This window comes from Anastrepha ludens, chromosome 4 (genome assembly GCF_028408465.1).
Source record: "Anastrepha ludens isolate Willacy chromosome 4, idAnaLude1.1, whole genome shotgun sequence".
NCBI lineage: Eukaryota > Metazoa > Arthropoda > Insecta > Diptera > Tephritidae > Anastrepha > Anastrepha ludens.
In genome coordinates, this window is record NC_071500.1 from 14,036,162 (window position 1) to 14,324,519 (window position 288,358).

The following is a 288,358-nucleotide window of genomic DNA, read 5'->3' on the forward strand; positions in this document are numbered from 1 at the left end:
TTTCACTCCTTATGTGCAGATCAATCAGCCTCTCCAGGGTTTTTAGCAGGAACGAGGAGAGACTGATTGGTCTGAAATCCTTAGGGGACACCTGGGAGATTTTACTTGCTTTGGGTATGAAAGTAACTCTCACAGCCCTCCAAGATCTGGGTATGTAGCCCCTATCTATGCAGCTCGCGTAGATAGGGAGAAGCCAATCACATCCACCTGTGCCCGAAGGCATTATACCGGCTCAACTGCAGAAATCTGCTGAGGTATCATGTGGTCATGTGACAAAACCATAGGGCGAATTATACATTATAAGGCGATTTAGCACTGACAATTAAGGGGGTAGTATGGTTAATTCGGTGTAAAACAAGCATATTTTTCGAAATTTTTTTTGTCGACACAGTTGATTTATTCAAAATTTTAAAATTACTTCATTATAAAGTCATATTTAAAGAATATTGTGTGAAATTTTCATTGATTTTTATGAAGAAATGAGTTGGTGGCAGCGAATCTTCGCGGACGTCTCATAAAAAAGTTTTATTGCGGTGTCCCTCAGAACTCATTACTGGATCAACTAAAATCAAAAGACCAAATTGATTTCATCAGCTAATAAAGTTTCGCAGGTAACAACGTCGAATTTTTTTTTTTTTTTTTTTTTTTTAAATTTTTTAAAGCGCTTTGAAGTCAAAACACCGATTTTTCATAAAAAAAACTTGAAAACTTTGTTGTTTTAAAATATGACAAAATTTAAAAAAAAAAAAACTCGACGTCATTACCTCGTGAATAAAGTAAAGAAACAAAAAAACCTAATTTGAAAAGAATCGGTGCAGTAGATATGAATCTACAGTGGACACCGACCGTAAAAAAGGCAAGTGTGAGAAAAACGCGTTTAAAGATTTGTGAAGATTTTTACAGCGTGAAATCCGGTTGGAGAGGTAGATACTTAATCATTTGTGTCTTTGTCAATTTTACTCTAATGCACTTCAAACTTTCACACAATAATCTTAAGATGTGATAGAATAATTTAAAAAAAAAAAAAAAAAAAAATGAAAAAAAAAAAATTACCATACCCCCTTAAGAGATGTCATGTGCCCCTGCATAGATTCAGGGTATTTCTCAAAGCTCAGCTTCCATAATAAATTTTAAAACTTTCTGCAACTCAACAGTTGTGATATGCGGCTTTTCATCAACTGCTGGGGGTTCATTTTTCAGTATAACAACTATGCATACTACTAACCTGCGGTGATCGCCGTGCCTTTGCTTTTTAGAACCTCTACCAGCAAACTATTAAAAAGCTGTCAGCTTAGCTACTCTAGCAACAATTTGCTCTGTTATTTGTATTGTCTGGCATTTGACGTAAGCAAATAAATATTATACATATTTATTCATGAAAACATTAGCACAAGGCGCGTACATACATACGAACGTACACAACTCGTTCACTCTGCATATGCGCATCTATGCATATTTTAAGTACTTAGTTGTGGTCGCTGTTATTATTATTGTTGTTAGAGCATCATGCCCCTTATTGGCTAAAGCCTGTAATTAATGACTCACAAAAATAGAAGAAACATCTTGTCAGTAAATTTATTAGCAACTAACTCAATCGAGTTACAAGGAAACCTCAAATGAGTACTACGTCGGCATTTGATGATCATTACCTGCTTGAAGCGAAGCGACTGCATCTCGCCATTAATGCATTTACATACGTATGTAGGTGCATCGTCGAGACGACACTCAAGGGGTTGATACATTCATTACCTTAAAAATATAAATGACATGCAATTTAACAATTAATAATTATTAATTGTTACGACTCTTCTCTTGTTCCATTGCATTAGAAGCTTTAGCTGACATATGCGTACATGTCTGTATGTATTTGAGTGTGTATATCTGTAGTTAGAAAATAGATAGATTTACAGTTTTAAAACTTACTTTAAGAAACTATCGTAGAATACGCAGAGATTATTGGAACATCTTTACAATTTCTCCATAAGGGATCCATGTCGTATGAGTAACACGGCTGGGATGTTTCGAAAGCCCAGCTTTGATTCAAAACACACTCCAGGAAATTTCATTTGCAGTAGCTCAGTAAAAGCTATATTCTTTTTTATTTTAGAATAAAAATATAAACTATTTGGAAAATTAAGCTCGGCCAGGCACCTAATAGCTTTTCAGTTCTATGCCGCCTTGAAATAAGCGGATGGTTTTATGAGAATCATTTTTATAGCAAAAAGCAGGTAACCGCTATTAAAAAAAGTCTTTCAAGTGATTTGTTGTTTCATGCTCATAGCGAGCATGAGCCGGACCCTACCGAGCTAGCCATCTTGCAATAATTACCGTAATTTTGTTACTTGACTGATACTCTGTTGCTACCAGTCAGCTGAGAATCTGTTCCAATTACACGAAGATGGTTTTGAGTGGAGCTTCGTATCTCAAAAGTTGGAAAGAAATATGGAAATTGTCAGCCATTTAATAACGCTGTGCTAAGAATTTAACTTTCTTCTAAATAACTCTCAATTTTAAAGTTATTTATTAGGTGCGCAACTAAGTGCTCGCTGTTTTTTTTTAATGAAAATACAACTTTATTCTGAAAAAATGGTTACAAGTGAATCATTGAAAGTATTCCCCATCCCTGGCAACTACTTTTTCCCATCTTTCTGGTAGATCTCGTATTCCGTCGCGGCAAAACTGTTCATCTTTTGAAGCTATCCACGGATCAAGCCATTTTTTGATGTCTTCATATGAAAGGAACTGCTGGTCAGCTAGACCATGTGCCACCGATCGGAACAGCTGATAATTGGACGGCGCAATATCTGGAGAATATGACGAGTGGGGTAGGATCTCCCATTTTAGTGTTTCCAGGTAGGTTTTAATGGGTTTGGCAACGTGAGGCCGAGCGTTGTCATGCTGTAGAATCACTTTTTCATGCCTCTCCGCGTATTGCGGCCGCTTCTCGCGCAGTGCTCGGCTCAATCGCATCAATAGAAGTCGATACCGATCTCCAGTGATGGTTTCGCTTGGTTTTAACAGTTCATAATAAATAACACCAACTTGGTCCCACCAAATACATAGCATAACCTTCGCAGCGTGAATATTCAGCCGAGACGACGACGTAGAAGCATGACCAGGCAGTCCCCATGACTTTCTTTTCTTTGGATTGCTGTAATACATCCATTTTTCATCACCCGTCCCGATGCGATCAAGAAAACCCTTCCTTTTTTGCCACTGGAGCAGTTGTTCACAGGCGAAAAGACGACGTTCAACATCCCTTGGTTTTAACTCATAAGGAACCCAAGTCCCCTATTTCTAAATCGTTCCCAAAGCATGCAATCGCTTCGAAATGGATTTGCGGGTAACTCGTAATACTGAAGCCAGCTCTTCTTGCGTTTGACACAGATCCTCATTGAGCAATGCCTCCAATTCAGCGTCTTCGAAGGTTTTTGGCCTTCCTTCACGCGGACGGTCGTCAACATTAAAATCACAGTCTGTGAAGCGACGGAACCAATCTCGGCACGTTGTTTCACTTAAAGCAGCATCTCCATAAACGTTTTGTATCTCTCGATGCGCTTCAACCGCCGTTTTTATTCGAATGAAAGAGGGAAATCAACACTTCCCGCAAATGACGATTATCCGGCACAAAATCAGACATTTTCACAAAACCAAAAGTATATGATACCAAAACAAAATCACTAATGTGTCGCAGCAGTTTGATTACCATTTGTCTAAGCGTGGTTTATGCCGTTCAGGTTATGTTAGAATCGACTAGCACACACAGCTGGCGGTATCTATTGACAAACAGCGGGAACTTAGTTGCGCACCTAATACTTACCTTGACTGAAAGACCTCAAAATTTGTTCAAATATCGTTCACATTCGTTCTACATGTCATAGCTCCCATACCAACTGGTTGTTAGGGTATGCTCTAATTAGGCAGGAAAGGATATGAAATTAGTACTATTTTTATTTATACCTGCCGTAGCTGAATGGATTGGTGCGAGACTACCAGTTCGGAGAACGTAGGCAATGGCAAACCTTCGAGTGTGTTTCTGCCATGAAAAAGCTCCTCATAAAAAGTATCTGCCGTTCAGAGCCGGCTTAAAACTGTAGGTCCCTCCATTTGTGGAACAATATCAAGTTGCACACCAGCTCGGTCAAACACGCAAAAAGGGTATTTAAGTCTACTTTGAAGAACTTACTCATAAGACTATTCAATATTTTAGGTTGGGTAGCCGTAGCGCTTTTAACGAAGATTTTTATTTAAGCAAAAAAAATTATTATCTCAATAAATTAATCAATTATATATTCACGATTACTGTTTACAACCTCTTCCCACTTCTCGACCAGCTTGTTCATGCCGTTCCGCCACAAATCGCCTGGTCTGGAGTCAAAGAAGTTTTTGCGCCAGTTTTTTAGGACCTCTTTGTTATAGAAGGTAACACAATTCATATGGCTTGGCAGGGAGTGGAAAAGATGGTTATCGGTCCGTGCAAGGTCTGATACGGCGGATGCTGAAGGACGTCCCATTCGAGCTCTTGGAGTGCGGCTTTGACTACTTGTGCAACATGAGGCCTGGCGTTGTCGTGAAGGAGTGCAGTTTGTCTATGCCGATCAGGTATTTTCCGTCGAATAGCCTTATCCACCCACTTCTTTCTTTGCTTCATATTGTTGTATAGTATAGGCACCACTTCTCAACTCCCGTGCCGACCGTTCTTCTTCAAATGAAATTTGAAACGTTCTTCATCGAATTCAGAAGCCCTTCCGCTGCAGGACGTATCATCGACATCGAAGTCGCCAATTGTGGAATTTGCAAACCATTTCCGTGCTGTAAACTCGTCTATGACACCTTCTCCATGCACGTTGCTGAGTATTCCGTTTCTAAGCTTCAAAAGTAATGAGAAATTAAATAACTCAAAAATGCAACTAACATAGTTTTGTAGAGCAAAAAGAGTTCTATCGAATGAATACTTGCTCTTTGCCAAACAGCAAACAAATCGTTGCAAAATAAAAGAAAATATAAAAATACTATGCACTTATTCCCCAACCCATCCATCTATAGTCTATAGTCTATATTGAAGCTATTTCTCAATATTTTGGAAAACAAAGGAAGTCGTTAGGTTTAATAAGCCATACAAAGCTGCTCACGACGTAACATCATACTGACCTATCTCACTTCTTCCAATACCAAAAAAAAATTAGTCATTTTAAAAGTTATCGCTGTTTGTGTGGAGCTCGTTTCTCCAGAAGTCCCTTGCGGTGATCATCAGAAGTCCTTAGAGATTCATCTAAAATCATTAGGACAAGAGGAATTAGTTTTACTAATATAAGATCTTGTGCCTGATCGAAGCTTATGCCTGACGGCCTCAGGAAATATTTTTCAGGTTTTCGAGAAAAACACCGACAATTAGTTGTTAAAAAAAATTAAATGTTTGAAAAAAAAAACTTCGATAAGGCACGAGTTTTTTATGTTTTTCAAAAGCAGTATACATTTTATTCAAATCTACGAAGCGATTTTTAAGATACAGTGATCATCAGTTCAAAAAACATAGTTTTGAGAAAAACGCTTTTGAAGTTTTGCTATCGATTACCGGAGCGTCCGAGCGCCTTTTGTTAATTGTTGAATAACTCGAAATTTTCACACAATATTTTTAAGAAAACGCAAAACAAATCTAATTTTTTTTAAATTCTGACTACCCCTAACTCCTTAAATGTGCAGTCGGTGCTCCTTGCTTTATCCGTACCTCTAATCTCGAAGGCGACTTAAATATTCGGTCCTATCATAGAATCCGTCGTAGAAAACCTACGAATACGAATGTCTATCATGAATACGAAAAAATTGTAATCGTGGGTTACATGTGAACACAAATAAGTGCTGCCAAACTCAAATGTCAAATTTTAGTTTTCCGACAACAGCTCACTTCAATGTAAAGAAGACAATTTGGTAAATAATCTTTAAGCTTTTTGTCAAGTTAGCTGAATTCTCATCTTAAAATGTATTCGCTGGCATCTGCTGTTGTGTTAATGGAGGAAGATAGAAGTAAGGTATGTAGATGAGATGGCAAGAGTACCCCAGGTACACTTCAGGTGGCACTTACGGGCCGTTTTGATACCATAATGTGGAAAAAACCCTCTACAGCCATCCAGTGGTGTTGATGTAGTGGAGGAGAGAAAATAGATCTAGGCTGGAGAATTTCTTCAAGTCATCCCCAAAGAGCACGCTAATGAATCTCAAGCGCCTAGCCTTCACCTCAAATGGGCAGCCGTGAAATGCACTATAACAACTTACACGCAAAGGCTCGAAATATCGTAGAAAGAATAATTGTCATCGTCCACTTATAATGATGCAGTTTCAAATATTAGACAATCTATATGTAGAGCACTAGTATAAAGTTTGTTCTTAGTGACAAATAAAATAAATTTTAAAACAAAACATTTGTAGTTTTCAATAAAATATGTATATTAATTATTTTTTTCTTGACAATGCTTCGAGGCTCTTATTTTCTACTTCTCTAACATTTGTTGTTTTATTCGATTTTTGGCCGCATTCAAACATTCCATGTTTCTATGGGGCCTACACGTTTCTTCCACGTCGGCTGCTTTTAGGTCGCACACATTTTCAAGTGCCGAACACATTCGTTGCATAATCGAAGCGAGATTGTCTAGCTTCTTATCTTGCTGTTCAAAATGCTGCAGACTCTTTGCTTGGAAGCGCTAGCTGCTCTTTACATTGCCTGTGAGCAACTTCGACAGTTTAACAGCTTACGGAAAGCGTTCGTTTTGTTTTTGCCTGTTCGTTATAAATGATAACGGTACTTTTATGTATCTACTCAAAATATGAGCAAAACAATATCATTTGTAGATCATTTAGCGAAGTTATGTTGAATAAACCGCAAGAGCAGCGCAGAAAATATTGTTGTGAAATTCAAAAGAGTTTTTAAAGTGAGTGATTAACTTTTATAATAATGAAAAAATTAAAAAAAATTATATGCGATATTTTTTAGCAAGGATTTAACTTTACGAAAGGGAATTTAAATTTTATTAGTTAAAAATATTAACCAGGTGAGTAATTTTCAAATTGCAATGTTGCTTTTGGGCAACCTTGGGCCATTGTGGTAATAAATATTTTTGTACTTTGTTATGAGACCGAAAGAGAAAGGAATGTCAGATGACGATATTGAGAGGATTGTTAACTTTGATTAGGATGCCTCTTCTGATGACGAAAAAGATAACAAGATGGATGACATTTCTGCACTGCTAGAGAAGAATTTGGAAGGGATCGTGCAAAGAGGGGAAACTGTAGAGATTGACCTTCTCGAAAATATGATAGCAGAAGAATGTGAGCCGAAATCTTGTGTGGCTGATAATTGGTTTGGAAAAGTTGACCCAACGACACTAACGTAGAGAAAAAGGTCATAGGTCACAACAAACAAATTTGTGTGCGCTGCAAGAACGCGCCATTGAGCTCAAATGCCCTGTTGAAGATATTAAACGCTATATTGGTATTTTGACGTACATGGGTGTTTTAAAATTGGGTCAACTGAAAATGGCATGGTCAAAAGATTTCCACGATAACACTAAACAATCCATAAAAGGCGATATGAACAATGACAAGTTGCACAAAATACGTCCTTTACTAGACAGTCTCAAAGAAAATTTTGAAAAGCTACCCCAGGAAGAACATCAAAGCATTAATGAACAAAGCATTGCGTTCAAAGGTATACATTCATGAATGTCATAATGAACATTTTAGCTTAAATTTTTACAGATCGATCGTCATTTCTACAATATAACCCTGCTAAGCCTCATAAATGGGGACTGAAAATGTTTACGCGCGCTGGAACCTCTGGATTACGACTTTACGTTGTATGCTGGTGAAGGTACCATTCCTGCTTATGGATTGGGCTTACCTTCGGATATAGTTTTATATTTGGCAGAAGGTCCTCCTAAGGACAAACATTTTAAGCTTTATTTCGATAATTGGCTTACGTCAGTAAGCCTTCTGATCTCGTTGAAAGAAATTGCCAGCTACTTTCAAATGCTGCGTTAACGATATGAAATGTGAAATCAACAATAATATCGCATGCGCCAAGTGGTTTGACAATAAGCCAGTTCAACTTATATCCTCGTGTGAAAGCATTGAACCTGTTGGTATATGCAACCGTTGGAATCCAAAGGAAAAAGCTTATATTGATGTTGCAAGACCTGCGATTGTTGCTTCTTACAATAAGGGTATGGGAGGAGTAGATTTGGCTGACATGCTCATGGAGCTCTACAATGTCAACCACGGTTGGTACATAAGAATCTTTTATTGGTGCCTCGGAACATCCGTCACAAATGCATGGCTATTGTATAGAAAGCATTCAAACTTGATAAACTCGAGGCAAAAGCATATCCCTCTGATAAAATTTCAAATAGAAATTGCTTTTGAGTTGCTTACTGCCACTACTTCGCTCGGAAAAAGGAAAGGCCGGTCATCAAATGTTGAAAAAGCTAGCTCGATAGTATCCCCGAGCTCCCAATCAAGCAGCGTGTCTTCACAACAGCCGAAATAGTACAGGTTCCAACCGAATCCTTCAGTCTCACAGCATTACGATTAAATGGAAATTTGGGTAGTCTTTAGTGAAAAGGGACGTTGCAGATTGTGCAAGATAGGAACCCCAATGTCCAAATGCCTTAAATGCAAAGTCCACCTTTGCTGTAATAACAATAGAAATCGTTTTTTGTCTTATCATACCTATTTTTTTCAAAATAAATAAAAATCATTAAAAGTTGTTTGAAAGAAAGAATTTGTTTATTTTGTATACCACCATTGCCCAAAGTTGCTCACAAGCTTCGTCAACAATTGGACCCTTCATCACGAAAATGCGCCGGCGCACACCTCTGCATTGGCCAAGATGGGGGTTCCGGTGCTTCCCCACCCTCCCTACAGCCCAGATCTGTTCCCTCCGGACATCTTCTTGTTCGCGCGCCTGAAAAGAAAGCTGAAGGCGATCCAAAAAACTGTAACAGCCGAATTGGACGCGATTCCGGCGGATGAGTTTAAAAAATGTTTCCTGCAATGGAAGGACCGCTACCAGCGGTGTATTGAAGATCAAGGGTCCTATTTTGAAGAATATTAGTTGTATAAGCCAGAAGGTTTAATAAAACTGCTTAAAAAAATAAGGCTCATTACTTTTCAATCAAACCCTCTATTCATCGCGTGAACTCTCTAAGAGCAGCTTGCTGACTATATAAAGAAATGTGCGTTTTACACATATGGCTTGTCATACATTCAGAAAGTTTGTATTTGATTATGCTGAAATAAATCAGATCACCGTTCCAGTTGAATGGAATGTTACTAAGGAAGCAATTAAGGACTGGCTTTATGCTTTTCTCAAAAGAAACCCAACTATTTCATTGCGAAAGCCAGAGAAAGTAAGCCTGGCCAGACTTTCGGGCTTTACGAAATCAGCTGTAGAAGAATTTTACTCAAACCTCAGGGCAATTTATGAAAAATACTCCTTCCAGCCAATGGTTATATGCTGGGTTGGGGGAAAAGAAATGTCGTATTTGTGATCGAAATTTGACGCTTTATTTAACGTATTTAGAATTATCCGATTCAAGTCAAATATGCACCGTTTTATTTGCAAACTCGTTGCCATTTAGAAAGTAACTTCATTATCCCCCCCTTTATAAACCTTTTTTTACTTTTTCCCCAACCCAATATTAAGATTAATTTCTAATACATAGTAACGATCAATTTTTAAAATCTATGTTTTTCTCGAAAAATATGCGAGAAATATGGCTTCGCAAAAAGGTGTCACAGGTGCACCACTTTCCCCTACTGTCGTCGGCTAGCGATTGGAGGATCTCGTTACGGCTTTGGACTTTAGTAGCAATAGGGTATGTTCAACAATGCATTATAATGCGCAACATACCATTTCAGAGTGAGCAGTGCGTTCAAAAATGCAAATATGGCAGTACTGCAAGTGCAACGCGTTCTTAAACGTCATTTTTGTATCAAAAGTCGTGCATCATTTGCAGCAAAAATTTTCATACTGCCAATAAATAAGCTAGTACAATGTCTGATGAAAAGTGGGTATTTAATTATTTATTTTAGCTTTTAATACAAAAATTGATGAAAAATACGATATTTAAACTTTATTTTATTATTCTTTTCTTGGTTTTAGTTATTACTTTAGTACATCGGAGATAAAATTACTGCTCAGAGTCCGACTGAGCATGGAGAACGAGTTCACGTCGGGAAGGAGTAAAAAGAGCGTGCTCTGGGCTAAGGTCGTAAATGAAGTAAAAAACGTTAATAAAGATTTAAAAATAGATAGAAACACGATTTTATTGTTTCAAAAAAAGACTTATTTTTGGGTATTTTCCGTTTTGATATTAAACTTTTGACAAGATATGTCCTTCTTTGAGGCTTTACACAGTTTTTTTTTTTCTTGAATTTAATAAAAGACTATCGGTTTTTTCCTCACATACATCGTCCATGACCAAACTTAGTAACAATTCCATTTTACTGCACAGCGCGTTCATAAATGCAACGAATCTATTTGCAATGTTTCAACAAATCTATCAGTTGCATGAATTGTTACATTGACAGTGCTGCCAGCGCTGCAAGTACTGCGCATTATAATGCGTTTCTGAACATAGCCATAGCGGTTGTGTGCGCGCGTGTGAGAAGGAGAGCAAACTGCCAAAGGTAAGCGATTAGGGGCTGTTAACTAAGCTGTTAACTAATTACTACTTTGTCTTACTGGTGTCTGATAATTATTTTTAATTGTATTTCATAAAAATAAGTAAATAATTGCTATTTGTGCTGTGCGCCTTTGGGTATCGCCTTTTTATTGGGCGCCCTTAAGGCCCCTTGAACAAAGTGAAAGCCAAGATTTACATTTTTTATAGAGAATAATTATTTTATTTATTTCATTTATCATTAAATTAAATTGTTGTGAAGTAAAAAAGTGTGTAGGAAACATTTTACATTTTATGTTTGCTGTTATAGCGATTAAATTGTTTTCTTGTGTTTTTTGTTACTTTTTTTTTTTTTGTTTTTTGCTTTTTGCTTTTATTGCATACAGACTTGTACATTTGTATGATAACAAGAATCAATCTTTTTTTAATTTACTTTCAGAAATTGTACAAAAATATAAGCGTTAATGCAATAGAAATACAAATACGATTACAATTAGGAATATATTTTAGAATTACAAATACAAACTTCTTTTAAGTAATAAACATATTTTTGATGAATTATCGCTTTAAGACTACAAAAACATACGCATACACGTACACACGCACACAGTGCTCAAAGTGCACAAAGTGAATAAGAAATTTTGCGCTTAATGCAGATGTAGAAAATTTTGGTGTCTAGTGAAAATGAGTGCACAAATACATATTTACCATAGATATTAGCATTACAAAGCTTTAATTTAAATCGCTTACTTTTACTTATACAAATTATTATGCTTCGAAGCTTAATAGAAGACAACTTAAGATATGCATAACTAAACTTAAATTATTCACAGCTTCACTGGTTATTGTTTGTTTGTTTGTAGTTTACTTTGCGGCAAAGCAACTAATATTTATACTATATGCATGTGTGGGTAATTGCTAATGCAATTAACAATTGCTGAACCTAACTTGGGTGTCTGTGTGTATGTATGTAATTACAGCAACAGAGTTCCGGTTGTCTCCGAACAGTACATACAGACTTTCATAGCTTCGCATTAGCTGGAGGAGTAATGCCGGCGTCGTCTAGCAGAAATAAACTTAAACCGCTTATTACTATGTATTTATAGGAAATTGTACAGTTAGGCGTCAGATAGAGGAATTCATATAAATAGCAAATCGCAAATCAAAAAAAAATAATTAAAAATAAAAGTGGCCAGATAATTGGAGCGATTTAGTTGCCAAAGTCGCAAATGGCAAACTTGAAACTTTTGCATGGGCCAGAATTTGCAGTTTTCAAATATTAACGGGAATTTTTTTTTTTGTTTTAAATTTAGCTTATTTTCAATTGCACAGTGTTCGTGGTTTGTTGTGGGCGTGGAAATACCAAAAAAAAAAAAAATTCGAAATAGAAAAATTACAAAATTTGATTTTGGAAAATTTCGTTTATCTACTAAAATCTTTTTTAGCAGCCTGAAAACTGGTGTTTTTTTATAAAAGTAATTGATAGTCATTTAAAGTAGTTATTGTTACAAAGTTTGTTGTAGAGGAAGAAAATTATTATCTACATACAAGTACGTGTGTATGTATGTGTTAAATGTATTAAAAATATCTAATTATACTGGTTTCACACATTCTTTTAATAGTAAAAAATAACTAGTTTTTTTACAATTATATACATTTTTTTCAAGTTTGATTTTTATTTGCGATTTCGCAATTGTTGTGTGTAATTAAATATTTGTTGTGAGTTGCAATTGCTGTTTTTGTTTTTCTTTTTTGTTACATTTTTATTTTCGCTTTTTGTTTCAGTTGGAGATTGTCATACATTTCCAGCATTATATGATTTCTTCGACTCATTCGCTGCTTTTAACATAACTTTAATTTTTTTATTTTTAATTATTTTTTCTTTTTTGCTCAATTATTAATTTTAGGTTTTTTTTTTGTTTTGCATTGTTTTATGCGCTTTTGAATTTTTAACGCATTTTTCATTTGGTATTTTAAGTATTTCGCTTTTTTTTGTGTTTAGTTTTCTTTTGTAGTTTGAAAATTTCTTTTAGCTCTTAAACTTTTTGAATTTCTTTTTGTGTGTTTGTGTTTTGCTTTTGTCCATATCGCCAATTCTAAACAGCTACGTAATACTCGTAAGTTCGATTTAAAGCTATTGCCGTTCGGCTTACAACTTTCGATATGAATTTTCCAATTTTTTTGTTTTATTTCTATGCATGTTTGTATGTATGTAAATCGAGTTTGCTTAAAAACAAGATTGGTGTTAATTTAACTATGGTTCGAAACCATTTTTCTGTTATCATTGTGTGTACTATAAAAATGATATTTTTGTAATTTTTAATACCTTCATTTTGTATTTGAAAAGCCGAAGAAAGCTGTGCGAGTGGTTCACTTGTGACTAACTTTCGAATTTTTTTATTTTTTTATAAGATTGTTTTTGTTTTTACTGAAATTCATGATTTTTTAAACACCAAAGATAATGCAAATGGAAAAAAGTTTTATAACCCATCTGAGAGTCGCGTTTCTTTTTATTTATTTAAAAATTATATTATTATTTAAGCTTAAAAAATACAAAAAATATAAAAAAATACATAAAAAAATATAAAAAAATAAATAACAAGAAAACTAAAAAATATAAAAAAATACATAAAAAAAATTTAAAAATATATAGTAAAAAATGTAAAAAAATGTGTAAACTTGAATACAAAATTTTTAACTTTATTTTTTATTTTTTTACTGAAAGTCGTGATTTTTTAAACACCAAAGGTAGAAAAAGTTTTATAACCCATCTGAAAGCCGCCTTTTCCTTTTATTTATTACAAAATTCTATTATTATTTAAGCTTTAAAAATATAAAAAAATACGTAAAAAAAATGTTTAAAAAAACTAAAAAAATATAATAAAAAATAAAAAAAAATACATAAAAAAATATTAAAAAATTAACAAAATATAATAAAAATATATAAAAAAATTTATAAACTTCAATACAAAATTTTTAATTTTATTTTTTTACTGAACTTCATGACTTTTTACACACCAAAGATAATGCAATTGGAAAAAAGTTTTATAACCCATCTTAAACCCGTCTTTTCCCTTTATTTATTTAAAAATTCTATTATTATTTAAGCTTAAAAAATATAAAAAATATAAAAAAATAAATAAAAAAAAATAAAAAAAAAATTTAAAAAAATATTAAAAAAAATATAATAAAAAATGCATAAACAAATTTAAAAACATAAAAAAAAAATTTTAAAAATATAAAAAAAATGTATAAACTTCAACACAAAAATTATTTTATTTTTAATATTTTTAGTGAAAGTCATGATTTTTTAAACACCAAAGATAGAAAAAGTTTTATAACCCATCTGAAACCCGCCTTTTCCTTTTATTTATTTAAAAATTCTATTATTATTTAAGCTTAAAAAATATAAAAAATATTTAAAAATACATACAAAAAATGTAAAAAAATTAAAAAAAAATATAATAAAAAAATACATAAAAAAAAATATATATCTAATAAAAAAATATATAATAAAAAAATATATAATAAAAAAATATATAACAAAAATGTATAAACTTCAATACACAATTTTTTATTTTATTTTTTTACTGAATTTCATGATTTTTTAAACACCAAAGATAATGCAATTGGAAAAAAGTTTCTTAAATCCGGCATTCGCCGGCATGCCGTTGTTAGTGTTGCATTTGTTTTTATTTATTTATTATTTCTATTGCAATTTTAGCTTAAAAAAAAACAAAATATTGATATTATTTTACAACCCATCTGAGAGCCTCGTTTCTTTTCATTTATTTAAAAATTCTATTATTATTTTCGCTTAAAAAATATAAAAAAATTAAAAACATAAAAACAAAAATAATACAATAAAAAAATATAAAAAACTTTAAAATAAATATTTTACTGAAATTCAGGATTTTTTAATCACAAAAAAATAAGAAAGAATAAAAAATAATAAGAAATAGGAATATTAAAAAAAAAATTATTAAAAAAAATTATTAAAACAAAATTTTTTTTCATTTTCAATAAAAAATTTGTTTATTATTTTATTATTTTTTGTGCGCGGTAATTCACTTTTGACTAAACTTCGCAATTTGTAATTTTCTCATATTTTTGTTTTTGTTTTTTTCTAAGTGTCATGATTTTTCAATCACCAAAGGCAATTTAATTGAAAAATAGTTAGAAAAATAAATCCGGCGAATGCCTCCGTTGCTGGTATTGCAGTTGTTTTTATTTATTAAACATTTCTATCCCAATTTAAGGTTAAAAAAAAAAATAAATAAATAATAAACTTTTTTATTTAATTTTCTAAACTTAAGCTAACTTTAAGCTTAAAAAAATAATAATAAAAAAAATATACAAAACAAATTAATTGTATATACTTTTCCGTAAAACTTTTTTATTAATGCTTCTAATTTTCGAACGATATTTTCTTCGGCATATCAGCACAAGTTTTTAAGTTCAAATAAAAAACTAAAAACAAAAGAAAAAAAAATAGAAAAATAAAAAAATTAAAAAAATGTTATAGACATTTCAATTAAAATTTGTTTATTATTTCGTTACTATTTGTGAATGGTAATTCGTTAGAGACTAATTTTCAAAATTTTTAGTTTTCTCATAAATATTTTCTTTTTGTGTTTTTTGAAAGTCAAGATTTTTTAACCATTAAAAATGCAATTCACAAATAATTTTATAACTCATCTGAAAGCCGCCAAGTCTGTTATTCATACATATACATTTCTATTGTTGTTTAAGCCAAAAAATATATATAAAAAAAATTTTTTTAAACAATAAAAAAAATTGTAAAAAATAAAAATAAAAAAATATGAAAAAAATAATAAAAAAAATATTCAAAAATAATAAAAAAAATAAAAAAAAATATTAAAAAATAATAATCTTATAAACAAATAAATTTTATAAACTTTTCTATACAAATTTCTTTCATTATTACTTGTGAGTGATAATTCACTTTTGACTAACCTTCGCAATTTTTATTTTTCTCATATTTTTTTATCTTTTTTCTGAAATGTTTTAAAGCTTTTGGTATTTGTTGGTTGACTTTCTGCGGCTTTAACGCTTTACTGTTCATCATTCACTCTCCACTGTTCACTGTTCACCCTTTTTTTTAATCACCAAAGGTAATGCAATTGACAAATAATCTTATAACTCATGTGAAAGCCGCCGAGTCTGTTATTCATACATATAAATTTCTATTGTTATTTAAGCCAAAAAAAAAATATATAAATAAAAAATAAAAATAAAAAAATAAAAATTAAAAAAATATTAAAAAATAATAATAAAAAAAATAAAAATAAAAAAATATTAAAAAATAATAAAAAAAAAAATAAAAATAAAAAAAAATATTAAAAAATTATGTAAAAAAAATATTAAAAAATAATATAAAAAAATAAATTTTATAAACTTTTCTATAAAAAATTCTTTTATAATTACTTGTGAGTGTTAATTCCATTTTGACTAACTTTCGCAATTTTTAATTTTCTCATTATTTTTTATGTTTTCTCTGATGCTATGATTCATAATTTTTTAATCTCTAAAGGCTATGTAATTGAAAAGTAAGTTTATAAATCAACCGAAAGTCTCGGTTGCAAACACTGCGTTTGTTTTCATTTATTTAATATTTCTAAATACTTTGATTTAAGCTTAAAAAAAATAATAAAAAATATATTAAAAAAATGTATAAACTTTTCAATACAAATCTATTTATTAATGCCGATAATTTTTTCGACATATCAGCAAACGTTTTTTTAGTTCAGATGGGTTTTTTACCAAAGATAAAATAGTGGAAAATTAGTATTAAAATTGTAAACAATAGTTTTTTTTTTGTAATTTTCTTTTTATAATATTTCTAACACACTTGTTGTAATGGGATCGGCGTCTTTATCTTCGAATTTTTAAGTCAAATATTTAAGTCAAAATATTTTAAGTCATCAGTTTTTGTAGCCATAGAAATTGCATTAGTAAAGAAACTTTCAAAAAATTGTTCACAACTTTGTATCGAAAAATTTAGCTTACTTTTGCAAAATATTTTAAGTCATATTTTATAAATTGTTTCATAACTTTCTATCAAAAATTGATTTTTTTTTTTGCAAAATATTTCAAGTCATACTTTTTTAGCTTTAGCTTTTTTTAAATTTTTGCATAGTAACAATATTTCTGAAGTCATATTTTTAGTCATCACAGCTATTCACATAAACGCGCAATGCATTACATACATACAATTTTAAAATCATATGCATGGAAAAAAAAAACAATTTTAAATAATTTTCATAGCTTTTCATCAAAACAAATTTTTTTATATCTTTTTCTGCACCACCACTACCACTTCGCCCACTTTCTTCAGCCTTTTTAAAGAAAATTTATTTACGGAATGTTTGCGAAAATCAGTGGAATTACTTAATTTGTGTTTTTCTCTTGCGCTGCTCTACATGTATACAGGTTTTTGTAAATATGTTTGGGCTCACATATTTCTTCCTAATTTCTGCTCAATTCAGAAGTACACAAAACTACACTTTTTACAAGTATTTTGTTATTATGGTATATTCCCTTTGCTACGTTACACTTTGTTAGTTTACACGACGATAAAAACATCTCATCACTACTACCTAACATACATACAGGGTTGCATTGTTCACAGGTATGTAAATACTCACAAATTTGTTACTTTTTAATTAAAAAATCGCTATCTACATAAATTTAGCTGTTCATATTATTTTCTGTTGAGTAAGTATAGAAAATAGTGGATTCGTATTTTATTTAAATGTTGCCATTTATTTTCTATTTTTTTTTTTTTTTTTTTTCAATTAATAAATATACCGATTTTTTGAAATTCTCGTTATTAGTTATAGTGGCCGATTTTTGTATTTAGCATTCGTTAGTTGCTGCTTAAATCATTAGCGTGTAGTGGCCACAATTTTGGCTCAACGATTTGCGCTGAATGTTGGAATTTTTAGTTTTTCGCTGAATGCAAAAATTAAATATTTCAATATTTTTTGCGTATGAAAAACTGTGTATGTTTACAAAAGTTAATAAAATGCCAATTTTAGTTCCTCAATCACCTTCTTTTTTTTGGATTTCAGTGGAATACATCCGTATGTGAGTATGCACCTACATAAATATGTATTTATGTCAAAACGAAAACGAAAAGTTAGATTAGGCTATACCGGCTGGCCGAAGTCACGCAGCTACTATCTTGGTCCATAGCGACCCCAGATCAGTGTCCTTTTTTATGCATCACTCGCGTACTATTCGCGAATTTTAGCAGTCACTCAAGCTCCAGTTCAGCGATAGATTCTAGTCTCTCAAAATTGAGAGCACCCAGGTGGCATAGTCTAGCTTTCGAGCGAGCTGAACAGTAGCATAGCTGCTGCTACAGCGTTTCTCTTGTACCCAGCCCATTATAAATATATATAATTGGCGCATACACCCTTTTTGGGTGTTTGGCCGAGCTCCTCCTCCTATAAGTGGTGTGCGTGTGTCTTGATGTTGTTCCACAAATGAAGGGACCTACAGTTTCAAGCCGACTCCGAACGGCAGATATTTTTTATGAGGAGCTTTTTCATGGCAGAAATAAACGCGGAGGCTCGCCATTGCCTGCCGAGAGGCGACCGCTATCACAAAAATGTTTTTCTTAATTCCGAATGGTAGTCACGCACCAACCCATTCGGCTACGGCGGCCGCCAATTGCTTACCACAAAAAACGAGAAAAATTACAACAATTCATAAATGTCGCATTTTCTTTCTATTTCGTAATTAGCTTCAAAAGTAGGCACTCATTTGCATACAGCGAAGAACTCTCTTTAATTTCCACGTTAGTCGGTTCTACGTTACCAAAACGACCCGGACTTATAGCCGGCCAAGGACTGTCACTCCAGCAGCATTCCCCATATGTAAGTATGGGGAATGTTTATGCTGCTACAATAACAATAACCCTTTAATGGCCAAAAAACCGTGCCTTATTAATTTTTTTTTTTTTTTTGTGTTTTTTTGTCAACTTAGCTCTTTTAATAGTTTTTTGTATTTTATTCTGGTGTTTAACATCGAAACTACATTAGTTTATATACCACTATATCTCGAAATTTTCGCATAGAATTTCTACTCTACACAATACAATCACACATCGAATTGCTACTCTAATATTTGCAACATCCATTATTGGAAATATTCACTTTTCGCTATTTTTGGCATCTAAACAGTTATGTTTTAGTTTTTTCGTATTAAAATTTATCCAATGTTGGTATGCACGCATGCATGTGGTTCTCAATTCACGGTTTGCTATTACATTAAATATTTTCGTTTAACTTTTGCTTACTTAGTTTGTATGCTTTGATAAATTCCCTCATTTTTTTTATTGGTATAAGACAATTACGATAATTAATTACATTAAATTTCTAAAACTGCCCACACAAACATTACACATACATTTTTATAGACTAATTTCTTTGTTATACCTACGACGTTTGCACCTCTTTGCATATACAGAAGTGTTAGACAAATATAAATTAGGAAAACTAAATCTAAATGTGGCATTATTATGGTGTTGCCATATAGTTTTTGGAGACTGCAAAATGCAGCAAGTGTTCAAATGTGTTTTAGGTGCGTCAGTTGGTGTGTGCTACGCAGAGGTTTACGCATGCGCAATGCGCAATTTTCATTTTTGGTGATTTTTAGTTAAGTTTATTTAATTAATTCATTTTTGAAATGTTTTAAAGCTTTTGGTATTTGTTGGTTGACTTTCTGCGGCTTTAACGCTTTACTGTTCATCACTCACTCTCCACTGTTCACTGTTCACTCTTCACTTCTCACAATTTCCGTTTGCTTTTTCGTTTGATTTTCCTATTTCCATTATTTCCACTCTTCACGCCATTTACATTCTCTTCCCTTGACAGTCTTGCCCCGCTACCACAACACTACAGCAACAACTGTTGTTCACTGCCACTCGCATGATGATGGTGATGGTGGTGGTGATGATGATGGTGGTGATGGTGATGATGGTGCGGCTCTCCGTTGACGGTACGCAGCGCATTCGCCGTTGCACGTTGACAGCATTCATCGCTTTGCGGCAGTTCATTGTCGCACTCCTCCTGCTGTTCTTGCTGTAATTGTTGCTGCTGTTGCTGTTGTTGTTGTTGCTGTTGTTGCGCTACCACAACACTGCAATCGTGCTGCTGCGTGCGCCGCAGTGTGCCTGACATGTAGTCGAGCGTCTTCTCGATGGCGCGCAGCCGTTTCTCCAGCGAAGTCGTCGCGAGAATGTCAACCTGTGGAACAAAAATGAAATATTAATATTTGTATGAGCGTGCACAAATGGGAAGTGTTTACCTTTAGTTGTTGATTGAGCGGCAACAACGCAATGATCCACCAAGCCCACGCCGGCCCATCGGCAATTGTCTCCCAGTTCTCTTCCACTCCCGGCATTTCGCCTAGGCTTTGCAATATCTCCTGCTTCAGTTCGGTGCTGAGGCTCTCGAACCATTCGATCGCTTTCGCCAAAACGATTGCGTGCATGTTGTTCACCACCTTCACCATCTCATCGGGTATCGTCTCGTCATAGATGTACTCCACTTTAGCTGTTTCATAGCCGTCCTTCTCGTTGCGCGCCAAAATCTTGAAACGTTTACAGCCCACCGTACTAAGTATCGAACAACCGTCGCCGAGCAACACACAGTCACGTATGTCGAGCATTGTGCCGACATCAAAGTAGCGCGATTTACCGCTATTCGGCTGCACTATGCCGAATTGCTTCTCACCCGATTCGACAGCGCGTCGCACCATTAGCCGGTAGCGTGGCTCGTAGACAAACAGCGGGCAGGGTACATACGGAAAAGCGGTGGTGCAAATGAAGACCGGCACCGATGGCTCCAAATCGATCTCCTGTCGGAAACGTTTCTCGTAGTGTTCTGGAATGAATCGTTTCATTGCGGCTTCAAGAAATTGGGTCACTGGCCGCTTGGCCACAATGAAGGGAACAGGCGAGGATGAGCCCTGATACATGGTATTAACATTTGGTTCCACAAGTGGCGACATGCACAATGGACACGAGGAGGTGTAATCCATGCAACGATCCAAGCATACCCGGCAGTAGGTGTGACCGCATGGCGTCACCACCGGCTTCCAGAACGTGCGGCAACACAGCACACAATCAAAATCACTGGCATCCACCAGTCCGGCTGGCACTTGCAACAGTTGCTTCTGTGGCGTACCATTTGCCAAATCGAGCTCTATCAAAATACGTGGAGAGAGAGAAGCAATTTAGTTAAACACGATTTTCAGCTGGACCAGTTGGCAAATACTTACTTTTCAGCCGCTGTAGCTCCTGCTGCACCCTATCCAAGGTATTACGAAAGAGCGCGCTGTAGTGCATCTCCTCCAGTGTCGCGCTTAGTGTGGGCACCAATTCCGTTTCTTTCTTCGACCATTTCCGGCGGAAATGCTTGCGTGATGCCTGTCGCCGCAACTCAGTATCGAATTGTTTCTCCATACCCGAATAAATCGAGAAACGCTTGTCCAAGAGCGTGCCACCGATGCCCGAAATATACTCGGAAATGTTAGCGCCACTGCGACCGTCATCATCAACAACACCACCGCCAGCGATGGTAGCATCCATTGCGGTCAAATAGTCGCTATCGGCGATAATATCACATTTACTGTCGTACGGTATAAATTCGTCATCGAATGAACTCAGATGATCGCCGTTGGCATTGCTGAGCAAAGCGATTTGTTTGCGTCGGCGCAGGTGTTGTTCTGCCGCAAGCAGTTTGTAGGGGACTGAGGCAGTGGTGGCGCCTGAGCTGAAGGTACGCTGAAGCAGCGATTTACTTTTTGGAGTTTGGGCGAGAAGTTTCTGCAAATTCTGCAAAAGTAGATAATAGATTAGTTACATATAATATGAAGAGAAGGGAAGTGGGGTGTACAGTTACATATGTATTAGGCCGGGTCGATTTGTGGGAAGGCAAAAAAATCGCCCATTGCTCTGTGAAAATCATATTCTAGGGATCAAAATAAGAAACTTTGCCGAAGGAACTATACCTCTAAAACGAATTCGGATGTCTCCCAATTTGGGTCGAAATTTTAGTGTCTTTTGTGGGGAGGCAAAAAAATCGCCCATTGCTTTGTGAAAATCATATTCTAAAATCGAAATTTTTAGTTTCTTTTCTCATGTAAAGGCCAAAAATGGTGATATTTTGAAATGATTGTATGGGGAACCCCCCAGGGGAGTTCCAGGGGGTGTGCCACTGGCATGGGTGGATCGGCCGTCCAAAGTTAGTGGGGGTCGGTCATACATTTGGACTCGATTGGAGCACTCTAAATGGGTCAAAGTGGGATTTTTCGTTCGACCAAAATTGGAGGACATCAGAATTCGTTTTAGAGGCATGGTTCCTTCGGCAAAGTTTCTTATTTGGATCCCTAGAATACGATTTTCACAGAGCAATGAGCGATTTTTAAATCGATCCGCCCTATTATGGCTGCAATGTATATATTTTCTGAGTAAATATTTTGATTGGCATATTCGTTAGTGCAATACGCCTTATTTGAAGATGATGCATACTTCTATGCTTCCCCTTCGATACAAGGCGAATCTATTGAATGGGGTATAGGTAAATCAGCCGGTTTATGTTTTTTCTTTCGCCATGTTCATGTGGCTGTCAGCCGTCAGAGTGAAACACGCCGAATTCATTTTTTGTTTTCTACTTTGTCAATACTTTTCTTTGACAATAAAAAGTACAAAAATATTGTTGTTGATCTAGTGCCACCAGCTTTAATAAATGCGGCTTGCTTCATTATAAAAACTTTTATTGACGGCTTGAAAATTCACAGAATTCTAGACTGAATTTTTTGAAATATATATATTTTTTTAATTTTTTTTAAATTATTTTTTACTTATTTATTTATAATTTTCATAAAAGATCTCACGCTTCTCGAATTCCAATATAAGTTAAGTGCATTGCACATTTTTGTACTACATTCCACCTGACACAGCCAGAATTTTGCACTTCCATCCATGTAAATATGCAGAATTTTCTCACGAAACTTCATCTTCCCATAATCTTTCCATTTCTTCAAAACCCTCTCCTGTCTTACCTTTGCGAGATCATGTTGAAATAGCTCCGAGCTGGTGAGCTGTGCATCCTTATCGAGACTGATGGCTAAGCAGTTGTCGTAGAGTGCCTCATCGCAACGGCCAAGATCGCACAGGGCCAGCGCACGTAGGTAGTGGGCCTACAAGAAGAAAGAAAAAAAAAGAAAAATACGTCAATAAAAACGCCAACACAGTACTCATTTTGTGCATTACCTTCGCTGAGGTATAGCGCGTCTTCAACGAGTTCTCAACGTCGGCCAACGAACTTTGGAAATGATTTAGTTTGCGTAGGACTTCGGCACGAAGCAGTAAACTCTTGAAATTTGCGGGCGCTGGAAAGAGCAGAGGAAAAGAAAGAAGTTAGTAAGTGCATTATTGGAAAGGAGAAATTTTGTAAACTTGGTATTGGAAGGAACAGTTGAAGTGCTCAGAGATTTTTTAATAATTTTTTAATATTTTTTTTTTTTTTTTTTTGAAATTTTTTAAATTAAAATTTTAAATTTAAATAAAAAATATCCAATGCACGCCGGCAACTTCGACAAATGCGCTAATTTAAGGCATTCTAATTTTTCACTTTTAACCATATCTGCATATTACCAGGTATATACCTATGAAATGAGACTTTTTTTCAATTTCTATTTTTTCACTTTTAACCTGGTATATACCTATGAAATGAGATTTTTTTGTTCAATTTCAAACGTTTATCAACAAAAAATGGTTACAAATTTAATCTTCAAAATATTAGCCATCACTAGCGACACATTTTTCCCATCTCTCAAGCAATTTGTGGATGCCGCGCCAAAAAAATTGGCACGAAATTCGACATTTTTAAGAGCGACAAAAATGCATTGTTGTATGAAACGTAACAAACAATGAACTGAATATTGTTGATAGATGACAGACGACAAAACAAGACATTTGGGAAGGTTTAAAAATACTCCTAGCGACATCTATGGAATAATAGCGGAGAGTCTCATTTCATAGGTATATGCCTGGTATATCCTTTGCAATCCTCAATTTATCCTTGATTCTTAAAGCCAAATAATGAGCATACGATTCCTACGTTGGAACTCAGTTTAAACAACAAATAATTATTGCTATATGGAAGAAGTATGAAAAAAAGTCTTAAAAAATATACGTTTTTGGTGTGAGAACATATAAGAAATTAATACTTTGCATAATTGCTTTCTCGAATAAGAAAATAAGCGATTTTTTATTTTTAATTTTTTAACTAAGCTGAGTAATTTTTTTAAGTCAGCTAGGTACCAGCGCTCAAGGGAATAAATATAAGAAAATGAGAGAGTAGGCGAGATTGCTAAGGCAGGCTCACGCTTGGCTAGGATGACTACGTCGAACATATATTCCTCACTATCACTTTTGAAAACGGAACTAGACGAGGAACTAACTCTGGAAGCACAGCCTCCTGGACCCCCCATAGGATTGCCCAAACAATGCTAGAACTTTGCAGCACGCAAACAACCAACTTTATTCTCTCACTCCCAAGATAAGAAAATGTAAAATATTGGTTGGAGTACTGACGGGACATTGTCTCACTCCATATCACGCAGCTAAAATGGGATTGGTCCAGAATGGCGCTTGTTACTTGCGCGAAGAAGAAAGAGGTATGTTAGAACACCTCTTTTTCCGCCGCTCTGCTCTAAGCAGAATTCGCTACAACTGCCTGGGATCGATGTACATACTTTTCATCTTTGAAGGGAATTGCTGAGAAAAGTTTAAACTGTTTATTAAAACACGCAAAGGCAAGAATCACGAACTATGTTGAACACGACACCAACAACACTGGTAATATTAGGAACTCTTGAGGTCTTTGTGCGATCTATTTGGAACAACCAGATATACCCAACTGAACCTAACTGAGCTGAAAATAATTGTTTTTTTAAACAAACGCTTTAAATTTTACACGTAAGGGTATGTCTTTCAAGAGTAATTTAAGTGTTTTATTGTTTAATTTAATTGCAAATAAATAAGAATTTGGAAAATCTGATTTTTTCCTTTCATTGGCAAATGATTTTATGACGATATAGTTTTCGGTCATATAGGACCACTTAAGGTATCAGGTGGCCCTAATTAATCACCCTATCGAAAGATTTATAATTTATAGAAATGGTATCGTACGTCAATCATATTTGACATTTGTCAACCAGGCAGCTTCAATATATAAACAGACAAGCAAAGGAGCAAAAGATCAAAATAAAAATTGCCGTCACCCAAATATTTTGTTTTTCTTTAGTAAGAAAGTTATTCAGAAACAAAATTGTATGATTAATTCTGTGTATTTAATTTCTTAAATTCATAAAATAAATAATTAATGCCAAAGTGAACGAAAAAAAAAATAAAAAATTTAAATATTTATTTTTTGGAGCAGCCCCAAAACGCATCACTTTTAACGAAAATGCCACGATAATGATTTAATTAAGGCCAATTTAAGTGGAAATGTCAAAAAAGCAAACACACGGTTTTCCACACAAACGGCACGCACACTGCGCTACTTTGTGCTGTCCCTGCAGGGAAAAATACTATCAGTTCACTTTTCAGCTCAGTCAGTTTGTGTTCTGCCTTTTTTCATATTAGCAAGTAATTTTTAAAAATTAAAAAAAAAGAAAAATTATTTCGATGTTCTACAAAATGTCATGCATCAGCAAAATCATTTCATACCAACCAAATAAATTCTGGTCCGATATATTGCTAAAAGAACCACTTTTAGACCAGTTAGAATAAAATGTCAAAACAGACATCCACTTCATTCGATTCCAAGCTTTTAAGGTATTCTATTTCATATTAAAAGTTTGCAAAGAATTCGCGTTTTCTTAAAATTAAATGAAACCTCTTTCCGGTACTGTAATTTGTTAAACGTTTAAAAATGTATGCAAAAATATGTATAATGTATCCTATAAAAATTAGAGAAAATTATTTAAAGAAATTAATAAAAAAATAAAACTTAAGAACTTAAGGTATTCACTTTCAAAACATAAATAAAATTAATGCTATTTAAATTTCGGATTCATATTTTATGGGTCCGGTTGCTCTAAAGATTTTTCTGCAAACTACAGGTATATACCTATGAAATGACACTTTCAGCTATTAGTCCATAGATGTCGCTAGGAGCATTTTTAAACCTTCCCAAATGTCTTGTTTTTTCGTCAACAATACAGGGTTGCCAATATTCGACGGACCCATCTGGCAACCCTGCCATGACATACTGCGTTGGAAGCGTCAGTCCAAGAATACTTTTACCAACAGTAAACGCCACGCGAGCGCTCCCAAATTGTTGAAATTTACATTCAACAAAAGAAGTCAACTGTGAAAACTCAACGTGCGTAAAAAAAATTAAATAATGTGAACAGTGCGCCTTCTAAGAACACCATTAAACGTTTGTACGAAAGGTTTTCACCTGGTGATGCTCTTTCTAATCCAAAGAGGCCAAATCAAAACCGAGCAAGGCGATCGGATGAGAATATTGCTCTTGTACGGGCCAGAGTTGAGACGTCGCCAAGGACATCCCAAAACCGTTCTCAACAGTTGGGCATTGCTCGGACCACTTTACAACGAATTATCCGCATTGATTTGCATTTATTCCCGTATAAGATTCAATTGACGCAAAGATTGTTGCCTGCGCACAAGCCTCGTTGCATGGAATGGGCCCAAAGAGTCATCGAAATCCGTCGAATATGGGCAACCCGTATTCAGTTCATTGTTTGTTACGTTGTTACCGCAATGCATTTTGTCGCTCTTAAAAATGTCGAATTTCGTGCCTTCAAACTACGATTTGCGGACATCGTTGATTTTCTGTTATCAACTGAAGAAAAACGCTTCTCAAGCTCATCAAATGCTTACAGAAGCTTATGGTGGACATGCTCTAAGTGGAGCACAGTGCTTCAGGTGGTTTGAAAAATTCCGAAGTGGTGATTTTAGCGTGGAGAACGAGGACCGTGGCCGGCCACCGAAAAAGTTAGAGGACGCCGAATTGCAAGCATTGTTGGATGAAGATGATGGTCAAACGCAAGAAATGAGGGCAGAGCAGTTGGGAATGACACAAAAAACCATTTTCAAACGTTTGAAAGACATGGGCATGATTTTAAAGGTCGGAAGATGGGTGCCGCATGAACTGACTGAAAAGCAGCAAGAGAACCGAAAAACCACTTGTGAAATGCTGCTCTCCCGGTTCAAAAGGTAGTCTTTCTGCATCGAATCGTTACGGGTGATGAAAAACGGGTGTATTTCTCCAATCTTAAAAGTAAACGATCATATGGTCCTCCCCGCCACAAGCCAAAAACAACGGCCAAACCAAATCGCTACGGCCGCAAGGCAATGCTGTGTGTTTTCTGGGATAAGCGTGGTATGATTTGGTACGAGCTATTAAAACCAGGTGAAACAGTTGACGGTGCACGCTACCAACGACAATTGGCCGATTTGAACAGCGCTATACACCGAAAACGCCCAGAATATGCCGATCTGCGTCACAAAGTAAGTTTTCTTGCTGACAATGCACCGCCACATCGAACAAGAGCGACCCGGGAATTGGTGGAGACGTACGATTGGGAACCGCTGGTGCGTGCGGCTTACTCACCAGACTTGGCGACTTCCGATTATCATTTGTTTGCATCGATGGGCCACGCACTTTCCGAGCAGCGCTTCAATTCTCACGAAGATGCCAAAACATGGCTCGATAATTGGTTTGCGGCTAAAGACGGCCAATTTTTTTGGCGCAGCATCCACAAATTACCTGAGAGATGGGAAGAATGTGTCGCTAGCGATGGCTATTATTTTGAAGATTAAATTTGTAACCATTTTTTGTTAATAAACGTTTGAAATTGAAAAAAGTCTCATTTCACTACTTTTTTAGGCCTGGTGTTGCCAAAGAAAGACTATTCAACCGGATCGTTTGAATTTTTTATATATAGTTCACAACATCAATGGCAATCCCCCGCACTAGAATTATATTATTATTTCAATTATTATTAATTTTTTTTGTATTAAAGCACTGAAAAAGAACCCCAATTTTAGAATGTCAAGTTCAAAACCGCAGCATTTTGTAATTTTTTTTTTTATTAGAGTGCGCGACATAGCTGCAGTCATACTGATAAATAATCTTTTTGGTTTTTGTGTTTCAGATAAATAGAAGAGCCAGAATGGATCACGCCGTCCAGGTCCAATTTTGCGGCAGGGTCAACTTCAGCGCCGTTTTTTTAAATTAAAAATTAATTAAAACTTTTTTTTTTTCATTTTTGTATGTAAAAGAAGTCAAATAAAAAGCATAAAAAATTAAAAATCGTTTTTCATTTTTTTTTATTGTAAAAAACAGTATGCTCAATTTTCGAGCTTTAGACCACCGGTACCCCTTAGTTGTGACAAAATAGTTAATATTAAATATATTGATATGTAATGAATAATGAAATAATTACTATGGAAATGGTGTGAAATAATTATATATTCCTTTTGACGCGTAAAAGCTTAAACTGAGCTAATGCAACAACGTAATAAATCCGCTCCCCTAATCTTACTGACTTGTGGGGCGACGATAAATATAAAGTGCATAAATTTCATGCAAATATTAAATAATTTTCGCTTGTATTTGATGGACCTCGATAGAGAATATTCTTCTGCATAATCCTTCAAACAACGGCGATGCCTTAATGTATCCACAGACGAGTCTCAAGTCTTCTTATCTAAAGAAACAATCAACCATTTTGTGGCAAATTGACCTTTTTGCTACTGGCACCATTCTAGACATTAACGAACTAGCATGATTTCTCCCCTTAAATACCAGTATCTGAACTAGAATGTTTCTAATACTCGCTTGGCTTTTCCCTGCAGTGCTTGAACTAGCCAAATATGACAGTCCTACGCACTCACACACACACACACACACGCACTCAAATCGCCAAGTGAATGCCCAACGCTTATGACTATATTGCAGAAAAATACTTATGTGCTGTCAATATTTGAATGGCTGAAACCGAATATGCCACGCCGTGCGCGAGATGAGGTGTGCGCCTTCGCCCGCTTGACGCGCTGCCAACAAAAATGCGAGCAGCCGCAAAATGTCGAGGAAAAACAAGCAAGAAAAATAATGATACCGAGGCCACACTGGGGTACACATGGGTACTTATGCTTACGAAATATTATATTGACATAATCCATTTCGCACTTATTACACTAATCATAGACAAATTTGTTGTAAACGTAAACAATTAAGGCGCTCATATGCGCCTCTTGCCGCGGCAGCGCCTTAGAAAATATTCAAATTTATGCCTGTCCACGCGCCATTTAATACAACTTAGCGAGGGGAGCGCGGCGTGCGGCGTACGGCATGCGCCGTCAGATACAAAATAAATATTGTATGCCGCAATGCAACGTTGGCAAAGGCGAGTGATGTGGCAAAGGCGCGCGATGTTGCAACAGGCGACATTTGCTAAGGTAAAATTTGCATTTAATTTTATTTTTTCGCTACTTTTTTTTTTGTTTTTGTTTTTTGTTTTTTTTGTAAACTATTACTTATGTATTGCGTTGTTATTTGCATTACATTTTGCTTGCTATCAAGCGGCCGCGTGTGCGCGCGCCTCTTGGATGCGGGTGTGCGAATTTGCAAATTGGCGCAATCAGCGATCAGCATGACGTCGACAACGTCCATTGTTATTGTGGATGCCACAGCGCTTGTTTTCCTATAATTGTTTTGTATTTCGTTTATTTCGGTATTGCTGTTGTTGATGTTGTTGTTTGTTAGCGCCACCCATTGCCAGCATTTACAGCACAGCAATTGCCAATTGCCATTTGCCAATTGCGCGCAACCAATGTGGCCCTTCGGGTCGCTTGCCGCCCAACCGCCTATCGGATTGCTGCTGCTGCAATGAATATTACGTGGGGAGGCTTATTGCACAAGCGATTGCCGCATGCCTCGCTGCGCCGTTGAGTGGCTTAGTTCGTTGTGGAGCCGTGCGGCTGAGGTTGGGCTGGTTGTGTACGATGAGCCCTATTTGTGTGTTCGTGTACGTATTTGCTTTGGTGATGGCTCTTTGCATATGTAAATATTTATTATTTGTATTTTAAGTTGTCACTTAGGCATCAATTGCATATGCGCGGCGGCGCTGCCTTTGAGGAACTCAATTGGTTTCTTGGCGATTCTACTGTTATTTAAGAAACTTTTTGTATTATGTATTTGCCTTTGGTGGCGGCGCGGCACCAGTAGAAAAGACAAAATGAATTATTGGCTTATGCGTGTATGTGTGGGTACGTGATTGTGTGTGTGTGATTGTATCAATGTGCTTGTTTGTGCACAATTTCATGCAAATGCGAGTATTTTTATGCAAATCGAGTGCGCTTCGTTTACGTAATTACAAGAAAACAGTCTATAAAGGCATTTGCAATGCGGGAATAATTTCTAAAATTTGAATGATTGCAAAGAACATATGGGCACACATACGTAGGTAGGTTTACCTTGGCGAAAACAATTAAATATGCAATGTATTCGAGAAGAAGCGCAACGATTGCGAAACAAAGTAATTGGAATTTTTGATTTTTTTTTTTTTTGTGATGTTGTTTTTTAATCCTTGATTTTATATATTTTTAGATGACATTTTTAAGTACAACTCATGAACTACTGTGTCCAATGACATTTTCACATTACGTAAACACAAAAGGAGTAGTGCTGTAAATGCGCAGCATCTTCATTACGTAGCACATGGGCGGGAAAGTCCCGAGCCTAACACATAGACGGCACTAGTTTTACTGCATTCACCTCGTTTTCAGTTAGTACTAACCTTAAAAAGACAGCTGTTGAAATCTCATGATATTCTATTCATTAGTTCGTGAGTTATTTGGTTAAGAGTGACGACACTTTTGCTATTTTCAAAATAATGGATCAGAAAGAATTTCGTGTTTTAATTTTACACTGCTTCTTGCTGGGGAAAAAATGGGGAAAAAATCCCGCTCAAGCGAAGTAAAGGCTTGAAAAGTGTTATGGCGACTCCGCTCCATCAGCAACATCAATAAAATGATGGTTTGCTGACTCCAAGCGTGGTCGTAGAGACACCGATGATGCGCAACACAGTGGACGTCCAAATGAGGCGGTAACCAGAAAACTTAAAAAAAAAACAAAAAAAACCACAAAATCGTTTTGAATGATCGAAAAGTAAGTTGCATGAGTCAGTTGACATCGTCAAGATATCAAAAGCATGTTTTGGCTTTATATTGCTTGAGCATTTGACTATGAGGAAGCTCTGTGCATAGCAACCTATGAGCAATAGCTTCAGAGCAAGTGTTCTTCAAGGCAGGATAGGCATAATGAGGACGCCAATGATTCCCATGGTAGCCACATGCTGACCATAGCCGTTATGCCCTGTGATCACACCAACCAGTACTCTCAGGTCCTTTCTACCAAATTTTTGGGAGAAAAATCGTTACTTTCCTGTTTGGTTCTTTCACAAACCTCTTGGCTACTCTGCAGTAGTCCAATTCCGACCAACGTCATCTATGTGAAGACGTCAGGAATTCGTCAATACACAGTTGAATCAATGCAGAATTGACACATAGAAAGGGTGCAGGGCCTAGTGGCATGCTTGCAGAGCCTTCATTAGCCAGTTTATCAGACAACTCGTTCCTTGTAGAACCACAATGGCCAGGCACCCAGTTTTGTCTAACATTCACCGACCAACTTCGAAGCACAGCATGAGTTAGCAAGAGTTGTTAGTGCAGTTTGACTGTCACTACAAACTCCAATACTACTACCCCGCCACTTCATCCCAATTAGTCAGTAGGATACATTCAAGATGGCATAGATTTCCGTTAAAGACACATGGCTACGTCTTGTAGCGTAGGTGTCATTAGTGTCTTCCTCTAAGTACCATCCAGATCCGCTACCATCCCTAGATTTGGATCCATCGTTGTAGGAAGGGTGTACAAAGTGTGTTGAATTCCCGTTAATAGGCTCTATGGACTTAAGCATTGATCTCTATCTGGGATCAAGACATCCTACTTCTGACCGAAGCTATCGTAAGGCACCCGATTGTACGCTGACATCGAGAACAGTGTGCATTGCTCCGACAACTGGTGGCATATCTGACAGTGGCCAGTGTTTTCTTCATTTCTCTCAGGCTCCGTTTAACTTGAATCTGTTCAGGATGGCATTAAAAGAATCGTCATCGTGATACCCGACCACACACTTCTCTGTAAATGTGATTAGAGGTTTTACTCTGGAATTCACCATAATTAAGCAGCCTTCCACCAGACTACAGAGGCGTATCTAATAATGGGTCTAGTCAGGTTGAAATACATACAACCAGTGTACTATTGCCGGCCTTGGACCCCATGCCTTGCCGTAGGTTCTCTTACACAGCCAGCAGACTTTTAGTGTTCGCAAGACCTTCCGCTCGACGTGCGTCTTCCGGGTCAGCTTACTTTCCAGGATTACCCCTAAGTATTTGACCTCAACAGACAGTTGCAGTGTTAGCAAATAATCAACCAATATTGCCAATATAGATGAAAGCTGGCATTCAAAGGCTGCCGATGACGATTTTGCCTGTTACGCGCCATGCGGCACTCCACTTCAGTCTATATAAAAGTGGTTTGGAAAAGAAGAAGTACCGTCTTCAAGCACAAAGATTCTACGCATTCACGTTCTATATAGCATGTAACGATTAAGAGTTAAACCTAGACTGAAAACTCCACCGATTATCATCTCCGCAGTTTACGCTCCACCACAACCAAGCACCTCAATCACCGAATTCCAATGTAAGAATTACTTTTGTACCCTTTGTTGTAGTACGAATTCGTAATGTGATCTTCAGGTTGGCCTTGCAAGACGGCGGAGTGTTGTTCTGTGTCTTTGCATTCGACCTGCAAAAAAATACTAGGTAATTGAGTGAATTACGCGGAAAGCAACAACACAAAAAATTCCACTTGCACTGATATAAAAGGGTTTGGGTGGAAAGCGCTCAACTAGTATATGGGCCACTTGAAAGTACTTGAGAAATTCTAGTTAAGCTTTAAACGGCACGAAACACAAATTAAATGAAAGAAATGATTAGCTAAGGAAGAGTTGGCGAACAGAGAGAGAGAGAGAGAGAGAGAGAGAGAGAGAAAGATTGAGGGAGTGTTACTTGAGCTTCTGGGTGCGCTCGCTTGCGTGTTTATTTATTTCAGCTTAATAGTTCACAAAGTTTTTTAGCACACACTTTGGACAAATTTATGGAGTCTTGTGTCTCGGGAGCTCTTGAAAAACAATCTCCATGCATTTAATATTTATTTTTTATTATTATTATATTATTATTTTTTTAATAATAGCTGAGGCTAAGTTCTGCATTCCCAGCAAGTTTCATAATGGAATTTTCTTAACTTTTCGAGTTAAGTTCAAATACAGAAAATCAGTGCCGAATACGCATTTTCACATCGATCGAGGCAACCCTAGGAACGTCAGTAAGCAACTACTAGAACTTTAGTTGTCTTACTAGAACTTAGTTGTCTGGAAAGAACGAGATGGCGCCTATCGTGGTACCGTTACTTTGCACTCAACGAATGTGACAATGAGTGACGTCGTTTGCCAGATTACCATTTTCGTAACTTGATTTAGCATTTTTTTTTTTGTCATTTAGTCTCGGAGTTTAACGTTCTTTCTTGATGACATTTTTCTAGCCTGTTCTAATTAAAATTTAATGTTTATAGTTTTGTAAAATATATATATTTTTTTTAAATTAGTTCAATAATTCACTCAGTTTTATTTAGCTTTACTTTATTTAACATCTGGTCGCATTGCCCGCGATTGCAGTTGTTGTTGGTGTTCTTCTGCTTTCAGCAGTCAAATCTCTCTCTCGCTACTGCAGTGTTGCCTAGCTTTGGATATAAAAACGCACTAAAATGCCCATTTAAATAAAATAAAATACCAAATTTTTATTGAATTACTTAAAGAACTTCGTATGCGTGATAAATTGTCTTTAGAATGTGCGTTTGTTTTTAATAAATGTGCTATGCTTATGTACAATTTTTTTTGTTTAGCGAAACTCGTTTGTTAAGGGCACGACTTTTTTGCTATATTTGAGATTATGTAAAAAGGTAAGGTACTCTTTTTGTAAAAATGTCGTTATTGTTTTTTCAGTATTTTCTGGTATTTTATTGCCTATTTTTACGATGAATACACCTCTTTATGCCCTATGTCCCACTAAGGATTGATGGCCGGAAGAAACGATTACACCTTTATAGTTTTAATTCGCATTCAGTAAACTCAAACCCTTTTTAAAATGTGTGAAAAGGTTTTCAATGTTAAGAAGAGCTGAGAAAAAAAGATCTAATATGTTTGCGTAATCCCAAAAGCAGCAAAAAATTAAATTTGCACTTTCAAAATATCAAATTCTACAAGAATCAACAAATTTTCATTAGCACTAAAATCTTCTCAGACTGACCTTTTTTAACCTCCTTTTGTTTATTAATAGAATTGTTTTCTTTTTAACTTACAGTGTCGATAGCTTTAAATAAAAACCAAAGAAACAAAAACCAAACTTAAAAATTTTCGCATTTTCGGTATAAAAAAGCACTAAATTTATAGCGAAGTGCAAATGGTTGGCAGCACTGCGCAACTCGGCCAATGTGAGGTCACGCGATGGGCGCAATCTTGCTGCTATCATTCTTGGTACATATGCATTACTCACGTGAGTGAACTCATATTCCAAATTTAGAGTAATTCCTGAGTAAACGCTGATGATTCAAGCGTGCTTGAATAAATATTGAATACAGAAATAAACCGAATTTTCGACGAGCGTTGGTTCCCACCATTCGATGATGACAACTTTAACTATTTTATTGATTTATTACCTTTTCGTTGTGCATAAATGAAGAAAACAAATACAAACACAGGAGTTATTTAATTGTCAGCTGCTGGCATTTGGATGGACTATCTTGAATTGTGCGTTGACGAATATAAATATTTCAACTACGTAGGTAGGTAAGATGGCAAGAGTACCCCAGGTACACTACAAGTAGCACTACATCGTGCCGTTTTGATACCATAATGTGGACCACTACCTGTGAAAGGATTTAGGGAAGAGAGAAAACCGTCTACAGCCATCCAGTGCTGTTGATGTAGTGGAGGAGAGAAAAGAGATCTAGGCTGGGGAATTTCTACAAGTCATCCCTTTGCAAGTCATTCATTTGCAGAGAAAGTGTTCCACAGTCTCTTTCTCTGCAGGATCCCCACTGCAGCTTCTGCAATAGGGGTATATTTCAAATATTATTAAAATCCAATCAATTCAACCAATTATTGTTTGGCATCGCGCTTAATTCATAGCAAAAATATCAAATAAAACTTCAAGACAGAAAATGAAAATATAAATTTGCTGCATCGCACGCATATCATATGCATGAATATATATTTAGCATACATACATAAAATATTTCAACATATTTGAAAAAAGCAAAACTCATTGCACTACTCTTTTTCGAACTTTCAATTTCAATATCAAATAAAAAATTAGCCTTTATACGCTATAAGTCTAGCACAAAATACGTGAAATCAGTCACGTATGCGAGATTTTATTTTTAGAAATAAAACCAAATCACAATATGTAATTGCAAATGTGTTTAAAGTTGTATACTTATATATCAAAGTGTGTGTTGTAAATAAAACTTTATTAGCTATTTTTTTTTTGTTTTTGTTTTTTTTTTTTTTTGTGTTTTGGGTTATACAAATTATGCAACCTTCCATATAAAGGTTCATCAGGGTTAAAATAATTCTCCATTGAATATTAGCAGAGAATGTTTCATTAACATTAGCCGATAGTACTCTTCAAAAAACTCATACAGCTGTGTTAATATTGTAGCATAAATCAAAAACAAACAGAGCGCATTAACAGCCTTATACCAACAGCTAGAAATAGATCTGTTAGATGAGCACAGGGCGCGCTTGAGTACGTGAGTATTTTAAAGAGCACAACATATGCATATGTATATACATACGCACAAACACAATTCATAACATTACGCAACCGAGACAATTATTGTTGCTGCTTTTGATTTTGCCGCTGCTGCTACTGTTAAGTTTGCTTTTTACGAGCACTGCTGTTGCGTTTGATTTATCTGCTGTTATTTTGGTGTGTAAACAAAATCATGTTATTGATTTTGCGCTACTACAACTGTTGACAACAGAAAATTTTCTCCGCTGTTAACGAGTGCCAGTTATTTCGTTCTCTGACTGCTTATTTCGCTGTTAACACTCGCATGCATGTACATAGAGTTTGTTTTTAATTTGAAACTGAAAATAAGCGGCCAACAGTTCCAGTAGCCAGTGCTCATGAATATGCATGAAATGCAAATGGATGTTTTGCGAATGAGTGCTGTAAGTGGTTACACATATCTAGGTAGAACATGCATACTATGTAAATAGTTAAATGTTTGGGGAAGGGAACAGCAAAATTGTGTAAGGTTATGTAGTAACTTGAGCCTTGGAAATAGCAATAAAAATGCCTACTCCTTTGATTGCAATATTTTAATATATATGCGTATATATGTATGTATGTATGTATCGAATATAATATTAAACATACAAGCACGAACTGATCTTATTCTTTGTAAATTTTATTAAACTGCGGACTTTAAATTATTATTTTATTAACAGTAAAATAGAAAAAAGAGTTCGCACAACCAAATTTGTAAGCAAAAGCACAGAAATAAAGATACTAAATATGCTGTTTGGGCTCATCAAAAAAGTTGCTCAGATTACTGCAAAATTCTCAATAAGAACCTCATAATTTGTATTTGTAAAACAAAGTTTAATTTCGCACTGAAAAAGGGTTGCGGCGGTCATTTATTTTCCTTTGCGTTATCTTTAAGTGATAAAAGATTCAGCGCAAATACTTCATTAAATTTATGTTAATCTTAAAATAATTAACAACCTCTTAACGAAGGAGTTATCAGTTAAGCATTGTGAATTAATCGTTAATTATTCTAGAAATTACATACATAAGAAGTGCAAACAACAAACAACAAACAGCTTTGATGACAGGTAATCAAACAATGAGCGGCTTTAGTAATTTTCCGCGTACCACCAATTTCGTTGTGCCCCATTAAGATAAACTCAAGAACTAAAAATAAACAAAATACTTGACGAAAAAAAATGATGGCCACAAATCATTATTCAGAGAGCGCTAACTGATTTGAACAGTAGCAAAGCAGAAACAACCAAACCCATGAAATTGTCTTTAAGTAAACAATGGCAAAGTACTAAACCGACAAGAAACTACAGCAGTGAGGGAAATTTTGGCTGAGGCATACCACATGCTTTGTTATTGTGTTATTTATTACCCATATAATTTGATGTTGTTGTTACATTAACTTAATATGTATGTATGCATGTATTTGGTTCTATTGAGGTTGCCGACGGTCAACCGAGTAAACAGTGTGGCGAGGTGTGCCTTTAAGGAGGCGAGCGCTGTAAGCGCTTACTGAGATTAACAGCACAAACATAAATAATAAACAACAGAGGCGAAGCTAACGGGCTAGAAGCTACGGTGTTTTCCCGATTTAACGAACACAAAATTATTGGCACAACAAATTTTGCTCAGTGAAATTATGTCAACGATAAAAGATGAGCAATTAATTGATGCCTAAATTTTCACAAGTGGCGATAAAACTATATTTTTGCAGGTAATTACGTACAAAACATTTCTTATTTAGTAATGCGCTGATAATTTCAAAGATAAATTAACGCTTGAGTGATTTTATTTCTATTTTTCAAGGTGGTACTTATTATTTTCCTGCTAAATAATACTTGAAAAATGGTAAAATATTTTTAATTCTTATTATTATAGTACTAAATAGGTTATTAATTAACATATATGTATATTTTTTTAATAAAAAAGAAAAAAGTCTCTGATTTAGTGTTTACAAAATAAACACAGAACACCACAACAACAAGAGTTAAAGAAAACAATCGTTCACATGCATTAGGAACTTATGATAATACAGCCAGCGAGGTCAAAAATCGAAACTAAACATAAACAATTAAAGGCTTGACTGAGTTTTAACGGTTCATTTCATTTAGAATATTTTTTTACTCTCGAAAAAAAATTATTTTTATTTAGAATTATTTTTTTTACATTTGTTTCACTTGATTTAGAATTTTTTTTATGCTCAAAGAAAAGAAAATATTTTTACGCTATTTGATAAACTTCTAATTAATTTTAATTTAGAATTATTTTTTACTCTCTCGAAAAAGTTATTTGAACGCTTTTTGATCAACTTACAAGATCTTAGTCTTAGCTATCAGTGCCTTTCGTAATGTCATACTGGGTTGCCCATATTCGACGGACTCGTGTGTTTTTTTTTTTAAATCAACGAAAGATACAATTTTTTTGATGTGGACGATAATAAACATTTTATTTGGTTCAAGTAGATTTGTTGAAATCACTTTTTGCCTTGAGCCCGTACGGCGTATTGTGCCCATTTTGCAGCATTTTCCATAGTTTTAGCTAACATTTCGGCTGGAATAGCGGCTATTTCCTCACGGATGTTGTTTTTGAGCTCTTCTATGGTCTTTGGCTTATTAATATTGTATAAAGCTTTGATTTTAAATATCCCCACAAGAAGACAGGCGGCGTTAAATCGGGCGAACGAGGTGGCCAGTCAAAATCGCCATTTTTCGACATCAAACGACGAGGAAACAATTTCTTCAAAAAAATCGACTGTGGTGCGAGCTGTGTGTGGTGGAGCGCCGTCTTGTTGAAACCAGAACTGCCTCATACGCTTTCGGCAAATAATTGGTATCACAAAAGTGGCTATCATATCGCGATAACGCTCCTGATTGACGGTAACAGCTTGACCATCTTCATTTTCGAAGAAAAACGGCCCAATAATCGTTTTCGTCATTAAGCGATCTGACGTCTCTGTCAATAGGTACAGGGCTGCCAGATGGGTCCGTCGAATATGGGCAACCCTGTATAAGTAATTATTCATAATTATATTTCTAATAACTAAATTAATAAATAACTGAAATTCATACAACTTTATTCCGCTTATTCGTTACATAAGGTACTCATTGAAAGTAAAAAATGGGTTCTCTGTTCTCTTCGGCTTCTGTAGAATCGCGTGTTCGTTTAATCGGCGAACTACTGTACATATGCATGTATGTAGATGGTTGTAGAATGTTGCAAAATAATAAACTTTATATTCCATTTCTCTTTTATAAAAACAATAAATGCATGTTATATGTACGAGTATGTACATATAGATACCAAAAATGATAGAAACAAGATTGCGCCCATCAGAGAGTGCGTGACGTCACTTTTGCCAAGTTGTACAGTGCTGCCAACCATTTGCTCTTCACAATAAATTTAGTGCTTTTTGATACCCAAAATGCGAACATTTCTAAGTTTGCTACTAGCGAACATAACTCCTAGGTATTTAAAATGCTGCACTGCTTCAAAAGTATAGGCTCCCACATGGAAATTTGGCATTTGTGCAAGCCGACTCGATTTCAACAGATATTTGGTTTTGCCTTCGTTTACAAAAAGGCCAATATCGTTTGCAATTTTGTTAATTTTTAAGAAAATTTCTTTTAAGTCATTCCTATTTCTTGAGAGAATAGCGATGTCATCTGCATAAGTACATATTTGGGTTGTTTTAGTTATCAAGGTACCACCTTTGTTGACTACCCTTCCGACAAAGTGCTGCATCAAATTGAATATGACTGTCGATAAGGCATCACCTTGTTTTACACCTGTTTCAATAGGGAACGACTCTGTGAGCTTCCCTTGAATGATCACTATAGAACCACATCTTCAGCACATCAGAAGATTTAATAGTTTTCCACAACCACCATGCATGAGCGCACTTTTGAGTGTCATATAGGATTGGGCTCTATGATACCTACTTTGATATAAAATGTCGAAATTGAGATTAAAAGCTTTTGTCTAAAAAGCAGCATACCCTGATGGATTTCCTTGTATAATAAATAAGTTTAATCTTTATAATAATCCATAATAAAACAAAGCGCCGCCTCAGATGTGCAAATGCAAAAGCAAATTTACGCCACTAAGAAAGAGACGTACCCATTTTTTCTCAAAAATCATCTAACTTCAAACTCAAAATCTCTTACTTTAAATACAAAAAACCGATCGTTTTGAATATTTTTCAACTTATTTTGTATTTGTTTCCCACTTCTAATCTGGCAACCACATTAATTGATATAAAATGAATTTATATTTCGTTATTTAGCTATGCAGCATATCCAAGTGTTTTTATTTCAAAACACCTTGAGCATTTTATAAGAAAATATTCGAATCATTTAATGTAGAATTTCCCTAAGCAATGCGTATGTATGTATGCATACGTACACGTGTGCATGTGTGCACAATGAAATACCTTGAATATTGCGCAAAATAAAATAGCACGACAAACACATCACTTTGCTGCATAATAATAATTTATTTACTACTGGTGACAAGTCAATGCACCAGAGGCAGATCAAGTGACTCATTCTGACTAATTTTATTTCACTCATAAAATTATGAATAGGAAATGACTCTTTAAACGAATTTATATTGAATTTTAGCAAAATGAAAATCAAGAAGCATGCTTTTGGTTGCGTTTTTCCCTTCTATTCGAATGTTAATATAATAAAATAATTTTGCAATGGATTAGTAATTGATAAAATGCTACCCGGTATATACCTTTGAAGCCGGAAATTAAACAACAAAAAAAATGTTTCTCAAGGTACAAGAAATTTGTGTGGCCTCGCTAAAAAATTTGTTTCTTTCATTTATTTACTATTACTATTTATTTATTTATGATTTAATTTCTTATTCTAGTCAACCCCGTCAATGTGCCACACAAAGCACATTTTTGTATCATCACATCGATGTAAATACATAAATTTACCACAGATAGCGGCTAAGTCTGATGAAAATGTGCACTTCTCTAATTACGTTAGCAGGCTTTTCTCGGAAAAGTATTCCGGAAGGTGGTGCATTTTTCGAGCAAGGCATGTTTCAATTTTTTAAAACACTCCCAACTGATCTACTAAAAGTTGCAAACAGAATGCAAAGATGTGACCGAATATCGCCTCAGGGCGCATGTGAATCAGCGGATTTGCTGACGCAATAAGTCTGATGATGATATGACTAACCGTTAACCGGCTCTCACCGAATTTGAAGCAAATCACCTGATTGGCTGACTCAACAGGGGTCATGCTAGCGAATGTTTACGAAAAAACTGAGATTGTGTTGCTGATAAGCGATAAAATTCAAAACAGTCTCCACTCACGTAACTTCGTTGTTGTCCATACAACGACTGATTGGAAGAGCGTAAGAATGCATGTGAAATGAGTGAATGTAGTGGCGTTGGGAAGTCTTCAGTAGCTTAGCAGCCAAAGTTACGGTCATTCTCAGTAGTCTATCATTCTCGATTCATTCATTCAAGATTACAAATAATGCTGCCCGTAGATCTTGGTTTGAAGGCGCAAAACTTGTAAAATGCTCATAATAAAAGCAGGAAAAAACTTGCATAGTAAAAAATTTGTAATGTTGCGTACAGAATATGTATTATTAGCAGAGGTCAAAGCCATGAAAGCCATGCAAAGTTTATGCAGCTCGCCATCCATGCGGGAATTCCGGTTTCCTAAGTATACACTTTGTATTGTATAAAATTAGTGCTTGATTCGCACTTTTTGCAGTCAATTCAAGCTTAAGTAATATTAATTGTGTCAATTTATATTATTTAATCGTAAACTGGTTGCCTGTGTAACGGAGTGCAAGTTGAGGCGAAAAAAAGCAATTTAGAAAATAACGCCTGATAAATAGCAAAACACCAGTTCTGTCGTATATATCACTGCAGGGAAATGTTAAAACGTAGTAGAAACTTTGAAGGAAAACTATTATTAGATATAAAAGTAAAAAGGTTTATTCTAACGAGTTGTTGTGAGTTCATTACTAGTAGAAATGACAATTAGAATTAGCAGAAAATTGTGTGATTTGTGCACAACTAACATATATTTATTGTGTAAGATAGTCAGCAATGAAACCAGTTTATAATCATCAGTATTGTTCAAATGCATGGCTGATTTCTGAAATCACGTTTAACTTTTTATGAGATTATAAACTGATATAAGAGGAAAAATGTGTTGTAATAATGCATTTACGTACCAACTTATTTGCATTAGCTATCAATTTAATAGCAAACTTCCCACTTTAAATTATGATATAAGCGCATTAGGCTGCACCATACGCCATAAAAAAATTTGCACCGTTTTGTCAGCGAAATTATAAAATTGTTTATATTTTAAGAATTCCGTAAAAAAATTTAATTTCGAAAAATACTAAGATTCACGCGAGTTGGAGCGATTTGAAAATAACTGTAAAAATAGAGTTGTATTATAAATAAAACTAGTTTTAAGAAAAGTTATTTCCAAAAAATCCGCGCAGGTGATTTCTGGACAGTTTAAGTTTGAAATATCTTCAATAAAGTGTTTAAAAATGTGTGTACGGAAATGAATGATAGTTTTTGAATAAAGGGTAAGACAATACCTCTCCAATGCCACTTTAGAAGTGTAAATTGGGCAAGTTTGGCTTAAACCTATCTTTCAAAAAAGTCAAAAAGAGTATAAAGGTAAATTTTTTTTCGCTTAATGTAATCTTTAAACATTTTTTTGCAAGAAAAACAATTTATACAAAAAAAAATATATATTTACAAAATGGACGAAATTCAAAACTCTCCTTATAAAGGGTGGCTAAGTTTCAAGGGCCGGTGTTGATTTTAAATAAAATACAATTTTTTTAGGAAATGATTGTCATTCCTATTTATTATGATAATATTGGTATAACTCAATTACGTATGGAACAAAATATCGGCCTTGGTGGCACACCTCCATCCGATGGTCCAGATGGTCAAAATTTTCGATGACGCTGAGGCATAATTGAAGTTCTATGCCGTTAATGTGCCGAATTATCTCATACTTTAGCTCTTGAGTTGTTGCTGGCTTATCCACGTACACCTTTTCTTTCAAATAACTCCAAAGAAAGAAGTACAACGGTGTCGTCGACGTTTAGGTGGTGTTCACATTCAACATCGGCCCTTGAAATTTAACCACCCTTTATAAAAAAATAATGATAAACAATCAAATTATCAAACTAGTGTGGTTTTATGACGCACAAATTTGGGGATGTGCCAGTCAAAGTAATATCAGCATAATCCAACGACTTGCAAATAAAATTAATTCTTAAAAAATTGTTTACGCGTGCCCGCAACATTCTCGAAAGTTAATGTGGTAGCCAGCAAAATTTTCAATACCGCAGGCCAAGCCCGACGACTCCAGCGAAAAAAACCATACGATCTCATGGGTTATTAATGTAGAGAGATTTAAAATTCTTTTCATAAAAACCCCAAAAAATTATTAAAATCATAAAGCAGTATGATTTAAATTTAGCATTAATAATAAGGAGTTAGTTTTTAAATTTAAATATATGTAATAAAAAAAATTAAGTTTATACAAAACTCGATTTTTTGAGATATTTCCATCAGTACAGATCACTCAAATCTTAAGATTTTTTTCAAATAAATTTAGCGAAAGTTTTAAATTATGATTGCGGCGAAAAAATCGCAGCTTTTCCTGGTGAGACCCCCTAATGCATAGAAATGCACACACACATACATGTACAATAGAATATTATTAGAAAATAACACTTAGTAATGAAATAAATCTCAGTTAATGACGCCAAATGTATATCTTTATGCAATGATTGTGTAATAAATGGGTTTTTATTCATTAAAGTGTACATTCAACATTTCACTTCCTTAAGTACAAACATACATATGCATATAGTTTCGAGAAGCCTGTCGTATAATAATATTTTTCTATTCAAACGAAGCAGCTTGACTAATTGCAGCTTGAAATTTGATAAAGTCGAGCCAAGAGCCACCGAGAGATTTGGTGACTCCAAAAACACTCAGGCTAAAAAGCCTATTGTATTTAATGCTCTAGAAAATAACAGTCAAGTAGAAAAGAAAAGTAGATATATAAGGAGGAAAGGAGAGAAGTAATAGAAGGGGAAAAATGTGATAGAATAGAGACATAGAGGTAGCTATACCTGTGAGAATTTTCCAGAAATTCTGAAGTCTGAATATATCCACTTTGAGAGTACGAATTTGACACTTTCTCATGACATCGGATTCCAAAATTCACAGAGAAAGTGCTCACTCACAGAGAAAATGCTCAGTCTTATCCGCTTCCTCCAAGCAAGGCAAAGACAAATCGGGTCCTCAATGATTCCAATGCTGGTTATATGCTGATCTCATAAATTATGTTCTGTAATAATACCGATCAACCGCACGTCTTTTCTTCCAGCTTCAAATGTTCGATAGTTTTCTGTTCGGCCTTGTCATAAAACACTTTGCAGCTCTGCAGCGTTCGAGACCGGGCCATCGCTCTTTATGTAAATTGTAGACAGAATCGCTGAACCAATTCATGATTTCTGCAGCACTGATCCCGATTATTGGCCTATATATGGTACAAGCTTATTCTGTTTTACTTCGACTTTCAGTTCTCCAGAGCCTTTATTCCAGCCTAAGCGTCAATTAAAAGTCCAATCTGTTTCCCAAACTACGCTTTATTTGCAACAATTGAAACCATTTGATTGATTGCGGAGAATATTATGTATGATAGAAAAGTGTTTGTGAAAAAAAGTGAGAAAGGCACCATAACAAGCCCCACGAAAGGTTCTTTGCACGAAGGCCCACTAGAAAGCCACTTTTTGCACTGAAAGCCACTAAGAAAATGCACAGAACGGATTTAAAACGCATTCACTTATCTGATTGATATAAATTCAATTGGTGTGAATCCTGTGGAATGACACACACAAAATGTGCAAGGGCATAGATGAGTTGGATACTTTTCGGAGAACAAATTCGGGTTGAACAAATGACACTATATATAATATATTTATATATATAATATTTGCCGCTAGTTGCTGTGGTAATAGCAAAAATATTTCTCGTAAATTTAAAAAAACTGTTGCTGAGGTGACAGTACTTGGGTGGATATAAATGTGGGTTGTTTCGGTAACATCGAACCGACTGTCGATGGAACGGTGAAAGGATTGCTAAATGCAACTGCACATAAAAACATTTTAGCGGAGCATGGATATATATATATTAATAACAGTTAAATTTTGCAGCAGACGAGCTGATTGTTCAAGATTATTATGCGCCATAAGAATTTGTTCTAAATTTATTCGGTAATAAAAAACTATAATAATAAAATCAAAAAAAAAAATTTGTTTTCTATGTTAGACTCTCGAGGAAACAGACGCTATGTGAGTCTTATCGAGGACTTTGTCCGATTTTGGGTACGATTATTGTGATTTTTCCATAAACGGAGCGACCTACAGTTTTATGGCGCCTCCGAACGGCACTTAGCCTTCTCCTGAGAATGAGCCTTTTCACGGCAGAAATAGACTCGGAGGCTTGCGATTGCCTGTCGAAGGGTGAGTCTTTCTCTAACTCTTGTATCATTTTGATGTTACATAAATGACCGGCGACTTGATCCCAGGCACTCACGAATGGTAAACCCACAACCATTCGGCAGCGCTGCCCACATTTGTGTTTTAATTTGAATAGACATTACATTTTAAACTTTTTTTTCATCTCATACACTTGTAATTTTATTACGTTTTCTCCTTTACCTCAAAACTATTTACGCTGATCGAGTTCGGGGAGTTACTTTCTGCCAAGCAAAATATAGAATTCCACTGCGTATGAGTGATGATTAAATAAATGGAAAGTTCAGCGCTGGGGCATTAATGCTTTGCAATTTGTAAATGGCTTATAATTTAAACGATTTCAAAGTCAAATGCATAAATTTAGCTGTGAATGAATATAAAACTGCAAAGCATACGCAAGTATGTGTTTAAGTACTTATTTAAGTCTGGACTGAATACTATTACTGAAGCTATACCTATGGACCTATGCATGCACATACATACAATTACAATAGCCTGAAGATGCGCACGTAAGCATCTACAGCAACGCCAGACTGTAAATCATTACCCAATTGAGTCTACCCCAGCGAGTTTGTGGCTAAGCAGCAACGTTGCGGTTTCTGTGCATAAATCAATGAAATGATATGCAAAGCGAAACAAGAACGCGCATTAATGGAGAAAATAACGCCAGACAGTCAGAAGGACTCACATTCCAGTATTTTCCTTAATAAAATAAAAGCGCCAAATTCTCATTTCCTGTACATTTGGTATTTTATTCAAAAATAGACAAAGAAAAATTAGAAAAAAGCGAGCAATTGAAAAATGTACAAACCACTGATACGCAAACAAATGCACATAAAAAACGAGTTCAAATAAATAAAAGCGCGAAAATTATAGAAAAAAAGTAAACAGAAAAATGTTGATGGTAGCAGCAAAAAACATAGACCCGTCGTGATAGTGGGAACATTTAAATTCTCACAGCATTTTTATAAGACAAGCGCTCAGTAGGTTATCTACAGCAGCAACAAATAGAACTAAATGAAAACAAAAAAAAAAAACAAAAAAAGAAAACAAAAACAGTACATACACAAAAACACACGAAAGTAAATGTTTACACACGAGCCCCAAACGACAAACAAACTTTGCTTTTTGAGAGCAAAACAACGCTGTTAGTGTTTACTTTGTTTTTTTTTTTTTGGTATTTTTCTGTCTCTTGCACACACAACCACACAGCCTACATGTGCAGGCGTCATACGTGAGACAAATCGCGTTTCGTTTTCGTCATTCTTAGCGATTCCATTCCAAACAATTTCATTCCGTTTTGTTTCATTTATTTCTACTTTTAGTATAATGAGCGTTTTGACGCAAATGTGAGGTGATTGACCGACTAGGCAGACGTGACGATGGCGCAAGGAGTGGTGGGGCGTAAGCGCGCCACATACATAGGTAGATGAAGCATTGGGGTTGCACAAAGTACACAGCGGCAGTGAGGTGGCCACGTACACACACACGAACGCTTTTAAAAGAATATGAAAAAAGTTTTAGATGTCGGGTAAATTGGGCACTTCTAACAATGATGGCCAAGCGCAGGGAACGGGTATGAACACAACATTTAGAATTTCAGCATTTTGCGCCAGCTTGTGAAATACCTAAAAATTCTCTGCTGGTGCTTGCCTGTGGTGGGGCTGTGGGATAGCTGTGGTGTGAAATTGTTCTGAGTGCTGTTGGTGCTCGTTACTGTCAGCTGCGAATTCACTGTCGATGAGATGCAAAAGTGCAAAGGTTTGAGGAGTGGAAAACCAATCATTAAATGCATTGCACTCCAGGCGTATAGACACTAGCGCGCACGACTCATTTAATGAACGCAGAAAGTTTAGAATGCAATGAATGTGAAACTTTCTTATGGTTCTCGAGAATAGCGAGTGGAATAGCGTATCAACCACTAACAACAAAAGTTCAATGAGCGAAAAGTATACGTACGTACGTATGTAGGTATGCAGTTATGTGTATTTACATACTTACTGGTATGCACATAAATACGCATTTACGCTTTTCTTTGTTGATTTAGAGTCAATTTGGAGTTTTTTAGTTAGCGAAAAAAACCTCTTATTTCTAAAAAACCCGTAAACTTCGCCTGGAGTTCGCCAAAGCACACCGGAAAAAGGGAATAGATTTTTGGCAAAAAGTTTTGTTTACATATGAGTCAAAGTTTAATATATTCGGTAGCGATGGAAGAGCAAAAGTGTGGAGGGAAAAAAATACTGCACTGAAACCGAAGAATTTGGAAGCAACAGTGAAGCATGGTGGCGGCAGTGTAATCGTTTGGGGAGCTGTTGCTGCATCTGGAGTTGGAAGATTAGTATTTATTGAAGGTAATATGGATCGTTATAAATACAAATCACTATTGGAAGTCAATCTGAAATCTTCGGTGAATGATTTTGATTTGGAGCTTGGTCCAGCTTGGGTCTTTTAACAGGATAAGGATTCAAAGCACACATCACACATTGTGAAGGACAGGCTGCTTTACCATGCACCAAGGCAATTAAATACACCACCGCAAAGCACAGATTTGAAAATTATTGAACATGTCTGGGAAATTTTAGAACGAAAAATCAGAAAAAACCCGATTTCAAGCGCTTCAGTACGCAAAGAACGACTAATAGAAGCTTTGAACAATATAATAACCCTAAGCGTCGAAAAAGTTGGAGCCTGCCAGGTGAACCAGGTCCATCGACAGTGACAAAAAATATTCATGCTTCAAAGGTTATGTTGTGCATCTGGTGGGATCAGAGGAGTGTCATTTATTATGAACTCCTTAAATCATTTGAAACCATCACTAGCGATCGTTACTCGTTTCCACGGCAGTCGGTTCTATGTTACCGAAACGACCCGGATTTATATTCGGCCAAGGATTGCCACTCCAGCAGCATTCCCCGTATGTAAGAATGGGGGAAAGTTCATGCTGCTAGAACAACAACAACAACATCGTTACCGACTGCAGCTGTGAATCGAGCTATCGAAGAAAAGCGGCCAGAATGGGACGTTAGACATGACAAACGGATTTTGCTGCATGAAAACGCCAGGCTATACGTTGCTAAATCGATCCGGTAATATTTAGAGAGATTGAATTTAGAGGGACTGAATTGGGAAATCTTGCCCCACCCGCTGTATTCGCCAGACATTGCACCTTCGGATGACCATCTGTTCCGATCAATGCAGTCAGCTCTTATTAGAGAGCCGTTCACTTCTTATGAGAGCTTCGCAAACTAGGCACAATGAATGAATGGATCAAGTCAAAAGAACTTGAATTTTTCATCAGAGGAATTCGTATGCTGCCCAAAAGATGGAGTAAAGTTGTAGCTTCCAATGGCCCAAATTTCACATTTATTTGTCTAAATAATTCGTAACTTAGGCTAAGATAGGACGGAAATTTATTCCGATACCCAACATAAGAATTCATTCTGGAAGCTATGCGGTCTGCGAATGAAAAATTAGTTAGTGGGATACGTGGAAAAGAAGAAAATACATAAAAATAAATATCGAAAAGCAAATAGCAAAATAAGAAATATTTGAAAAAATATACCGAAATGCTTTTTTTGCGATTAGATCAGAGAATATCGAGAATTGATATGCAACATACAGATATGAAAGCTTCTTCTCGAGAATCTGCATTTGTACTTCTTAAATAAGTAAACAAAATGTTACGGCTTTTGATTGCCTTAATTAGGTAAGAAAAGCTTCGCAAATTTGTTTGTGAAATTCAACAATTTGAATGCTCTTCAATGTAGATAAAAAAGTCGTTATGTGGGAAAGTACTGCTTGCTCATTACTATTTAGTTGATAGTTTGCTGTTTCGTTGAATTTCACACAAACTTGGACGCAGCTACTTAGAATTCCAGCAGTTGAGCCATCATATCATTCGTAGCTTAGTCGATTTGTTTGTAAGGCAAAGATGTATGTATGTATTGTATGTATTGTATGCGTGTATGTATGTATTGTATGTATGTATGTATGTATGTATTGTATGCATGTATGTGTATGTACTACAACGTATTTAAGCGTAAGTCTATTAGCTCGAAGACAAGTGGTATTCAATTATCATCAATACACGCACAAGATAAGAATGCATATAAAAAAACCTCACTTGCCTAGTTTTGTTATCAGATTAGTCCTTTGCTTAAACGAAATCAATGAGTGCGCAATTTGCTTCAGCGCTTTACGTACTTCAAAACCTAATAAGCAAACACCAAATCGTGTGACTGAATGAGTTTGAGACACATTGAGGTATGACATGGAAAAACTTTCTGTACGCGCATAACTACAAACACACAGGTGATGATAACTCGTATATGTACGAGTATACACAAATACTCATAGGCAAGCAAAAAAAGAAACAAGAGTCATGCCTACTCCTCACTGGTTGTGAATAGCTTTATCAAATTTCCAAGAAATTTTCATATGAATCACTGAAACGCAATTAGTAGAAGCTATTTTGACAAAGAGCTTTAACCTTGAACTTGTTGGGGAGCAAATAATGAACTTAAAGTACGAAGTGGCTGCAATTACTTTGGTGGTGTGGTACGAGTACTTTTTTGTCTGTTTTGAGGTTTTGATTGCTTTGATGAATGTTGACTGGAGAGTGTTAAAGTTGTGAAATGTTTACAACTTGTGAATATTTGTATTAATTCTTAACATTTTACGTTTAATTACTTTGCGTATAAACATATACATACATATATATATGTATGTATGAGCGTTTTTATATACCCGCGTATGTAGTTTCGTTTCTGCTCATTAGAAGAAAGAGTAAACGTTTAGAGTACAACGCGCATTTCGAGCGGTGATACAAAGAGGTTAAGTAACCTAACTGAAACTCGAAATGTTACAAGAACTAATAAGAGTTAGAAGTAAAACTGAATTAAAAATTAAAATTTAAATATAAGTTAAATTCGCAATTAAAAGAATCTAAAAATAAACTCAAAATTTAAATAAAAATAAAAAATGTATAAAAATATAAACAGTTAAATAAAAGTAAATTAGAACTGAGTTTAAAACTAAAATTAGAATTTATAAATTTAAAATCGATATTAAAATAAAATGTAATATTAAAGTTGAAACTGAAATAAAGATATAAATTCAAATTGAAACTAAAGATAAATCTAAAATAAAATTTAAAATACACTCAAAGTTAGTACTAAAATTAAAGCTAAACTAAAGATAAGCTAAGGTTAAAGTTAAGATTAAAACGAGACCTAAATTAAAGTAAAAACTAAAATAAAGACTAAAATTAAAATTTTAGTTGAAATTAATATGGAAATGAAAGCTGAATAAAATTGAGACCAAAATTAAAAACAAGTAAGTATTAAAACTAAAACAAAAGCACAAAAGCTAAAATTAAAATTTTTAATTAGAACTGTTTTTTTTTTTTTGTTATTACTTACATTGTAACTAGTTAATAAATTATAAGCTAACGAACAATTTGGATTGATTTTGTGCAATACAACTAAATTTAATGATGCTCTGCCCCAGGCTTGCAGAGAAGTGGGCTACTGCGTGAGTTGGTGCGGTTTCTTTCGTTTCAGCCTTTCTTTCCATTTACCGGAATCAAATAGGGCTATTTACGTGGTGGCGTAGTCTTTCGTTTATGTTGATCGAAGTGGCAACTGATTCGATGCCAAGGTCGTGTTCGATATCGGTGTTGCGGACGCACTAAGATGCATTAACAGCGCATCGTAGTACCTTATTTTGGAATCTTTGTATAGATTTTATATTGGTTGAGTTTGAAAAGCCCCATAGCTGGATCCCATAGGTCCAATTTGGCTTAAGCACTTGCTTATATAAAAGAATTTTATTGTATAGGGATAAAGCTGATTGGTTGCCCATAAGCCAGCACATAAATCGGATTTCTAACTGTTCCATTTTCTTTTTAGCGTGAGCATTCCATCTAAGCTTGGTATCTAGTGTCATACCTAAGTATTTGGCGTTGTTGTGATACGGGATTTGCACGCCGTTTATGTATAGTGGCAGATATTGGATTTTTTCTGTGTGAAGTCTAAATGAACCGATTTTGTTTCATTTAGTTTTATGCGCCATTTAATTGTCCACTCTGAGATTTTATTCAAATAAATTTGAAGGTTTTTGATTAAGTCAATATGGGTTTCTCCTACCGACAAGATGACTGTATCGTCAGCAAATGTTGCTGTGGAGCAATTTGTGTCATTAGGCAAATGACATGTGAAAATAACATAGAGAATGGGCTCCAGCACGCACCCTGTGGGACGCCAGCTTTAATTTCCTTAAGTTCGGAATATGTGTCTTCGTATTTTATTCGGAAGACGCGATCCGATAGGTACGATTTTAGAATATTAAAATATTGTGTTGGTAGAAGAGCATTTATTTTGTTGAGGAGCCCACCGTGGCAAACTTTGTCAAAGGCCTTAGACACGTCCAGAAAGACAGCAGAGTACACCTTTTTTCCTCAAAGGCGTTTTCAATGATGCGAGTAAACCTGTGCACTTGATCAATATTATATATTATTAAAACTGAGATAAAAATAAAATTAATTTAAAATTAATTTTAACAACTAAATTTGAGCTAAAGTTAAATTTCAAGCTAAATTAAAGTAAATTTTTAAAACTATTTTTAATCACAAACTATTAAAAACAAAACTATTAAAATCCAAAATAATATCATTATTTTATATAAACTGAAAATAAAATAAAATGAAAGTTAAAAAAAATAATTAATATTTAAATAAAAGTTTAAAGAATGAGAATAAAATTAAATTAAAACTCAAGTCAAAATTAAAATAAAAACTAAAATTAAGGTTATATTTCAAATTAAAATTAAATAAAAATAAGAAAATAAATTTAATTTTAAGCTTAGGAATGAAATTTAAATTAAAAGCTAAGTAAAAGTTAAAAATCAAATTAAAGATACAACAACAATATTCTGACTTGCAACTAATTTGCCCAAAAAGTTGAAAAAAATTTAATAAATCTAGTAATAAAAATTAAAATTCATATTAAACTTAAAGTTGAAGTTTAAATCAAAACTGAAATTCAAATTTATGTTAAAACTAAGTAAAAATTCTTGATAAAAACTTTAAATAAATTTAAAAGTAATTTTAAGATTTACATTTTTTTTTAATTTAAATTAAAAGAAATTAGAATTAAAGTAAAATTTGAAATGAAAATAAAATAAAATTTAAATTTAAATTAAGAGTAAAACTAAAACTAATTTAAGCTTAATACCAAAATTAAAATTATATTTAAAATTAAAGTTAAATAAGGATAAGGAAATAAATTTAGTTTTAAGATGGACAATCCAATTTAAGGGGACTTGGAGGTGTAGAATTTAAAACAATCGATTTTTTGTTTTTTCGATATTTCGAAGGTATAGTACCTTAAGAATGTAATGTGAAATTTTCATGCGGAAATTCTCAATATTATAGCCCCTACAGCCATGAAAAAACTCCTCATCAAAAGTAACTGCCGTTCGGAGTCGGTTTGCAACTGTAAGTCCCTCCATTTGTGGAACAACATCAAGACGCACGGCACAAATAGGAGGAGGAGCTCGACCAAGCACGCATATAGGGTGTAGCGCCAATTACACTGTGCGACAGTGATTTTATACTTTTATGGAGACCTAGTACAACTTGTAGGTATAGTAAAACTAAGAAAAATGGTATAGGAGAAATTTCCAATACACCCCCAAAATCTCGTTTTATGGCCATAAAACCGTTTTTCAGTAGGTTAATGTGAAGAATCACTCCTAACTTGGCCAATTTCCATCCGATTTCGAATTTGTTTTTTTAGTTCGAAAGAACAAAAACAAGCCTTTTTGACAGTGTGTTGACAATTTTTCTGAAATGACAACTGACGAGACTGTAGGCGGAAGTATTTGGTTTTTTTTTATTTTTTCTCTATTTTTTCAACTTTGACATAATTTTTACGATATTATCCGATATTGAGGATTTTTTTTAATGAGCTATATTTGACTGTTTTTGAATTAAAATTAATAGAGTTGTGTGAGTTTTAAGATTTTTTATTTTTTTTTATTTCAGCACTCAAATCCAAAACGCGGCATTTTGCAAATTTTTTTTTCTAGTACGGGACACAGCTATAGTCATACTGATTAATAATTTTTTGGGTTTTGTGTTTCAGATAAATAGAGGAATCGGAATGGACAACACCGTCCAGGTACCATTTTTCGGGATGGTCAACTTCAGCGCCATTTTTAAAATAATTTATTTTTTTTTAATTTGGTATGTAAAAGGAGTTAAATAAAAGCCTAAAATGTTTAAAAATCGTTTTTTATTTTCTTATTGTAAAAAAAACTTCCTACAAATACCCTAAGTTTTCGAGCGCTAAACCACCGGGACCCCTTAAATGAAAAGTTGAGTAAAAGTTAAAGATCAAATTAAAGCTAAAAGAGTAATGAAAATTAATTTATACTGCCTTCAAACTTATTTGTCCAAAAACTTAGTAATTATTTAATAAATTTAACAATTTAGCAGTTATTTAAGTACGTTTGTATGTCCCCCCCATTTCTGAGCTCCTGCGTTTCATTGGAACACAGCAATATTTTGCCAGAAGGAAGCTCTGCCTTGAGCGTATGAGGCCTTACAAAAGAATGATCTCAAACGCAAAGCTTTAAGGCATCACGTAAAAGCTAAAGCTAACATTTGCTGCTACTAAAACTTTGGCTTAAACAAAATGTTGAGTAAAAACCCGCTTTTGCATATGGAATGCTGCTAGAGGCTAGCTGCAAGCACAAAGAATCAACAAGTAAACAAAACACAAAGAAAAAACAATACGCAAAAAGGCAAAACAAATAAACGAAAAATAGCCGAAAAAGTTGAGCCTTAAGCAAGTCAAGGTTAGCGTTTAGTATAAAAGTGAAAAACACGTATTACATAATTTTACCTACCATATCCACATATAGGTATGTGTGTGTGTGCGTGTCTACCCAAATACGGAAAGGTGTGCGCTACAGTGAAATAATGCGCACAGCACAGCCTTACGTAAGCCGACCTCCAGCGACAATGAAAACAAATAAAAGACCAGCAGACGAACACACGAAGCGGAACGCAGAGTGGCTGTGGCAGCAACGCAAATTGGAGCGATTTAAAATATGATAAGCATGCAATATATGAAATATAATACAAGCCTGAAAAAGTTGTAACAATAACACTTAACCGTTATACAAACACATACACACATACACACACACACACACACACACACACACACACACACACACACACACACACACACACACACACACACACACACACACACACACCCATGAATAAGCAATTAACAAACACATTTGCGTACGCTCAATGAATGCCAGAATGCATTTAAAAATTGCTATGAGAAAAATGATTTATGCACATGACACATGTCCCACGCAGCGAACGAACAACGCACACCCAGAGAGGTTGGGTATGGGCCAGGAAACGCATAGAAGTATACACAATTATTTGAAATACGCCGCAAGTCCGAGCGGATGCAATAGTAGAATGACAGAAGGGTTTGCGACAGCCGATCGGACATGACAGGTAGCATCAGTTTAGTCCATCTGCAGCCTCTCTCAGCCTGCCAAGCTCGCTTGTGGGTGGTAGTTACCCATTTGCTAGCCGTGGCTGTGATGGGCGCAGAAGGGAGTGGCAAAACGGGCTCTGGGCCAAAGAAGTTGGCCTCAGAGCCCATCTTAGCTAAGGAGTCAGAGGTCTCGTTACCCGCGATACCCACGTGTCCCGGGACCCATGTTAGCATCAAGCTATTATGTCTACCGACATAGTTCAGCCTGGATTTACAGGAATCGACTACTCCTGATGTGGTTGGGGGGCTGTCTAAGGCCATAAGCGCAGCTTGGCTGTCGCTGCAGACACATATAGATCTCTGTCTCTCCATCGGTTTTCCACAACAAAGTTCATCGCTTCTTGAACTGCATACACCTCCGCTTGAAACACAAATGCATGCATTCCAAGAGCAAAGTGCAGTTTTGTCCCGCTGGATTCCACCTAGACCCCAGAGCCGGAGCCATGCTCGGTCCTGGAGCCATCATTTTTTGAGTTTGACCACAACTGAGCCTCTGGCAGCACTACACTGTATCTGTTTTCAGGAAAATAAGAGCACCGAAGTTAAGGGATATTGACGTGATGAATGAAAACCCATTTCAATCATTTTTGCCTTCAACTCGTTTCAACCAACTTGCAATAAATTACAAACTTGCCAGATTTAGTTCGAGCCTTTAGACTTTTTTGCACACTTGCAAACCACTCTAGAATTATTTATCCGAAGAGCAAACGTCTTTTATGAACTTGAAAATTTGTTTACAATTGATGAAAACAAAAAACATAATTTTTAAGATTTTACTGCTTCGAGCCAAATAAGAGCGGAGAATTCCCCGCCAACTACGTATGAATAGCCTAAATACTCTGTACACAAGCACACTTGATTATCATTATCAGCCATCAGGTGTTTCGATAAGCAGCAGTAATAACACCAGCAGCGCAATGCCAACACCTAAACCAAAGCAGCAGCAGCACCCAAAGAGGCGCATGCCACCAATAGCAATAAAACATAGCGCAAAAAGCCACAAAGTAAATTATTGTTATTTTATATTCAAGGCCAGAGAAGTGCACAACGACCCATAGCAGCTGTACCAATAATAGCAACAGTGACAACAACAAGAATAATAAACAACACTTCACTGCACATGGCTTTGTGATCACAAAAATAATACACAACTGCATTCACATACATACATGCACACAGGTATGCAAGCGCATATGCATGTGTGTGTGTACTCGACAAATACACACAATACCTATTTTACTGTTGTTTGCATTTTTCGTTTGAATGTGCATGAGAATGTGCGCTGAGTTTTTATTTGCGCTTAAAGTAAAAGTAAATCTCTTCATCGTAATAACGTATTTGTTTTTGCTTTTAAAAAAGTAAAGTGCAGAGGCTGAGAGGCTCACACTTCATTTATTTATTCCAATTGTAGCTGAGTTTTTGTTTTTTTTTTGTTTTTTGTTTTGCAAGAAAGTTACGCACTTGAACAAAGGACAAAAGTAAGCTTTTGATGAAAAAAAAATTCTTTAAAGTGTAGCTTTTTGTTAGGCTTGGAGCTTTTGGGGTTGTTGTTATTTTAAAAGCATAAAATAGTCTGCGTCATTGATTTGCGGAATGCAGTTAAAGAGGCAGTGCTTGGATTGGATGTATAAAATCGGCTCTCGTCGGAACAGCGGAGCTGCTCCTCTTCAGCTCTTCTTCTAGTGACTCTCTTGGCTTTGTAATATAATACTAGCCTACGAATGAAGTGCTCTATAACTTAAGGGAGGGGTCTAGGGTTTGACTTTCAAAAAATCGATTTTTTGGAAATAGCTTTTTCTTATAGTAAATCATCTCAAAAATATTGTCCCAAAATTTCAGCTCAATCGGAGCAAAACTTTTGGAGTTATAGACGTTTTTGTCCCCACTCCTCTGCGACAGCTGCGAGCGTTTGGAGCGGAGCGTTACAAAAATGCCTTTTTTTCAAACGCGTTTTTCTCGAAACCACTTTTTCAAAGTCCGTGACTATTAGAACTTCAACAATATTTAACCGATCCTTTTCAAATTTGGTATACAACTTCTATATATAAAATACGTCCCCCCACTGAGAGATTTTTCACTTTTTTGTTTTACATTAAGGGCGGTTTCCACTTATACAGCGAAAAAATCAGTGAAAATCGCACTTTTTGCTTCAAAAACGCGCTGGCAACGTAAAAATGAAAAAAAAAAAAAAATCGGAGCCAGTGGGGGGGAGGTTTTGGTGATAATTTAACAAAATAATTCTGTTTTTTTTATTTCAGGTGATTCTACAACTAGATACGATAGTCACCGCAAATCACCTTTTGGAAAAGGCGTTTTCGGAAAAGTTACCTCACCGGCTTATTTCCCGATATTTTCTTACAAAAATTTAGTACAATATTGTTGAAATGATGCTTTATAATGTACAAAAAGTTTAAATACATTTTCACTATTCATATCTCTAAAGCAAAGTCTCAAAAATTCATTAAAAAAAATGCTCAAACCCTAGACCCCTCCCTTAATGCGGCTTCCGAGTATCAAATTATAATATTTTGCTTGCCTTTAAGTTTTGCTCTAACTGAATTGGTTTTTTGTATTTTTTTTTTTTTTTTTGGTGTCTTTGTTTTTATTATTATTTTTTTGTTTTTGTATTTTTTTGGCTTCTTTTTTTATTATTATTGTTTTGTTTCTGCATTTTGTTTTGTTTTTTAGTTTTTAACTTCTTATTTGCTTGTCTTAAATTGTTGCTCTAACTGAAGTCTTTTTTTGTATTATTCCGTTTTTGTCTTTTTTCCTTTTTTTTGTTTTTTGTTTTCCGTATTTGTTCTGGTTTTTGTTTGTCTTTTTTTTCTTCTTAAATAAATTTGGTTCTCTTACGAACATAAAATTTTTTTTTTGGTTAATTTTTACTGCGTATCTTTAATTTTTACTTCAACTGAATTGATTTTTGATCAAATTGGTTTTTGTTTTTTTGTATTTTTATTTTTTTTGTTTTTTATTTAAAACTTTTCTCTTACGAACATCAAATTATTTTGCTGGTATATTGTTACTGCTTGTCTTTAATTTTTGCTCCAACTGAATCGGTTTTTTTGTATTTTTTTGCGTTTCTTTACATACTTTGTTTTGTTTTTGTATTTTTTTGTTTAACTTCGTTTTTGCTTGTCTTAAATTTTTGCTCTAACTGAAATTTTTGTCTGTACATTTTTTTTTGCTTTAGTCTTTTTCCCTATTTTTTGTTTTTTTGTATTTGTTTTGGGTTTTGTTTGTCTTTTCTTTTTGCGTTTTTTAATTTCTTGAAAAAATTTTGTTCTCTGACGAACATCAAATTATTTTGTTTGTTTAGTCTTCTTTTTTTGCTTGTTTATTTTTGTTGCTTGTCTTAAACTTTTGCTCGAACTGAATGGTGTTTTTGCTTTTCAATTTTCTTTTTGTTTTTTTTATTCTTTTTCTTTTCTTTGTATTATTATTTTTTTTTATTTAAATCTTTTCTCTTACGAACATCAAATTTTTTTGCTTCTTTATTTTTACTGCTTCTTTTTAATTTTTGCTCTAACTGAATCGGTTGTTTTGCATTTTTTGGGTTTTTTTTATTTTTTTATTTTTTTATTTTTTTGTTTTTGTATGTTTTCTTGTTTTTAACTTCTTATTTGCTTAACTTAAATTTTTGCTCTAACTGAATTTTTTTTTTGTATTTTTTTTTTGTTTTTGTCTTTTTTCCAATTTTTTGTTTTTTGTATTTGTTTTGGTTGTTGTTTGTATTTTCGTTTTGCTTCTTTTAATTTCTTAAAAAAAATTGGGTGTCTTACGAACATCAAATTTTTTTGCTTCTTTATTTTTGCTGCTTGTTTTTAATTTTTGCTCTAACTGAATCGGTTTTTTGTATTTTGTTTGGTTTCTTTATTTTTTTTGTTTTTTTTTTCGTCTTTTTATTTTTTTGTTTTTGTATTTTTTGTTTGTTTTTAACTTCTTATTTGCTCGTCTTAAATTTTTGCTCTAACTGAAGTTTTTTTTTTATTATTCCACCTTTGTCTTTTCTCCTTTTTCTGTATTTTGTTTTCCGTATTTGTTTTGGTTTTTGTTTGTCTTTTTTTCTCCTTAAATAAATTTGGTTCTCTTACAAACATCAAAATTTTTTGCTGGTTTATTTTTGCTGCTTGTCTTTAATTTTGGAGTAGCTTTTTGGGTTTTTTTATTTTTTTTTTTTTTGTTTTCTTCTGTATTTTTTTTTTTTGTTTGTGTATTTTGTTTTGTTTTTGTTTTTAACTTCTTATTTACTTGTCTTAAATTTTTGCTCTAACTGCATTTTTTCTGTATTTTTTTGCCTTTGTATTTTTTCCTATTTTTTGTGTTTTGTATTTGTTTTGGTTTTTGTTTGTATTTTTTGTTTTTTTTTTTGGGTCTTGAACTTCTTAAACAAATTTTGTTCTGTTAAGAACATCAAATTTTGGTGCTTGTTTATTTTTATTGCGTATCTTAAGTGTTTGCTTCAACTGCTAAATCTTTAATTTTTTGCTTGTTTATTAAACTTAAACTTTTGCTCGAACTGAATTGTTTTTTTGTTTTTAAATTTTCTTTTTTTTTTTCTTTTTTTGTTTTATTTTTATTTATAATTTTTTTGTTTTTAAATTTTTTTTTTTATTTATTTATTTTTTTTTTGTTTTATTTTTATTTATAATTTTTTTGTTTTTTATTTTTATTTTGTTTTTTTTTATTTATTTATTTTTTTTTTTGTTTTTTTTTTTTTTTTGTACACATATTTTTTTTAACTTCTTATACATATTTCGTTCTGTCCCAAGCATAAAATTTATTTTCTTGTTTATTTTTATTGCTCGCCTAACTGCATTTTTTTCTTGTCTTTTTCTCGTTAGTTTTTTTTTTTTGTTTAGTTTTTTTTTAGTATTTTTTTTATTTTTTTTATTTTTTATTTTTAGTTTTTTTATTTTTTACTTGTTATTGAATAAATTTCATTTTTTGGAGTCCTCGTAGCATTAAAATAAATTATCTGAAGTATTTTAATTATTCTCCTTAACATTTTAAACCTTTGCTGTAGTTTACGAAGTAAATACCCAGCAGCTATTGGGCAATTCATTATTTTTCACTAAAACAAAAATAGCAAAAGCAGCTATTATTAGGCAAGTGAAGCATGAAACCAGCATTGCCATTTTTACTTTTTTATTTTTTTGCTTCTGTAAAAGGAATTAAAAAAATTGTATTGCTCAGAGAATGCAGAAAACAGAATTGCTGGCACGTGCCCTTAGCTATTCGATGCGCTAAAAATCATTTGGGTCAATGCCAACAAATTGTGGCTATCAAAATAACAGCAAAGACCAAATGTAAGCACATAAATTATTTTCCAATACTTCAATGAAGCGAAAGCAATTCGAAACGTCCTATGCAAAAATTAGACAACACGTAATTCTATTGCTAAGTATGGGTATTTGCCTTGCTTAGTGATGCTTAGCAATGGAGGGAATTGAATACGAGTATGGCACTTATCATTAGTAGAATGATTTGTCGTCGTATTATCGGCAAAACTGTATTTTTTTGTACTAAAATATTTATATTTCTCCGCCTTTGAAAAAAATGTTATCTTTTGCCACCGCAAAGACGTCCAAAACAACATTCCTTTAAAATACTCATTCCTCTTTCTTATCACAAAAAAAAACTTTAAATTACGTTTTCATGAAGCCCCACAAAATTGTATTGCATTGCATCAGCATTGATACCTTCACGTTCCATATCGTCCAGCGCCATATCGTCCATTTTAATACACGGCTCCTAAGTGTCTTCATTAATTCCAACTTTACTACTAGTTTATGAACGTGTGTAGCGGGTGTTTTTTAAGAGCTTGAGAACTTAAAGTAAAAATACACAACAGAAGAATCGTGGGAATGAATTTTTTCTTAATTATAATCTGGTAGATAATTGCGTGGCATAAATTTGCTGATTATTGAGTTTGTTTTTTGTTTCAAAATAAATTGCCGCAATTTGGAAGTGTTGTTCTGGCGTTAAACGTTGTTCTGGCGACTTGCCAAACCTTACTGAGTAGAAATATCAACACAGTTTGCTATTCTCAGCTGTGATAGTTAGCGATATCGCTAGTTCTTATGCAGCGTAAATAAACACCCGATATTTCTACGCACTCTCTCGTTTCTACTTAACCTTTACAGCCACTAGTAAGTCTAGTAAGTCCTTTCATGCATTTATACATTTTGAGCATTAGGGAGGCTTTAGCAAATTATCATCAACTCGACTGTAACCCAATCAACCAAAGACAACGTGCCTCAATTCGACTTTCGTTACTTTGAAAGTTCGACTTTCGTTGCCTCAATTCGACTTTTGTTACTTTGAAAAACTCGAATGTGGCTTTTCTCATGTTATTTACAGTAAAATAGTTCGACCTGAGTTGGTAGTTAGCTCAGCTCCTTGTGTAGGAAAATTCAATGGCAGCTATTTAAAGAAATTATTTTATAATAATTTCCAAAAAAAAGCCGGGTTCATACTAGCGGTACACCGCAGGGCGGCGTCCTCTCGCCTCTCCTCTAGCTAGTAGCTATTGATGAAGCTTTAACTCGCTTAAACAGGGGTGGGATAAAGGTGGTAGCAAATGGTCTCAGGACCCTTCCCATCCGTAATGGATGTCAATATTAGTGGAAAATTTTGATCACGCAACTTCAGCATATTTTTTAAGTAGTTTCGGAATCCCGGAATTCACCCTGCGACTCATATTAAATGAGCAAAAAGATAATAACTGACACCATATTTAAATACACCGTGAAACCGTGTAAAGGTTTTATTCTATTATTTATTATTTCCAAGTATGATTCATCTGAGCGTTTGGTATTGCACAGCTTTTAAGAGGCGCCAACCCTGCACCTTAAATTGGCAATCTTGGACACTCCTAATTTTTAGCTATGCGAACAAGGAATATTTTAAATGTGGAGCCCTGGTTAGTTAGGACCAGTTTTTGGTCTGCCAGCTCTTTTTCTAACCTTGACAGAACCAGGTACTTGAAGTTTTCCCAAAAAAGTGCGAATTTTGCGATTTCGACTATTTCGACATAATAGGCGTTGAACTATGAGTCATTTTTGGTTTGTTGGGTTGTCAAATAGTAACAGTACTTTGACATTTTCAGATGTTGGTATTCTGTGTGTTAAGCAGCACGTCATTTACGGTGTTATTTTACTGCTTGACAAATTGGTAAATTATGTGAGCGACTTAATGAATTTCTAGATAAGTTTGTTCATATCAGTGGAAATGTGGAGAAAATCACTTAAGTGATTTAGATGGACTTTTATGTTAGAAATTATCGTTGCTGATATATGTAAACAAATGAAATTGGGAGTCTAAGCAAAGTGGGGCAGCTTGCTCCTGCTTTTTGAGCTCGAAGCTCACAGCTAAGCCATAAAAATTATTGATATTAAATTTTCTAAAAACATATTATTTTATATATGGAAATATCACTAGCCAGAAAAACAAGTGACTGCGAAAGACATGGAAGACCATCGAATGGATTTGAAAACTTCTTTAAAGTAAGCAGTAAAATGTGTTGGCACGCTTTACAATAGAGTTGATTGGGAAATGGTGAAATGAAATTACGCGATTATTTAAAAAAATGTTCTCCTTTCATGCAACTGAAAGGTTTTTTGAAAAAAAAAAAAAAAAAAATAATAGAAATAAGTAAAATAAATAAATGAAATAAATGAAATATAAATCCGGACATCCAGAGTTCGGATACTGCGGATTACTCAAAGTTCTTTCAGTTATTATAGATGATGAATAAAGGTATTAAAACGAACAAATGAACATGAAAGAAATATAGCTTTCATAAAATTTAGTTTTTTTATAAAAAAAAAAAACTTTAGAAGTAATATACATAAATTCAATTACAGTACTTCGCTTCTTTAAGATGCAAATAATGTTTGGGCTGATCAGGTACCACTGGAAAAAAGGAGATATGTCGCTAAGGTGGCTAGCAGATTTAAAAAAAATTTTTTCTTTCTAGATTTTTTATCTGTTTTTTGGGAAAACAAAAAACAAGGATTTTTTTTCACATTCTCGCTCATAAAAAAAAAATAGAAAAATTTATTATAAAATTTCAATTCTGCTATCCGCGAGAGCCACAAGTCTACGCAATGACATATTAAAAATTCAAATCAATCGGTTCAGTACTTTTTGAGAAATTAAGAAATTACCAACGCCAACTCGGAAAAATTATCATAGTTTCCAGAAAAACACGGTTAACGCGCTTATTCCTGGACGTCGTACTCTGAAACCGGTGTCGTTTTAAAGGACTGTAACATCTAAACTATAACGAATTTCAATATAAAAATATGCAAGTATATTTTTGAAAGTGCAAACTATCATAACATGAAAAAAAACGATTTTTTCGAAATTCTAGACCAGAAAGGTGCCTTCAGTTCTCTCAATACTCTAGAAATCGGAGCACTGGAAGCATAATTAATTCCATAAATTAAACCAGAAAATATAATGAATTCGCTGAGGAATATTGAAATATGGCAACAACATAAAATAAACGCAAACTACAATAAAATGGAAACAATGGAAATTAATAAAAGATAAATAAAGAGTGAAACATCGAAGAAAAATTGCTTTGTATATACTAGTTTTGGTGTTCTAATTTCATAAAGGTAGCTCACAATAAGTAACATATAAATATGTATATATGCATATACAATTATGTAATTTTGTCCGACCATATCGCGGACCGGATTGCAAAAACCCCAATATATTTGATTAACTATACACAGACAAAAACTCCACCACCGCCATCCACCCTCTACACCGAAAAACTGTACCATTGCAGCTGTTCTTACATAGGCAGCGCTAGATTACAGCCCACCACCTAAGATCTACAACGGCCGGCTAATCACCTTCCCTGTTAGAATACTCACTTCGTTTATAGCAACCCATACAAAAGCCTCGGACGTACGATTGCTAAGACGATAGCATCTAATCAGGTACGTTGGAGGAGCCTTGTAGAGGGCCTGCTCCTCAAAGGAGTAATTGAGGAAAAAAAAAGATTATTAATTATGTATTTCTGTGGATTGATATACCTATACATATGTACGTACATGCATACTTATTTGATTAGTCACATCAGTGTTAGTCGTCCGTTGCGCCATACGCTTCAATATTGTAAATTAACCGAGCTGCCATTAAAAGTTGTTTATACAATCAACAGCTCATTTGCTGTTACCAATATGTTGTGGTTGCGCAAACGTCCTTTCGAATTTTCCATATTAGATAATCATCATCCCAGCTAACAGCCATCCCTGCCTACACACACTCCGTATGCTTTAACAGACGCATGCACTTACACTCTCTCACACTCCGACACGAATACAGCGCAACGCCTGAGAAATGTACTCATTCAACTGGCATAACGGACTTTTTAATTATTTCGTTTTGTTGTGTTTTTGTTTTTTTTTCCTTTTTTACCTATACGTATCTGTGAGTTGTTGCTTTTGTTTGTTTGTTGTAATCATAGACGAATTGAAGTTGGCTTTTATGCAGCGTATTTTTCGGCAGCAAATACTTATGTAATTGAACGCACAACGCAATCGCAACAACAACAACAACAATGCCAATCGTGCTAAGTAACAATTGTGAACAACGTGGTCGCTTACTCACTCCACTCGTATGCAGCACTCGTAAACGTCACTTAAACCGGCTTTTTGCGCAATAGTTGTTGTTATTGTACTGTAGGAGCTGTTAGTTTTGCTGGCGGTGAAATTGGCAAATTGTAGCATTGCCGCTCTTCTGCATGTTTTTATTAAACATAGTTGTTGTTTTTTGTTTGTTTTTTTTTTGCTTTTGTAGCCACGCCACGCCGCTCTGTGCTCTCGCATGTTTGCTCATGTAATGTCGAACTCTTTTATCTGTTCGATAATTTAGCTACAAACAAATGCTAACACGTGTGCTCTTCCTCTTTGGCCAACAACTCTCTGTGCGCCTGAGATGAACGCTCTTTCTTACCTGCTTACTGGTCTCAACAGTTGCGAATTTTACTCTACTTTGCTTTTATTTATTTTCCTTTTATTTGCTCATAATTGTTGTTACTCTGCTTTTTCTTGTGAGTTGTTTTTTGTGTGCTTTACGTGTATTGGTTTGGTGTTGGTGTATTATTACCTCGCCTGTTACGGCTTGCGTTTATGGAAAAGTATGTCAAAGTCAAATGTTGACGACGACTAACTATGGCGAAGACGTTGCCGGGGCTATTGCTGCTGCTGGTGGTCACTGCTACATTAACATCACAGCTGCTGTTGCTGCTACCGTCGTCGTCATCGTCATCGTCGTCGTCGTCGTTGTTGCTGTTGTGGTAAGCGATGCTCGCATAAGTGGGTCTATTACATAAGAGACGGCAGCCGCAACAGCAGCTATGTACGTTGCTAAGTCAGCTTCGCTTGTAGATCAAACATTCGTCGATTATGTCTGCAGCTTTGTCAGCGGCTTTGACTTCGACTTCAACTTCGGCTTCGCCACTTTTGTGATTTGCGCCAGCAGCTGGTGGACGGCCTGGTTTTGAGCACTGCCCAATTGGTCACTACTGGCACTGGTTGAACTTTTGCAATTCAACTAAACTGTTGCTGTTTTGCCTTTTTGTTGCTTACTCTGTTTCTAAGCACACTTCATTATTGCTGCCACTCAGCTGGGGCTCATCAGCACAAGTTGATCGTTGAGGTTTTTTGTTTTTGTCTTTAATTTGGGTTGTATTTTTTGCTGTTTGCTATTTTCTTTTGGCGCATCGTTTGGCTTTTGTGTTGAACTGACTGAATTGAGTCGAATATTATAAGCCCCGTTTATTTGTGCCGGCCAACAGAGCAACGCCGAAAATTTTCTAAATATAACTTCATCTTTGGCATGTTGTCGCCTTGTCGTAATGTAAGCGCTCCTTGGCTCGTTTTTTGTTTTTTTTGCTTTGCTTTTTTTTGGTGTTTTATTATAATTTGCTGTGGACTCAGTTGCGGGCTATGTTGTGTGTGTGATTTATGTTTGTGTGTATGCGTGTAGGTTTCATTTAATGTTTAGAAACAATTGCGGACTGAGTGCGGCCGACGTTTGTGATTAAATGCTTACTTGGGCTTTGCTGTAATTTTCTGTTACATTTTGTGTTGGTTTTCTTTATTGTTTGTTACGCTTCTAGTTTAATATTAAATTAAGTCGTGATTTGTAAATGCCCCTTTTGTTGTGGCTCCATGGCTTTTCACATTAATGGTTTTTTTACTACATAGTGTTTTTTTTTTTTCTTTTTCACTCAGCCACTCCGAATTCGATGTTCGCCAATGCCTTCGCATTTGTTTGCCTTACTTACTGTGGCTTGTTGCTGCTGCTCCTACTGTTACTGTTGCTGCAATTTTATGTTGTAACAATTTTGATTGTGTACTACACGGCGGTTACTTAATCAAATATGGACAGACCAAAACCAATCCCAATTTCAAACCCAATGTAGACAAAATAGATGCAAGACGAGACTTGTAAGCGATGCGATTGTGCAAATCGTTGTATTGTGGCCAACAGTTGATTGTGTAGCATTTATGTTGTTTGTGCAATGCTTTGTATTGTTGCTGTAACGTTACGTTAAGGCTGGGCTTATGGGCTTATTAGGCTGTGTGCGTTGTTGTTGTACTAAAATATGTAAATTTAGTTACCACAGCGCCCCACGATGTGGTAAGAGTGCAGTGAAGGTGGAGTTGAGCTATAGCTGACGTCAACTTAGGGTGAAAGGATCTTTTGACGGCGGCAGGGCGAGTTGTGTAGATAAATACTTTTATAGGTGGAAAATTAGTCCCTTGGCAGAGGATTTGGCGTAGTATAACAAGCAACCAAACATAAACATAGATGCGGTATGTGGCAGTTATGCAATGAAAAATAATTTGTTGCGCCTGATAATGCAAAATGGTTTACAAGACTTTTGAAAGTCTCAGACACTTGTTTGGTTGGTTGAACTGGAAGTACCAGAAACCAACTAGCGCTTCCGCACCATTTTGTTGTCACACCCTCGTTACCAACTTGTTTGATGTTATTTACGGTATGGCTGTATCCTGTCTGTGCAGTTGAAGAACCTTTTTAGGTTGTTGTGACTCTCGAACAAGGGGGGTTGACATTTTTGTATGTTGTGAGGGCTGCCCATTTTGGTTCTTTATTCCCTTGTTATGAATTTTCCGCCAATTATGTAATCAATTCGGTGGTTTCAGTTATATGAAACTCTGTTCTAAAGTTTTATTTACTGACAAATCAAAGTTCAATATATGTGACCTGGTCTACGAAAAGGTACCTTACGTGCGAAAACAAGTTTTCGAGAAAACAGCAGTTAAAGTTTAAACTTCTAAAAAAAATCAGTATTTTTCGTATTTGTACTTTTCTTTTTTTTACTTTTAACAAACTTTTAAACAAATTATGACTTTCTGGTTTTCACCATTTTAAAGAGCCTTTCACACACTATTCGAATCAACAAAAAAGTGAAAAATGATTTTTTGACACGTAAGGTACCTTTTCATAGACCAGGTCACATATATATTTGTAAGTGATGGCCGAGCTAAAATATGGAGGAGAAGAAATGCGGATATGGAAACTAAAAATTTGATACCTACTGCTAAGCACTGCGGTGATAGCGTAAAAATTTGGGAAGCTATAGCTGCATCGATCTTGCGAGAGCTGACCTTTTTTGACGGTACTATGGACCGCTATAAATATGAAAACATTAACGCTAAGCAGCCTGCACTAATTGTCAAAGAATGGCTCTTATATTCGCATCCGGACAAATAAAAGCACCGCCGCAGAGTCTGAGAACAGGTTTGGGAACTTTTATTTTTATTTAGATAGAAAAGTTCGAGAGCGAAAAATGTTACGAGGTATAGTAACTGACGCAAAACCTCTTTAAAAAAAGTTGATGGAAGCATGGAAACTAATAACGCTCGAAAAGCTTACCCAACCAGTTGGATCAATGCCACGACGCCTTCAAGCAGTAATTGAAAGCGACTAAATATTAAAAGTATTCAAAAAAGCTTGTTTTTAAAAGAAAAAAGTTGTATTTTGAAGCTAATTGGGCTGTTTGTGAAGAATTTTGTCATACCGCTTTTTTGCTTTTTTGTTAATTTTTTTTTTTTTTTTTTTTTTTTTGAAGCAAGTGAAATAATTTAGTTTTTGTAAGTTTATGTATCAATTATTGTATAACTTCTGGAAAATAAGAAAATGTGCTGCTCTATATACTGAAGTCCTTCATTGCATATCAGCTGAAAGAAAAAGTGTTTTCTGGAACTTCTAAAAGCTCCATTTAAGTCATTAAATTGAGTCGTAAAACTAAGTAGGTGACTTGCAGGACACACACCAAAAAATGGTGTAAAATGTATATATGTAGACATGTAATGAAAATAAATACACAGTAATTATTTGCATCACACAAATGCAGCTAAAAAAAAATAAAGCGTGGTTAAATTTCAAGGGCCGATGTTGAATGCAAACCACACCTAAACGTAAAATTTTTTTTTGCATTTCATTTGACATTTTTCAATTTCAGACTAACTCAATTTGAACCAAGGAAATATAAATAATCGAACAACGCGTTAAACTTATTCAGGCTTATTATGAAAACGGGCGTTCAAATCAGAATGCATATCGCGCACTTCGTGATTCAGTGATGAGACACATTTTCACCTCAGTGGATTTGTCAATAAGCAGAATTGCCGCATTTGGGCGAATGATAATTCAAGAGTGATTGCCGAAAAACCAATGCACCCACAAAGAGTGACTGTTTGGTGCGGTTTATGAGCCGGCGGCATCATTGGGCCGTATTTTTTCCAAAATGAAGGCGGTCAGGCAGTTACTGTGAATAGTGTTCGCTATTGTGAGATAATAACCAACTTTTTATTTGAAGATATGGATGTGTACGATATGTGGTTTCAACAGGACGATGCCACTTGTCACACAGCTAACGAAACAATGGCTCTTTTGCGCCAAAAATTTGATGGCCGAATAATCTCACGTCGCGGCGATGTCAATTCGCCGCCAAGATCATGTGATTTGACACCGTTGGACTTCTTTCTTTGGGGTTATTTGAAATAAAAGGTATACGTCGATAAGCCAGCAAGAATTCAAGAGCTAAAAGATGAGATAATTCGTCACATTAACGGCATAGAACCTCAATTATGCCTCAGCGTCATCGAAAATTTGGATCATCGGATGGATGGATGTGTGCCGCCGAGACCGCGGCGGCCATTTGGCCGATATTTTGCTCCATATGTAATTGAGCCATACCAATATTAACATAATAAAGAGAAATGGGAATAATTTCCTAAAAAAATTGTATTTTATTCAAAATCAACACCGGCCCTCGAAACTTAACCAACTTTAGTTGACATGAACACCGTCACAGTTTCCTTTCCAGTTAGTACATATACGCACACATACGTGTGGCTATGCAAAGAAATGTACGTACGCAAGTGGGTATGCATTCTAGCGCACTTGACGCTAAACTAACTATGAACCCGCATTTATTATGACATAATAATTATCGCTCAATTACAAGTAATTGTTTTGTTCACATCGTCCGCCAATGTAATCAAAGTTACACAATTATTACGAGATACGTTGGAGATAGTGACACATATGTACACTCATACATACATACAAGTAGATATGTGTGTGTACACATGCACCACTCGACAGAATGCCGGCGAGCGTAAAACGATTTGTTTGCTTGGCGAAACGTTGCCACCTACGGCAGCAGCCAACGTCAGTGATTACGGCAATAGGAGCTGAATGAGCAACCTCAGGACCAGCCATAATAACGGCAGTTATAAAGCGCGCACGTAACTAGGTACTACATATATAAATGAATATATGAATGTGTGTATGTATGTATGTTTGATTGTTTGTTTGTGTAATTCTTATGAGTATTGCCATATGCGCTTTTGTTAACACATCCTTTGCGTTCTGAGCGGTTTGAAAATATGAACGCGGAACTTTTATTTATTATTTGATTTGAGTACATCAGTGCATTCAATAAAATTTTGAGTTATGAGTGAATAAAATTCCTTATCATTAATTATTTTTATATAATATGGCAGCCAGGTGCATAAATATTGACTAAAATATTGCAAGTGTCATTTTTTGTTTAATGCAAACTTGTAGTTGGTGCGAAGAATGTATTTTTGATATCAAATTTTAATTTCGAAAAACTCATGATGGCGTTACAAAGCAAATTATATGACCCCTTAATTTTGAAAGCGATATAAATCAAAAATTTTGAAAATCTGGTTTATCAGATATTTCATATCAAATCCTAATAAAACAACATAATCTGAAGAGATTAGTAGTATACCATGAAAATTAACTCGATAAGTGGGCTCTCAAATGACTCCAGGGCTTTGATGCCGAATAGCACTACTGACATAGTGGGTATGATCGGAGCCTCCAGTCAATCCTCACTGGTGAAGAAAATTTTCGATCAGAACAACTACTATTATGTGATACAGGATAAGTTTTTTTTTTTTTTGTTTTGTTTTGTTTTTTTTAATGTGTTTATTTTTTGGTTGGCAAACAAAATGCGGTTTACTGTTTTTTTTTGTTTTTTGATAGTGGTATAAGTCAGCCTGTTCACAAAGCTTGCCAAAATAATTAGTAATTTTGTCATGCCTTCAAATGACCGTTCAGGTATGATCAAGTAATCATTTTAATGTAAAAACGTACTATTTATAGTTGATTGTAAACATTATACGGCTAAGAAGTATAAGTAAAGCTCCCAAGAAATGGAAAAGAATAAGACTAATATCGTCTTCAGATGAATCAGTTCATACTTTAAAAGTGAATTCGGAACCCTTACAAATGGAAGAAAGCAACATGAAATCAAAAAGGAGGAAACGAAATCAACGTAATTATGCACAAAATATAAGAAAAATGAAGAGAAATAGTGGAGAGGAGTATAAAGATTGCCTTTGTTCGAAAAAATGCATAAATGGAATCGGATATGAAGACAGGAAAGCAAATTTTGATTCTTTTTGGAAATTAGCAAGTTTCGAAAAACAGAATTTGTTTCTGTATGGTTTGGTTCGAAAACAATCAATAAAACAAAGTCGACCCAGAAATTATGAAAGATATATGAGAAAAAGTACTCTTAAGTTTCATCTAAATGTACAAAATTCAGAAGTTTCTGTTTGCAAAACTTTTTTTTTTGGATACTTTCAAAATATCTAACGGAAGATTAAGCCGTGTCTTAAATGCTAAAACACCTGGAATGGATGGTCGTGGCAGAATGGCTGATTCATCTAGAAAAACAGATGAAAAAAAAATTAAATTGGTACGAGAACATATTCTGAGCTTTCCAGCATGTGAGCGCCATTACACGAGATCACATCACACTTCAGGTCGAAAGTATCCAAGTGATGACTTAGATGTTCGAAAAAGGTATGAGCTTCATGTGAAAAAATTTTAAGAAAATAATACATCACGTGTGAAGGAGTGGACTTAAAAGAAAATATTCAATACGAAGTTCAACTTAGATTTTCATACTCCTCGTAAAGACACGTGCCATAAGTAATATATGATTCGCTAAAACTAAAAATTTAAGCCTCCAGTAATGAAGGCGAGAAGTTGCATGATTCATAATTACTAATAAAAATTTTTCCTTGATGGTATAAGTCATTTTTAAAGTCATGCAGTTAATTTTGAAAGTGGTATAAGTCACTTCAACCTTTCGAAACCTTATTTCCTTTTAAAAATGGTTATACATTTCACAATCATTATAAATACTTGTTTGTTGGCACTACTTTACTGTCGAAAAATAATTTTCCATAATACAAAAATATTTTTTAATCCTTTAAAATGCAAAACTCTAAATATCTCGAAAGAAGGAAAATATGACTTATACCATTTTCAAAATCAAGCGCTCATATGTATTTTTTTTTTAATTTTGTATTAAAAAAAGTGATTGTACGTAACTTTTCAAACTAAAACTTGCAAAAACCAATAAAATTTCGCAATATTTCAAAAATTTATTTTGAAGATTTTTTTTTTTTTCTAGATAATCATATTTTTTTACGATAAGGTTAGGTTAGGTAGTGCTCGCTGATCTGTAAAAAGATCGCACTTAGGGTCTATTGGGTGGCCAGTGACATGCATCTGGAGTCGAATTATTATTTTAAAAATATTTAATATCCTTCAAAGATGAAAAATATGTTGATCCTAGGCACGTTTGCCAAGTCCTACAGAGCGAACGGGAAGTCGCAAAGTAGGTGTGCCAAAGTTTCCCTAGCATACGCTTCGTTGCATGTCTTACACGCATCGCCCTGGACTAATCACATTTTGACTGCCCGATGTGGGGTGAGACAGTGTTCCGTCAGTACTACAACCAATATTTTGCAGTATTCTCTAGAGAGCGGAAAAATAAAGTTTGTTATTTTCGTATTCAGGCCGCCGTAGCCGAATGGGTTGGTGCGTGACTACCATTCGGAAGTCACAGAGAGAACGTAGCTTCGAATCTCGGTGAAACACCAAAATTTTAGAAAAACATTTTTCTAATAGCAGTCGCCCCACGGCAGGCAATAGCAAACATCCGAGTGTATTTCTGCTATGAAAAAGCTCCTCATAAAAATATCTGCCGTTCGGAGTCGGCTTTAAACTGTAGATCCCTCCATTTGTGGAAAAACAGAGGAGCTCGGCGAAACACCCAAAAAGGGTGTAGTACGCACCAATTATATTTATATTTACTTTTCGCATTCCAAGCCCTCAGCAGTTTTGCACGCGGTTGAGTGTTCCCATAGCGACTGCGTTTCCAGAGCGAGTTCCTCATTTCCGTTCCGTTCCGTTTTCATTTCAGAAAGGAGAGTTGTGAGTATATTGCTGACGTGCTTAATCTCGGCATGCGAATACCCGCTTAAACAAACTCATCGGATCTCTCATTATCTTCTATTACTTTCTGATCTGGTATTCTGCAAATAGGACCTGCATTGTTGAACACATTCCGAGTTGCGCGTCGAATGCGCCATAATTGCTTCAATAATCGCTTTCCTATCAACGCTTGACGATTAACAACGCAGTAAAAATTATTTTGGTATTAAATCCTCTTTACTCTCAACAGCAGGTATTCTCTAGTTTCTATATTCATTGCCAAGCCGCCCTCTCAATTTTTGTCTTGATTAAGAGAGGAAACCGGTTTAGATCGATCAAAAAATCGTTTTTTTTTTTATTGCACAAATCGTTAGTATGACTACTCACGAATATGTGGTAAAACTTTTAAAGCGAAATTCGCATTATTCCCGATTCTATGAGCACTTAAGTGACTGCCCGTCGACCGTAGCGCGCGTTAGTTAGAACGACGTTTTTCTCGAAACTTTTTTTTTCAACTGATGGGAATTCTAGCTTAAAAAATTATCGACCAATCGTTCTAAAACTTTTCGCGATTTTTTCTTTATTCAATTCTAATCTATATGAACCTAATTCTGGGATTATATTATTATCTATTGTAAAATATGTTTTTTTAAGCAAAATAGATAAAAAAATAGGGTATAAAAAATCGACTTTGTGTTCAAGCGCCTCAAAAGCATGCAATTTTCAATATTTTTTTATCACAATTAGGTTGATATTCTTAGGAAATATGTTGTGAATAAAAAACAAAAATTGCTGTTGATTTCAGAGAAAATTTGCAACTTCAGGAATTCCCACCAGCAAGACACTCGGATGGCGATCGTCCATGGACAGCACGCTCTAACGCCACTAACTCCCGCGGAAATAGCTTCAAAAAAACTTAAAAGTGTACCTAAAAATATAAATAAAATATCCTCTAAACTTAAGCAATTTCTGATTATTCCTTCTTTGTTCAAAAAATTCTCGAAAACCACCAAAATGTTGGCCTACTAAACTGGTTTCCCCCCTTAAGAATTGCTTCGTTTACAATTTTGGTGGCTCGAATTTGACTTTAGAGCTCTGCTCTTTCTAAGAATTCTTGTATAATTCAAATCTGCTAGCATCAAATTCGAGCAAAATCATTCTTCACACACTGACCCACCTTAATGTGCATGCATGCCTTTGCTTTTATGTATTTACTTCCAAACTGAGTTTCGTATACTAATTTTTGTTAGGCAACATTAAGGCAATTGTAAAAATAAAACTGTTCTATTATTGTGTGCATTACGAGTATATTTGTTTCCTCCGTTTTTTTTTTCAAAAGCTTTGTTTCACATTTGCTTGACTAAGCAATAGAACGGTTGCGTGCCCGATTAGATGCGGAACGAAACGTTTCAAACTTTTAAAATTATTATTACTTCCCTTTATATTGAAATTTGTACATACTTATCTACATACGAGTATGCACAACCACACACACATATACGGTTTTTATTTCAAAGTGCATGCCTTAATGTGTTTCATAACGGTGTAATGTTAGAACTTTTGTGTGAGATAAGAGAGTCTAACTCGGAAAAATCCACATCCACATTCAGCTATGCGAATATTTGTGCACCTACTCCTCCCCTATATGTAAGTTTGTATGCAGTTACGTAGGCATTTGAATTCCACGTTTTATGTGAAATTAAATTTTTATTTACTGCTGCAGTAACGTGACATAACTACTATTTTTTTTTTTTTATTAACAGATTTATTTGCCATTTTTTCGTGATCATTTATTAGTACGCGTTTACACTCACTTATGTTCGCCTATGAATGGAAATTTACGCAGCTGTTGACTCTTATTTTTTCAATTTCCTTTTGCCTATACTCGTAAACATCTTCAATTTGTATTTCTAATATTTTTTTCAAAGGTTTTCAGGAGCGCATTTAAAATAAGTCAATGTTTCCATATAAATCTTTTTTGCCTTCCCTGTCTCACTATGATATTATAGTAAGTTCACATTCAAACATATAAACATTTTTTCTAAGAAAAAATGTTGAAAGATGAATCTTCGGATTTTGGAGCTGTTTCGAAGTTTTTGATTATGCCACGAATTCTGTTTTGCTCAATTCGGGAAAACGAGTACATAAATTGAAGCTAACACAGCTTTCTAAAAATTCCCTTTCATAGTTTTGAGATCAGTCTTAGTGTTCAGCTAATAACTGAGTGATCGATTTTTTTTTTTTTTTTTTTGTGAAAGTGCAAGTGGCAACTTTTCTGCACTCATAAATGCAAAGTAAATGTTTTACGCAAAAAGCAAAAAATGAAAACTTCAAGTTGCAGAGAAAACTAAAAAAAAAAGTTTACGTTGCAAAGCAGGCATTTTCACGAAGAAAACCTGCTATTGATGCATATTCACGGCTGTGATGCATTTTTCAGTCTAAAGAAAGGAAGACCAGAATTCAACTACCGACACATTTTTCCCATCTCTCAGGAAATTTATGTATGCCGCGCCAGAAAAATTGGCCGTCTTTGGCCGCAAACCAATCATCGAGTCATTTTTTTGCTTCTTCGTGAGAATTGAAGCGCTGCTCGGAAAGTGCGTGGCCCATCGATGCAAAGAAATGATAATCGGAAGGCGCCAAGTCTGGTGAGTACGCCGCATGCACCAACGGTTCCCAATCGTACGTCTCCACCAATTCCCGGGTCGCGCTTGTTCGATGTGGCGGTGCATTGTCACATTGTCAGTTCATGCGGCACCCATCTTCCGACATTTAAAATCATGCCCATGTCTTTCAAACGTTTGGTTTGGAAATAATTGGTGAATGATGCGAAAACTAACCGCTGCTTGCATTTTGCGCAGTGAACTCACTTTGAATGAATCACCGGTACGGTGAATAACGTTTTCGTTGAAACCTACTGGTGGTGGTGGCTCAATATTTCTTGTCGTTTTCTTTTAGTGCACATTTGGTTGGCAAAAACACTTACGGATGGGTTGAAATGATCACTTTCAATGACTTGTGTGATTTCTTAAAGATGAGCGGCCAAAGTTCAGAATTTACATTCGAGTGTAAATGAGCCCTGAGGCATCTCTCTCAATGAAAATATGATTCAATCATGAAATCTAATATACTCACTATAATACACTTGGTTTGATTTCTCGTGCTGTGAGACCTTTATAATTATCTGGGCGTTAAACTTTTCGGTATAGAAATACCCTGCCCAAATACGTTGCTCAAGGAATAATTAAGGGAAAAAAAAACAAAAAAAAATATCTATATTAAGCCACGTCAATGAACAAAATTTTTGTGTGGCGCTTATATCTTTTTTAAGGCGAACATTAAAATATGAATATGTTTTTGAGTAATTCCCTCCTTCGTCTTCCATCTATTTCAATCTGTTTCCCAACGGAGTACAATGCCACTTCTTTCTGGAGGCCGAAAACTCTTTTATTTGTTCATGCATGATATATGATTGTAAATGATTTAAAATTGTTGGGAGAAAAAAATGCATACCTTTACTTGTTTAAAACTCCTAAATCAATAGTTGTAGGTTAACGCGCTCGGCTCGTCGAGCAGGTGGTCGTACGAAAAACATGAATACAAATAACAACTTAAGCGACAAAACTTCCATTGTAGCGGGAGCAGGCTACAGTGGTCGTAATGCTACTGCCGAACGCTCTATATCGCGGAGATGCCGTTGTCGAAGACTTGGACCACGAAAGCGTCGGGAGGACAAACACAGCTAACGAAGAGGCTCTTGTGCGTTCTCCGGCTGGGTCCAATGGTGCTGCTTCGGATAGCAAGAACAGGCCAAGGATCAAGCCCGATAAAGAGAAGCTGAAGGCCAAAGCTCGATACAAGGTCGCGGTCAAAGTTTGTGACCGATTTGGCAGCAAGTCCAACCTGATGAAGCAAGAGGAGGAACAGTTGGCTTGAGCAAGAGAGGAGATGAAAAATGGCCGGGCCTTCTACGCAGCAAAACCAATGTTCGCAGCCTCCAATCCGAAGTATGCGTACAAAATAGAAGAAGAGCTAGCCATCAAGAGGCAGCGTTCTGCGGATAGCGAGGCCTCAGTGCAATCGAAAAAGCAAAAGCACAGGCGCGAGATGGCTAAACCGAAAAACGGAAACGAAAGACCTGCGACGTCGAAAGCAGCGGCAGCGGCCAGTGAAATTGCCAAGAGGCACCTCATAGTGGCACTCACTGACCGTAGTGTCCAGCTGAGGCGAATGTCGCAGGAACGATGGAAGGTAGTGGAAATGAAGCTACTGGAAACCTTGTTTACGAAAATGGACGCATAACCGTATGCACCCATGCCAGCATTCGACGGAGCAGGGTGGTTCAGCGGCGTCAAAATTATAAAGTGTAAGGATGACCCCACGCTAAAGGAAGCAATAAAAACGCTTCAAGGCCTGTGGGAGGGGGCATCACAAGATTTTGTTGATCGCAGCTGCATTCCCTCAATAGCAAAGGCAAAGGTTTTCATTCCGCGAGTGGTAAAACCGGAAAATGCTATGCGACTACTACAAAGACAGAACACAGACGTGCCGACAGACGACTGGAAAGTGTTGAGCGTGGCAAAACCAGCAACTGCTGATTGAGGCCAAGACTACATTAGCCAAATCAACAAGCCGGCAGAGGAATTGCCTCTATAACCAAGCGATTTTCGCTCGAACTAACAAAATTTCTCTTCTAATTTTTTTTTGGTTTTTTGTTTTTTGTTTTATCATAATAACTCAAACGGTTGCGTAACTGACATTTCAGTCAGTTTTTTCAGCTTTTCCAACAAAAAAATATTTTTCGAGTCAAGTTTTTAGTAATTTGGATTCGTAGGTATAACGGTAGTAAACATATATGAGATATTTTTTTGCATTACGCAATTGACGGACGTAATATGACAAAATCTGTAAACTAAAAAAAAAAAGCAAAAGCCTTTTCCGATTTCCTATAAAATTGTTACGAATATAAGTGAAATGCCATCATTGTGAAACGGAAAATTCCAGTTCAATTATGCATAGAAATATTAAAATTATTTTATGAAATGGTACGCTCATAACGGCTTCAGATTACAAACGCAGTAATTATGCAATCAAATGCCAGCTGCATAATCATATTCTTGAGCGTAATTGATGTGCATAATTGAAATGCCAAAATCATCACTTAAGCATGCACTTGCATGGCTACATACGTACAAAGTTAGAGAAATATTATATATTTGCGCATACATGCACATACCTACACCCTCTATTCCAAAAAAAAAACGAGCTTTTTGCAACTAAATTCAACAGGGGAATATATTTTGCAACAAATATCATTTCTTTACTCAGCTGAATATAAGTTCTACTGCGGTATATAATTTTGAATGATTTTCCAAGTAATCAAATGAGCTGCCTGCATACATACATACACACATACATCCTGTTCAAGAAAATTTTATAATTTTAAAGATTTTTTATATGTAAGTAATATTAGTCATACTGTACTCTAAGATTTGTGTATTAAAATATACGAGGTACCCTGTTATTTACCTATAAGTAGGATCGCTTTGACAGTTCGCGCTCTTCTGGGTGCTTCACAGAACAGAGCGAACGCAAAGGAAAAGATAGCAAATAAAAGTCAAGTGTTTACAGTTGAATTCTGCTTATAAAATTCCGTTAATCGGTGGTTGTTTAAACAAAGCGACTTGAACGGCTTCGATCGGCGCATGTCGCTTTCATTTCACCACCAAAAACAATTTTGGAAATACATAGATAACAGCGGTAAGATTTCAAATAAGATGAATCTGGTGAATGTTGAAATCAAATAAAGAAATGTTTGCCAGCAACTCACTCGCAGCTCTCAATGGATGAGTTAGCGCCATGGATGATAGATTTTAAGGTTTGAGCTGCCTAGACAGGGAACTTTGGAGACGGTTTCGTCGCGAAATGAGAAGATTGGGGTTCCCTTAAGAATCTGTGGTCTGCTCCTGGAAAGATGGGCCTCGAGTCAACTCAGCGAGCGCTGGGCCAGTGCGCAAACGTGCAAGGTCGCGAGGTCCTTCTGGCCACAGCTAGATCAGGGACGCTCGAGGGAACTCCTAAGGCTAACTAAGCTCCAGCTCTCGAATTTGGTGGGCATCCTTACCGGACATTGTCGTGTTAGGTGTTCATGCGGTGAGGCTTGGGATGGCCTCAAGTCCGTTCTGCAGAAGCTGTCTGGAGGACGAGGTGGAATCATCTCAACATCTTCTTCTCAGCTGCCCTGCTCTTGTCTGGTAAAGATTTAGACATCTGGACTCTCATTTGCTCGCTACGCCTGCGGATATAGCGGGTCTATGTAAATATCACAAATTTGGTGAAGTTCATCAGTAGCTTGTTGCGGTTAACTACGAACGCAAATCAGCCACCGTCGGCGCCGTCGTAAAATGCATGGTCATCATCGTTTCTAATCCCAAAGCTTCTTCTTCCCTCCCTTCTCTTTTCTCCTCTCCCCTGTATGGCATCACAACGGACGAATTTTCAATATTCGTCCAAGTGTGTCGTAAGTTAGGGCAGCAATTTAACCTAACCTAAGGTTTGTCTGCGATTTCTTATTATTTTTATTAATAAAAACGTGACTTATGCGGACGAAAAAGATGCAAAAAGTCATAGGAATCTGTTGTGTGGCTTAAAGTACGCCGCATAAGTAAATATTCGTGTAAGTATTCAAAATTTTCCATGCATTCTTTGTATTTATAAACAGTTCGGAATAGTTTTTTTTGGAATAGAGGGTGCCCAGATGCAAGTAGCTTGATTCTTTTGCACATGAGTACAACTTGATTACGACGATTGCCGCTTAGTATTGCATAAATTGCCAACAAGAATTGCTTATTGTTCATTCGTACATACACATACACACACATAAACATATGTATGTGCACATGAATGTTTTGCATTTATAGTTTTGCATTCGGCAGTGTGAGTGTATGTGTGTTGTCTGCGCTTATGCGCACCCAACAGGCATTACTTAATTTTCAGTTTTCATTTTGATCTGGCTGGGCTTTTTATGGGTGAACCACAAAGGCAACAAAAACAGCAACAGCGGCAGCAGTCAAACACTGCATGAAACTGCAAACAAACAATCAGACTACTTGGCTGGCTGACTGACTGACTCACTATATACACACATACATACGGGCATCCATAACTGGCTAACGGACTACTTGACTGTCTGGCTGAGCTGGCTCTGACTGAGTTGCTCGAAGGCAGGCGCTCTTAACGCTCACATTGCGACATTTTTACTGACGTTGCCTAAAAATGAGGCCAAAGTAGCGCACACAAACACAGGCACACACACATGCACACAGAGCGAATCACGAATCACGTACACCCAAAGCGCACAAGGCTTGGCAAAGCCTGGCACAGCAGTGGCAATGCAGCAACAGAAGCGGCAAGCGGCATAGTTAGCAACAAACAGCAGCTGTTTATTCATATGCAACAGTTGCACATCGAGTGCAGCCATAAGTAATATCGTGTTGCTATTGCGCGTATTGTTGGCGCTGCTGCTGCTGCTGCCGTCGCTGCTCGTACTTTTTCTGCTGCTGTGGCTGTTGCAATGCTGGTTGCGTTTTGTTGCGGTTATTGTTGCGACGTCAGCTCTGCTGTTGCAATCGCCTATGCAACGGCAGACAGTTGTTGCTCATAGTGCAGCTGTTGCATTTAAATTGCAGTTATAAGCATTTTTTCGCCTGCATGGCAAGCCTCGAGCCGATTATGTGGTGTGATATTGCCGTTGTCGTCTCGCGTTGTGAAATGTGCACTGCACTGAAATGAGCGAAGCAAACCGCAGTGCACCTAAAGTAAAATATCAAAACGGCGTAAAATGGCAAAACGAGAACATTACGAAAACTGACAACTTGGAGTTTATTAAGTAGATATGTTGCAACTGTGCGAGATTATGTGTGTGGCTATGGGTGCGCATATAGTAGAATAGTAAAATATGTTAGTAAACTGAGGAACGTGGAATCAAATTGAATTGAAGTGGTGCGCGGGGTATTACGAGAGTGAAATGGATGTTGTCACTGTGTGACAAAATTGTTAAATTTATGGTAAACGTTTTTTAGAACGAAATTAATAAACAAATAATTGAATTTAAAAAAAATAATAAATAAAAATAAAAATTTATAAAATATAAATAAATAAAAAATATTTATTTTCTAGTGTAGAAATGCGAAAAAATCTGTTTTTTTTTTTTTGATATTCTCAAAGCTTAACCTTTCAAGAATATGTCCTTAAAAGGAGTTGTTAAAATTTTAATTAATTCAATCTGACAATGCACCGATGCACATCGAATTGGTGGCGGCATCCACAAATTGCCTGAGAGATGAGAAAAATGTGTCGCTAGCGATGGCTATTATTTTGAAGATTAAATTTGTAACCACTTTTTGTTAATAAACGTTTGAAATTGAAAAAAAGTCTAATTTCATAGGTGTCTATCGTACTTACTTTTATTACAAACAAAATAAAATTTTTACTATTTTTAAAAAATTCCGAAAAGTAACAAAAAGTAGTAAATAAATTTATCATTTTTTCGGGCAGCCGTAATTTGTCCAACTTTTTTCACTTAACTTTTTTCAACTTTGTTGTAGTAAATACGATAGCAGCATTCATCGAGATTAATAATGTTTTTAGTTTTTTGTGTTTCAGATTATGTTTCAGAACGCTTCCAATCGAGGTAGGTGTGGCGCGCCATTTTTTGTCAACCCCCCACTTCAACAACTTTTAACTTTTTGAGTTTTTCGTTTTTTTGAGATTTTTAATTTTTCTATGTATTCTAACAATATTAATAAATATCTTATTGAAAAATAGATAGAGAAAATATTTTTTATTTTTTATTTATAGCACCCGAAAAAACACCTCAAATGCATCGCTCTACACTAGAATACCCCCTTAAGAAAAATAGATTTCTTAAATGGCATGATTCCACATTTTAACTGGTTTTTAACTTTTAATTTACCGAAATATAAGCAAAAAAAGTTAATATTTATGACTGAAAGTAACAAATCCAAACCTCAGTACCCATGCAGGGTAGTCAAGCCCAAAGGAATTGCCCGCTTGTCATACCAATTTCTGTTTTTTACAGTCAGTTTTCAGGTGGCGCAAAATTAATCATCCAATTTAGTTCTTGAAAAAAAAAATTTTACTGAATAAAAAAATATTTTGAGTGACGAAAATCTATATTTTGCTCTGCTTCTCATACCAATTTCTGTTTTTTACAGTCAGTTTTCAGGTGGCGCAAAATTAATCATCCAATTTAGTTTTTGAAAAAAAAAATTTTACTGAATAAAAAAAATATTTTGAGTGACGAAAATCTATATTTTGATCTGCTTCTCATACCAATTTCTGTTTTTTACAGTCAGTTTTCAGGTGGCGCAAAATTAATCATCCAATTTAGTTTTTGAAAAAAAAAATTTTACTGAATAAAAAAAATATTTTGAGTGACGAAAATCTATATTTTGATCTGCTTCTCATACCAATTTCTGTTTTTGACAGTCAGTTTTCAGGTGGCGCAAAATTAATCATCCACTTTTTGTTTTTGAAAAAAAAAATTTTCCAAAATAAAAAAAAAATTTATTGAGTGACGAATATCTATACTTTGACCCTCACGCTCTCCACTACTTGCTTGTTTGTATACTGCAGCTGCAGCTGTTAAATTCACAAGTGCCAAATATGATTAACGTACGATGTAATTTGCAAAAATCATAAAACTTCCGATGGGGTGTAATTTTGCGCCACCCCATAATTAAAATTGTTTGGCTACAATGGCACCATATGCAAGCACTTCTCACACATACAAAAAGCGATATACGAGTACTCGTTTATCGGATACTGAGCTCATTGTAGGAAAACTGAATTTGAAATTTTTAGCCGAAAGACCCCCAAGAAGAGGGCAGATTTATACGAGACAACTTTTGGCCTTTCACCTACGATATTACGTCGTCTCACATTGTATGCATAGTTCTTAAGTTAATTAGGCATCCATCACAGCTGAAAAGGCAAGCGCATCGTACACTGCCAAAAGAACTTGACTTCAATTACCCCATTTGTTCACTCTTCTCGGGAGCATAGGGCCTCGACAAGACTTGTCTTGCGTTGATTTCGTTAAGTGATTAGCCTGCCGCTATCAGTCCGAAGTAGTGAGAATGCCCACCTGTCGTTGCTTAGGAACAACGCCTTCTTACTGCTTGGAGCGCCATCTGTGTTTCACATTTTTCTGCAGAAGGATCGCACAGATGGTTGAGGACTGCGCTAAATTTGAATTTGATGTGTCTGCACTATTTGGATGTTAGCTTTTAATAAAAGTTTTCTCGTAGCGATTACTCCTCGCAGAGAGTGGCAAACTTACTCGTCTCAAACTGCTATGAAAAAGCTTCTAAAAGGCAAGCAACCATCTTTCGTGCGGAAGCGACACAAAATTTGAAGGATTTCCACTTGTGTGCACCGCAATTAGGTCTTAGCCGAACAAACATCCTGCAAGGTTCGTTTTAGGTAGTAAACTAAATAAAGGGTGGTTAAATTTCAAGAGCCGATGTTGAGTATGAACCACACCTAAACGTCAACGACACCGTTGAACTTCTTTCTTTGGGGTTATTTGAAAGAAAAGGTGTACGTCGATAAGCCAGCAACAATTCAAGAGCTAAAGGATGAGATAATTCGGCACATTAACGGCATAGAACTTCAATTATGCCTTAGCGTTATCGAAAATTTGGACCATCGGATGGAGGTTTGCCGCCGAGGTCGTATGCCGCGGCGGTCATTTGGCCGATATTTTGTTCCGTACGTAATTGAGTCATTCCAATATTATCATAATAAAGAGAAATGAGAATAATTTCCAAAAAAAATTGTATTTTATTCAGAATCAACACCGGTCCTTGAAACTTAACCAACCTTATAAGGAACTATTTGCATTTGGTGGTCTTTGGAGGTGAGCCGCCGAGGTCGCGCGGTCATTTGGCCGATATTTTGTTCCATACGTAATTTAGCCATACCAATATTAACATAATAAAGAGAAATGGGAATAATTTTCTAAAAAAAATTGTATTTTATTCAAAATCAACACCGGCCCTTGAAACTTAGCCACCCTTTAGAAGCAGAGTGAATTCATCTCTAGGACTTATATGTACGAGTATATTTAGTCTTTTCGTATATTTTATTATTATATATATATTTTTTTTTTTGTTGCAATAATTTCTCAAATTTCGACCCACCGTGCAACTCGAAATCTCATTTTTTAAACAACGAAGGCAGCCTGCTGGGCGAGAAGGTGAAATCTTATATGTCTAAATTAGGTGCGGCACTTTGAGCGCCTTTATTTCTGTTGTTGCTGCTGATCTGAGTTGACATGCGATAATTGTGCACGGCTTACAACACAACCGCAAGCCCAACAATAACTGAAATTGCAAAAAGAAACTGTTGCGCTTTCGGGCAGCAGTGTGGACGTGTCGCAATGCTAATAATTCATTAAAGAGAACTTTTTTACATAACTCCACTGCCTGTGCTTTTGTGCTTTTGCAAATTTGTGCTACAGCTTTAAAATTTATAGGCATTAAAAATTGTTTCTATCCTCCATCAATATTTTAGTACTACAATGAACTTTCTGAACTTCTCTACGCTGGCTTGCGTGTGCATGCCTTTACCAGCGCAGCTCTTTTAAGTATTAATCGCATTCATAAAAAATTCTTTGCTTTGCTGATTGCAGCGTCGCAAATGGTGAACTCATAAAAGGAAGTGCAATGAACTCGGCAGTCACTCTCGTTTGACAGCGGCGCATGGGAATGCCAACGCCCACTCCAACGGGCTAAAAATAAGCAAATGATCACAGGGGCACCTACTCACACATACGTGTGTATGTATGTGTGTGAGTATATAAGTTCATAGCTATTCCCATTATGCGAAATCCTTTTTGCGCGACCGACAATTTTTCGCATTGTAGCCTACTTGGCAAACAATTTTAATATTAAAACAATCCACTATTGTGGCGCTCCCTCTGCTTATGGAAAAAATTCTACGCTGGAAAAAAGTTGAAATATGTCAGCGCCAACACGCGTTGCGGATTGAGGCGAAACGAGATTATCATAAAGGCCACAATTGCGTGCATGTGTTTGTTGCCATTAAATTGTTGTTGCGGCGGATGCCTGTGGCAATTATGTACTTGCATACACTTAAACATATTTATGTATATTATATTATATGTACAGTGAAGTCTCCCTTGGGCGGACACTCACCGGCAAGAGAGGCTAATTTGTTGCGATACCTGAGACTCGGTATCAGAAAAAATGTACGCCCAAGGGAAGTGCGCGTCTAATAGAGGTGTCCATTAGCAGAGGCTTTACTGTATATGCATACATAAGTTTGTAGTGGTAAGCGAGTATATAAATACGAGCGCATGTGATTGCGTGTTTGAAAGAATTGCTCGGTGGAATTTTAATGAAATAAAAGGATATGCGCTGAAAAGTTTTCTGTGCACATGTAAACTGGAACACTCGCAGGCACACACAAGTACACACATGCAGGCGTCACGTGAATGTTATATTGCTTTCGTTTTAACAAAGATGTCGCGCATTTGAAGGCGCACAATCAGTGGCGCCGTTTTGAGCGAGATTTCTTAGCAGTGCCAAGTTTCGAGTAGAATTTAAGACTTCCAGAAAAACTCCAAGTTAAGTTAATTCTTGGAAACTTAATGTTAAATGCCTATCAAAAACTGAAATCTTCTGGTGTTGTAGGAAAAGTGTATACCAGAAATATTTATTGTTGTTGTAGCAGCAAAAATATTACTCGTAAATGTTTGAGGAATGCTGCTTGAGTGATAGTCTCTGGCCGGACATAAATAAATTCGGGTCGTTTCGGTAACGTCCCCCTCGTCACTGTTGACAGTTATGATTTCGCGGTTGTGTGAAACTTTATTTAGCTAGCAACCAGCATTAACTCCGATAATAAAGTCAGCCTTGAAATCTAATCCAATCTCCGATGAGGCGTCTCTCGGACTGTTTGAGAGAAAGGTGCTGAGGAAGACTTTTGCACCTTTGCTCGTAGCAACGGCGTGTAAAGTGGTCGTTGGAACAATGAACTGTATGAACTTTACGACGACATAGGCATAGCGCAGTGAATACATATAGATCTAGCGGCCCGATGTTAATATTTAAGGGCGGAGCCTGGTTTATAAGGTCAAAAAAATCAATTTTTTTTTTTCGTTTTAAGCGATTCCTAATATATTTCAGAATATTCACACAAAGTTACAGAGCCTCAATATTTCCGTAGATACAAAGCCAAAGGTAGACGAGCGTTAGGTAGTTACGCTGTGACCGGACAGCTATAGTACTCGTACAAACTTTATCTTCTTTACTCGACTTTTCATTTTTATGATTTCTTTGAATTGGCGTACATGAATGAAAAAAAAACTAATGAACCTTTTGAAATGAATCATAGCTTGTTCTCTTCAGTATTAAATTCTCTTCTATTTGAACTAACAAAATAGATAAAAAAAAATGTTTCAAGATTTGTATACCAAGTTGAAGTGAACTTTTTTTTTTTTTACAGAAAGGCATTTTTTTCTTTAAAACCTCCAAAAAGTTGAAATTTTGGAATTTCTCTCAGTTTTCTTAGTTCATCTAGAATAAAAAATCATGATAATTAGAAATCCATTTGAATTTTTTGCTTTAGATAATATTTACGAGCTGCATCTTGTACGCCAGTTGGAAACTCCAGCGTTGCAGCGCTCTACTAATTTCTATGTTAAACATTTTTTTCAACTTATTTTAACCAGTACAAAAAGTTTTTATACTTTTTAAATGTTCATTAAAAGATAGAAAAAACTTTGCAGTGCTAAATTAATTTTTTCCTTAAAAACAAAAATTGCAAAGAGATGCAATTTTTAAAACCTCATAAACCAGGCTCCCCCTTTAAGCTACCTGATAAGTGGGGTGCAAGCAAAATTGGAACGGCATTTTTTGCGAATATCATCGCACAACTACAGGACAATTTGACACCGTATTTTTGAAAATCGAACGAACGGTGCAGATATGATGGTATTCACAACAAATGCATTTGCTTTTTATATATATGTACCTACAAGGTGGCGCAAAATTAATCACCCAATCGGAAGTTTTTTTTAAATTCACATAATTTTTTTAGTAGAAAAAGTTTTTCAAAAACAAAATGGGTAATATTTCTTACCTTGTAGAAATATAAATTGACAGGCAACTGAAAAAATATGTCTCTTATATAACAGTTATCAAGCAATGGAAAAATGTACGTTGCGATATATCTAAATAAAAAATATTTCTCGTTTAATAATTGTTATGATCAGATCTTAGGTGTTAGGATTAAGAACTTAGCAGACAATTATGCCTCAGCGAACATCGAAAATTTGGACCATCGGTTGGAGGTGTGCCGCCGAGGCCATTGGCGGCGGCCATTTGGCCGATATTTTGTTGCATACGTAATTGAATCATACCAATATTATCATAATAAAGAGAAGTGACAATAATTTCCTAGAAAAGTTGTATTTGATTCAAAATCAACACCGGCCCTTAAAACTTAACCATCCTTTATTTAATAGATCACGCCACTAATGCTTTGCCTTAGACCTTGACTAATTAGTACTTCAAGCACAAGAATGCGCCATTAAAATGCATGATTGGTTTCTTCCTTGCATATTCGTTGAAGTATAATACTAAATGATTTTTCACTTCCCATCACTGTCCTCCAAGGCAACTTTCAACTATACTCTGCTTTAACCGCTCACTGCTTGCACTGCGCGCTGTACTTCCTGTAATAAGATTACCCAATCTGGAATTGGAAATCTGAAGTGTGCACATTATTTTTTTTTTTTTTACTCGAATTCCATTTCGTTAGCTTTGCCTTTATTACTTTTCCTTCCCAATTTCCACCTTCATCATCGTAAAATTTTGACGCTAGCATCCAAAGATACAAAAAACGTAGTCACACCAACAGAAGAAGACATTCCGAAGGCAAAGCACTGACGTTGGTGATCTGTGTAATGGTTTATCCTTGTGCGGCAATGAGGTGACATGAAGCTATTTGCAAGCACACGCACACACACACACACACGCACATACATGAACATTTATAGCAGACACTCTCTGTAAAGCGACATAAACTCGTTTAATGTCATAACAGAAAATGCATTTACACACGAGAGCAGAGGCGCACATTCAACCATATGGCCTCTGGAGACGATACAGCATGCTTGACTGAGCTTTGTGTGTGTTAGTGCAGTCGGGTGTCGTCGTGTCACACATACTTGTTGTCGGCTTTTGAATGATGAAAATCAAAAATTTTAGATATTAGCGTCAAGCACCCGACACGCACACATATAAAGTTCTTGTCAAAAATGTTTGACCGTCTCCAGAGGCCAATACAACTAACCATCTAACTATATGGATGTGTGTATGTGTGTGGGTATTATTCGCGAATGCTTGCCGAAAAATTGCGCATTTTTCAATGATATTTCAAGCTAAATAGCTGTAGGGTACTGCTTTTTGGCATTCTCGCAGAATTACACAGATATTTGCACACACACATTCACATCCAAGCAAACGCATGGCCTGCGAACAACTTGTGAATGTCCCGATTTTCATATACATATGCACATATATACATACAAATATGCGTAAAACTTTAGTATAATATTTGTTATACATTTACGCATTGTGCAGCTATGCCCTCTCTACAGCAGCCTTAATATGGGTCTGCGCAAATATGTGCGGACATAAATTATGGCATATTTAGTGCTTTTCGCTCACTCCATGAACACTCCAATTAACTTTCCATGTTATTATTGTAGCTTCGCCTCAGCTATTCGCTTTAGTTTATGCTTTTATGCTTTTACATTCTTTGCCATGTACGCAATTCGCTTCTTTGTTGGTTATTTATTTATGCCCCGAGGCTCTACGTCATTGCTTTGTACTCGTAGAATTCTGTTTCAAGCTGCATTGCCATTTCAACAGATAAAGACATAAAAAAAAAAAAATACTGCACATTTTGCGACCCATTTTGGTTCTCAATTTATTAACAAGGGCTGTGTAGTTATTTCTGACCCAGTTTTTGCTGAATACGGGAATATTTCCGCAAACGCGCTTTTATATTTAGCTTCTAGTGAGCTAACGGATACATTTTTAGTCAAACTATTTGCTACATACAAACACTTATGTGAGAGCGATGCCAATACTCGTATTAACGGCGAATTCGATAATTCAAAAATAATGCGAAATTCAGAAAACATAAAGAGGCTTACCTATGTGCTCTATTATGTGTCCCTTAACGGACTCCGGTAAGAGGATGGACTCTCAGCTCTTCTTTTTAATATTGCCCTTGAAAAGGTTATCAGAGATTCAGGCGTACTCACAGGCGTAAAAGCCAGCAACTGCACACGCGGACGGCATAGAAATTATTGCATCATCGCTGCCTAATTTGAAAGAAGCCTGCGAAAGTATAGACAGAGCAGCAGAAAATATTGGCTTAGAAATCAATGAAGCCACAACTGAAGCGCTTTCTTGAACTAGGCACTATGTCAGACACAATGTGTGTGTAATACTCAAAATCGGTGATTGTGATTGCGAAGTAGTACATAGGAGTAATCATCAATCACGACAACAAAATTTCGGCAAAAATCGCTCATAGAATCCTTATGCGAACCGCTGCTATTTCTCTTTGTGCAATTACCTAACGAGCTGACTTCTAGACAGGAGAACGAACATTTCACTTTATCGCTCAGTTATTATTCCCGTCTATTGAAACCTATGCGGTAGTGAAACCAGATCACCAGCGAGGCAGATAAACAGAAACTGTTGGTCTTTGAAAAGTGAGTGCTGTGCAAAATCTTTGGCGCGTTATGTGATAAAGACGAATGGCGGAAGCGCTACAATCATGAACTCGAAAAACTGTTCGTGCACACGCGTCTGTAATAACCACAATAATAATCAATAGACTGAGTTGGGTAGGTCACATATTACGGGCTAATAGCGATTACTCACCACAAAAAGTACTCTTTGGAAAGTGCAATGAACATAGAAGAATTGACGGACCGGTAGATATCATATAATGGCAAGTTCACCAACTGCAATACTATTGACCTACAAAAAAAGTATTTGTGATTCTCTTTCCCAGCTAATTAGCTTCTTTAAGCGCATTTCATAAACCTTCACAAATTCCTTTTGCATAGTTTTTCCGACCAGCGCATCCAAATGAAGTCATATGTTTTACCCACCTACCCACACATGTGCATGTATGTATGTACTGTGAAGAACACTGCGCGTAAACCCATCACTGGAAAAGTACAATTAATTATTTTCCACTTTTATTCAAGCAATGGACAAAGTACGTCAACAGCACTAAAAGCTGATGACAGCGCGCAAGCCAACATTGTTTTATGAATACTTGAGAGAGTCGGCGGCGTGCGACAGACAATAGCATCCTGTTTTTATTGACGATTTTCTTATCTGTCACTGCACACAAAGTATTAACGTTCTCTGACACATACATACATAAATATGAATATAAACGAAAATACATGAAAATATGTACTATTTGAAGTAAAGAAAATTTAAAATCACGCTCAGGCCTTAGCGGATTTCTAGGAATTAAATGGAAAATCGTGTAAATTTCTGTGTATTGGCGAAGGTCATTTACGCTTTTGGCATGAATACTGAATTCCCGAGAAATTCGCAGCGCTTCTATCCTTTGATCACTATCAGCAATTAAGGCAGTATTTAGTTTACAAATCATACTTTCACTTTGAATCAAGTGGACTCAAGCAAATACGTTAATTGCCTGAATTGCACAGATCTAAATGCTTTTTTTTGTTGTTCACCCGCGCGCAAGAGTATTGAAATTTCGTTTTGACATGAGATTGACTTTTCGTTGCATTTTTGTGCGCCAAACACGATTCTGGTGTCCAAAAGTGGTCATCAAGTCAGGGTTTTGAGAAAAACGGGGACAGAAATCCATAAAAACGAGTTTTTGGGTGTCTTTACCTCGACTTTTCTTGAAAACCTGACGTCTAAGAGACTTAATCTACAAGAGTCATATATGGAAGATCTTCAAAAAAGAATAAACAAAGAGCTCACCCAGCTCTTTGAAAAAAAAAGAGCACACCCCAGCTTAAATTTAAGCAGAGGCTAAAGTATTTACTAAGAAAATTTGTTTATGAAAAATAGTGATGAATACATTCAAAACAAAGGTACTAAGAACAGCGTGTATCCTAACTACAGGAGCGCTTAGCACCAGTCCTACTGAAGCGCTCAATGTACTAACTCATCTGCTACCATTAGATTTACACATTAAAACAATAGCTACTTGCAGCGTGGCGAGACTCAGAGGCATAGAAGCTGGACAACAAGGTCGTACGATCACAATAAGATCCTCCTACAGGAACCCTCGCTGCTCAAAAACAGATCAGACTACACAGTCCCCGACCTTAACTTCAAAAAAGGCTTTACGGTACGTTTTCCACCGAGAGCCGAATGGAGCGAAGGGAAGCTGATGATACGATATCGAAATCTATACCGACGGTTCCAAGATGAACTGTGGTGTGAGAGCTGGCTTCCATTCGGAGCCGCTCCCAGTCAATTCGTCTTCCTGACTATGCCAGCGTGTTCCAGGCAGAACTTTTAGCGTTCAGAGAAGCATGCAAATCACTAAAACTCTATAAGGAAGTTGGTGCAAGAGTAGCTATCTTCTCAGACAGTCAAGCAGCTATAAAGGCCCTAGACTCCAACTCCATTTCATCCAAACTAGTCTTACAATGTAGAGAGGAGCTGGAAATGCTTAGCCATTGGCTTGAAATCACTCTGATATGGGTTCCGGGTCATAGGAACATACGGGGAAATGAGATAGCGAATGAGCTAGCAAGAAAAGGTTCGACACTAGACTTAGCGGAGGCGATGGCAGTCTCCACCCCACTCAACACAATAAAAGCATCCATAGCTTCAGACTATCATGCTTTAGCCGAAAGAAGGTGGAAGCAAATAACTACAATAAAAAACACATGGCCGTTATACAAAATCCAAAGGACGAATCAACTGTTGGGATGTTCTCGGCCAAACATCTCACGCATCACCGCAACCCTTACAGCTCATTGGAAAGTAGGGGATCATGCAACTAGACTCAACCTATCCTTCAATCCTATCTGCAGAAGGGGCGAAGGAAAGTATTTTCTACTACTTATGTGAATGTCCAGGGCTAGCCAGAGCACGACTCCGCTCCTTCGGTAAGCCTTTCCTACAGCAAATTAATGACAGACATCGAGATAAAGGATTTGCTGTTATACTTGGACCTCACTAAATGGATCTGACTTGTAAGCAAAAACCAACAAAAAACAAAAAAAAAAAAACAGACTTGGTAGTAAAACGGTGCTGGTCACTAATTAGGAGTATTTCAGTGAAAATATTCAACCATTTCAACAACAACAACAACACCCAAACCACATTTTTATAGGCCACAGAGTCGCGATAGCGCGCAAAAACTACAACGGAAACCAGTAGCATAAGAAAAATTATAAATTTTCCGAGCCTGCGCTCTATTAGGAAACTCAAAAGGGGGCCGCATTTAGTGCTCTAACCAAAATTATTTTATTTAGACATTTTTTGTTTTTATACTAGAAATACAATTTATGCCTCAACGCCTAAATTTATTTCCGCGACTAAAGAATTTTTTCGCCGTACATTTTTTCACGAACTAGCATAGAAAATTTTGCTGAAGCATTTTTTAGTTGTGCGCACACACAAAAGAATGCTTAAATAGATGACAAAATAAAATTTCCAATTAAATAAAATATTTTTGCCGCCCAATGCAAGCCGCCGTCTGAATACTCGCAATAGGAAGTGGGTCAGTCGTGCGTTATTTAAAATGTGATTTTATGCTGTATAATAAAATGATGCTTTTTATTTTTGCCTTAGTACATCAATTTTCAATTTTTATACTCGTTATTTCTAGGGAATACGAATAAACGACACTAACAAAATTCTGTGCAAAAATGCTTCATTCCACTCCATAAATTTAGCTGCGCTCCATTTTGAAGTGTCGACGATGAGGGAAAGCAAAGTGGGAACTACGTCCAATTAGATTGGTTTGCTAAGATAAATCCTTAATACCGAAAATCCAACAACACAGTTGTTAATGCAAGCAAAAATATTTATGCACACAGACACACACAGCTGATGCCGAAATAAATAAAAAAAACGGTGAGAGAAGAAGAGCGGCCTGTGTCACTAGCAAGGTGGCTAGACCGATGGAATACCTCCAGTAAAGGACGATGGACCTATAAACTGATTCCCGATTTGCGACCATGGCTAAATTGGAGTTTTGGAGATACAACCTACCATGTGACACAGTTCCTTTCTGGACATGGAGGTTTTAGGAAATATCTGCATAGGTTCGGGCATGATGACAGCCCCTACTGCTCTGTGTGCACCAATGTAGAAGAAGACGTGGAACATGCCAGTTTCCACTGCCCACGCTTTAGAACAGGAAGAATAATTCCAAACGCAACTGACGTAGTCGAGTTCATGTTGCAATCGGAAGAAAAGTGGGAGGAGATAGCTGCATACGCTACTATGTTCATTTTTTTCCCTTCCCCCGTAGACATAAGTACACCCCCTACTCTAAGAGTGCATGCGAACAATTTGGGTTTGGGCTTATTTCAAAGAGCAAATTTCAACCTTCAATTACTGATAATAACGAAGATCGTAGCACGTCAGGGTTCTGCTCCACAATTTTTGAAAAATGGCCAAATACGCTATTTTTAGGGGTTTCAACCCCCTTTTTCTCGAAAACCTGACGTGATGGAAAATTTTTGAACTCGGATTCGTGCTTAGCGCGAAAATTCCCTTCGGGATCACTAGGTCCCATCTTATTCGCATCAGAAAAATTGAAATTTGCAGGGCAGTGTATTTGGACTAAATTAGAGGGTCGTTAGAAAAGTCAGAGCAAAGTCAGAGAGATGGCACCACGAGCGCGTATCGAGGTTATGTTTAGTTAGTAGCATCTCTTGAAAGAACACACACAAAGTTTCAGCCAGATCGGTCTCTTTCTGTGTGTTTGACTTTCGTTTGAATCAAGGAAATCGCGTGATTTTCAAAAAAGTCCCTTTCCATCACGACAACGCACCAGCTGCCACTTCAGCAGATGTGTTCGCGAAATGAATGTACATAGGGTTCCAACTCGTTCCACATCCCCCCCCCCCCCCCTATTCTCTAGATTTGACTCCCTCGGACCACTACTTGTTACCCAATGTAAAAAAATGGCTGGCGAGAAAAAGATTTTCTGCATCCGAAGAGATGATTGCAGAAACGAAAAGCTATTTTTCAGACTTCAACAAATCTTATAATTCGGAAGAGAACAACAAACTAAAACAGCACTGGACGTTGTGTATCAGCCTAAAAGGAGGCTATGTCGAAAATTAATCACAAACCCTTAAGCAGTTTTCATTTTTGCACAAACTTTTCAAACGACCTTCGTATGTAAGCAGCGAAAACTCAATGTATTTACGACGTATCATTTACAGACCTTTGGGCATCGACTTGTATGACGCGTACCAGCTGTGTGCCGCAATATAAGAAGTTTTTGCAATTGTTGTTGGGTTCAATGTCACCGGCGCAAACGCAGAATCATTTAAAAGATGATGAAATATAGTGAATGATCTACGTAAATATGTACGTTGTTCGTCGGCATGAGCTGAGTGCCGACAATTGTGCTGCCACGCCGACGGGCAATTACGCAGAGCTGGCGTGGATTCACACATCTGCACAAATATGTGTAAGTATTTTTGTGTCTATAAACAAAGCAACATGTCACGGAAATAAAGACACAATGTAAATAAATATGTTATATGAATTACCCAGTAGGAAATACTTTTCTTTCAGGTTTTTTTTTTATTTTCATAATTTTTTTTATTAAAAGGGGAATACAGCAAATTTCATATTAACCGAACTTTGCAAAAGATAAAAAAAAATCATAAAAAAAATCTTAAAAAGAAATTTAAAAAAATAAAATCCTTAAAACCAAAATTAACGCTTTAAAATTAAAAGAGCATAAATGAACTTTCAAACTCTGCACAAAATAAAAAAAAATATTCATAAAAAAAATGAAAACAAAAATAAAATCCTTAAAATTAAATCAGCCCCTTAAAATTAAAAGAGCATAAATGAACTTTCAAACTATGCACAAAATAAAAAAGAAATATTCAAAAAAAAATTTAAACAAAAATTAAATCCTCAAAACTAAATTAACCCCTTATAATTAAAAGAGCACAAATGAACTTTCAAACTATGCACAAAATTCATAAAAAAAATCCTTAAAAAGAAATTAAAAATATAATATTAAATCCTTAAAATGCAATTAACCCTTTAAAATTAAAAGAGCTATGATATATAGTTGAAAATTTTATGAACCATAGTAACAGAGTAATAACGGTGCCAGATCCAACATTCAGTTGCCTTAGAAGATCTATACGCTTTTCATATATCTAAACGTCCAATCTGTTTAAAAATGTTTAATTTATATGCACCATTTCTCACTGGGCATTTAAAAACTATGCGACGTATGCGCTTAACCAGTGCCTGGCACTACTGGGATTATGTGTGTGTATCCATGTACTCATGTATGTATTGTGCACTCGCAGAGGTGACAACCGATTGAATTATTTAATGGAGTAAAAGCTTTGAAATTTAAAAAACAAATTTTGCGAACAATTCGATGTGACGTGAACATCAGAATTGACTTACGCCTCGTGGTCAGCTGCAACGCAAGGTAGAGAGAGGCGGCAGCCCCAACTCATCACTCTCTCTGAAACTCTGCTGTATGTGGAGCAGTTAGTTCATGGCTAAGCCTTGACACGTAAATGAATTTAAAATTACAAGAAAAACAGAATCCAACGCAAATTCCACCTATGTACGTATGTATATTATGTGCATAGGCACATGTTTACGAGTGCTGACATAAGGCCGCATAGCATAGTGACTCAGTATTGCAGCATTGCTTCCCAACACTTGTTCATAAATTTCACTACATAGTCGTACGTGAGAAAGGCCACACAGCCGCATGGCGGCTACTTTGGCTTATAGTTGTGACCGAGAATTCAACGGAAATAGCGTAGATAGAATATGCAAGGATGTTGTAAGGTGCATATTTAAGAGAAATTCGAAGTTGATTTGAGCAGTGTGTAAATGACGGATGGTTAAGCTGCTTCAATTTGAACTGAGGCCAAAATTTCCCAATTTGGGAAGGTTAAATTTGAGAAGTGTTGGAAAGGAGTCACGGATGGCTATGTACTCGTGCGGTGAGGATTGAAATTTGCCTTGTTCAACTGCTGGGCGGTGCTGACGCAAACGCATGGGAAGAAGTTATTTAGGGTAAAGGATAGCAATGCGCGCAAATATTTTGGCGCAAAGTGGCGCAAAATTAAGCATCTTAACGGAAGATTTATAATTTATGTAAATGGTGTCGTTAATGCTGAAACTTTCAGCTTTTTTTTAGCGATGGCCTAATTAAGCTAGGTTAGGTTGGTATGGTTGCTCAAGGAATGAGCACATTTGGACGAAGAAAAACGGTTTCGTCCTTTGTGGTACGAAGTGAAAGAGGAAGGCCGATATGGGATGCAGGAAGAGGGCGGGTAGAGGTGGTGCTGGGGTGGTTAGGAGGGTGTGTTTACGAATTTCCGAACAATGACTGTGCTGCGTTTGTGTCAACCGCTTTGTGCTCCTAATGAAATCCATCAGAATTTTAATGTCGACGCCAGCTCATATATCAGCAAGCATAGCAAAGAAGTAAGAGCCAAAATGTCTGGATCTTAGCCCCGCCAGAGCAGGGTAGCTAAGGAGTAGGTGCTGAGATGATTCCACCTGATCCTCAACACATCCATCGCAAAAAGGGCTTGAGGTAATTCCAAGTCTCACAGCATGCATTCCACGAGATTCGAGAGCTGATATTTTGTCAACGTCAGAAGGTTAGATTAGGTTAGGTTGAAGCGGTTGTCCTGTGGGACACACTCAGGCTCATAGCCCATTGTAATGCCGCGTGGGGAGCTTGTTCCTATCTCTACCCTAAATCCAGTGTGTGCTTTTCAAAAATTTTAAAATATCTCTCATTTCTGTAGAACTGAGATCTTCTAACGCATCAAAAAATTGTTCACCCAGAATAGTAAACCTGCGCCTGGATAGAGCAGGACAGTGGCACAGTAGATGCGAGACTGTCTCTACCGCGACCTCATCTAGACAACTTCTACAGAAGTCATGCGTTTGCACACCCATCCTTTGGGCGTGTCTACCTATTAGGCAGAGTGCCCCGTTATGACTGAGATCAATGTGCTAAGACTGTGTTCATTTTGGCTTAGCAGAGATTCTATGTGTTTAGCACTTAGAGGCGGCCACAGTTGACGGGCGATTTTGCAGGTGGCTTCATTACGCCATCTTTCGCTTGCTTTCTTTACAATTTCTTCAAGGATGCGTAGCTTACATGTTTGTAAGGGTATCGCTATGTCAACCTCAGAAGCTCAAAAGCTAATTTTAAATTGAAACTTTCGGCCTTAAATGTTTGGGTTTCTCAAATTAAGTTTGGAAACCGAGAACTTGTGAAAAAAGTGGCTATTTAATGTGGCTTTCGAGAGTCAATTGAAATATACAGATTTAATTAATCGGGTTTGAAATTTCAGTTACATTCTTAGAAATATTTAAATTTCTTACATTAAGTTTCAGTTCTTAAAATTTTTGGAAAAAACTAAGAATATTGCAAGCTTTTTAAACAAATTTGCATTGCTGTGAATTCTAAGTGCGCCAATAATTTTTGGCACTTGTGAATTAGACAGCGGATGTATACATAGAGACAAGTAATGGAGCGCGTAAAGATCTCCATCACAACAATCATTTACCACCACACAATCACCAAATTTTTATAAGTTTCGTTAATTTTTTTTTTCAAATTTCAAAATTTTTTTTTAAATACAGTTCAGCAAACATCATAAAAATCAAAGTTTCAAACTTTGCAAAATTTTTTAATAATTCGAAAATTTTTTTTTTAATTTTTAATTTAAAGTTTTTTTTATTTACATCATTTTTATTTATTAAATTTAATTAAAAAAAAAATTTTTAATTTTTCGATTTTTTTTATTTTTATTTTATTCAGAATTATAAAAAATAATTTTAGTAAGCAGTTTTACAGCGCTTTAAATTTCATTATAATTAAGCAAGTCTGGAGTGGCTAAAAATGCACGTTGATTTTTAATAGTTTTTCCCTTACGGTGTTGCGCATTTTCTCCATGCCACGAATGCACGATATTTTCAAAATTAACACACACTCATTTTTCCTTCTCTTCGTCATGCGATCACCGTAACCTGTAAGGCTCTTTATCCACAGTGAAATCCAAAGAAGACTTCATCCGCGTTAGAATAAGAATAAGAGAACTTACATACATTTAAATTTAGTGCATGAAAAATTTGGCAAGCACTTAGCCAACAAATTGGGTGACCTCTTTAATAACTACCCACTACTACCATAAATGCCATTTTGCGTGCCCAACAACACACAAATACAAGTACAAGATTTTATAACTTGTTGCTCTACGCTGCTGTCAACTGAGCGAAGCCCTCTGAGCTGGCCGGGTGGCTGGGGTGGCTTTTGGCCGGTTGGCTGGTTCAATGTGTGTAGCTGGCTGTGCACTGCATGACATCAGCATTGGCATTGTGGGTGGTTATGTTATACATAGACAACAACAACAAAAACAGTAACAACATGCAACACGAATTCAGATATATAAACATGAAAAACCCAATGAAAATGGGAATAGAAAAGGGCATAATAACAGCAGCAGCAAACGGAAAACAGCCAACAGCAGCAGCAGCAAAGCGACCACTTTTGCGTGCTTATCGATTTTCTCGATTTATTTTCATTTGCGTATATGTAATCAGACGGGTGTACACATACATGCATACATACTTATTTCAAATACTCGTATACACAAGACCGACAAATGGCAACAGGAGAACGGCATCGATAAGCAGGATTATGCAGAAATATTCTTGCACAATATGGTTTGTTACGCTCACTTGCCACATTTGCGTAAACCAAAATTAATTGATGATTAGGTTTTTGATTATGCGTTTACTTTCTTAGGAATGGAAAACACGTTGAAGATTTTTTAAATCTTTTTCAAATAGTCCCTTGTTTGACAAAAGCTCTGGTTTTTGACAGATATTTTTTTTATTTACCTTCATGAAATTCAAATTTGAAATTTAAAAAAGGTCGAGCCAAGGAGCGCGAGGCTAAAAAGGAGGGAAGGAGAAATATTGATATACAAGGTGGCGCAATATTAACCATCCATTTTTTTTTAATAACTTTTTGCTAAATAACAAAAAACTGCTCTGGAGTGATGGAAATCTTCATTCTGATCTTCTCTTTAAGTAACTTTTCTACTAAATAAAAAAAAATATACAAGGTGGCGCAATATTAATCATCCATTTTTTTTCTAATAACTTTCTGCTAAATAACAAAAAAAACTGTTCTGGAGTGAAGAAAATCTTCATTCTGATCTTCTCTTTGAGTAAATTTTATACTAAATAAAAATAAACATACAAGGTGGCGCAAAATTAATCATCCACTTTTTTTCTAATAACTTTTTGCTAAATAACAAAACACTGTTCTGGAGTGATGGAAATCTTCATTCTGATCTTCACTTTGAGTAACTTTTCTACTAAATAAAAATAAATATACAAGGTGGCGCAATATTAATCATCCATTTTTTTTTTTTATAAATAACAAAAAACTGCTCGGGAGTGTTGGAAATTTTCATTCGGATCTCTTATTTGAGTAACTTTTCTACTAAATAAAAATAAAAATTTTGAGTGGTGAAAGTATTTATTTGGACCTCCACTGTATATCTTGGACCTTGAATCTGTATATCTCAATTGTCTGTCGAAAGCCACATAAATAACGACATTTTTTCACAAGCTTTCAGTTCCCAAGCTTTGCTAGAGAGACCAAAAATTTCAAGACATAAAGTTTAAAGTAAAAATTAGCCAATGATTAATGATGAAAATATAATAATTTCTGATGAACAATTTCCACATTGCAGTGTCATTGCAATGTCAGAATTGCGTGATATTATTGAAAATGCAAGAAGCAGAAAAATCTTGATATTTCACGAGATTGCCTGCAGTAAAAACTTGCTTATTTTACTTATTAGTCAACCCTTTTCTATAGTTTTTATTTTCGCATGCCCATTCAGTTTGCAAGTCTAATTTCGGAAGTCTGAAAATTGCAAGAAAAAAACAAAAAATTCTCAAATATATCAATCAAACCTACTTATCGCATAATCGCCTTTCTCGCAAACTTTTTACATCGCCTCATTTCTCAAAAGCTTCTGAAAACGATTGTCAAAGCTTTCACTTTGAATATTTCAAGTACGCAAATTAGTAAAAGCTTTCAATGAAACTTTTAAAAGTCCAATGCCTCCAGCAGATTTTGATTTATGAGTTTCAAAAATCTGGAAATGGCGTCTATCTGTTGGTCACCATTTAAAGATTACACAAGCTACAGATGAAAGCTTAACGCGTAATTGAGCTTTCATAATAAAGTCAGTTGAAAAACTCGCCTCCAACACATATTTTAATTTTTACCTTATTGATTGCTTTGTGACCACTAACAGCGTCACCTGACCTGTAAAACGTCACCAATTCTGAGTTCATGGAAAAAACGAATACCCATTGACTCATGAAAGTTTTAAATTATATATGTAATTGCATGTTTGTAAGACGTGCCTTCAACCGTTGGACAATTTAAAGTGTGAGTAATACCTATCTACAATACATACATATTTAAATTTTCTTCAATTCGTTTGCAACTTACATTTCTCTAGGCTGACATTGCAGAATTTCAACGCGTCATCGAGTAAGTTCATGTGCATGTAGCTGGCCGCGGTTTCGTTGTTTTTCTTCGCCTGCAGTTCGGCGCCCCACCACTTCTCCACCAGTCGACGCACCAACACGTCGGGCATGAATTTCATATTTGCTGCCGCCCCACTTATTGCGGCAGCTGTGCCACCACCGCCCGATGCCGAAGAGGCCATCGTTGTTGTGGCAGTGGCCGTTGTTGAGGCAACAGTCGCCGTTGTCACTGTAGTTGGGGAAGTTGGCGCTGGCAGCAAGTGCAAACGATTTGGCGCAACAGTTGTTCCGAAGCCATCGTTGCCACTGCTGCCACTAGCGAGGTTGCGCGTTTGCAAGCGTCTCAGCAGCAAAGGATTATCGTTGGCTGCTGTCGGCACAGCGCTCGCAGCAGCTGGCGCGTTTGTGGAAATGCCTGTGAATAATGTTGCTGCCGCCGACGAATTCTGGTTGGAATTGGTTGATGATGCAGTCGACAAAGCCGCGGTAGATAGTCCTAAACTTGTTGATGGCATCATGTATGCATTTGCGGTTGACGCTGCGGACGTGCCAAATGCCGTTGCTGACATTGTTGCGGTTGTTAGCGTTGCCAGTGTCGAGGTGGACGTATTCGCAAAGTTTCGCGCGGCACTCGACACCTCTGAGACAGAGACAAAGTCGTCTAAAGTGCTGCGTGGAAATTTCACGTGACAGATATTGCATTGCGTTATGGTTTCGCAGCACTGGCGACAGAAAGTGTGGCCACAATTGGTGGTAACCGGACAGCGCAGAATATCACTGCAAAGCGGACAAAGCAACGGATCGTAGTCCTCATTCTGCGTGGGGCTCGGCACGCGCAATAATTCTCGCGTAGGCGAATGCATGTCCGTCAGTCCCGCACCAACCACAGCATCCGGTACTGGCGCTGTGGTAGCCGTAATGCCGCATGCCACGCCATCTGCCGTTCCACTCCAGTTGGCCGCACTGCGTGCATACTTCACCTTCAATGTCGACTCTAGCGCAGCACAATCGGAGAGTTTGGCCACACCGGTGCCCGATGCTGACATCAATTTTGGCGCACTGCTATGGGGATGTGCGCCCATTTGACGTGCATACGTAATCAACGCGCTGGCAAAAGTGTTGAGACGGTCCAGCGGTATGCAGCTGTCCTGCTGCTCATTGGCGATAAATGCGTAAACATCGAATGCCTCCAGCAGGCTGCCATAGCGCGTCAATGACTCAGCTAACAAATAATAGAACTGCAAGTTGCTGCTGTGCGTAAGAGCAGTGGCGGGCGCATAGTTGCCACCCGCAGTAAATAAAGGCGTTGCCGAACCTGGCGGAGACGTGGACTTGTAAGTAGCGCCAAATTTGTTGTTGTTATTCTTTGAGCACTTGTTGTTGTTGTTGACGCTAATGCCACAGGTTTGGCGCGCGTGCAGATATTGCTGCCGATTGAGGCGTGCAAAATGGTCCGCGGCGGCTGATTTGCTGCGCTTAGCGGCCTCCACTTGGTGGGGTAGCGCAGGTTTGGCTGCGGTGCGCTTTACTGCGCCGCCGCACACCTTAGCTGAGAAGCCTTGTGAGAGTGGCATTTTGCAGCTGACGTTGCTGTTGCTGTTGCTCTTACTAAGAATGTTTTTGTTGCTGTTGTTGTTGTTGTTCTTGCTAATGGTACAGCTATGCTCGCTGTGCGGTAACACCACCTGAACGTTGTCGCATATGCCGCGCTGGCGTAGGGCGGCGCCGCTTACGTGAAGGTTGTTGCACAACGCGCACCCACACGTCACAAGAACGTCGTTTTCGACGCTTGCGCTGACGATTGCTTTTGGTGGTGCCGATAAATGTATGCTGTAGTTGTAGTTGTGTGGCAACTTAAATTGTGAATGTTGTTGTTGTTGCTGCTGCTGCAAGCAAATTTCAGTGAGCGTTAATTGCTTAATTAAATCGCCGCCAGTAATTGTTGGATTTTTGTTGTGCACTTTGTATTTATTATTGGTGTTGTTCTTGCTTTTGTTGAGTTTAATTTGATTTTTATAGATTTTGTTTGTGTTTTTCACTTGGTTGTTGTTGTTGTTGTTGCTTAGTTTGTTTTTATTGTGTTTTCGCTTCTTTTTGATTTGATATTGCTCAGTGGCACTTTTTGACATTATTTGCTGCTTCTTCACTGTAAAATTTTGCTCGGTTGCTTCTTCTTCTTGCAAGCACTAATTTTTTGCTTTATTGTTACACATTCAACAATTGATAGATTTTTATATTTTATTAATTTTTTTTTTTGGAAATTTTCGTGAATACTATGCACAATTTTTCATTTTGACCGTTTAGCACAGCTGACAAAGAGAAAAATTAGAAATATTAATATATTTTTTTTAGGCGCAGTAGTCGTTTATTAAGTTTTGATTGGCACACGGCGCGTCTGGCAAGCTGGCTGGCTGTTGAATATTTTTATTGCTTTTTTTATTTTAGCATAAACATTTTTTTTTTAATAAAGCGAAGTATTGCTCTCCCATTTACGTTTGATATATTTGTAATTTTATTATTTTGGAGGTTTTTATATCGTGAAAAAAAAACTTTAACTATTTTTTACATAGCGCATTTCAGTTTAAAAATTCCACATTGATAATTTTTAAATACCGGAAATTTTAAATTGTATTAAAATTTTTTCTCAACTAAAATTATTATTTCACAAAAATTATTAATATTGCAAACTGACACAAACGAAATTATAATTAATTTTAAACTAAATCAATTTTTACGAGAAAAAAATCTTCACTTGCATTTTACGTAATTTTTACATAACTTTTTTATTCGATATTCTTTTCTAACATTTACTCAACACACACATTTGTTGCTGTTGTATATTATTCTAGCTTTTTGTCATTGCTGTCAAGTTTATTTTCTGACAATTTATCCAGTTGTTGGAATTTTCGCGTCCACTTCCGACGACTTCAGCGCCGTATTTGAACTCTGAAATGTTTGGAAAAGAAGAATTTACGTAACATTAAAATTGTTGTTTCAGTTTTGGTGGCAGTTGTTGAGGTTGCTTTAGGTACTACAAATACATGAATACAATTATGTGTATGTGTACATGGATACGTGTCAAATAAAATAGGTGTTAGTGCGCCTACATATTACAGAGAGCAATGTAAAGAGTGAGAATGAGAGAATGGGCGATTTGAAATGAGCAGAGCCTCCAAAATAAAAAGTCATAATTGTAAAAAAATCCAAAAGCATATAAAACCCAAACAAAAACAATGGGCAACCACATACTGCTGCGCTGAACTGTTTATTTCTTTGTTTACATGTATTTGTTTGAGCGCAAAAGACCATGTTTTTGCAAACTCTCACAAAAGCAACGCACATTCTCAATGAAAATACCAACACCTATTCGTGTGCGCTCATAATACAACGAAAATTACCTCTCTCACTCTCCCTCACGCTCTTGCGTAGTAACAGAAGTCAAAAGTTAATGCGCTCACTCATTTTCCAGCACATGCAGTCTGTAGCGCATGCAATAACACAAACACACGCATATTTATACGTATATTGGATCTTTAAATATTCTCTTTAATATAAGGCGTTTGGAATTACTAAATGCAGCACTAATTGCTTACGTGCAACCTCATATAATTAACAAAAGCAAGCATTCTCATTTCTCGCATATATGTACATATGTATTTATATTTAAGTAAGTATGCTTGTCCGTTATTCTTAGGTGCATGAGTATGGACAACGCTGGCACTAAATTGTTGCTTCAAGCTTAGTACTAAATTAAATAATTAGCAGTCGGCATTTCTGCGGTCGCATATCATGAGTTCCTGCGGTGCTAGGTTCTAATTTAGCAAACACATCTATTTTTATAACTTCATTTATATACCAATTTATTTTTATTAGGCGCCTCAAATTTAGCATTATGAAGAAATGATGCAAGAAGAGAATTATTTCGCCTAGAGCGGGGGAAGAAACGAGAGACTCAGTAATGCGAATCGAGAAACTATGTCTGAGTGGGGTTTTTCTATCGTGAAGATAAGAGATAGTTTGATGCTTTGCAAATGGGAGCATATGGTTCCCTGACCTCGCGTTTAGACTAAGTCAACTAGTTTGTTTGATAAAGCTGTTACAACAACAATTGAATGCATGTATGGTAAATGCTTTGAAGAAGCAAAGAACCAGATTTAGTTTAAAAAAGCTGAAAGACACAGTAAGATTCTAGGGAAATATGATACTAGTTTTTCCTTTCCAGCAACTAGAATAAAATGGCTGTGCCCTTGTCAACCAGAAACACAAAACATACCAAAAACAAAAAAAAAATCAACTCCAGGCACCCCTACTCTCAAAGTACAAAAAACATACACCAATTTTGTAATTATTTTTTGTCTGATCTGGTACACTGAAAGCATCACTTAAAGTTGGAATTTTGTAAGTGGTTAAGTTTACGTAAAAATGGGCATTTGGAAATTGTAATATTAAAAATAAAGGGTAGCCCCGAAAATTCCACTAGCTAGTCCTGAAAGTCTCATGCCCTTCAAATACGCGTCATCCGTGCTGGAGATTTGTGTGTTCAAATAGGCCATAGTTTAGATTCGGTTAGGCTTTTGTGATAGTTGGCTAGAGTAGCCGACTCACTTAGGCCATGTGGGTCCATTGTGATACCACTGTATAACATGGGCACTTTGCTGCTGCTTATTTATCATATAACCATTTAGACTCTCTTAAGAAGCGTAGGATAAGTTTTATCTTAACACCGTATAGTTCCGGAAAATGGTCTAAATGGTATTTTCCTAACAAACTTGCTCTACTCCTAGCTAAGGCTAGACAATTACAGAGGAAGTAATATTATATACTGTTTCTTCCTCGCCTATACAACTTCTGCTGTATTCACGAGCAAATACTGCCAGCCTAGAAGAGTGCCTACCAGAGAGAGCGCCTAACAGCCAGTTATCGGTGGGTGCGCAAGCCACAACCTACGAGACGAGAGGTTAAGCAATTCTTCTAATCTTTTTTTATCTATTTGCACCAAATTAGCCTGGTTTTTATGTAAGTGCACAAGAGTTTTTATGTAAGCGCTTAATAGAAAAATGAGTATTTAATGAGTGATCTTTTGTATTTATTGGAGAATTTTCTAAGAAAAATAAAAAAATTACAAAAATCGTTAACTTATCTATTTCTTGCAAAATGCATCCAAAATATGTTCATATTTTTGCAAAAAAAAAAAAATTTACTTTGTAATTTTTTATAATAAAATTTAATTAAAAAAAACACATACATCTATTCTTCCCGCTTCTTATGGCAATTATTTGCAGTGTACAATGAGTATCAGTGACAATGATTATGTTCTTGAAATTTAAATGTATAAAACTTATAAATTTATAAAATTTTATTAAAATTTTGCAAACATTTTGTTTTTAGTTTTGTAATTTTTTATTATTAATTTGCAAATCTATTCTTCCCGCTTCTTATCGCAATATTTTGCAGTGTAAAATGAGTGTCAGTGACAACGATACTGTCCTTAAAATTTAAAAAAATTTATAAAACTTATACATTTATAAAATTTTATTAAAATTTAAAAAACTGTATGAAAATTTAAAAATTTTATTAAAATTAAAGTTTTGAAAGCTTGAAATCAATTTGAAAACAGATTTGGTCAAACATTTTACACTGATTAATTTTTTTTTCATAGAATGCAACCAAGTACATAATTTTCCAAACCGAAAAACTTCATCACTTCTGAACTAGTAATAGTAGGCACTTCAGTTTTGCATCATATTTAGCATATAATTCTGATAAAAAAATTTAATAAGCCGCCGATTTACACATTTTACAAAATTCTAAACACAGCGAAGCGATTTTCGGAGCTGTTGATTTTGGATTCTTAAGTTACGTAATTTACGTAAATTGAGCGCGCTGAGAGAATCATGCCACCATATGATTGATTTCTTCTTCTTCTTCAATAAGCTTTCAAACATTTTTATGTAAAATTAGTTTTTGGATTAATTTATGTGATGTGGCATCTTCAAAAACGATCTAATTGCTAATAAATGTAAAAAATGCGAAAAACAAAGACATGTTTGAAATTATTGTTGAAAAAATTGTTTAAGAACGTTCAGCCATTAAAATCAGGTAACAAAAATTTACAACCACAGATGAATGTCGAAGTTTTTGTCAGCTTTGAGGCAGCTCATGTCACCCCGGAATACAAATTGGCTGACTAGAAAAATATATTAAAAACAACCACAGATCGCAATTAGTTTATTTGCCTTCTGTTTAGAAATACAATAACGCCAATATGCAGTATTTTGTGGAGTTATACGCACCAGGCTATTTATATATTTATTCAATAAATTTAACGATTTTATTAAACTCAATAAGGGCTCTAGTAATAGCAGCATTTCGAGCGTGAATAGATTTTGAGAGACCGACATAGAAAAACTCCGAATGACTAGCAAGAGCTCTAGGTGTAATATTAAAGAAAATCCACTCAAGAAGCACCGGGCAGTCAACAGCACCACGGAAATCGAATCGAAAATGCAAGACAAAAATCAAATTATTCTGCAATGATTTTAAGCTAATCAATAAGCATCGCGCTTTTTATGTAGGACGTAGAGATGCGATGAGTTGTGTCAGGAGACCACGTTTATAGTTAGGATCGAGTCACAGCAGGTCGTCGCTACTTTTTTTCAGGGGTATTTACAGAGCGGCGGCTATGGTGCGGCCGATATAGCCGAAGGGGTTGATGCGTGACTACCATTTGGAATTCAAAGAGAGAGCGTAGGTTCGAATCTCTGTGAAACACGGAAATTAAGAAAAAGTTTTTTCTAATAGCGGTCGTCCCCACGTCAGCAATTGCAAACCGCCGAGTGCACTATGATCAGAAAGTACCGGGAATGTTTAATTTAAACGAACCGCACCGCGCACGTGGAAACCGGCCCATATTCTTTTCTTATGTTTTTGGAGGACTATGAGACACACATCTGCCACTTTTTAGCGCCATCGGATCATTAGTGTCTTGGATTTTGCATATGATGATAACGCGCCATCGCACCGAGCCCAAATTGTGCTGGATTATTTGACCAAACACCAAGTAAATACCATCGTGCAAACACCGCATTCACCCGATATGGCCCCGTGCGACTTCCTTTTGTTTCCCAAGTTGAAGTTACCACTTCGTGGAAGGAGATTTCAGTCGATAGAGGAGATCAAAGAGAATGCGACGTAGGAGCTCAAGGTCATACATATGTCGGCCTACCAGGGTTGCATGGAGGACTGGGTTAAACGTTGGCACCTGTGTGTTGCTTCAGACGGGTCATGTTTTGAAAGATATAAAATATATTTGCCTGAAATTTAACTCTGTTTTATTGTATTTAAACATTTCCGTTACTTTCAGTTCATATATGTACATATTTCTGCCATGAAAACTCTGCTAAAAAAAAACATTTTCAGGGTCGGCTTAGAACTGTAGATCCCTCCATTTTAGGAGCTCGGCCAAACACCTAACAGAACAGTGCTTGTCAATTATTTATTTATCACTCGCTAAAACAAAGAAGAAAAACTTATGAAAAATTGCGTGCTCTTATTTATTTGACAAGGGGCTGTATACGTAGGCTGATTTGACAGCTTTGGCAAGCATTTTGAAGTGCTTAGCTACTTTAAGTTCGGTTTATGCACTTCTAGAGTGAACGTCCCTGTTTTCACATTTCTGTTTGTGCATTTCTAGTCAAAACTTAAATGGAATAACATCGTCTAATTGTCATATTTCATAATTTCTTATCTTTATTGCAGGGAGTCATCGCAAGCCATCTGGAAAGCGGATATGAATAGGCGCTCTTTGTATGTGTGTATTTGCATACGAGTAGGCACATCCATATGTACATATGTACCTATATAGCAAATACATATTCCCAAAAATCTTAGGGGAGCAGTTTGACTTTGAGCGCACGCATGCATAATCAAAACAAATCGTATAGAGCCGCAATAATGACATAATACATACATACATTTATGTAATACATAGAAATATATTTACGTATATATGTACGTACTAATATACATATGCACATACACATGTAAATCACACGAAAAATAGTAATTTATCCCGCCAACAGTAAAACAAATTTAGTGGCTTCAGCAGCTTTATTGTACTTGCGTGCGCATGTGAACGCACATTGACTGAAGCTCGACCACTTGGAATCTATGTAGTGAAATTAAATGGAATCGCATAAAGAACATAAAATATGCCTACATTTGTACTTGCATGAACTTATGGCAGGAACACAGCCACATGTAGCCAGGGTGATGAAGATTGAGAACAGACTCGTGGTGCTCCAGAAAAAATAAATAAAAACTTTCTGCTTTAAAGCACTGCAAAACAAAGGAAACAAGTTAGCTAGATATATACATATACACATATGTATGCGTAATGAGGATATGTATGTATGAGTGAGCGCCTAGAACGCGCAATCTCATATAAGCAACACTCAACGCCGCTGAGAGACGGCACGCACACAGCGGGCATAGTCACATACATGGCAGCACACGGAGCGCTGAAAATCGAGCGCCCGAGAGCACAATAAAACATTGGCGAGACGCTAACAAAAGCCAATTGTTTTTTGTTTTTTTTTGTTCAAAAAAGCAGTGATGAACTTTTCGATTTTCTCATTTACGCCGATTTTTTTTTATTGTTATTTTTTCTGATTCTAAAATTGTTTTGCTTTTATTTTACTCATTTTTTGTATTCTTCGTTGCATTCGTTTTTCGTTTCTTCGTCTTTGGCTTTCTATTGTTATGTAAACAAAAATTTTGCCGGGCATTCAATACAAATACAAAACACAAAACGACCAGATAGATTGACGACGGCACGGCATACACGTAGCTACAAATAGCTTAAGTAGTCAACGCCGCGATTGGAAGAGGAAACGTGAAAATTTAATTGGCTACACATCTGTCCATCATAATTTTGATTTTTGAGTTTAGCAGTTTTTAAGCGTTCGAATGGAGAATAAAAGCGCTTCGTTAATAGAAGAATTGAACTGAAAGCACTTGATATTATTAGCCCCAATTGGAGGGCCATTTTGGATTTATTACAGTAGCGGCAGGCCATTGCCATTGAGTGCCTAATTCTGCATTTTAGCACAACTCAATAATACCATTAAAAGGCTACTAAAGGGCAAGTAAGTAGTGCAGTAAAAAGTAAGTAAGAACTTTGCCATACATTCGAGTGACTACACTCTCATACATACATACATACATACACATGCATGTGCATGCACATAGAAATGCATCAAATGGTATTGTTTTGAAAACATCATCCTTAACGCTGACATACTCGCCTCAGATCTGATTTCATTTGCTTTTATTCGATTTTATTTGATTACATACAGGTACATATGTATGTATGTATGTATGCATGTAAATTTCATTGAGCGCATACTTCTAAATTAGCCAGTTGTGTAACACTACACATTATTGTGGTATTTGTGGTGGCTACGTGAGCAACGGTAAACAGTGCCAATAATAAAAAGGCTTTAAAAGTAAGCAGACGCTGATTCAAGCACAATAATAAATACGATAATGCGAGCGCTGGAGTGCTGTGTCATGAAATGAGCTATGTACCTATGCGATAAGTACATGCAAGGTGAAGTCCAAAATAAACAAGACTGAGATAAAATAGTAACGATAGGAGATTTGTTCTGATTACTTTGAATTTATTGATTTAAAATAGTCCTCTCCGGCCTCGATATACTGTTTTGCACGATCTAAAGGCTTTTCGAAAGAGTGTTTCGGGTCATTGACCCGAATGCCCTTCAGGATGTCGGTACAAGCCTCTTGGATGACCTCTATGGCCGCAAAACGTTTTCCTTTCACGGACAAATGTAATTTTTCGAATAGATAAAAGTCGCAGGGAGCCAAAGCAGGCGAATACGGTGAGTGATTGATGGTTAAAATGCGATTTCCAGTCAAAAACTCAGTCACAAGAGTGGATCGACTGGAGTGGAGTTGCATTATTTTGCACCAACCGCCAGCTTCCTCCTTCGCGGTATTCAGCGCGAATTCGACGAATGCTTCAAAAGGCTAAGGTAGAAAATTGCATTGACGGGTTCTCTTGGAATCGTAAAAACAAAAGAGCATCCATTTGATTTTTGAATTCGATTTTAAGGGTAGTGGTTCATCTGGGGCTTTCCATTCGACACTTTGACGCTTAGTTTCAGGTTCACCGCGTTTCATCTCTAGTTCCAATATTGTAGAGGAAGTTCTCGTCTTTTCTCGCCTCTTTACTGAGGTCTTTCGAATGTTGAATTCTGAGCAATTTTTGGTCCTCCGATTGCATAAATTTAAAACATGATTTCGGATAATTTTTGATAAATTTACGAACAATTTCGATAGAGTTTTCGGTGGTTACTGATTTTGGCGCCCCGTATATTGTCATTTATGTCCTCACAACCATCTCTGAAACGTGTAAACCACTCATGAACTCTGGCGCGAGCTAGACAATCATCGCCGCCATCATCTTTTTTCATTAATTCAAAGGCTTCGGTAAACGTTTTACCGATTTTAAAACAAAATTTGATATTAGCTCTTTGTTCGAAACTCATTTTTTTACCGATGACACAAACATACTGGCCCTTTAAATGCAATAACTTCGCTTCCACTAAACCCAATGTCACCAAGCTGTCACTGGAAGCCAGCTAGGGATGCAACCTTCAACGCACCAACTTACTAAAAAGATGGCACCATCAAAAACATTTTTATGACCCCAGTCTTGTTTATTTTGGACTTCACCTTGTATATAGTACATGTGTAGATGTATTAGTTCGAGAAATGGAAAAAGAAAACAAATTGGGGAAGGTAATAGTGGGGACACTACGACAAGATGAGCAACGTCTGAGAAGCAACTGAGGAGACGAGACGTCCAAATAGCCTGCCTCACGAAGGAGTATCTTAACTTACCGCCCTCTTAATAGCAGAATGAAGAGGTGGAGGGCGTGATTTTAGTCCGTAGGTGCTCAGCTGCCGAACAGGGTACGCTTATAGTACGGGCTGTAAGCTTCTTTAGAAGATTTAACTTTCTGCAATGCATACCAAAAAAACGAAAAAGGGAAATATGTATGTACATACATACATACATCTGCATGCATTTATATGTATAAGTATTTATATGCACCCATTCACTTAAGTTTATAGGTAAGTTCTTAGAGATCCTCCTATGAAGACTTTTCTATCAGGCAGTACAAGGCAATACAAGGTAACGCCTCCACTTACATATGCGAGGGCCGTACATACATACATAACGATTATGCCGTAGAACTATTTTTCGATTGATTTATTTGGATGCAGACAAACTGACGATACCGAGCTTAAAAAACTTGCCTCCCCATGGTATGGTCGTCAAGCATATGGTGAGTGGGGGGAGTACTTTTATGACAGGTGGTGAGTCTCTCATGAAATGACATAAAAAGTGGGTGGTAACAAGCAGATGCTACTTTCGTCATACAGCATCTGGACAATAACGGACGTTGAGTTTATCGCTCAAATCGCCTCCGGAGCAGATACTTGAAGGTAGTACCGGGGGTATCGGTACTTTGACGATAAGCGGTTTAGTTCGGCTTAAAGTATCCCACACTGACAGGGTTGGTCGATGCTTACACCGCATTAAAAAAAAAAATTAAAAAAAAAAAAGAAGGTCGAGTGATTTCCCGCCTCCGCATTTGTAGTCGCAAAATTAATGGAAATATGGTTCCAATCTCTTTCACATTTCAGCATTCCACAGACTTGGCTCCCTCGGACTAGTATTTGTTCTCCAATTTGAAGAATTGGCTGGCGGGAAAAAGAAAATTTAATCAAACCATTAGGTAATTCCAGAAACGAATGGCTATTTTTCTGACTTGAACAAATTCTATGATTCGAAAGAGATCAACAAACTAGAAACAGCGCTCGACGAGGTGTATAAGCGTAAAATAAGACTATGTCGAAAAGTAAAACAAGGTTCATCCCAAACAATTCAGTAGTTTTAATTTTTGCACGCACTTTTCTAACGAGCCTCGTCAAAGGCTCGTAATGCTAATACTCAGCTCAGCTTTTGTATTGCCCAAGAAGTGATGAGCTAAACAAAGCTAGAGAAATGCCGCTAAATAACTCCGCCTCAGCATGATTATGGGTCATATACTTCTGGAACATACATATGTACATATGTACAAGTACTGTACAGTTCATATGCAACTAAAATCGATGAGTCTGAAACGAACGTTCCCAAACCCATTGGGTCAAATTTATATTCAGACTGGCCTTTCAGCAGCATTCAACAAGAAAGTATGGCCATTTTTCATACTATTTCAACAACGTAAATCTAAATGTCTCGTTCTGGATAAAAGTCTTACGCGGTAACTCTCCCAGCCTCTTGTGCGAGAGCTGTGAGGAGGAGCATGGGATGTAAGCATCTCAGTGTTTATTTTTAAGATGTTCTGCTTTCACACAGTTGCGATTTAGATATTTCGGCTCTGATTAAATATGAGGAACACTCGGTTTGGACATCAGCCGCATACATCGCTGCTTCATTAGCATGTACCGTTTCCTTCTACAAATTCTCGAATAGTCAACCTTTCTTTCTTCTCTACTTTTAATTTCTTTCGCTTGGTATCACCATGAACGATTTCCTTACCGTATGGTTATCCAGTGGTTTTCCCTCATCGATGGCTTAAATGCTATTCGTATTCCACGGAATAGCCATGTAACCTAACCTAACTTATACATCTATACATTTGCACGTATTTCTTGAGTAAGGGAGGGATTCAATGTCGGCAAGCGAGAAAGGAAATTTCAAAAAGCAAGTAAAATTATTTCCAGCTCTCATTACTTTGTCTATGTGCAAATTCTCTTAGTAGCTGTAGTAGCGCCGAGTTTTCATACCACGTCCACTTTTAAGTAAATTTACGCGACTTAATAAAACTCGCCCAACCTTCGTACACGCATTGCTCCGCACCTCATTTAGAACCGACATAATTATTTATGATATCGTTGAAGAACCACACCCACTTTTTATGTGTTAAACCTAAATATCCGCCCGTACGTCCCAAATTCTATTTGACTAAAGGGTGGTTAAGTTTCAAGGGCCGGTGTTGGTTTTGAATAAAATACACTTCTTTTAGAAAATTATTGTCATTTCTCTTTATTATGATAACACAGGCCGACAAAATTTAACCAACATTCAGACCCAGAAACCAGACTATATATTTCCGAAGGTTTATGATGCGCTGAATCCAAATCTGGCCTCAGAATTGCTCTATTAGTTTGAGTTTTCGAGATATCCTAACCTAAAAGTGCAAAAAACCCCATTTTTGCCCATATTTGAGGTTATGTAGCCTTGCAGATGTTTTCTTTCACCAAAATTAAAGGATGGCATCTTTAAATACAATCCTTCTTTTTTCAAATGGCGTTTTGTTTGCTCAAATATCATTTTTTTTCGCAGAGATATCGCATTTTGAAATTTTCATGTTTCGAAATTTTCCTACACCTGAAAATCGATTAAGATAACATAGACATGATATAGTCGATTACTAATTTTCTTGGGTTTGAGGGCCTGAAATATATGGATTAATAGTATGTAAATTTGGAGTTTGTGGGAAAGCCTGCTTGCGGTTATGTGGGTTAGCCTGCTCGCGGTATGATAGGGGTGGTTTCTAGGGGTTAGGGCTGTGTGTGACTCGGTACCCAAAGGTTAGATAGTGTAGGGATGTGGTGAGTCAGCACACTTATGGTGTGAGACAAAATTTTAAGAAAAATAAGACTCAATTCAAGAAAATTAGTAATCGGATATATCATGTCTATGTTATCTTAATCGATTTTCAGGTGTAGGAAAATTTCGAAACATGAAAATTTCAAAATGCGATATCTCTGCGAAAAAAAATGATATTTGAGCAAACAAAACGCCATTTGAAAAAAGAAGGATTGTATTTAAAGATGCCATCCTTTAATTTTGGTGAAAGAAAACATCTGCAAGGCTACATAACCTCAAATATGGGCAAAAATGGGGTTTTTTGCACTTTTAGGTTAGGATATCTCGAAAACTCAAACTAATAAATTAATTTTAGTTATCGATCCGAATTTTGCATGGACAGAGAAGCAGATATTAGTTTAAATTATTTCGGATACTTTTCCTTGTAGACTAGTGTAATATTAGTATGGCTCAATTATGTATGGAACAAAATATCGGCCTCGGCGGCACACCTCCACCCGATGGTCCAAATTTTCGATGACGCTGAGGCATAATTGAGGTTCTATACCGTTAATGTGCCGAGTTATCTCATCCTTTAGCTATTGAATTGTTGCTGGCTTATCGTCGTACACCTTTTCTTTCAAGTAACCCCTAAGAAAGAAGTCCAACGGTGTCAAATCACATGATCTTAGCACCAAACAGTCACTCTTTGTCGGCAATCACTCTTGGATTATCATTCGCCCAAATGCGGCAATTCTGCTTATTGACGAATCCACTGAGGTGAAAATGTGCCTTATCCCTGAAGACGAAGTGCGCGATATGCATTTTGATTTGAACGCCCGTTTTCATAATAAGCCTGAATAACTTTAACGCGTTGCTCGATTGTGTATGTTTCAATGGTTCAAATTGAGTTGGTCTGAAATTACAAAAAGTCAAATGAAATGCAGAAAAAAACTTGACGTTTAGGTGTGGTTTACATTCAACATCGGCCCTTAAAATTTAACCACCCTTCATAATGGGTGCTGGTATACAAAGTTCGGTACGTACCGAATTTAGTTTCACCTTAGTTATTTTTTTTTTGTTTTTTTTTAATATTTAATAATTTTAATTTTTTACCTAACCTTTCTTCTTTTTTTGTGTAGTATATTAGAATGACACAAAACCTGTGTTTTTTAGCAATTTTCGCAAGAATTTTTTAGAAAACCTTCCTTTTTTTTGTGATAAAATAACAAAAATCCTTTGTTTTTTACCAAATTTTCGTAAACATTTTTTACCCAACTTTTCTTCTTTTTCTGTCATATAAATCTTCTCTTTTCTACTATTTTTCGTACGAATTTTTTAGCGAACTCTTCACACTTCGCAAATATTCACATTTGTGAACAGATATTAAAATCGCTTGAGTTCTACAACGAAAAACTCATCAGAGTTTGTTATTTGTCGTGACGGTAGAAAGTGAAAAACGATAAGACAGAACTAAAGCACACAAATATACACACAAACATGCATACATACATACAGCAAAAGCAAATAAATAGCAGCTAACAGCTAATGGCGTATAATAAACAGTCATAACAGCAACAACACACTCGCCTGACACTGCACAAATTGATAATTACACAAGTCAATAACACCGCCAACTCAACGTTCATAACAGCCGTACAACAATAACAACAAGCCCCAATGCAATTACAAAAACGACAATAAAAATCAACACACACACACACACACCCACACAGTATATGACATTTAATAGGATTACAATAAAAAAGGCGCACTGCTATTGCACTGCCCTTATGAGTGGCGTGGGGTGAGCAAAGAGCACCGGAGAAAAAATGGAGGAGTGCTTTTGCGCGTAGTGCATTCGCTCAGGTTCTTTGCATATAATAAAAAAAATGTTACGCAACCGTTATAAAACAGAAAGTTATAGAAATATTTACTAACAAATGAACATGTGTTCATTACAAGTAAACTCGGGTGTTGTACGAGTAGTAGTGTAACGGTGAGTGTATCGGCGTATGTATATGCGTGTGTGCTCCTATGTGTGTTGAATTCCTGACATTGTAAATGAACAATGAAACTAAAAATCATATTATACAATTTCAATAACACATTACGCTATCGCACAAAAATATATTTATCACACAAACCTACAAACAACATCAATAGCTGCAGCAGCAACAACAAAAAGTACATAAACGACATTAGTAGCTGCGGCCACTGACAACTGTGGAATAACAATAGATAGTTGGACGTTTGACAATGGCATGCAGTAGCCGACGCATTCTTACTCGTATTTCTGTTTCTGCTTCTATTTCTATTTGCATTTGTGTTTGTATTTGCTAACATTTGTAGTTGTATTGGCATTCACATTTGCATTTGAGTGCCGGTTTGTTTGTATGATTATGTAAATATTAATAGATTTATTTTTATGCATCACATAAGCACATAAGTATGTAAGTATGTACGTAAGTAGTTTATTGTTCTTTTTATTTGTTTTTTTGTATGTACTCAATTAAGTACATACACTCATATGCACGTATGTATATGTATCTAGCATTGAGCGCACTTCATTGTGATTCAGTTAATTCATTTATTGCTCATGATATTCTCATCAAAATTGGCTGCAGCATATAAATGAATGCATGCACATATTTTGCGGCTGCTGACATTGACGAAAAATGCCTTGCGTTGCGCTACGATGCGGCTATGCTCAACCGCATTCCTACAGTGAGCGCAAATGGTATGTGATCAGCACCATGCGGAAGTGTTTGCTTGCAAAATAATAACAAAATAATAATGAAAAAATAAAATTAAAAAAAATAAATAAAGAAAGAAAAAAAATATACTGATATTAATAGGTCTTAATACTTAAGAGCGGAAATATTGTACAGTCTTTATTATACCACAAACAGTTTTGCGTTGAGCTATTGAATGATATGGTCTCAGTATTTTGATTACAGAGCTATACGGTTTTGGGGTCAGAACCTTATAGGGTTAGCGTTTATGAACTTAGTAGTTTTAGGTTTAAGTTTACAATTGTTTTGAATACCAGGTTGAATGGCTTGCGTGAATTTTAAAGTATATTTTTAGGTGACGACCAAACCCACCATGGGCCATGTAAAATTTGCTTTTTGAATCGGCTATAAAAAAAAAACTAATCAATATTTTTTCAAACTTTTATTTTTATTTTGAAGATTGAACATTGTCATTTATGAATGAAAAATAATATCGTTCAAATGACTGCCACGACTGGCAACCCAGTTTTAAGCACATTTTCGATTGTTTGAGCTCGAATTTCATGAATGGCAACTTCGATTTCGTGTTTTAAAGCATCAATCGTCTCTGGATGGTTCGCATAGCATTTGTCCTTAACGGCTCCCCACCAAAAATAGTCCAACGGGCTTAAATCAAAAACGATAGCCAAAAGTTCGAGTGTAACTTTGGCAGTGTGACAAGTTGCACCGTCCTGTTGAAACCAAATGTCGTCCATGTCATCCTCTTCAATTTTTGGAAACAAAACTCGTTGAGCATGTCACGGTAACGCTCGCCATTTACTGTAACCGCGGTTCCTCGCTCATTTTCGAAAAAAAAAATGGCCCGATGATGTCGCCAGACCAAAAACCGCACCAAACAGTGACTCGTTGTGGATGCATTTCCTTCTCTACAGTAACGTGTGGATTTTCTGAGCCCCAAATCCGACAATTTGGTTATTGACATAGCCACCGATGTGAAAATCAGAAAAGAAGAAGAAGACTCACCACTTTGGAAATAGGTTTTCAATATTTCCCAATTTTGTTCAAGCGTATAGCGTCCCATTTCGTAAATGTCAAACCTTTGAGTAAATTATGAACACATTTGACATGTCATTTGTGTTAAAATTTTCAAAAAAATAGTTGGTTCAAAAAGCAAACTCTATATGGCCCAGCCTGTAGCATAAAACTATAGGTAGTTTGGCTAGCTCAAGCTTAATACACCCGTTAATTTTGAAATCCTGGGCAACATGCGACTTGCTTGGAAGGCGTGATCGTGAAAATCCCTAGAAAGCCAATCTGACGGAATGTAAGAACCGGAATTTAAGAACTACCTTGCTCAGTAGGATTAATAAAATAATCGCACGAATCACAATAAAAAAGGCTTTCAGCGGTGTTGCAACCAGAACTCAGACAATACTTGTATGGTGGTCATTTGCTCAAAAAGCGACCTACGCTAAAATCACGAGTAAGGTCCAAAGAACAGCTTTTTTATGCATCTCTGGTGCTTTAAGGACTACCCCAAACAAAGCGCTGGAAGTGCTATTCAATTTACTTGCACTAAATCTGGAAGAGAAACACGTGGCCGCCGCCTTGGCGCTCAGACTCAAAAGTATGGCGCTATAGAAAGACCGGTGGATCGACCACGCTTCTATTTCGCAATCTCCGAATAGTCACAAGCAAGATATCGACTACTCTATTCCTAGACTCACTTTCGAAAGGCTCTTCAAGACGAGTATACCGTCAAGAAGGGAGTGCCAAACACCAAGGCAATGAAGAAGGAGAGCGGTACATTTTTATACAGATGGTGTCAAGCTAGACGATAAGGTTGGCTATGGAGTATTTTCGAAAGAATTAGGACTGTAACTAACCATTGGACTACCAGACTACTGCAGCGTATATCAGGCAGAGGTTCTAGCTATAAAAGAAGTGGCTACATATCTTAATACGTATGCCGAAACAAAAACGACTATAAATATATTCTCGGATAACCAGGCGGACATTAAATCAATGAATGCGGCTCTACTAAGATCGAAGATTGCACAGGAATGCCGGGCAGCGCTAAATGATATTAGTTACGTATTCAAGGTCAGCCTTATATGGGTTCCGGGACATAGAGATATTGAGGGAAACTGTAAACGGGGGAGGCAGCCAGAAAAGGTACTGCTCTTCAACTGCTAAGTGATAAAATTACCATTTGAATACCTGTGGCCACGAGAAAACTAATAATAAAAACAACATGATCCAAGAGGCCAATAGGTCATGGAGAAATGAAGATACGTGTCTAACAGCTAGGCTACCATGGCCGCAAATAAACAAGAAAAGAACAAAGGAATTGCTTAGACTCTCAAGAGATGATATCTCGAAGGTCGTGGCTTGTATAATCGGTCATTCGTTATTTCGCAGGCATTCATTGAGACTAGGAGTTGTCTCCCATGAACCACGGTATCATAGAAATCGTAGAGATGAGCACGAGGAAGAAACAGTTGAGCACGTCCATTGGAATTGTCTAACCTTAGCTAAAATCAGAGCAGATTGTCTAGGTAAATGCGTTTTTAATTCTCTTACAGAACTGTCTGGCGTGGGGTTGGCATCAATACTAAGCTTCCTCAGAGCCACAAAATGGTGCCACGAAGGAAGATAAATAAGGTTCCCATGTCGCACAGGGCAGTTGGTCGTCTAGACTGACCATAACCTCACCTAACCTAAGGTGTGAGTGACTGTATTTAGCAATTCATTTTGAACTTCTTTGATTCAAAGTGAATTTTATACAAAAAATAAAACCTTTATAATGAGCTCTTTTACAAATTAATAAAAAATTTTAAATTATATAGATTATAAAAAAATATATATGTCGAAAATTTCAAATAAATTATTATACGAGTTTCATTTTGACTCACTGTAGTACTTATCAATGTACGCAGTTATGTAGTATGTGGCATTAACTGCAAGTGTACAAATAAATCTTAATACTTTATAGCTCAATTTTCGAATGCCTGTTTATCAGCGGAAAATCAACGCGTCGCCGCATTGTGTTACTTGCATGCACACCCCATTTTCTAGGAAGCCAAATGAATCAAAAATCCACATACATAATCAAATATGTACGTATGTATGTATCTTATAAAGTGCAGTACGGCTGTAGAATATACCAGACAATGGCGGCTGCGAACGCAACGAATGTTGAGTAAGACCGTTGCGGCACGCCGAGCCTTGACACACTGGGCAGCAACGACGGTATTGTCTAAAATTACTGCATAATTCTGATGAAATCAACTACAAAGATATTTTTTCGTTTATGTAATGCATTTCTAATTTTCGGTAGATTTGGATCAGTCATCAACTTTATGGTGTACAGTAGGTTCTGTTTTTATGCGGTTTTGAAATAGTGCGGTTTTTTTTTAATTACAAAATGCATGTCGACCTATCGCGAATTGTACATATAAACAAGATTCTAAACCAGCTAAGCAAAAACTCATCACAGATTACATCAAAAATTCTAACCCTACAAGTATGGAACCGCCTGCATCACCATCCAGATTAGACGTGTACATTTCCTCAAGTGACGGAAGTGATTTTACGCCAAATCCGAAACGAATGCGCAACATGCGGGTATTGTCTGATTCTATTTCTGACGATGTAAATTTATTTTTCGATTCTGACGTTTCTTAAATAAAGATATAATTTTCAAAAATACAATTTTTGTTTATGCGATTTTATTTAATTATTTCAGATTTATGCGGTTTTAGCATTTGAAACGTATCTATAGTTTTACTATAGAACTAGTAGCTTTTTTTATGCTGTTTCTTGCGGAACGTATCTACCGCATAAAAACAGAACCTACTGTACTCAATTAGACATAGACACACTAATTTCATGACAAAAGAACAAAGGAAATGTGAGAAATCTTAATGCCAAAATTATCTCTTCACTTTTCTTCTTCTTTTTTTCCAATGAATAGATTTGGGGTATAGCAAGTAGCAGGTTTTTAACAATTTTAGGTTTTTTAGGCAAATTTAAATTTTTTAGGCAAACTAAAAATCAATAAATTCAATAAAAAGTTTGAAGAATGAAACTTCATATACATTTTAGTGCAAAGAAACTAATTTTAAATAAAGAAATAATAAAATGGAAATAAAATATTAAAATTATTTCCTATTTTGTGTGCCAAGAAAGTGCTTTTTCGCCCACAAAAAAATTCACCTCTTATTTGCATTGAATAATTTTTTGCCGTTATTTTGATTTGATAACACGAATGTTTATGTGAATTCTATTATTAGAGTTAGTTCAAATTTCAATGAAACCAATAGGTCTTGAACTCGTAAAATCTTTCTAAAAAATAATAGTAATAAAAAAAATACTTATCACGCAAGAACGCAAAAAATAAAGCATTAAAACAATGGCGTATGTATATTTATGTTTTTCTCATTTTTAAATAATTAATTTATTTATATATTTTCAAACAAACTTCACAACAGGCCCACGGTCTCAGTCGGCTAGCACTGAGCATTTTCTGTGTGAGTGTTCTGCATTTGCTAGAGCACGGCTGCGATTTTTGGTGTCGATGCCATCAGAACGAGTAAAATCAAACTGGAGGATATTTTCCGATTTACCAAAGCATCTGGAAAATTCACACAGGTCTAACTATTTCTGTATTTCTATCGTTTTTCTTCACTCTTTTTCTCCTTCACTAGCTACTAGAGTGGGCCGAAAAAAAATTTAGGATCGAATTCTAATAGTGCGGAAAAGTTGCACTGTTAGACTAATAAAAAATGTGTGCCAAATTTCAGCCCAATCGAACGATATCTTCTGTCGCCAGCAGTGGCCCCAAATATTGAAATTTCATTTAATTGTTCAGTCATAATACAACAGCCCGACTAGCGGTGATTAGGCGCAAATAAGGCAGACCACATTCCAAATTTGCGCCTCATAAGGCAGCCAAACTAGGCCCAAGTCCCGAAAGGTATCGCCACACATCTGCCTCATTAGGCGCAGGTTTGAAAAACCGAACTTCGGTAATACTCCGGATGCCCTTCTACAAATCAGTTAGGGATTCCAATTTATGCCTAAGTCAGACACTGCCCCACATTTTCGTGACCACAACCAAATTTGGTATTGTTCTGGTATGCCAATCTTTGCCTTGCCTAACGTGAGCCTGGTAAGGTAATGTATGTAATAGTAAGTAAGTAATAGTAAGGCCTGCCTAATTCGGGCTTAACTGATTCTTCGGCATGCCTCACTGTAATTCTAGTCGGGAGGTAGTTGGAGTCTTCTTGAACAGGTTCTGGGGTGTATCTAAAGTACGGTATTTTGCTTTGATTGAAGTTGTACATCATCAGTTTTAGATGGATTATTTTCGCAATGCCATTGTGTCGCTTCAGGTATATGGAGTTTGTCAATGTGGTGCATCCAGCTAGCCCGTGATCTAATGTCTCACTTCGACTATTGCATCTTCGGCATCTGTCTGCAGCGGCATTTGGTTCTCGCATTACATATTTAATGTAATTTCTTGTTGGAATCACACCATCTTGTATGGCGAAAATGGTACCCTCCGTTTCGGCAAATAACGACCTGTTGGTCAGCCATAAGTGCGACAATTTTTGGTCGACATGTGGACTCAGCAAGTATTTTCGATACACGCCGTGAACAGCCATTTCAGACCATCTTTGAATATTTTCATCTATTGTGGTTGCGTTCCTGATTTCATAGCATTGATTCATCCGAAGTGGAGTGTAATTATCATCAATTGAGCAGCAATTGCAGTCTTGTGCAGATCGGGAGATTGGGAGCAATTATGTTGAAAGTATGAGCACTTATGTTGAAATATAAGTTTGTCATCAATTGCTCCAACATCAATCTGTCCCCTGCCGCCCGCTTTTCTAGGTAGCATCATTCGAACGACAGAGCTTTTTGGATGGCCTAACTTGTATTTAGTCATAATTGTACGCGTTATTCGCTGTAGGTTTTCTATTTCAGTAGATGCGCATTTTACAATTACGAAGCTATACGATACCACCCGGCGCGACAAATAAGTTAATAGTGTGGATTTGGTTTTTGCCATTAAGTTGGGCTTTGCAGACAGCGGGAAGGCGCCTTTTGAATTCTGCTATTATTGGAGAAGGTTTTGACACATTTCAAAAGCTTATTGTAGATGTTTAGAACTACTTGCGTAGAGTTTCAAATCATCTACGTAAACAAGGTCACTCAGCCGGAATCTTCCAGATTGCCCGTGCTTTAATACAAACCCATGTCCCGTCTCATTCAAGATCCGACTTAAGGGGTTCATGCTAAGAGCAAACCAGAGCGGACTCAGGAAGTTACCTTGAAAGATGCCACTTCGAATGTTTATTTCGGTTGTGTATTGAGAGCTTTCATAGCCAGGTATTTTTATTCTTGTCCTCCAGCGTTGCATAATTTTTTCTAGAAAGACTACGGCTTTATTTATTATTATTATTATTTTTTTTATTATGAATTTTTTTTAATTTTATTTTTTTTTTTTACTTATTATAAATTTTTTTTATTTTATTATTAAATTTTGTTATATTTTATTTACAAAAATTACTATTTTTTTATTATCCACGTTTGTTCAAATATTCATTCATTACTTAAAAACAAAAAAACAAAATCTCATACTTTTTTACACCAATTGCCTTAATTTTTTTCTTTAATTAAAAGGCACTAAGTTGGCAATTAGTGGTAGACTAATCACCTACCCTATCAGAAAGCAAAAAAATAGATTAATGAAACCAACGCAAGACTGTGTCTTGTCGAGGCCCTATGCTCCCGAGTGGAGTGAACAAGAAAAAAAAAGAAAGTTGGCAATTAATGCACTTTGATTGCTCGCTTAAGCCAAAAAATTATTACTTGTTCAAAGTTTCCTCCAAAATTAATTTTATTACTATGCAAATGCAATATATCAGCATGGCATTTTCAATAGCAAAAACAAAATAGCACCAAGCTATCGATCCTTAAGGCTTTATGGATTTATTGAATTAAAGAAGAAGAAAATATTAGGTTATCTTATTCGTATCCGCACCAAATGCAAGAATCCACTATTTGATTATTTCACAGTGACAAGTGGCGCCTACAGTGAGCGGCACACTGGCACCCGCACCCACACACACACACACACACACACTCGTGTACGCCATAATATATGTATATGTAAGAGCCAGTGCATACTCTGCAGCTCCTGCACCCACACATGCAAGCATATGTTTATAACTACACACACATGCATTCCTATACATGTATATATGTGCGAGCACGAGGGTCGCTATTTATATTTCTAGCCTTGGGCACTTCCAGTGCTTTCAGGCGCCATCTCACTTTTCCATTTGAAAATTTAACATATTTTACCATAGGCGTACTAGGAACGTTTTACTTTATGAGACAGAGTGATGTTGTTTACAGTGGCCTTAAAAATTCAACTCGCCAAAAAACAGGAATAAAACTGTGAAAATATTCGTGCGATTATTTTTTACAATTTTCAACGTGAATTAGCGAGAGAAGAATGCATCTATGAACTAAAATCATTATACATCGAGCAAACACCATCCTGGCGCACCATAAAAAACTGATATCTATAATGAACTTTCTCGTGGTCTCTGCTTGGTCGCCGAAGAAGTCCGGAAAGGTCGGTCGTACAAATCCAGTGTTTGTGCCAGAAAATATGGATGCTATGCGCGAAATAAAACAACAAAGGTCGCCATGTCACATACTGAGTGACTAAGACACTCTATGACGAGCGAGCTGTAATAAAATTTTGCATGGTAAAAAAAATAATTTAAATACAACTGTACAAGATCTTATACTTAAACAAATTGGTTCAAATGCATGAAAAACTCTACTGATAAACATGGAAAAAATATGAAAAAAAATAAAAACGATTTTCAACCACCAACATTCCTCTCTCCATTATTAGACCAGAAAAGTGAATAACCACCCTCGTATATAAATTTCCATTCAATTCGAGCTGTAGCGCATTTCGCCTTACGTAAGACCAGCTGTTGCGTTGCCTGCCTTGAATGATTTTTATGATTAATCGCCCATTTGCGGTGCATAATCGAAATAGAATCGAACGACTACGCGCTTATGGTCACATACGAGTACATAGCATAGAAATCAGTCAACCGTGCATGCAATCAAAACGTAGTTGTGTGCGTGCTAGCTGTGTGTTAGAAAATTTGCATCGAGAATTGTTTGCGCGATGTTCTTTTTCGCTGCTCAACTGCGCGGGTGCGTCTTGGGGGCGCTTCATGTACACTTGCCGCAGACGGTCCCACCCTAACGTTGGCTGTGTTAGTGTTTAAATAAAACTGAGTTGAGTTGGTTTAATTTGATTTGATATGATTTGATTTGATTTCATTTGCTTTGCTTTGCTTTGCTTTGCTTTACTTTGCTTTGCTTTGAGCGTTTCGATGCGCAACGCAAAAGTTATGAAATTCTTTCATTTCATTGGGTGGTTGTGCGGATTTCATAACATCGCCTACCCTTCAATAATGCGAGCGCTACATAAATGCGCGATGCATAAACAAACAGACATACATACATACCTGCCTACAACATATTGGCAAAAGTTCTTATTTCACAATTTTTTTAGCGAACAACTCATTTCAATCTCTTTTATAACATCCTTATACAAAATATCTAAAATAACTGAAATAATTTTTTTTTTTAATATTTCTTTTTTTGTGCGCTATATTTGATTGTGTTCACTAGATTTTTGTTTAATTTCAATTTATTTCACTCTTTTTTTTTATAGTGAGCTGGTACGTATGGCGAACAGCAAATGAATAACTTTGGGTTACAGTGATTTGTGGTTGATGAAATCCTCGGAAAAAATTCGTAATTCAACACGTAAATGTGGAGGTTTCTAAGTTTCAACGAAGTCGAAAAATACTTAGGCTAGATTTGTAACCCTGAAATTGTTCGTAGAGTTCTGCGCGAAGAAAATATTCATGGAAGGACTGCTCGAAATAATACGTTGATTAGTGCTCGTAATAAAGGGTGGTTAAATTTCAAGGGCTCAAGGGCCGATGTTGAATGTGAACCACACCTAAACGCCAACGACTCCGTTGGGCTTCTTTCTTTGGAGTTATTTGAACGAAAAAGCAACAACTCAAGAGCTAAAGGATGAGATAATTCGGCACATTAACGTCATAGAACCTCAATTATGCCTCAGCGACAAAGACATTTCGTTCTGGAAGTCCGTTGTTTTTGTGGTTGAAGGCAAATTTAACCTTTTCAGGTCTGATGGCAAGTCCTGCGTTTGGAGAAAACCAAACAACGCGCTTCAATCATGTAATTTACGCTCTACGGTTAAACACGGCGGGGGCAGTGTGATGGTATGGGGTTGCATGTCCTATTCAGGAGTCGGAAATTTAACATTTATCAAATGAAACATGAATAAAGAGATGTATCTGGATTTGCTAAACGATAGATTAGTACAAAGTGCGTATAAAATGGGCAATAGGGATTCGTTTAGGTTCTACCAAGGCAACGATCCCAAGCATACGTCTGGTATTGTAAAAACTAAGCAGATAAGCCCACATACTGCCCACAGGTAGTACATACACCTGCACACAGAGTCCAGATCTCAACGTTATTGAGAATTTGTGGTCAGTGCTGGAAAACAAAATAAGAAACCATAATATTGCTAATGCTTCTGATCTGCAAAGTGCCAGGCAGAATGGGATAAAATTAGTTCCGATTTTACAGCAAAACTTGTAGAATCTATGAATTCCCGATTAAAAGCCGTTCTTTTTTTTAATTTGCCATACCTTTCTTATGAAGAAACATTTTTTGTTTTTTTTGTTATTAAATAAATTATGTTATTTAACAATATACGATTTTTTTCTGTAATGGAAATACCATAAAATATATGTGATATTTAAATAATTTTTTTTTTTGCCTGCATCAAATAAGTTGTGAGTCATTGTATATTTTGCCAGCCTTATCCTATTCCATATTAATAACTCTTCTTGTCTTCTGATGATGATACTTGAATTTACCATAATATCTTACAGTTTCTCAGGGGAAACTTAGAAATGGAGATAACCAACAAATTTGCAAACCGTAATTTCGACTAATTCGAAAATTATATATGTATTTTTTGTAACTTTCAGCAGCTAAAAGTGGTATATTTAGTTCGGTTATCTCCCTTTCAAAGCAAACCCGTTTCTTATTCTATTAAATTTTCTAAGTTAAAATTTTTTAGTTATTTATTTATTTTTTTTTTCTTTGTTTTAATTTTTTATTTTTTTATTTTTTTTTGTTTTTATTTTTAATATTTTAGCATTTTATATTTTTTTTTTTTTTTTTTTGTTTTAATTTTTTTTTTTTTTCATTTTAATTTGTTCTTATTTTTAATATTTTTGCATTTTTTATTTTTTTTATTTTTGTAATTTTTTTTTTGTTTTAATTTTTAATTTTTTAATTTTTTGTTTGTTTTAATTTTTAATTTTTTAATTTGTTTTTTTTTGTATTTTTTTTTGTTTTTATTTTTAATAATTTTGCATTTGTTATTTATTTATTTTTTTTTTTTAATTTTTTATTGTTTTTAAGTTTTTTATTTTTTTTTATTTTTTATTTTTTTAATTTTGTAATTTTTTTTTTATTTTTTTAATTTTTTATTTCATTGTTTTGTTTTTTGTGAATACCTCACATTAAAAACGCAAACACTGTGCGTCGCTGGCAGTTGAAACGCCAGCAGCAAGTAATTAAATTTTCCACGCACAACAAATACACTGGCCACTAAATGGTCCGGTCGGCTTGAAGATTTGATTGCTGTTTTTTACTCTCTCTGACCAATGCCTCGATCAAAGTCATTAACACGCCATTTGTTCATATTTTTATTTTTCAATTTTACCCATTTCCTCATTATTTTCATAGTGATAGAGACAAAAACTTTTCCAAAAGTCTGTTTTTTGTATTCCTTTGATTTATGACTCGAATTTGATGTTTTGTTTGTTGGTTTTATTATTTTACTATTTTTAAATTAATTTAAAATTCTTCTATTTTAAACAACTGTGCGGCAGATGTTCAGCTAATGAAGCAAATCAGGTCAGTTACCACAAAGCTTGTATGTCCATGTATGTATGTATGTGTGTATGTGCCCCTATATGAAGAGTTGCCTATGAATAGCAGCCACCAACCACGAGCCGCCGCCAGTCAGTTAGTAACAGCAACAATGCCGAAAAGGGGAAGAGCAGTGTAAAAGTAAACTCACTGGGCGGAATCGAGTGTGATTGTATAACAACAAAGTGGCCTACAAATGCTTAACGCTGTCGATGCTGCTGCTGCTGTTAATGATTTGTTCATGTGTTCACGCACACATTCATCTAACTATGTATGTAAGTATGTAGCGAAAACCAAATTTTGATATGCTTATGCTGTGTCCGCAAAAACGAAAATTGTGTTCATCGCTTAAGGTTTTTTTTTACTTTCTTATTTGTGCAAAAGGGGTAGAGAGGTTTATATTTAATTATGTCACACAGCTATTTCGTAGAGATAGTGAGGTTATTAAAAACTTATTCAAATAATAGAGCCAGAATTCAGGAGCAAATTGAGATGTGCCAAAAATAGAGAGATAAGTTGAATATAAAAATAAATATTATTTGTTTGTATTGAATAGAAAAATAATATTTGTGTTTGATTATATGTTTATATGTATATATTTTATTGTTATAAATTTTATTATTATGTTCTGGATGCCCCATTGAGATATTTTTATTGTAACGGAAGTGTATGAAACGCAATATTCAGTACCATAACTGCTGGCGATTGATTATTATAACGCAATTTTCGCCAACTTTTTAAATATTGCAGGATTACGGCGAGTATCGGCTTTTAATAAAAGAATTTTAATTTTACGTTTTAGCGATTTTCACACGTTTTCTTTAAAGAAAAACACCAAAGAAAATATTTCTTTTGTGTCAAATTTCGTGATCTTGACGGTTCAGCCACAAAGATTTGAATTATCAAATAAATGAAGAGCAAGTAAGGAAGTTCCAAATTCGGTTCCGAATTAATTTCGAATCAAGCAAACTCATAGGCAATGCGAGCTATATCAAGGGGAGCTTGGAAGTTTAGTCTGAACTAATAAAAGGGTGGCGTGTTTTTTAATCGATATCAATAATATTTATGGTGGATCTGGCAAAACGTGTAGCAAGTATGTGCCAGTTATCTAAAAAGGATCTGGTGGTCTAAAAATTTCAAAAAAATCGATATATTGTCTTTTCGATATTTCGAAAGTATAGTCCCTTAGGAATATAATGTGAAATTTTCTTGTGGAAATTCTCAATATTATAGCTTCTACAGCCCATTAAGAGAGGTAGAGAGCGGTCCGCGCGCTCCTGTACCTCAAAATTTAAATGCATTTATCTCGAAACGACTTTTTTCGGCCTGGTGTTGTCAAAAAAAAAAAAGAAAAAACTATTCAACTATTCAAATCGTCTGAAATTTTAATATTTTGCTCACTTTAAATATTTGCTCATGGCTATCGCTCGTATTAGAATCGTAGTATTATTTCAATTATTCCGTATATTTTTCAAACTCAAAGCCGCGCCATTTTGTAAATGTTTTTTATTCTAGTAGCGGGACTTACTGACAGTCATACTGATTAATATTTTTTGGTTTTTGTGTTTCAGATAAATAGAAGTGCCAAAATGGACAACACCGTCCAGTTCCAATTTTTTGAGAGGGTCGACTTCAGCGCCAATTTTAAAATTATTAAAATTAAAAAAAAAAAAAAATGTTTAATTTTTGTACATAAATAAAAGATGTTAAATAAAAGGTTCAAAAAATTTAAATATCGTTTTTCATTTTTTTTATAGTAAAAATAAAAATTCCTGAAAATACCCTAAATCTTCGAGCTCTAAACTACCTTCGAGCTCTGGACCCCTTACGTGTCTAACGAGATAGACGCATTTATTCAAAAGCACATTTCGCAAAATTTTAATTGCGTCATTTTCTTTTTTTTTTTGTTCATCATTTGTACTCTAATTGAAATAATTTTCCTTTATTTATGACACGCTTTTTCTTTTCTGAGAATTGCAGTTATATGGGAGATGGGCATTGTTGTTGACCGTTTTCACTTCTACAACAATTTATGGTGTTGTTGTTCCACAAATGGAGGGACCTATAGTTTTATGCCGCCTCCGAGTGCTAAATGGGTCTTTATTAGGAACCTTTTTATGGCGTTAGAGCTTTTTTGTAGGCTCGCCGTTACCTGCCCAGGGCCTACACACTGAATGTCAATGGCACGGATACACATTCGTCTACGGTGGCCTTCTAATATATGCAAAAATCTGTTATTATTTTTTCTACTACTAAAATTACTATTCACAATTAAAACTAAAACAATTTACCGTTTGGCGCGTTACTCTCGACGTCTAGAAGAATTTTAAATGGCACTAAGCCATTCAGTCGTTATTGAATGTTTCAAAAGGGCATTTATTTTTTAGAGTAATGACAGTGGAAATTACGGCAACTAAATTTAATTGATGATATATTCGAAAACGCTAAGTGGCAAAGCGCATGTGCAGTCCATTGACCTTTAACTCCCTCAACCGCACAACTGACATTTACGAAAAAATTGCTTATTTAATACAGCAGAATTTTTCAGTCCAAATGTGGATTTAAATCTTCAACGCAATCTTCTTAAAACTCAAGCTAAATTTTTGTTAAATACTTTCCGAGAAATTGACATACTTAGGAATGCATATTCAGTAGTCTAAGATCTCACGCAGTCAACTCTACTATTCTACATATTAAATTCTACTAGCAACACTTTTGTAAAATTTTACCTTCAAGTGAAAGGCCTTTGCGCACTAAGCTTAAAACAATATTTACTGTAATTTAGTAATACATAACATAATTTAAATAAGAGTTGGAAGTCGACTAGAGATACATATATGTATAATAAAATCGACCCATATGTATGTATGTACATATGTATAAAAATTGCGTAAGGCTTTCCAGAATTGCGTGCGAATGCTGAAAAACATAAGCAATTAGCAGTCAAAAAACTCGTCAGGCTATAGAAATTTAACCCGCAAAATGTCAGTTCTAAAATATCGAATTTCTCCAATTATCACCATTTTACTTGCTTTTAAAGCAACTTCGTAATCAAGAAAGGTGTGCTAGGCCACCATATTTGTGATCACATAACCATTTCCGCTCGCTTCAGCAGATCCACATGTATGTGCATACATACATATGTATATATATACATACGCACAAATGTATGTATGTGTATAATAGCATGCAAACATTAACCGGCAGTTAGATGTGCCATCGATTACGACGCATATCAATTGAATGTTGCGTCAATTTTTTTTTTTTTTTACTTTTCTTTGCCAAGGAGGCGCGCGTTCACCAGGCTGCCTATGATTACGTAACAAGAGACGCGCGCGTTATGCGAACAGGAGAGCGAGCGTTGCGTTTGGCATTTAGTCGCACGTGCGCGTGCTTCAATTGTTTGGCGGCATTGGCAATGTGCGCTCTGTTACATTTGTTTTTGTTTTCCCCCTGTTATGTAAAGTGTTTGTATTTGTGTGGCAGAAAACAAAACGCTGACATTGTTTTGCTGTCAAACATTGACACAATTAAAATGAGAAATAGAGAAGAAATGACTTGGCAGGCTATGAAAAATAAATGACGAGTCCCCACTGTCAGTCGTACAGTGGATTTCCAACAAAATGACGCTTACCAATGCTATTTAAAAATACTAACAACACGTAAGCACTTCAAAAACGTTCACATTGAAATGTTTTTTTTATTGTCTTTTTTTTTTGTTTTTTAAATTCGCGGTGCATTGTATCATAGTAGCGTTTGGCGTTCTTTGAGTTCCACTTATTGACATAACAGAATTGTTGTTTTACTCTTTATGTGTATGTTTTTGCAGCGACTATTTGATTTTCATTAGCATATTTTGCACCCAATTGAAGCTTTCTCACACTCTCACACAACTAAATGGTACTCATCATGCACACATACACACACACACACACACACTGAAGAAACGCACGTTCGATAAACAAACACAGAGAGGCAAGAGGCAACAAAAAAGTGAACATATCAATAATGGAACAGCAGCTGCTAAATTAACAGCAACTTTACAGTTTACTCTGCGAATAGGATAGTTGCTCCATTCACTAATATTCGAGCAGTTAAAAAAAGTAATCGGGCGCTGTTAAAAAAAGTAATTTGCTCTCACAGCAGTATATGACACTCCCAACGTTGCTTACCGCCATCAAAGAAAGAAATGTACACTACTCAACTAGGACTCTTTTTGCCACACAAATAGGTTCTCTACTCACTGCGCGGCACCTCTGGGAGCATAAAATCGCATTCTAATTGAGTTCAACACATTTACAAAGAGAAATTTCGTTTGATTGTATATGATTTTGTGCCGTGTGTTTGCCATGAGATGATTTTATAACTGGGTTTGCTGTCTTTTTTCTTAGAACCCGCGTTAGTTGAATTTTGCGTCACAGATTCTTGCATAATATCGACACCATTATGAATTATTTAACCAAAATACATAATAATACTTTTTATCGCTCACCTTAAATGAAATATTCTGTTGCTGCTGTTGGCTTCGTCGGTGTTACCGGAGCTATGCAGCCACGCCCCCACGGCAGCAGCTGCTGCTGCGACAGCTGTTTGTGACATTAAATTAACTGCATCATTAACTCAATTACATCGCCAAATTATTACACAAAAAGCCAAATTCTAAATATGCCAACGAAAATTCTGCCATATGGGCGTAACAACTTGTTTTATAACCATTCAAGACGCTCATGTACACACTTCTCCACTCTTTACGTAACTGCTTTTGCCTTGCTTTGCCGCTTTACTTTACTATACTCACGCCAGCCAGCTGCCATCGACATCGTCGCCAACGTTATGCGACGTTCTGACACTCACCGTCACAAATATTTAAAGTATTTTTGGATTCACACAATATTTATTTTTATATACTTGATTAATTAAGATTTTATAATCACTGATTCATAGTAGGAAAACAACAAAATTACCTTGTTTTATTTAGCAACTAAAATCGGCGTACACAAGCATAAAAATGCAAATAGAAAAAAAATTGTTTTCTTTATAAAAACATCAGAACAGCACAATAAGTAAAATATTTGTTGTGTCTGGCACGTTCTCCACGACTCGCTTGCGTTTCTACTACTGTGCAAATACACACGCACACACCTTTACACAGTGCGTGTGGTTTTCTTTTTTTTTGTTTTATTGAAATTACTGAAAACGCGACTCGTCTAACTTAAAATTCGCAATGAAAAGCGTCCAACACATACCGTTTATACTGCTCAACTGAAATTCAAATTCAAACGAATGACGAGCCGTGACTACCACCAACAGCGAGAAAGCACCAAAGCACAGGCCCATGTAAGCGTCAAATGTAAATTCAACTGAGCGCGAAGTTATAAAGAGACAACAATGAGAGAGCGACAACACTTCAGTAACAGTCACTAATGCCAGATGGATTTTTTGGAGTTCCTTACAAAAATATTAAAACAAAAAAATTGCACAGTCTAAAGATGTATACTTTTGAGTTCGATATTTTTAATGAAACAAAAAAAAAAAGAAATTTACATATGTTCAATTAAAATCAAACTTTTCTTTATTGAATCTATCTTAAGGGGGAACGCCACTGTGAAAATTCAGAAAAATCGATTTAGTTTTTTGCATTTTCTGAAAGTATAAATATTCAAAAATATCTAAAAAAATTATTAACGTAAAATCTTAAAAATTGACTGAGATGACTGAAATGAGTAAGTATAAATATTTCAGATGTAACTGCATGCAGAACTATTGAATGCGCAATGAAAACTTTAAACGCTTATTTCTCAAAACGACTTTTTGAACCGATTTTAATTTTCTTTTTTTCAAAATTTTTGTTATCGCATTGGCTACCGTTGTATGCAGCCGATTTTCAAAACTTTGAAAATAACTATTTTTTTGGGCCTGTTGAAAATCAAAAAAATGGCGAAAAACACGCATTGAAATTCAAAACACCACCATTTTGTCAAAACAAAAAAAAAAAAACCAAAAAAAAAGGCTACGTACAACGATAGCCGCTATTGTCTAGATTAATAAAATTTTTGGTTTTTTTGATTTCAGATGATTATTCATTGCTGTATCGCTGCCACCAGATGACGTAATTTTTTTTAACTCGTTAGGTTTATTTACATAAATTTGTCACTTTTCAATATTTTTTAATAAAAATTTACATCAACATAGTTTAACACATATATGTATAATAAATGGCCTTTTGTCCGATCCTCGAATAATCATTCCTATTTACAAAAAAAAAAAATTCCCAAAAATTCCCATAGCAGCGTTCCCCCTTAAGACTGCCTTAAAATTACTGTAATAATGTTATTTATTGTTTAAATTCAGTCTATGTTGCATATTAGCACGGTGAATAGGTCAGTGAAATTCTTTATTTCATTTATTTGTTCTTTGAAATTGCTTTATTCCAGACGGCACATTGCCAAATGTAAATTTAGTTAAATTATGTATGCAAGTTATGTATGTTGAGTGTGTCTTATAGAAATGGAAGTTTCTTTCAATATATACACAACTAATAACCGTTTTCGTTTCACAGTTCTCTGCTCGCTAAGCGAAAAATTTGTAAGTGAAACAACAACAATTTAACGTTGATCAAGGGAATTTGTTAATAGACGCATAGCTCACAAGCGATATGTTTAAGGGAGACATTTTTTTTATATTTTGCACTCGTTACGTAACAATTGGAGCAACATGTGATGAGGAGCAGAACGGGGTCCAAACATTTTGCATACCTTCAGCCGGGAGGGTTTGAAAAGCAATGCCATTGCCACAGTTTGCCAAACGAAAATAATGCAATGCTGCCAAGCAATTTTTTTGTTTTATTTCCTACTCGCTAAGTGGTTAGTGAATCGAAAGCAGGTAATATTATATCGTCCACTACCAATTTGCTCAATTCTGGTATGAGGCATAAACACTTTATACAGAAGCACCTAACAAAAACGAAAATGGGGCAAAACACGTTTAAGATTTGGAGTATTTCACAGAGACCTGTAGGTCATTCAATAAGATTCGTGAGCTCTTCTATGGTCTTTGGCTTATTAATATAAACCTTGGATTTTAAATATCCCCACAAGAAGAAGTCAAGTGGCGTTAAATGGGGCGAACGCGGTGGCCAGTCAAAATCGCCATTTTTCGACATCAAACGACGAGGAAACAATTTCTTCAAAAAATCGACTGTGGTGCGAGCTGTGTGTGGTGGAGCGCCGTCTTGTTGAAACCAGAACTGCCTCTTACGCTTTCGACGAATAATTGGCATCACACAAGTGGTTATCATATCGCGATAACGCTCCTGATTGACGGTAACAGCTTGACCATCTTCATTTTCGAAGAAAAACGGCCCATTAATCGTTTTCGCACTAACACCGCACCAAACAGTGACTCTTTCGTCGTAAAGAGGTACCTCTTGAATTTCGTGAGGATTTTCAGTGGCGTAAATACGGCGATTTTGCTTGTTTACCGTCCCATTCAATAAGAAATGAGCCTCATCGAACATGATGATTTTGTTCTTCTTCTTTTTACTTCTTTTGTTAAATGTAAATTTCAACAATTTGGGAGCGCTCGTGTGGCGTGTACTGTTCCATGGAAAAAATCTGCTTAGACTGACGCTTCCAACGCGGTATGTCATTAAGCGATCTGACGCCTCTGTCAAAAGATACAGGGTTGCCAGATGGGTCCGTCGAATATGGGCAGCCCTGTACCTAACTACATCTCTGAAAATATATTTACTATGAGCTTAATAGCCCTAGAGCCGCGCTTCATTTGCTCCAAGTCAAGGCTAGTAATTAAACTAATGCTATACACTCTTCCCTTTATTCATGTTTGAATAAACTTTTAAATTAGTCTGAATAACTAAATTATGCCTAGGCATTCCACTAGTCATCTTTGCTCCACAGACGCAGGAACATTTAATGAATAATGCTATTTACAAATCTTGTGAAATACCTGTTCACAATTATACTTCGTTCTTCTTGTCAATATTACGATTAGTAGGGTGATTTATAAGTAAAGATTTTAGATGGGTTTAGAAACGTCAGGCTACCTTGTTGTTGTTGTGTTGTTGAAGTGGTTGAGTGTTTCCACTAAAATAATCATAATAAGTGACCAGCAAATATTCTTTATCTCGATGTCTGCGATCTCATTAATTTGCCGCGGGAAAGGCTTACCAAAGGAGCGGTGTCGTGCCCTAGCTAGCCCTGGACATTCACATAAGTAGTGGAAAAGTCTTTCCTTCGCACCTTCGGCTTGACAACTCCTGCAGATAGGAGTGAAGGCTAGATTGGGTCTAGCTGCATGATCCCCTACTTTCCAATGGCCTGTCAGGGTTCCAGTGATGCGTGAGATGTTTGGCCGGGAGCATCCTAACAGAACAGGCTACCTTTAAATTCTGACGAAATATTTTTCAGACAGCTCATACTCGTGCGAAATTACCGTCAGAACGGTTACACTGCTCGTATTTTCTCAAAGCCAGTATGCTTCTGCATTTCAGCTGACTATTTCCAAATTCAAAAAGCCTCCAAAAATATATGCTTTCAAGTCCCCCAAAATCCCTACTTATACATTTATTCGGAATCACAACACTAGCCACTTTATCAATATATATGGCGAAAAAACCAAAACACTCGAAATTAAATGTCGAACACACTTGAACGCTCGTTACCAACAATATCTGTGAGCATTCTCTTTGGGAAACATGTATTTGTTTGTTCTAAAAAGCATATCACATAACTCGGCAGAATAACATTTCAGTACCCGAATTGGTAGTAACCGTAACCTTATCTGAGTAAAAGATTATGACTACGTGCGTTAACCCAGCTCTTCAGACAAAACCCCTATTATGTTAATTGTTCTTCTTTCATAGCGTTACAACGCGGGATGCGTCAAAGCTTCCTGCAAATGTTCCTCCAAAGCTGTGTATTTTGAGCTGTTGCTTCGTAGTTACGTATTCCCAGCTTCTTAAGATCGTGTTCCACTGCGTCTATCCAACGGTTCCGCCCCCATTAGCTTTCCTGTCAAGGCTTTCTTCACGGTACCGTCAACGGGCATACGGATCACATGACCTAGCCATCTTATGCGCTGCGCTTTAACAAAACGCACAACTGTCTCGTTCTGAGTTAGATCGTTCAGTTCAGAGTTCAATCGGATTCTATAGGTACCATCATCCATTTTTATTGGGCCAAAGATCTTTCTTAAAATTTTTCTTTCCATGCGAGCAATCTGAGCACAGTCATCAACCTTAAGAGTCCATACCTCACAGCCATATGTTAGGATTAGTCGAATAAGGATCTTGTACATAGTGAACTTTGTAGCTTTAGACAAAAGTCGGGACTTGAACAAGTTAAGGTGGGCGTAATACGCCTTGTTGGCGGCGTTGATGCGATCACTGACGGCGGAAGTTGAATCACCGCTACATGCGAACATAACTCCTAGGTACTTAAAATGCTGCACTGCTTCAAAAGTAGAGGCTCCCACATGGAAATTTGGCATTTGTGCAGGCCGCCTCGATTTCAACAGATATTTGGTTTTGCCCTCGTTTACAAAAAGGCCAATATCGTTCGCAATTTTGTTAATTTTTAAGAAAATTTCTTCTAAGTTATCCCTATTTCTTGAGCGAATAGCAATGTTATCTGCATGAGCATATATTTGGGTTATTTTAGTTATCAAGGTACCACCTTTGTTGACTTCCCTTACGACAAAGTGCAGCATCAGATTGAATATGACTGTTGGTTGATAAGGCATCACCTTGTTTTACACCTGTTTCAATAGGGAACGAATCTGTGAGCTTCCCTTGAATGATTACTTTTGCTTGTGTATTTGTGAGCGTTGCGCTAACGAGCCTTATTAGTTTGGCAGGTATTCCAAGAATAAGCAATATGTGCTGGATCCTTTATCTTTTAACACTGTCGAAGGCTTGTTTGAAATCAATGAACAGGCAGTGAACAGTGAATGGCATCTAGCCCGTATTCATAGTGTTTTTCAAACATTTGGCTAAGAACAAAACATTGGTCGATTGTAGACTTGCCTCTACGAAATCCGCATTGGTAGTCTTCAATTATTCTTTCAGCTTATTCGTTGATTCGTTCATAGAGAACATTTGTAAAGAGCTTGTAGGCCGTGTTAAGCAGTGAGATACTACGATAATTATCGCATACTCTCTTATCACCTTTTTTGTGTACTGGGAAGATTATGTATCCTAGCCAATCAGGTGATATGAATTCTTTTATTCTATTCTATTATTAAATGGTGGAGGCACTTATGTAACTCCTCACCACCTGCTTTCAGGAGTTCAGCCGCTATAGAGTCTTCGCCGCTTGCCTTTCCATTTCGAAGCTTTTTAAGAGCCACGATAATTTCGTCAAATTCTGGGATGATGTTTTCAGCTGTAGCTATAGGCCGCGAAGGTGAATGCTCTTCTTGATGCTTATAATTTAGAAGATTGCCAAAATGTTGTCGCCATCTTTCTAAGATTTCTTGGTCAGTTTGTAATAGATCACCATTTTCAGATAAGCAAATATTTATTCTAGGTTGAAATACTGTCGTTTGGTTTTTAATTTTCCGATAAAACTGAGCCGCGTTACACTTTTCATTAAATTCTATTTCCTTAATTTTATTTTTGATGGACCCTTTTTTCTTTTTATTTATAACTTTTCTAGCTGCCGACCTTTTTGAAACATATTCCGCTCGCGCTCTGCGGGTGCCGCTCGTTATAAAGTTGCGCCAGCTTTCATTCTTGGCGTTGACATTATGTTAATTGCAGGATTTTAATGTATATCGAAATCTCTATATAAATCTTAGGCTTCTTCCTCAAATATACATATAAATGATACCAGAAGTTCTATTTGCAAGTCATAAATCTAAGAACATCACTAAGGCCAACTCAATACAAATAATCCTGTAGTACTATTCATATCAATATAGCGTTAAGTAATAAAACTACTTATAAAGTACTCACAATGTAAATAATGATATATACTTTTTAAAATAACAAATACTACCATTATTTTAAATGGAAAAAAGGCAAACGAAAACAGTCTGGCAACACCGATTTAAGATTGCGGCTGCACTGTTTGCTTATGTTAGTGGTGTAAAGTGTTCATTAACGTGCGCTGTTAAGAACAGAGAACGCTCTTATTGTTTTAACTGTATACGTGTATGTGTAGCCGCCGTCGCCTTCGCTTCATTTCATATTAGCTATACACCTAATGGCTGAAATAAACGATACAAGTGGGACAAAATTTCAAGTAGCGCCAGAGCTCTGTTCTCATATGCACATGAACAAACATCTAAAATCTTTGATTTTCTGTTCGTCATATTGAAGTTTAAGTCTCTTGTAGGGCGCCTGTAAAAAAATGTTTCGTTGGCAATAAATTTTCTAAGAGTAACAATGCCAAAAACGACAGCAACGAAAAAACTACGACCTTTTAACGAAAGAAATTGAAAAAAAGGCTGCCCAGTAATGCGCTTACTGCCGCTCCAGCAAGTTATCTAGAGAAAATGAAAAGCGTGTTCAATTTAGAGGTATCGGATTTTAAATTGAAATAGAACAACGAAAAGTTAAATTGATTGCGCAGTCTTGAAAATAAAAGTCCAAAGGTGTGATATCACACGATTGGCCCACAAGAATTCACTGGTCCGAGACGAGAGATAACGAAACGACGACGCATGAAATCCATTGTTTTACGGGCTGTATGCGACGCAGTCTTGTTGGAACCAAATGTTGTGGATTTCACGAGTTTCATTTTTTGACACCAAAAATTCGTTTATCATGGCGCGATAGTGTTCGCTATTCACTGTTACATTGGCGCCTTTATTCTCGCCTTTAAAGGAATATGGGCCGATGATTCCTTCAGCCCATAGGCCGCACCAAAAGATTGTTTTCAATGGATGTAATGCCTGTTCTTGAATGGTTTCGGGCTGCGCTTCAGCCCAAATACGGCAATTTTGCTTATTGACGTAGCCATTAAGCCAAAAATAGGTGTCATAGCTGAATGGTTATGCGCACCATAATAGCTCCTGGTGACGCTCAAGCATGCATGTCCTGCAGCTTATATGTGGGCGTGTCGGGTAACACACGAACTTGCTTCGAGTCACACATACTTGTTGTCGACTTTTGCATGATGAAAATCAAAAATTTTAGATATTAGCGTCATGCACCCGACACGCGCGCATAGAAGCTGCAGGACATGCAGGAGCTATAAGTTGGCCTGAGGGCGCGATGAACACTTTTTATAGAGCGTCGATTTTTATGTATTACAACATTCGTACGATTTATAAACGTTGTTGAGGCGTAAGTCTTTCCACGATGAAATGTCAATGAATACTGAAAAAACTTAAGTACAGTAGATTCTGTTTTTATGCGGTTTTTTTAAGCGGTTTTAAATAGTGCGGTTTTTTTAAGAATTAAAAAATTCATGTCGACCTATCGGGAATTGTGCATATAAACAAGATTCTAAACCAGCTAAGCAAAAACTCATCACAGATTATTTCAAAAATGATAACCCTACAAGTATGGAACCACCTGCATCACCATCCAGATCAGACGTGTACATGTCCTCAAGTGACGGAAGTGATTTTACGCCAAATCCGAAACGAATGCGCAACATGCGGGTATTGTCTGATTCTATTTCTGACGATGTAAATTTATTTTTCGATTCTCACGCTTCTTAAATAAAGATATAATTTTCAAAAATACAATTTTTTGTTTATGCGATTTTATTTAATTCATGCGGTCTATGGAACGTATCTACAGTTATAATATGGGACTAGTACCCTTTTTTTATGCGATTTTATTACATTATTTCAGATTTATGCGGTTCTTAGCACTTTTGAAACGTATCTATAGTTTTACTATATTATATAACTGGTAGCTTTTTTTATGCTGTTTTTTTATACTGTTTCTTGCGGAACGTATATACCGCATAAAAACAGAATCTACTGTATTTAGTTTGGCAGTAGTCACGCGTGATCTGTAAAAAAAGTGCCTCCAACCTGATCTCTCTTCATATTAAAGCTGACGATTTTTTCGATTGTATATAAAACATCTCATTGTCTATTTGTATTTTGATGGTGGTTTCGGTAGTGGTGCAAGTGCAGCAATATTTGAGTTTTTTTTTATTATTTTTCTGTTTCAGTCCATTCTATGGTCGCTAAAGAAGTAGTGTAAAACAATATCATTTCACGCACTACGTTCCAGCAAATTCTTAAAAATGAACTGGACTAGAAGAAACACAATTAGAGACAAACTCTCTTGGGTTTTGTTATAAGATACCAAGTTTGATTATTATTTACTATTGGTTGGCCTTAAACAGCATAATTTTCCAAACTGTTCAGTAGAAAGTAAACTGACCCCTCATAGTTATTGTCTACACAAGCAACGAGTGCAAATGTAAAAATCATTTGTTTCAAAAGAAAATATGTTGGACAAGCCGCATGTGCCGTCTATTTGGCACTTAACATTTCGAAAGAGCGACACACAAAAGCAGAGAAATAAAATGAGAGAGCGTTGGCATGTGCGTTGCGTCATTCTGTAAACGCTACTGACTCTTGCTCCTACCATGCCAAGCAAAAGCCCACTTACGTATTTTTATTTGCCCTGTTTAATATTATAGGTATGTGTGTGTCTCTGTATGCGCGACTAACGAGTCCGAGGGTTCCGTAAGCAAAAAAAATTACTTTTATTTATCAGTCCATTTTACAAAATGAATCCAACCTGTTCTAGAGCCCAGTTAAAACTGAAGCTAAAGTTACAAATGTAATACTTATAAGCTAAAATATTATTTAGAAGTTCAGCTGACGTCTGTTGAAATAAGTATTGCAAAAAAAAATAATAATTTATTAAATTGTTATTATTGCGGAAATATTGTTAAGTGAAAAAAAAACAGTTTGTCAAACTTTGCAGTTTATTGACATTTGAGAATTATTTGTGAAAAAAAAACAGTTTGTCGAACTTTGCAGTTTATTGATATTTGAGTTCATTAAATTGCTACTATTGCGAAATATTGTTAAATGTTGAAAATGCAGTTTGTTGACATTAAATTGCTACTATTGCGAAATATTGTTAAATAAAGAAAATGCAGTTTGTTGACATTTGGGTTCATTAAATTATTGTTCCCAATTAATGGGTAGGGAGTGTGTTGAGTTATTGGAATGGGTAGTTGACGTAACTCCTCCCCCCTTTGACTGAAAACTCTCCTGAGTTTTTCTAGTTATCTCTATTTCGTTATGTTTTGATTTTTTATATATGTAAAATATGACTACTGTACCTAGGGCTATTAAACTGAATGTCAACGCTAGGCTATTAAAAATGTAGTTTAGTTTTTTGTGAAATCTGATTTCTTCGATCTTTTGAATGTTTTCGATCTGATTCGATACTAATTCATCAAACGTTAGCTGAGATGTAATATTATTTAAATTAAAATTATTATTTATTAAAAAGTGTTGTTCAAACTTATCTTCAGAATTATAATACAGATCTCCATTTATTTCTAATTTACAACCGTTAAATGTTATTAGTTTATTTCCACTTAAATTGAACTGTCTATTATTACAACTACTATTAGCTATAGAATTTACATGATTTTTTATGATTATTAAGCCAGGTTGTATTTCTATAGTTTCTACTTGTTTGTTCTTTTTTCTTAAGCAATTATTTCTGAAAATACAAAGATTAGACTTTTTTAAATTGCTTCTTTTTACTTCATTATTAAAATCATAAATTGAATTGTTTATTCTTAGGATCTCTCTTTTTTCAAAAACAAGTTCTTCTTTGTTTTCATTAGGTATAGGTACAAAAATTGATCTTTTTACTTTTCTTATATCTTTAGGTATTTGTATTATAAAAATTATTTTATTTTCTTTATAATGTCCTGCACTTAATCTTGTATTTTGCATTTTGTAGAGATCGATGTTGTAACGAATTATTTCTTCACTTGTTAATACATTATTATTCATAGTATTTGTCTTTGTGGCTACAAGATTATTTTGTATGTGTTCAATATTGTCTAGCAGAATTTTAATTTTTAGCAATATATCCAGATATAGGAGCTTATTTTCTAATTCTTTGTCATTCTTGGATATTTGATTTAATTTTGAGGTAATCTGCGTTCTGTCACTTTCTATTGCGTCTTTTAGTTTTGAAATTGTTTTGTTAAATACATGGCTTATCTCTATGTTTCCGTTAAGGGTTTTTATTATTGCATGATTGTTGTTATCAATTGCTAGTAAATGTCTTTCTATTTCTGTCCTGTCAAAATCGTCCATTGTGCCATATAGCCATTTCATGCCTGTTCCAATAAAGTTTATTAGTCCTCTCGGATGTCTAGTAGGAATGATTGTCTTGAGTTTTGATTTTGCTTTTTCCAGTTCTGTATTAAGGAAGTGTCTGTCGTTGATATTTGCTATTACTTTTGTATTTTCTTCGAGTCCTTCTATGACATATTGAATTTCCTTGGGGTCAATGATGTGTAGAATAGTGTCGTAGTTGTAAGTTATGTCTGCGTCTTCTAGTGCTATTTCAGCGAAGCCATTTGTACTATTGATGTTTTCGACAACTAATGTGGTGTTGTTTACAGTGAAGAGCGTCATTATTATGGTTATTAGCAGTGTCATGTGTACCTGAAAATTTAGTAGTCCTTTTTATGTTAGTTGGGTGAATATTTGATAAATTCGTTTTTTTGTATCTAGGTTCTTGTTTATGTCGAACAGCCTTATAGTTTTTCACGTACCCTTCCTGATTTGTGTTTTGATATTCCTCCCTGTCAATATTCAACTTTGTAATTTTTCTCTCTTTTGTGGTCCGTAGTAAATTATAAATTTTGTTCTTTTCTATTTTTCCATTTGCTATATCTATTGGTCTTGTCTTGGTTACGGAATGGATGGATCTGTTGTACCATTCAGTACATTTGTATATTTTTTCCTGGACTGTTAAACTTGAATTTTCCATTTCTAACATTCGAAATCTTTCTGCTAAGGTGCTGTGAAACCTTTCGATATCCGCGTTTCCGGTATGAGAATTTGGCTTTGTAAAATGAATTTCCACTTGTTCTTGCCTAAGAAAATCTTTTACATTTGTTGAGTTGAATTCGTTGTCAGCTACTATGCGTTTCGGTTTTGAGGTGAGAGAGAAATATAAACGAAGTTTTTCTATAAGTGTTATACTGTTTCTGTCTTCTAAGTAAATAGTAGTAGCTTGTTTCGAAAATTTGTCTATGATGGTTAGAAAACTATGTTTCTTAATTACGTAAGTGTCCATGTGTATTATCTCATTCGTATCTGTGGGTGTTTCCGTTATAAAGAATTTCGGTTTATATGGTTTTCTGTCGTATTTACCTCTACAACAAATATCACAATTGTTAATATATTTTTGGATAAGTAGTTTCAAATTTTTAAAGTATATTGTATTTTTTAAACCCTGATAATTTTCATTTATCCCCGCATGTCCAGTTTCTTCTTTATGATATTTTTGAATATATCTGTAAGCTTCTTCCTCGTTTCTCATATCTTTAGCATGATATGAGCATCTGTAGAATTTTACACTACCATTAAATAATTCTATTAGCTTCTGTTGCACTATGTTGTAGTCTGAATCTGAAATTCCTGAATAAATTCCTACTTTCCCCGTTTTTATAAATCTTCTGAAAATGTCCGACATGAATCCACTCCTAATATCGTCTAGACTTACAAAAATTTTTCTTTTATTGTCAACTATTCTAATTTCTTCCGTCTTACTTTCTGTCAAGATTATTTGGGTATAAAAACGGTTAACGACTGAGTCTAATATGGGAAAATGATCGTTCAGTTCCTCTTCTTGAGAGTGAATAGTAGCGGTTGTACTTATATTGTCTAAGTCAATTTCCCTTGTATTTTCATCTACTGCACAAATTTCACCAGTATCTGCGTTAATTCTACTGAGAAAATCGGCTAGAGTATTCTCCTTGCCTTTGATATACCCGATGTTAATATCGTATTCACCAAGTTTGAGTAACCAACGTTGAAGCCTAGGATTTATGTCTTTTCCTTTATATTTTGTTTGTAGCCATTTTAGTGGTTGGTGGTCTGTCATAAGGTCAAAGTTTCTTCCATATATGTATGGCCTGAAGTAATTTACTCCCCAAACGATAGCCAACAACTCCTTTTCTGTTGTTGAGTATCTTCTTTCGTGTTCATTTAGGGTTCTACTTGCGTAACTGATAGGATGATTATCCTGTGTTATTACTGCGCCTATTGCGAATTCGCTGGCATCTGTTGCTAATTTAAATTTCCGTTTAAAATCTGGGTATTTAAGGATGGGTGTATCGATTAGTAGTCTCTTAAGTTTGTAGAATGCATCCGTATATTGAGGGTCATTTTTATTAATCTTGGTATTCTTTTTTAAATATTTTGTCAAACCATGGGCAATTTTAGCATAGTCTTTTATGAATTTTCTATAATATCCTGTTATACCTAGGAATGATTTTATCTGTTTCTGATTTTCTGGAAGTTTTAGTTTTTGGATAGCCCCGATTTTGTTCGGATTAGGTTTGATTCCTTCAGTGGTAAGAATGTGTCCTAGATATTCGGTAGATTTTGCGAAAAAATTGCACTTATCAACTTGAATCTTAAGATTATGTTTTCTAAGAGCATTGAAAATTTTCTGTATACTATCCTTATGTTCTTGTATTGTGCTACTGAAAATTAGAATATCGTCAAGATATACAACACATATTTTGTTGATATACTCCCTTAGTACTGAATTAATCAATCTTTGAAAAGTAGCAGGAGCGTTTTTTAGTCCAAAAGGCATACGAACGAATTCATAATGACCTAATGGAGTAGAAAATGCTGTTTTCTTCCTATCTTCCTCTTTAATAAGGATTTGATGAAAGCCTTTGGCTAAGTCGAGAGTCGTGAAGTATTGTGCTCGACCAAGCTTTTCTAAAATTGTATCAATATGTGGGATGGGAAATTTATCACTGACAGTTATTTCATTTAAAGCCCTGTAGTCTATTACTATTCTCCATTTTTTTTTTCATTGAATTGTCCGACTTCTTGGGCACAATCCATAAAGGAGAATTGTATGGAGATATACTTTCCCTAATTATCCCTTGTTCTAACATTTCCCGCATTTGTTTATTGATTTCTTCCTCGTGGATCTGAGGGTACCTATATATCTTCGAATATACCGGTTTGTTAATCGTTGTCGTAATTTCATGTCGTACTTCATGAGTGTGAGTAAGTAAGTTACCCTCTTGGAAAAATAGATCGGAATTTTTTTGAATAAGTTCCGTTAAAAATGTTTCTTCTTCTTTGTTCATATCATCACGTTTTAATCTATCTAAAATGTTATCTGATTGTATTTCTAAGGTTTGAATTTCTTCTAAATTGTATGGACAAGAATCTATAAATTTAATTTTATTGCCGTTTATTTGTAAGAAGTCTTCCTCAAGGTTTATGATTGCTGAAAAAGCTTTCAATATATTCTGTCCTATTAAAGCATCGAAATTTTTACCATTAAAGTTGGTTAATTTCCAGCACATAAGATTGTCTTCTTTAAATTCCCTAGGAAGGGGTGTGATAATTTCCTCGTCAATACAAAATTTACCATTTATTGTATTAAAGAATATGGGTTTTTCTAGTTTTGTCCTTTCGAATGTTGGTAATAATTTTCCGTTAAGCAATGAGGTCGTTGATCCTGTATCAAGTAAACATTTAATGTTCGTGTTTCCTATACTTAATTCTACTATCGGTAAATGAATCTTTGGGCTTGACACTGAAAATTTACCTCTCCTGTATTATTATTCTCGATGTGGTCTACTTCCATTGGGGTAGGCCCATTATTATTATGTCCAAGAGTTCTGTTCGAGTATTGGGTTCGTCTTGATTGCTGAGAATTATTTGTGTTAAAGAAAGTTTGTCGAAATTGAGCAGGATTGTTATTTTGACGAACTTGAGAAGGACTATTATGTGAATTTTGGGGAAATTGGTGTGTAAAAGTTTGTTTCTGTTGGTGTGTCTTGTTCTGTCCGTTTTCGTTATGGTTTCCCTGTTGTTGGAATCGCTGATGTGTATTATATGTGTATTTCTGAAACCTATTGTTATATTGTCTTAGTATCCCTGTTTCTTCCAAGACGTAGTAAGCTTCCCTAAGGGTGGATATATTCCTACTATAAATAATGCTAGCCAAATTTGGATGTATACCGTTCAAAAATGTTTTTAGTACAATTGATTCGTTTGTAGGAGGTGAAAACTCTATGGGTTTATTGATGTCAAATTCATATTTAGTATTTAATTTGTCTAATATATTTTTAAGATTTTTAAAATATTCGCTTACATTATTGTAGTTTTTTATATTAATCGCCTGATGGTAAAGGTTGTGATACCCTTCCTTGATGCCAAAGTTTTTTATTAGCTCTTCCTTTATTCTTTCCCATGTTGATTCTGGTCCTAGGGCCCTTACCACTTGTAGAGCCGGTCCTTGGATCTTATTTCTAATGTACCTCTCGAATACAAACTGCTGTAGGATGGCATTCTCTTGGAATAATGGCAATATCAGCTCCACTTCTCTTATAAAAGATGATAGATCATAGTCTTTCGTACCATGGAATTCTTTGATCCGGGCAGCTTCCTTCATCAAGTCAGATCCAGATAGTACGGCTGGTGCTGGTGAGTTATTGGTGCTTTGTTGTGTGGACATTTTTGTAATGATTTGTTTTTTCTTTGTAAAAATATTGTCTTTAGACACTTCAAAATGTAACGTTTTTTTTTTTTTTTTTTGTTTTTATTTTGTGGGTTTTAGCTCCCTTTTTCGTTATAGCTCTTTGGTGCTATATTGTCTTTAGACGTTGAAAAGGTTATTTAAATGAAGTCTGAAAAAATTATTTAAATGAAGTCTTTTGACTTTTAATGTCACTTTTCACTTTTTCGCAAGGATATTTTGTCCTTTTTTTTTTGTGTTGCCGGATTTAATAGTGTCCTTCAGGATAATCACTTATTTTTCCGATATTAGGTTCTTTTACGTCGACTGCGCCACTAACGAGTCCGAGGGTTCCGTAAGCAAAAAAAAATTACTTTTATTTATCAGTCCATTTTACAAAATGAATCCAACCTGTTCTAGAGCCCAGTTAAAACTGAAGCTAAAGTTACAAATGTAATACTTATAAGCTAAAATATTATTTAGAAGTTCAGCTGACGTCTGTTGAAATAAGTATTGCAAAAAAAAATAATAATTTATTAAATTGTTATTATTGCGGAAATATTGTTAAGTGAAAAAAAAACAGTTTGTCAAACTTTGCAGTTTATTGACATTTGAGAATTATTTGTGAAAAAAAAACAGTTTGTCGAACTTTGCAGTTTATTGATATTTGAGTTCATTAAATTGCTACTATTGCGAAATATTGTTAAATGTTGAAAATGCAGTTTGTTGACATTAAATTGCTACTATTGCGAAATATTGTTAAATAAAGAAAATGCAGTTTGTTGACATTTGGGTTCATTAAATTATTGTTCCCAATTAATGGGTAGGGAGTGTGTTGAGTTATTGGAATGGGTAGTTGACGTAACTCGCGCGTGTGTGTGTGTGGTAGCATATTATGAGCGCAACAATTCAACGCTGCCATGACGTGCCTCTTTTCAATGCTCACACTAAATATTTGCGCTTTACATTTGGCTGATTATTCGCTCTCTTTGCGGCAAACTATAAACAAAAGTTCGTCAGGTAGACAAGTAAACAGCCACATACAAGCCGCTAATTTCTGTTTAGTAAGAAAAACTAGCATGTCGACTGGTATAGAAAAGTGTCCAATACATAGATTTGCTAAATCAGCGCACATTTGTGCACTTCGCCGGTAATCGCTTAGTGACATATTCGTATTTTGGTTTTTTTCGCATCAGTTTCTTTTGAAAATATCTATCATACATTTGTAATGTTTTCATTTTGAATTCTGGTTGGCAACATGCCCATAATTTATTTGATAAAGAGCTTGCAGATTTTTTTAAATAAATGCGTGCTACCAGTTATACAATTAATACCCCATCAAATTTTTATAAAATAAAAATTAAATATTGAAAAAGTTATGTAATTTGGGAACTCATATGCATATGTATGTACATATATTTATGTATGTATGCAAGTATGTATGTGCTATGTATTTACATAAAGGGTGGTTAAGTTTCAAGGGCCGGTGTTTATTTTGAATAAAACACAATTTTTTTAAGAAACTATTATCATTTCTCCTCATTATGATAATATTGGTATAGCTCAATTACGTATGAAACAAAATATCGGCCAAATGGCCACCGCGGCCTCGGCGGCACACCTCCATCTGATGGTCCAAATTTTCGATGTCGCTGAGGCATAATTGAGGTTCCATGCCGTTAATGTGCCGAATTATCTCATCCTTTAGCTCTTGAATTGTTGCTGGCTTATCGACGTACACCTTTTATTTCAAATAAAAGAAAGAAGTCCAACCGTGTCAAATCACATGATCTTGGCGGCCAATTGACATCGCCGCGACGTGAGATTATTCGGCCGTCAAATTTTTCGCGCAAAAGAGCCATTGTTTCGTTAGCTGTGTGACAAGTGGCACCGTCCTGTCGAAGCCACATATCGTCCACATCCATATCTTCCAATTTGGGCCATAAAAAGTTTGTTATAATCTCACGATAGCGAACACTATTCACAGTTACTGCCTGACCGGCCTCATTTTGGAAAAAATACGGCCCAATGATGCCGTCGGCACATAAACCGCACCAAACAGTCACTCTTTGTGGGTGCATTGGTTTTTCGGCAATCACTCTTGGATTATCATTCGCCCAAATGCGGCAATTTTGCATATTGACGAATCCACTGAGGTGGAAATGTGCCTCATCACTGAAGATGGTTTTCTTCGAAAATTGGTCATTCACTGTTGCCATTTTCTGCCACCATTCTGACGCGTTGCTCGATTGTGTATCTTTCCATGATTCAAATTGAGCTAATCTGAGATTGAAAAATATCAAATAAAATGCAGAAAAAACTTGACGTTTAGGTGTGGTTCATTTTCAACATCGGCCCTTAAAATTTAACCACCCTTTATAGTCGTCCACGAAGGTTCATGACCGATATCGTAGTGCCTAATGAAGTCTTTTCGCATAATAGATACATCGTCTTTCTAGGCCTACAGAATGGACTAATTTTTAGTTTTGCTAATTTCATCACGGGAAATTCGGCTTTCATAACTGCCAGTATTGACGAAAGTATTCTTGAACAAAGCAAATTATTCAAGGTTTTATAATAAATAAATGTTTAAATTTCAATGTTTTAGTTTCATAGATAATTTGAAGAGCTTTCCCCCACTATTCTTCTATGTATTTTATACTCACGCGCATATAAATTTGTATGTATGTATGCTTATTCGTTTCTTTATTCAAGCTATATACACATACAAGCAAATTCCTTATAAATATACTATATATTTGTGGTTGCTACTGAGCAAGTTCTCACGCTCGCTTTTCAAGTGAAAAATTGTTCTGTTTAACCGGTGATGTGTGGAATTAGCATAGCACTCGGCCACCACCCACGAATATTTTGACAAGTGCCACGTGATTTTAAAGGCTTAATGAAAATAAATCTTTCAAGTGTGGCTAGATGCGTGAAAATATTTTTTTTTTCGCTGCCTTTAGTCATAACGCACTACATGCGGCACGCGCAACCTCTTCTAATGAGCTTAAATGGAACAATAATCCTCCCTGGTTTCAAGTATTAGAAATTGCGTATACGACGCGTGGTATTTCGTGCTGAAGTCTGCGTTTACAAATCAATGTTTAATTCTATTATGGGTATAAAGAAGGTAAATTTTTTGTGTAGCAAAATATAAATTTGGAGTAATTTATTATTTTTATTGCTGTTAAATAATCTAAATGACTACATCTGTAGTGCATATGGCTGGTGGCTTCGCATACTAGAAATTGTCTTCAAATGTGTTGCTGGGCTTTGGTAATGGTAATTGTTGTACGGATTAGGCTAAGGCCTTTATGCACTGCGACCAAATTGATCTATTTTGCAGCTGTAATTACTTAATCATAATTATTTAGCATAACGACGAATCGAACCAGCTCCTTAGAAGGGAACAATTGTAGGTCTTCCTCCTCTAGTAGGTACGAGCCCAAGATTCTGTGTCTCCTGTGGCCTAATGCCTCACAGTTAGCGATTAAGTGTCCCATAGACTCCTCTTCATCACAGCAGAACCTGCATAAACTTGTACTAGATAATCCTATTGTGTTAAAGTGTTTATTATAGGCAAAGTAATCTTTAAGTACTCCACAGCGTAATCTAAGGCCCTTTTTATCTAGGGTTAGCGCAGATTTTGCTCTGTTGGCATTGATGTTCAAAAACTTTTTTGGGTGATTAAGCCCGTTTATGACGTTCCAGTGCTCCCTGATTGTAGTTTGGATCCATTTTTTGGTTTCCTGTTTTATATTATTTTTGTTAAAGCCGAAAAATGGGGTTGGTCCAACGAATAGCCCTTCTGCCGCTTTCTCGGCATACAAGTCTGCCTTCCTTCGTGTCCCTCATGTGCATTGTTACACTCTATTAGGACTTTTGACTTGAAGGTGAAGCTATTTAACTCTGACCGAGTGGCTGTCCCAAAATATTTTAATTTTTCTCGAACCCTCTTTTGGATATGATTTCCATTGTTTCTATTATGGCTAAGAGCTACGCATGGAAAAACGTGGTATCTGTACTTAGTGTTAGGGTCTTAGTCTCAAGATTGCTGGGTCTTAGTTTGCTAATGACAAATGTTGGCCATTTACGAAAATTTGGGTTTTAAAACAGTTAAGTAATAATGAATGTAAGTAATTAATTTATAATTTATGAAGTTTATGAGCAGCTACCCTGGCGGGGTCATGTCGTCCGAATGAGTACAAACGCTCCTGCTTTGAAAGTATTCGATGCGGTACCAGCTGGTGATAGCAGAGGAAGAGGAAGGCCTCCTCTGCGTTGGAAAGATCAGGTGGAGGCGAACTTGGTTTCACTTGGTGTGTCCAACTGGCGCCGGTTAGCACTAGAAAGAAACTACTGGCGCGCTTTGTTAAACTCGGCCAAAATCGCGTAAGCGATTATCGCGCCAATTAAGAAGAAGATGAGTATAAAAATTTCAGCCACCGTTTGATTTTAGGACTGCACCAATCCCTGGAGGTATATGCTTTACTTTCAGCTGTACTGATGGGAGTCCAAAATAAAAGAACCGAAGAACCGCCAAAATAGGCGAAAAATCTAGGAAAACAATGAGAAATATTCTTTCTAAATTTATGACAGGGAGTATCTTTCTAGATTTGCATATTCAAAAATGTGCATTGACGAAATTACAACTGCAGTTGTAAATATATTTCTGTGCTTTTAATCTTGCGAACTTCAACAATAAATATTTTAGTGCTCTCACAATCAACCATATAGGCCCAGATAATAATGATGCTTCTCTGATTCATAACAGTGGACATCATACAATCTGGATGATATACCCAATGATCAGAAAGTACCGGGAATGTTTAATTTAAACGAACCGAAGACGTAGTGCACCATGAGTACCTTCCAGCGGGCCAGACAGTCAATTATTATTTATCCGTTTTGAACCATTGGAGAGATGATCTACGTCGCAAACGGCCGGAAATGTGGGCAAACAATTTTTGGATTTTACATTACACCGAGCCCAAATTGTGCTGGATTATTTGACAAAACACCTAGTAAATATCATCGTGCAAGCACCGTATTCCCCTGATATGGCTCCGTGCGACTTCTTTTTGTTTCCCAAGTTGAAGTTACCACTTCGTGGGCGGAGATTTCAGTCGATAGAGGAGCTCAAAGAGAATGCGACGAAGGAGTTGAAGGCCATGCCTACGTCGGCCCACCAGGGGTGCGTGGAGGACTGGGTTAAACGTTGGCACCTGTGTGTTGCCTCAGACGGGTCATATTTTGAAAGAGATAAAATAAATTTGCCTGAAATTTAACTCTGTTTTGTTTTACTTAAACATTCCCGATGCCTTCCGATCATTGCACTACAAACGTGAACCCAAGTGCTCCGAGTATCTAGGAAAGAAAAACTAGTTTTGAAATATTTTATTATGTTTTCAACATTTTTAATACGATTATGAAACCAATCTTGCTATACGGAGTCCGGTGGAACGCGCTAGAAAGGATGGTATCAGTTAAGAAACTGGAGAGGGTACAAAGGTTTGCCCTCATTGGAATCAGTGGGGCGCTCCGTACCACTCCTACTCTAGCGCTTAACGCTATGCTGAATGTGGCACCCGTGGACATCGTAATTATGGGCCTTGGGCTCGTTGTTTGTGCGTTCGAGATTGGTCGGGGAATGTCTGGCTTCTCTCTCGACTATATCCGAATACTTCGACATCAGGCTCATTTGGGTTCCCGGTCACAGCGGCATGGAGGGAAACTGCTGGGCTGATGAGCTGGCTAGACAGGGAACTTTGGAGACGGTTTTGTCGCGAAATGGGAGAATTGGGGTTGCGTTAAGAACCTGTGGTCTGCTCCTGGAAAGATGAGCCTCGAGTCAATTCAGCGAGCGCTGGGCAAACGTGCAAGCTCCTCCGGGATCCTTCTGTGCGGGGATCTAAGTGTGGCCTAAGCTAGGGCAGCCATTTAAACTAAACTAACCTGGTATTGAGTCTTTTCGACTCAAGAAGCGTGAAAAAAGCTGATATCCTTACAGTTTCAGCATACACTGATTGCACAATCAGTTGAAAATTGTTCAGAAAACAGGCCCCGATCGCTGCTTGAAAATAAAATTATAAATGCGGTTTTGCTTTGGGCTTTCAGATACAGATGTGATTTTTCGACTCTTTCAACATTTCAAGGGGCTCCTTCGTCGCTTAGAGATTATTTTAAAAGTTTCAAAACCCCTAATACAATTTTAAAAATCCTTTATTTTTTTCTTCCCAACTACAAGCACTATTCGACTTCTCAAGCAATCAGCACAGTGAAGATTTCTTATTTCTGATGGATCTTCAATGCAAGACTCATCTTCCCTTTTAAGAAGCGATTCAATCACTCTTGAGCTGACCAATTCTTCACGCGATGAGGACTCTCCCCAGCTTAAATATAAAATCCGAAAAGCTTCTAACAGAATTGATTCCTATCGTTCCGGCTTCGAATACCGGCATTTGTTGTCGATTCAGCGCCTGTAAGTTAGTGTTTAAGGAGTTTTTATACCATTGCAGCTTGGTTAACAGTAATTTCGTTGTTTTCAAATGAAATAAGAGTAAAAACATTTTTTTTTTACGGTAAGAACCTCATTCTTCTTGAGGTAAAAGTTGAGGTTATGGCAAATGCGTCCAGTGGGCTACTTTTGGTAAGCAGAACTGGCGCTGTGGGATGAACCAAACGTAATGTTACGATGCTTAAATTAATAACTCAAGCAGAGATCATTTTTTATTGCATTTTTTTTTCAAATTAAATAAGAGTAAAAAAATATGTTTTCTCGACACTTTTGTCATTAAAAGTCATTAAGCCGTGACAGCTGTATTTCCAATTTCCTCCAACAGGGTAGCAGTGAGAACATAGGAGTATTTTTCACGATCGTTGAAAGACTCGGTCATCGAACTTCTCACCAGTTTTATAATTTCAACCTAAAACTTCCATTTCTCTCTTGAAACCAGGATGTCACTCTTTTTTGTCTGAACAAAGTAAACATTTTAGGAATTTCGTTTGAAATTATTTTTATTTTCCTACTAATTTCAAACAAATGCTTCTTCACACACTGACTAGCAATGTACGATAGCCAAAATATTCGTAATATTTCTTGAAAAATTAGATTTTACGTACTACATTTTTTTTATATCCGCGCACTTTAGGCCAAGGATATTATAATTCTTTACACACAACCGTTGCCGGCAACTGCACAAAAGAATCGAGTTCTATTTAGACACTCAGGGTGCATACGGTAGTATGTGGCTATAAATCGCTATTTTTCTCATTGCCCTTTTTCATCCAAGGAGGACTAAAACTCAATTCAATGAATGAACCGACGTGCGGCTATCGTTGCTAAATCTGCAAATCACAGCGATTTATAAATCCCCAATTTTCTTAAGAGCGCCCTTTTATTCGTTCATAAGGTCACCCATGAATTGGAAACAATCAGAAGCTGTTGCAAAACGCATAAAAATATGTTCTGACACTGTCCAATTTGACAGAATTCATTCAACAAGTGCAAGCGATCACTGACTGGGACGCTTGAAAATCAATGAGGAGAGCTTAGTGTTTCTGCGGGTGTTATCCGTCGAGTTGTCCGCGGAGATCTCCGGTATAAGTCCTGCGTTATGTCTAGAAGGCAGTTTCTGTCGGACCAAGCAAAAGAACAGTGAGTTATACGAACAAAACGCCTTCTAAACAAAATTAAACGCCCCGAAACGCCTGAGATGTTATGGCTTTTTTCTGAAGAAAAAAAATGTTGATCAAGACCAACCGCAGGAATGACAGATGGCTTTGATCCAATCCTCTAATCTTACAAAGGTTCCTGTTGTTATACACACAAAGTTTTCAGCCAAAGGCGCGTCATGTCATCAAACTTCTTTTTCTTTACTCAAAGTTTTCGAGTGCATTCTGCTGCATTTATCGAGGTTCTAGGGCCAGTACTGAAATCAAGGATTGATATTGTACGTACTGACTGCCCATACAGCTTTCAGGAAGACTCTGCTCCGTCACTCAAAGCAATGACTACATAAGATTGGATGGCTGAAAAGTTCCATGACCACATGACGACGAATTTATTGCCGCCTAACTCCTCAGACCGCCGTAGCCGAATGGGTTTTTGCGTGATTACCATTCGGAATTCACAGAGAGAACGTCGGTTCGAATCTCGGTGAAAACACCAAAATTAAGAAAAACATTTTTCTAATAGCGGTCGCCCCTCGGCAGCCAATGGCAAACCTCTGAGTGTATTTCTGCCACGGAAAAGCTCCTCATAAAAATATCTGGCGTTCGGAGTCGGCTTGAAACTGTATGTCCCTCCATTTGTGGAATAACATCAAGACGCACACCACAAATAGGAGGAGGAGGAGCTCGGCCAAATACCTAAAAGGGGTGTACGCGCCAATTAATATATATATATATATATGTAACTCCTCAGACCTTATTGCCCTGGATTGCTATGTATGGACCGTAATTGAACGTGAAACCAATAAGCGTCCTCATAACATCATTGCTTCCCTGAGGGCTGCAAATACTATCGTTATGGTCCATATGAATAACCAGGATTTGGTTCGCACATTCAATAGTTTCCGGACCTGGCTCGAGGAGGTTATTGCAGTTAATGGAAATTTTTTTTAAATAATTCTTTTTGAATGTTGTGCAAAAAAGTCGTGAAGTTTCATTAAATTTAAAATTGAAAATAAAAGCTTAGTTTTGCTTTTAAGTCCTTCTCAAGTTCCGTACGCACTCTGTATACATATCAAAAGGCTCAGAATGATGAAAGAAGTCGATTTCGCGATGCCTGCCCGTTCGTACAACATTTTCTTCAAAACGCATGTAGCCATTTGCGCTTAAAGTTCCTAAAATAAATTATTCAACTCGCACTTCTATTTGTAAAATAAAAATTAAACTCCACTTCATTTTTGTAATCAATTTCCATTTGATTTCTAACAATTTATGTCAACTCCATTATGCCCAAATATACCTAAGACTCTTTTCGATACAATACAACGCAACACTTCCTCGTTTTCTGTTCATTTTAACAATTTAATATTCAATTTTTTAATTTGCTTCACTTACTTCACTTGCTGTTACCATTACTGTCGTTATTGTTGTAGTTGTTGTTTACACACAATGTTACCGCATTTCCTGCGTCGCGAACGCTCTCATAATCATTCACACAAAACAAGCACAACAATACCTGGTACCTACTCGCAAAGCAAAATAATAATAAATCAACAACAGCAAAGCCGCTCTTGTGCATGTGTGCGCTGAAAATAGACTGGAAACCCCCAACAGCAAGCAACACACCAACAAAACAACCATAAAAATACAAAAAATGATATAAATCTTACAAGTTGCTTTGTTATATGGCGTGGCGAGTTTAAGCACATCTGCCAACACAGACCGCAGTCGCTTGTTCGGCAGTCTCTTGCCACCTTCTTGCTTTCATTCACTTCCTGTCACTCAGTATCGGTGAAGCTGGCAGCGGCGTCATCACAAATGTAGCTGCGACGACGTTATGTAGCTGCGCGCTAAATCACAAACTGCAAAAACTGTAAAATTCAAGCTCAAGTTCAGCCACGGCCACGACACGACCACCGTCTTTACAAACCGCACACAGTTTGGCAGCGGCCGGCAGCGTACTAGTATCGCACTGCGCGTCGCCATTTCGACGTCGTCCGTTATGGCCAAGTCGCTTATCGACTTAATTTCTCTTCGATTATACGACCAGCCTTTGTTGGCTGTTGTGGTTGCGTACATATTTTGTGTTGCGTTTTTCATGTAATCTCATGTCGTGTTGTAATTTTTCTTCATGTTGACTTCAAGAAAAGAGGAGGTTATGCATTTCAGCAGTCGATATTGGAATGTTTTATATAATCTTTATTCAGTTTAGCCCACAGCCACAAGCGTTTTGGTACACAAAAGCTAATCACAACTTCGCTGAATGAATTTATGGCCAACAAAATTATCATATATAAGGGGTTTTCCAATAAGAGTTGTTATTTTGATATTCAAAGAAAAATGCAATGCATGCCGTTAATAGTGGAAAATAACAGCAGGCAAATGACTACCACGACCATGCTTACAGGACAATATCCTTACTAACTTACTTAGGTGGCCATAACAACCCGTTACCGAGGTACGGCCGACCTCACTAGCTCTCTCCAAGCGCCTCTGCTCCGCGCGCGCCTTCTCCAATTCTGTACACTAAGCGAGCATAGGGTTTCCTCCACCTGGTCTTTCCATCGGAGCAATGGTCTTCCTCTGCGTCGGCTCCCTTGGACTTCGCCCTCGAGCACCTTCTTTGCTGGAGCTTCTTCATCCATACGCACGACGTGCCCTAGCCAATGCAGGCGTTGGATGGCGATGCGTTGAACTACGTCAAGTTCGGCATAGAGCTCATACAGCTCGTGGTTCATTCTTGAACGGTAGTCTTCGCCAACGCGCACAGGACCGAAGATCTTACGAAGAACTTTTCTCTCGAACACCCCAAGAGTGGTTGCATCGCTTTTTGACACTACCCATGCCTCTGCGCCATAAAGCAACACGGGTATGATGAGCGTCTTGTAAAGTGTCAGTTTGGTCATGCGAGAGAGGGCTCGACTACTCAATTGCTTACTTAGCCTATAGTAACACCTATTAGCTAGAGTCATTCTCCGATATCAGCCTGGAGATCAAACGGAGAATCACAGGACAATATCCTTTTCATGAAATTTTCCATCACCGAATTGCAAAGAGGCTGCCCTATGTCCTTGATAGCCTCACGAATTCCATTTTTGAGGCCTTGAATCGACCCTGGGCTATTGGCGACCCTGGTCTCTTTCATGTGGTCCCAAAGAAAAAGGTCACAAGGTGTTAAATCACAATATCTCGGTGGCCAATTGTGATAACCTCTCCGAGAGATAACACGGCCCGGAAACTGATCCCGTAAAATGTCAATGGTTTCGTTGCTTGTGTGGCACGTAGCGCCGTCTTGTTGAAAATAAACGTTGTCCAGATCAATACCATCCAATTCTGGCCATAAAAAATCGTTAATCATCTCTCGATAGCTCAATCCTATTCAAAATAACACCTGTTATTGGAAAACCCTTTATATGATGATCTCCACAATTTGTCAAAAGAACAAAAACAGCGGACCCTTCCGTGATAGTAGAACTTATCTACTACTTTGAGTTAAGTGCCGTTTGCCTGAAAGGTTTGCGATCCCGCAGTGCTGACACACAATATCTTAGCCTTTGGAATGTCGCAAAGTCGATAAAACACATGTACAGTGGTGTGTGCCACTCAACAGACTGCTCTACTATCACTCTTAAGGTGTTAATGTGTTCAACACAAAGCGCCGTGTTTTTCTTCTTGTCATTCAATTGGAGAACCCGAACAGTTTATATACAACTTCACCGAAGGAACTTATTGGATTCGACAATAAATCGGCATGGTTTAAGGGCATATAAAGGTTTTATCTAAGGATAGGACTAGGGAAATCTTTTCGGGCCATCAAACATGGGAAGCCCAACTAACAGAATCTAAATATAACATAACTCGCTATTTGAAACATCTCAAATTTCAATTAGAGATATGTTGTCCTACTTTCTGAGTGATGGCAGATGAGTTTTGTAGTCAACACCTAGATGTTTGCGGAAAACCCCGGGACTAGTAAACAAAGTGAGCAGTGTGTGGAGGAAGGCAGGAAGCGGTCGAGAAATATGTAACATCTCAATCTTATGTTGATCTTTGTCTTTTTCGATATCCCAAGGCTAAATTAATCTGGAGAATTCTCTGCTAACTTCCTGGAGTAGCTGCGTGAGGTTGGTTAGAGCCATTCTTTTAACTCGCGAACGGTTTCTGCTCAACACTTGGGTACCCATCAGCTAATGAAATATTATATTTTGACAGCTCTAATACTAGGTTGTTCTATATGTTTAGCGGTTCGATAAGAAAAACATAATTTTAAGGTTTTAAATACACTTCATTATTCAGTAAAGTCTCCCTGAACATCAATACATTCGTTTCAACGAGACGCCAATTTATGAATTAAGTCCCTGAAATGAGAACCCGGAAGAGCTGTACAATACGCGTCCACAGTTGTCACGACCTCATCATTTGAGGAAAAACTCTTTCGAAACATGCATTTTTGTTTTTGGTCTGGAAACAGATGGAAGTCGCTAAGCGCCAAATCTGGTGAATACGGTGGCTGCTCCATCAATTCGAACTTTAATTCATGGATTTTAGCCATTGTCAAAATGCCCTTGTGACGCGTTATTTTGTCCTGATGACAAATAATTTTTTCTTTTGCAAAGTGAGTATTTTTTCACAAAGTTGTTTCTTCAGCTGCTCTAAGAGGTAACAATAATTTTCAGAATTTAATGGTTGTCCCAGTCTGAAAGTAATCCACAAACTAAATCCCTTTCGCATCCCAGAAAACTCATGCTAGCACCTTCTTGGCTGATTTCTGGACACGAACTCGTTTTAGAGCTGAAGAACCAGATTCACACCTCCCTTTAGCTTCTTCTTTCGATTTAGGATCATGGTAATAGATCCCAATCTCATCCGCAGTGATGAATCGATGCCCAAAAAACCCACTTTATCTCTTCGAAGATACTCGAAATGTTGCTGAGAAAGTTGCATTAGAATAGGTTTTTTTTTCCATTGCTGGCGAATGCGCCACCCATTGTGCACGCAGCTTTCTGAAACCCAATACTTCATTAAAATTATTGCTTGTACTACTACTTGAATGCCTAGGGCTTCTACTAAATCTCTTTCAGTCACTTGACGATTTTCCAAATTCAGTGACCGCGACATTATTAAGGAAGTCAGAGAGAGATGTACGCAGGGCGCACGTATTGCAGGTTGCATTAGGGATGTTGTATGGTGGAACAAATATATGACCACTGAAAGCAAGACGCGTATATACAAGACTGTAATAAGACCAATCCTGATCTATGGAGCCGAAGCACGAGCTGAAAACGCAAAAACAAAACAGCTACTGCGTACAGCTGAAAAGCAAGTTCTACGATCCATCGTAGGAAAAACACGTCTTGACTGCATTAGAAACGAGGTCATTCGTGACGAAACTGGGGTTAATGACGTAGTGAAGTTTATTAGGACAAGAAGACGAGCTTGGAATGATCACGTTTCTAGAGCTAGTGACGACAGAATTATCCGAATAGCGAGGGACTATATGCCACATGGAAAGCGCGGACCTGGAAGACCACCAAAGAGATGGCGCAAAAGCTGGATTTCGACATCAGCGGAAGGTGAATAACACTTCGTCATTTTGAATTTTAATACTACTTTGTAATTTATAACTATATAATTGTGTGAAGAAAAACAGGTGCAAACCTATAATAACAGAAGAAGAAGAAGATATCCTGTATTTTTTACGATTTCCGGTGCTGTTGCTGTTTTCGGACGTCCTTGACGTGGATCGTCTTCAGGGCTTGTACGACCACGTTTGAATTCAGCAACCCATCTTTCTACTGTGAAAATCAGATGCAAAAGGGCCTTATACACTTTTAACATTCATTCATGAATTTTCTTTGCTTCTAAACCTCCCAAAACTAAAAATTCAATCACTGCACGATACTTTATTTTTTCCTTTGCAGAAAATATTGTGACACGTCGAGACTAAACAGCTTGCAAACAAAGAATGAATTGGCAGATTGAAATGAGACTTCACGTACGTTCATATGAAGAGTGTGCCAACATAACAAAAAACAAAATCTATGCTTGTTGCAAGGTTCTCTCTTATCGAACCGCAAAACTTATTGAACCACCTTGTACTTTACTATTATGTGTGCAACGAAGTGCTCGCTGTTTTTTTGATGAAAGCAGTACTTTATTCTGAAAAAATGATTACAAGTGAATCATTGAAAGTATTGTCCATCGCTGGCTACCACTTTTTCCCTTATTTCTGACAGATCTCGTATACCATCGCCGTAAAACTGTGCGTCTTTTGAGGCTATCCACGGATCAGGCCATTTTTTGATGTCTTGATGTTTTGATATGAATAGAACTGCTGGTCTGGAAAATATGGTGGGTGGGGTATGATTTCCCATTTTAGTGTTTCCAGGTAGGTTTTAACGGGTTTGGCAACGTGAGGCTGAGTGTTGTCATGTAGTAGAATCACTTTTTCATGCCTCTCCGCGTATTGCGACCGCTTCTCGCTCAGTGCTCGGCTCAATCGCATCAATTGAAGTCGATACCGATCCCCAGTGATGGTTTCGCTTGGTTTTAACAGTTCATAATAAATAACACCAACTTGGTCCCACCAAATACATAGCATAACCTTCGCAGCGTGAATATTCGGACGAGGCGATGACGTAGAAGCATGACCGGGCAGTCCCCATGACTTTATTTTCTTTGGATTGCTGTAATGAATCCATTTTTCATCACCCGTCACGATGCGATCAAGAAAACCCTTCCTTTTTTACCGATGGAGCCGTTGTTCACAGGCGAAAAAACGACGTTCAACATCCTTTAGTTTTAATTCATAAGGAACCCAAGTTGCCTGTTTCTGAATCATTCCCAAAGCATGCCACCGCTTGGAAATGGATTGGCGGGTAACTCCTAATACTGAAGCAAGCTCTTCTTGCGTTTGACGCGGATCCTCATTGAGCAATTCCTCCAATTCAGCGACTTCGAAGGTTTTTGGCCTTCTTTCATGCGGACGGTCGTCAACATTAAAATCACCGTCTTTGAAGCGAGGAACCAATCTCGGCACGTTGTTTCATCTCCATAAAGTTTTTGTAGCTCTCGATGCGCTTCAGCCGCCGTATTTTTTCGAATGAAAGAGGAAAATCAACACTTACTGCAAATGACGATTATTCGGCACAAAATCAGACATTTTCACAACACCAAAAGTATATGATACCAAAACAAAATCACTAATGTGTCGCAGCAGTTTGTTTACCATATCTGTAAGCTTGGTTTATGCTCTTCAGGTTATGTTAGCATCGCCTAGCACACACTGCTGGCGGCAGCTATTGACAAACAGCGGGAACTTAGTTGCGCACCTAAAAAATTACGCTACATCGATTGCTTGTATGCCTAAAGAAGTGGAGGGCTCCATTTTTTGTTCAATAGGGTTTTGTCGTTATTTTCTTTTTTTTTTTCTTTTGTTTTGCTGTCTCACTGCTCGGCTTAGTATGACTTAAAAGCATCTGGCAACGGTGTCGTTTTACTTGTAAGTGCATATGTAAATATGAGCAACATGGTTTTCATTGACGCCAACTTGACTTTGGCTTTGGAGCATTTTGCCAACTGTTAGACTAAAACTACCTCCTATGTACTTATATGGCTGTGTAATAGCCATGTAACGAGTGTGCGTGGCATGCAGTCTTAAACTGGAAATCTATGGGCATCGGTATTTGATGGTGCATAAGCAATGTGTATGTATGTACTCGTATGTAATGTACAGTTGCACATGCATATACGAATATGTAACACACATCACTCATTCTTTTTTTATGTCAAGCTTTGTTAGCGCGGTAACTGAGTTAGCGATTTCTTAAAGCGAATATATTAAATGCAACAACAATGGAACTCTCTACAAAACCACACAAATGGAACAGCAAGTGCTAAAGAGTGAATTCAGCAACAACATTACCACCGGCACTGTCGCTTATCAACATTTTCTTCCACTTTGTTCGAGTTACTGTGATTTTGCGGTATTTTATGTACAAACTTATGCGCGAATATGCCAGCAACGCTAGTGACATGGTTTCATAAATGCTTTGGCCTTTCATTTACATGGGTATATACATATATAAGTAGTACAAGTATATATGTAATAGTAGCACACATACATATGTATGTACGTATGCATGTGTTTGATGCTTGTCGAAAGTTTTATAGCCCGCACTGAGCAAAATGCGTATCAAAGTGTCTTCAAGGTTTCACCCACAATATATTTTTTCATATTTCCCATCTCTCGGGCGACACGCTTCCGTTAGCGGCACCGAAGATCGCGGCTCTCCATTTGACTGTGCATACATACATATAAACAGATGTGTTACTGTGTTTGTACGTAAGTTTGCATTCATGAATATCTAATACACATACATACATCCGTACTCGTGCGGACGTCTCGCCTCGTTACCTAACCTGTTCATTTTGTTTATCAACATCGCTCAGCGACGCCACTTTTTATTGCAACAAATTTGCATTTTTCAACGCTAAATTTTCTCATTTTCGAAGTAGTTACACTTTACCTATTTGCGTATTTTATGTAATTGCGCTTACGCTGTTAGTTGTGTCATTTTGATGCTGAGTTAATGGAGAAAAAAAGTATGCAAACAAAATCGTAAAAGGCGACTACTGAGCCTCTCAGATCAACTGCAAGCCACTAACTAATTTTCAGCAATTCAATATTTAAAAAGTCGTCAAATTGCTGTGTAAATAAATTCACTTTGTAAAATGAGTTTCGTGGCAAAGTACGATTTGCAATTAGCAGATTTTTCACATCAATGAGGATATTAATTTTTATTAGTAAAGCACTCTTTGTTTCAAACCTGGAAACTTTATTGCAAACAAATATTTACACAGTCAAGTTAGAACATTGTATCATTTTCATTTCCTCGTTATTAACTCTTTGCTAGGTTTTTCAATAAGTTTTGCTTAAGTTAGAGATGGCGTTGCTACTAGCCTAAATTTTTTTGGTTATGTTGGTACACTCTTCATGTGAACGTACGTGAAGTCTCATTTCAATTTGTCAGTTCATTCTTTGTTTACAAACCATTTCGTATCGATGTGACAAAGTATTTTCTGCAATGGAAAAAATCAATTATCGAGCAGTGACTGTATGATTTGTTATCATCATACAAAAATGAGGGGCCTTGCGGAAGTTCTCAGTACGAAGGGAATCCGTCGACATAGATGCCAAAGACAATTGTTATTTATTGCTAATGGCAATGCATGTTTCAGTCAGTTGCACAAGAGCAGGAGATTTTGTTTTCGTGATGATAGCAGGGCTAACTCTTCATCACCAGCCGTAATGCTATGTAAAACACCTTTATGGTTTGGTGTTGAAGAAGTTGTTCGCTAATCAAGAAATGTGGCTTGCGGCAGCCAATTTTCATACTTTTCAATATATCTCCAAGACCCTACCAACATGTGCGTCCATCTGAATCACAATTTCTGTGGCATTACCCCTAACTAATAGAACCTCACCTTACAATAATTTTCATGAATAGAAGGCAAATAAGCAAATGCCACGGAAGTGTTGACAATTCTACATGCAACAAAACATTTTGTGCCCATAAAATTTATAAATGTCATGAGGAATAATTTGAGATTTAGGAATGTGATTGAACATGTGACGTATGTGACTTCTTATAAAATTATAGTTCGAGTTAAAAGTAATATATTTGAAATACATACATAGTATATTATAAATAATTATAAATCTTCCGATAGGGTGCTGAAATCTGCGCCACCTTCTACATGGTAATAGAAAATTTTCAAAAATATTACACTAGCAGTTCATTTTAAGTCTAAATTACCCTTTAAGTTTTAATTTTAGGTTGGCGTTGCTTTGTAACACCTCGAGTTGAGCTTCTCCAGTCATCTAAAAATGATGAATTAAGGGGCTATATACCTTGTGAGCCCGAAAAAAAGGACGATTGTCATAATTTAATATGTTTTAGCACTTTTATTCAAATGAGGCTTATATCATACTGAAGGGTAACTCTCTAGAAGAATAATTTTTATTTAAATCGATAGTACAGTCCATATAATTTAAGGTTTGAAGATTATTTCATGCAAATGTTGACCGCGACTGCGCTTCTAATGGTCCATCCGCTTAGTCCAATTTTGGCATACTCTTTCCAATGTTTCGGCCGGTATCTCACATATAAGTGCTTTAAGGGGTTATACGCAGTTATGACTTTCAAAAAATCGATTTTTTTTATTGCATTTTTGTAATGTACATATATTCAAAAGTATACGCACGAAATTTGAAGTAGATCTGAGCAATACTTTCGGAATTATACCTAAATATGTAGAGATGCCTCGGCACGTTTTAAGGTAGGTAACGTGTTTTTTTCAAAACGACATTTTTCAAGTCGGTGTACACGATATCTCGAAAACGGCTTGTTTGATCGGTCAACCGTTTTAACTCAATCTTTAAAGATACATTTTCTAGTAATTAATCGTTCCTTTTGTAAATCTGATACTTATTATCCATTTTATAATCAATTTACGGCCAAATTTTAACGTAAAAATCGAAATCATTTCTTTTAAAAGCTGCCATTTTGTGAAAATTCACTATTTTGATTAGCCGAACGATTAATTACTAGATAATCTAATATATTAACAAAATTTGTTTGGTTTTTTGATTTCAGATAATCCAATCCTGAGTTACGATGTACACCGTAAATCGTCTTTTTTTAAAGGAAGTTCCAGAAATCGCCTGCAGCGCGCTCTATAATCAACATTTTCATAAATAAACAATTTTGTTACGTTCTTGAAGGATGCTTTTATAACCGCCAAAAATTTTCAAATTAAAATATTCTGAAGTTTCTTCAGGATAAATCCTTGACAACCCGTCTTTTATTTGCTTCATAACTGCGTATAACCCCTTAATGTTGTCTTCCAATGCGTTAATTGAAGCAGACTCGTCTGAATAGACATGAGCTTTAACATAGTCCCACAAAAAATAATCTAAAGGCGTTACATCGCACGATCTGGGTGGCCAATTGACAGGTCCCGAACGCGAAATAAAATGTTCACCGAACTCGCCTCTCAACAAGTCCATTGTTACGCGTGCTATGTGGCATGTGGCACCGTCTTGCTGAAACCACATGTCATGCGAGTCAAGCTCTTGCATTTTGGGCAAAAAAAAGTTGGATATCATTTCTCGGTAGCGCTCGCCATTCACAGTTACGTCACGATTCGCAGCATCTTTGAAGAAGTACGGTCCAATGATACCTCCAGCTCATAAACCACACCAAACTGTGACCTCTTCTGGCTGATCTTCACTCCAAAATCGGCAATTCTGTTTATTTACGTACCCATTGATCCAAAAATGAGCTTCGTCGCTGAACACAATTTTTCGATAAAAAAGTGGATTTTCGGCCAACTTCCCAAGAGTCCATTCACCAAAAATTCTGCGTTGGGGTAGGTCGTTCGGCTTCAATTCTTGCACCAGGTGTATTTTCAAAGGCTTCACACCTAAATCCTTTCGCAAAATGTTCCACGTTGTTGAGTAACAGAGGCCCAATTTCTGCGAACGGCGACGAATCGATAATTGATGGTAATCATTAACACTGGCCGATACAGCTGCGATATTTTCTTCAGTTCGCACTCTTCGTAAGCGGTGGTTTGATGTCCAATAATGTAAATTTGCTTCTAAATTTAGTCACAATAGATCGAATAGCCGCTTCAGTGGGTCGATTAAACTGACCATAAAATGGAAGAAGCGCGCGATAAACTTTCTTAACAGAACACGCATTTTTATAATAAAATTCAATGATTTGCAAGCGTTGTTCGTTTGTAAGACGATTCATGGTTAAATTATAGACCAAACTGAAGATGTTTGACAGTGAAACAAAACACGAAACGTGCGTCAGCAGTTTAAACCAACTGTTTAAATAGATAATAGCTAAAAAATCACCCGTTACATACATATATATGCTCACTCAAGTAGGAGAGAGCCAGATGTCGAACGTTGCCGAACGCGAGGGCCGATTGTGCCTCTTTGTCGTTCGTTCCGCGCTCTCGCTTGCAGTTTAAGCAAGGTAACGACGCATTTTTTGGTGCGCGCAGCCGGCTACATCGAATTATAAGACGTTATCACGTCAAAAAAGTTTATGCAAATCGGTCAAATAGTTTTTGATAAATAATGAACACCGCGACGGTAATTTTCAAAAAACACGACTTCAAGATAATCGCGTCTAAAGTTTTACGTGCACTTCATTTATGGATAAGGTCGCGCGCTTCCACGGTCTGTAACTTTCGTTCTAGTGCTCCGATCTTTATGATTTTTCGAATTTATATTTTTAAGATGATGCAATTTTAGAATATGCCATAAAAAATGTTCGGTTTTTTAGTCCAACACAAACCCTTAAATTTGTAAAGGTAGTAGAAAATCCGAAACTTACAGCATAGCCATCAAAAGCAGAAAATGCAGAGCATTATCGTGAAACGCAAAGCGCCTTTTGGCACCAAGAAAAAATCAAACACGTCATTTAACCTTCATTTCAAAATTTGTATCTAAACCTTTATTGTTTATTTGTTTTTTGATTTTGCTTTTGCATGCATTTGTTATTAAACATTTTATTTCCTTTATTATTATATATATATACTTGTCATATTTTATTTTATTGTTGTTGTAGCGTATATGTACGCACATAATTTCCATACCTTAATACATTTTGCGTTTTTGCTTGTAAATATTAAAATGATTTCGTGCTATAAATTAACAGTAATGTAGTAATGCCATCAACAGATTTTCTGTTATTTTTCTTTTTTAATTTTTAATTTTTATTTTGTTTTTATTATATTTTTATACAATTAACAACTTAGTAAAAATGCGTGCGAAATCAACATTCACATTGCATCGCATCGCATCAAATACAAACACATAGATAATACTAGGTTCCCTTACACACACATGCGCATGCATGAATGTGTTTCGGAATTTTTTAACATAATCACTTCATAATAATATTAATAATAATAATAATAATAATAACAGTAACAATTAGCGCTTACACCCTTTTTGGGTGTTTGGTCGAGCTCTTCCGCCTATTTGTGGTGTGCAACTTGATGTGTTTCTACAAAATGGAGGGGCCTACAGTTTTATGGCGTCTCCGAACGGCAGGTGGTTTTGTTATTTTTTTTTTATCTTATGCGAAGCGTTTTCATGCCAGAAATACAATATAAACGGCGTCTTGCCAATACCTGCCGAGGAACGATCGCTCAATACCAGAAAAAAATGTTCTATAGTTTTTTCTCCCCAGGGGTAGTCATCCGCAAATCACTCGGCTACAGCGGCCACTTTTTGTATGACATATTTCCCGTTACGTTTGTATGTAAGCGCATGAGTGGTACCTCTATGCGTATGTACTAGCATAAGTAACTAATGCGGGTATGCATGGGTCCATGGCAGCACATGGATACCAGTATACGCGTGCTTTTCGAAGGCGCTAAGCAGTAAATTTTCAATACATGCAATATACCTATGCTTAAATAGTATGTCTTTAAAGCTCGATATTTATATTTGCTTGACGATTTATCAATTCAGTGGTCCCGCGTCTGAAATGGTTTTGTTGAAGGGCTATATGAGTATCAATGCCGGATAACGCCTATCCATTTGCTAAGCTTTAGGAACAGCTAGAAGCTAGAGAGTGAACGGATGGTGATGAGATGGAGAGTGAAGGCGATGAATAGGATGGATTAGGCACAAGCAACTTGAAGCGCAGTTTCTTCAATTTAGCCATTGCCAAAGCAACTTCATAAGTTGGCGCCTTGTCTTGATGGTAATTTTAGTATTCTGGCGACTACTACAATACTTATATTCATATACAACTCTAACACATGGGCGGAAAAGTCCCGGGCCAAGCACACAGATAGCACTAGTTTTATTGCATTCACCTATTTTCCAGTATTTTCCAGTCTTTTCCAGTTAGTACCAACCTTAGAAAGACAGCTGTTAAAATTGCATTATATTCTATTCATTAGCTCGAGAGTTATTGTGCTAAGAGTGGCGCTACGTTTCTTATTTTCAAAACAATGGATCAAAAAGAATTTCGTGTTTTAATTTTACACTGCTTATTGATCCAAAAAAAATCCCGCTCAAGCAAAGCAATGACTGGAAAAGTGTTATGGGGACTTCGCTCCATCAGAAACAACAATGCCACGATGGTTTGCTGACTTCAAACGTGGCCGTAACAACGCATGGATGCACAACACAGTGGACGTCTAAATGAGGCGGCAACACCAGAAACCATAAAAAAATCCACAAAATCGTTTTGAGTGTTCGAAATGTGAAAATTGCGTGAGTTAACGGCCATCGTAAAGATATCAAAAGATGTCTTCGGCTTTATATTGCATGAGCATCTGACTATGAAAAAGCTCTGGCGAAAATGCAGCGATCGTTGGAGCAACGTTACTCGATCAAATTTTGCGTAAAGCTAAACAAAACGAGTACCGAAACCATTGGGCTACTCAAGGAAGCTTACGGGGACCAATCTCTGTCCAGTGCCCAGGTAAAACGGTGGCACAAGTCGTTCAAGGAAGGCCGGGAGGACGTCGAGGACGAACAGCGATCTGGAAGGCCATCGACGACGCAAACAGACGAAGATGTGAACCGGGTTCGTGAATTTTTGAACATTGACCGTCGTGCTAGTCCACGTGAGATCAGTGAAAAGTTAAATTTAACTTATTACAATGTGCGGGAAATCGTGACCGGAAAACTTGAAATGCGCAAAGTGTGTGCCAAATTGGTTGCAAAGGTTTTGACTGATGAGCAAAAGCATTGGCCAAGATGGGGATTCCGGTGCTTCCCCACCCTCCCTACAGCCCAGACCGGTCCCCTCCGGACTTCTTCTTGTACCCGCGCCTGAAAAGAAAGCTGAAGGGGAGGCGTTTCGACTCCATCGAGGCGATCCAAAAAACTGTGACAGCCGAATTGAACGCGATTCCGGCGGATGAGTTTAAAAAATGTTTCCTGCATTTGAAGGACCGCTACCAGCGGTGTATTGACGCTCAAGGGTCCTATTTTGAAAAATATTAGTTGTATAAGCCAAAAGGTTTAATAAAACTGCTTAAAAAAAAATTAGGCTCATTACTTTTCAATCAAACCCTGTACATGAATTGAATCATGAACTACTCCCACGTCCAGCGTATTCGCCTAATGTGTTGGCTCCCAGCGAGTACTGGCTGTTCGCATGCCTAAAAAAATGCTCGCCGGAAGAAATATCGCTCGAATGAAGAGGTTATCGCTGAAACTGAGACAAAAGATAAATCGTTCTACAAAAGTGGTACTGGAAAGTTAGAGTGGCGCTGGAAGGAATGCGTTGTTCTTGGTAAAAATTACGTTAATGATAAAGCTAATTTTGAGCACAAAAACAAAACGTGTTTTCTCTGTGACGCTCGGGACTTTTCAACCCATGGACTAAAATGCTTTGCAGACCTTAGTTCGGTAAGCGAAATTTAAGCGCCAAGCTAGAAATGTGTTGAGCAGAATAGAGTCCTACAGTAATACATAGACTTAGTCTAACACACACAAATTCTGTGCTAACTTTTATAAAGCATACGACGAAATACGCAGAAAAAAAGTTCCGTTATTTTTCTTTTGTTCATATGCATTGTCCACTCATAAATTAACACAGTTTCGTGGCAAATTTCGCTTGCTAACAATGGAATGGGGAGCTAGGAAAATCGCATTGCAGTGATTGCATTACTTAGGTGTGGTAAAATTGCAAGTGAGATTTACAAATTGCTGAAAAAACTTCATATTTCGAGAATGTTTGTTTACCGCACCACCAATTTTTTTCCCAAGCGTCTGAAGTGACAGACCGAAAAAAAGTGGACAAGCCGTTCAAGCAAGAATTGGCAGAAATCCACTTAGAAAGCAGAAAAGCGTGCCCAGGGAAATGAATGTATCGACCAGATCCATGTCAAGACTAATTAGAGATTATCTCCACATGAAAGTCTTTCGTCGCGCAACTGGTCATCTTTTGGCAGCTGAAAAGCTTCGTTGGTGACGCGCGGTCAACGGCCATGAAAATATTCTATTCACGGATGAAAAATTTTTGAAAATATTTTTAATTAATATTTAATAAGCAAAACGACATAGTGAATGCTTAAACTTCTAAATACGCAAAAAATGTTGTTCCAAGGGTGCAGCGTGGCCACCATACAGACTCCGTCATGATTTGCTGCGGAGTGTCTTGTAAAGACGTTACATCTCTTAATTTCTGCGAAAAAGTGGTTAAGACCAAGGCTCAAGTGTACCAGGGGGATGTCTTAGAAGGCATGGAGAAGCAGCTGAGTTATTTAATGGAGAGCATTGGATCTTCCAGCTCTAGCCGATAAGGCGAAACCCATCCAGCAGTGGCTGAAAAACAATATTCTTGGGCTCATAGCTGCTGCAGATGGGCCGTCTGTAAGTCGGGATCTGAATTCATTGCACTACAGTTTGTGATCAGAATTGGAGAACATGACGTGTCGAATACCTTATAGAAATTTGAAGGGTCTCTTTGGTTCGAGCAGCGACATCAATATCCGTTGGACACCGTGCGTGCTGCAATCGCTGAATGGCCTAATGAAAATTTTAAATTCTTCTTTTTAAATAACTGATAAAATAAAACTAACTTCATTAAAAAAATAAAGGATGGCTATCAAGGGCCGATGTTGAATGTAAACCACACCTAAACGTCAAGTTTTTCCTGCATTTCATTTGACATTTTTCAATTTCAGACTAACTCAATTTGAACCATGAAAAGATACACAATCGAGCAACGCGCTAAAGTTATTCAGGCTTGTTATGAAAACGGGCGTTTTCAAAATGCATATTGCGCACTTCGTGAAGAAAATCATCTTCAGTGATGAGGCACATTTTTACCTCAGTCGATTCGTCAATAAGCAGAATTGCCGCATTTGGGTGAATGATAATCCAAGAGTGATTGCCGAGAAACCAATGCACTCACAAAAAGTGACTGTTTGGTGCGGTTTATGGGCCGGCGACATCATTGGGCCGTATTTTTTCCAAAATGAAGCCGGTCAGGCAGTTACTGTGAATAGTGTTCGCTATCGTGAGATGATAACCAACTTTTTATGGCCCGAATTGGAGGATATGGATGAGGACGATATGTGGTTTCAACAGGACGGTGCCACTTGTCACACAGCTAACGAAACAATGGCTCTTTTGCGCGAAAAATTTGATGGTCGAATAATCTCACGTCGCGGCGATGTCCATTGGCCGCCAAAATTATGTGATTTGACACCGTTGGACTTCTTTTTTTGGGGATATTTGAAAGAAAAGGTGTACGTTAATAAGCCAGCAACAATTCAAGGATGAGATAATTCGGCACATTAACGGCATAGAACCTCAATTATGCCTCAGCATCATCGAAAATTTGTACCATCGGATGGAGGTGTGCCGACGAGGCCGCGGCAGCCATTTGGCCGATTTTATTCCATACGTAGTTGAGCTATAGCAGTATTATCATAAAAAAGAGAAATGATAATAATTTCCTAAAGCAATTGTATTTTATTCAAAATCAACACCGGCCCTTGAAACTTAACCACTCTTTAATATAATTTCATATCTATAACGGACTTTACTTGCAACAGAACTTATGGCAGTACTAAGTACAATATTTTGCTGTTCAAATAATACTCACAAATGTTCAATAAAATACAAATAATATAATATACCTATACTGCAATATTATTATTGTATCGATTTTATTTTCTACCCAGTATACGCTGTGGCAGCCATTGCGTATATTCAAAGGCATTCTTCACTCATCAGTAAACTTTTCATAGTTCAATTTTCGCCTTTAGCGGCTGCTATGAATATTGTTGGCGAAGTATTCAGTTCCTTATCAAGCACAGTAAGTTTAGACTACCAGACTACTGCAGCGTATTCCAAGCAGCGTATAGCTGCTATCAAGGCAACCGTTGAATGGCTGCTCAATAGTGTAACAACAGCAGGAAATAACCACCCACGCGGACGGCCAAGCGGCAATCAGGTTATAGCTGCCCTGATTTTGTACTTGAAACTAGTAGCGGAAGACCGCACTTCTCTTTTCTCTTTCAAACGCGTCTAAATACTTAGCGTTCCTGGCAACATAGGCATTGAGTAAGCGGCAACTTGGCAGATAATGCGGCTCCTCAATTCATCAATTTTCGATGGATTTATTATTCTGCCTTCTCTCATTTGAATTTCACGCAAAATATTTGAAATAAGATGGTTCGTGAATGTAGATAAAACCATCCACTCTACTTCAGCTCTATCGAGCAGCCGTGAGCTTATTAATAATCAGGTTTGTCAAGCAGGCGTATCAGAACTAATCGCGCTGAATGTTGTAGTGGCAGAAATTTATAGTTCGGGAGCCAGGGGTCGATTTTGGACTGCGTTTTTATACCGTTAAATTCTTTACTATACTTGTGATTTAGCATTCATGAATAACGAAGGGTGAACGTCAGCTGGCGCACCCGCGGTGGGTGTGATTGTGGGAGGGTACGAAACGTGTCGAATAAAAACCCAGTAGCGGTGGGTACGTGCGTGGGATGCTGCGAAACGTGTCGGTAAAAAATTGTTAACAACTCATTTAATACCGGCTGAAATTTTTTTTGTGTATTGTTGACAATTAGTAGAATAAAAAAAAAATAGTCAGCTGCGCCGTAGAGGGGAGAAAATACGTCAGCTGAACAGGCGAACTTCTAAAATAAATTAAAAAGTAAAACTACTTTATGCCGATTGAAATTTTTTACATAATTTTTAGTCCAGGAGCCAGGGGTCATTTTGACCTCATCATTTCATGCTGACAGTTTTTAATACTGAAGGCAGACGTCATCCAATGGATGACGAAACCAACTGTCAGTTGGTCCAGTAGCGGTGGGTACTTCAGCCGAAGCAAGAATGTACATATTATTGCGTTCATGCATCTCGGCGGCACGTGGAATTTTTAAAGCTTCGGCTGACGGTCTTCCCACCGCTATAAACGCAGCTGACCATCATTATTATATTTTCATACGCGTCCAAAATTATGTAAAAAAAAATTTCAATCGGCATAAAGTAGTTTTACTTTTTAATTTATTTTAGAAGTTCGCCTGTTCAGCTGACGTATTTTCTCCCCTCTACGGCGCAGCTGATTATTTTTTTTTTATTCTACTAATTGTCAACAATACACAAAAAAAATTTCAGCCGGTATTAAATGAGTTGTTAAAAATTTTTTTTCGACACGTTTCGCAGCATCCCACGCACGTACCCACCGCTACTGGACCAAGTGACGGTTGGTTTAGTCAACCATTGGATGGCGTCTGCCTTCAGTATTAAAAACTGTCAGCATGAAATGATAAGGTCAAAATTACCCCTGGCTCCCGGACTATTAAATGCATTTGGCTTCTTTTATTTTCATTCATTTGTGAGGCAATCAGTAAGCGCGTAAGCGTACGAGAAGTAAGTAAACATAAAGTTTAGAGGAGAGATTTTCGGTGTTCGATTACTTTTATATGCTTTTTATGTACATAGCTTGCTTCTGAACTATCAACACACATCGGTGTGTATGTGCATGCATATGTAGGCGTGTTGGTAGATGCGTGTGTGTGCGTGTGCGAATGTATGGTAATGCGTTCACAGCATTTTTGTGAGTGCATACACTAATATTCAGTAATTAATGTCATATTATGTAGATTTCTGTGTATGTATGTGAGTATGTATATGTGCATGTATGTATGTTTCATCGGTTTCGCATCATTTCTCTCATTCAGCACTGTCAGCTGTGCCAATTTACTTCCTCAGCTGCGCCTACGTTTTCTTCGAGTAGTGTTGTGTTTTTTTTATGTTTTATCTGTGGGGTTTTTTGCTTTTGTTGCTTTATTTTATATGGCATTCTCCTTTCATAGTTGTTGAAATATATTCATATAATAGTATTCCATGCAAAATCTTTGTCAAAATGTAAATAAAGGCTCTCAAATGTATCTGTTTGTTTGTTTTTTTGTTTATTTTTTCTTTTTCTACGTTTGCTTTTAATTTCAATGTTGACTTGTTTCGTTAATGCAGCATTTCAGTTGTTTAAGTAGTTTTTCATATTATTTTATTTTTTCACATTCTTTGTTTACGTACTAAATTCATTCACTACTTATATTATTAACACATTCCTTACAGTTATTTTCTTCGTTTTTTGTTTTCTTTTTTGTATTGTTTTTGTTTTTTCGTGCTCATTCTAATAGCTTATTTTGTACACGCTAGCCGTTCTGAGCGCGTGCGCAGTACAATTTCATTCATATCACTACATACGTATATATCTTTGTGACATTTTTGTTGCTAGGATATCGTTTTACTTAACTTTTATTTGTCTATTTTATCGCTCTTCGCTCATTTCAGCGCTGCGCACCCGCACTTTGTCTTTTCTTTGCTTTCGCCTTACTTTAAGTATAATTGCAACAACTAACACAACTCATTCTTCTCTCATTTTTTCCGCTTACCTCGCCCGGTTTTGGATTTTTAATATTTTTATTTCCAAATTTTAGTATTTAACAACGCTTTATTTTTATTTGTTAGATATTCTTTGTATTTTTTATAATTTTTTTTTTTAATATTTTGCATTTTATTTTTGTATCATCGTTTAATATACTCAATGTATGTATGTATGGATTTATTTTTTACCATTATATAATATATATATTTGTTTGGTTGTATATAATATAGCAATATGTATAACTTGTATGTATGTATTTAATATGTTTTGTATCTAAACTTTGCGCATTCCGAACCACATCGACTCCTTTTCAACTTCCGCCCCGCGCGAATATGGTGAAGTGAGTTTCTCGACGCACTGTTGGCCGTGGTGAAATTGTACACTAACTTTAGCCCTACAAAACTGGATACTGATTTTTACCGTTGTATACTGCAACTATTCTTCGTCGACTCATCACTGCCATTTGAAATAAAAAAAGTTTTGTTTTTACGAGTGAATCTACAAAAAAACCAAAAAAAAATCTCGGTATTCCACAACAATTAGAGCATTTACTTGTACTAGTTTCTTGGGTTGTATCAAAAATAGAATTTGTGTGATAAAACCACAAAAAAACGGAGATTTGAAAGCAGGCAATTGACGCAAAGTTTCCGAAATAGAGCCCTCATACTGTCTAAATACTGCCCCTACACTCGTTTTGGGTGTTTGTTCAAGCTCCTCGTACAATTGTGCGATGTGCGATACGAGATGTGCGTCTTGGTGTTTTGCACAAATCAAAAGACTCGTAATTTTATACAACCTCCGAACGGCAGCTGGTTTTTTATAAGAAGCTTTTTCAAGGCAGAAATAAAGGGTTTTCCAATAACAGGTGTTATTTTGAATAGGATTGCGCCAGCGAGTGAAGATTAACGATTTTCTTTTTCTTCTTATTCTTTTGTTATAGGTTTCACCTGTTTTTCTTCACACAATTACATAGTTATAGATTACAAAGTATTATTAAAATTCAAAATGACGAAGTGTTATTGTCCTTCCGCTGATGTCGAAATCCAGCTTTCGTGCTTTCCGTATGGTATATAGACCCTCGCTATTCGGATAATTCTGTCGTCACTAGCTCTAGAAACGTGATCATTCCAAGCTCGTCTTCTTGTCCTAATAAACTTCACTACGTCATTAACGCCAGTTTCGTCACGAATGACCTCGTTTCTAATGCAGTCAAGACGTGTTTTTCCTACGATGGATCGTAGAACTTGCATTTCAGCTGTACGCAGAAGCTTTTGCGTTTTCAGCTCGTGTTTCGGCTCCATAGACCAGGATTGGTCTTATTACAGTCTTGTATATACTCGTCTTGCTTTCAGTGGTCATATATTTGTTCCACCGTATAACATCCCTAATGCAACCTGCAATACGTGCGCCCTGTATACATCTCTCTCTGACTTCCTTAATAATGTCGCGGTTACTGGATATTTCTATCCCCAGGTATTTAAATTTCATAACTTGCTCCAGCATCGTCCTTTCTACATATTTCAAGTTTGCATCTGATCGCATTCTTGGCAACTACTAAACTTTTTGTTTTTTTCTCTGGAGGCCTCCATATTAAACAGTTTCGCTGTAACTATAAACTTATGTAGTAATCTTTGCAAATTGTCTTCAGAGTCCGCAATTAATATGGCATCATCTGTATAACATAAAATTGGTATGCTCATGCTATTAAGACGGTACCCATCTAATGACTTGTCTTCTTTTATTATTTGGTCCATTATTGAATTGAAAAGTATTGGGAACAGCGAGTCTCCTTGTCGTATTCCGCTTGCGCATGGAACTTCGTTGATATATTTTCCATCTATTCTTATTTTTGTTTTGCAATCACAGTTCAGGTTTTTAATGACGCTAAGAATGTCTGCTGGTACACCTTGTTTGGCCAAGTTTTTCAAAACATCGTGCAAATTGACTCGGTCGAATGTTCTTCTTAAGTCACCAAAGCACATTTACGCTGGCGCATTAAAGTCAATTGACTTTTCCACTATCTGTTGAATGATGTATATTGCATCTACAGTGGATCTATTTACTCGAAAACCTTGTTGTTCCTACTGTGTGTCCAAATATGAGTTTAGTTCGAACAATAATGTCTTTGAGAAAAGTTTTGGCGTTGATTGAAGCAATGATATACCTCGGTAATTTTGTGGATCTAACGATTTTCTATGACCGGAATTGGATAGTTTTGATCTGGACAACGTTTTTTTTCAACAAAACGGCGCTATGTGCCACTCAAGTGACGAAACCATTGATCTTTTACGGGAACGGTTTCGGGACCGTGTTATCTCTCGAAGAGGTGATCACAATTGGCCACCGAGATGTTGTGATTTAACACCTTGTGACTTTTTTTCTTTGGGACCACGTGAAAGAGAAGGTCTACGCCAACAGCCCAGGGTCGATTGAAGACCTCAAAGATGGAATTTGTGGACATGGGGCAGCCACTTGGCAATTCGGTTATGGAAAACTTCATGAAGAGGATATTGTCCTGTAAGCGTGGTCGTGTTGGTCATTTGCCTGATGTTATTTTGCACTATTAACGGCATACCTTCCTCTTTTTAATAAAATAAGCATCCGATCATTTATATTAAAAAATAAGATTTTTCTTTGAATATCAAAATAACGCCTCTGTTTGGAAAACCCGTTTTTGGAAAAAACGTTTGTCATCGCCTACCGAGCGGCGTCTGCTATTAGCCAAAACTTTTTCTATCATTTGGCTTTTCGTGCCCGGGGTATTGAAGATGTTTATTTCGAATGGTTAGTAATGCACCAACCCATTTGGGTACGGTCTTCACTCGGTGTAAATGATGTCTAAGTATTATTAAATATTTCACTGAAACACTGGTGCGAGGTAAACTTCATTAATGACGTTTTTCACGCATAAATTGCTGACCCTCTATAAAAGGAGGTTGAGTTTAAGGTGTTAAGTTTGAATGTAAAGAGGAACTCGAGCTTGAGGCGACCCTCTACAAGGTAAATGTCTATGTTGGCAACTTCTTTGACTGCTCTTTTCTTTGCATATTTCTTGTATAGATAGCCAACATCTTCGCGTATTCTTTTTGGCTGGTAAGTAATGGACAGTTTTTAATTTATTTTCAATTGTCTGTACAAAGCAGTCACCTTTTGCATGCACAGAGAAGTTCGAAAATATCTCGAAATATTTCCAACGTCGTTTCTGTATTAATATTAAGTATCAGCGTGCTTCTGGCGGCCGCAATAGCCGAATGAGTTGGTGCGTGATTACCATTCGGAATTCACAGAGAGAACGTCGGTTCGAATCTCCGTGAAACCAAAATTAGTAAAAACATTTTTCTAATAGCGGTCGTCCCTCGGCAGGCAATGGATTTCCTGCCAAAGGGAAGTTCCTGTTTGAATTCATATTTCACTAGTGAATCCCTTTACTTTGTGTATTACCCCCTTACGCCCTAACTGCATCTACCTTCAACTTTAAACCACAAAATCTTGGGGTGTTTAACCTAATGAAAAAATGCTCACATTTAAAGTAGCACGGAATAACAGTAACTTATTCTCAATTCACCAGCTCACAACTGACCCCGGTCAACACCACCAACATCACTTCACATATTCACAGTCCATTCTTTCGTTCAGTCCATTAGGTTACATTTTATTAGAGTTCTCCTTCCACATATGGGATGTGCACAAGTATCGTTTCTGTTTATACGCTTCTTGAGCAGCGAGTTCGTCATGAGTCGTGAGTTCGTTGCTTAAACCTTTCGTTTCCCTTGCAGTATTCCATTACAGTTGCATAGGTATGTACTAGGGATGTCAATATCACCAGGATTTCGTAAAAAAATTTTCGATTCTCTCCATAAATTATTCAGAATTCATATCAAATAAAGTTGAGATTTTTTAATTAAAATTTAAAATTACACGATCACGAGCCCCGCAGATTGACATCCCTAATATGTACATATGGCCATTTTCATATAATTCCCTGTATTTCATTGCAATTTACTGTGCAATTCCATTGTCAACTACTTCTATTAACTTCCTCCCCCCTCCCCCCCTTCGTTTCATTCACTCACACAGTTCTTTAAGGATTTGTCGCTCCCCCTTGTTCCCCGAAAAAAGTTAAAACGTCTACAATAATGAAATATATGTATGTATATACCTACAAAATAATGCATGCATTTGTAATTCCATACGTATTTGTTTTGCAATACTCCATTAAATCAGATGCATCTATGTATTTCGCTCGACATTTGCCTATTTGCAGCTGCGGTTCATCTACTTTACGCATACATACGTCACTACTTGTCTACTTCTTTGCTGTGTTGTTCAGTTAATATAAATAATTTCTGCGATTTCTACTTTCTGCAGCGTCTTGGATTTTTATTTAACAAAATTAACCGTACTCTGATATATATTTACTGTTCTATATGCAGTTATATTGTTAAAAAAAATTTAATTTTTCACGTTTAATAGCTTACGAAATTACTTTATTTTGGTATTTAATGGTATTTTTTTTTTAAATATATTTACCATCGTCTTGTAATGTGATCAGTTTTATCGTTTCTATACTAAGTCTACTGCTTTACTTTAGTGGAACATTATTTTTGTTTTAATACTTCTTAATTCATATTACTTGAATTGAACATTTCCTAAGTAAATAAAAACTACGTAAATAAATTCTGAATTATAAACTTTTGTATTCACTCGTTGTTAGTTCATTAATTGTTACTTATTTTAGTTACTAATTTTTTTTTTTAATACTGTGTCGTTAAGGATAAACCAACTACAATAAGGCAATTAGATCTAATATGAATTATTTCATAATAATTTATATACCATAATTTAACAATTTTAATTCGCATGCTTTAATTTATTACATACATACATAGAGGAAAAGTTTTACTTAAAAACGCTAATGATTTGCGAACTTTGCTAAAAAAACAAAAAGCAAATGTGAAATGATATCCAATAACTCAACCAACACTAATTTCTTCCATGTTTTAACTTCTTTGCATATTTTTAGGCAGTTCACAAAGCCCACAAAGTTCATTAGGAAACAGGTATTGGTGGCCAAGGCACAGTGCATAGTCACTAACAGTAGCGCAAAAATAACAAAACCAATGTTTTTTGTTTTTGCTTTCAAAATCGTTAAACAAAAAATTACAGTGTAAAGCAGAGCTGGTCATTTCATAGGCACGCGTGCCAAATGTTTCTCTTCTGCTCTCACACGTATATGAAGAAAACTGCGCTGCCTTCACACACACGCACATTCGTGTAATCTATGAAGCAGTGATGCCAACGCTATTATCTCGCTGAAATCGTGGTCATCTATATATACATTAACTTGAAGCAAACAAAACGCAGCAACAGTCTGACGGATGAGCACCTATAAGATCTCTTATGCTGAAAACAGTGACCGACGTACGCAATCCCTTACCGCAGCCCCTAACGAGCACAAAACTGAGCAAAACTCTTCCCATAGAGAACAACTGCGTTCTTTTAATTACATATAGGGTGGGCCATGTAAAATTTGCTTTTTGAATCGGCTATAAAAAAAAACTAATCAATATTTTTTGAAACTTTTTTTTTTATTTTGAAGATTGAACATTGTCATTTATGAATGAAAAATAATATCGTTCCAACGACTGCCACGACTGGCTTTACAGTAGGCCATTCGATAAACCCAATTTTGAAGCACAGTTTCGATTGTTTGGGCTCCAGTTCCATAAATGGCAACTTCGATTTCGTGTTTTAGAGCATCAATGTCTCTGGATGGTTCGCATAGCATTTGTCCTTAACGGCTCCCCTCAAAAAATAGTCCAACGGGCTTAAATCACAGCTCCGAGGCGGCCAATTGATATCGGAATTTCGGTTGATTATTCGGTTTTAAAAAACGGTAGCCAAAAGTTCGAGTGTAACTTTGGCAGTGTGATAAGTTGCACCGTCGTGTCGAAAACAAATGTCGTCCATGTCATCCTCTTCAATTTTTGGAAACAAGAACTCGTTGAGCATGTCACGGTAACGCTCGCCATTTTCTGTAACCGCGGCTCCTCGCTCATTTTCGAAAAAAGAAAATGGCCCGATGATGCCGCCAGATCAAAAACCGCACCAAACAGTGATTCGTTGTGGATGCATTTGCTTCTCTACAGTAACGTGTGGATTTTCTGAGCCCTAAATCCGACAATTTTGCTTAATGACGTAGCCACCGATGTGAAAATCAGAAAATACGAAGAAGACTCACCACTTTGGAAATAGGTTTTCAATATTTCCCAATTTTGTTCAAGCGTATAGCGTCCCATTTCGTAAATGTCAAACCTTTAAGTAAATTATGAACACATTTGACATGTCATTTGTGTTACCATTCTCAAAAAAATAGGTGGTTCAAAAAGCAAACGCCCTGTATTTACACCATACATCGGTTTGTGTGCGCATGTGTTTGGTTGTATCTACACAATGTTGCCATTGATATTTTTGCTTACACACTTTTTCACACATCCGCGTTATCAGTTACAATTTTTCATTGTTTAATAAACCAAAGCCAAAAACCAACAAATGCAAATAGTTCATTCATCTATAATTAACATTATTCAACAGTCATTTTAAGTTATTTTAATAAAAATTATAATTTTTCTAAGTTTATTTTGTAAATGATTTCGAAATGTACTGCTTGGCAACACTGTGTGGTGAGAGAGCAATCAGCTGACAGGGTTCTACGGGAATTTTCAAAAATCGTGAAATAAAATCTACGATACTACGATACGGAAGGAAGGAATTTTTCATTTACATGGGGTTCTCATTAGTTTGATCGTAACAGCTGACAGGGGACTGCGTTTACGGCGTTCACTGTTTTCAGCATTAATATTAAACATTCCCTTTTCTTTATAATTTTTTAAATTCGTTGGCAACACTGCTTGCATCAGACGTGTGGGCGAGATGTTCGCTTCATTCTCTCACCATTTAGCAAAATTGAAAATTGTGATTGTGTCAGTTTTGGCCAGCACTGGTATGAAGACATTACAGAAGGTAGACAATTTGGGCGCAAATAAATTAAAAAAGTAAAATAAAATCAGCTGCCCTACTGCTACTATCTGTTCAATGTGCCTTGGTTGGTAGCAAGAAAAATAAACACTGACAGTAAAAATCAATTCAATTAAATTTCTCAAAATTAGGAAACACTTTTTTAAAACAAAGTCAAATGTATATAGTAAAGCATTGTTTATTTTAAACTAAAACGCGCTGCAGAGATCGCTACTAGTGAAAAGTATGGAAAGAGTTTAATGCAACCGAATTAAGCGATGACGATTTCGTTTTTATGGGCAGTGACGTATGTAAATACCGAAAAAAGGGTTGAACTAATTTATAGCAAGTCTCACTGGATCGAACTCAAAAACTGCAAAAAAAAAACCGAACTTGCGACAAACAACGAACCAAACGATATAAGAGTCCTTTAGAGGTGGAGAGAGCTAAAAAAAGTGAGTATAACGCGACGTAGTAGGAGTTTCTTTCTTTTTGTTTTTGGCTTAAATAACAATTCACGTTCTATAGCGAGAAAACACCTACAAAGGGCTCAATGGTGAATTTGGTCATGGTGGTTCGGTGCTAAGACTTTAAACTCCTTATTTCGAAATCACGTTTTTGAAACTTAGCGGATAGATTCTTCTTCTTAATTGGCGCGGTAACCGCTTACGTGATTGTGGCCGAGTTTACCAAAGCGCGCCAGTCGTTTCTTTCTCGTGCTAACCGGCGCCAATTGGAGTCCACCTGATCTTTCTAACGCAGAGGAGGCCTTCCTCTTCCTCTGCCACCACCAGCTGGTACCGCATCGAATACTTTCAAAGCCGGCGCGTTTTTATCCATTCGGACGACATGACCCAGCCAACGTAGCCGCTGGATCTTTATTCGCTGCGCTATGTCTATGTCGTCGTAAAGCTCATACAGCTTATCGTTCCATCGCTTGCGATATTCGCCGTTGCCAACGTGCAAAGGTCCAAAAATCTTACGGAGAATCTTTCTCTCAAATACTCCAAGCGTCGCTTCATCGGATGTTGTCATCGTCCAAGCGTCTGCGCCATACGTTAGGACGGGCATTATGAGAGTCTTTTACAGTGTTAGTTTTGTTCGTCAAGCGGATAGGTTATTATGGGTTGGATTGATTTGAAAACTTTACTTGACCTACACTGATATTATACTGGGAAGCACAGACCCGTATTATTGTTCAATGTAAACTTTATTTTCATTAAAAATTTGCTAGCCACTATTTTGGCCAAAAATCGAGAAATCTTGCGAAAACGGCATCATTTCTACAAAATTCAACTTAAAGAACAATCCGTAAATTCATACTTCAAAAGGCGAGGGCAACTGCATATGAATATACATAGATATTATTCCAGGCCTTACGCTTCATAAGAAGCCCATCGGCCTTTCAAGCAGTTGAAGAAAAAAGGCGATTTTGAATTTGAATTTGTTTATATTGCCAACGTATTGCTTCAGACTGTTGAGAAATAATGTCTATTTGATGCTTCAAAATATATTATATAACCCAATATTTTTGTATATTTTCTTTAACCAGAAAACATACTTACTTAATCCTCAAAGTGGTTGTTTTTCCGCTACTTTTCTTTAAGAAAGATCTCACATCAGAAAGAAAACCATTCACGGCTAGTTTCAGAGATGGTGAATAGCTTAGGGTAATCGAGAATGACCGGAGAGTTACCTGAATGACTTGATTAACCCCTTTTTGCGGCTTACGATATTTTCGCCTCAAAGCTCGTACGATTTGTGTTCGCCCATCAATGTGGTGCAACTAGTGTTGTTGTTGCAGCAGCAATACTAAACCCTGTCAGTGTAGTGTAAATCACCGGTCGCCTTCGTCTAGCTCATCTAAAGGTAGGCCCAGGAAACTTGCTGGTTCGACAGGTTGTGCGCAGAGGGAGAGGGGGAGAGGGTGTTAGATTAGTGGGTTTGGTGGGGCAAGTGAAAAGGTGGTTAGTGTCGTGCAGGGTGCCTCCACATGCTGGACATATGTTTGGTATGTCGGGGTCAATTCTGGATAAGTAGGAGTTTAACCGGCTAACCAGCTATTTTGCCTTTTGTTAATTCCTTGAGCCTTTTGGCTCGGATGACTGTTGTCATGAGTATTGCTATTATGAGTAGAGCTTTGTGTTTTGTCTAGCAAGTGCAGCACTCAGACAAAATTAAGTCCATTGTACTGCACTCAGATTCCCTTTTAATTTTCTTTAAGTCTACCCGATCTCCAAAGAAATCTTAGTAGATCTTGTGGTGCCAAGGAGCCAACAAATCAGTGCCAAAGATCTCAAACCTAATTCGAGCGAAGGCGGGGCAGACGCACAGGAAGTGGTTCGCCTTGTCATCCTCCTCTTCATCAGCTGCGCAGAGTACACAGAGGCCACAGAAAGTGGTCAACCAGCTGTGTGCATTCCTTTCAGCTTAATGAGAGAAGCATTTGCGACAGTCGATCGGACATGACAGGTAACATCAGTTTTGCAACCGCGCTGTTAGTTCTGCCTTCACCAAACTGGATAAAGAGGCAAAGCGAATGGGTCTGGTGGTGAACGAGGACAAAATGGAGTACTTCCTGTCATCAAACAAACAGTCGGCGCACTCGCGTATCGGCACCTACGTCACTGTTGACAGTTATGATTTGGAGGTTGTAAAAGACTTCGTTTATTTAGGAACCAGCATTAACACTGATAACAATGCCAGCCTTGAAATCCAACGTAGAATCTCTCTTGCCAACAACTGCAGAAAATTGAGTAGTAAAGTCCGCTCTCGACGAACGAAACTAACACTCTACAAGACTCTCATCATGCCCGTCCTAACGTATGGCGCAGAAGCGTGGACGATGACAACATCCGATGAGGCGACGCTTGGAGTGTTTGAGAGAAAGATTCTGCGGAAGATTTTTGGACCTTTACATGTTGGCGACGGCGAGTAACGCAGGCGATGGGACACTGATCTGTATGAGCTTTACGATGACATAGACATAGCGCAGCGAATAAAGATCCAGCGGCTACGTTGGCTGAGTCATGTCGTTCGAATGGATACAAACGCTCCGGCTCTGAAAGTACTCGATGCGGTACCAAACAGCTGGTGGTAGTAGAGGAAGAGGAAGGCCTCCTCTGCGTTGGAAAGATCAGGTGGAGGAGAATTTGGCTTCACTTTGTGTATCCAATTGGCACCGGTTAGCACGAGAATGAAACGACTGGCGTGCTTTGTTAAACTCGGCCAAAATCGCGTAAGCGGTTGTCGCTCCAATTAAGAAGAAGAAGAACAGAGAATGTCAGTGGAACATTAACAGTAAACAGTTAACAGTTCATTTTCCACTAACATGTTCCACTAACATTAACTGTTAACTGTTTACTGTTAATGTTGCACTAACATTCTCTGGTTGGAGGGTAGAAGCATACGACGTTGGTGCAAATGTAAGGCCTTTTCATCATTTCATTTTGTGCTTACAGCCGCGTGTACACGGCGAAAGAAATTAAAAAAATATCAGTTGATCTACTGATATCACCTGTAATAGATTCGCCTTAGTGTACCAGGGGTCTGCATAATTTAAGGAGATAACAAACAGAAAAAAACAAAACAAAACACAAACGCTGAAAAGATAAACGAATAGCAGCTGCTGAGAAATTATTAGGACTCTTCAGATTTAAGTGCCAACGGTCTGGCGTCATCGTATTTGCGAATTATCGTGGCAGCACAACAACAAATTGTATAAATTGCCTATCATAATTTGATGTCAAACTGTTTGCACTTAACTGACCTGGGTTGCCCTGCCATTTTCACTATTTGCACTGGTAGGTGTGCATGAAGGTGGGTGGTAGGTGTGAACGTCTGTAGCCACGTTGGTTTACAAACAAATTATATTTTTTATATTTAAGATTTTAAGTTAGGGTTATATTATATATATTATATATATCCCTTACTAACAATAATAATAACCATGTTTAAGATTAAAAAATTTCTTATGCTTCATACTCGTTTTAAAAGAGTTACCCATTTTGCATTTTTAGCAAATTTTTCGCATAACCGTACTACTTAGTTTTTTGTTCTAGCACAAAATTTTGCTATATGGAGAGGCCTTGGTACCGCCAAACTAATAAAACAATGCATTTTAAGCAGAAAAAATATGGAAATCAATTTTGTTGCACCTTAAAATTTTTGCAATTCCAACTTAATTTTTAAGAATTCGGGTATTAATTCTGCCTTTTTTTACTTTGCATGCTTTGAATGCTTTGCTCTAAATTAAAATTCATTTGCTTTAAAACAATTTTTTTTTACATTTGCAATATTACTTTTGCTGTAGTTGACTCACTTCCGTGCTTGCTGAGTGACAGTTCACATTTCTGTTACTTATTTTTATTACATTTTTTTTCATTTAATTTTGTTTTTTAATTGTAAGTATAACAAGCCAAAATATTCTAAGGTTCCGCGCGGACATCAATAGGCGGAAGGTGCTTAGTTTATAGACAAGTTATATGTGAATGTGTGTGTGTGTGTGTTTGTAAGTCAATTTTCTAGGTGGTCTGTTAGCGGTGTGGGTAGGATATCGTAGGTTGCATAATCTAACTACAATACAAGCACATATTTAGTGTGTTGTGCGATTTTGGCTTAGTATTTTTTTTTTTTTTTTGAATTTATTTGGATTTTTCCATTTGTTATCTACTCTATTTTGTATAAACTTATCTGAGATCATCAATATTTTCAGTGTGTGTATATATTTTATGTATTTTTACGGCAAATTTTCAATATTCTTGCTGCGTTGATGTAAATCTTCTACGGAGAGTTAAAAAAAAAATTTATACATGCATTTGGCTCGAATTGGGTGGGGTAATTTTTATTAAAATTTTTTTTTTGGTTTTTGTCATTTTGGTGAAAAATCAGATTTTCCTTCCATTTCCCATTTCCTTTCCATTTTCCTTTTTTTTGTTCTTGTCATTTTGGTGAAAAATCAGATTTTCCTGCCATTTTCCACTGATCTGCCACCTGCCATGGATTTCCATATAAAGCAAACTAAAAGAAAATAAACAAAAATTATCAAATAAGGTCAGCATTGAATTTCATTGATCTCACTTTTACGCTTTGCGGTTGTATGTCTACACTCAGCCACCACAGCAAGGAACCATACTAATTTTTTTATCGTATTTATTTATAAAACTAATAAATCTTGCTTCTCACTATCCACTTTCAATCCGACTAGCACGACTTCTAAGTACAAATTGAATGCGAGCACAAAGCGTTAATATACAAGGTGGCGCAAAATTAATCACCCTATGGCTAATTTAATCCACTGTAAGGAAAGCCATGACTGGAAAGATAATTGGTGCGAAGGCGAAGGGAAGACCGACAAACCGATGGATAGACGCAGTAGGAAGCGATCTCACAACAATGGCAATTCGCAACTACGAAGGAGAAGCCAGCGATAGAACACTTTGGAGGAGTTTTGTGAAGGAAGTTTTGACGCATCCCGCGTTGTAATGCTGTGAATGAAGGATAATTTATAATTTTTGACATCTTTGACATTTGTAAACTACAAAGCTGCAATGTATAAACAGACAAGCAAAGGATGGAGGGCATAAAGGTAACAAAAAACTGGTGATCACTGTAACTTAAACACCGCTTGGTAGATTTTAATAAAATTTGTACTGCTTTTGAAAAACATAAAAAACTCGTGCCTGATCAAAGGATTTTTTTTCGAAAATTTCGATTTTTTTTAAACTATTAATTATCGGTTTTTTTCTAGAAAATCTGAAAAATTGTTAATTTTGAGAAAAAAGCTGCGATCAGTCACAAGATTATCTATTAAGAAAGCTTATTTCTCTTGTCCGCTTGATTTTAGATGAATCTCCAAGGACTTGTCTTGATCACCGCAAGGGACTTCTGGAGAAACGGACTCCACAAAAACAGCGCTAACTTTTGCAATTACTAATTTTTTTTTTTTTTTGAAATTTTGCTAAAGTCCAGCCGAAATATGATGTATTAATGCTATGTTTTTATTTTTGTAAAATAAAGTAATTGACTAGCAAATATAAAAATTTTTGAAAATCATCGTTCAACCTCTGACTACCTCTAACCCCATAAATTGACTGTTAAGCGCGCTATTTCGCAAGTTGCACTGTCCGGTTGGAACCAAATACCGACGATGTTGAGCTGATTACTTTTTGGAAACAAAAATCAAGTCAGTTCACCGTAGCGGCAGCTGTTTCCTCAGGTCGAAAGATATAAGGCCCGATAATGCCGCAAGTGCTCTATGAAGTTCGCAAACCGATTTAGGTTTTTTTTTGTTCCAAAGCAAATTTGCGATACTTGAAATCGTTATTCGGACCTTAGTGAACAGAAATGTCAATATACAGGGTGAACGATATCAAGTGTTACCAACCTCACACTGCTTGTATCTGTAAAACGTCAAAATTATTCTAATGACAGTTCAATATATTGTTTATAAGCCATCAAAAGCATATGCGTCTCAGTTTTGTTGAATTTTGTTTTTCTGTGATAGAACTCAAACGTAATAGTGTGATTGCGTTATATTTGGCTGGAAAATCACAATCAGCCACTGTTCGTGAGCTCAGTCACCTCAAACAGAATAAAATGTTTGTGTTTATCGCACCATAAAACGTTACAATGAAACTGGTAGCATTGCAAAACGCTAAGGAGGGGGACCAAAAAAAAAACCCGCAACAACGCCAGAAATGGTTAGGAAAGTGAAGGCTCCACTTGAACGAAATCCACGTCGAAGTAGAAGAAAAATGGCCAAAGAACTGAAAATATCGCAAGACAGCATTCGACGCATATTGAAAAATGAGCTCAAGCTCAAGGCTTACTAGTTCCAAGAAGCACACGATCTTTCACCCCAGCAAACAAAAGTTCGGTGCAAAAGAGCAAAGGAGTTGTTGCGCTTGCACGAACGTGGCGATTTTCCTAACATTGTGATTTCTGATGAAAAAAATTTCCCAATTGAGCAGTTCATAAACACTCAAAACGATCGTGTTTACTTGACTGAACGCTCATACGAGAATTTGAGCCTACGTATGGTCACTCGAAGCAATTTCCCATCGCAAGTAATGGTTTGGGCCGCAGTGACCGCTGCGTTTTTATCGAGCCTGGTGTCAAAGTGAATGCGACTTATTATGGGGAAAATGTTTTAGAACCTGGTTTAGAGCCGTGGAGCCACGCAAACATTTCGGTCGTAGACCATGGACGTTCCAACAGGACTCGGCACCGTCTCATACAGCTCGTCTGAACCAAGAATAGTTAAAAAATCATGTGCCACACTTCATTTCGTCCACACAATGGCTTTCGCATTCGCCAGACGCAAATAAGATGGACTACTCCGTCAGGTCCATTTTGGAGAGCAAGGTGAGGACTAAAAAATATGCCTGTATGGATGCGCTGAAAAAAGCGATCATACGAGAATGGGCCAAAATACCTCAAGATCACATTCGTGCAGCATGCAACTCATTTTTTGACCGTTTGAAGGCCATAGTCAAGGCAAAAGGTGTCATATCGAGTTAAAGTGAATATATTTTAAAATTGTAATCATTTTTGAACAATTTTGTCTTTGAAACCAATAAAAACTACGAGGGCGAGTCAATAAGTCCGTGATTACTGGGTAGTCTGATAAAGGTAGCTGTAAACCACAAACTAACTCACGCAGCACGTTCAAATTTTGACAGGAGTCAACTGACAGATGCCTGTTGACAGAAGCAGTATTTCTTTTTTCAGTAAAGAGGTCAGAAATACAAAAAGTCACGGACTTATTGATCCGCCCTCGTAATTTCACACAATAAAGTTATGGTGTTTTGAATAGGTAACACTTCATATCGTTCACCCTTAACTTTCTTGTCATTCTCCTCTGTCAAATCATTGTTAACGCTATCGATTGTTCTCATGCAACTAAAAAAACTTTTGATGCAAAGAAAAAAGATCTGAAATCTGAAGTATGAAATAATAAAAAAAAATACATCAACGAACTAAATGAAAGCAAAGAATCGGCGTTGTTGTCGCATGCGGCTGTTTTCGGAACAGAAAAATAATAATAAAAAAAACTAAACATTTTTTTTACTCAATTAAAAGTGCTTTTATTTCTCTCAAATGTAATTCATCTTTTTTTCTTACAGTTTGTGGGCAACAAAAAGTGCTAACTGCGCTATCCAGTTTATTTATTTTATTTTATTTTTTTTTTTCATTTTAGTACAATGCGAACCTTGTAAATAATAATATTAATCAAACACTATTTTACAATTTTCTATAAAATAAATAATCGGAAATTTTTTTTTTACCGTAATTAACTTAGAAACTAAAAAACTTGAATAACATAACTGCATTTTTTGCATTACTTATTTATTTATTTATTTAATTTTTTTTTTAATTTTATTAAAAGTAGTTGCATATGCAATTAAACGAAGCAAATGACAAAAGAAAGTGAAAATTATTTATATTTTAACTTTGAAAATCCGAATTTACTCAAAACTTAAGCAAACTTATATAAATTTTATGTAAACTTTTTATGGTTTTTTTAAGTGTTTTTTAATTGGGTCTAAAATACAAATTATTTTAAATTTATTTTGTTAAGCTTGTAAAAATAGTAAGGTAGGTAGGCGTACTATTCAACTAAAATTCATGTAGCTACTACACCAAAAAATGAATGCTTTACAATAATAAAAAATATACAAACTTGACTTCAAAGTGATCAAATTCATCATAATGAAATCAGTTATTTAAAAAAAAATGTGTAAAGTAAATTAACTACACTACTAACGGTTAGCTGAAAAACAGCTTTGAAATCTTTGCGATTTGAAATCAACGGCATTCACATAATCGTTTGAAATGATACCACATTCGTAGAGATAAGATTAGATACATATTTGGGTTGATATTAGTTGAGCTGGACATGTGAAAAAGTTATTAAGTATTTGGTTTTTTTCTTTTTTGTTTTTGTTTTGCTTTTGAAAGCTGCGCCTGTTTACGCAGAGTGTGCGCAAACAACAGTTTAAGAATTAGGCGAGAGTTTCAAAATGTTTGAGTGGAGTTAAAGTTAAAAAACAAAGTTTTCTTAAATATCATGCGATTTCTGCAAATAGGCTTGAGAAGTAAATATATCCAAGTAGCTGTGTTTTTTTACGCGCGCATGCATTTGCGCTGCTAATTTGTCTGAGGCGCAGTTTATATGCATCTGCGCTTACGAAAAATAAATGGACAAAAATACACCATTTTTTTATTGATTATGAAAAATAGTTGCGCATAAATTCACCTTTTTTTTTAATGATTATGAAAAATAGTCGCGCATAATTTCACCTTTTTTTTATTGATTATGAAAAATAGTTGCGCATAATTTCACTTTTTCATTGCCTTCCTTTCAAGGCATTTACGAATGAGCATTTTTTTTTTGCATTCAATTGTAGCGCAAATGCATATGCGCCTTAAGAACACAACAAATACCAGGCTAGCTTTTACTCGAGCACACACCTACATACATACATGAGTTGGCTGAAGTGTTTAAAAAAGTTCATATTTTTCAAAAACAAAGTAAGCAGTTCGGTATTCTAAAGTTTGCAGTTAAATATTTTAAATAATTTTTCCGCGTTTCACTTAAGGCATTCAAGGAATTTAGCTCATCATTTAACATCACTAGCAAGTTTTGCTTTCATTTTTTGTCATACTTGAAATTATATGATAACCCACAAGCTTTATTGCGCTCTTTTATTTGCCTTCCGTTACTATATTCTCAAGAAGCAAAGCACAAAGCAAGTAAACTTTGAAATTAAAACAGCGAGTAACTGCATTGTCAGCAGCGTGAGTAAGTAGTAAATAGGCTGGTGGTGGTAATCATTATGAATTTCGCTGTGCATAGCCCCCAATGAAAAACAAGCCATCCCTCGTTCAAAGAAATTTAATTCCAAAACTAAAAAATCGGTAAGTATCAGTAAAGGTGGCTTGCATAAAAGAGGAATAGCCACTCTCTCTTTGGCTCGTACTCGTACACAAGGCTGATAGATATGGTTTAACTCGTTAGGTATGGTGAAAAAAAAAATTTTTTTAGGGGAATTTTGCATTCTACGTCAGTCGTTTTGTGTTGCACAAAATTTAGCCGAACAACGGTCTGCTAGGTAGTACCAGAGAATGTTAATGGAATGAGAAGGTGCAAATGTTACTGTTAACTTTTTTTTGTACAATTGAGATTTGAAAGATTTGTGGTAAGGGATTTTGGAACATCGACTTTATAGACACTACACTGAGTTTTTCCTTTCACCTCAACACACAATACATTTCTCACCTCGACATTAGACCAATTAAATTTTTACTATTTTCGTATTTTTGAAATAATAAGCGAAATACGTAAAATTTATTACACAAATTTTTTTTCGTTTATTTAAAAAAGAAAAATATAATATTAAAAAAAAATTAAAAAAAAAAAATTTTAAAACTTGGCGCCGGGAATTGATATCGAGTCTAACATGTGGCGAGGAAAAATACACGGTGCGTTTATTTTTGCGACTGCTTATTTTTTTACTATTTTGTTACTTTTGAAATAATAAGCGAATACGTAAATGTTATTACACAAAATTTTTTTGATTACATTAAAAAAAGAATAAATTAAAAAAAAATTTGGAAAACAAATTTTGGCGCCGAGAATTGATGTCAAGTCATTAACATTCTCTGGTATAACTTTTAACTTAAGCGCTGTTAATATCATATCCACAGTTGCCTGCGGTGAATATCCTCATTGAGCGAGCTGAAAAGCACCAACAAAAGCATGCCAAATGCTCTCACGTCACTTGCATTGTTGAAAAAGTGCTTTAAAGATGCTCAAATATTTGAACTGTAATAAGTTTGAAAAGTGTTAGTGGCACTAGGGGTTTCCGATACACAGTTTTGCGCGGCAGTCAGGGACGGAAAATATTAATTATTTCTTAAGATTTATAAAAAGAATGAAAATGTGCTAAAATTTGCAAAACTACTATTACACGACTACATAAACATACATATCACAATCCTACTGAAACATGCAACGAAATTTATTTTTTTGCTTACAAATAATAACAACTAACTTTTTAATTTGAATTAACTTTTTTTGCTCAAGATTTTATAATTCACTTTTATGCTTATTGCTTTTAACAAGAAAATTAAGGATTTTAATTTTCATTTGAAATTCAAAGGAATAAATTGAATTTGTTAAGTTTTAAATACAAATAATTTGATATGAAAATTTGAATGCTTTTACTTAATTTTTTGAATGCTTTTACTTCTTTTTTTTTTTGGCTGTATATAAAATTGCTATACTTGGTGGTGACCATAAAGGCTATGCTCGGTTATATCATATTTTAAGTCTAGACTTCGTTTGCTAAAATAAATTGGGAAATGAAAATTTGCAATATTTACCATAATCGCTCACTTACTTCAACAGTGTCATAATAGAAGCAACCAAAATGAGCAAACGGCTTCAAAAACCCACTTGCCTATGCTTACCTAAATATAATATGTGTAAGTAAAGACATATTTTCAAGTATTAATTTTGAATAGATATCGCCAAGAATTTTTGACGCAGCATGAAAAAAAAGTTCGAGGCCATTTGTACAAATTAACTCTTCGAAATAATAATAAATAATTTTTTGGATTATGACACTCTGCAGGAAATGAGTGATGTATATTTCGGTCAAAAACAAAATAAGAAGGCAAAGAAAAAAAATTAAAAATTAAGGAGTGAGAAAATCGAAAAAAATTACTAACCAAATAAAAAAAATTTCATTAAATTATGAGCAAAATTTAAGAAGAAAAAAATATAATCAATAATTAACATATAAAAATACTCCTAGCGACATCTATGGACTAATAGCTGAAAGTCTCATTTCATAGGTATCTACTTTGAGCAAACATAAATATGGAAATTAAAAAGCCAAACAAATTTCATAAATTATTTCTTTGAGTAAAAAAAAAAACAAGAAAAGAATAAATTATTAATCAAAAAATAATTAACAACGGCGCTTACACTTCCTGAGTTGAAAAACATAAAAATTAAGAAGTGAAAATTAAGAATAAATTAAAAGAATATTAATTTGTATTTTTGAGGTAAAAAATAATTACAACTTAGGTAGAAAGAGTTAAAAAAATATGAAAGGAATATTTTGAGCTCGGTTAGATGGGGAAATCATATAATATAATGAGCTCTAGGGCAACACAACGGACCCAACTTCTGGTCTATGTGGCACTCCGATGCGAAGTCACCCTTAAACCAACCAACCAACCAATATTTTGAGCTAAACACTAAGTAGAGCATAAAACGAAATAATATTTTTAGCTAAACAGAAAAAAGTTAAGAAGGAGAAGAATAAAAATTAATTAATTTTCGAGCAAAAAAATTAACTAAAATTATAAAAAAAATTTAAGATGAAAAAAAAATTAATTAATAATTAGTATTCAACAAATGAAAATTTGGCAACAGAAAACTATCAAAAATTATTTATTTGAGTAAACAAAATACAAAAAAGAAAAAAAATTAATAAAAGATAAAAAAGGCGCTCACAATTCCTGAGTTGAAAAACATAAAAATTAAGAAGTGAAACAAATTTAAAAAAATTAAAAAAAAGAATAATCACTATTTTCGAGTTAAAAAATAATTAAAATTTGAGTAAAAAAAAATATAAAAAAAGAAAAAAAAATTAATAAATAAAAGATAAAAAAGGTGGTTACAATTTCAGAGCCGAAAAAAATAAAAATTAAGAAGTGAAACAAATTAAAAAAATAACAAAAAAAAAATAATTACTATTTTTGAGTTAAAAATTATTAAAATTTGAGTTAAATAAATATAAAAAAAGAAAAAAAATAATAACAAATAAGAGATAAAAAAGGCGGTTACAACTTCAGAGCCGAAAAAAATTAATATTAAGAAGTGAAACAAATTAAAAAAAATTAAAAAAAAGAATAATCACTATTTTTGAGTTAAAAATAATTAAAATTTGAGTAAAGAAAATATAAAGAAAAGAAAAATAAATAAATAAAAGATAAGGAAGGCGGTTACAATTTCAGAGCCGAAAAAAATAAAAAGTAAGAAGTGAAACAAATTAAAAAAGAGTAAAGAAAATATAAAAAACGAAAAAAAATTAATAAATAAAAGATAAAAAAGGCGCTCACAGTTCCTGAGTTGAAAAACATAAAAATTAAGAAGTGAAACAAATTAAAAAAAATTAAAAAAAGAATAATCACTATTTTTGAGTTAAAAAATATTTAAAATTTAGGTTAGAAAGAATTAAAAAAAATATGAAAGAAATATTTTGAGCTAAAAAACGTGTAGAGAATAAAACCAAAAATTAATTTTAACTTAGGTAGGTAAATGGTTCAAGTAAACAAAAAATTTAGGAAGGAAAGGAATAAAAAATAATTAATTTTCGAGCAAAAAAAAAATTTAAAATTAATTTCGAGCAAAAAAAAAATTTTTTTTTAATTAAAAAGGTATGGGAAATCGCCAAAATAGACAAAAAAAGTAATTATCCAAATTTCCAAAATACACAAAAAAAGTAATCATCCAAATCTCCAAAATAGACAAAAAAAGTAATCATCCAAGTCTCCAAAATAGACAAAAAAAGTAATCATATAAATCTCCAAAATAGACAAAAAAAGTAATCATCCAAATCTCCAAAATAGACAAAAAAAAGTAATCATTAAAATTGAGCAAAAAAACCTAATTAAGAAAAGAAGAAAGAAAATCACATTAAAATTTTATTTCTTAGCTGATAATGATTACCACCCCTGCCTGACATATTTGCTTGTTGCAGGCAGATCCTACTGCATTGCATTGTCAAAAAATCAACTAATTACGGTATTGCTGTCGTAAAGGTGCTGCTTAGGTACACTCTGTGATATATTATTAATATTTTCCATAGAAGCATGTTTTTTTTTCGAAAAAATGTGAAAGAAAAAGTAGTAAACACTTCCACTCCGCACGCTAAACACACTTTTTTAAGGTTTCTGTTTTTTTTGTATTTTACAATAACTGTATTTCACTCAAAATAATTATCATTATTGCGATTAGTATTAACAAGTTTTAAACAATAATAACAAAAACACAAAAAAAAAACTGTTACTACTAAGAACTTTTACTACTACACATAAATTAATCAACGTTAAATTTTATAAAAAAAATCATTGTTTTTGTTTTTTTTCTTTCTTTGTATGAATATATATGTATGAATGTACACTCGCAAAAAACGATTCAATTTAATTTGCATCAAATTAAAGCGTATTTTATTTAAATTATCAGTTACTACACTATAAGTCAATTTTTTTATGTGGTAATTGCTAATGGATAATTGATTAATAAAGCAACATAAGGAAGCACAAAGGAGCAAAGCAAACACAAAAGTCGATTTTCGCGCTTCAAAGAAAAATATCCTCTAGGGGTAGCGCAAGGCAGCCAGTTGGGACATCAGATCAGATCTGTGCCACAGTAAGGCTCTCTAACACTGCAGATGTTCTAGCTTAAATTTAAATTAATCAGCAGCAGCAACGAGTTCACGGAATTCCGCTAATATAGTTGAATAAAAGCTTCTCCAGCCACAGTGATTTTGTCATCTTGAAGTTGTGAGTACCAATTTCATGCAGGGCAACTGGTTGGATTTACTTAACCAAAGTCATAAAATTTCAAATGTAAATCATATAAATTTGGTCAGCTGATTTGCTGATCATGTTTGAAGCACATTCCCTTGCCATGATTTCCTCTCCTGACGATTCCACTATCATTTTGGTATTAATGCAAATTAATTTCATTCTTGATAAGTTAGGCAATGTACACAATTTCTAAGGATACTCTTAGGTGTTTACAGCTAATTATAAACTTAGGTACACAATTTTCATTTTATTTAAGTTTCTTCATTTCATTCGATTTTCATTTTTTTGTTTTTGCCTTTCAAGTCACTAATAATCATTTTCACTGCTTCATACAATTTAGTTTCTTGTTTTTTAATTTTAAATCGTTTGCCTTTCGATCGAAGAGTTCTCTTTGCTCGCTTGTTTTATCTATGCACTGGTAGTAGTGGTAATGAATCATTTCACCACAATGGCGCGTGTGATTATAAACAAATGTTGCCAGCAACCATGCCAATTTGAGCGGAGAGAGACATAGAGCAAACGAACTGAGTGCGCAGCAACATGTTGACGACGAGGCAGTGACGACTGAGTATGTGACTGATTGCATTGCTGTAACGAATAGTTGGTTGGATCGTATGCCAGTGCAAATATTTTGGTGCATAATGACCAATCAATTCAAAGGGATTGGAAAAATAGCGCTAAAAGTGCATATAAAAGAAAAAAAAAAAAAAATTTATAAAAAAATTATTGTAAAAAATAAAATAAAGGCCCTTTAATATTTATAAAATTACAAACTAACAGGCTTGTAAGCAAATGATGAAAAGTACAGTACATAAGTTTCGTAAGCCTTTAAACGTGTTCAAATCGCTGTTTTTGTTTTGTAAATTAAAAATTTCAGCTCAGCTTGGGATCACAACCGCTGAGAACTCAACTGTTGTTGCTAATTTATGCTTAGGTGTGTGGAGAAGCATACTGTTTGATTTCTGCTGGTATTTTCTAAAAATATTTTTTGTACGGGAATTAAGTCTGGATCGCAAAAGCAAATTAATGTTGGGAAATACAACTTCTTTACAAATACATTAATAACTCTGTACAGAAGTTTCTTCAAAAAAGTCTTAAAAAATTTAATTATTACTATTTAATAAATAAAACTTGGTCTAGGCGAGTTCTCAAAATACATATGTATATGGAGCTTAAAGGAAATTCCCTTTTTGTATTTTTTTTGTGTTTCAAAAATCTGTTTTTAGTTATTGTACATAGAAGAAAAGAGCGGCTCACATATCGTTCAGAAATGTTTTTCGAAATATTCAAGCTGGTAATATAAAGCATGTTTTTGTTGTACAAATTAAACTTTAAGCAAAAGAAAATGCAGAAGCTGTGAGAACCTTTCAGAGAAGGAGACTGTTGAGCACTTTCTCTATAAATGTCCGAATTGGCAGCTAGACGTTTAAGGTGTGCTCTGGGTGATCCTATCTTCGACAGCCTGGGAAAGTGCTCTAACCTAAATCCCATCAACCGTCGGCGCACACCAACATCATTATATCAACAGCGCTGGTAGGCTGTAGATATATGCCAGATGTGGTCAAGCATAATGTTATCAAAACTGCGCTTTAGTGCTGCTTGGGGAGTGTCAGACTAGTATACGTCAACCATTTAATCTAGCTACCTATCAAATGTTGATTTCAAAATCCAATCGATTTGCATTTTCTAAAGAGTTTGCTTCATTTCATTTGCTGAAAACTTTGTACGGGGGAATGCACATGTTTTGATAATAAGAATGAGAGAACACAGCAGTTATTGAGTTCTCACTGAATTTGAAGCTCTTGTTCAGCTCAGCTGGCTTATATTTTCTTGTAACATTTTTTCTTCTTAAACTGACTTTTTATTTCGCGCTTTTAACAAACGTTCGCTATTTCGGCAGCTTTAAATCAATTATAACTAATAGCTAATCCAAAATCTACGTCACGGCAGAATTACAAAAAGTCTTGCATTCCGGCTTTTTTGTATTGTGTATTTTGATCAGTCCCCCTACTTTGCCGTACCAAATTTGAAATCACATAAAAGTCAAATAGGCAGCTCTTCGCATTGTCTATATGGCTCTTAATGCCCGGCAACCTGTCGTTCGCCGCAACATGCTGCAGCAGCATGCTTACTCAACTTGTTTGCTGATGTTGCTGGCAACTTTGTGCAACTATTGCTTTTGCTATTAATCTGTTTAGGCTGTATTTTAAATGCAACTACATTTTTTGATCCTGTATGTATGCGTGTGTGTGGATTTGTGTGTGTATCTACAAGCAATTTTTTTAATGAGTTTTGCTATTCTTTCTATATTTCACATGGTTTTTTCATTGTTTTTTTTTTTTTTGTTTTTCATTTGTAACTTTATTCAACTATTTTATAATAAGATTAGTTTAGTCTAAATGTCGTAAGCAGTTTCTTCACCATTCAGTTGTTTTTAACAATAATTTTTTTACAATAATATAACTTTTGTTTGCGAAATTTTCGCCTTACATATACACATGCATGTATGTATGTGTGTATGTATGTATTATTACCTAAATCGCTGCTTAAACATACGCACATAAATTGCCTTCGTACGCATACGTGTGTGTATGTGTATGCTGTATAACTTGAATAGTTTCATTTCTATGCTTGCATGTATGCGTTTCCTTTGTATATAAATTATGTATGTATGTGTGTATAGTAATACATCTACATATACTTGTATATGTATGCATGCGTGCTTGCTTGTATGTTTTTGTTTTTTCAGTGTTGAACAAACCCAATATTTTATCGAGTTATTAGCCAATTTTGCAGTCACTTCGTGCTTTTTCTCTATTTATTGTTGCTGTGATCTTGTAGACGCACTAATATCCCGCTGCTGCACAACGTGAGTATATTGCAAGATTCGTCTGCCTCCCAGATACCAGCCACCGCGCTGCTCTTCACATTGTGTTTTTTCTTCTCTATTGATTTTTATCTATTGTGGTTCTGTTGTTTTGCTTTGACCCCCGTTGGTTTTGTGTCAGCACTATTTTAAGATTTCTGTAGGAATTTTACTTTGTTTTTGCTTTGATTTTTTTCGGTTTAAATGTATTTTTAGTTTGTATATTTAATGCTTCTTTTGCTTTTACTCTTCTCCTCCCTTCTTGACACCTTCTTGAGGGTGCTAATTGTTGTTGTTGCTTCCTTTTCATATATATTTTTTGTTACTTTACGTTATTTGTAGGCTTATTTTGTAGTTGTTTTTTATCTATTTTATTTAAAAGTAAATTAAGAATTTCCTTTTTGTCGCTGGTTCAATAATAAGCTGCAAGTAATTCCTTAATGTCTGTAAATTTATGTGGATGCTTTTTACTTGGTGTATTTGCATGTGTTTGTGTGTGAAAAATGTATCATGAGTTTTTTCTTCCGTTTCATGCTGTAAGCTGCACACAGGATCATGCTTGCATACATACACATACATATGTATGCATGTCTGATCTTCAGATCCTTTGTCGCTCCATGAATAACTGTTGATTTGCTTTAATATATTTGTTTCATATTAAATTGCCTGGTTGGTTGCATCTAAGACTGGTGGTTGTGTTTTTGGAGGTGATATACATATTTATATAGTATAGTTGGGTGGTACTTCTTAACATTACACATCTTGGAATTTTGAGAGACGCGCACGCAAGTCCAAATTTTCCTGTTTCAACTGTTCCACTTCTGAATGTAATGTCGCATTCTGAATAAATTAAAACAAAATAATTGTAAATAATTTCCATACGTATAAAAGTATTCATGTGTCACTCACTTCCTTTTCCAAATATCGAGCACGCATCGCTATTTGGTTCTCCTTTTGGCGGCGTGCGTCACGGGATCGCTTGGCGGCAATGTTATTCTTCCGGCGGCGTGCCCAATATTTGTCATCCTTCAATTCGTCGGGCACAAACTGTTTGCGTGATTTTTTGATCATCGGCTGTGGTTTGAGCTCTTCATCGGAGAATGCTCTGGTGCGTGGATCGAAGTCTCGCCCCGATGACGCAAAGGAGAAACCTGAAAGGTCAAATACTTAAATATTAGCAATGTTTTTCAAACTGTTCGTTGTAAACTATAATAAGTGAACAAAATATAAACAAAAACAACAAGCATTAAAACAAAGAGCAAGGGAAATGTGCGTCAATGGGTTAAGGTTAGGGGTATAACAAAACTTCTAGAACAAAACTATTTGTACGGGGCGTCATAGAAGCCTCTTTTATTTTAATTGTTTTATGTCTTGCATAGGCACTGCGGCGGCATCATTGGGCCGTATTGTTTCCAAAATGAGGCCGGTCAGGCAGTTACTGTGAATAGTGTTCGCTATCGTGAGATGATAACCAACTTTTTATATGAAGATATGGATGTGGACGATATGTGGCTTCGACAGGATGGTGCCACTTGTCACACAGCTAACGAAACAATGGCTCTTTTGCGCGAAAAATTTGATGGCCGAATAATCTCACGTCGTGGCGATGTCAATTGGCCGCCAAGATCATGTGATTTGACATCGTTGGACTTCTTTCTTTGGGGTTATTTGAAAGAAAAGGTGTACGTTGATAAGCCAGCCTCAATGCAAGTGCTAAAGGATGAGATAATTCGGCACATTAACGGCATAGAATCTCAATTATGCCTCAGAGTCATCGAAAATTTGGACCATCGGATGGAGGTGTGCCGCCGAGGCTGCGGTGGCTATTTGGCTGATATTTTGCTTTGTACATAATTGAGCTATACCAATATTATCATAATAAAGAGAAATGACAATAATTTCCTAAAAAAAATTTATTTTATTCAAAATCAAAACCGGCCCTTAAAACTTAACCACCATTTATGATATTTTCTAAGAGCTTGGCCGCGCTTTCTGGGTTTATTCCGTGATTGGCTCATACAAAATTCAGAAGAAATGAACGGTCATCATCAACGTATACACTGCCGAACTTAGTAGTGCTTTTTTATCTAATTATAGGGAACTTTACTTACCGTGCCGATAACTATTCTAACTTCAAAGTGCTCTTCAACACTTTTAGTCATTTCAGTTACGCGACAAAGAGAAATTCGCTATTACCGCTACTATGGCAAAGAATTAAAAATCCACATTTTCGCTCAACAACAACATTGCTTCAATATTTTTGCTAACTAACTAACCGAAAAAAAATTAAAAAAAAAACTCATTATGTAACTTTAAAATGTATCAGCCCATATCTGCTTCCTAATTAAAATGTGTTTGTCTTTCAAAAACCAAGTACACTCGCTTGTCTAAGAATATTTGTTGCTTAAAATTAGCAAATAAATTTTTTCCTAGCACCTGGCGGAAAGAAGTAATGCACTTTCCTTGCTCGTGAACTATTTGTGTGCGTAAAATTTCCATGGTACGCGGCTCAGATTATTTTTTTGGTAAGTCTGTATATTCCTTCATTCATCTGAATATTCCTTTCAAATACATATTTTAATTTAAGCCAAAAAGAAATTAGCATCACTGCGCGTTCATTATAATTTCCAAAACAATCTTCAATAAGTGGATGAGCGTAACTACTCACTAAAGGAGTAGTTGAAATTTCGCGGTACTAAGGCACATCAGGAAGGTAGAGCAGGTGATATGACTTTTTTTATTTTATGTATTCCCTAATTTGTCAGACTATGTAAGCCTTTTACTTTGTTGTTATCTATAGAATTCAAGCAGCAACAAAATATGACTTGCAGCATTGCTTTTATTCGACTGCCGCTACCTTATTGATTTGCCTTGCTCGGTACCCATCCTGCGCGCTTTGTTTTGTTAATAGCAAAGTTAAACTGAATCAGCAATTGACTTTAATATAACTGAGTAGTTTTTTCGAAACGCAATTAGGTAATATTCACATGCAGTCAAAATTCAAATTTAAATTAATCTCTGCAAAGATTCATATTGTCGGGTTACAATCGATGGGCCTCCACAGCATATGAAATTCCAAATAGGCAGCTGCATTGCACGCTACAAACAAAAACTAGTTCCTTTTTCAGCCAAATTATAAAATTTTGTAAATTTCCGTACTTCATCCAAAATAATCTGGCTAAACATATTTAAATATCTCAACTTCGGAACGTGGCTCGCCTAAATGTTCGTAGGTATTCACACTTTTTGGATATCTTTATAGACAAATATATATAGAAAAATTAGAAAATCGGTTGGGATTTAACAAAATTCTACAATCAATAAAAAAAAAACCAAAAAAATTACATCAATGCTAGCAGAAACAACAACTCACATACATACGCTTGTTTGCAGTGTCGTGTGTACTCACTTGACTCAGCCGGCGATGGTGGATTCAATGTTTCCGGACTTATGCAATCCGATGGCGATGGGGAACGTTCACGTTTCGTCGTTATATGGCCAAGACCCAGTCCCAGACCAGCTGCATGCCCCAGCGAATCGGATCGATGCCCCAAGCCACTTGAGTGTCCCAAATGGGTGCCAGGCAAGCCATCAGGTATATTGTTCTCCGACAGGAATTCATCCAAATCTGCGTACTGTAACATTTACGTATGCACGTACAGGTGGTAAATGAAAAATAATCAAAAACGAATTATATTTTGTTAGTGGAAATTAAATTTAATCAATTAAATGTAAACAATAGAAAGCAAAGCAACAACTTTTCTAAACTTTTCGAATTTTCGTATTACACACATTTGACAAAGAAACAAAAAAACACTTATATTACATAATTTTTATTCGAAAATGTGAATTTGTAGTAACATCTTCTTAAGGCAGTGATTGAAATTGAAAAGCCCGACCGGAAGCTAGAATTATTCACATGCATATTAAAGTGGAAAAAAAGCGAAATTTATGGCAGTTTGAATTTTTTATCCCAATCGCATTAAAAGAGTAAGAATTGAATTGCAAGATAATCGAATTTTTAAATACCTAAATACCTGACAATTTTATTTATTATTTATGCGAACTTTTCATTGATTTCAAGAAATCCAACAGATCATGTCGATTTTCTATAATATTTAGTCCGACAGAAACCTCGACGCTTCAACTTGCTTAGTTAGTGTACAAGCAAAAAAAAAAAATCAGGTACCTAATCATTAAATTGCATGAACATAAAACCACCGTGAAATGTGTGTCCACAATTTTTTTCTATGTCTGTAGTCTTGACAGAAAAAGCTGGAATCGGCAGTTCCATTTGTGATGTTTTTTAAAACCTATAGGCTAGGTGATTTAATATACAGGTTACCTAAGAGTCTAACTCACAAGTAGTACTTTTTCATTCATTTCCGATAGCATCTGGCACTCTACTGACATCCACTTCAGAATTTTAAAAATCATAATAAGTTCAAATTGGTCTTGATTTATTGAAAGAAATGTTCTTGAGGCCTACCAACACAAAAAGGTATGGAGAAATTAATAGAGTTAAAATAATTTAATTTATTTTAGAAATAAATGCACTGAGCTAAGATATACTTCGAAATAGTAATAATTGGCGCCTACACTCATTATTGGGTGTTTGGCCGAGTTCCTCCTTCATTTTGTGGTGTACGCTTTGATGCCACCTCCGAAAGCAAGTGGTTTTTTATGAGGAGATTTTTTATGGCAGGAATACACTTGGCGGTTTGCCGTTGCCTGCCGGGTAGTGACCCGTATTAGGAAAAACGTTTTTTTTATTATTTGGAGTTTCATGCCCGGAGATTCGAGCCCAGGCGCTAAGCGGATACGACGGCCATATACGGATATCAAAAAAAAAGCTCATCCAGAGCAAATTCTCTGATATGGCTCTCTTAACTATACTAAGAATAGTTGATTTCGATAACTTCAAGGCAAGTATACTAAGTTAAACTATGTAAAACAAAGTAGATCGTAGCTCCTGAAGGATGGGCCGCAGGTATGCGCTCTCCAACTAATTGAAAGAGAAATTCAGCTGCCATTTCTTGAACTGAGTAAAATTATTTGGTCACACATAAGACAGGTAAAATACAGCACGGATCAGGGGTGATAGATCACAAAGTTTGGCCCTCTGCTCATTTTTACATATATTCTTACGCTTTTCGAATCAATCGTTGTTGAGATGGCAACGAGGGGACGTGCGCAATAGCTGCGTTGATTTTTCCTTATATCACTAACACAAACTCAGTTTTGTCGTAAACAAACAGCTGCCTTATCCGCTGTTACGTCAGCAACCTAACTTATTCTTTCAAAGTCCATGAGAACCGGTTAACGGTCTCACTTTAGCCACACCTCCTAAACTCTCTCTCCAACGTGCATTGGCCTAATTTTGTGTAATGGAGGCTGTAGCATTTACAAACTCTGAGTTCATAATATCATATGTAAATAGGATGCTGAGGAAAATAAGAGGACTTATCGGATGTTGCAATAGGCGACAATTTGTAAATTTTGTAAGTGTCAAAATGATTTGACATCTACTTCTAAGTTTCGGAATTGTAACTATCCATTCCTTTATTGCAACTATGTCCCTATGCATATGCTCCTTTGATCTTAAAGATTTAGTGTGCGATATTAGGTAAAAATCGGAAAACTATTATTTCAATAAAATTTAAACTATATTTGTTGTGGTATAAAATCGCATAAATTCTTTTTCGGAACAGATTTACTCTAATTTAAAGGCGTAACAGAAAACGTTGTGTTAACAGTGGTAACTATAAGTATACCAACTAAATGAATAAGCGAGGAAACAGTGCTCGAATTTTTTTAAGGAAAATTACTTTTTCTTATGTATCTTTAGCATACATATTTTCTGTACGGACGAATCAGACGATGCTAATAAGAGGTGGCGCAAAATTAATCATTCTATTTTCTTAATGAAAATTACTTTTTCCTATATATTTTTGGTATAAGTAAATATTTTCTGTACAAACAAATCAGACGAAGGGAATGCAAGGTGGCGCAAAATTAATCATCCAATTTTCTTAATGAAAATTACTTTTTCCTATATAATTTGAGTATAAGTAGATATTTCTTAGTTAAACAATTTAGATGAAGTTCATACAAGGTGGCGCAAAATTAATCATCCAATTTGGTATTCGAATCATTTTTTTGCTAACTAAAAAACATTATTTTTAATAATCGAAATCCTTATTTTGACCTTTACGCGCTCCATTGCTTGTGTATTTTTATACTGCAGCTGTCTAGTTCACAAGTGTCAAATATGATTGTCTACAACGCTATTTCCAAAAAGTTTTAAATCTTCCGATAAGGTGATCGATTTTGCACCACCTTTTATTATCACAATCGGCCCCTTTTATTTGAAAATACTAACCACTCTGTTAGCTGTCTGTTGTCAGCGAATCTCAGTGCAAACAAAGAACAGCTGCTTGGCTTAACATAGCTTTTGTTTAACTGCAGTTAAGCGTTCAGGGACTCCTAGGCTATAGATTCAGGATGTGCAAAGATCAATATCTTTCCAATTAATTAATTTGTGGGTATATATTTCAAGTACACCCTTCAAATTACTATGAAGGCACTACATATTGCCAAGTTTCGACTATTTGTTTTGTAATTTAAATTATTTTTAATAAAAAAATAGTTCTCTCTATAAAAAGGACAAAAATAATTCAGAATTTATAAAAATTCGTCAAATTCTCATCAAAATTACAACATTTTTAATTAGAATGTGGGGAAAAAACTATGTGTGCGCGATTTTATAATCCATCAAATTTTAGTATATTTATATAAGATTTTTGATATTTTTTTTGCAAGTAAAATAAAATGTCATGCATTCGTTGGGTATAAAATCAGTTAGCGCCATGTATATCTCACTTTATGCCAAGTAATAAGAGAGATAACAATTAGGTTTAAAATTACAAGCACTGCCGTAATCAAGTTGGTAATAAAATACTTAAAAATCGAGCAGACACATTTCATTGCAAGTACATAGGAACAGATATATATGTGCCTGTGTATGTATGTATAAACGAGTATACTTGTACATGCATACCCATATATACCAGTCGTGAATTATCCATTACAAAGAACACTCTCGGTGCACCACATTTACATGAATGCGCATGACTATGTAACTATGCATGAATGTGTACTCATACAATTGCATTCGTATGTTAACAATTAGAAAATTAATTTTAAGCTTCATTCAACTGAATATGCAGTCCGCACTACGAAAGCTTCAAAGCGCTGAATTATGAAAATCTTTGTGTATTTGTGTAGAAATGCAAACGGGCCGTCAGCTCATCAGCCGGAGGGTAGACAGGAAGGCTTTGTATCTACGCTCGAAGGCAAAAAATTCTTCAAATAAACTAATCACTTCCACAGATTTGGCTAACCTGACTACCCGCTGCCGGCTTTGCAACTTTTTTTCGAAAAAAAAAAAAAATATTTTTTTTAATTTTTTTGTGTTTTTGTAAATATGCCATTTGCTATGTGTGTATGCACAAAAATCAAAAAGTGAAATGTATATATAATATGTATGTATGCATGGATATGAAGAGCACGCTTCACTACGCAGCAGAAATGATACTAACTTGTGTTACCTTAAGATCGGCATCGTACGGCAGAGTTTTATCCCATAAATTCGGACCGAGGAATGCGGTTTGGGCCTCCACATTCCAGAGATCACCCTCTTCTTTGTATTTGTCATCGCCACAGATAACTTCTTTGTTATTCGATGAGGATTTTCCTGTAAGGCAAATTGAAAAATAGAAATGTTAGTTAGAGAAAGGCATTTCACATTTCAGTGTGGCAGGCAAATATAAGTGTGTTTGGTTCATAAATACATACATGTCTATTATAGTACATATCAGTATATATAATATATATATGTATATATAAATATAAAAAATAAATAAATGGAAAACAATGTCGTTAAGCCATATGCACTTGTTGAGTTTGGCGACACCTACTCATAACAATCACTTAACTGCATGCATGCATCCCTAAGTATACCCACATATGTACGTACATAGGCTCTTACGCAATAAGACAGAACTTAGCTTTCTATTTATATTCACTTAGCTGCGGATCTTAGCTAGTTAAGACCTAAGCACTAACTGTCTATCTGCACCTATCAGCTTTCAATTGGCTTATGATTCAATGGCTCTTATCACTTTATCAAATTATGACTGCAATTTAATTGGTTAATGCCAATACGAATACTTGAAAACTATCTTACGCATGGGACTAAGTGGTTTTATGATTGCAGAAAGCAACTAAATATATAAGTAGTAATACTATGTGCGCTTTTGAATCTTTCAAAGAGCTAATACTTGAGTAGACTGCTTATCTGCGAAACACTCTGAGCACATGACTCGCGATATAAATAATTCTGTGATAGTTATCACGATTTCGAACTATTTTGTCATACACGACTACCTATATGAGTGGACACACTTGTCTTGAATCGAATGCAAAAAAATTTAATGGGACTCGGCTAGCAGAATAACGTTGTTTAACGATTCCTAGCTTCCAGATATATTTGGAAGAAATTAAGGCTAAAAATTTTAGTTTTTGGGTGGGGCTGTTTTAGGCCAGCTTAATAATTTCTATAGATTACTACGACTGCAGGTCAAACATGAAAGGGAGCTGATGTCTAGCATTCGATCATGGCCGATATAATTAGTCACCCAAGCCAACAAATAGTACCTCTAATACTACCAGGTATGAAATGAGACTTTGAACTATTAGTCCATAGATGTCGCTAGGAGCATTTTTAAACCTTCCCAAATGTCTTGTTTTTTTCGCCTGTCATCTGTTAACAATATTCAGTTCATTGTTTGTTACGTTTCATACAACACTGCATTTTTGTCGCTCCTAAAAATGTCGATTTTCATGCCCTCAAACTACGATTTGGGGACATCGTGAAACCACTTGTGAAATGTTGCTCTCCCGCTTCAAAACGAAGTCTTTTTTGCATCGAATCGTTACGGGTGATGAAAAATGGGTGTATTTCCCCAATCTTAAGCGTAAACGATCGTATGGTCCGCCCGGCCACAAGCCAAAAACAACAGCCAAACCAAATCGCTTCGGCCGCAAGGCAATGCTGTGTGTTTTCTGGGATCAGCGTGGTATGGTTTGGTACGAGCTATTAAAACCAGGTGAAACAGTTGACGGTGCACGCTACCAACGACAATTGGCTGATTTGAACAGCGCTATACACCGAAAACGCCCAGAATATGCCGATCGGCGTCACAAAGTAATTTTTCTTGATGACAATGCACCGCCACATCGAACAATCGAACTGTAAGTTGTTTATATGGCTCGGGAGTTGGCGGCTTACTCACCAGACTTGGCGCCTTCCGATTATCATTTGCTTGCATCGATGGGCCACGCACTTTCCTAGCAGCGCTTCAATTCTCACGAAGAAGCCGATGATTGGTTTGCGGCCAAAGACGGGCGGCAATTTTTTTGGCGCGGCATCCACAAATTGCCTGAGAGATGGGAAAAATGTGACGCTAGCGATGGCTATTATTTTGAAGACTAAATTTGTAATCATTTTTTGTTAATAAACCTAATAAACTAATATAATTCATTTATATAATTCAGTAAAATTATTTTAATCCATTTTTAATTCGCCCTACAGCAGAGGTTGGCAAACTTTTGAGCCGGAAGAGTAAAAAATTACAATTTACACCATTTCCAAGTTATTATAGCGCCACATAGTTTTTTCTTTCCAATATAAATAGTACTCGCGTACAATTTTTTGTTGAGAAAAAAAAAAACTAATCTATTTATAAGAATTAATATCGATTTACTCATATAATATATACCCTATGATCAAAAAGTACCGTGAAGTTGATGTTGACTGTTTTCTTCGATTGCCAAGGCATAGTGCACCATGGTACCTTCCATCGGGCCAGACAGTCAATAAAGAATATTATTTATCCCTTTTGAAGCGTTTGAGAGATGCTGTACGTCGCAAACGGCCGGAAATGTGGGCAAACTCAAGAGTTCATGACTGGTTTACACGTTTCAGAAAGGTTTGTGAGGACATAAATACCAATGAACATGCGGGCTGCCCAAAATCAGTAATCAGTGAAAACTACATCGAAACTCGTCGTAAATTTATCAAAAATGAAACGAAATCATCATTATCAATTCATGGAATCGGAGATGAATATATCCAAAAACATCGATTAATGTATTTTAACTGATCATTTGGGCTTACACACCTTTCGACTGTGCACGTTTCATTCCGCACAAGCTAACGGAGGACCAAAAATTGCTCAGAATTCAACATTCGAAAGACCTCATTACAGAGGCGAGAAAAGATGAAAACTTGGTTTACAACATTGTAACTGGTGGTAAGACGTGGTGTTTTCAACATGAACCTGATACTAAGCGTCAAACTGTCGAATGGAAGGCCCCAGACAAGCCAACTCCCAAAAAATCGCGTTTGGAGAAGCCAAAAATTAAGGATGAACCAAACTCTTTCGTCCAAGTGGGCCCACTCTCTGGGCAACCATCAGTACCTAACCTAACCTATGAAATTCTTAAGTCAATTAATTTCTCAGTATCCATCGTAGTTTTGAGACGTTCGTTTAGAGGCTTTTTCGAATAGGTGGCAGAAAAATTATTGGAGCAAATATTTGAATATTTCATTGGTACGGGTTTGACAATTATCCAGTTAAATGCTAAACGAGTACCTCCTTCTCTTATCTATCCAAAGTTAAACGCGTTTAATACAGGGTTGTCCATATTTGACGGACCCATTTGGCAACCCTGTATATTTTGACAGAGACGTCAGATCGCTTAATGACATACCGCGTTGGAAGCGTCAGTCCAAGCACATTTTTACCATTGAACAGTACACGCCACGCGAGCGCTCCCAAATTGTTGAAATTTACAACAAAAGAAGTCAATTGTGAAAACTCAACGTGCGTATAAAAAATTAACTAATGTGAAAAGTACGCCTTCTAAGAACACCATCAAACGTTTGTACGAAAGGTTTTCGACCGGTGATGCTCTTTCTAATCCAAAGAGGCCAAATAAAAACCGACCAAGGTGATCGGATGAGAATATTGCTCTTGTACAGGCCAGTGTTCAGACGTCGCCAAGGATATCCCAAAATCGCCGTTCTCAGCAGTTGGGCATTGCTCGGACCACTTTACAACGAATTATCCGCATTGATTTGCATTTATTTCCGTATAAGATTCAATTGACGCAAAGGTTGTTGCCTGTGGTCAAGCCTGGTCGATTGGAATGGGCTCAAAAAGTCATCGAAATGGCTGAAGATCCGTCGAATATGGGCAACCCTGTATATTACATAAATGCTTATCGCAGCAGTTCTATTTGTTTGTTTCTATAGCAGCTTATTATCCCTTCCCTAGGCAATACATTAAGCCTAAATTTTAAATACTACGTCTTAGCCAATAAAACCACCATAAACTTTGATAAATGTAGGTTAATAATTCAATGATACGAATAGTGGCCATTTTAGTGCTAACGCTAATGAGTAAATCAAGACATTAAATGCGCCAAATGGCACTAACTAAAAAAACCAAACAACCAAAAAACCAAAACAAGAAAAACACTCACCAGCAGCAGTGAAGAAAAGTGCAAACGTTGCAAACATGCATTGCATGCAGAAATGAGTAAAAAATAAAGCAAAACCAAAATAAAAATTCACACCCGCAAGTCCACACAAACACTGCAAACCCGTACACAAGAGATTCCACCACGGCAAGACGTGAAGTAAGCGCGCATGCGCAGGCAGTCACATACAACCAGCGCATGCATATGTGCATACCTCTCGCCACACATACACACACACACACACACACACATTTACATATGCACAAATATACCCGACGCTAAATCACCACAACGCATTCGAGTCCAAAAGTCAGGCGGTGCAAATCATTTCCGTATTCAAAAGTTACATCGTAAAATACGAAGTACAACAACAAAATAAACAGCAAACATAATTTCGTTGGCGCAGAGTGGGCTCGCTGTGGGTTGGTAGTAATAAACACTCATACATCTGGCTGGTGTATTATTTATAAAAGCGTGGAGCAAAGCGGTTGGCCAAAACAAGGAAAACCAGAAAGCAGGCAAGCGAAAATGATAAATGGAGAAATGGAGAAAATGATAAAACGTGCAAATGAGTGGGAAAAAGGCGCAATAGGCCATTGTAAAATCTGACTTTGGCTGACTTTCAGCCGACAAATGACGAAACGGTGCTGCGTTGAGCGGCAGCAACAACAACGCGGCTTCAAAGCGGCTATAAAGCAACATACTCGCATAAACAACGAAAAATAAAATAGAAAACGAAAGTGAAACGTTGGTTTTTTTTTCACTTTTCTTGTTCAGCTTGTATTCATTGTGTCATGGTGTGTGTGAGCGCGTTTTGTTTACTTTGCGCGCATGGCATGTGCAGTTAAAGTTTTATTTATTTTTTGTTGCATTGCCTTTTCGTTTTAGCGGAGTAGCGCAAGCTTTTCTCTCCATTGCACTCAGTCGGAGTTATATTTAGCGCAGCGCATGCGTGACCGACCAATAGCACTCGTGCGCATTGCAATTTGAGTTGATTTCGTACGCGACTGCTGTGAGTTAATTAGCTCTGATTTCCAAATGAGCGTTTGAGCGAGAGTTTACATTTGACGGAGCTTTGGTTTTTCGTCTCTCGAAAGCTTTTTGGCACTTCAACGCAGAATTTGCCACTTGGACTTTCCGGTCGCCTTTCTTTCGGCTTTCCTACATTTGACACTGCCATGCATCTTATAGATGTATGTATGTATGTATGTGTATATGCAGTATTTCGATTGCTTCCAACATTTCTTTGCTTTTACGTATGGCTTTTCTCGAGAGCGTCGCGTTTCTTTGAATCTGCCAACAGCACCATTTGTAATACGAGTTTTGGTGAATGGGCTATCGGAGTTATACTATCTGGATGTTGGCCGAACGCTCTTAATCGCAAGCAACATCTTTGTATGTATGTATGTATGTATAGCTGAGTGCACACTTGTATTTGGTTATCTGGCTGTTGCTAAGTATGTATGCATGCAGTAGTTTGAGCTGCAACATTTCGCTGTGCATTTTTCGCCTTCATTTTTTTTTATTGTCGTTTTCGTTATTACCTGTCTGTCTGCTTGTCTGCACATTACTCGAAGATTTCTGCTGCAGCTTCAATTTCAGCTTCGCCAACTGAAAATTTCCGCTTTCTTATTCACTCTCACTTTCATTTGACTACGATTCGCTTTGGTCTTGGTTTTTTGTGTGCTAATAACTGGTTTTTGCCGTTGTCTAAGTGGCGGTTTGTCTCGCTGCATTATCTGTGTTTCTTTCTTTACATTACCAAATGTTGCGAAATCTTTGCCATTTTTCTGCTATTACGATTGCAATTGAATAATACTTGCATCTTAGAAAATTGCATTCGAATTCATTCACGTTTGTTCGACTTTTCTTACAGCTGTATGAGGAGGTGTTCAGCTGTATGCGTATGCGTTATGTTAATGTGCACAGAGTGGCTTTAAAAGTATGCGCATAGAAAGAGCAACGCGGTAACTATCATACAAGAAGAGAGTCTCACTTTTATAGGATTTTATTTTAATATTTTTCTAACAAGTTATTTAAATCAGCAATAAAGTTGTAAAAGAAATTTTTACTTTTCAGTTCAATACAAGATTTGAAAAAATCAGTATTTCCAAAAACTAAAAACAAATGAAGTTTTAGTAGCACTTATTTCCTAATTCGACAAAAAAAAAAACAATAAATAAAAAACGAATTCATTTCAAATTTCATTTCATTTCTTCAAAAGTGACGTCTAGATATCAGTAGTGAAAAATTCCTAGACGGTACTTTCTCTAATGCCATCTTTGGCATTTGCCAAGTAGATGTAGGTACAATTTTGCACTATAGAAAAATGCGTTAAAATTATTGAAACCTATTATGAAAATAGTCGATCTTCAAGAAAAAACATATCGCAAAATGTATGATTTTGTTGGTGGAAATAATCGTCCGAATGAGTCGACAATTCAAAGATTGGTGCACAAATTTGAAGCAACCGGTTCTTTCGAGGATAGAAAAAGGACTGGTAGACCAAAAATTAGACGTCCTGTTGCAGCGCAAAGTGTTGTTGAACAACCTTCAATATCGCTGCCTCGACGTTCACAACAATTCATGGGCTGACTATTTCACGAGTTTTACCTGAAGACTTGCTCATGGGGAACATTTAGTAATTGATGCAATTTTCCTCGTAGAATTGTTAAGAGCCGTAGTTTGAATAAAAATTGTGAAAGTAGTGCAAGAATCTAAGTTTTTATATATTTTATTTCAAAACAGTACTTAAGCGCGTCCTTTGAAATTCTCCTTATTTGTTTCGCTTACAGTGCTTTTTAGCATATTTTCTCATCAATCAATTTACTTGCATGACTGCTATTGAAAATTACTTGTATGGCGCCTTTTTATTGAATTCGCTAATTTTCGCTAATTCGCTCTTTTTTGATGGTACAAAGTTCGCAACACTTTGTACTGTCTGCCAAAGTTCCAAAATTTTTTTTTTATTTGCAACTACTATTTTAACATTCGCCACAAATTCGCCATCTTGGCTTTTACTTTACTGAGCTTAAGCCACTTTCGTAACACTTCTTCTATGCTCTAGGCTTGTTGTTGTTGTTGTAGCAGCATAAACCATCCCGTGCATATACAAGGAATGCTGCTGAAGAGACGGTCCTTGGGTGGACATAAATCCGGGTCGTTCCGGATACGTAGAACCGACTGTCGTGGGAACGTAGGCTTATTATACTTTTGAAGGACCAAAAATAGTTTTTTACCTTTTTCCGATTGAGGGAGCATAGTTCTAAATTTAATTTTAAGAAGCTACTCATACAACACTTGCCATTAGGTATGTATTCCCTTACTTTTTGTTATCTTCAGCATGTAACACGCGGGCTGAAAAGTTCCGGACCTAACACATAGATGGCACCAGCCTCATTGCATTCTCCACTTTTTCAGTTACTACTAACCTTAGAACGACAGCTGTTAAATTTCATGATATACTATTTATTAGTTCGTGAGTTATTGTGCAAAGAGTGCCACTTTTTTTATTATTTTCAATTCAATGGATCAAAAAGAATTTCGAGTTTTAATTTGACACTGCTTCTTGATGGGAAAAATTACGTTCAAGCGAAGCAATGGCCATAACAGTTCAGCAAACTGTCCCACTCTGCACGGAGTGGGAAGAAGATGTTGATCAAGTTTTGTTCCAATACCCACGCAATGCGAAACCGAAACCTTTAAAATCGTAAACATAGAAAATATAATATAGATTTTATGCTTAAGGCAGCTGATAACTGGAAGCGAATTTGTGCGTTTGTAAACCATGTCAATAATGATCGAAGGCGCGCGGAGCTTCTTAGAAGTCAACAATAACTAGCAGACTAACCATCCCTGTGAGGGAATACCTTTTCGCCAGTTCCGTGAGGAGAGTGGTAAGTAGTGGAAAGGTGTTTGGTACGGAGGTGTAGATGTGCGGATACATACTGCATTGTCGGCATGGCAGTACTCATTTGAGTTTTCTCTTCACGGGCGTCATACCGGAAAAGTAACGCTGCGGATAAGCTTCAATTCTGGGACAATATGACAACTGCCTAAAGCACCGAAGAGAAATATTTAGCTGTTAAAATTCAAATATTTTACTTTTTTCATATTAACTCTTTGAAATATTTTGATTCGTTCAAATTAGCATGTAAATTAATTTCATTGTAGAAATTTTTGTAAAATAAAATAAAATATGTTCAAGAATATTTAGCAATCGCTACTTTTACTTCATTTAAATTTTAAAGCTTCAAGCATATTTTTTGTATATAAAAACTATTAATAAATTAATTAAAAGTCTTTGGTACTTTAAATGATCAAAAACAGGCAAAGCGACAATTACAACTTATACTTTTTCGGAAATTTGTGTAAGGAAATTGTCATTCTAAAACGCCTACCGGTATATGAACTGAAAAATAATTTTAAGTGGCCTACAAAAAGGATTAACAATGACAGTATAGGTTGAATTCGATATGCTAAAGTACCGACTCATTTATATTATTAAGATCCCATAATCCGGCCGCCGTAGCCGAATGGGTTGATGCGTGACTACCATTCGGAATTCACAGAGAGAACGTGGGTTCGAATCTCGGTGAAACACCAAAATTAAGAAAACATTTTTCGCCCCTCGGCAGGCAATGGCAAACCTCCGAGTGTATTTCTGCCATGAAAAAGCTCCTCATAAAAATATCTGCCGTTCGGAGTCGGCTTAAAACTGTAGACCCCTCCATTTGTGGAACAACATCAAGACTCACACCGACATCAAGAGTCATAGCCGACCGGAAAATGCTACTAGTTAAGAGCTGGCAGTCTATTGCTATGAACCGTGCAGATTAGAAGATGATTGTGGACGAAGCTTAAGCTCTCCCTGCGCTGTAATCGCTACTTGATGATGATGATAATATCCTATATTGTGAGACCGTTTGGTTGTATCATTTCCAGCAAAGCTCAGCAATAGCTCTGACTTCGAATTAAAAATTAGGTATTACTCAACTGGTTTAATAGACTAACATATAATTCTGACTAAGAGGAATGGTAAAGAACGTTTAAATTGTGCAAATTTTCAACTGGCTCAGGTATTAGATAAAAAAAATTACATGCACCGTAAACGCACAGATTTGAGTATTAGTTTAGTGTTGTTCTTCAAGGATATGAAAAATTGATGCAGTACAACAAATTTAATTTAATTTTTGCTTTAATTTTGTAACTTCTGGTTTTCTAACCACATGAAGCGTACCAAGTTTTCTCTTTAAATCTGAAATTTTTCCGAACCCATGCACATTCTCATACAAACAAAATTTTCAATGCTGAGTGCAGACGTACATATGTACTTACATAAATAAAAGTTTAAAACTGCATGCAGATGTACGAGTATAATAAAATAACTTAAACTGCTAAAAATATTTTCAGCCGCATTTTCAAAGTAATGGGAAGTGAATTCATGGGGAAAATCACTTAATTTGATTTTAGTATTTTTCTCATCCCAGTAATAATTACTTATGGGCATTCATATATTTTCCAAGTTTTTAACATTTCAAACATAAATACGTTTTGCCAGTTAAATTAAAACTTTTTTAACTTTCATAAGCAGCGAAAAACCAAAAGCAATAGTAACAATAACAAAGCAACAGAATCGGAGACAAACACATTGAAAAACACAAGCAAATAACAAAAACAAAAACATAATAAAATGCATACAAACAAAAAACTATAAAATTACCGTTGGTTTTGCAAATGAACCCCAAAAAGGGAGATTTCCTGCCTGAAAACAAAAAAGTAATAGATATTGTAAATTAAAAAACATCTCAAAACAAAAAAAAAAAATGCAACAGAGAATAGAGTTTCATGGAAAGTTTAAAAAATAGTTAACAGTAGAATTTAAAGAAAATTTATTGCTTAGCAAACAGTCAAAAGCAAATACATATGAATTAATATTTGGCGAAGTCGCTATAGAAGAGAGAATGAGACAGACTGTGAGGAGGAAGTAAAAGCAGAATATTCCGTTCGTATTTAAACAGCAGCAATAAATTAGGTTGTCGAAGATAAAAGAGGGAAACTTAATAGAGAAATGGGTGGATACAGTACACAAGTAAACAGTAAGACAATGCAGCTAAAATAAACAGCTAAATGCAGATTTTTTTTTTAAATTTTTTGCCCAAACTTTTTTTGTTAAAAATTTCCAAAAATGGAGATACGAGGTGTGTTCAAAGAGTATGGCGAATTTTGTGTTTTTTCAAAAATTATTTATTTATTCATTAATATCGATTTAATCCACTTCAAAGTAATCCCCATGAGATATTATGCACTTGTGCCAACGTTTTTTCCAATCTGCGAAGCACTTCAAAAAATCATTTTTTTTTTTTTAATCTTGTTCAGCTCCTACTTCGATGCCGCCTTTATCTCGTCCATCGTAGCGCAGCGTCGTCCTTTTATAGGCCTCTTCAATTTCGGAAATAAGAAAAAGTCACAAGGGGCCAGATCTGGGGAATACGGTGGCTGTGGCAACATTAGTGTGTTGTTTTTGGCCAAAAAGTCGCGCACAAGCAACGATGTGTGAGCAGGGGCGTTATCGTGATGCAAGCGGCAATTTGTGTTCTTCCACAAATGCGGGCGTTTCTTGCGGGAACAGCTCCCGCAAACTACGCATAACTTGCAGATAATATTCCTTATTGACCGTTTTACCCTGTGGCAAGAGCTCATGATGCACAACGCCCCTGCAATCGTAGAAAACGGTAAGCAAAACTTTTACATTCGACCGAGTTTGGCGCGCTTTTTTCGGTCTTGGTTCGTGCGACAGCTTCCATTGAGATGATGCAGCTTTGATTTCCATGTCATAACCATAAACCCACGATTCGTCACCACTTATGACCCTCTGGAGGAAATTTGGGTCGTCGCGGACAGAGTCCAACATCTCATTAGCAATGTTCATGCGTTGCTGCTTTTGATCGAAATTGAGCAGTTTTGGTACGAATTTTGTGGCGACCCGTCTCATACCCAAATCATTGAAAAAAATCGAATAGCAGGAGCCAATCGATATGTCTAGGTCCTCAGCAATTTCTCTAACGGTGATTCGACGATTGGCCAATACCATTTTCATCACTTCATGAATTTTTTCGTTGTTTGTGTGTTGTTGAAGTGCTCGGGCTTGCGGCACGCTTTTCGTCGTTCACATCTTCTCGGCCTTCTGAGAACATTTTGTACCACCGATAAACGTTGCTTTGGCCCAAAGTATCTTCTCGCGCATTTAATTTCGTTTTTCACCCAAAATTTGATACAGGTTCTTTGATCCATCTTTTTTTGAATAGTTAAAAATCGAAGACGAGCCAAAACACGCGCAAACAAAGCAGCTGTCAACAATTAACTAAACATTCAAAATGGCCGAATTCGTCGGCATGAGTGAGAGACATGAGTACCACCAACATATCGCCACAAAAAAATCGAAATTCGAATATACGTAACCTGTGAAAATTCAAAATTCGCGATAATTTTTAAACACACCTCGTACGTAAGAGAAGAAAACGAAGAAATCCCACAGATCTTTTTCTTCATTTCCTGGTTGGACGTGGCTTAGTAGGTCTGACTTCCACTATATTTAGTTATTTCACATGCCAATGCGGTGCTCCCAGCTCAGTTAAAAACAGGTAAATTCATATGCATACATACATATACATGTACTTATGCATGCTTAAACTTGGGTGTGTATGTATGTATGTATATGCATATATTTAAATACTGATAACTTTTACTTTTATTTTCACTTTCACTGCGCACCTAAATGAAAAAATGTGGCGGAAAGAAACGCACCAAAGATGCTGAACGCCAATGCGAAAGGGCTACGATAAGCAACAATAACAAATGAGAAGAAACAAAAATGGTCAAGCCATATGTAATTTATGGGCTCAAATGCGTTGTGCTTATTTTTGGCACAACAACAACTAGCGACCGAAAAAAAATTCTTCATGCCTACATATGTACATATTTGTGGTCACACAGCCATGTACAGATGTATGGATATTTGCGTGTGTTTGCTGTTCCAGATATTCGCATCTTCAGCTGTGGAAGATGTTGCGAAAGTGGCAACGATAAATGAACTAAAAAAATGTTAGCGATGATGCTTTAATCTCCTCCAATTGTGCACAATTGTCATTCTTCAAATTACATAAATACACACGTGCATATATATGGTAATATATATATATATATTTACATACATATGTACACACGCCGCTGGTGGCAAAGCCCGAATCGCACAAGCAGAAAGACACAAAATTTGTATCAGAATGTAAATATGCACACACACATATTTATCTGTATATGTGTCAACTCATATGTATGAGTATGTACCATACATATACACATATGCATGTGAGTACGATTGTGTATGTGTAAATAATCAATTTTTATAACGGCTATACGCGTGAGTAGGTCACAATATGCTGACCGATTTCGAATTTGGAATAGGTTTGCAAATATTGTCTGTTGCTTTTATAGATTTACATATTTACATGCATGCATGTATTGGTGCAATATGTGTTTATTGGCTTTCTTAACTTATATGGTTATACCTATTTATACTCTATGTGATACATATGGATAGGTACTACATTAAAAATGGGTCAAAAATGGGCAGTTGTGAGAAATCACTAATTGTGCGGAACAACCTCGCTGAGGATTTTCCAATAAGAGGTGTTATTCCCGTAAAAGGTCAATGGTTTCGTTGCTTGAGTGGCACGTAGCGCCGTCTTATTGAAAATAAACGTTGTCCAGATCAATACCATCCAATTGCGGCCATAGAAAATCGTTAATCATCTCTCGATAGCGCAATCCATTCACCGTTACTGTTGCTTCAGCTTCATTTTCGAAAAAGTAAAGTCCAATAACTCCGCCGTACCATAAACCGCATCAAACAGTCACACGTTGCGGATAGAGAGGCTTTTCAACAATAACTCTTGGATTTTCTAAGCCTCAGATCTGACAATTCACAGATTTGACACTGTTCACGGAGACGATACCGTGAGTGTAAGGACTGCGGAAAAGTGGTTTTCGAAATTCCGAAGTGGTAACTGCGACGTGGAGGATGACCGCGCGCTGGTCGTCCTCAAGTCCTTAACTCCGACGCCTTGCTCGAACTCGTGGAAGCTGAGCCACGTCAATTTGACAGTCGATATGATAGCTCAGAGGTTAAATTCATCGCATGGAACAGTTCACAGGCACCTGGTTCAGTTGGGAAAGGTTTCAAAGCTGGGAAAATGGGTTCCGCATAGACGGAAAGTCGCCAAACTTCAGCAGAGAGTGAATGTGTGTTCTCAGCTGCTGCAACGGCTTGAAAATGAAAGTTTTTTGAACCGTATCGTTACTGGTGATGAAAAATGGGTGCTTTACAATAATCCTGTTCGCAAATGCCAATGGTTATATAAAGATGAAACACCAGAACCGCGACCCCTAGAGATGGCCTTCGCCCCAAGAAGATTCTCCTGTCTATTTAGTGGGATATGGCCGATATTGTTTATTATGGACTTCTAGAACCAAACCAGACGATAACTGCTGATTATTTGATTATTATTCCCATCAGCTATCAAACCTGAATTAGGCACTTCACAAAGATCGTCCGTCTTTAGTGAATAGACGCAAAGTTTTGTTTGACCACCACAACGCAAGGCAAACATTAGGCAAGCTGAACGAGCTCGGATGGCAGCTAATGCCGCATCCACCATACACTCCGGATATTGCACCTTGTGATTATCACTTTTTTCGTGGACTTCAATCGCATATGAGTAACAAGAACTACTCCTCAAAAGAAACTATAAAAAGGGATATCGAAGCGTATTTTGTCTCCAAGGCCAAAAAAGGGAATTGAAAATTTGCCTAAGCGTTGGGAAGATATTGTAATGAATGAAGGAAAATATATTATTGATTAATAAATACTTTAAACAGCTTTTTTATTAATTCTAAAACCACCTTTAAAAAACGCAAGAACTTATGGACTTTTTTTGCGTGAAAAAATTGCCCCCCCTTTGAGAATGCACGTACGTAAATTTATAATTATTTTTTACTAATATGTACAAATGTATCACTCTTTATATTTCTACATTTACAACTTTCGTCGCAGTTCACATTTTTCTGTGTCAACAACATTAATTATAGCAAAATTATCTCACCCTCTACAGAAAGTAAATTTATTGTCTTTTTTAATTTTTAGAAACTTTCGCGCATTTGTCCAAAAAAATGCAAATTCAATGCAAATTTGAGTGCCAGCCCATTTCCCATATCTGCAATAGGAAGTAGACATCCATTAAGATAAAGCGAACTAACAAAAGATTCAACACAGCCACGGGTGTGCACAACAAACACACTTAGTTTGTGTAAATGTGTGTGTGTTTAGAAACACAATGGCCAGAAATCTCTTCACCTACGAGCATCCAAATATAATATTAAAAAGTAACAGTCAAAAAGTTGGGTATGCGCTAATTTTAACCATATTTTGCATGCAGATAATTAAAAATAATTTGCATACTTTCCGTAAATTTGGTAGCAGCCAAACTATCCCTACTGCCCTCAACAATGAATGCCGAAAACGACGCAGGCCCCGAAAATGAAATTTCGTTGGTATTTTCACTTTCATTAGAAGCACTCGAGTGGCAGTCAGTCGAGCGGTCAGTTGGTCAAAAAAAAAAATAATAATTAATAATAAAAATAAAAGAAAACAAATACAATAAAAGAGAACTACGCGCATGCGTGTGTAGTAAGCAAAACGACGATCGCTCAATTCCGTTGGGACTACGACAACGCATTGTTGCTGCTGGCTGCGCTTTTCTGTTTCTGTTTCGTTTTAGGTTTTTTTCATTTTTTGCTACTGGCGTTAATTATGTTTAGATGAAGGTACCATCGTCGCCAACTGCTTGTGACAGGCAGTGAAAATGACCAAATGAAAATGTAGCAGCCCATCGAAAGAGAAAAGGAAAAAGTGCAAAGGCAATACTACCAAAATTTAAATACAAATGTAATTTAAATCTTTTAAGTTGGCCTTTCTTGCATTAATATAAAGGAAATTGCTGTTTTTCGGCTCGACGCTAAACTGTATTCCTATGCTATTAATTTTTTTTTTTTTTGTTTTTGCGCTTATATTGACATACTTATACAAATAAGGCTTGAATACATTCGTCGCCATAAATGTTTGTATTAAAAGCAAGCTTGTCTGCATGTGTGTATGTACGAATGTGTGTTGCATGTATAGGTGTGTAAGTTTGCTTGTATTTAGTAACAGTACTATTATGTTTTATGTTTCATATTATTTTACTTTTGATCATTTTTATGCTGCTAGTCTGCTCGACTGCAACAGAAGCAACTACACAGACTGATATATGAGATTTTACTGGACCGTAGCAATAATGCGGAATTAAACTTTCACTTTTTTCATGTTTTTCACATTTCTTTTGACTTTTTTTCTGGCTTTTTGGGTATTTCGAAAAATGTATATGTATGTGTAAAAAGCTATATATGTATGTGTATGCACATATATATTTTATTTCGCCTTACGTAACATGAAACAAACAGAAAAAGTGTATAAGCAGATTTTTAGGTTAGGTTACAACAATTGGCGGCATCCACTTTTCAGCATCAACCACATACGTAGCTTAGATTAGATTAGATTTGTGAGGGGCTGGACAAGTCCAAGCACTCAGTCAGTAGACCATTGTACTACACCCGGATAGATATTAGTAGAAAGAATAGAGATGGGAAAGATAAAAGGTGGATGGTAAAAACGGATAAATAGTTTGAGGTCACTCTTTCACAAATCTCTTGGATTCATTGATGAATTTTAAGAGATCCGGAAGAGGAAGAGTATGAACATTGTCCAAACTCAGTGTATCGCAACCCAGTATCTTAAGTCTGATTCTGGAAAATGCAGGACAGCTACAGAGAAAATGCTCTGCAGTGTCGTCATTCTCAAGTCCGGATAGGCATATCGGGCTGTCCACGACCCCCATGGTAGCCATATGCTGACCACAGACGTTGTGCCCTGTGATACGTACGTGATTGTTTGATTATGAAAACTGTTAGGATTCCTCACATTCTCGCAGTGTGACTCAAAACCAAACAAAAAAAAAAAAATTAATAAGTTTTTTCTGAATTCATAAACAATTATGTTCTTTCTTTTTTCGGCATTTAAAATCTGCCTGGAAATGCCCAGAAGGAGGATTCATCAGAAAAAATGACGTTGCTGTAATCGCGGTCCAAGTTTGCCTTCGCCCATTCCACTCGTTTTTCAACGTGTTTTGCACTCAACATTGGTTTTTCCAAAGTACTGCGATATTTCAGTTTATTGCCAAGCAGTTTATTGCAAATCGTTCCGTAAGATATGTCAACACCTTTTGCTTTCAATTTCACAGCAACTCCACTTAAAGTCAAAGTTGGTTCATTCGAGAACAATGCGACAATCTTTTATTCGTCTTTTTTTGAGACTTTGCTTGCACTACCGCAATCAGGAAAATCATCGTCCGTTACCGACCTTTTTATAGCGATTTATCCACTTGCTTCGACTTTCCCATATATTTCGCAGCAGACTAATTTGGGTCCTTTTTCATGCAAACATAGAAAAATTGTTTCAAAGCGAGAGACGTAAACAGCACTCATTTCGAAAAACCACTCAATTGAAAACAAAATTTGACAGACAGCTGACTTTTTACAAAAAGCATGAAGGACTGAGGTGCCCTCTATGCCATAGAAAAAGTAACAGAACGCTCTGATTTTTTATCTACGTGTAACAGTGACCACGCTCTTATGTAACAGACTGTAGGTACGTACGTGATTGTTTGATCATGAAAGCTGTTATGATTCCTCACATTCTCACAGTGTGACTCAAAAACAAGCAAAAAATTAATAAGCTTTTTCTGTATTCATAAACAATTTAACTTTGTTGCAAAAGATTAATAACAAACAAATTTAATAAAAAAAAAATTTAATAAGAAAAAAATTTTATAAAAAAAAAATTATTTCAAAAATATTTCTTTTTTGTTTGAGGCTCTAAAACAAACACCCGATACTTTCTTTTTTTTCATCCCTACAGTTTTATTCAGCCTTCGTTAGATTGGTGGTTGTTGTTGAGCGGCTTTTTCGGCGCTAAAATGCTCCAAATGTTTTGCCATTATATACCAAGTGGGTCTTTAAAAGTAGCTTAAGCGCTTTTTCACAAAATCTCAGCCTATAAATGGATCCACAAAACTATGATTTCTTAGACTTTCTTACTTAGCAGACACTGTGAAATGATTTCATGCCATACTATCATACAATATTTTATGGCATTCAAACAGTGAATCGGCGCTAGTGCGTATGCCCACACATACATAAGCATGATTATGATGTGTATTTGTTTATAGCCATTTCGCGTAATTGCAGCAAAACTGTTACACTTTCTTGCCACACTTTTCCTTAACCATGCCAGTTCGTTTAGTTCATACCATTCCAATACCAATTCCATTTCATAACAATTTTAATGAATGAAGTGGCATGATAAACGGCATTCATGCATACATACATACATACATACAAAAAAACACACAATATGCATTTATAGTTCATAGACGGCCAATCAGAGAGTGTTGGAATTTATTACACCATTTCACCGGCTGTTTGACTGGTTGTTCTTGTTGCTATTATTGTGATCACTACATATTTTATGCGCATGCTGTTGCTATTTTTGTGGTCGCATGTATGGTACTAATGCTTTCGCGTTAACATTGCATAACCAGAAAGAGTTTGCATGAGAATAAATAACCGTACCATAAACACAAACAAACCATAGCCAAGTACTCTTACTCTCACTTAAGCATAGAAAACGGCGCCTTACATGAATACGAGTACCTCTGCCGCTGGCAATTAAACGATGCGACACGTGCGAACGTACTTACATACTTTCAAATTAAAAAAAAAACAAAAAACAGAAAACTATACGCAACTGTTTGTTTATACTCGTAGCATTCACTAGTGTCCCACAAATGCAGCGATAGCATTACTTTTCTTAACCCAGCAGACAATTTATTTTGAATAAAATTCATAAAGGTATTTGTGCAACTCTGAAAGCTCTGAAGTGTACATACATACAATTTGATTCAATAACCATAGCGTTAAATAGCTAAAATGCAAAGAAAGAAATATATATAAGTAGAGTAAAACTTCTAAAACGGTATTAAGTTGATTTTGTTTGGAATAGGTTTGCCACTTCATTTTTTATAAAACTCTGAAGTGTACAGTCAGCGTCAAAATAAATTGTACACCACATATTGTTAAGATTTGACTATTTATTTATTTATTTTAAAATTTCTATTATTTTTTTTTTTTTTAAATATAGTTCAACTACAACAAAAGCCATATAAACTAAAGTTTCGAACTTTGTATAAAACTTGTAAAAATTCGGCAAATTTTCATCAACCGAATTTCATACTTTTTACTTAGAATTTTTAGAAAAATTTCGGTTATCTAGTTTTATAGACCATTCAATTTTGGTATAAGTTGGTGCAAGTTTTAAGTATGTATATTCAAAATTACACTGATTTTTTACAATTTTTTAGGAAGCGGTCTTGCGTCTTTCTCTATTCGGCATAATTTTCTTATATGGAAAAAACATCCTATACCGTCAGCAGAAAAAATTGTCAAAAGTCAACGCAATTCTTGAGCTACTTGAATTTTGTATTCAAATTCAAAATTCAATAATCTAATATACAAAACTGCGTACCTGAAATTTTGTTATAAATTCCTAGTAAAAATTGTGAAATTTCGCTGAACATTTGCAGAATATTTATAAATTTTGTGTTAAGTTCGAAACCTTAGTTTATATGGGTTTTATTGTAATACGAACGATATTTTTATAAACAATAATTCAAATTTTAAAAATTAAGAGGTGTTTCAGAATGCTTTAATACAGACGCCCTTTTGACCAATAGAGAGTTATCGAATTTCCAATGAAAAAATTATTATTTTAATTATTCGAAGTTACAACCTCGTGAATCTGAACGTTTCACTTTTTATAAATATTTGCCTAGTTTGCTGGAATTCATTTTTTTTAATTTTTCAACCCCTCAAAAATCGTTTTTTTTGGTGCAAAGTGGTTTTCATATAGAGAAAAATTTTTTTTTGGGTAAATAAACCGTTCAGATTTACTAAAAAACGTTTTTCTACAATAATCATTTCATTTTTTTGATTTCAGTTGAGCTGCTCATGCGCTACCGTGATCAGCGCAAGCCTCTTCTAAAAAGCGGCGTTTCGGGAGAGGGGCGATATCAACAATAAATAATAGCATTTTTTTAAATAAAAACACCAAAATGTTTGATACTTAAATCTGACAACGTGAATCATTCCATTTTATGAGCAGGTATTTGCGATAGGCTGTTATAGAAATTTGGCAAATATTTCCTAATTCCGCTACAAACTTTATTCCAAAAGAAATTTCAACAACTTCTTCAACACCTCTAAATATTTAAAAATTCTTCACATACACTAATTCTCAAGCACGCTTGAGGTGTAAGCTCCAAGAAGTACTAGTAATTTGGCTCGATGGGTGAGCAGTTTACTATGTATTGTACGGCCACGAATCACAACACAAAGCGGAATCGTGGTGGAAAAGTCAAATTGTTAACTCACTAGGCAGCAGACACCAAATAAAAAATAATAAGTAGCACATACTCGTATGTTTACATAATACACTTTTTTTCACAAATACGAGTTAACACTTGTTGCTTGCCATCGGTGCATTCATGTACAATGCAAGCATACAAATGTATGTGTGTGTGTACATAGATATGTACCTAGAAGCGACCAACGTGCACAACAGTCTAACAGCTGCTGCTGCTGCAATGCTGCGTACAAAAGCAATAAACTGCACAGGGCTGCGTATGCGTCTGCGTCACTACTTTGAAGAGCATTTGGCTGCAATTTCGACAGCCTTGAGCGTGATTTATTTTTGGGGTTAAATTAGCAGCATACGAGGATGTTTATGTGTTTTTGTTGCACTAAGGCTTCAAGCATTGCAGGCAGATTTTAGTGAATCGAAATGAATGAAAATGAAATTATGAATTGTTGAGTTTAGATTGGAATTTATAAGGAAGAAAAGGCATATAATTTTTCTGCTGAATATTTTCGATTGTTTTTGTTAATTGGAGGTTATCATGAGATTAAAAAATGCGATTAGTTTTATGATTGTATATAGACCTTTAGTATTGACACACCTGCTCGGAAAGCTATTGGATTTTTGATTAAAAAACTTTGAATATAATGTATGTATGTACTTTAAAGCAATCAATTTGTTTAAAACAAGTAATTTTGCATTTTTATTGATTATGATTTTAATGTATAAGTCATTCTGGCTCATATAGTAGAATTTATGGCAGTGAACTGATAAACTGATAATGCGAAAACTAACCATTTCCTGGGGGCAAATCAGCGCTAGCGAAGCAAACTGCAAAGTATTTTGATAAACTTAAGTCTGCAAGGCTTCACTTGCTTTGATGGGTTAAATATTTTACAGTTTGAAAGTTTTTTTTTTTTAATAATTAAAAATTGCAAGACTAGGGGTGAAAAAATCCACGCAAGATTCAACAGGGGAATTTGCATTCAGGAGGGAGAAAATACATTAAAAAATCACTATTTGGTGCGAATTTTGATCCGGTGGTATGATTATCCCCTATTTCTTCGAAGATGCGCATATTAGCTGCCCTCAACTCCGATGGCTATCATTCAATAGTGGTTCACTTCGATGCACCAGCTACAGTGGAACAGCGGCGGTTATTTGTATGGCGGCCGCCGTAGTTAAAGGATTTCTGTGTGATATGCCGGTAAAAGATCTGGGGTGTGAACCCTAGAGTGGACATGAAATATCGGTGTCAAGGGAAAAGTACATTCCTAACAGCAATCGCTTCCTAGCAGGCATTCACAAACTTCAGATTGTGTTTTTTCCAGGAAAGTTTTTTTGCCAAAACCATTAGCCGATTGGAAACGGCCTACATTGGTGGGTTAGCATTAGAGTAAACAACATTCCACAAAATTATTATCTTACAACACTTGCTTACAACAGACTATTTTTAAACAGAATTTAGGAGCTTCCAAGTGTGGCCTGTTACTATGAATGGAGCTGTGTTGCAAAGCCTAATCAAATCAAAATCAAATTAAGAAGTTTCTGTTATCATTTATCATTTTATTTTTTTTTGTGAGAAATTGCAATTTTCTCACTCCACCTGCGCTTCATTCAATTGCAAATTGTTTCATGCGATTGGATTACATATTTACTCCACACACTCATCGCACGCAACTGATTTACCACAATATTGCAGTTATATTTTTATCAAAAACCAGTATGCGTTCCAATAACATGCAAATAGCAATAAAACCAAACTTTTTTTTATTTGATATTGAATCATATAGATGTGAAGTGAAGCAACCGAAATATATTTTAATGCTCAGCTTTTAATAGCTGCTCGAAACATGTTTTTGTGTGGGAAAATTTCCAATAAACATTCAGGTGACAACCGAAAACGAGCAAATCACGCACAAACAGATACAAACACACGCATGCACATTCCCATATACATACAAACGTACACATCTTTTCTCACACGATAACAATTCTTCAGCGTTTTAAGTATTTTTACTTTTGTTGTTGTCATTGTTATTAGTGTTAGAGAGGTGAAGTGGCTATGAAAACTCTCACTTTCATTTCATTGCGATTTCAGGTTTTTCTGTTTCTTACTGTTGTAAATGTCACATAAACACACACAGCCACAATTGTGACTGCCCACCAGTTTTACATGTGTCAATTGCTACTTTTGTAGCTATCGAATAAAGTAACTGACTACTTTTATAAGCCAAGGTAATGTAAGGTGAGTATAGTTTAATTTCGTAGAAGTTTTATGTTTTTCTTTGTCGGTTTATCTTTGTCGGTTCATCTTTATCTTTATATTAATCTTTAGCTTTTGACTTTATCTTTATCTTTATCTTTATCTCTATTTTTGTCTTTATCTTTATCTCTATTTTTATCTTTATCTTTATCTCTCTCTTTTTCCTTATCTTTATCTTTATCTTTATTTTTATCTTTTGACTTTCTCCTTGGACATGTTAACATTAATTTCTTCAGTTGATTATATAGAGAGTACCATAGATTCTCGCGCGACTAGTGATGACCGCCAAAGTTTAGTGGAGTCGCTAGGTAGGTATTGGCTGCGTTCATTGCTGGGTGGTGTGTTTCTTCTTTGCTTGTTTCATTGTAGTTGAGTCTGTTTGCATTTTTTACAACGTTGTTTTATGCTTTTCCGGGCTTTTGTGCTTGAAGTACTCATGTACCACAGCGTTGGCTTTCTGTCTACCCGCCAAACAGGCTGGTTGTACGGTTTTCTGGCTGCCTGTTGGCTGTTTCTGCTGCTGCATTTGTTTGCCTGTTTGTCGTTGTTGTTGCTGCTGCTATGATATCAGCGATGCTCAAACTGACATAATATTTGTAATTTTCTTTTCAGGTTTGTTTTTCTTTTCAGCTTCTCTTTTCATGATTTCATGCTGCAAATACTTATCAATTTTTTTTTTCTCCCAACAATGCAGCATGAATGCAACATGCATGCATGAATGTATGCATGTTTAAGCACCGATGTAGATGTGTGCGTGGATGCATCTATTCAAAAGTTGGAGGTGACAAATTTGTGTGTTGCAGCAGTTTCACATCGAAACGAATTGTTAAAAAATACCTTTTAATACATATTTGGTAGTTGAATGTAATTTTTACCGATTTTTAGCCTTTTCCGTGTTTTTATTTTTTTTATACTCGTACAATAAAATGTACCATCAAAATGAAATCACAGAAAATAAATGCGCTATATCAGATGATTGTATGCGAATTTGTATGTACTCGGATGTGTGTAACCGAGAATATATCGCTCATTCACTTCAATACATTGTTTCATAATATAATACAAAAATCCAAAATGTTGAGAAAAAGGGCTACGAATTTTTCTATTTCCTATGCCTTCCTAAGTAAATAAAAGTAAAGAACATAGTTTTATCTTTTGCGATTATGCTAAGACTTAAGTAGAATTGTCTAGACAACATAAAAGAAGAGCTTGTGGTCATTCCTGCATATCAACTTATCTAAAAAGTTTTTCTTGGATTACGACGCTATTGAAATATGATAATTCGTAGTCTTGTCTCCTTAGTAGTCAATTGGCGCGTGGAAGCGGCATTTCGTTGCATTTCTCTTCTGTCAAAGATGTTTCAGTCGAAATTCTGACTGCTGGGTCTACGTCCACCAAAGACAATATAGCATTTTTTAGGGTTGCTGAAGCTATTCTGCCTAACCAAGGGCAAAAACATTTACTACGGGGGTATAAAAAACGTCTTAATTCACATTTATCTTACCTCAACTACACCCAAAAAATTTAAAAATTCGATAACTTTACTAAAGGCCCTATTTGTGCCTTGAAGACATTATTTATTTGACCACGTGTGGACTTGCAAGAAGCGTCGGCAGAGAAAGGTTTCATGCTCCATTTCTGAAATGATAAATTGAAATCATAGTAGCTTAACCGCTTAGTCGCTTACTTTGGTGAATCTGATTAACCCATATTACACTAACACAATTTCATAAAATCTGCACAACCTTATTTCTTTTACGTGCTGATCCAAGTTTACGAATCTAACATAAAATTCGCATTTCGCATCAAACTATAAACCTAAACTGGAAAAGTGAATACAAATAAACCAAAGAAATTATAAAAGTAAGCCAGAAAGAAAAAATAAATTATGGATAATTACAAAATCATAAGGAAGTGAAACGGTGTAAGTAAATAACCCACTTTTCGCACCTTTAAATACAGATTTCTGTACCCACTTGCAAGTGTATGTGTACGTATGTATATGTATGCACATGGGCACATGTGTGCATGGGGACGAGTGAGTGTAGCCAAATGTAACCGAAACAAAAATCAAAACGAAAGAAATGGAATAGTCAACATTTGTGGCGGACAGCACTCGCTCACAGCACGTCACACATTCGATGCCTCTGGGCTTGATGGCTTGATGATTTGTCAGTTTGACGGCTAGATGCCTTTACGGTGGTAGTAGCTGCCTAGTTGTTACCAGCTGCCTTATTGGCCACTTAAGCGCCACAATGCGTCGCGTCGTCGTTGCACAGTAGCCCAGTTTCGTGCTGGGGGAAGCACTGCATTGTTGTTGTTGTTTGAAAAACGTAAAAATGCGATCATTAAATGGAGTAAAGCGAACTATTTATATCTAGTGGAAAGTAGGTATCTACCAACAGCATTTTTCACTAACTTGCCAGCTTTAAAATGAGGTATCGAAGTCCACACTTCGGCAATGATTTAATTAGACAAAACAAGGAAGTGTTTAACGCTTGCTGATTGCAACAACACGCCAGAAAATAAGCACCTGGTGGGTAGGTTTATGATTTTTTGCTTTTTTTTTAGTTGTGAACGTCAAATGAAAGTTTCTTAGTACGCTTTTTTCAAAAAAATGTGATGAATTTTGTGACGATGGCGTAAAACTGTAGGTATTTCCATATTCGAGAGCACAGAAAGAATTAAAGCATAAATCGGAAGTGAACTTTGGCATCAATATAATTTCAAAGATGTAAGCGGCTTGTAGCCTTTATAAGAACCCTTAACAGGTTGTTTAAATGAATTTTGCATATTATTTCTATCACAGTATGGCGACCGCCATGGTCTAGTAGCGTTTGTGCGCGATTACCATTTGCTATTGCTGGGATTCGAAACGCACTGTGGATACGAAGCACCGAAATGAAAATGTTTTCTCTAATAGCGTCGTCCTTCAGTAGACCATGCAAAACTGCGACTTTATTTCTGCTATGAAAGGCTCCTCATAAAAAACTTCATTTGCATAAAATTGTAGGCCCCTTGATTTGTGCGAAAGCTTCTAGATTCTTACCACAAATATGATGAGTACTATGACTTAAACAATCACCAAAGAAAGCGTGAAAGTTCACCGGCATTTTAGTAGTCGTATCATCCCAAAAATAATGGATTTCTGTTTCCCGAAAACTAATAAAGGTTGTCAAACAGTCTTGAGGTATTTCCGCAAGCTTGTCTTTGCAAGCGCGTAGTTCAAGTTGTATTCGTCGCATCGGTTCACGCTAGAGCTTTTTTTGATTAATTGTTGTTTGCTTTTAGTCGTTCGTGAGTTATAGCGTCGCAAACATGGAGCAAAATAAAGAGAAAATACGGCATATTTTACAGTACTACTACGATAAAGGCAAAAATGCATCTTATGCTGCCAATAAAATTTGTGCAGTTTATGGACCCGATACAGTTTCCATTTCCACCACACAACGATGGTTTCAACGTTTTCGTTCTGGTGTAGAGGTGATCGAAGATGCGCTACGGTCCGGAAGGCCTGTCGTCGAAAATTGCGATAAAATCGCTGAATTGATCGAAAGAGACCGGAATAGTAGCAGCCGTAGCATCGGCCAAGAGCTGGGCATGAGTCATCAAACCGTTATAAACCATTTGAAGAAACTTGGATTCAAACAGAAGCTCGATGTATGGGTGCCACACGAGTTGACGCAAAAAAACATTTTTGCCCGCATGGATGCATGCGAATCGCTTCTGAATCGCAACAAAATCGACCCGTTTTTGAAGCGGATGGTGACTGGCGATGAAAAGTGGGTCACTTACGACAACGTGAAGCGCAAACGGTCGTGGTCGAAAAGCGCTGAAGCTGCCCAGACGGTGGCCAAGCCTGGATTGACGGCCAGGAAGGTTCTTCTGTGTGTTTGGTGGGATTGGCAGGGAATCATCCACTATGAGCTGCTCCCCTATGGCCAAACGCTCAATTCGGACCTGTACTGCCAACAACTGGACCGCTTGAATGCAGCACTCATGCAGAAGAGGCCATCTTTGATCAACAGAGGCCGAATTGTCTTCCATCAGGACAACGCCAGGCCACACACATCTTTGGTGACGCGCCAGAAGCTCCGGGAGCTCGGATGGGAGGTTCTTTTGCATCCACCGTATACTCCGGATCTCGCACCAAGTGATTACCACCTATTTCTGTCCATGGCGAAAGAGCTTGGTAGTCGGAAGTTGCCCACAAGAGAGTCCTGTGAAAATTGGCTCTCCGAGTTTTTGACAATAGGGAAGCGAGCTTCTATAAGAGGGGCATTATGAAGTTGGCATCTCGTTGGGAACTCGTCATCGAACAAAACGGCGCATATTTGACTTAAATCGCATTATTATAACCAATTTTATGAACAATTGAAAATTCAATAAAAATACCGCAAGACTTTGCACTACATGCCTCTTGCTATGAAGTTCCTGAGTCACAGGGATAACCCAGACAGTAGTGGCCTGTGCTCATATTTCTAGTTCTAGGCTTATGATTCGCTTGACTGATTTGATGTGTAGGTACACACAATGCAGAATATGTTCCATCATTCTTGCTTACTAACCACAGGGACTCATCTATGAGCCATATAAATACAACTTGAAAAGAGTGGAATAACTTACACAATTATTTCATACTTGGAAATGAAAGCTCTGCTGACTCTATCTATTCTCTCTAACCCCAGATTGTGTACTCTCCCTGCTGTTATAGAAGAAGTCTCCATAAGACATTAGCGATACACAGTTGTTTAGCGTGAGGTTTACGAATGCAGTAACTCTCGTTTCTACAAATGAAATGGTATAGCCATAGCCTTCGTTGTCATTAGAGTTGCTTACTTTTTATTTTTTATATATTTATTTTTTTCGGTTTTCGCTCATAAAACGTCAATTATAATGATAGTGCAAAAACATGGTGCCCAGACCATTCGCCTGATTAGTGTCGGATCCTGCGCTCTGACACTTCTCTCTAAACTATTTTCTAGAGAAAATCTGAAGTGAAAGGAACAAGATTATTACTCACGCCCTGCCAGTAGAAGACTTGCAACACCATTTTGCTCAGTGGCAGATGTGTGATAGATAAGATACTTATTTTGAAGATGGTAGTAAGTAAATTTTAATTCAAAATAAAATGACATACAGCATCAGTCTCGTTATTTAATACCCACACCTCGCGTTTATGGTATTTTTTACTAAAGGGTGGTTAAGTTTCAAGGGCCGATGTTGATTTTGAATAAAATACAATTTTTTTAGGTAATTATAGACATTTCTCTTTATTATGATAATATTGGTATGGCTCAATTACGTATGGAACAAAATATCGGCCAAATGGCCGCCGCGGCCTCGGCGGCACACCTCCATCCGATGGTCCAAATTTTCGATGACGCTGAGGCATAATTGAGGTTCTATGCTGTTAATGTGCCGAATTATCCCATCCTTTAGCTCTTGAATTGTTGCTGGCTTATCGGCGTACAACTTTTTTTTTTCAAATAACTCCAAAGAAAGAAGTTCAACGTTGTCGTTGACGTTTAGGTGTGGTTCACATTCAACATCGGCCCTTGAAATTTAACCACCCTTTATAAATTCGTTCAAAATGTTTGCCGCCTTCTAGAGTACAGACTTCAGAAGTTGTTTTCCCACAACTTCAGCTGTTTTTTGGGCAACAAAAGCAGCGATTAAGGAAAAGAAGAGTCGCTGGCATCCTCTTTTTCACAAACTGTTACAAATTTCATGTAAATAAAAGCAGTGAATTGGATTTGCAGTCAAACGTCTAAGTAGCTCTTTTTGTAAATAAGTTTGTGTGTTATCAAAATGATAGCGATCTGGCAGAACTAATGACAAAACTTATTGTACAACAACAATAACAAAAGATGAGCGAATAGCAAAACTGCCGACAACAGTTAATCGTATATGTACGGATGAGTATGCAAGTAGTTATGTATATGCACGAATTTGTTTGCATGTGTGTGTGTGCCCGCATATCAACAACAGCAGCAAATTAAGCATTCGCCGCGCTCGCGCTTTTAGTGTGCGCCGCGCATGCGCCATCATCAGCAATCCACTGCTTGCATGCTAAACACTTCTGAGCAACAGTTTACATGTTAAAAACACTTTCACTGATTTCGTATTTTGTCTTGCGTTGCGTTTTTTTATTTTCAATTTTGATTTTTTTGTTTTCTGCTACTGTTGCCATTGTTGGCTACTACACACGTATGCATGTAAATGCATATGTAATAATTGGTGTTGTTGTTGTTGCGCTTATTTTTCTGGTTTGCAATTTGCACGTCGCTTCGTACGTGTTTGTTGCCTGTTTGTTTGTTTGTTTGTTGTTGTTCCTGTAACCACACCAGTGACTGTCGGTGTGGCTGTAGCTGGTGCGCCACATTTCTAAAAGATTATGCAACACTTTACCACTGCTATAACTGACAGTTTTTTTGTTGTTAGTCGTGCTGGCGACGAAGTGTGCAACTCGCATGGCTCACTGCGCTAGCTTAGAGCCATAAAAATATGTATGTTTGTATGCCTTGTATTTTATAGGTTTTATGTGCATCCAGAGTTATGGCGGCTTTGTTTGTGTACACATGACATACATACAAACATACGCGCATATAAATGCCATACATGTTTACGCTAGGTAGCGCTTGTGCTCGTCATACGTCGATCTGCACGCGGCATACGCCTCCAATGCTTCTTCTGCTATTACCAATTCTTGTGTGTACATTTTTACATCCATATGTGCACAAGTGCAATTATCGCCACCACCTTTGACTCACCATTCACGTACTCGTACGAGCGCTTTGGGCAGCTCAGATTATTGGCGCGAATTGCTTCTAATCAAAGTAAGGTTTTGTTTCACTGGCCTTTGCTCATCAGCTGGGTACCACGCTTGAAGTGCGCTGCCAATGTAATAGCTACCCAGCCAGCTAACAAAAGAGGCTAGCAATCGTACGTTTGACAAAACAAGTACGTGCGGTGGCGTGGTGGCGCGTATCAATTTAGCGCACCATTTATGCGAATGTGACACTTTACAAGCTTGTTGGCATTTTTAGTTGCATTGTTGTTGTTGTTGTGTTTATTTTTCTTTTACTGCTTCTGCTACTCATCCGCACTGTTAACAGTATAGTTACCCACTTACGCTCGAACTAAATTTATAGATATGTTTATGCAATTTTTGTGGGAGGGGTTCTTTTTATGCCCACACGCACTAACGCACTAGGGTATTATAAGCTTATTGACATAACGGTTGTATGTAACGCCTTAAAAGAATCTAGATAGACATAGATATACATATCTATATTTACCAAAATACTCAGAGTGATGAGAGGAGTCTATTAAGTCATGCCTGCTCGTCAGTCCGTTAGTCCCTAAACTCGAACGCACGATAAGTCGAGCAAAAATTAGTATATTTCAATGAAACTTTTTACATAATTTAGTATTTGTCTTAAGGTAGTCTGGTATTAAAAATGGCACAAATCGGTAAAAAATCACGCCCTCCACGCGTATAACAGTAATTTTCATAAAACGAGAAAAAGTGATACAAATAAAGTAAAATGTCTCACATTTAAGGGGTTACATGGGTTTCGTGGGTTCAAAAAATCTATTTTTTTTTGCTTATTAATTTCTACAACATTTCAAGAATATTATCCTAAATTTTCAAGTCGATCCGAATAATAGTTTCGGAGATATAGCCTTTGGAAGGTGTGCGCTCCAAGCCACTTTTATTGTTACACAAAACTTTAAGCGCAATTTTCTCGGAATGGTGTTTTCAAAGCCGGTTGTCAAATGTTCTCGAAAGCTAGGCAACCGATCTTGTTGAAATTTTACACAGGTGTTCGAGATACAACTTACGCGTGCTTGAACGCAGGATTTCTTTTTTCAATTACAACTATTAAAAAAACAAAAACAATCTCCAGCAAATTTGCCCGAATTTTCATTTTTTTTTGGAAAAATGTCTGCCAAAATTGCAATTTTTACTTTTTTTTTCTTTCCTTCGTTCGAGTTCATGGTCTTAACTAACACATTTATTTTAGTTTTTTTTCATTTTAGATGATCCTGTCAGGAGCTATGCTGATGACGCAGACGCACCTTTTTTTCGAGGGGTCACCGGAAATGACGTCACAATGGAGGAGTTTTAATTTTTTTTTTTTTTGAAAATTTCAGAAATTATTCTTTAAATATGTATCTATAAGACAGAAAAAAGTTTGATTTAAATAAATAATTTTTTACATAGAAAAAAAATTGAAAATAGGCCTTTTTTACCCAACGAAACCCACGTACCCCCTTAATACATGTGATAAACCTAAAAACCGAGATGTTATGAAAGAAATCATTCGAAAAATTGGCCCACTTTTGGGTAAATCTCGTTCATCAATCAAGGGATACATACGTACAGAATTTTCAAAAAATCGATGTTTTTCTATATTTCGAAAGTAGAGTTTCTTCTGTGAAATTATTATGCGGAAATTCCCAATGGTATAGGCTTTAAAGCCCATTAACTAGGCAAAGAGCGGTCCACGCGCTCCTTTACCTCAAACCTTAAACTCGGTTTTTCTCGAAACTACTTTTTACGGGACGGTCTGCATGATAACTCATACAGTTTTTAATATTTTTTGATGCGGTTTATTTTTTAAAATATTCGAAAGTGTTTTCTCTATAGATTTGATTTTTGATATTTTTATTATTATAAACATAATTAAGGGGGCGGTTTTATAAACATAATTAAGGGGGGCCTCTTATCAGTCGGCTTCAAAAAATCAATTTTTTTTACTGCAATCGGTAGATATATTATAGGAGAATATACCCTCAAAATTGTTTAGCGGAATTCAAAGTGATTTCGGAGTAACAGGCCTGTGAGTATACTGTCTCCCTTCTGAAAACTTTGAAACACGTTTGCTCAAAACCAAGTTTTTGAAAAGGGCGTGTAAGATTTAAAAAACGACGAGAGTTATAGTTTCAAACCGATAATCTATATAAAGATAATTAAAATTACTACAACTAATTAACTAACAAAATACAAAACAAAAATCATTTTTTAATGTTATTTAACACCTTTTTTGAAAAAAAAGCCGAAAAAAATCACTTTTTTTCAATAATTAATTGTGTGTTCATTTTTTCATATTTTTAGTAGTAGTCTATTATATGCGGGAAAGCCTTCTGAATAAGACAATATTTTTCTTTGGTATTTCAGCTGAAAACTACGACCGCAATCTTACACGCCGTTTTACTAGCGCGCAACGAGAAGCTGTGCGAGATCCCTCATATGTCCGCCATTTTGTTTTTTTATTTATGTTAAAAAATTGTTTATTACTCTTCAATCATGCCTTCAAATAAATGCAAAAGATTATTTCTGTGTGTCGCTTTTCGGCTCGAAAAAAAATTGAGAAAAAACCCCTTTATTTTGAAGCCACTGATAAGAGGCCCCCTTAAAGTGTGACATGTATGACGTAAAACGCATACTTTATTTTTTAAATTGCCGTAAATTGCAAAATTTTTTGAAATTCGAAAAAGACATGCTTAACAGGCTATAACTACAACTTTATTTTAAAAGATTTTTTTTACTTTTTACACATCCTTCAACATTTCAAGGAGAAATGATGCAGACCGTGAAGCAACTTTTTTTTCAACTTTTCATTGTACTTTAAGTCACGTGATTTTTTCTAAACTAATTTTTGTAAATAAAAATTAAAATAATTTTTCGTAAAGTTTAACTACTAATAAACAATGTATACTATTTTTGGAAATTTATTTCTATTCTTATCCCTTTTAAAAACAGTTTTTCTTTTAGCGCAGTTTTTGGTGCTGCTCGACGTATGTAACCCCTTAATAAGACTCTGGTACACGTATTGCTGCCCACTGCATTTAGATTCGATATAAATGTTTTTAAGATCGGCTAAAACCACGCCTACTTTTTATGTATGATGTTAATACTAAGTTTCCCTCCATCTGACGTTACAAAATTAAACCCCCATGGCCTAGAGTTTGTCTGATTACAAAAATTAACAAACAACCCAACCCCAAATTAAATGTGCGTGGCTATATGAAGTGCGTCTCGGACCGTATTTAGCACTCCCTTACTTGTTTTATTTGACTTGGTTGCAATTTGCAGTACAATAAAAAAGTAATTCCTTCATTCACTGCTGCAGCGTAGCAAACGTGCTTTTGTTTATTTATTTAAAATAATTTAGCATTAACTCATTACCTATATTTCCAAATACACACACACACACGCACATACGAGTATTATATAAAGATAGGCACAGTTTTATTATTATTATTATTTTTTCTTTTCTGTTGTTTCTTTTTTATGTGGCGTTTACAGGCTGAGCGATGGATGGAGAAGTGAATTACAACATTACGAAAATCGTTGTTAAGTTGTTGACGAGTGTTTGTTCATAGAAGGAACTTTTCTATCTACCACCATCTACCTACCATTTAAAATGTAATTGCACGCAAATAACTATTTATTATAGTTTTCAACTGAAGCATACAAACTAAGGAAATATTCAGTATTGCCCCCCTCTGGCTTTGTCAGTCAATTTTTCACATATATTTTCTATGACTACACCCATATTTTCACAGCACTCGCGTAGGCCTGATTTTGGTCCTCATGAATCCAAATTTTCAAACAAATTTTCTGCTTATTAAGCTAATCGATTTACATATATCATAAAAAAGATGTCTTCAAATATCTCGATCACAGTGAAACACAGCTGGTCTTATCATACCCGTCAAAACTGCCTATGTACATACAATCAAGTACCGTCGGTTTCAAATGGTATGGTAAAGTTCAATTAGAAGCAAACAAATAAACTTTGAAATTTGTAAAGAAGATTTATGCAAATGCAGTATGGAGGAATGAATTTGTGTAGGCTGCGAGTTCATTACTACATTAACCCAGTACTCATGGACGGCCATTGTTTTTAAGATCAAAGACGGTAGGTATGGATTTTGAGAGGAGGGGATATTTCAACATTAGCTCTTCTACAAACTTCCCTGACTCATTAATGAATCTGCGAAGTCCGCTGAGGAACAGAGAATTTATGCAATTTATCCACTTTTACTACATCTAACCCAAATATGCGCCACTGCTGTCTTAACGAACGCCTGATAAAATTAGAAAAAGTGTTCTGTATTGCAATCGTACTCTGAAGAGGAAAACATATTCGATGTTCGTTGATGCCTATATCATCGGGGAAAACGTATGTTAGCAGCGGAAGAAATGAAACTCAATAAACCAAGACAAATTGACTGAAATTTATTGAGGAAATCGGGCTGAGAGAAATACTCAGAATCGATCGTTTAGTACACAGATCTTTCAGGTAGCAGTGCTCAATCTCCTTATAATAAATATAATAATATTGCCTATGGTAGCTACCTTTTGTTTTGATGGCTCAAACATTTTGTGAGCGCATATTTCGGGGCTGCTGAAGTTGCATCAACGATACCTGTATATTTTCATACGCAAATTCACATGTTGCCTCTTGCACAACTTGTACTGTGAGGACGTATGAGCATTTTTTAATGTCTTTAGGGCAGCCTGGCTGTCATTGCAGACTCTGATCTGTTAATAGCGTCTCCCGATTATCGGCTCCACTGCACTGAGTATTGCAAAACCTTCAGTGTGAAAATCATCCGCCAGCAAAATACCCACTGCGTAAGCGAATCTAAAGTTTTACTTCAGGTGCTATTCAACACCGGTTCATTTATAAAAAATTTTCAAGGCTGTGTTCTATCACAATTAAAATAAATACGAATGTTATAAAGAAGAATAAAGCCTAAGCCAAATTGAGCACCAAATTCAATTTTCCACATACATATCTTGAATAATAATAATAAGACGAACAGCCTGTTTAATTTACACAAGTGATAAGCTAAGTTGCTAAATACATACATACACACAAGTGAATCATATGTGATTATGTAGTGAAAACTGAAAGACAGTCAATACTAACTAAGCATTCGATCAACCAGAGGCGTCTGTAGTACAAACATATTTTTATTTTTTTGTTGTCGATAAAGATATCTACTTTACATACTTAGATCCATATTTATGTATATACATTTAATTAACGCTTACATTTTGTGGCGGGCAGATTGATGTTGTTCTACCAATGGAGGGACCTACAATTTTATGCCGCCTTCGAACGGCAAATGACTTTTTTTGAGCAGCTTTTTCATAGCAGAAATACACTGGGAGGTTTACCAATGCCTGTCGAGGGGGGACCGGTACTAGAAAGAAACGTATTGGTATTTCTTGCCAACAACGGAGTATCATTCCGATGACCGTCGGTTTTACGTTACCGGAACGACCCGGATTTACTGTGAGCGTCAAAATAAAGTGTACAGCGTACATCAGTAGCATTTTAGCGATGTTGTACGGTAAAAAATACCGTTATATTTGGTTGTTTACTTCCTTTTTCGATGCATTGAAACTTTTTTCATATTGAATTTTAATTGGTTGCGATCGGCAGAGAGAAAAGTTTTTGTCTACAGTAAATTAAATTATATTATTTATTTTTTTTAATAATGGGTAAACAAACTTCGTCTGATATTAGAGAACTGGTGCTAAGGCTTCGCAATGGAGGTAAAACCTTTCGTGAAATTGGCTCTATTGTCAACAGAAGCCATAATACTGTGAAAAAAAATAGTTGACAAATACAAAAAGTTCGGCAAAGCACAAAAGCCGTCCAAAAATTTTAAATGAGACTGAAGTAAGATCTATAGTGCGTGATGTGAAGAAAAATCCCTTTAAGAGTGCGGTCAATATATCACAAGAAGTTTCAACTGCATCAGATACTAGCGTAAGTGCCAGTACAATACGTCGAGCGTTGCACGCAAATGGGTTACATGGTCGTCTCCCACGAAAAAATCCGCTAATATCGACAGTTAATCAAAAAGAATGTCTTGATTATGCAAAAAAATACGAAAATCGGGATGTTTCTTTCTAGAATAATATCCTGTTCAGCGATGAAAGTAAGTTCCAGGTATTTGTGCAGAAAAAACCAGTTAAAGGCTGGAGAACCAAAAATAAAGAGTATGCTGACCAAAATTTGATAACCACAGTTAAGCACGGTGGGGATGTATGGCGGCAAGCGGTGTTGGCATTTTGGTTTTTATTTAAAGTACCATGAACAAAACAGATTATCTGAATATTTTGCAAAATAATTTACTAACCAGTGTGCAGTAATTAGACTTGCAAGGATCTTGGATCTTTCAACAAGATAATGATCCCAAGCACACAGCAAAAATAGTAAAAGAATGGCTGCTTTATCGTACTCCTAAGACATTGGATCATCCTCCACAGTCACCGGACTTAAACCCTATTGAACATTTGTGGGAGCATTTAGACCACCAAATCCGGGAAAGGACAATCACCAATATGGATATGCTGTAACTCGCTATAAAGGAAGAGTGGGATAAAATTTCATCTGACGTGACAAAAAAACTAGCCAAGTAGTGTCATTCCAGCAGAATTTCCCGTACAAGAATGAGGAATGTTTACGCTGTTGCAACAAGAACTACCCGGGCACTATAGAATAGTAGTCACGCGCCAACTCAGATGGCCATATAAATTCTTTTATTATTATTTCATTAGAAATCATAGCGTCATATATTGATTTAAATTAGTGTGCATGCATAAGTGTGTGTGCTTCTTTCTGAGTTTTTCTTTGCTGTTTGTTTTTTTTGTGGCCATTAAATAGCTGATTTTTAAAAAGACATGCTTTACACGCAATAATTTTTCAAGCTTACAAACAAGTTCATCACTTCTATGCTTCGAGTGTAATAAACCCAAAACAAAACAAAGAGAAGAACGAAATAAAAAATCAAATAACTCGATAGCAATTAAGAATTAATGTTGAAAAATTGAGATCAAAAACGAGACCAATACTGGCTGACGTTGATATTAAATGCTATGGCGGCGCTCAATGCTGATTAAATCAAAATAATTCTCAACTTTTGCTCAAAAGTACTGAAGTTGAAAAGTACAAGTTTTCTAAGCAAAATCTGTTTGTATGCAGATTAGTCAGGTTCAGGGAGAAAAGTTTATAATAGCCTATCTAGTCATAGAAGTTACTGCGCGAAAATTTTGACTTAATTGCAATTAACGAGAACGATGAGTTGAGACTTGTCTTCTAAGAACGACCGAATTCCTTTTCTTTATAATTTTTTTTTTACTCGCGCACCAAAGCGTGGTATATAATTGAAAAGATATATTTGGGTACTTATATCCCATTGAAATCATCAATCAGACCCACCCAAAAGGGTACAACTTTTAATGCTGGTCTCGCACTCACAATGGGCATAGAGAACGAAGAGATCGCCCCGCGTTAGAAAGAGTTTCGTAGATTAAGAAGCGACCATGCAACGAGCGAACAAGCAGATAAATCAGATGAAAATTCAAAAACTTTCTTTTCGGCTTCACTTCAGACATAACTCATATGGACCTAAAGTACCTGGTCCGTCCAGTTAATTCCATTATTTCAACTTCAGGCAAATTAATTTTTGATTCCCATTAGAAAAAGTTGCTTAGTGCCCATTTACACAGGGAAACATTTGGAAGGGAAACAATTTTGTTCGCGGGTGAAGGACAGCCGCGGAAGAGAGAAGGGAATTCGTCTCCTGTACTGGTGACACACTTTGTGCTTCTTATTCGTATTTTTTATCTTAAAGCAATTTTTGACAGTTGCTTCATTCGTTTTCTTCTTTTGTTGGTGAAAGTTCTGAGTTCTATGTTGGTTTTCAATCAAAAGGAAGATATAAACGATGACAAACATCCGAACGCTGCTTGGAAAATGCAGGACTATTTATGCTAGTAAAGTAGGTTTAATTTAAAAAAGTTATGGGACATGTTTATGTTGAATTCTAATTTTTTCCCCCATTTCTAGGTGCTCAAGTTAATTTTAAGTTAATTATTTATATTATATATGAAGTATTTTTAATTTAATTTTTTTTATTCAAGTACAACAATTTATAAATATATTTAAATAAAAAAAAACAACAAATTATTCATTATTTAACCAGTTTGCATTTTTCATTCATATATTTAAAAAACTGTTGACGAACGTTTTCCGCTTTACATGTTAGCGGATTGTAGAATATATTCGAACCAGAAGGTGCTAAAGTAGTAAACGTCAAAATGTTGCCGAAAACAATTTTGCCCGTGTGACCGCGAATGAGAGATGAAAAGAGAATTTTCAGTGTCTCCCTTCTAGATGTCTCCGTGTGTAAATCCGGTGTTAGGGAGGAAGTGTCCAATACGTCATATTGGCCTAAGGTACCTGCTCCGTCTATGTATATTAGTAAATTCCATTATCTCAAATTCAAACAAATTAAATTCATTTTAAATTTCCATAAAATTAAACATTTTAATTATTTAGTGAGGAAGTGTTGACGACACGGTTTTAGCTGTATTAGGGCATAGTTGGAGCGGGAATTTTTATGACGCTAATTTTAAGCGGACTTTACTCAAAATAAGCCCTCAAGTAGGGGTGGTTGTTAAACAAGTTTCTTGTATGCGGACCGACTCGACCTATTGCACATAAATATGTACATGCATATATACAGGGTGGGCCAAATAAGACCTAATAATGTTAAGCACAAATAACTTTTTTATTTTTTGACATATTTATTTTTCTCTTTTTGTAGGTTATAATTGAATTGTTGGAAATTTATTATGGAACCCCATCGCAAGACCCAATACCCCAATACGCTATTCGTTTTACAAAATTAACCATACAAATTGATTTTTTTCTTAATTTTTTGATGTCGGATGAAGCGCATTTCCATTTAAATGGTTATGTCAACAAACCAAACTGTAGATTGTGGGGCTCTGAAAACCCAAGGGCAACACACCAACATCAGTTGCACCCATCTAAATGTACTGTTTGGTGCGGTGTTATGGCCACTAGAGTTATCGCTCCATATTTCTTCGAAAATGAGGATGAAACGCCGGAATCGATTTCAGGAGCTTCTTACAGAACATTGATTGAAAACTTTTTGCGGCGAATGGCGGAGCAGTATCCTAATTTATGGTTTCAACAAGATGGAGCAACTGCGCATACGGCTAGGTAGACTATGGACCTGCTGCGTGAAATTTTTGGCGAACGTGTGATTTCCAAAAATTCAGATTTCCCTTGGCCACCTCGTTCGCCAGATTTGACTGCGCCCGACTTCTTGTTATGGGGATATTTAAAAGACAAAGTGTATCTTAATAAACCAGAGACTATTAGACGAAATGCTGAGCCTTCAACCAGAAACGATATGTGGTGTAATGGAAGACTCCAACTACATTTCATTCAAACTGATCCTACAGTGTAGAGAGGAGCTGAAACTGCTCAGCCATTGGCTTGAAATTACTCTGATATGGGGTCCCGGTCAGAGGAACATACGGGGTAATGAGATAGCGGATGAGCTAGCAAGAAAGGGCTCGACACTAGACATAGCAGAGGCGGTGGCAGTATCCATCCCACTGAACACACTAAAAGCATCCATTGCTTCACACTATCATGCTTTAGCCGAAAGAAGATGGAAGCAAATACCTACTTGTATTACAAAACACATAGCCGTCATACAAAATCCAAAGGACGAATGACCTGCTAGGATGTTCTCGGCCAAACATTTCACGTATCACTGCAACCCTTACAGGACATTGGAAAAGAGGAGATCATGCAGCTAGACTCAATCTACCCTTCAATCCTATCTGTAGAAGCTGTCAAGCGGAAGGGGCGAAGGAAAGTCTTTTCCACTAGATAAAGGATTTTCTGCTATACTTGGAAAAAAAAACAAAAAAAAAAAACCAAACAACATCATCATCACACGAGTTAGTGGTAGTAAAACGGTGCTGGTCACTAATTAGGAGCTTTTCAGTTCAGAAATGTTCAACCACCTCAACAACAACAACAACAATGGAAGACGCGTTAAGCAGAGCCAATCCTTGTATCTAGAAAAATAGTGGATATTTGTCTGATGTAATATTTTATTCACAATTTCCATAAAATATATTCAATGTATAAAAACAATTAACCGAAATAAATGATTATTGCAAAAGTTATTTGTGTTTAACATTAGTAGATCTTATTTGGCCCACCCTGTACATATTAAATTGATATGTGCTAATTTAATTAAAAAATGAAAGCAACGCAAAAGAAAATACATTTCCACACACGAGCGTAAGTAATGTGCCATAGTGGAGCGTGGGGAATTTGGCAAAATAAGGAGTGGCTAAACGGCAATTAATGCGTTGAGCGCGTTTCGCGATCTGCAGGGCATACCAATATGACAGTTATGCGCGCTAAAAACGTTTTAAAAATGCTTTATTTTGCTTAACAAAGAAACAATTTTTTTTTTTTTTAAAGTCGGCCATTTCCAATGAGATCGCGCTCAATTTGATAACTTTTTCCATCAAGTTCTGAACATTGGATTTTAATTTCAATTGACATTTTGCATTGATTTATTTTTTGACAAATGAATATAAAAGGAGTTGGCGCATTGAAGAGTAATCAATTAAGAAGGAATTTACTTTCTAGCGATTGTTTCTTTTTTAAATTTATCTGCATTTCAAAAATGAGTATTCGCAATATTTCAATTGCCTTGGCTTTTGTTTTCGTTGGCATGTGGAGAGAAGTAATATAGTATAAAAAAAAAACGAAAAACTGAAATTGAAACAAAAAAAAGACATCGTCAAAAACTGCCGAAAAAGTGAAAGTTTTATACACTCGAAATTTTCAGATATTGCTAAGTAAGCGTCGCAGCAGCTAGCCGGCTGCGTCTGCGCAACAGCAAAACAGCTCTTAACTGGCGTACTGTTGTTTATGTATGTACATGTGTACGTGTGTGTATATCAACGTCGACGCCTGCGCTGCAACGCGTCACTGCTTAATGAAAGTAAAAATGTACTAATGTTGCTGTGTCGCTTAATTCCTGTAGTTTACGTTGTTGCTATGTTTCTTTTAAACAAAATTTTGTGTTTTTTTGCTTTTTATTTGTTTTCTTTTTTTTCTTTTTTTAGTTTTATTAATTGCTTGAATTGCTTGTGAAGTCTTTCAGCTGAGCCACGAGGCCTGGGAATTGCCGTAATAATGCGTGCAAAGGGCTGCGTGGCACGTAATGCCAAATTTGTATACTAAAGAGTCAGAGATGTGCTAGTTGATAAGTGTTTGAGTGTAGCAAAGCACTGCACCGAAAGAGTGAACCGAAAAAAAACAACAGTCATTAGCGTACGAATTTGCTAAATTATTTTTCCTGGTGGTTTTTTTTGTTTAAAAATCTTGAAATTATAGTCTATTAAATAGAGTGCTAAGATTTTAAGATTTAAAAACGGAAACCTAAGTGTCACAGACATACAGGCGTGTGTATGTACATATATACTACGTGCGTACCGTGAAATTGCTGATAAATACTCGTACAAAGCGAAAGTGAAACATTTTCAAATTTATTATTTTATTTGGGTTTTTGCGAGTAGCTCAATAATTTTTCGACAGAATGTCCCTGGCATACGAGTATATCTTAAGGGGTTATATGGGTTTCATGGGTTTAAAAAATCGATTTTTTTTGCTTAATAATTGCTACAACATCTCAAGAATATTATACAAAATTTTCAAGTCAAACCGAATAATAGTTTCGGAGATACAGCCTTTGGAAGGTGTGCGCTCCAAGTCCACTTTAACTTTAAACCCGTTTTTCTCGGAACCGTGTTTTCAAAGTCGGTTGTCAAATGTTCTCGAAAACTACGCAGCCGATCTTGACGAAATTTTACACAGGTGTTCGAGATATCATTTAATAGTGAAAAAGCGAGAAAGGTCGGTGAGGTAGTTTTTCACTTTGGAACACAGGCCATCGATGTCATTGCCCGACGCCATTATCGTACAGTCGTCAGCGTATGAGACCAGGGAGACTCCCTCTGGTGGTTGGGGGAGCTTCCAAATGTAGAAGTTGAACAGCAAGGGAGAAAGGACACCACCCTGCGGCACACCTTGCTTAATCTTCCTCTGCTTTGATGTTTGATCTCGAAAAATCACTAACGAGTGACGACCGCTCAGGTAGTTTGCGGACCACCTCTTCAGCCCTGGCGGGAAGTCAACGTGAAGTCAATTATTACAAGTTGCTTGTATTTTTTCAACTTGCATATGTAGTTGTATTTAGTTCATAATATTCCTTTGAATATCAATATATATAAGTGCTTTATTTGCTTACACGCACAGCAAATGCTACTGTTTTTAAACATTTTTAGCTGCCACTTAAAGCAAAGAATGCAATTTGTTTCCTGCTCTTTTGAGTGCAAATTAAAAGACAAAAAAAATTTAAAAATGTTTATCTACAAAAACAACAATTTAGAACAATGCCAACCAACTAAACATTAAAAAAACCGTTAACATCGCATGCAGCACGTGGCACATTGCTGTTTAACTGCTTTGTGGTTTTTTACGCTTGTCGGCCTTAATCCAAGTTGGTGGCAATTTTATTTTTAGACTATTCTTGTTTTGTTCATTTACCTTTGCTTCATGCAAAAAAATCGATATACTAAGCTGGCTTTGACATTCAGCGAAGGCTATTGCCGCTTCCTCGATAAATAATTTCAAAGCTTTTTATGTTTTCCTTCACACTGCGGGTTTGGAAATGAATAAGAAAACAATCGATAAAGACGCACCTCATCAAAAAAGTATTATTTGAAACTAATTTCGGCTTGCTGCATAAAATAAGAAAAGCAAGGAATTTAAAGATATCTCTGTTTTACGGCGTTTTTCAGTCAACATTTTTTGGAGCATTTTAAGGTTTTCACGCTTGGTCCGACTAATCGTTCGATTGCCATCTATTACCCATAGTTCGGTTGGGAGTAGTTAAAATACAAAACGCTTTCTTCAACCGGCCATGACAAACATCCAAGTAGGTATGTTTTACAGGTAAACAAGCCCGAAGGTTGCGCTTATGCGATCAAATCAAAAATGTTACCCTTTACACAGCTGCCGCATTCATTCACTTTATTTTGTGGGCAGCCACATTCACTGTACCAATAAATTTACGGATATGACAATAATGTTTTCTGTCATACGAAATCATATTTTTAGTTAAGATTTTTTTTTTCTTTTTTTTTTTTGGCATTGATCTTAAGTGCAAATTAGCTGCTTGCCACGTGCAGTTCTTTTCAATATTCATATCCAGTAATGAACGCGGCGATCACTCAACTGTGAAAAGCAATAAAACGAACAGAATAATTCAAACGGAAGTAAAGTGAACGAAAAACTCAGCCACAGTCACAGGCACAGCTTCAAATACAAGTCTGCTAAGTGATGAGAGACAGACAAGGAATGGCAAGATGAAATTATGCAAGGTTCGATTTTATACTTTTGCAGTTTTGGGTACCTTCGATAAGGTCAAAAGAACTTTTGGGACTATGCAGCTGTGGCACAGGATTGGGCATAGATATGCTTCAAGATGGACATATGTACATATGTGTGCACACATACATAGGCACATACAAAATTGAGCGTGAAAAATATTTAGCTTAAGCTTTGATTGAAAGTCTTGAAGTTTTTTGATATGACTGATTATCGGGTGAGAGTTGGCACTGTGAGTTGAGGCACTTTTAGGGTGAGCAGGCACAAGTTGTTTTTCCAGTAAAAACAAGACCCAAAATCTGATTCTATAGCAAACAAAGAAAAACATTCCCATACATGAAATCATTCACTCCAAATTTCGCTAATTCTTATATGATTCATAATTTTTTTTTTGACTTGAGAGAGTGAGAGGAGACCTCTCGAGAGAGTAATCTCATTGCTCAAAACATTATTTCCCTGGCTTAATGATTTATGATTGTTTTTTTTGTTATTAATTATCTTCAACTATACGAAAGCTCTGAGGAGCAGCCGCCTTGATAGTTGCGAAAGAAAGAGAAAAAGCGTTAATGGCTGGAAGATGTAGCTGACGATTGAGTGTTAAGGGGGTATTCTGGTCTAGAAATTTGAAAAAATCTATTTGTTTTTTGTTGCACATTTTCAAAGTTTAGACCTCCAAAAATATGCCCTTCAAAGGATTTTTCAAAATTCGAATGATTTTCGGAGATACAGCGGATTTTGTGCCGAGCGAATCGCACAATGAACGGCAGATGTTACCGGACGACTTGAGGACTCGTTCTTTCCAGTGATTTTCTTATGATATGATATGTGATTTTCTTACTGTAATTACCGTTGAGATATGAGGCGTGTTGCTTCCACAACTGCTGCACCTGGAATTGCGTCCAGCGATTATTTTCGTCGATGTTGTTGCTGTTTGTGTTGCCACTGCTGTTGTTATTATTGTTGTTGTTGTTAACACTGTTTGTCACATTCGCACTGCCATTGTTGTGCGCGATACCCGCACCGCTGTTATTATTATTGTTGTTGTCATTCGTATTTCCGCCATTCACATTGCTCTGGCTGTTGTTGCCACCGCCAATAATCCCCACCAAGCCATTCAGGCTCAAATTGTTATTCGGCGTTGTAGGATTATTGTTGTTGTTGTTGCCGCCACCGCCGCCACTACTGCCACCATTGAGGGCAATCAGATTAGCCGTATTGCCAACGTTCGCCAGCACATTGCCACTGCCATTGCCGATACCGTTACCGATATTGTTCATGTTGTTGATGTTGTTCGCCGCCACAGCGACAACAGCTGCCGCCGCATTGTTGGCATTCGCCACATTCGCCAAATGTTGCAAGCGATGATGCAGCAACTGACTGCTCGGCGGCAAGCTACCCACCAAATTGTTACCCAGCGTATTAATAGTTTGTTGCAGCTGGGTATTGGCAACGTTTTGCATTGTGTTGCGCAGGTGCAAGTGGACATTGTTGCTCAGCGCGTTGACAGCGTTCGCATTCACGGCGTTCATACCGCCTGAATTGCTATTGTTATTGCCATTGCCGCTGCCGCTTCCGCTGCTGCTATTGTTGTTGGACGGATTGGCGGCCACAGCGGCAATGCTGTTGACAAGACTACTTGTGTTCACCAGATTGCTGCCGAGGCTGCTGAGGTGAGCAGCGGCTGCAGCAGAAGAGAGACCATTGTTGACGCCACCACCACTACTACTGCCCCCACCGCCGGCGGCTAGCAGATGTGGCAGGTTGTGGACGACTTGCAGTGGCAAGGAGCTGAGCGGAGGCAGTGCGGTTGTGTGGCTGGGTGATTGCATGTTGCCCAACAATTGTTGCTGATGCTGCTGCTGCTGCTGCTGTTGTTGTTGTTGCTGTACATGCTGCACATTCTGCAGCAGCTGCATATGAGCCTGATGCTGTTGCTGTTGCTGCTGATGCTGATGCTGCTGCTGCTGTTGTTGTTGTTGTGCATTTTGTAGCGCACTATGCGTCTGATGCGCATGCGCGTTGCCTATTTGTAGCGCCTGCGTTAGATACTCCATGCTTAAGGTTCAATTCACTCCACCAAAAGCAAGGCGCAATTGCATTTATGAACACAAAAATCTGAGAAAGGGGCGAAAATTAGAGAAAACCGAAAAGTTTGGGCGAAGCGTGCGTTAGCGATCGCACGCGTGCGTTTATTAAGCGCGTCGAAGGGATATTTTATTTTTTCTACTGCTATTAATTTCGTTTTCTTTAAGAACTTTAATTTACGCTTTATTTTTATCTGCGCTATTTTTGTTTTTCTGCTTGCTTTTATGCTTCACTCAACCCTTGAATTTGCGCTTTGCAGCCGGCTTTGCTAATTTTTTATATCGTATTTTTTTATTTATTTTCCACTTTTTGTTTATTTTTTTTTTTGTACTTTGCTGTTTATATTTTTGTCAGCGTTAGTCTGCCGGTCGCTTAACTTGTCTGCTTGTCTGTTCGTGCTCGCCGATTCTAAACTACATAACAACAACAGCAAGCACTTACGCCACGCGAACACTTGTTATGGGTATCTGTCGCTGGCGAGCTACTGCCCGCCCCACACACTAATAAACTTTATTCTTATTGCTTTTTTATTTATTTTTTTTTTTTTTGTTTTTGAAGAATAAAAGCGTTGATACTCACGGTTGAGTTTTATTTATTTTTTTTTATTTTTTTTTTCAAAGATTTAGCTTCTCAGACAGAGACCTTTTTCAAATAATATAGTGCATGCATTATTTTTTATTTTTTCGTTTTGATATCTGCATTTGCCAGCTATTCGTTCTTTCTATATTTTATTCATACTTAATTCTTTTCCTTGCATATATTTATATTTATTTTCTAGCTGATCTGTCTATTGTTCACTCATATCACGAACGTGCATTCTTTTAAATTTTTGTATCTTTTAATATATTTATTTGCCTTAGAGCTTAGCTGGTTCCAAAACTGTGCTTTTTTTTGTTTTGTTTTCTGCTGACAAAATTCAGTCATGCCGTAGCATTCAAATGAGATCCTGTTTCTTTTTATGGTAGGCGCCAACAACTAGAATTTTTCATACTTTTTTTTAGATTTTTTCACTATGTTTTCAATCTGCCCTTTGGTCGCAATAGCGCGCGCCTTTTGATACCCAAACTCCAAACAAACGAACTATTTGCCAAAACACTTGTGCAGCCAGTCTGCGTCTGCCAGGGTTGTCACCCTTAGCAGCTGTTTCAGTCGGTGTTGGGGCGAGTATTTATGGTATATGTTTGTATGTATGTAAATTTCAATTAGTTGCCAGTTAGCGCTAGAAAAAAGTGTGACCTTGATAGTGCAGTGAAGGCGACGCAAAAAACAACGTTTAGTTCTTTTATTATTTCAATAAATATTTGCTTGCACTCAATTCGCTATGTGGCTTTGGCAGGCCTACGATGCTGGGAGATCGCGTGAGGCGGTTCAGCTTCGCCTATTTGTCGTCTTAATCTCACAATTTGCTTCACTTACTTGCGCTTGATATGTTTATAGGGTTTTTTTGCGCTTTAGATTTTTTGATTTCTATTTATTATTTTGTTTGTTAATTTTTTTTTTTTAAATTTGTTTGTTATTTGTTATTAATTTTCGTTTTTTATTCAAATTATTCCACTCTACTTCCACTTGCTTTCGACACTTGTCATCCAGCGCTGCTTTGTGCTGTTTTTGATGGATTGTATTTGAGCTGGACCTAGAAGTGTGAGCGACGTCTTCTTTTGCTAGCCAATTATGCTGTAAATTTCTCTGTAATTCCCTATCTATCTTGGCTATTTTGTGTTGTAAATCTATTTACTTTTGCTAATTGCAGCATGCGACGTTTTTACTCAGTTCCAGTTTCGTCTCAGCACTAACTGCCACTGTGTATAAGTACTGAAGCAATTCTCACTGCGCATCTCCAAAGGTAGCTAAGTTTTCAACAAATGTTGCTAGTTCTTAAGCAAGCAGCCATTGGCTCAACAACTGGCAACACACACAGAAGCGCATGTCGCGGGCAATTTCATTTTCTTAAATTGTTCACGCAGCTGAATGTCGTGATTTTCGCCAGCGTTCTTTGTATGCGGATGAAATTACGAAATGCAGGCCAACAAATTTTTACACATTTTATCTATTTGCACATTCTTTATATAAAAAAAAAACAGCAGAAATAATTGTTAGCATTTGCTATTCTTTGAAATTCGCGACACGTGCCTTTTTATGCCTCTTGCGTTTTGTGGCACTGCCAATAGCGTTTGACGCTTGCTGCCTGCACGGAAATTTTGTGCTGCCGTACGCGTACACGTTCACGTTCGCGCTACTGCCGTTCGATCTTCCGCAATTTGGACCTGGAACCGGTGCCGCCGGAATACGAATGAAGAGTGAGCGCACGTTTGCGCACGTCAAACCCACCGAAATTGACAAAAAATCCTCAGCAACGGCGCAAGCGTCGACAAAGTCGATGGCGTTGGTTTTGGTGATGCGAATGTTGGCTACTTTGTTGAGGTAGCACACTGCTGCTCGCTTTCAGCTTTTGCTCTTTCGGCACGTCGATCAGTGTGTGCTGCTGGTGGCTGACAGTCTTTGCTGTGTTTGCTCACCACCTTTCCAGCGCGTTTCGCTTTCGATTTTTAGCTTTTAACTTTTCGCTTTTCGCTCGCAAATCATTCATCCATGCAAACAGCAAAGCAGCAAGCCAGTACGCCAGTACGCCAGCAATACAGCTTGTCTTCTTTGCATTTCTTCTTTCACTCGCTTTGCTCGCTCCACTGCAAACAACTGAGCTAAGCGCACAACAGCCATGCGCCAAAACTAGTTTGCCACATGAGCAGCAGTTAGTAGTGATCGTGTGGCCGAAAGCAAAGCATCAACGTTTGTGGTGTGGTATTGTGTTTATTTGCCATTTGCTTTCCGTTTGGCTATCAAATACTCGTACCTGACTGCATGTCGCAGTTGAGCATGGATGTGAAGCTTATCCCGCGCCAGTACTAGTACTTAGTTGAGCAGTTGCTTTGTGCTTTTTGCATTACTTTCGACCCACTCTTGCCTGCGCACATGCGGATATACACAAAAACAACCACAAAGCTTTTCGTCTCTTCCCTTTAGCAACCCAAGTACACACCTACATGCATACATATGCACATCATGCACTTGGGCTCAGCGGCACGTATACGTGATTTGGTTTTATGCTTTTCATTTTCGCGCTGCTCGCCGTCAAATTGTTATTGGTGTGCGTTGTTGTCGGTGCATGCGGAAGCGCATGGCTGGTATTGATTTCTTACTTTTTCAAGTATTATTTTCGTATGTGCATTTGCATTGCTTTTGCTGTGCAACACGTTTGCTTTTACTTTTGGCTTTGATTGAGTTTTTCTCATTGCTGGTGGCATTTTTTCGCTTTCGACTCTCACTTTTTCAATGACGACTGCAGCGATCATGCTTTTGGGAATGAGCGTTTGAGTATTAAGTTCTCTTCATTGCAGAGCTTTTTCGAGCACATTTGCAGACATTTTTTTTAGCATATTAGCTGTTTATACGGAATTAAATGTATGGCACTTAGCACTTAATCTATTTTGTAATTTTTCTAAATGCTTTTCTGAGAGCTCTTCGTTGGAAACTGGTAAGCCAAGGACAAATTTTTTACTTCTTTACTTTGCCCCTATCCCAATGGTAGTTATCAACACAAATAAAGTTTCAGACAATGAAATAGATATAATTGTGGGCTTCAGAGTGAAAAATATGAAGTGAAAAAAAACATATGACACAGCGTTCATAATCAATAATTTTTACTAGCTGGCTTCATGCCCTACACATTTCACCCATTATATATATATAATTGGCGGGTACACCCTTTTTGGGTGTTTGGCCGAACTCCTTTTCTAATTGTGGTGTGCGTCTTGATGTTGTTCCACAAATGGAGGGACCTACAGTTTCAAGCCGACTCCGAACGGCAGATATTTTTTTATGAGGAGCTTTTTCATGGCAGAAATACACTCGGAGGTTTGCCATTGCCTGCCGAGGGGCGACCGCTATTAGAAAAATGTTTTTCATAATGTTTTTTTTTTTCTTTTTTTTTGTTTTTTTGATGTTCTACTGAGATTCGAACCAACGTTCTCTCTGTGAATTCCGAATGGTAGTTACGCACCAACCCATTCGGCTACGGCGGCCGCCCATTAGTCAAGGTGAAAAGTTGTGACTCTTTTGCGCTAAATGTCTTTAGTGAGCCACATCTCACCGCACAGCAATTTAAAGCTGACATTATGTTCCAAACGCGAAAACCTTAGATAATTGAAGAGCAGAACCCTTTCTCGATGAACAAGAATCAAATTCCCTAAATTCCTCGCCGAATGGCGTGAAACCTGTTTGATGGCGCACAAAGGTAAATACCACCCTGCTCAAAAAGTTCCCGGAACAACTGCTAGATGACGCTGTAAATCAACTGATTTACGTTCTGTTTTTTTGTTTGTTAGGTTGCCAATTCTGTAATTAACATTCCTACCAAAATTTTGTCGTCATTGCTTGACATTTTGTAAAAGTTACGCCGTCTTGAGCAAATCTACCTCTGCACGTGTTTTCTATTTTTAAGAAATTTAAAAATGAATTTGAATTGACAACAACGAGTTTGTATTTGTTTTTGCGTTAAAAATAGTTTAAATGACGCGAAAACTTTAGAAATGTTGAGAAACTCTTTTGGCAATGAAACGTTACTCAAATAGCCGACAGCCCTTTACGAGTGGCATGAACGCTTAAATAAAGTGAAAGAAAATCAGTTAATCAATAACGCAAATTAACCAACAGAGGGCTGACAGATAGCTTGAACATCACTTATGGATCCATTCAAGACATTGCAATCAATGTTTGGGGTTGCGTCATAATGCTGCAAAGTTGGTCCTAAAAGAACTAAACCTTTCATGCAAAAAGGAGGCAGCCAAAGAAATTATTTGCAAGGCTGACAAGATCCGACACAGTATTCACCAACAGCAGCATTACTGAATACGATACTTGGGTTTTATGAGTACGACAAGCAATCCAAACATCAAGCAAGTGAGTGCGAGCGTCGAAGGAACCAAGACAAAAAGAACAACTACGTCGTTTTTAGTCAAAAGAGAAAGCGATGCGCACGCTGGTTGTCCAAAGAACCAAATTCAGAAGAATTTTGTTGCACTTGACATAAGCAACTGGCGCACTTGACATAGGAGAGAAGCAATTGGCGAAGTTTTTTTTGGGCTCGGCTGAAGGGGTTAAGGGTAGTTAGAATTTTCAAAAAATTGTATTGTTTCTTTTTTGCATTTTCTTAAAGTATAATATCTTAAAATAATTTTGTGAAAATGTGAAGTGAATCCGACAAATATTTTTTGAGTTATTCAACAATTAACAAAGGGCGCTCGGGTGCTCCGGAAACGATAGCAAAACTTTAAATGCGTTTTTAACAAAAGTATGTTTTTTGAACTGGTGATCTCTGTAACTTAAAAAACCGCTTGGTAGATTTCAATAAAATGTATACTGCTTTTGAAAAACATAGAAAACTCGTGCCTGATCAAATGATTTTTTTTTTTCTAAATATTTCGTTTTTTTTTGTAACAATTAATTGTCGGTTTTTTTCTCGAAAATCTGAAAAATATTTCCAATTGTTAATTTTGAAAAAAAGCTTAGATCAGTCACATGAATATCTGTTAATAAAACTAATTTCTCTTGTCCGATTGATTTTAGATGAATCTCCAAGGACTTGTGATGATCACCGCAAGTGACTTCTGGAGAAACGGGCTCCACACAAACCGCCATAACTTCTACAATTATAATTTTTTATTTTTTATTTTGCTAAAGTCAAGTCGAAGTTGGTTTTGTAAAATAAAGCAATTGACTGGCAAAAAAAAATTATTGAAAATCATCACATTTTCGGCCCACTGACTACCCCTAACCGCTTAAACCAACTTCCGGTTGAGAACCCAAATGTTAAAAAGAGAAATCCAGTTTGTTCATGATACACATCCTCGACAAACCGCGTACTACAAATTGGTTTGTGCGAGCTCCAATGTTGAGCCTTGAAGTTTTATGTCGCCTCCGAATGAAGTTGGATTGAAAAGAAATTCTGATGAACTGTCTGACAAAAACGATTGTGGTCTTAAAAAAAAAGTATTTCCATCATTTCATACTCAGAATAGAAATGGAGCTATCAAGTCGATTACTTATATATTTTTTTTTTTAATTAAGAAATATATGTTGCTAAAAATACAACACCGCAGGTGCAAAGAAGTCGTGACCAAAAACTTCTAATTTGCACTCAGAAACGCACACTTAAGTTATTTTACTTTTATTATTGGATAAGAAGTCTAGGCAGGAACATACTGACATACTTACATACTTTTAATTATAAAATAACTATGTAATACTTTATATGAAATTAAGGGACGGCGCAGCACCACTCGGCTTACCTACAAAGAAATAAAAGATAAAAAAATCCATTTAGTATTCATATAATTGATTTATAAAATGAAATAATCAAGTAGAAGTAAAAAGTATAGAATAGCACAAGGCCACAGTTTAGCAATGTTTTGTTTTGACAGCTGTCACCATTAAATGGAGTTTCTGTAAACAGATGTTAAGTAGAGTAGAATAGCTACACTTAACTAAAAAAAGAACTAATTCCCAGCACGTAAGTTGCTGATCTATGAAAACTATGATATATTTTGCGAAATTGTGCATAATTCGCTAATCGGTCGCCATAAGCGCGCAATAAAGCACGGAATAAAAATTGTTATAAAAAAATTTTCTGTAGCTCTGACAAAACACAAAAACAACAGTGAGCATTCTTCTCGGCTGTTCAATTATGAAAATTGAATTGAAAAATATAAAAATTGTGTACATTAAGCAGAGCTCATAGCAATTGAACCTGTTACCTGTTTAGGGCTAACAAAGTTCAGCTGGTGCAAAAATAGAAGCAAACCGATCATCAAAAATGCTGGAAATTCTTAATTTCGTACATGAAAAAGGTTTGACAAGGTTTTTACTGCAAAAATTTTCTTCTCCAAACGAGTCTCGCTTCTATTTAAACGGCTACATACTGTGGGCAAAAAGTAAGGTGAATTTATTTGTCAAACTTCGCGGGATTAAAATTTCGCTCTAGTTATTTTTTTCATGAGTTGGCAGCACTGTTAATAACATCTGGGCCAACTTTCATGTGAATGTCATTATCAGTAATATATTTACGCTTGTGTTTACCAAACGACCAAGAGTGCATTTTTCGATTTTCACAATGTCTGATTTGATTGAGCAGAGAAGTGCCATCAAATTTTGTTTGCGGAATGGAATTTCGGCTGCGGAAATGTTTAGCATGTTGCAGAAGGCATTTGGTGATTCGACCATGTCGCAGAAAAATGTTTATAAGTGGTACAAAGACTTCAAAGAGGGTCGAGAACGTTTTGATGACTTGGAGCGCTCCGGACGACTATCGACGTCAACAGATGACCAACATGTCAATAAAGTGAAGGAGTTAGTGCCCAAAAATCGTCGGTTGACTGTTAAAGACCTTACTGATATGATCGGAATATCAGAAGGATCTGTGAAAACCATTTTGAAAGACCATTTGGGCCTACGAAAAGTCAAATCTCGTTTGGTACCGAAAACTCTCAATTTCTTGGAAAAAAGTCGTCGCGTTGATGTGTGTGAAACAATGCTTTCAGACTATCAGGACAAGCTCAAATGCATCATTACGGGAGATGAGACTTGGATTTATGCTTACGACGCTGAAACAACCGACCAATCAAGCGAATATCGTGCTAAAGGTGAGGCCAGACCGAAAAGAGCACGTCAAAGTCGTTCAAAAATAAAGGCCATGATGACAGTTTTTTTCGATTTTCGTGGTGTGGTGCACTATGAATTCCTTCCACCTAGCCAAACTGTTAATAGGGAATATTATTTGAGCGTTATGAAGCAATTCGTCTAAAAAGACCAGAATTATGGGCCACCGTCTCACACTGCACTCATTCTTCGTGACCATTTCGCCAAAAATTCCACGCATATCGTTCCGCAACCACCGTATTCGCCTGATTTGGCTCCGTGTGACTTCTGGCTATTCCCAAAACTCAAGAGACCACTCCGGGGAACGCGGTTCGAGTCGATTGAGGAGATAAAAGCTGAACCGAAGAAGGTGCTGATGGCTATACCGGAAATGGACTATTTGACATGTTTCGGGGATTGGGAAAATCGTTGGCATAAGTGTATTTCATCGAGAGAGGATTATTTTGATGGGGATGAAATTGATTTACAAGAATAAATAAAGATTTTTCATTTTACAACCAAATTCACCTTACTTTGCGCCACCTTCTATAAATAATTAGAGAAAGCAAAACCTAATGGCAAATAACATACTTTGTTGCAAAGAAAAAACCGTATGTCGCATGTATTTGGTTGCACGATTTTTGTTTTTTTTTTGTTTTTTTTGCTCGCATTTGTAAGGAAGGCAAAGTATCTACCGTGCAAAAAGTGGGGTGTTTGCGCTAAATTTGAATTTAAAAAAAGAGACTCGAACTTGAAGAGCTCAGTTTATATTTTTACACTTAGTCACGCTCCACTGATAGTGGAAAATATTCTGTATGCAAACGTACATTTCGTTAAAAATAAATTAATTTATTGAAATCCATTTTAAAGCCAAAAATTATGACAAAAATATCGTCCCCTTAGTATTAAAATAGCCTATACATTTTTTGATGTTTTGAGAAAATGAATTTCAAACTTTTTGTCGAAAGTAGCTCTCACTCAAATCTCGTTATGTCTGTAAATATTTATTATTTTTTGACTGACTTTTAACCCACTTTGTGGAACTAGAATTTGATAAAATTTTGACCACATATAAAATCGACGATGGAGAATCCAAAAATTCAATAAAAAAATAATAGCCTATGAGCACATAGGCTATTGTTATACTAAGGGGACGATATAATGGTAATTTTTTTTTTTTAATATTTTTAATAAATATATTGGCACAAACACCTGACAGGAGGAGTGTAACTACTAATTAATATATTTGTATTTTATATAATTTTTAATATCGTAAAGGCGCGTTTGTCATCCACACCATAATTTTTAATATCGTAAAGGCGCGTTTGTCATCCACACCACTACACCCACGTCTACACGCTACCAATCCTAATTTGACGCGAAAGAGAGAAAATTCCTGCTCCTGTTGAAATGCATAAATAGGAAATTACACTTAAATGAATTTTACAAACTTTACGACTACATTGCTAAGGTGTGGTTTCTTACTATCAACAACATTGGGAACCCAGCTATTTTATAAAAAATTGCTTAAAATGCCAGCCTTAAAAGTTAACTTACACGCGACGATATGAATTGCATATTTATTGAAGAAGGCAGTGTCAAATGCCAGGTATGAAATGTAGTAAATAAAAAATTAAGAAACCTTAATAAAAAAATTAAAATACTCTCCAAAACGTGTACAGCTAAATATAAAAAAATATTGCACCTATACATACAAGCTTCAGCTTCAGATCAAACCACAAAGATCACCAATGAAATCGAAAGCATTGCAGCGCCAGTAGCATCACCAACGAAAGTGTATAGCACTGAGCTGACAGACCAAACAAAAATCAAAAACCGACAGAAGTGACAGAGAAACAACAAAAGAAACAATGTAAAATACAACAATAATACGAGACGATCAGACTAAAAAAAACAATCACACAAAAGTTGTAAAACTCCAAAAACAGCAAAGCAAAGCACCTAACCGCAGTGACCGAACCAGACCTGCCCCGCTCGAACCAGCGACAAAACAACAACAGCAACGGCGGTTGTGTTTCTTTTATGACGACCCAGCTGTGAGCTGTGAGCTGTAAGCTGTTGCCAGCCCCCAGTTGTCCAAAATACCAGGCTATTTATAAGATAAACCGCTCGATCGTCACCGACGTCATCGCAGCCTTAACTAACGTGCATACACTTCCTTATGGCGGATGAAACTCAGATGAATTAAAAGTGAATACTTATTTGACGGCGCTTCTTCTACACTTTGTTCGCATTCGCTACTTTTGCCGCATTCATCTGCCCATTTGTCTGCATATTAAAAATTTCTTTTCAATTTTGAATTTCTCTATTTACTAATTTTGGGTGTACAACCCGAAAAACAAAAATTAAATAAAGTTAAAAAAAAGTAACAAACAAACGAACATTTTAATCTTTTCTTTTGTACTTATTTACATAGTGTATTTTTTTCTTCTTTTGCTTTTGCGAGTTTGCTCTCATCTTGCGACCTTCCATACCTCAGTCGATCGCTCAAAATAAGCAGCTCATTCGTTAAGTCACACGTGGAGTAGTCGATGGCAGGCCGTTGCTTGAATGCTCGGCTATGTATTACATACTGCTGCTTGGCCGGTCAAGAGTGCAAAAAAAAAAAAACAATTTAAAAAAAATATTGTATATAAAAAAATTAAAACAAAATATATGAACAAGAAACCTTAGCCAAAAAAGAAGCAAGTAATCAAAGGTAAAGATAATCAAAGCCAAGGGGCAGAGCTGGTGTGTAAGTAATACTCGTACACATACAAACTAAATGAAAGTTTAGTAAATTTGACACAATGCAAAGAAAGCGCGGAGGCGCAAGCGGTCCAAAACCAACCGCAACTGATATTTGTTTTATATTTTTATTGTATTTTTGTATTTTCGCGCTTTTTGATTCATTGCATTGGCAGGAACCAGCAGCTACATTTGGTAACTGATCTGCCTTGCCAAGCTCTCAAATGCCCATAAGTGTCAAAGTAGGGCCAATTATTATCAGCTCGATCAAACAATCATGCGAATAATGAAAGTAATCACTGATCGCGCTCGAAAAAGACGTTGATGTCAAACATTGCAGACTACTTTAGTTACTAAATGCTCGCTTACTAGCAAACTGAACCGTGGATTGCGCATAAAAAGTCCATTTAAAAGGATTGCCAAAAAATTTAAAATTAAAATAAAATCCGATCGGAGGGCAAATAAGCGACGTTATTGGGGCCATGTGCATCGTTTAAGCGCGCAAATTCACAAAAAGTGCGCTCAATTTATAGAGAAAAATGTGTGGATTTGTCAGCACGGCACATTACTGTGAGCGAATTTCTGATTAAGAACTCCACAAATTGATTAGGATCTCCAAGCTTACGTTAGGTTAGGTTAGCCTGGTTAGCAATAAGCCACGCATAGACCTTTTGGTCCTTAGCGATACCAGATGTAGACTGATCTCTATGAATACCGAAAGTAGGCATCATGTAGGATGTCAGCGCTTTTGGCGAATCTAAGTAGAGCTGGGAGATCCGCTTTTTGAGACGTCCTCCAGACCCTCAAACAGTGGGGTTCCCACGCATTTTAAGCGTGTTTTTGATAATGCCGAACACACGCACAGAAGGTGTTCTAAAGTTTCCTCAACATCCTCTCTGCATTTCCTGCATTTGTCCGTATTAGCAATGCCTATCTTGTACGCATATGCAGCCATTAGATTATGACCTGTTAGCATACCTATGATAGTTCTGCAGTCCTTTCGCGAAAGCGTAAGTACGAATTGAGTCAGTTTTTTGTTGTTAGTCCTACACATGATTTTTGTTGTTTTGCATGTGGTCAGATTAGTCCACCTAGCTTCCACTCGCCTTTTCAAGTAGTCGTCCATTTCATTGTAATATATATTGTGTTTAGCGGTTTTGGTATGTCGTTCTCTTGCTTCAAAGGTAGTCTAACAGCGTTTTTTGCTATCTCATCTACTATTTCGTTCCCCATAATGCCTTTGTGACCAGCTACCCAGTAGATATGCGACCTAGTGTTTGCGGCTAGCCTTTCTATGGCCTCCCTGCTCCGTCTAACATTTTTGGACTTAAAAGCTTACGAAAATTTAAATAATGATTTTAATGAAAAATGATACCAGTTGAACGAGGTCACTAAGAGAACCCAGCAGGTTAAGCAAGTTGAGTGTATTTTTGTTTTTTTTGCATATTCGTTCATGAATAAAGAAGAAAACACATTTAAGAAAATAAAAATATTTTTATACTTAGTTTTGCCATAATTTAAATAAAAATAAGATAATAATAATGTTAATATGCGAAGAAGTTGATTTATTTAAATAAAGTGTCTTATTTCTTTGGTAAAATACTCGTTTCAAATCAACCAATTATAATAATTGAAACTCTTAATTAAGCATACAGATTCAATTCAGGTGCATGGATTTGAAGAACCAAATTTAACGCGGAAAGTTTAAGCAACTAAATGAAGTGTCTGGACGGCGGGCAGTGGGACTGAATAGGATATATTGCATATACAATTTGCAATATTCAATATGTACAGCCGGCAAGTCGAAATAATGGTCAATCGGCTTAGAAGCCCTGATCTGTGAAGCATGAAACTTCAAGTGATAAAAAAAGTTGTGCCTACTAGCAATTGACTCTGGTCAGACACATTTGCCGAACTGCCAATTAATAAATGCCGAAATAAGTGAATTAGTGTGTGGAGAACCGCAATTAATCAGAACCAAAAAAAAACACGTCCTTTTCAGTGAAAAAAGAAAGTATACCACGAATTTCGGCAAGAGGTAAGACAGTTAAGAAGAATTATTATTTGGGGTTACGAAACGTTTACGTGAAGTATTTTGCCAAAAAAAAAACACTGGAAAAACAACCAGTGAATTTTGCAGCATTTTGAAATTTTGTAATTATAATTTGGTAATAGAATTAAAATTTCTTTCTGAAACATCGCTCTAATTTCATAAAAAGCAAATTGGGTCAGAAACTCATAAAAGCATGAAATGAATGAAATTAAGTGCCGTTTTCCATTGTATTGCATTTATAAGTAATTTTGGGAATGTAGTTGAGTGGTTTTATTACGCATATTCCGCAAAATTTCTACCCAGAATTTTTCATTCCTCTTTTTGTAACACTTTGAGTGCAAAATCCGCTGGAATTTTGTTTCGAGAGATGAAGAATTCTTGCAAACATAATTTAATTGTGTTAGAAACTCATCCGTAGCTGCAGCGCAACCAAACTTATGCGGCCAGAATGCAGCATAAGAAAATCGCAATAGAAAACAACTCTCCAAACTCTCTCTTTCTGCAATGGGATCACCTTCTTATCGAGACGGGCTCTGGACTTTTATACGATTGTCCTGCATCATGTAGAAGCAGCTAAATATTTTTGGGCACAGGTTTCTTTTTAATTAATTTGATTTTTTCGTGCCTGGAACCACTGTGTGACGACGCTTTTAGTTGCTGATTTGAATAGTAATTAATGCAGTTTTATATGTGCGTATCAATAAAAGAATGCGAAGCAAAGAAAGCTGAAAAATTATATGCAGTGATTTAAATTTAAACATTCGAACGCTCGATCGCGCTGGCTCTAATTTGCATATACATAAAATAAGTTAGTATATATGGCTCTGTAGGTACTAATATGCATACTTTAGTTAATGTTAATTTAAAGTTCAATTTATCTGATGGTTAAAAAATTAATTGTGAACAGAAGGTGCCCTATTACTATGCGTGAATCGTGAAGCGTAAATAGGGAACAATTTAATTTATAAGTAAAAAAATTATGTAGTTGGAATTTATTAGAAACTAGCTGGGCGCGTTGCTACGCTAGCAACTGAAATAAATTTAAGAAAAATAACTTTAAAGAAAAATCAGTACGCAAATATTAAATTCAATCTAAACCATTTTATTGATTTCGTTTATTTCGAAAAAATTGTGACATTACAAAGTTTAGTTTCAATTTAATGTTTATTGAAGTGCTGTGGGTTACAAAATATTTCTTGTTTTTCCATCTGGTGCCTAGACAAATAAATCAGAAGGTTTTCCGAAATGTGAGCAAGGCACATGTGAGAAGCATGGATTATCCAAATTCAATCCACACACTTGTAACGATTGTCCTTGAGCTTTGTTAATAGTCATTGCGAAAGCGAGTCGCACCGGGAACTGTAAACGTTTGAATTCGAATGGCATATCTGTCGGAATCATTGGGATACGTGGCAACAGTACGTCTTCACCTTTGAATTTTCCAGTCAAAATTGTTGCCTGGATAACATTGTTCATCATTTTCTTGACTGAGAGTCTGGTTCCGTTGCAAAGTCGTGGTAGATTTATGTTTTGAAGAAGAATGGTGGGTACGCCACATTTCAATGTGAAAACGTACGGCGGCATGCCTACACATCAAGCGAACTCAAGAATTCAGTTGTATAATTGAGAACCTCGTTTTGAATCTCCGCAGTATCGATGGACTTATATGTTGTCGTTTCACTGGGTATTTCATGCTGAATGGTGAAGTTTATGGTATTGGCATCGATGTTTTTGACTGCTAATATAAGACGCCTACTGGGCCCTGATGGTTTTTGTAGTTTTGTGCAATTTTTAAGGCAACTTTTTGCACCAATTCGTCGATGCTTTCTGTGATCTTACAGAAGTTTGCTGGCAGGGTGATACATTGTGCAGATTCATCAATTTCATTTTAATACGAATATCATACCATCATCTTATCCATAAAAAATACATCATCATACTGATTTTCATGACAATCGGTTGAACGGGGCAGAAGTTACTATTCTGCAGCGCCACCTGGTGGCGCCAATACCAATTTTTATAATAATCGGTCCCGTAGTTTTTGAATTCATCGATGACATACAGACAAACATTAATTTTTATATACAACATTAAAAAACATATATTTGGAACTTATAAGAAACCAGAGTAATTCTAAATTTGCGGCAGTTGCCTATATCTTAGCTTAAAACCTTGGATTTGTCTGAAAGTCCGAATATGTCTATAGTTCTTTGCAAAATCATGAAAGCACCACACATTAACAGATTTTTACTGTTCGTTTATTATTTTTTATTTAAGCAAATAGTTCTTTTAATTTAAATTATATTTTATAAAAATAAAGTTCGTTCTCTCTTAACCCACCGTTGGGTAGGCGGGTATGGGCTACCAGGCTTTTTCATTTTCCGCATATTTCTGAATTGAATTTGTAACTTCCTAAAATAAATTTTCTACCGATTCATGGATATAACTTTTTAAAAAGGATCCCCGAACAGGACGACAGAAAGGCCAGAGCCGGGTGCCCAACCAAAGGTTTGGTAAAAAGTGTCCAACGGAGGTTAAACCAAATTTTAGGCTTTGAAGAAGATTTATAAAATTCAGTATCAACATTTCGAACTTTTTAATCAAAATTAAAAAAAAGAAATGTATACGCAAAACTGGCATGAATTCTTTGTATGAAGAGAATGCGCAACACCGTTTGGAAAACCAATTTTCAAAGCTCAACGAAAATTTTTAGCCATTTCAAGCGTGCACTTCATTGTGCCAAACTCAATAAGCTATAAAACTGCATACACAAAAATTTTCTCAAGACCTTGAACAAAAAAATGAAATATTGCTGAAAATTGAATGAGTTTTCACAAACTTTGAAACTTGGATTTATGTGGTTTCCGTTATAGAATGAAATATATTTTATATAGAAAAAAATATTTAAAACAATTTGTAAAAAATAAGGCCAAAACTTATCAATATGTGACACACTACGTAATTAAATTAAATATGAATGTGAAAAAAGTCTGCCGAAACTTACAATAATTATTTATTTCTATTAAGTTTCACTATCAATAATTAAAAGTTAATTTTCATAAATTCCGCCAGTATCCAGAAAACAGCTACACGTGCACACACACACTGTTATAAGCTAATGCCTATGCCCATACGAAATTGTCAAAAGCATATTAACGTAGTAATGTAGAAATTCAATTTGAAAAGTAACTAATCACATTGATGCATTTTTATACACAGACAAAGTAGGACTTCTGAAACCCAAACCACAAAAAACAGAGGTAAATAAAAATATAAGCATAGCCCAAGCGAATCGATAGTGAATAGCAGATTCTATTGTATACCCATGGAAGTAATACTTAGAGGCTGTTTATATGTGGTTTTGATTTTTTAGTTTTGACTATTTTTTTTTTTTTGGTTTTAGGCAGTCATTTCAGCCACTCAGGTGGCTCGCAGTCGCTGGCCAATGCATTCGCGCGCTTTGCCAAAATGCATTTGAAATGACGGCATCGCGAGCAGAAAAGTACATTAAAAAAAATGTTGGCATGTCGGTCCTTTTTCGGCAACCCACACCCTTTCACACATACCAATTTGCAGATAAGATATCACTTCGATAGCAAAACAACGCTTCGAGCACCACTGCAATGGCATCAACAAAATGCCTCATTTTAGTTGTATACTCAGCATCGGTTACCTATGTTCATACCCATGTATGTGTGTGAGTACAGGATGTACTGACCTAAGTCACTGGTGCAAAGCAGGATATTAATTTATTACGAAAATTCTTTATATTTTGATTGGATCTAAGATTTAGTAAACTTCTACTCTAAAACTCTACTTCAAATATTTTTCTGTATTTTAAATTTATTGTTTTTAAATGTCATATTCAAAAGATTTCAATTACGATTCAAAATATTTTTGTTGTTAATTTACAAAATTTAAGATGGTCACAATTGCCCGAACTGGCGTTTTCATGAAAACTTCATTTTAAAAAATGGCTCATATACTGCAAACAAAAATTAAAAAAAAGTTTTTTTCGTTTCCGTTTTACACGCTTTTAAAGAAACACGCAGAAAACACCATTTAAAATAAGGCGAGCGCTTTAAGGTGAATTTCATTCAAGTCACTTGTTCGCTTGCCTTGCAGCAATGATCTATTTCTATTCTGCTGCATTCTTCTATTCATCATTTGCCTTGCATTTTTTTATTGGTTCACTATATTTCCCTTTTATTTTATGGTACGAGTGCAATAAACGACCCAAAGTCGCATTCAGAGCGACTAAGTTATTGCCCGAACGGAAGCATAGAACTTGAAATACTCGGCTGCTAGCTCTAACCGATTAGTATTTATAATATTTAGATTGTAAAACAGGAAGAAAATTTATTAAAGCATTCATAATAGTCTTATAGTGCAAATACCCAGTAAATATAAAACAGGATTTACATACCTAAAAACTACTAAAGGAGGCATAATCTTATAATGTAACAAAGTTTTGAAAAACGGAACAAAATTGAATTCAAAAAGGCCACACAAACATGCCTTAGTTGCAAATCATTACTCAACGCAAACTTTTATAATCATAAATTGGTTAAATACACCCAAAAATTCTTCCTTATTGCGGTAGTTCAGTATTGAATTAGCTTTAACCACCAGCAGATAAATTGTTTGCACTCACCTTACCGTACGTCAACCACCTTAACGTACGTCAACCATTGTAAAAAACAACAATAAAAAATCGCTACTTTTCTCATGTAAGTCTTTGAAACCACCAACAGTACTCGATGATATTTGGGTATTACTTTCTATTCATATGTATAATATATCAACATAAGCATTGTATGATAGATGTATAAAACAAAAACAAAAGTGTATGCATTTATTTATTCGCACAAGCGTTACACTTTACAGCTGTATGCTTTATGCATAAATTACAGAAATGCGCCATTTCACCACCACCACCGCCACCACCCTGCAGCTATGGGTTCTCAATTCAATATTGTGTACTTATCAATGAAACATTTCATTATACGAACGCCGATATAGGCAACTGATTTATGAGTGTTTATAAGTAATTATGCGCATAGGTGTGTGTGGGCGCAAGTGTATGGTAAGCACCGCTGCACTATCCAGTACGGATCACGTGGGAGAAAAGGTGAGGAGGTGGCTGACTAATTAAGCTGACATACAGCGCATGACGGCAGCTGCGCAGTCAATGTAGGCAGCGTGAGAATGCAGAGTATGTATAGAATTGAGAGAGAGGGTTTTAATGTTTGGTGATCGTCAGTTACCGAGCGTGAGCAGAGCAAGCACTCACTTCATTCACAAGCAAAACGTAGTGCTTTGTTGTAGTTATAACTCAGAATGTTACAAAGCATTGAAATTACATTTGAAGGGGTGATGGTTGTGTGCTGAAAAACTAATGAAACTAATTAATTGATACGAAAGGAAATTAAATGTTTACTGTTAGGAGGAATTATTTTCAACTCCCTATATTATTTTTGAAATAAAGCTTATTGAAAAACAAAGAAATCTAAAAAGATCATCCCTATATTACTTTTGAAATAAAGCTTATTGAAAAACAAGTAATCTAAAAAAAAATTCATCCTCCGATTTACCTGCATTACCGGGTGCTTGAAAGCGCGCCTTCAAGCTATTCAAATGATTCTGATGTTGTTCATTGGCCATTACAGCGGCCGCCACCGCATTGGCAACATGTTGCACAGAGGCTGCCGTTGCTGCTGCGGCGGCATTTGCATTTACGCCAACATTACAACTTCCAAGTCCATTGCCACCCCCAGCGCTACCACCGGTCCCACTGCTAACCACCTGTGCCAGAGATTGCGTCTCGACGCTATTACCGCCGCCTCCAGCCCCACTGCTGCCACCACTACCTCCACTGCCACTGCCGACAAATTGACGGTGATAGTGTTGTTGATTATCATTATAGAGGCGCTGGTAGCAAGAGAGTGTTGGTATTGTCCAGGAGTTGTTGGTTTTGTAATGAAAATTACCAGTGCCGAAAATGGAGTGTGGATTGGTGTTGGCGGAGCCACTTGAGGCGGCAGCGGCGGCGGCCAAATTTTGTGAGAGTGTTTGGCTTAGCGACGACAGTTGACTGTGGGTGGCGGCATGCGTATGTTGTTGCTGGTGCTGTTGGTGCGTGTGCTGTTGTTGTTGTTGTTGTTGATGTTGCTGGTGGTGATGTTGATGCTGATGATGAGACTGCTGCTGTGGCTGGTGCTGATGGTGATTGTGCTGCTGTTGTTGCTGCTGCTGCTGCTGCACTTGTTGTTCTTGCTGCTGATGTGAACTGTGCTGCTGTTGGCCGTGATGCATATGCTGCTGTTGCTGCTCCTGTTGTTGCTGTTGCTGCTGCTGATGGTGATGATGTTGTTGCTGTTGTTGCGCCTGCTGTTGCATACTATTCCATTGCACTGTGGCCCTGTCACTTCCACTGCTATTCACCGATTTCGATGAATCAATGCTGCTCACGCTACTGCGGTTACCCTCCAGCGATGAACTGCTCACGCTCGCACCGCCACTGCCTTCATTTGCGCTACTATCACTGTTGTTGCTGCTGCTCATGCCACCTATCGCTGCGGCGGCCGCACTTGAATTCAGCTGCTGGAAATATTGGTTTAATGCGCTATTCGCATGCTCCTGGAAGAAGCCGTTGCAAGTACTCGCCTGCGTCGACATCTTGACTGTCGTTGCTGTGTTCAACCGACGGCGTCGGCAAATCCCAACGCTGATTCTAAACTGCTAATTAATCACTTGACACTCACACAAAATTTATTGTAAAAGTGCAAAATTTTGTTGTTGTTGTTAATGCTTATGTTTTGCCAATATAGGCCGCACAAAACTGACGCGCGCGCACTAGCTGCTTGAGAGAATTGAGGTTGCGTATACGCCTACGATATTCGCACATTTTTCAGGGGTTGCTATTACAGCGAGTTTGATGAAATCTTGACGTAGATCATTTTGCACTTTCACTTGAGGTTTTTTTGTTTTTATTTGTAAATTTACTTTTTTATTATTGCTTTGTCAATTCTTTGTGGCGCGTCTGAAATTATTTACTATAATATATTGTTTTTTTTTTTTCAAATATTAGAAAACTGAAAATGTCGGGCGATGGTAAAAAAAAATTGACTGATGGTAAAATAAACAGCAGATGAAAGATAACTGGGACATGTAATGGAAGAAGGTGAAGTGCTGCAAATCGCTGAGAATGTGCGTGTTTTGCGCGCAGGCGAAAGTAGTGTAAGAATGTTACTGAGAATACGAAATATTGTTTCTGTAACGGTAAGATCTGAAGCTCATTTTCTTGATTTTAGTTAATAAAATTTTAAATTTAAAGAACTTATTTTTTTTTTGCGATATTAATCAGAAAGGTTTTTTTCAATGCAACCGCAACGTTCGAATTCCATGAAAAATTATTTAAAAAAATGAATTTTCGTGACTGCGTTTGAAAAAGAGAACGACTTTTGGACTTTCTTTAACCCTTTTCTAATATATTATAAAAGGTGGTTAAATTTCAAGGGCCGATGATGAATGTGAACCACACCTAAACGTCAATTTATGCCTCAGCGTCATCGAAAATTTGGACCATCGGATGGAGGTGTGCTGCAGAGACAGCGGCAGCCAATTGGCCGATACTTTGATCCATACGTAATAAAGAGAAATAAAGGAAATTATTGTCACATTTCCTAAAAAAAATGTATTTTATTCAAAAGCGAACGCATATATAGAAATAGATACTATCATGAGCCACTAAAATCGCTAATACTTGAATTGTGTCTATAGATAATTTCACATTCTATTCCAAGCCATTAGACGCGAAACTCTATTAAACGTTTGCTGAATGCTAACAGAAATTATGCCTAAAGGAAATTTCGAAAATTTGTCCTACGCAATTGATCTGCAAATCTTATTTCCTTGGTGAAACTAACTGAAAACCAAGTTTAAGAAGAAAACCTTTTACTTTGTTTCAAAAATGTATTCACACGCATTGCAATATCGATTTGCAGTCGATTTTGCAGAAACTTTTTTGATCGCAGAATCGCAAATCAAGCCATAAATTAGATGAGGTTAGGTTATGCTGGCTGGCCGAAGCAACGCAGGGGTTCATTTTGGTCCATTCATAGAGACACCGGATCAAAATCAATTTTTTTAGTGAAAATATGCAGCACTCAAGATGTGTGTACTGTTCACGAATTTTAGGAGTCGCTTAAGCTCCAGTTGAGGAGTAAATTCAAGCCTTTCAAAGCTGAGAGCACTCAGATAGCATAGTCTAGTTTTTGAGAGAGAGAAGAAGATAGCATAGAAGATCTCCAGAGTTACTCTTGTACCCGGTTCATTACATTTTACAAGCCTTAAATTATTTAGACTATTATAAATGATAACTACATTTTCGACTGCAGGCGACAAAATCCCTTACAAAGAAGTCGACAACCTCCAAATTAGCCTTGGAGATGCCACAAATCTCTTAGCAAAATGGCTAAGTCAGTTTATCTACAGGTAACGTGAGCTGCCGGCCATTGTGACGTTGAGGGTGAATTTTGAACCAATGTATTAGCGAGATTCGGCACCCAGTTGAGGAATGAGTAAACTGACCGAATGACATGGGCATAACCTTACAGATTTGTAAGCTACTTACAATATTTTTGAGGAAATCCTAAAAACAACGAACGAAGGCGGGCTTAATGAGACCAGCTGCAGAATTGCCCGGCAATCGTGGCCCACTCGCAATGCTAAACGCATAGAAGGTCTGCTAAACCAAAATAAGCACAGTCTCTCACACTGTTTTCAGTTATACCGGTACCCAGAAGATGGGCTTTTGCAGAAGGAGGAGATAATGGAAGAGTCAAAGACGACCTGTAAGATTGTCCTGCGCTATACAGATGTAGACTTGCCATTCTAGGTAGGCTATTTGTCAATGGATTCGAAGAAATTACGATACTTAGAAATCAGAGATATTCCAAATTTTTTGGTTTTCGAAAAAATAAGAGCAAATTACCCATGAGCCAGCACAAAGCGCTATGATCCTAAGTGTGTGCCTTAGTGAACAACCACGGAGTGTTTTTCTGCCATTAAAAAGCTGCTAAAAAAAAATCTGCCGTTCGGAGTCGGCTTAAAACTGTAGGTCTCTTCATTTGTGGAATAACATTAAGAGGTGCGCCACAAATAAAAGGTGGAGTTCGGCCTAATACCCAAAAATGGTGTAAGCGACAATTGCATATGGAAATAAAGTAATACTGCATTAAATAAGAGAGATAAACTAAAATAAAAAAATAAATAAACAAATAAAATGAAAATCAGAATAAAGTGAATGTTTTCTCAGTTTTTAGTTGCAGTAAGTTTAAATTAGCTGTTTCACGGTCTAAGCGTAATTTTTAAAAATAAGATGATAGAAAAACTATAGCGAAGATTGTGCAAGATGTGTGCGATGATTCAATTTGTAAAGGGTGGTTAAGTTTCAAGGGCCGGTGTTAATTTTGAATAAAATACAATTTTTTGAGGAAATTATTATCATTTCTCTTTATTATGATAATATTGGTATGGCTCAATTACGTATGAAACAAAATGTTGACCAAATAGCCGGCGGCACACCTCCAAAGACCACCAAACGCAAATAGTTCCTTATCTAAAGGGTGGTTAAGTTTTAAGGGCTGATGTTGATTTTAAATAAGATACAATGTTTTTAGGAAGTTATTATCCTTTCTCCTTATTATGATAATATTGGTATAGTTCAATTACGCGTACAACAAAATATCGGCTAAATGGCTGCCGCGGTCTCGGCGGCACACCTCCATCCGATGGTCCAAATTTTCGATGACGCTGAGGCATAATTGAGGTTCTATGCCGTTAATGTGCCGAATTATCTCATCCTTTAGCTCTTGAATTGTTGCTGGCTTATCGACGTACACCTTTTCTTTCAAATAACCCCAAAGAAAGAAGTCCAAGGGTGTCGTTGACGTTTAGGTGTGGTTCACATTCAACATCGGCCCTGAAATTTAACCAGCCTTTGTTTCCAAAAAGTCTAAAGACCACAATTTCCCTCTAAGCCCGCCTTAGTTGCGACTATTTCAACTTAAAGAAACTATTTTCAAACTAAACGAACGTCTTTGGCATTACACCCACACGTAGATAATTTCACAAATATACGGGTATGTACATATGTATGCACTCGCCTTTCTATAAAAAGCGTTGAAATGTTATTTTTGCATAGAATAAACACAATACAAACCACAATAAATTGTAAATCACACTACACAAAAACAAAAAACAAAAAAAAATGAAACAAAAAAGGCATTAAAATGCAGTCATATATTTCTGCTAAATCTACGGGTGTATGCACATTCATATCTACAAGTAATTCACGATCGGCAAGCGAGTAGGCACAAATTGCAGCGAAAAAAGTATTCTAGTTGCGGTCACGTTGCAAGTACCTTTTCTCATTTTGCGATGTAGTTTTCTTATTTCTACTATTTTATTTTCCTTTTTATGGATTTTTTTTAATTTTTTTATTTTGTATGTATTTTTTTTATTTTTTATGTATTTTTTTTTAGTTTTTATGTATTTTTTTTCTATTTTATTTTTTTGTAATTTATACTTTCTGTTTAAAAGGCGATCTCAACTGCTTGATGATTTGTAGGGATTTCAATTTAATATTGGGATTTGGGTTTTTCGTGTACTATGCAGCAAATTGATGCGAGTTGATGATGTGTTTGTCTGTTTGAAGATGTGTGGGTTAGTTTACGATGTTGTTTGAATTTTTCAGATTTTTCTAAGCGCACAACACAACTTAAGAAGCGGATGAAATGCAAATAAATATTGCATTTAATTCTTTGTGATTGAGTGATTGAGTAGTTCCATCGCTAACAACTAATGTTGTTGTTTAATTGTTTTTTGATGTTGTTATATGATACGCATTGAAGCTCGTACGGCAGCGCAAATGATTGTGAACAGATGAGCTGTGATTTCGGTTTTCAAAATTTGCACTTTGTGCGAGTTTATTATGTTGGCAGATATATTACATAAAAAGAATTGCTACTACACAAATGTTCTTTTAGCTTTTTTGGTTTTTATTATTACTTTTTTGCTTTTTTTTAGAATTTTTTATATTTCATTTCTGAAACTTAAATTTCTGCAGCTTTCAAGCAGATGTGAGTACACAATTCGGCTTAGTTAAAATTACACATAAAATATATGGTTTTTAAATGCTTTATTCTCGCTAGTTTTTAGCTATTTGGTACGCATTTAAAATATATCTTTTCCTACACTCAAACACCGATCGTAGAGCACTTTTTTAATAATTTCCTGAAACATACTATTCACTTCCTCTAATACTTCCTCTATTAGGACAGTAGAGTGAAATTATTTTGCTTTAAATATAATTTTTTAAATTTTTGTTTTAATTTTTTCGGCGCTTTAGATCACCAAGACAAACTTCTGCAAAAGCACTGTTTTCTAGTTCAATTTTTTAAAACATCTTGCATACCATTCAACAAAAAACTTCATGAATTCTCGTTCACTGCCAAACGAGTAATCGAAGCATTCAATTATTTTAATATAAAATCACGTTTTTCAATTCGAATTCAGTCGCACAATTCTCTTGAAACACACAATTATTTGCTGTTGAGATTACACTTCCATTGAATTGCATTTGAAATTTTTTGTTTGTTTAATATTTACTAAATATATATATACAATTTTTTTTTATAGATTCCGTCGGGCGCTAGACATTACATTAAGCCTTCACTGCGTGAATAATGCGAAAATATTCATCGTTTTCATCCAGTCAATGACTTCGAGATCGATTTGCGAGCGCGTTAACACTAGTCCGATCATCGGCGATGGCATTTAGTTGTTTGCCAAGTAAAAGGTTTTTTTCCGCTAGCGTACGTCAATTCGTCAACGAGAACGCGAAACGACCAAATGCCGGCCTTAGCACAAGCTCAGGCCCATCGTAGCCACCCAGGCAGGCAGCGGCAATCAGCCAGCCGCCAATCAGTTAGCTGGCCAGCAGAGCAGCGTACAGCGATGTTGCAGCGCGGCATCTAACCACCCAGCGTGCAGTCGCTGCGACGACAAAACTGCAGCCAACGTCAACGCAAACAACAGCAGCAACTATAGTAGCATGCGACCGAGCAACGTGAGCGCCACTTTGCTCCAACAAACAAACAACAAATAATAAAAAACGACAAAAAAAAAAATCATTCAGCCCTATAAAGGGGTATCAAGCAAATTTGCAGTGAAGCAGAATAGCAGAACAGCAGGCCGCTACTGATGTGGAGGGTAGGAATGCATATCAAAGTGCATATGTGTATGTAAATGTGTGTTGTGTTGTGAATGTGTATGGGTATGTGTTTATGGGACGAACTACTGATAGAATAATTTTTGAAAAATAGTAACACGGCAGCGTTAACTCAAATAAGATTTACAAGCGACAGGGAATGTGACACGGAAAAACACCTAACTACGAAGAAAAATGAAAGAAAAAAAAAAAAAAGAATTGGCACCACCACCAACACACGAAATAGATGAAATAATGCTCCCAAAAGGCTATCATTTCGATACTGGATCGTTTATTTCTGGAACGTCACTAGAGTATTTATGCATAAGTAGGCATGTGGGTGTGTGCCACTGAGAAGTTGGCGCATATGACGCTACTGGTCATCAAATACGTGCATGCGCACACTTATCGCTTAGCTTCAGATCGGACACAAGGCGCCACTGAGCTCGGCGCTGCTGTCACACTGATTTCTACATATTTAATTGGGCCATATAGAAAGGTTGTGTGGAGTTGCCGGTCTAGCATCGGTCACGTCGGGCGTATAGGGGAACGCTCGGCAGATAACCCTGCATAGGTGGGACATAAAATACTACTCGTGGACCAAAACAGGCAACACCTGCTTTCGAGGTGTAGGTAGTTTGTTTGACTATCACCAAGCTAGGATAGGCGGGCTAGCAACCTACTCATTAGAATCTTCATTGCTAACGAATCGTCAAATTCACAGCCCCGGAATCGACTCTCTATGCTCCACATGAATAATAAGGAAAGGTCAAAAACCCAGATTAATAAAACTGATAATCAGATTGACACGATAAACCCACTAAGGTTAGAAATCGCTCATCTTAGATTTCGATGCATTACTTGTGAGTTACCCGTGGTAATAGATACAGTGGCTTATTAATCAAACAAAATAGTGATATTTTGGTTCGAAACACATACCAAGAAGTTCCTTGACATGATATAAGAATACAGGGTTGCCCATATTCGACGGACCCATCTGGCAACCTTGTATCTTTTGACGGAGACGTCAGATCGCTTTATAATATACCGCGTTGGAAGCATCAGTCCAAGCACATTTTTACCATGGAACAGCACACGCCACGCAAGCGCTCCCAAATTGTTGAAATTTACATTCAACAAAAGAAGTCAATTGTGAAAACTCAACGTGCGTATAAAAAATTAAATAATGTGAAAAGTGCGCCTTCTAAGAACACCATTAAACGTTTGTAAGAAAGGTTTTCGACTGGTGGTGATGCTCTTTCTAATCCAAAGAGGCCAAATCAAAACCGACCAAGGCGATCGGATGAGAATATTGCTCTTGTATGGGCCAGTGTTGAGACGTCGCCAAGGACGACATCCCAAAATCGCCGTTCTCAGCAGTTAGGCATTGCTCGGACCCCTTTACAACGAATTATCCGCATTGATTTGCGTTTATTCCCGTATAAGATTCAATTGACGCAAAGATTGTTGCCTGCGGACAAGCCTCGTCGATTGGAATGGGCCCAAAGAGTCATCGATATCCGTCGGGTTCGTCGAATATGGGCAACCCAGTAGGTAATTTATTCTGATAACTCGGTAATAAACTTGCAGCCTACGGATTTAATAGCGTTATTTCACATAATTTAAAGATCGACTATGGATGAACCAAAATTTTGCATTTTGTTTTTTAAAAACTTTCAACAAACTTTAATTTATAGTTTCAACTCATCTATCGCCAAGCTGCTCGACTTCGTGGCGTTAATATATCTTAGCATTGCAGCCCGAAACATGTGAAGGAGTCGCCGTGAAGCAAGAATGTCAATGGGCGGAAAATAAGATAATCGAATGGCGCAAGATTTTTAATTTTCAGAGTATTTGGGATATTCAATCGCGTCCAGATTTTTGATATTTTCATTGGTTTGGCTGGTAGTTGGCCCTCTCCCTCTCTGTCTCTCTCACTCTCTCTCTCTCTCTCTCTACAGTCAAAAAGTCTCGAAATGAGCAGAGAGTTCGCGAGTGCTGTTAGTTGGATTGGATTGAAATGGTGTAAAAAGGAGGGGCAGTCGATCCACCACAGCAAAACCACAATTATCCCCTTCACAAGAAAAAAAGTTGGAATTTCCTATATTGAAAATAAATGAAATAGTGATAGAACTAAAGGAAGAGATCAAGTATCTAGGTTTAACCTTAGATAAAAAACTCACTTGGGAGTCACATATAAATAATATAACAAAAAGGGCCACGAAATCTTTTGTGGACAACCAAACAATTACTAGGGAGATCCTGTGGCCTCTGGATATACACCCAAATGGTTAGACCAATCATACTGCATGGGTCACTAGTATGGTGGAGCATATCTATTCAAAAAACCGCGATAACCAAACTGGGAAAAGTACAAAGGCTTGCTTGCCTATGCATCACAGGGGCTATGAGAACTACCCCAACAGCTGGCATGGAAGCACTCCTTAATCTCCCACCACTTCATATAGCAATCCAAGAGGAAGCAGCTACGCAAGCGCTCATGCTACACATGAAAGAAAATTTCGAATTAGGCAACCTCACCGGTCACCTAAGTATCCTAAATAAAGTCAAAAACACCATAAGCATGGCTCAAGTTTCAGACCACATTGACCCAACCCTCTGTTTCACAAAAGGATACGCAGTTACCTTTCCTGAGAGGATCAAGTAGAAAACAAACCCAAAATGGGTGAATGATAGTACACTGATGGATCAAAAACACCTTATGGTGTAGGAGCAGGAGTAGTGGGACCCAGAATCCACAAATCATTCACTCTCACCAGGGACACCACCATCTTCCAAGCGGAACTATACGCAATAATGGAAGCAGCAAATATCATGCAACGTAGAAACCACAAGAGAGTAAAGATTAGAATACTCTCGGACAGCCAATCAGTTCTAAAAGCCTTAGATAGCTATGCCTACCTACAACTCAAAAACTCGCTTAGAATGTCACAAGGCACTCAATAATCTGGCCTCCGAACACAATGTCTCATTAATTTGGGTGCCATTACATGAGGGATATGACGGCAACGAAAAGGCAGACTTTCAAGCCAAAAAAGGGGCAGATGTAAATTTCATCGGACCTAGTCCCATGTTTGGATTTAACAAAAACAGCCTAAAACAAAAAGTAAAATACTGGCCAAAACTCTAATAAATCAGCATGTAGAGGGTCTTAGACACTCCAAAAAATGTCCTAAGTTTCAATGCTAGAAGAGCTAACACGACCCTCACGTTAAACAAAAAGAGCATTCGTACTCACACAGGCGCCCTAACGGGTCACATCACCTGCAACAAACACTTACATAAATTTGGCATAACTAACACCAGCACCTGCAGATTTTGCTGCGAAGATGAGGAGTCTATAGAACATCTCATCATCGAATGTCCGGGGTTGACGCATAGAAGGAAAAAGTTTTTAAACAAGTTCATGCTTACAGATGAAGACCTTCAATCACTCTCTCAGAAGGAGCTGGTACAATTCATAAGCATACTTAACTGTCAATAGACAGCATAGGATGCACAGTAGATCAATATGGTCGCAGTGCTAAAGGCCCATACCTTAACCCTTTACTACCATTAACCATTAACCATTAACCATAGTTGGATTGGATTCACTTCAGCAACTCTAAACAATAGGCTCACAATAAAACAAACAACATAGCGTACTTTCCCATCATCTGCAGTGTTAAATGATTGAAGAAAGTGACTCCTTCAAAACAAACTGTACGCTAGAAAAATTAAATATTATTTTTAAACATTTCCCACAAGCTTTGTGTGAGAAATCTGCTATGACGTACGTACGCCAGAGTATAAGTTTAAGTTTATAAGTTTATTTTTGCAAATAAACAAATATAAAAATAACCATTAAAGCCACTGGGCCACCAACAATTCGAGAAACACTGGCTAGACGAATTTGCCTCATTCGATCGGCATTAAATTGCTAATTTAAACAAATGCTTGGGTATGTATTAATAACAAAAAAAAAACATAGTTTTTCACCTCACCGTTTACAAGCTCATCAAAAACAACAAGGAATATTCCGGATTGACGACAGAAGACAACAAAGTATTTATCGGTATTATTTTCGTCATTCTCGCATTTCAAACGTGAGCTAAAACGTCCATCAAAACCGGATACGTGTTTGTAACATGTGAGATGGAAATAGCCCCGAATGTGTCCATTGCGGCCAACCAATGGCGTCAATCACAAAAAACTGCTGCAGTGGCGACTAATTGACAATAACAAACAGTGAGAAAACATAGCAAAGTAATACAAAGTATAAAAATAAAATAACAAAATACAACCAGCAACAAGCAAGAGACTAAAAACAAATATTTAAAACAATAACAATAATAAAATATATGGTACACCGCTACCATATCAACAGTGCTGTGCTGTGCTACGCTATAGAATAGAGAGAGAACGAATCACCAACGCACTTTGGCAATGCATTGAGCTTAACAGCGTACAGCTCCCCACTCAAGTAGCAAACAAGACGCAGCAAGTCACGTGGATTTCAGTATGACCTAAAGCTCATTGTCTGGGAGCGCCAGTCGTTCTAAGCACGTGTAGCCGACACACTCAGCACACCTCCTCCACTACGCCAACGAAGCACTCAGCTTCAGCTACCAGCAGCTGCTGCGGCCCACAACGACAGCGGCGGTGACAACAAACTGAGGCAGTGAGAACAAAAACGGTTGATACAGTAGAACAGTAAAGCAATAGCAGCAGCAACAGCAGCAGCAACAGCAGCAGCAGAGCAAGCAGCGGCAGCAGTGCAAGCAGCGGCAGCAAAAGCGTCAATAAAATTAATAACAATGAAAACTATAAATGTGAAGCAGTGAATGGGTTGGAAGAGCAAACGCGCAAACGAGCAAAAGAGGGATATGAGGTATGTTGGGACAATGCACAAACAAATACGCTTAAAGATTGTAAAAGTAAATAACTAGCTGATGTACTCTTGCAGCGCACATCTAAAAGCGTAGAGCGCATTGCGAATTATTTTAATGCAATTCATTGCATTCAATATATGTACGGCGTACGGCGGTAGTTCTCAAATGAGCGAGGGGCTGGAAGGGAGTATAATATATGTTTGTAGTACTGCTGATTAGTGCTGACGAACATTGCAAATACTAGACATTATTGTATGGCTTTCATGTGATGCATTTGTGAATTGTTTTTTTGCAATGTGCCTTACTGTGAAAAATATGAACTCACATGCGATATTTTTTCCGCTAAATATTAGATTTATTAGTTATTATATTTGGTTTAATTTGGAAAAAAAGTGTTTTCGGTATAAGTACATATGTGTATATAGTATATATATGGTACACATGTATATGTACTAATACATACATATTTGCAGCGTACATCCTTCGTTAGTTGTGCGGAAGGAAGGACCCACAGTTTTATGCCGCACAAAAACGGCAGATAGTTCTACTCAAAAGGTTTTTCATGGCAGTAATGCACTGGGCGGTTGCCATTGCCAGTCAAGGGGTGATCACTATTAGAAAGAACTTTCAATCGTTTGGGGTTTCATGCTTGGCGTTTCAAGCCGAATTATATGCACGTACAAAATTTATTCAAATAAGGTGGTTATAGGTCTGATGTTGACCAAAAAGCCTGTGTTTTCTTCGCCGTGTTTGCTCGTAATTATATTATATAAATAAAATTCAAGTTCCTCTTTGCGACATCGAAATTAACAATTTTTAAGCTCTTGCACTCAAGTTATTCTATGAACTAGAAGCGTGCGTTTTCAACTCTTACAGGGCGGATTTTAATTGCAGTCTGAATAAAGTATAGGTATAGGTATAGGTATAGGTATAGGTATAGGTATAGGTATAGGTATAGGTATAGGTATAGGTATAGGTATAGGTATAGGTATAGGTATAGGTATAGGTATAGGTATAGGTATAGGTATAGGTATAGGTATAGGTATAGGTATAGGTATAGGTATAGGTATAGGTATAGGTATAGGTATAGGTATAGGTATAGGTATAGGTATAGGTATAGGTATAGGTATAGGTATAGGTATAGGTATAAGTATAGGTATAGGCCTATACCTAAGGCGCTATCATTACACTGGACATCAAAAATGCATTCAACTCTGCAAAGTGGGGCAACATTTTAATGTCTCTCAAAGAACTAAATGTACCGGGTTAACTACTGCGCATAATTCCTAGTTACTTCGCCAACAGAATTCTGTAATACGATACAGACTGTGGTCAAAAAACATACCAAATCACTGGCGGCGGGGTTCCCGAAGGATCTGTCCTTGCTTCAATACTTTGGAATGTCATGTACGACGGGATCCTCAAACTAAAACTACCAGACGGTGCTACTATTGTAGGCTATGCAGAGGATATTGCGCTTGTAGTTACGCAGAGACACATAGACCAGCTGGAAGCAAAAAGCAAAGACGCAGCAGCAAGGGTGAGGCTATGGTTGGCGAAATCCGGATTGGAATTTGCAGCCCAAAAACCCGAGGCGGTACTCATCAGTGGGCGGAGAATGAAGCATGAAACCCATGAAATACTCTCTAAGGAGTCGATTAAGTATCTTGGCGTGATAATAGACAGGCGACAAGCAGCACCTATCTCCAGCAAGCGCAAAAGCTGATGCTATCAATGGAGCACTTACACGAATGTTGCCTAATATTGGTGGCGCGCACTGCAGCAGAAGACGTGTCTTATCGACGGTTGTAGACTCCGTAGTCTTTTCCGCTGCCCCGATGTGGGCCGAAGCTAAAACGTCCAGCATACCTACAATACGCAGCACAGGTACTTCGCCGAAGTGCAATAAACGTGGCTGGTGACTACAGAACGGTCTCGAGAGACGCAATGGGCGTTATTGCGGGCAAACTACCAGCCGGCATTCAGGCAAAGGAATTGAGCCGTCTCTATGGCAGACGACGGGCTAAGCCGTCATTAGAAGAAAAAGCTGAAGAGAGATTGCATTCGATAGAAGACAGGCAAAGCAGATGGGATTCGTCAACTAACGGACGTTGGACTCATAGGCTTATTTCAAATACTAGCCGATGGGTGACCCGGAAACATGGAGACGTTGACTACTATCTGACTCAAATACTGAGTTGTCAAGGTTGTTTTTTGGAGTACCTCCATCGATTTAATCTGGAGGACACCCCTTTCTGCCAGAAACTGCAACAACGCGATAGAAAGTACGGAACACGTATTCTGCTACTGCGATCGTTTCAGAGAGGAGCGCCTAACGCTTGAAACACTTCTGGGTGATCAGCTGTGCCCGGAAAATCGAATCACCAAAATGATCGCATCAAATACTTGCTGGAATGCAGCAAGAAATTTTGCAACAATGATAGTGCTATATCTTCAACGCGCAGAATTCAGCAGCAGCTTTTGACTGAAGGTAGACTGCCTACGAACTGACGACAAATCACAGAGCCTGAGCTTAATGCTGATAAGACTACGTCATGTCGGTAATACTTAAGACACCTTTTCCGATGTTCCATTTGCTGCAGAACCACTTATGAAGTAGAAGCAATGGATACTATAGATAGCTTATAACCTCCATACGCCCATGTAAGAGGAACCTGGACGCAGGTACCTGTTGTGTCAATAGACATAAACGCGGCTACACCTTGACGAAATGTTACCACGGTCCCAGGATGGAACTCAGCCGATAAGGAGGGTTGTTATAGTGTTAGTGGGAGCATGCGCCCCACATACTACTGGTGCGACGGCACCTTTGATGATGTTTCTGAGATTTTGATTTTAACCTCCTTAAAAACCAAAGAAAAAAAGGTAAAGGTATAGGTATAGAAAGAGGATGATCAGATTGGAGGTATTTTTTCCAATAGCGGTTTTTGGACAGATCACGCGTGACTACTGTTGAACTAAATACATAATTTTTTGCAGTATTCATTGACATTCCATCATGGAAAAGCCTGTTGAGGCATAGGCGCTACAAATCGTACGAATGTATTACGAAAATAGCCGGAAGTTGAAGCCCGTGATCTCTACAACATTTGATCCGCCAACATTACTAAAGTTGTTCATCAGATACCGACCGAAATCCTCCAGCGAGTTATTCACAATTGGTGCTTACGGATGGCCGAACTACGGTGCAGTTGCGGCTAACATTTGGAAGGGTCTTTTTTCGTTCTGTTCGAGGATCCTCTTTAAAAGTTATATCCATAAACCATCCGATTTGTATTGGAGTAGTAAATCATTAGGGAAAGTGAAGGTCTTTTTTATTTCTACTTCTACTCGTATTTAGAAAATTGATATGTAAAAAAAATTTATTTCCACTGTGATTTGGAATGGCTTAGTGGCAAATTGCAGGTGGGTTTTTTTTTTTTACTTTTATTTTGCGCGAAAAATGTGCATCTTCTCAGCCCACGCAATTTATTTCAAGTAATTCATTTGCTTCCATGTAGATATAAATTACATTGATCAATATCATTATTAATTAAGTCAGAGAAACTCATCAACTCGATTTCCAATTCCAATTTTGCCCAAGGTACATACACACAGAGCTGCGCACTCCTGTAGGAAAATCAATCAAATTTTAGGCCCAGTTTAGATGTACTGGCACTAGTGCTCGAATACTTGCCACTAATACTTCCACTACTTTAATATGGCGATGGCACCGAAAACTTCAGCTTACATTCAGCTAACTGTAATATGGATATCTCTATATTTTTTAGCATTCCGCTAAAGGTGTGTGATACATATACAAGGTGAGGTCCAAAATAAATAGAAACGACAGGAGCTTTGTTCTGATAAGTTCGAATTTATTTATTCAAATAGTCCCCTCTGGCCTCGATACACTATTGTGCGCGATCTAAAAGTTTTTTGAAAGAGTGTTTTAGGTCATTGACCGGAGTCGGGAATGTCCTTCAGGATGTCGGTACAAACCTTTTGGATGGCCTCTACGGACGCTAAACGTTTTCCTTTATTGGCCGAATGCAATTTTCCGATTACGTAGAAGTTACAGGGAGCCATATCAGGCGAATGCAGTGAGTGACTGATGGTTAAAATGCGATTTCTAGTCAAAAAATCAGTCACAACAGTGGATCGATGAGATGGAGCGAAATCATGCAATAAGCGCCAGCTTCCTTCTTCGCGGTATTAAGGACGAATTCGACAAATACGATGCAACGCTTCAAAATGCCAAGGAAGAAGATTGCATTGACGGTTTGGCCCATTGGCACGAACTCCTTGTGGACAATTGCCTTGGAATCGTAGAAACAAATGAGCATCGACTTGATTTTTGACTTCTCCAAATTCGTTTTTTTGGGTGGTGGCTCGTCTGGGGCCTTCCATTCAGCACTTTGACGCTTAGTTTTAGGTTCATGTTGGAAACTCCACGTCTCATCACCAGTTACAATGTTGTAAAGAAAGTTCTCATGTTTTCTCGTCTCTGTAATGAGGTCTTTCGTATGTTGAATTCTGAGTAATTGTTGGTTCTCAATTAACTTGTGCGGAATGAGATGTGCACAGACCTTTCGTAAGCCCAAATGATCAGTTCAAATGCGATGAATCGATGTTTTGGAGATATTCAACTCCGATTCCATGAATTTCAACGATGATTTTGATAAATTTGCGAACAATTTCGTTGGAATTCTCGGTGATTACTAATTTTTGTTCATTGTCATGGACCAGAGAGATAGACAATCATCGCCTTAATCTTTTTTCATCAATTGAAAACGTTTTACCGATTTTAAAATACAATTTGAAATTAGCTCTTTGTTCATACAAACATTTTTGTATCGCTGACACGAACATACTGACACTTTGAAATTGAAATTTGAAAAGGTCGAGCCAAGGAGCACCAGAAGATTTGGTGGCGCCTAAAACACTCAGGCTAAAAAGCCCATTGTATTTAAAGCTCTGGAAAGGGGGTAGATAGTCAAGGTGGGAATGAGAAAAGTATCAGAGAAAGAGGTAGGAACGAATAGGGACAGAGATAGAGATAGAGATAGTTAGTTCTGTGAGAATTTTCGTGATTCTTTGACAAATCTTTAAATATCCTCTAGTTTTAGAGAACGAATATTACTCATTCTCATGACATCGGAACCCAAAACTCGTAGCCTTGCTCTAGCAAAGGAGGGACACTCACAGAGAAAGTACTCAGTGCTATCCGCCTCCTCCAAGCATAACAGGCACATTGGGTCCTCAATGATTCCAATGGTGGTTATATGCTGACCCCATGGGTTGTGTCCTGTAATAATACCGACCATCAACCGAACGTCTTTCCTTTCAAGTTTTAGTAGAAAGTTTGACAGTTTTCTGTTCAGGCCTGTCACAAAAACACTTTGCATTTCTGCAGCGTTCTAGACCGGACCATCACTCTTTATGTAGATTGCCTGCATAATCGCAGAGCCAATTCATGATTCCTGCGGAACTGTTTCCGATTATTGGCTCTGGCCACTGTGGGGGCACCGCTGATCCACGGTTGGCCAATTCGTCGGCAATTTCGTTTCCTTGAACACCGTATTGTCCCGCAACCCATATAGGTACATGCCTGTGTTTTCTAGCGACAGAGTTAAGCTTCTTCTTACATTCTTGAACAATCTTTGAGGTTTCCTTCGCGTTCTCCAGGGCCTTCAGTGCAGCCTGACTGTCACTGTGTCACTGAAAACTCCAATCTGTTTCCCGCTCCATCTCCTCTCGATGACAGTTTGCACACTTTACTTTCGCACTAACTCATTAAAAAGATGGCCCCATCAAAAACATTTTTATGCTGCCAGTCTTGTCGTACAGGTCCGTTAGTGATACACAATACGTGACACGGAAACCTTATTTAGTTTTCTTCGTTAACCCATTGTGTGGCTGTTATGAAGCGCCAGACAGTTCCGTAAGAGAATTGAAAAACTATTTACCTAGAAAACTCAATGGAAATGCTCAACTGTTTCTTCCTTTTGCAATATTCACGGGAGAAAACTCCTAGTCTCAACGAATGCCTGCGAAATAACCAATGACCGATTATACAAGCCACCACCTGCAAGATATCATCTCTTGAGAGTCTAAGCAATTCCTTTGTCTTTTTCTTGTTTATTTGCGGTCATAGTAGCCTAGCTGTTACGCATGTGCCTTCATCTCTCCATGCCTTATCGTCCTCTTGGGTAATGTTGTTTTTAATTATTAGTTTGCTCGTGGCCATATGTAGGTATCCCAATGGTACTTCTATCACGAAGCAGTTGAAGACTAGTACCTTTCATGGCTAGCTCATCGGCTTTACAATTTTCCTCAATTTCTCTGTGCCCGGGAACTCAAAGAA

General features: G+C 36.4%; 2 protein-coding genes and 1 long non-coding RNA gene across 17 annotated transcripts; 1 reads left to right on the forward strand and 2 right to left on the reverse strand.

Moving 5' to 3' along the window:
• Positions 1-10,726: 10,726 nt before the first annotated feature.
• On the reverse strand, positions 10,727-133,566 carry LOC128861531 (uncharacterized). 5 transcript variants are annotated; one of them, XR_008454385.1, is made up of 8 exons: positions 132,587-133,566; positions 100,544-103,527; positions 22,984-23,102; positions 22,773-22,910; positions 20,988-21,543; positions 20,013-20,911; positions 19,142-19,951; positions 10,727-12,902 (listed from the first exon to the last, which is right to left on the reverse strand). XR_008454385.1 is itself a non-coding variant. In XM_054099727.1 (8 exons), exons 3-8 carry the CDS (start codon positions 102,708-102,710, stop codon positions 19,601-19,603), a joined length of 4,230 nt encoding a protein of 1,409 aa, XP_053955702.1. In that variant the 5' UTR covers positions 102,711-102,890; positions 103,404-103,527; positions 132,587-133,566; the 3' UTR covers positions 18,758-19,600. The 5 variants fall into 5 exon arrangements, 4 of the variants coding, with proteins under 4 accessions (XP_053955702.1, XP_053955704.1, XP_053955701.1 ...); XM_054099727.1 differs by lacking the exon at positions 10,727-12,902 and having other exon boundaries at positions 18,758-19,951; positions 100,544-102,890; positions 103,404-103,527; XM_054099729.1 differs by lacking the exon at positions 10,727-12,902 and having other exon boundaries at positions 18,758-19,951; positions 100,544-102,890; positions 133,059-133,566.
• A 49,355-nt stretch (positions 133,567-182,921) lies between these two features.
• On the forward strand, positions 182,922-189,146 carry LOC128861568 (uncharacterized). The gene is made up of 3 exons (XR_008454388.1): positions 182,922-183,401; positions 188,153-188,533; positions 188,792-189,146. It is a non-coding gene; the product is annotated as an uncharacterized LOC128861568 (long non-coding RNA).
• A 10,740-nt stretch (positions 189,147-199,886) lies between these two features.
• On the reverse strand, positions 199,887-277,263 carry LOC128861567 (transcription factor mef2A). Of its 11 annotated transcripts, none has more exons than XM_054099804.1 (7): positions 275,253-277,263; positions 270,420-271,867; positions 217,752-217,793; positions 208,033-208,178; positions 203,832-204,057; positions 201,332-201,588; positions 199,887-201,262 (listed from the first exon to the last, which is right to left on the reverse strand). In XM_054099804.1, the coding sequence occupies exons 2-7, from the start codon at positions 271,501-271,503 to the stop codon at positions 201,176-201,178; spliced, it is 1,842 nt and encodes a 613-aa protein (XP_053955779.1). In that variant the 5' UTR covers positions 271,504-271,867; positions 275,253-277,263; the 3' UTR covers positions 199,887-201,175. The 11 variants fall into 11 exon arrangements, with proteins under 11 accessions (XP_053955779.1, XP_053955778.1, XP_053955777.1 ...); XM_054099803.1 differs by having other exon boundaries at positions 208,024-208,178; positions 276,553-277,262; XM_054099802.1 differs by having other exon boundaries at positions 208,024-208,178; positions 270,420-271,880; positions 276,553-277,262.
• Between the last annotated feature and the right edge of the window lie 11,095 nt (positions 277,264-288,358).

Coding starts and splice junctions, on each gene's coding strand:
- LOC128861531 (XM_054099729.1), bottom strand. CDS start 102,710: ATGTCAAAAAGTGCCACTGAGCAATATCAAATCAAAAAGAAGCGAAAA. Junction 21,544..22,772: donor TTCAACATGATCTCGCAAAG/GTAAGACAGGAG, acceptor CTACTTTTGCAG/AATTTGCAGAAACTTCTCGC. Junction 19,952..20,012: donor CGCTCAATCAACAACTAAAG/GTAAACACTTCC, acceptor TTTGTTCCACAG/GTTGACATTCTCGCGACGAC.
- LOC128861567 (XM_054099810.1), bottom strand. CDS start 252,304: ATGGAGTATCTAACGCAGGCGCTACAAATAGGCAACGCGCATGCGCAT. Junction 208,179..217,751: donor GTTCATTTGCAAAACCAACG/GTAATTTTATAG, acceptor TTTGCCTTACAG/GAAAATCCTCATCGAATAAC. Junction 204,058..208,032: donor CGTACGATGCCGATCTTAAG/GTAACACAAGTT, acceptor TAAATGTTACAG/TACGCAGATTTGGATGAATT.